The 252,817-nt window shown below is 45.5% G+C and overlaps 4 protein-coding genes and 1 non-coding gene across 8 annotated transcripts; 4 read left to right on the forward strand and 1 right to left on the reverse strand.

The window, feature by feature from the left end:
• Positions 1–11,446: 11,446 nt before the first annotated feature.
• LOC106586649 (probable G-protein coupled receptor 156) lies at positions 11,447–43,078 on the forward strand. Its single transcript, XM_014174158.2, has 9 exons — positions 11,447–12,271; positions 25,972–26,126; positions 36,985–37,112; positions 37,253–37,388; positions 37,647–37,757; positions 37,944–38,165; positions 38,300–38,536; positions 40,103–40,261; positions 40,593–43,078. Exons 2-9 carry the CDS (start codon positions 26,010–26,012, stop codon positions 42,096–42,098), a joined length of 2,616 nt encoding a protein of 871 aa, XP_014029633.1. The 5' UTR covers positions 11,447–12,271; positions 25,972–26,009; the 3' UTR covers positions 42,099–43,078.
• An 11,547-nt stretch (positions 43,079–54,625) lies between these two features.
• On the forward strand, positions 54,626–108,535 carry LOC106586650 (glycogen synthase kinase-3 beta). 2 transcript variants are annotated; one of them, XM_014174159.2, is made up of 11 exons: positions 54,626–55,518; positions 81,065–81,258; positions 94,767–94,850; positions 100,429–100,539; positions 100,648–100,778; positions 100,989–101,095; positions 101,260–101,357; positions 101,661–101,768; positions 104,443–104,629; positions 104,875–104,979; positions 105,147–108,535. In XM_014174159.2, exons 1-11 carry the CDS (start codon positions 55,431–55,433, stop codon positions 105,215–105,217), a joined length of 1,284 nt encoding a protein of 427 aa, XP_014029634.2. In that variant the 5' UTR covers positions 54,626–55,430; the 3' UTR covers positions 105,218–108,535. The 2 variants fall into 2 exon arrangements, with proteins under 2 accessions (XP_014029634.2, XP_014029636.2); XM_014174161.2 differs by having other exon boundaries at positions 54,627–55,518; positions 101,661–101,756.
• Positions 108,536–109,058: 523 nt separating this feature from the next.
• nr1i2 (nuclear receptor subfamily 1, group I, member 2) lies at positions 109,059–191,933 on the reverse strand. Of its 3 annotated transcripts, XM_045707780.1 has the most exons (10): positions 191,594–191,932; positions 189,207–189,312; positions 185,580–185,752; positions 184,430–184,560; positions 182,933–183,099; positions 182,479–182,849; positions 182,255–182,400; positions 114,026–114,142; positions 111,853–111,958; positions 109,059–111,691 (listed from the first exon to the last, which is right to left on the reverse strand). In XM_045707780.1, exons 3-10 carry the CDS (start codon positions 185,744–185,746, stop codon positions 111,544–111,546), a joined length of 1,353 nt encoding a protein of 450 aa, XP_045563736.1. In that variant the 5' UTR covers positions 185,747–185,752; positions 189,207–189,312; positions 191,594–191,932; the 3' UTR covers positions 109,059–111,543. The 3 variants fall into 3 exon arrangements, with proteins under 3 accessions (XP_045563736.1, XP_014029639.1, XP_045563734.1); XM_014174164.2 differs by lacking the exon at positions 189,207–189,312 and having other exon boundaries at positions 185,580–185,747; positions 191,594–191,933; XM_045707778.1 differs by lacking the exon at positions 189,207–189,312 and having other exon boundaries at positions 191,594–191,930.
• trnat-ugu (transfer RNA threonine (anticodon UGU)) lies at positions 183,904–183,980 on the forward strand. Its single transcript has one exon. It is a non-coding gene; the product is annotated as a tRNA-Thr (tRNA).
• Positions 191,934–213,377: 21,444 nt separating the features above from the next.
• Positions 213,378–217,143, forward strand: LOC106586573 (cell surface glycoprotein CD200 receptor 1-A). Its single transcript, XM_014174003.2, has 7 exons — positions 213,378–213,852; positions 215,008–215,088; positions 215,453–215,758; positions 215,923–216,189; positions 216,572–216,680; positions 216,786–216,819; positions 216,914–217,143. Exons 1-7 carry the CDS (start codon positions 213,735–213,737, stop codon positions 217,004–217,006), a joined length of 1,008 nt encoding a protein of 335 aa, XP_014029478.1. The 5' UTR covers positions 213,378–213,734; the 3' UTR covers positions 217,007–217,143.
• Positions 217,144–252,817: the final 35,674 nt, after the last annotated feature.

Genomic DNA, 252,817 nt, shown 5'->3' on the forward strand with positions numbered 1-252,817 from the left:
AATGGGCCTCAGGATTTCAAATCACAAAAACAAAGAATTTAGCGCTCTCTTCTCTCTTTATTTTGTCTTTGGCCCATTCATATACAGTAGTTCAGTTCTGGTTTACATTGAATGTAATGAGACGTTGTGTTTTAGAACAGTTACAGAGACTGCCCAAACACAGGGTGTTTCTCCAAGGACAGTGTTTCTTTTTTTCTCATGATCTCTTTCGTCAAGTTCAATCTCTCACTGCTCTCCAATAACATTATTCTCTCCTCCCCACCCTCTCATACCCACCAACCCTCCCTCTCATACTCCTCCCATCCACCTGCTCCTCCTTAAAGGAAAATCAAGTTTTCAAAATACAGAAATCATCCCCGTATGATGCATTTCGCATTATATGATGGAAAACGAAGCATCATATCATCCAAAATGCATCATACGGGAATGATTTCTGTATTTTGAAGTAAATAAAATATATTGAAACAAATACTTTTATATATATATATATATAGTGTATATTTTGGTATGTGGACACCCCTTCAAATTAGTGGATTTGCCAGTTTCAGCCACACCGTTGCTGACAGGTGTATACAATTGAGCACACAGCCATGCAACCTCCATAGTCAAACATTGGCAGTAGAATGGCCCATACTGAAGAGCTCAGTGACTTTCAACGTGGCACCGTCATAGGATGCCACCTTTCCAACAAGTCAGTTTGTAAAATGTCTACCCTGCCCCAGTCAACTGTAAGTGCTGTTACTGTGAAGTGGAAACGTCTAGGAGTAACAACGGCTCAGCCGTGAAGTGGTAGGCCACACAAGATCACAGAATGACAGCCAAATCCGGGTTCGGCAGATGCTACCTGCCCAAATGCATAGTGCCAACTGTAAAGTTTGGTGGAGGATGAATAATGGTCTGGGGCTGTTTTTCATGGTTCAGGCTAGGCCTCTTAGCTCCAGTGAAGGGACTTTTATTTTTTTTACCCCTTTTTCTCCCCAGTTTCATGGTATCCAATTGCTAGTTACAATCCTGTGCCATCGCTGAAACTCCCGTACAGACTCGGGAGAGGCAAAGGTTGAGAGCACGACAGGACAGGAACATCCCTGCCACCCAAACCCTCCCCTAAACCAATTGTGCGCCGCCACATGGGTCTCCTGGTTGCGGCCAGCTGAGACAGAGCCTGGACTTGAACCAGGTTCTCTAGTGGCACAGCTAGCATTGCGATGCAGTGCCTTAGACCACTGCGCCACTCGGGAGGCCGAAGGGACATCTTAACGCTGCAGCATACAATCACATTCTAGATAACTCTGTGCTTCCAACTTTGTGGCAACAGTTTGTGGAAGGCCCTTTACTGTTTCAGCATGGCAATGCCCCGCGCACAAAGCGAGGTCCATATAGAAATGGTTTGTCGAGATCGTTGTGGAAGAACTTGATTGGCCTGCACAGAGCCCTGACCTCAACCCCATCGAACACCTTTGGGGTGAATTGGAACGCCGACTGCGAGCCAAGTCTAATCACCCAACATCAGTGCCCAACCTCACTAATGCTCTTGTGGCTGAATGGAAGCAAGTCCGTGCAGCTATGTTTCAACATCTAGTTGAAAACCTTCCCAGAAGTGTGGAGGCTGTTATAGCAGCAAATAGTGGACCAACTCCATATTAATGCCCATGATTTTGGAATTACATGTTCGACGAGCAGGTGTCCACATACATTTGGCCATGTAGTGTAGTTTTTAGGTGGAGTTTTCCTTTAACTTAATCTGTCCCTAACTGCTCTGCTGTTGTTTCTCTGTAAAATATTTAAACTCCTGGTAACCCGAGTATTGGTGCAATCCACCTGCTTTTATGGAACAACCCACCATCAACCTGATCTTGGGGGAATCTGATAGTGATCTCTACACAATGACTGAAACAGAGATGACTTCATCACTAGTGAGCTTCAATGGGGGGACTGACGTTGTGACAGTTGATCTGAGCGTTGAGGTCAAGACATTGATCTCAGAGGTTTTTGTCTGTTTGTGTTAGGATTCGCCTACCGCACGTCTGCATTTCATCATTATGTGTCCAGTTGATGAATGGTCCACCCTCAGGAATTTGCTGGATAACTTGTCCATGCATTACAGTAATGCAGAGTTGATGAATAGTTCACCCCCAGGAATTTGCTGGATAACTTGTCCATGCATTACAGTAATGCAGAGTTGATGAATAGTTCACCCTCAGGAATTTGCTGGATAACTTGTCCATGCATTACAGTAATGCAGAGTTGATGAATAGTTCACCCCCAGGAATTTGATGGATAACTTGTCCATGCATTACAGTAATGCAGAGTTGATGAATAGTTCACCCCCAGGAATTTGATGGATAACTTGGCCATGCATTACAGTAATGCAGAGTTGATGAATAGTTCACCCTCAGGAATTTGATGGATAACTTGGCCATGCATTACAGTAATGCAGAGTTGATGAATGGTCCACCCTCAGGAATTTGATGGATAACTTGGCCATGCATTACAGTAATGCAGAGTTGATGAATAGTTCACCCCCAGGAATTTGATGGATAACTTGGCCATGCATCACAGTAATTTACATTTACATTTAAGTCATTTAGCAGACGCTCTTATCCAGAGCGACTTACAAATTGGTGCATTCACCTTATGATATCCAGTGGAACAACCACTTTACAATAGTGCATCTAAATCTTTTAAGGGGGGGGGTTAGAATGATTACTTTATCCTATCCTAGGTATTCCTTAAAGAGGTGGGGTTTCAGGTGTCTCCGGAATAATGCAGAGTTGATGAAAGGTCCACCCTCAGGAATTTGTTGGATAACTTGGCCATGCATCACAGTAATGCGGAGTAGATGAGATCATGTTGCAGCTTGTCTGTTAAGTGCATGGTAACCAGCAACCACGTGACCCTCCATTAGTAGAGGTGTTACTATTAGATGGTCCACTAGCGTCAGCAGTCCCATGTTATATGCCCGATGGTCAGGTCAGCATGTACAGTATAAAGACATTTCACTGAAAACAGGGGCGGCAGTAAGGAGTCATTGATGTAAGTGAACAGCTCCACCTACTGTCCCTTCAGTGGAAAGACACAATAGATGTGTTTTTTGAGGAACACAGGACGACACGAACACAGGATGACAGGAACACAGGATGCTCTGATCTGGTACCTCTTCCTCTTAAAGCTGGGATCTCACAATATCACTCTGACTGCTTTCTGTCTCACACACACACACACACACACACACACACACACACACACACACACACACACACACACACACACACACACACACACACACACACACACACACACACACACACACACACACAGGGCATATCAGTTTAAATAAGCCTGATGGTCCCAGGGTCTGCCCAGGCTACCAATATGTTTCCAGTCCTCCTGACAATGACCACACATTGACCTAGCTCTGCAGGGAGGGAGGAAGGCAATAGAAGGAAACTGTGTGTGTGTGTGTGTGTGTGTGTGTGTGTGTGTGTGTGTGTGTGTGTGTGTGTGTGTGTGTGTGTGTGTGTGTGTGTGTGTGTGTGTGTGTGTGTGTGTGTGTGTCAGAGAGAGAAAGAGAGAGAAAGAGAGAGGGGTAGAGAGAGAGAGAGAGAGAGACTTTTGGGCGATATGCGTCATCTTGGATGGGATGCTTCGCATGTGGTTGAAGATAAACCTTACATTTAAACGTTGTCTCTCTCAATTCAATTCAATTTAAGGGGCTTTATTGGCATGGGAAACATGTTTACATTGCCAAAGCAAGTGAAATAGATAATAAACAAATGTGAAACAACTTTTTTAATATGAACAGTAAACATTGCACTCACAAAAGTTCCAAAATAATAAGACATTTCCAATGTCATATTATCAAATCAAATCAAATTTTATTTGTCACATGCGCCGAATACAACAGTGAAATGCTTACTTACAAGCCCTTAAGAAAATACCTAAAAAAGGATCGGTGTCCCGTCCGCGGGACGGTTGAGCTAACGTAGGCTAATGTGATTAGCATGAGGTTGTTAGAAACAAAAAAAAATCCCAGGACATAGACATATCTGATATGGGCAGAAAGCTTAAATTCTTGTTAATCTAACTGTTCAATTTACAGTAGCTATTACAGTGAAAGTACACCATGCTATTGTTTGAGGAAAGTGCACAGTTATGAACTTGAAAAGTTATTAAAGAGCAGCAGCAAATCACAAAGCGGGGCTATATACAGGGGGTACCGGTACAGAGTCAATGTGCGGGGGCACCGGTGTCAAGGTAATTGAGGTAATATATACATGTAGGTAGAGTTATTTAAGTGACTATGCATAGATAACAACAGAGAGTAGCAGCAGCATTCTGGGGGATGGGGGGCAGGCAATTCAAATAGTCTGGGTAGCCATTTGATTAGCTGTTCATGAGTCTTATGGATTGGGGGTAGAGGCTATGTAGGAGCCTGTTGGACCTAGACTTGTCGGTCCGGTGCCACTTGCTATGCGGTAGCAGGAGAACAGTCTATGACTGGGGTGGCTGGAGTCTTTGACAATTTTTAGGGCCTTCCTCTGACACTGCCTGGTATGGAGGTCCTGGATGGCAGGAAGCTTGGCCCCGGTGATGTACTGGGCCGTTCGCACTACCCTCTGTAGTGCTTTGCGGTCGGAGGCCGAGCAGTTGCCATACCAGGTGGTGATGCAACCCATCAGGATGCTCTCGATGGTGCAGCTGTAGAACTTTGGAGGATTGGAGGGCCCATGCCAAATCTTTTCAGTCTCCTGAGGGAGAACAGGTTTTGTCGTGCCCTCTTCACGACTGTCTTGGTGTGCTTGGACCATGTTAGTTTGTTGGTTATGTGGATGCCAAGGAACTTAAAGCTCTCATCCTGCTCCATTACAGCCTCATCGATGAGTGCTTGGTCATCCTTTTCCTGTCGTCTACAATCATCTCCTTTGTCTTGATCAAATTGAGGGAGAGGTTGTTGTCCTTGCACCACACGGTCAGGTCTCTGACCTCCTCCCTATAGGCTGTCTCATCGTTGTCAGTGATCAGGCCTACCACTGTTCTGTCATCAGCAAACTTAATGATGGTGTTGGAGTCGTGCCTGGCTGTGCAGTCATGAGTGAACAGGGAGTACAGGAGGGGGCTGAGCACACACCCCTGAGGGGCCCCCGTGTTGAGGATCAACGTGGCGGATGTGTTGTTACCTACCCTTACCACGCCAGGGCGGCCCGTCAGGACGTCCAGGATCCAGTTGCAGAGGGAGGTGTTTAGTCCCATGGTCCTTAGCTTAGTGATGAGCTATGATCAGCGTTCACTATGGTGTTGAACGCTGAGCTGTAGTCATTGAATAGCATTCTCACATAGGTGTTCCTTTTGTCCAGGTTTGAAAGGGCAGTGTGGAGTGCAATAGAGATTGCATCATCTGAGTATCTGTTGGTGCGGTATGCAAATTGGAGTGGGTCTCGGGTTTCTGGGATAATGGTGTTGATGTGAGCCATGACCAGCCTTTCAAAGCATTTCATGGCTACAGACATGAGTGCTATGGGTCGGTAGTCATTTAGGCAGGTTACCTTCGTGTTCTTGGGCACAGGGACTATGGTGGTCTGCTTGGTATTAGACTCAGACAGGGAGATGTGGAAAATGTCAGTGAAGACACTTGCCAGTTGGTCAGCGCATGCTCAGAGTACACGTCCTGGTAATCCATCTGGCCCTGCGGCCTTGTGAATGTTGACCTGTTTAAAGGTCTTACTCACATCGGCTGCGGAGAGCGTGATCACATAGTCGTCCGGAACAGCTGATGTGCTCATGCATGTTTCAGTATTACTTGCCTCGAAGCGAGCATAGAAGTTATTATGCTCGTCTGGTAGGCTTGTGTCACTAGGCAGCTCTCATCTGTGCTTCCCTTTGTAGTCTGTAATAGTTTGCAAGCCCTGCCACATCCGACGAGCGTCGGAGCCGGTGTAGTATGATTCGATCTTAGTCATGTATTGACGTTTTGCCATGTATTGATGTTTTGTCGTAGGGCATAGCGGGATTTCTTGTAAGCTTCCGGGTTAGAGTCCCACTTCTTGAAAGCAGCAGCTCTACCTTTTAGCTCAGTGCGAATGTTGCCTGTAATCCATGGCTTCTGGTTGGGGTACGTATGTACGGTCACTGTAGGGACGATGTCCTCGATGCACTTATTGATAAAGCGAGTGACTGACGTGGTGTACTCCTCAATGTCATCGGAAGAATCCCGGAACATATTCCAGTCTGTGCTAGCGAAGCAGTCCTGTAGTTTAACATCTGCTTCATCTGGACACTTTTCTATAGACCGAGTCACTGGTGCTTCCTGCTTTCATTTTTGCTTGTAAGCAGGAATCAGGAGGATAGAATTATGGTCAGATTTGCCAAATGGAGGGCGAGGGAGAACTTTGTACGCGTATCTGTGTGTGGAGTAAAGGTGGTCTAGAATTTTTTTTCCTCTGGTTGCACATTTAACATCAACAACATAGCTCAGGCAGTAGGAAGCTCTCGCATCCATTTATATGCAGATGATACAGTCTTATACTCAGCTGGCCTCTCTCCGGATTTTGTGTTAAATGCTCTACAATAAAGCTTTCTTAGTGTCCAACAAGCTTTCTCTACCCTTAACCTTGTTCTGATCACCTCCAAAACAAAGGTCATGTGGTTTGGTAAGAAGAATGCCCCTCTTCCCACAGGTGTTATTACTGCCTCTGAGTGTTTAGAGTTTGAGGTAGTCACCTCATACAAGTACTTGGGAGTATGGCTAGACGGTGCACTGTCCTTCTCTCAGCACATATCAAAGCTGAAGGCTAAAGTTAAATCTAGACTTGGTTTCCTCTATCGTTCCTCTTTTGCCCCAGCTGCCAACTAACCCTGATTCAGATGACCATCCTACCCATGCTATATCACGGAGACATCATTTATAGATCGGCAGGTAGGGGTGCTCTTGAGCGGCTAGATGTTCTTTACCATTCGGCCATCAGATTTGCCACCAATACTCCTTATAGGACACATCACTGCACTCTATACTCCTCTGTAAACTGGTCATCTCTGTATACCCGTCGCAAGACCCACTTTTTGATGCTTATTTATAAAACCCTCTTTGGCCTCACTCGCCACTATCTGAGATATCTACTGCAGCCCTTATCCTCCACATTCAACATCCGTTCTGCCAGTCACATTTTGTTAAAGGTCTCCCAAGCACACACATCCCTGGGTCGCTCCTCTTTTCAGTTCGCTGCAGCTAGTGACTGGAACGAGCTGCAACAAACACTCAAACTGGACAGCTTTACCTCAATCTCTTCATTCAAAGACTCAATCATGGACACTCTTACTGACAGTTGTGGCTGCTTTGTGTGATGTATTGTTGTCTCTACCTTCTTGCCCTTTGTGCTGTTGTCTGTGCCCAATAATGTTTGTACCATGTTTTGTGCTGCTACCATATTGTGTTGCTACCATGTTTTTGTTATGTTGTATTGCTACAATGTTGTGTTGTCATGTGTTGCTGCCTTGCTATGTTGTTGTCTTAGGTCTCTCTTTATGTAGTGTTGTGTTGTCTCTCTTGTTGTGATGTGTATTTTGTCCTATATTTATATTGTATTTATTTATTTATTTTAATCTCTGGGCCCCGTCCCCGCAGGAGGCCTTTTGCCTTTTGGTAGGCCGTCATTGTAAATAAGAATTTGTTCTTAACTGACTTGCCTAGTTATATAAAAGTTAAATAAAAAAATAAAAACATGCTGATAGAAATTAGGTAAAACCGATTTAAGTTTCCCTGCATTAAAGTCCTCGGCCACTAGGAGCGCCGCCTCTGGATGAGCATTTTCCTGTTTGCTTATAGCAGTATACAGCTCATTGAGCGCGGTTTTAGTTCCAGCATCGGTCTGTGGTGGTATGTAGACAGCTACGAAAAATACAGATGAAAACTCTAGGTAGATAGTGTGGTCTACAGCTTATCATGAGATACTCTACCTCAGGCGAGCAAAACTTTGAAACTTCCTTAGATATCGTGCACCAGCTGTTGTTCACATATATGCATAGGCCCCCGCCCCGTGCCTTACCAGAGGTTGCTGTTCTGTCCTGCCGATGGAGTGTTTAACCCTCCAGCTGTATGTTCTTAATGTCGTCGTTCAGCCACGACTCGGTGAAACATAAGATATTAACGTTTTTAAGGTCCCGTTGGTAAGATATACGTGTTTTCAGTTCGTCCCATTTATTTTCCAGTGATTGAACATTAGCTAGCAGGACGGAAGGCAAGGGCAGATTAGCCACTCGTCGCCTGATCCTCACAAGGCACCCTGATATTTTTCCACGAAATCTCAATTTCCTTCTCCAGCAAATCACAGAGATCTAGGCCTGGTCGGGTGTCTGTAGTTGTATATCCCTCCTGTCTGACTCATTGAAGAAGAACTCTTTGTCCAGTTTGAGGTGAGCAATCGCAGTTCTGATGTCCAGAAGCTCTTTTCGATCATAAGAGACAGTAGCAGAAACATTATGTACAAACCAAGTTATGAACAACGCAAACAAACAAAATAGCATGGTTGGTTGAGAGCCGATAAGACAGCAGCCCTCCCCTCCGGCGCCATCGTATTATGTGTATATACAGTGTTGTAAAGATATGCAAATAGTTAAAGTATAAAAGGGAAAATAAATAAACATAAATATGGGTTGTATTTACAATGGTGTTTGTTCTTCACTGGTTGCCCTTTTTTTGTGTCTCTCTCTTGCTGTGTGTTTCTCTCTCAACTCTCTCTCTCCCCCAAAACATAGCTGTCAGTAGTCTACAGGTGACACTCCCTTGTCAGGAATGACCCCGCGTGCAGGCTCACACCGTAAATCCCTGTGATGTTCTAATAACACCTTTATGCCTAGGTTGGCTGATGTAACAAGCGCTGAATTATTTTCATGGGGTTCGGCTGCAGAGCGAGCTGGAAGGAGATATTTTTTTTCTGGAGCTTTGTTCTCTCTCTTTATATACACTGCTCAAAAAATAAAGGAAACACTAAAATAACACATCCTAGATCTGAATGAATGAAATAATCTTATTAAATACTTTTTTCTTTACATAGTTGAATGTGCTGACAACAAAATCACACAAAAATAATCAATGGAAATCCAATTTATCAACCCATGGAGGTCTGGATTTGGAGTCACACTCAAAATTAAAGTGGAAAACCACACTACAGGCTGATCCAACTTTGATGTAATGTCCTTAAAACAAGTCAAAAAGAGGCTCAGTAGTGTGTGTGGCCTCCATGTGCCTGTATGACCTCCCTACAACGCCTGGGCATGCTCCTGATGAGGTGGCGGATGGTCTCCTGAGAGATCTCCTCCCAGACCTGGACTAAAGCATCTGCCAACTCCTGGACAGTCTGTGGTGCAACATGGCGTTGGTGGATGGAGCGAGACATAATGTCCGAGATGTGCTCAATTGGATTCAGGTCTGGGGAACGGGCGGGCCAGTCCATAGCATCAATGCCTTCCTCTTGCAGGAACTGCTGACACACTCCAGCCACATGAGGTCTAGCATTGTCTTGCATTAGGAGGAACCCAGGGCCAACCGCACCAGCATATGGTCTCACAAGGGGTCTGAGGATCTCATCTCGGTACCTAATGGCAGTCAGGCTACCTCTGGCGAGCACATGGAGGGCTGTGCGGCCCCCCAAAGAAATGCCACCCCACACCATGACTGACCCACCGCCAAACCGGTCATGCTGGAGGATGTTGCAGGCAGCAGAACGTTCTCCACGGCGTCTCCAGACTCTGTCACGTCTGTCACATGTGCTCAGTGTGAACCTGCTTTCATCTGTGAAGAGCACAGGGCTCCAGTGGCGAATTTGCCAATCTTGGTGTTCTCTGGAAAATGCCAAACGTCCTGCACGGTGTTGGGCTGTAAGCACAACCCCCACCTGTGGACGTCGGGCCCTCATACCACCCTCATAGAATCTGTTTCTGACCGTTTGAGCAGACACATGCACATTTGTGGCCTGCTGGAGGTCATTTTGCAGGGCTCTGGCAGTGCTCCTCTTGCTCCTCCTTGCACAAAGGTGGAGGTAGCGGTCCTGCTGCTGGGTTGTTGCCCTCCTACGGCCTCCTCCACGTCTCCTGATGTACTGGCCTGTCTCCTGGTAGCACCTCCATGCTCTGGACACTACGCTGACAGACACAGCAAACCTTCTTGCCACAGCTCGCATTGATCTGCCATCCTGGATGAGCTGCACTACCTGAGCCACTTGTGTGGGTTGTAGACTCCGTCTCATGCTACCACTAGAGTGAAAGCACCGCCAGCATTCAAAAGTGACCAAAACATCAGCCAGGAAGCATAGGAACTGAGAAGTGGTCTGTGGTCCCCACCTGCAGAACCACTCCTTTATTGGGGGTGTCTTGCTAATTGCCTATAATTTCCACATGTTGTCTATTCCATTTGCTCAACAGCATGTGAAATGTATTGTCAATCAGTGTTGCTTCCTAAGTGGACAGTTTGATTTCACAGAAGTGTGATTGACTTGGAGTTACATTGTGTTGTTTAAGTGTTCCCTTTATTTTTTTGAGCAGTATATATATATATCACTGTAATTTGTAAATTGTTCATCACTTTGCAGTAGGCCTACAAACCTCATCGCCGTCTGCCCTCTCCATACGTAATGGAGTGATATTGTTTTAAATACATCTGTGTTTCTTTCCACTGTATTATGGGGTATTCCAATAATATGTATTGGTACAGTAAGGGGACGCCCGAGCCTGTCCCACGCGCCACCCAGTCCCATGTGACTGTTCAGTGTCACCTGCTGCCCATCAAAGCGCAACAATGGTGAACACATGTATTATTTACCTGCCTGGTATCAACCATTTGGACATAGCGTGTACGTGGCGCGATTTTTAGCATGGAACTCTCATTCAGATTGTACAGAAATAATGTCATTTGACAAATGAAAGAAAACTGTAGCCTATAAGCAACACAGCCATGGGCCTAACCATTACATTACTTTACTGTTTTTACATAACCATTCATAACCACTCCCTTTGATCATGTTCATTTGTTTTTACTTTTGGAAAATCTTTATTATTACATTTCCTTTAAAACAGTTCATACATATGTTTGTACATCATTTTATACACATAAAAACGGCATACGAATATTACATTTACATTTGTTAAAAAAGTACATGTTGTTAAAACCAATAGAAAAACCGTGAATAAAAGTAATTTTCTTTGAAAAAACATCAAATCTGTAAAATCCATTTAAAATGTGTACAAATTATTTAACAAAAGTAAAACATTTTTAAGACATGAAAACATCTAAAAAAAGAAAGCTGTCTTCGGTCCTTTGTACAGGAGCAAGGTGAGTCCTTATCTAACTCGCCTCCTCCTGCTCTTCCGAATCAATCACTGCCCCGTCCTTCGGGGCCCAGAGGATATCCCTCCCCTAGGCGCCGCAGCGCTGTCAGGCCGTGTCCGCCGGGACCTTGGGTGTTGTGGGGCTCTTCGCCTGGGGTTTGATCAGGTTAATAGGCCACTTCACTTCAACGGTTAGTTTTGAGTAACATTTGTCTGAGATGTCAACTGACGTGAATTCAACGTGTCACCATGTCATTAGATTTACAGGAAGGTTTTAAGTTAGGTGAAAAAAATACTAAATTAACAATTACGTTGATGACGTTTTGCAAATCCAATCAGTTTTCCACGTTGATTCAATGTCATCAGATATATATGTGTTGTTTAAATGACGCGGAAACAACGCTGATGTAACCAGTTGTTGCCCAGTGGGAGTCGACACAGGCAATTTTTATTTCCGTGAGTTGGTTTCTCGGCTGGGGAACTCTGTCAAAAAGAAACAAACGGTCGTGTGTTGGGTGAAACCGCATTGTCAAATACTCCCTGTGCTCCCATGTTCTCTATTTGCAAACAATATGCGCCCGCGAGTTGGCTACAGCTTCCGCGCTACCCACTAATTACAGCGACACACACTCCCTCCCTCAATATCTCACTCCCCCCTGCTCATGAAAACTTGTTGCAATTCTGAATGTACTTTTTCTCACTGACACCAGGGCATATTTTGGGATAGGATTTAGGAGAGTTCTCATTTGTCATAAACAGGATTATTAAAGAAGTCTTCGAGTTGGATTCTTGGGAGTGTTTCACTATGGGTCGCAGTGGAGTTGGAGCTAAACTTCACGGGACAGTTTGTTTTACTTCGTGAGACGCCAGCGATGGAGCGAGGACAGCGGCGAGGCGCCGGGACACTCTACTCACCATACTGACATTATTACCGGGAAGTTATCTACTCCGTCAGGTTCGTCTGCATACGTTATCTTTCTGTTTAGTCGCTTCTCTCTGTTAATACGATTGATCCTTTATTATCGATAGGATGAATCATAGACCATAACACCGAAATGAGTTGCTAATCTGTGTGATTGTGCTATTGCAAAAATACCCACCCGATGTATCAAATAACGTTTGATTAACGTCATAGCTTTTGAAATGGAATGTGATTTTAAATGAGATTTTCATGATAACCTATATGATAAACCAGTGCAGGAAAGTATGCCATTCATTGAGTTGGTGGTAGACTTTTGAAATTGAAAATTAGGACGTGAACCCTGCACGTTTTTTTTTAATTAAAGGCCCAGTGCAGTCAAAAAACGTGATTTCCTGTGTTTTATATATATATATATTTCCACTCTATTCGGTTGGAATAATACTGTGAAATTCCAGTAATGCCTGTCCTACTAGATTAATTTATTTATATTAATTAAATAAAAAAATTATCAGCAAGTTAAAAGAGAACAAATATCAAAGCAAATCAAATGTATTTATATAGCCCTTCTTACATCAGCTGATATCTCAAAGTGCTGTACAGAAACCCAGCCTAAAACCCCAAACAGCAAGCAATGCAGGTGTAGAAGCACGGTGGCTAGGAAAAACTCCCTAGAAAGGCCAAAACCTAGGAAGAAACCTAGAGGAACCAGGCTATGAGGGGTGGCCAGTCCTCTTCTGGCTGTGCCGGGTGGAGATTATAACAGCACATGGCCTAGATGTTCAAATGTTCATAAATGACCAGCATGGTCAAATAATAATAATCATAGTAGTTGTTGAGGGTGCAACAAGTCAGTAACACAAGAGTAAGTGTCAGTTGGCTTTTTCATAGCCGATCTTTGAGAGTATCTCTACCGCTCCTGCTGTCTCTAGAGAGTTGAAAACAGCAGGTCTGGGACAGGTAGCACGTCCGGTGAATAGGTCAGGGTTCCAGCAGGTCTGGGACAGCAGGTCTGGGACAGGTAGCACGTCCGGTGAACAGGTCAGGGTTCCATAGCTGCGGGCAGAGCAGTTGGAACTGGAGCAGCAGCACGGCCAGGTGAACTGGGGACAGCAAGGAGTCATCAAGCCAGGTAGTCCTGAGGCATGGTCCTAGGGCTCAGGTCCTCCGAGAGAGAGAAAGAAAGAAAGAAAGAAAGAAAGAAAGAAAGAAAGAAAGAAAGAAAGAAAGAAAGAAAGAAAGAAAGAAAGAAAGAACGGAAGAAAGAAAGAGAGAATTAGAGAGAGCATATTTACATTCACACAGGACACCGGAAAAGACAAGAGAAATACTCCAGATGTGACAGACTCACCCTAGCCCCCCGACACATAAACTACTGCAGCATAAATACTGGAGGCTGAGACAGGAGGGGTCAGGAGACACTGTGGCCCCATCCAACACTGTGGCCCCATCCGATATCCAGGGAATGATGGCCTTATTAGTGAATTCTATAAATATTTTCAGGAGGATATTGTTGAATTTATATTTAATGTTTTTAAGGAGGCAATTGATTTAGAGGTCCTGTCTGTTTTTATGACACAAGGCCTCATTTCTGTATTCCCCAAACCAAACAAAGATCCTATGATAGAAAATTGGAGACCAATCACATTAATGAACAATGATGGAAAGCTACTTGCATCCATCTTTGCAGAAAGACTTAAAAAGGTATTGGCCAATTCATTGATGATACTCATTCTGGTTTTATGAAGGGGAGACATATATGTAATAATATTCGACTAGTATTGGACTTGATAGACTACAATGAGCACATTATGGAAGATAGCTTTATTTTATTTGTAGACTTTTACAAGGCTTTTGATACAGTTGAACATTATTTTCTTTTTGAGACTCTTCATCTTTTTTTGGTCTTGGTCAATATTTTCAAAGTGTAATTAAGACATTTTACAATAATAGTAACAGTTCCATTAAATTATCCCATGAAACTTCACATTAGACGCGGAATTAAAGAAGGATGCCCAATTTCTCCTTTCTTATTTTTATTAGTTACACAAGTTATGGCTCTTCATATAAATAAGGATAGTTTTAGGGGTAATCAGATACAAGATAAAGAGATAAAATGTTCACAATTTTTTTTGAAAGATCACAATGAAGTCAGGAAAGCTATTGAGTGTATTAACGCCTTTTCACATGTGTCTGGTTTATCTCTGTATATTAGGAAATGTGACTTAAACTCAGTATGTAATATCCCTGTAAAAAATGTGATCACATATCTTGGTATTAATGTACGCAAAGATCAGAAAGAAAGGGCCAATTTAAATTGCTCTCCTATTGTAGAGAAAATTGGAAATAGATTTAACTCCTGGTTATTAAGATATTTTTCTTTATCTGGACATGTACTTTTGTCAAAATCTGAAGGTCTGTCCAGATTAGTTTATACCTCCCTTGCCTTGGATGTTCCTCTGTCAATAACTAAAATGCTTGATACCAAACCTCATTATTTAATAAAAGCGATATTATGTAGCACCCAAAGTGAGGGAGTGTTGAATGCTCTGGATTTTAAAACCTCTAATATCATCTTTAAAATCAAATGGATAAAATACTATTTAAGAAATAAGGATTGCATTTGGAATATAATCCCTAATTTAACTTGGAACCTCATGTACAAACATAATTTTTCTCCACATAGATATACAATTTGGAATAATAAAGACATAAACTACAAAAACAATTCTTTTTTTCCCAGAACTGGTTTGACAACAGCATTATCTCGGTTAAACAATTATTGAATAATGATGGACAACTATATGATTATCCAGAATTCAGGAGAACACACAATGTTACATTCACTCCTGAGGAGTATCACATTGTTGTTAGAGCTGTCCCTAAAGGTGCTATTCTTCTTTTAGGAGAATATAACAGTACTCCAAGTGCAACTGTTGAGGATTTTGTAGCCTCAATACAGCTAGAAGGAATTTACATTTTAAACTATAAATGTAATAACATGTATATAAGAAAACTATGTCAAGATGTTACTATTTCCTCTGCTAAAATGTACTGGAATGCAGCCCTAGGACAAGTGAACTGGAACAAAGTCTCGTTGTTGTCTAGCAAATATTGTATATCTAATAAGGTGAAAGAAGTATCATACAAACTCATTCATAGAATCTACCCTGGGAAGACCTTTACTATAAACAGATTCAAAATAGCTATTGATAATAAATGTGTATTTTGTGGTTGTGACCCAGAAACTCGTGGCCATTTATTTTGGGATTGTTATGTCAGAAGATTATGGAGTGAGTTAAAATATTTTATTTTAAAAGAAACAACTATTAATGTTAATCTGAGAAACTCTGATATTCTGTTTTATTTTGATCCAAATGATATGACTCTGGTTTAGCTTTCATTGTTAATTTGTTTATTTTTCATGGAAGATTCTTTATCCATAAAATGAAGTGGGCAGAGAACAAACCCCTCTTCACATTGGTTAAGATAGAATTGAAATATTATTTTGAAATCATCAGTAAATGTAAAAACAAAAAAGCAATACGCACCATAAAACTTTTTGACAAATTGAAAATGTATCTCGATATGTAATACCCCTGTCTGTTAGATTTATGTACTCTTGTTTGTATATTTCTGTTTTTGTATTTGTTGTGTTCATAATAAGAAATACAAAAATTATAAAAATTATCCAATTATATAATTATCTGCTGCAGAGGATACGTTAATTAGAGTTACCAGCCTCAGAAATTGCAACCCAAATAAATTCTTCACAGAGTTCAAGTAACAGACACATCTCAACATCAACTGTTCAGAGGAGACCTTCATGGTTGAATTGCTGCAAAGAAACCACTACTAAAGGACACCAATAATAAGAAGAGACTTGCTTTGGCCAAGAAACACGAGCAATGGACATTAGACTGGTGGAAATCTGTCCTTTGGTCTGATGAGTCCAAATTTGAGATTTTTGGTTCACACCCCCGTGTCTTTGTGAGAAGCAAAGTAGGTGAACAGATGATTTCCGAATGTGTGGTTCCCACCATGAAGCATGGAGGAGGTGGTGTGATGGTGCTTTGCTGGTGACACTGTCAGTGATTTATTTATTCAAGGCACACTTAACCAGCATGGCTACCACAGCACTCTGCAGCGATATGCCATCCCATCTGGTTTGCGCAACGTGGGACTATCTTTTGTTTTTCAACAGGACAATGACCCAAAACACACCTCCAGACTGTGTAAGGGCTTTTTGACCAAGGAGAGTGATGGAGTGCTGCATCAGATGACCTGGCTTCCACAATCACCCGACCTCAACCCAATTGAGATGGTTTGGGATGAGTTGGACCGCAGAGTAAAGGAAAAGCAGCCAACAAGTGCGCAGCATATGTGGGAACTCCTTTAAGACTGTTTGAAAAGCATTCCTCATGAAGCTGATTGAGAGATTGCATGAGTGTGCAAAGCTGTCATCAAGGCAAAGGGTGGCTACTTTGAAGAATCTCAAATATAATTATAACTTTTTTGGTTTACTACATGATTCTGTATGTGTTATTTCATAGTTTTAAAGTCTTCACTATTATTTTACAATGTAGAAAATAGTAAAAATAAAGAAAAACCCTTGAATGAGTAGGTGTGTCCTAACTTTTGACTGATACTCTACATGTTATTCAATATTTTCATCCAAACTGCTCGCAGGGTCTGCATAGCTGTCACGCTTGCTCCCACTCTCCCTCTCAGGTGCTTGAGGGCGCCAGGCTGCGTTTCATTACGCACACCTGTCACCATCATTACGCACTTCAGCGCTCATTGGACTCACCTGGACTCCTTCACGTTTTGATTGCCTTCCATATATCTGTCTGTTTCCTCTGTTTCATCCCCGTGTCAGCATTATTGTCATTTCCGTTTCCCCTGTCCAGACGCTGTCTGTATTCTGTTCCTGTCCGTGGTGATTAAATGTTCTCTCCCTGTACCTGCTTCTCGTCTCCAGCGTTGATCCTTACAGAATGCTGACACCACTGTACGAAGCATCAGAGAGGTTTTTGTTTTTTGTTTTGTTGGTGACATTGTGTCTGGGTGCTGTCGCCAATGGAACCGGGGGTGTCTCAGCTGGCTCGTCGGGCTTCCATGCTTTAGCTGGCTCGAGAGGTTTCCTTGTCCCGGTTGGGTCGGCAGGCTCCCATCCCACATCATGCCTCAGCCGGCTCGTCGGGCTCCTACACCTCAGCCGGCTCATCGGGCTCCCATCCCACGTCATGCCTCAGCCGGCCCATCAGGCTCTCACGCCTCAGCCGGCTCGTCGGGCTCCCAGGCCTCAGCAGGATTGTCAGGCTTTCGCGCCTCAGCCGGATCGTCAGGCTCCCATGCCTCAGCCAGCTCGCCAGGCTCCCTTGCCTCGGCCGGCCTGTCAGGCTCGCCCAGGGAGGATGCCGGGAGGCGCCCCTAGAGGGGGGGCGTACTGTCACACCTGCTCTCGCTCTCCCTTTCAGACTACCTTTCATTACACACACCTGTTACCATCATTATGCGCATCAGCGCACATTGGACTCACCTGGACTCCTTCACGTTTTGATTACCTTCTCTATATCTGTCTGTTTCCTCTCCGTGTCAGCATTATTGTTGTTTCCGTTTCCCCTGTCCAGACGGTATCTGTATTCTGTTCCTGTCCGTGGTTATTAAATGTTCACTCCCTGTACCTGCTTCTCATCTCCAGCGTCGATCCTTACTACAGCCAGGCGCTAAAATAGAACTTGGTTCTTGAACTTGGTTTTATTTTAGATGCTTGACTTGCTGAAAGTCCCATCCTCCCTTCTACTCATTGATTTTTACAAGCATATACCCACGTGGGTGATTAAAAGATGTGAAAGCTGAGCGAGGTCCACGCTCCAGTCCAGTCAGTGGCGGTAATGCCAACCACCATAATGGTTGGTTGCCAACCACCATAATAAATCCACAGAAGAGAAGAAGAAGAAATATAGATGAATGAGGAGTTTTCTTTGATGAATAACTAAAAACTAACTGGCTTCCCCCTTTTTATCTGTGGATTAATTGTCGGAGTAGAGAACATGATTTTCTGAGTCAAAATTCTACAAAGATCCAGCAAAAAAAATGGACCATATGCATTTCAGGTAAAATAACAACCCAATGTTTATCTCACAGGACATATTAGCTAGCAACAGCAAGCTAGCTAAATGTCCAAGAATGTTTCATGTGTGTTTCGACCTGTCCCCAAATGAATATAGTTAGTTTTGGTATTTTAACCTGTGTGTCATGAATGCGTCTGGTGGGGATAAACAAAATCAACATGCGCACAATGGCAGACGCATGCGCTGAGACGGTTCGATCAGCATGTAAGAGCTGTTTGAAAAGACTGCCTGTAATTTCAGCCTGTTTTGGTGACATCACCAGGCGGCAAATTAGTTAATAGACCAATAAGAGAGTTCCAAACCTCTCTGCCAATAACAGCTATTTTCCATTTTTCCCCTCCCAACTCAGACCACTCCCTGAGAGTTCTGCCAACATTTTTGCTTGAGAAATTGCTCTTTATTAAGAAGCTATTTTTTTTTTTTTTTTACCATTTTAATTTAAAACAATCACAGTAAGGTAATTTCTGGGTAATTGTTACCCATAAATTATTTTATATTGAGATAAAAATGGTTGCATTGAACCTTTAATTGTTTTTAGTTGAGATTTTAATATTTTTCACTCATTTTATTTTCTAAAATATTTTTTATTAGAGGATTGTAATGCAAAGCAGTCTGTTTGAAAACATGCTTATTTTCAAGCTGTTTAAAGTAAAACACATTCTGGAATTTATTTAATGTTCATGGGTATGGGAGACCAGGGATGAATGTAACACTTTCAATATCTCCAAGCAGAGACAAGCTAGACTAACTCTGCAACAGCTATGATCTAAGCCCACATCATGTAGAGAAGGTGCTAATCCAAAGTAGGATGATTTTATTAGCAAAAAAATTTTCGAAGAGGGAAAGCAGAAAACCTAAACATAAATCGAATCTATACATTTTCTCCCCATTGGCTTTAAGCAAGGGCAAGCAATGCCAATAACTGCATTCTTACACTTGATCATCTTTATAATAAATTTCTCAATGGATTACAGCGTGAGGTGGAATGTTTCAATGTTGCCCCTGCAGAACACTGGCCTCGCTTTGTATTATGATAGCACATCATCTATCAGGTGAACATAATGGATGTAGCCGAGTGAGGTGACTAGTGAACATTGTCACGAGGCTAACTATAAGCTCTTACAGTAAAGTTGTCTTCTCCGCCCGAGGCCAGGACAAATGTAGACAGAGACACACCTTATAACCATTATGCAGTGTACTGTCAAAACATGTCCGTCACCTTGCAGCCGGGGCTGGAATCGGGTTTCATGTGCATTGCTCACGCTGAACTCCGTGTTAGGTGTTAACTGACCTTTGTTGATCTCGTCAAGGTGGCACACTTTTCAACGTGGTTGAAACTGATGGAGAGGATTTTTAAAAACCGGTGGAAAGCCTCTTTGGCCCGGTTGTGTCTGCAGGAAAACCTAAAGCTGTGATCTAAACTGGGAAAATTATGAAAGGATACGAGGAAGGAAACTACAGGCATTTCCCAGACCCCCAGAAAAGAAACGGAAGAAGTCATTGTTCATTGGACAAGACAACTACAATTCATGTCATCTTAATCGGCCTAATTACGACTTATACCATATGCTGTCTGATGTAAGGCATGGTTGTTTGTATGCTTACAGGCTTTGGTGGCATTATAGTAACTTGTGTCTTTTTAACTGGTAGTTGTTGAGGGTTGTTGGCCAGAGAGGAAGCATGTACATTCTGATGATCCTTGTTTTAGTCGATAACTTATTTACCCACTGAAATTGAAAAACAATCCTAGCACTAGTCTTCTGATTAAAGATCCAATGCAGCCACTTTTTAAAAATCTCAATATCAAATCATTTCTGAGTAACAATTAAGTACCTTATTGTCATTGTTTACAATTACAATTGTCAAAAATAAACAAAAATAGCTTCTTAGCAAAGGGCAATTTCTCAATCAAGAATTTTGCTAGTACTGTCTGGGAGTGGTCTGAGTGGGGGGAACAGAAAACTAGCTGTTATTGGCAGAGAGGTTTGGAACTCTCTTTTGTATTGGTCTAGTAACCCCTATACTCGTGGGAATTGGCCTATATGGATAGGGATAAATTGAAATGTTCTTACAGAAGAAATATGGAAAACATACAGTATACATAACCATGGAAGCAATTGAAGGTAACAGTTTGGAGATTATGGGATTTTTTTAACTAAAGGTGAGAACACAACAGTTCACCTGACACACGACTGAATCCAAATGTTACACTGTTGATTTTATGTGCGTTTTACATTTACTGTACTTTTTGCCACGTTTGTTGATAACACAATCTGAAAATACTCTGGATACATTCAGTAACATGATAAGAATATTCCTGGAGAATGTGGGGTAGGTGCAACATAAGACAAAAAATAACAAGGGTTTGAATAAGAGGCCTAGTTTCCTGCTTTTAATGTCACATGCACAAGTACAGTGAAATGCCTTTCTTGCAAACTCAAAACCCAACAATGTAGTAATCAATAACAATGTAATACTAAAAATAACAAGGTAGAACAAAAACATGAGAAATATAAATAAGAAGAATATGAGAAAGTAAGTAAGCATACTATATACAGGGTCAGTCAGTTTCAGTACCATATTTACAATGGTCAGGGATACTGGAATGATAGAGGTAGATATGTATAGGGGAAAGGTGACTAGGCATCAGGATATATAATAAACATAGTAGCAGCACCGGTACCGCCTTCCGTGCGGAAGGAGAGAGAACAGTCTATGCCTTGGGTGGCTGGAGTCTTTAATGATTTTTCCGGGCCTTCCTTTCACACCGCCTGATATAATGGGCTGTTCGCACCACCCTCTGTAGTACCATGTGATAGAGGGTGGTGCTATTGCCATACCAAGCAGTGATGCAGCCAGTCAAGATGCTCTCATTGGTACAGCTGTAGAACTTTTTGAGGATTTCAGGGCCCATGTCAAATCTTCTCAACCTCCTGAGGGGGAAGAGGCGCTGTTGCACCTTCTTCATGACTGTTGATGTGTGTGGACCATTTTAAGTCCTTTGTGATTTGGACACCGAGGAACTTGAAGCTCTCGACCCGCTCTACTGCAACACCATTGATGTGGATGGGGGCCGTGCTTGCCCCCCCCCATTTCCTGTAGTCCACGAACAGCTCCTTGGTCTTACTGACATTGAGGGAGAGGTTGTTGTTCCGGCATCACACTGCCAGGCCACTGACCTCCTCCCTGTTTGCTATCTCATAGTCACTGGTGTTCAGGCCTACCACCGTCGTGTTGTCAGAGAACTTGATGATGGTGTTGGAGTCGTGCGTGGCCATGCAGTCGTAGGTGAACAGGGAGTACAGGAGGGGACTAAGCACACCAGTCCAATGGGTTAGTGGCGGCCCTCACACCCAGCACGATGTTGTTATTGTCGAAGCCTGCATAGAATGCATTGAGTTTCATCTGGTAGAGAGGTGTCGTTGGGCAGATCATGTCTGGGTTTTCCTTTGTAATCCGTAATGGACTGTAGCCCCTGCCACATGCGGCGGGGCGTATGATATGGAAATCTGAAGTGCACATTTGGACTCACAGGTGTTTGGCTTGTTTGTATGAGATCAAATCAGTATTTATTATAATCCTCAATGTCTTGTCTTTCAAAATACATAGAGTGCTCGTAATTTACAGCATTACCCTCACTCAGACAACAAACATTTAGTAAAAGTTGCCCAATTAGCAGGAGTGATGGGGACAACTTCTTGTCACGCGCAATGCTCAAGTTCAGAACGGCTGTCAGTCAAAACCCATACAGAGCTGTGAAGAGCAAACTCCATCCCACCTAGACAGGCAGAAATTCCATGCGTCTTTTCAAACAGCTTTAAACTTAAAGGACATTATCATCATTTTCACAATTTCACAGTATTATTCCAACCTCAATGTGGAAATATACACTCAGTAGCCAGTTTATTAGTTACACCATCCCGTTCACGAAAATGGTTCGCTCCTACAGACAGGGAGTCACGTGGCCGTGACGTGCTGTCATGCCTGCTTCCGCTCCCTCTCTCTGGTGCTTAAGGGCGCCAGACAGCCCTTCATTACGTACACCTGTCACCATCATTACGCGCAGCTGCGCAATATTGGACTCACCTGGACTCCATTACTTTGTTGATTGCCCTTCTATATCTGTTTGTTCCTCAGTTGGTTCCCCCATGTCAGCCTTATTGACGGATTGTCGTGATGTTCCCCCTGTCCAGACGCTGTTCTTGTTTTGGTTTGATGTCTGTTTTCCCAGTAAATGTTCACTCCCTGTACTTGCTTCTCGGCTCCAGCGTCGATCCTTACAGAATGCTGACACCTCTAAAGGAAGCATCAGGGAGTTTTTGGTTTTGGTTGGTGACGTCAGGTCCGGGTGCCATTGCCGATGGAACTGGGGGTGCCTCAGCTAGCTCGGCGGGCTTCCCACCTTAGCTGACTCGAGAGGTTTTCTTGCCTCGGTTGGATCGGCAGACGCCCACCCCACGTCATGCTCCAGCCGGCCCATTAGGCTCCCACGCCTCAGCCGGTTCGTCAGGCTCCCACGCCTTAGCGGCATCGTCAGGCTTTCATACCTCAGCCGGATCGTCAGGCTCCCATGCCTCATGTGGTTAGCCAGGCTCCCACATCTCTGCTGGTTCGTCGGGCTTCTATGCTTCAGCCAGCTTTTCTAACGCCCATGCCTCGGCCGGCCCGTCAGGCTTGCCCAGGTGGTATGCCAGGTGGCGCCCCTAGAGGTTGTGGTACTATCACGCCTGCTCCCGCTCGCCCTCCACCTCTCTGGCGCTCGAGGGTGCCAGGCTGTCCTTCATTATGCACACCTGTCAACGTCATTACGTGCAGCTGCGCAATATTGGCCTCACCGGGACTCCATTACTTTGTTGATTGCCCTTCTATATCTGTCTGTTCCTCAGTTGGTTCCCCCGTGTCAGCATTATTGTCGTATTGTCGTTATATTCCCCCTGTCCAGATGCTGTTCTTGTTTTGGTTTGATGTCCGTTTTCCCAGTAAATGTTCACTCCCTGTACTTGCTTCTCGTCTGCAGTGTCGATCCTTACAGCTTGCTGTATAAAGCAGCAGACAGGTGTTGAGGCATTATTACTCTTCGATTGAACATTAGAATAGGCAAAACGAGTGACCTACGCGGCTTTGCGCTTGGTATGATCGTCGGTGCCAGGTGCGCCGGTTCCATTATCTCAGAAACGGCCAGCCTCCTGGGTTTTTCACGCACAACAGTCTCTAGGATTTACCAAAATTGGTGCCACTAACAAAAAACATCCAGTCAGCGGCAGTCCTGTGGGTGAAAACAAATCATTGATGAGAGAGTTCGAAGGAGAATGGCAAGAATCGTGCAAGCTAACAGGCGGCCACAAATAGGCATATAACGGCGCAGTACAACAGTGGTGTGCAGAAAGGCATCTCAGAAAGCACAATTCGTCAGTCCTTGTCACAAATGGGCTACTGCAGCAGACGACCACACCAGGTTCCACTCCTATCAGCTAAAAACAAGAAGAAGTGGCTCCAGTGGGCACGCCATCACCAACACTGGACAATTGTGGAGTGGAAAAACATTGCCTGGTCCGACAAATCACTTTTCCTGTTGCGTCATGCTGATAGCAGTCAGAATTTGGCATAAGCAGCATGAGTCAATGGTCCCATCCTGCCTGGTTTCAACGGTACAGGCTGGTGGCAGTGGTGTAATGGTGTGGGAAATGTTTTCCTTTCACAAGTTAGGTCCCTTGATACCAATAGCAATTTAGCAACATTTGAACGCCACATCATCTCTAAACATTGTTGCTGACCAGGTGCATCCCTTCAAGTCTACAATGGGATCTGACCGGGTACTAAATGCGTGTACCTAAAAAACTGGCCACTGAGTGTATATAAAACACAGGAAAATCTCATTTTTTGACTGCACTAGACTTGTGAGTAAAACAATGTATGTCACACAGTATAGTGAGAGTAGCCTACCCTGTCATCAGCCTGCGACTATCGATACTGAGAGACAGTCACAGCCCTGGGGATGTCTTAGTCAGCACACAGACAGTGACACATAAAGGACACACACACATAATTGCCAATTAGGACACACATAAACACATTAATCTAGACCCAGGTACAGCCAGATACACACACTCACGCATATATGCACATACACACAATTATAAACTATAAACATACAGATAGATGTACACAAACGACATGTGGCCCATGAGTCAGTGTGGTTGTTAAAGGGGTACTGTAGAAGACAGATCGAAACATTGTATGATGTCATGTTCCATTGTACATAATTATATCAGCAACATGTCAGTGTAACCCAGGGGAAACCTCATAAAACACCTAAAATAATCCTATGGTTCTTCTAGCTGCTGCATGTTCTGGTTTATGGATGTATTTGTTGTTTATTTGTCAAGGACCAGACCACTCACTTATATGCAGGACCACTGTCTTGCATTGTAAGTTACCTGTCAAGCTCAATAACATCTGTGGTGTCCGGGTAAGTCATGTACAACATTATGATATTACAGTGAAACTAGTGCACAATAAATACACTCTCACATACATCTAAATGCTTCTTTCTGAAGTGTGGTCATATATTATGTCGTTCAGCTCTGTGTTGTTTTGTGGAGACTGAGGACAAGCAGAAGCATGCAATCTTCCTCTCCAATTGGCCACATCCTGTGCTCTTTGTCGGGTTTGGTCAGACCTCGCTGAGGCCTTCTAAGCATTGCCTTTCCCAGTAGCTTTCCTGAAGTTTCTGTGGTAATTGTCTGTGTCCAGTCTACCCTTATTCACAAAGCTGTGTCATTTTTACTGTCACATTAATTTAACATTTACATTTTAGTAATTTAGCAGACGCTCTTATCCAGAGCGACTTACAGGAGCAATTAGGGTTAAGTGCCTTGCTCAAGGGGAGAGGCAGATTTTTCATCTAGTCGGCTCAGGGATTCAACCAGCGACCTTTCAGTTACTGGCCCAATACCCTTAACCGCTAGGCTACCTTCCACACACTCCATTCTAACTACCTACCGCACACTCCTATATGAGTCTAGTGTTTCAAAGTTCACTGTCAGTGTTTCACCTTAGTCTACACTACACTTCCCATGAGCAGTGTGACTGGCCACTGCTAAAACCATTCCTGTCCTGTTAGATGGGATGGGGACCTTTGTAATGGCTCCACCCTGTGGTGGGCATTGAGCAGTGTGCTGAGTGAATTTGTTTATGTATTTATTTGACTAGGGAAGTCAGTTAAGACAAATTCTTATTTACTATGACGGCCTACAAAAAGGCAAAAGGCCTCATGCAGGGATGGGGGCAAGGATTAAAAATCTAAATAAACAAAATAAAATAAATCTAAATAAAAATAAATAGTAGTAGGAGACTTGGTATAGTTTTTTTTTTTTAAATCTAGCATTACTTCTGCACTCCTGTGTATTGTGAAACTCAATATTTCTACCCTGGTGGGAGACTGGGAAGAGAGAATAGGAGTTTGTGTGTTATTAAACATATTTAAGAACGGTATTAAATATATGTTTGTATCTCTCCTCTCCAGTTTATATGTAAGTGTATATATGTAGTATTGTAGCGTGTTGAAACAGTTAATGACAGCTATGTGTTGTTCCTCAGGATGTGTGTGTGTGAGGGCTGACAGACTGGGTCCAGCCATGGAATCAGAGCAGAACTGCAGCTCTTACTGTGACTCAAGACTCTGCCTCATCCACCCTGGAGTCAATACACAGAAGGGCCTGGAGATACTGCAGAGACTATGCACCCTCAGCACGGTAAACACACGCACACGCATATGCACGCACACGTGTACACACATAAACACTTGCTTTTGTATTGACCTCTGTTCCATTGCCCAAAGTGTCAGCCCACTGGGCACACAGTGGTTGAATCAACGTTGTTTCCACATTGTTTCAATAAAATGACGTTGTGGCAATGTGGAATAGACGTTGAATTGACATCCGTGCCCAGTGGGAGGATCAGGTGTAAGGTTGGTGTTACACCCTTCTAAATGATCTCTTTTCAATTTAATGAGCTAAACTAATAACATATCATGTGAACGTTGTGATATTTTTATGGTATAATTGTATTAGTTATCTGCTCCTTTAAGAGATGGAAAAGGAATCTCAATGTATTTCAATGTGGTGTCAGGAGGAGCCTGGTGCTGAAATGAAACTAAACAGCAGAGGTGAATGTTGAGGACCCAAACACACTTTCTCCTTATACATTTCTTTGAGTACTTGCACTAAGTCTCCTGCACTTGGAGTCCTCAGGATTCAAGAGAAAAAAAAGATCAGTCAACAACACCCATCGTCTCAGGTAAGAACCAACTGGGCACTGACTTCAATTAAACGTCTCTTCCACGTTGGTTCAACCTAACCAGTGTGTGCCCAGTGGGAAGAGAGAGAACAAATCTTCTCATTTTCTTATGTATCATAGCTTCTCTTGTTTGCTCTGTGTTTAAAATTCCTGCTTTATTGTTTATTTAATAAATAAAATAAGTGAGAAGGAAATACATACAGTAAGTGTACTTATTTTGTAAATGCCAAAATAACACAGATTGCTGACTCATTCAGGAAAGTTGATTTCACTTTGTTTGTTCGCAGGCATGGCATCATTTAGCACTGTACTGTCTGAAGATCAGTTCCATTGCAATGTCTGTCTGGATGTTTGTCTGTCTGGATGTTTTCAAGATCCCAGTCACAACCCCATGCGATCACAACTTCTGCATGGCTTGTATCAACTAATACTGGAGAACCAATGTCATGTGCCAGTGTCCACTGTGTAAGCACACATTCCCCAAAAGACCTGAGCTAAAGGTCAATACTTTAATTTCTGAACTGGTTGATCGCTTCTGGGCACCACTTGGAGCAAGTGGCAGCCAAACCTGGTGCTGGAGAAGTGAACTGCTACTTCTGCATTGGAAGGAAGGTCAAGGCCATGATGTCTTGTCTAAATTATCAGGCTTCATACTGTGAGACTCACCTGGAGACTCATAAGAATGTCCCAGCTTTAAAGAAACACAAGCTGATCAACCCTGTGGGGAATCTTGAAGAACGATTGTGTAAGAGGCATGATAGACCTCTGGAGCAGTTTTGTAAGACTGACCAGACATATGTGTGTCAATTCTGACCACAATGCCCACAACATCGTCTCTTTAGTGGACGAAAGCAGGGACATGAAAGCTCAGCTGGAAAAGATGGACGTTGATGTGAAGCAAATAATTCAGGGTCGACTGCAGAAAGTTAAGGAGATTAAAGGAACAGCACAGTCCAACAAAATAAATGCAGAGACAGAGATAAAGGAAAGCTTGCAGGTCTTTACAGAATGAATGCGCTCTATTGAGAGTAGCCAGGCTGAGCTTATTGAGGTGATTGAGGAGAAGCAGAAAGCAGTGGAGAGACAGGCTGAAGGGCTTATTAAAGAGCTGGAGACGGAAATCACTGAGCTAAAGCAGTGACGCTCTAAGCTGGAGCATCTCTCACACACCAGGGACTACTTTCACCTCCTCCAGAGCTTCCCATCCCTGAGCAACACTAACCACCAAGGACTGGTCGGAGATCAGGATTCAGAGTGTTGAGTATATCGGGACGGTGAGGAACGCTGCGAGGTGAGCTGGCTCTCAGTTTGAAGAGACCCTGAACAAGGAAGTGAAGTGGTTATGAGATGCTGAGCTGAAGATGATACAGCAGTGGTCAGTAGATGTAACTCTGGACCTTGATTCTGCCCACCCAAATATTCTCCTCTCTGAAGATGCAAGATATGCTGGTAGAAGACAAAACCTCCCTGGCAACCCAGAAATGTTTTTCTACATTTCCAGCGTCCTGGGAAAGGACGGCTTCTCCTCAGGGAGATTCTACTACGAGGTGCAGGTGAAGGGAAATACTCTCTGGAGTAAAGGAGTGGCCAGTGTCCATCAACAGAAAGGTTATTGCAGCAAAGCCTGAGAATGGACTCTGGACTGTCCAGCTGGGAAAAGGGAATGTTTACCAGGCCTGACCCTACCCCCCCTCTCCCTGAGTAAGAAGCCCCAGACGATAGGGGTTTATGTGGACTATGAAGAGGGTGAGGTCTCCTTGTACGATGCTCATACCAGGTCTCGTATCTACTTGTTTACTGGTTGTACCTTCACTGACAAACTTTACCCATACTTCAACCTTGGGTTTTGTGGCATTGATAAAATGTCAGCACCATTGATCATCTCTCCTGTGAGACAATCTGATTGAGATTTCACTCATGTGTTGTTGACATCCTAAAGAACAGGACTTTCCATACATTGAATATAAATCAATCACTAGAGAGGTATATATTTTGTTGTTATTGAGAGGTTACAGGTATAATATTTAAATTCAAATCAATTCATATTCTCAATTCATTATTTCACACCCCCAACCTCTCATCTCATCCCATTTCCCCAACCTCACCCAGCCAACATGTATCTATCCAACCCCGGTTGTACGTACTGCCAAATCCTCTAAAACAACGTTGGAGGAAGCTTATGATAGAGAAATGAACATTAAATTCTCTGGCAACAGCTCTGGTGGACCTTCCTGCAGTTAGCATGCCAATTGTACACTCCCTCAAAACATGAGACATCTGTGGCATTGTGTTGTGTGACAAAACTGCACATTTTAGAGTGGCCTTTTATTGTCCCCAGCACAAGGTGCATCTGTGTAATGATCATACTGTTTAATGAACTTCTTAATATGCCACAACTGTCAGGTGGATGGATCATCTTGGCAAAGTAGAAATGCTCACTCACAGGGATGTAACATTTCGTGCACAAAATTTGAGAGAAATAAGCATTTTATGCCTATGGAACATTTCTGGGATCATTTCTTGCAGCCCATGAAATATGGGACCAACAATTCACATGTTGCGTTAATATGTTTGTTCAGTGTAGATATATAGATTGTATCTTGCTCAGAAATCTGGAATCACATTTGCTGGAGTCTATTGTGATGTCTTTTACGATTGTATGATGACAAACGGAACATGTAGCTCCTTACTAATCCTGGCCCAATATATACATCTGTATCTGAAAAATAGTGTGTGAAAATATTACATTTAATCATCTTTGCATGAATAAAATTATCTGAAATGGTCACACTGCTTCTCGATATCTTTGTTATTTGGTCAAATCCTCAGTAAATCTTCTGTGGCTACAACAAAAACAGCATTATGAACTCCTACATAATATGAACAGAAAGTGTGAAGGTATTGGATAAATGGCAACCATAAAGATACATGGTTCAGCTGACAGTCATGTTAAGGGTTAATTCATACATGTACTTTACCTTTGAGAGAAGCTGCAGTACAGCTCAGCAGTAAGAGACAGGGACAAGCCATGGTAAATGGCACTCTTAAGTGAGACTGGAGAACTTTATGCTTAGGCATAGCAAAATTCCCTCACAGATCGCTCTACAAGAGTGAGTACAAAATATACTGACTTTGACACAGCTGCACCTTCTGAATACACACACAGAGGTGAGTGGAAGTTTGTAAAAACAGCTAGCTGGAGCTTGTCTGAGCAGTCAGCTGTGAATGCCCTCAGCCGCTAGTAATTATTGCTGTTTGTTAACCTGTTAGTGATCCCTTCGTGCGCCAATCCCTTTAGTGGGATCAATTTGACAACATCCAGTGAAATTGCAGAGCGCCAAATTCAAACTACAGAAATATCAATATTCAAGATAACCGAAAATATAAGTGTAATACATCAAAATAAAGCTTAACTTCTTGTTAATCCAGCCGCAGTGTCAGATTTCAAAAAGGCTTTACAGCGAAAGCAGACCATGTGATTATCTGAGGACAGCGCCCTGCATACAAACACATGAAAATCATTTTCAACCAGGCAGGTGGCGACACAAAAGTCAGAAATAACGATATAATAAATGCCTTACCTTTGAAGATCTTCTTCTGTTGGCACTCCAAAATGTCCCAGAAACATCACAAATGGTCCTTTTGTTCGATAATGTCCTTCTTTATATCCCCAAAATGTCCATTTATTTGGCGCGTTTGATTAGAGCATGGTGTTTGCAAAGCCAGCATGGTGTGTGCAACGCCAGGGTTGTGGGTTCGATTCCCACGGGGGGCCAGTACAAAAAAAAATGCATGAAATGAAATTTATGCATTCACTACTGTAAGTCTCTCTGGATAAGAGCGTCTGCTAAATGACTAAAATTTAAAAATGTAAATGTAATTCAGAAATACACCGGTTCCAACATGACTACAAAGTATCTAATAAATTACCTGTAAACTTGGTCCAAACATTTCAAACAACGTTCCTAATCCAACCTAAGGTATCCTAAAACGTAAATAATCGATAAAATTGAAGACGGGATAAACTGTTTCCAATACCGAATAAAAACAACGTGAAGCGAGTTCCAGTTCACGCGCACCAAACAGTAGAATCCATCTGGAGTGACACTTACAAAGAACAGCCGTACTTCTTCATTTCTCAAAAGAAAAACATCAACCAATTTCTAAAGACTGTTGACATCTAGTAGAAGCCATAGGAACTGCAACCAGGGCTTTCAATAGAAAACTAATGGGAAATACTATAACCTCAATTTTGTTTTCCCCTGGATGGTTTGTCCTCGGGGTTTCGCCCGCCAAATCAGTTCTGTTATAATCACAGACATTATTTTAACAGTTTTAGAAACGTTAGAGTGTTTTCTATCCAAATATACCAATATATATATATATATATAAATAAATTTATAAAATTTTTGACATGCGTTTTTCTGGATATTTTTGTTGTTATTCTGTCTCTCACTGTTGAAATAAACCTACCATTAAAATTATAGACTGATCCTTTCTTTGTCAGTGGGCAAACGTACAAAATCAGCAGGGGATCAAATACTTTTTTCCCCCACTGTAACTCAGTACTTCTGAGAAAAGAAGAGCCCTACTAACTTCTAATAAACCCTCCCCCATCCCCCATATCCCTTCCACCCCCCAACCTCAATGACCCTACACTTCAATCTTTCCATCTCTTTAACATACTTACAACAATATAACAGCACATGCTCCATCGTTTCATCGACAATACAGTCCAGACACAAACCATTCACATGCTTACCAACCAGATGTAATAACGAGTTCAATGTACAATGTCCTAAGTGGGGCCTCCCGAGTGGTGCAGCTGTTTAAGGCACTGCATCACAATGCTTGAGGCATCACTACAGCTCCGGGTTCGATCCCAGGCTGTGTCACAGCTGGCCGTGACCGGGAGACCCATGAGGCTGCGCACAATTGGCTCAGCATCGTCCAGGTTAGGGGAGGGTTTGGCCGGCCGGGATTTCCTTATCCCATCACGCTCTAGCGACTCCTTGTGGCAGGACGGGCACATGCAAGCTGACCCTGGTCACCAGCTGGACGGTGTTTCCTCTGACACATTGGTGTGTCAAAAAGCAGTGTGGCTTGGCAGGGTCGTGTTTCGGAGGACGCAGGGCTCTCGACCTTAGCCTCTTATGAGTCCGTAGGGGAGTTGCAGCGATGGGACAAGACTGTAATTACCAATTGGATATCATGAAATTGAGGAGAAAAAAGGGGTAAAGGTACAAACAAACAAAAAAATGCCCTAAGCACAATCGAGCAAACACCACCTCTTCCTTCTTAATCTGACCTCTGAATCTTCATCCACCGACCTTTCTTTGGAGGGCATATAAATGCCGGCCCTTGGGAACTTGTGTCTTCATCTGCCGACAGCGATACCCACTCTGACCTGGAGTGGGAGGGGTCAGAGTCCAAATGTGCATTTGGGCACTCTGATTGGTGGAAACCAGGAGGTTGTGATAGACAGCTGAGAAGGGGAGAAATCACCCTAATGAGTCTTTGGGGAAAGTCACGTGCATTGGCCTGGCCTTTTTTTACAGGTTATTTAATTTGTGCTGCATTGCGTCTGTTGTATGTTATGTTTAGGGCCTTGTGTCTTGCACAATCATGTGACATGCCTGGATTATAACCTATGTGTCACGACTTCCGCCGAAGTCGGTTCCTCTCCTTGTTCGGCGGTCGACGTCACCGGTCTTCTAGCCATCTCCGATCCACCTTTTAATTTTCCATTTGTTTTGTCTTGTTTTCCCACACACCTGGTTTACATTTCCCTCATTACTTGTTGTGTATTTAACCCTCTGTTCCCCCCATGTCTGTGTGTGAAATTGTTTGTTGTAAGTGCATGTGCACATTTTGACTGGTGCGCGATGGGTTTTGTACCCATATTTTGTATTTCTGGATGCCGTTGGTTTTGATAATTAAACTGCTCCGGTTATTACTCAGTTCTGCTCTCCTGCATCTGACTTCCCTGCCACCAGTTACGCACCCCTTACACTATGTTCAAAGATTTTACATCAAACTGTCCCCATTTCTTTTTATATCAGATGGTCCAGCACCATCCTTAGAGAATTGCTTAAATATTTGTTGTATTTCTCCTTTATGGATAACACTTTTAAATGCAGGATAAAATCTTGCTATGTCAAGTGATTGTTCAGAACACAGGGCCTTATGTTATGTTGTTGTTTATTGAAGTTTCAACACCTGTCACAGCCCAGTTATAACTATCGTGAAGGGGATAAATACAGTTCAATTGAGTTTTTGTATTACATTACACTTCACTGTGTTATGCTGATTGACAGATTGAACAAGTGGGAATGTCCTCACAGTGCCCTTTCTTGTTTTTATCTCTTAATTAATAAACATTTGTTCCTAAACACCATATTTCTGAATAAAATATAAAACCATAATGATACATTAGTACTACTGTTTACATGTATTGCGAAAGCTAGTTGGGCATAACTGTGTAGTGTGGTTGTCTACAACCGTACACTAGAGAAAAAATTACAGTAAAACATTTTGTTGTCAAGAGCCAAGAGATTTCATAAAGTCCCATGTGGTTTTTTGTTGGATCTCTTCCCAGACACAGACATGGCTTCCACCAGCAACCTGCTGTCTCAGGAACAGTTCCTGTGCCCCATCTGTCTATACGTGTTCACCAGCCTAACCCCATGTGGACACAACAAGGACTGCATACATGGGTACTGGCATACCACCAGCCCGTGTCAGTGTCCCATGTGTAAGCAGAAATTCAGCAGAAGACCTGATCTCAAAGTCAATACTTACATATCTGAAATGGCCAATCAGTTCAGGAGGTCAGTTGAAACGAGTGCGACTGCTACTTTTTACCCAGGACACACCGCTGGACCAAGCCCAACCCCAAGCTGCCCAATGTGGAGAAGTACCCTGTGACGTCTGCACTGGGAGGAAAGGCAAGGCCTTGAAGTCCTGCCTAGAGTGTCGGGCCTCTTACTGTGAGATTCACTTGGAACCTCACCACGTACTGACCACCTTCAAGAAACACAACCTGATCAAGCCTGTGATGAACATGGAGGACAGAGTGTGTAAGAGGCACCAGAAGCTTCTTGAGCTGTTCTGTAGAAGTAACCAGACGTACATGTGTCAGGTATGCACTGAGAAAAGACACAAGAAACACAACACTGTCCCATTGGAGAAAAAAAGGAGCCTTCATCTAGCGAACATGGAAGATGTCATGCAGCAGATGATTCAAGGTCGACTGCAGAAAGTGAAGGACATCAAAGGCACAATACAATCAGGCAGAATAAATGCAGAGAGAGATATTAGGGAGAGCTTGGAGGTCTTTACTGCTCTGGTGCGCTCTATTCAGAGAAGCCAGGCTGAGCTCATTGAGGTGATTGGGGAGGAGCAGAAAGCAGCAGAGAGGCAGGCTGAAGGAGAGACACTGAGCTGGAGCAGCTCTCACACCCTGAGGACCACCTTCACCTCATCCATAGCTTCCCATCCCTGTGCACCCCTCCTCTCACCAAGAACTGGTCTGAGATCAGTGGTCAAAGTGTTGTGTACGTAAGAACAGTAAGGAGAGCTGTGAGTAGAGCTAGGTCCCAGTTTGAGAAGTCACTGAAGAATGACGTGAAAAGATTGTGTGACACAGAACTTACAAGAATTAAGCAGTGTGCCGTGGATGTGACCCTTGACCCTGATACAGCTCCCCCAAACTCATCCTCTCTGACAACAGTAAACAAGTGACCCACGGCAACACAGCGCTGCACCTCCCTGACAACTCTGAGAGGTTTTACCCTTGTCGCAGTGTCCTGAGGAAGGAGGGCTTCTCCTCAGGGAGGTTCTACTACAAGGTGCAGGTGAAGGGTAAGATCGAGTGGGACATAGGAGTGGGGAGAGAGTCTGTCAACAAGAAAGGAGGGAATAGCCTAAACCCTGAGCGTCGCTACTGGACAGTCGGCCTGAGGAACAGGACTAAGTACTGGGCTCTGCAGACCCCCCTGTCCCCCTGCCACTGGTCGAGAAGCACCAGAGGGTGGGGGTGTATGTAGACTGGGAAGGGGGGCATGATGTGGAGTCCAGGTCTCATATCTACTCATTCACAGTTACATCTTCGCAGAGAGACTCTGTCCATACTTCAACCCCTGAAAGAATAACAGTGGGGTCAGCGCCATTAGTGATCTCTCCCATCAGTGACCTCATCTCCACATCTTAAACTTCCACCTCTAATGAGAAGAGGACACTGAGGCCTTTTCTCATTTGCATTTGCTCAACTCCTGCATCCTCTGTACTCTCTCCTCTGTCCTCTGTTCTCTCCTCTGTCTCTTTTTGAAAAATGTCAAAGGTAATGAAGGAGAGGCGGCGAGGAAAGGGAAAGTGGACAAAAATGCGCTTGCATGAAATCGCGCGTCATTAGGCAAATTATTTTTACAGGGTGGAATCCCAAAAGAAATGCATTAAGTGATAAAACCAAATGTAGCTTGTTCTGCAAGACATTTTATAGGTAAAAGGATAAGTAGCATATCATTTTTAAATGTTTGCCTGCTGTTCTCCTTCAAGGAAACAATAGCTGGTTCAAATGGGGAGTGGCAGATTTCAAAACTCTTCCTCAAATTCCTCCGGTCGCATAAACTTCCTCACAAAAAGGAGCCAATCGAGGAGACTGTCTTTCATTTGCCTACTAACGAATTGACACTCTCCTCCTCCACTCAGCCACCAGGGTTGGGGAGTAACAGATTACATGTAATCCGTTACATGTAAGGGATTACAAAAAACCGGTAACCATAATCCGTTATGTTACCAGAAAAAATATTGTTATGAGATTACAGATACTTTTGAAAAACTAGATGATTACTTCGAGGATTACTTATAAATTCTGAAAGGATGTTTGCGGCAAAACATATTTGACACTTCTCTGTTTTCTCAATGACATTCAAATCATAATTGAAAAATGTCGCAAGTTTAAGTTCGTTCCACCTGAGTAAGTCTGACCACAAGTCAGAGACCACTATGAAGACACACCAAATATGTTTGATGGATCCCAAAAAAGTGCAGGAGTTGGCTTTTGTAGGCTACAGTCCAAGCTATGTCTTCTAATGGTGCGATTGCTGTCGGCATCCAAAGATGAACCAACTTGATTAAATGCTTGGAGGTAAGGATGACAGCAGAGGTGTAGTCTACAGCGATATGGATATCACTTATTATTGAAATCTACATAGCGCATAGATGTGATCACACTGCTGCTCTCTCGTTTAGCATTAATGGTTGAATTCAAGAATTTTAAGCTGCCTATCAATCATGGTTTTTGAAACCAGTGGACAGACAGTGAAAAATGCGCTCTTGCAACAGCTGCATAGTGCAGATCCAAGCCTATGGAATTAAAGTGGCTCATCTAATTGCTCAATCTAATTCATGCTGATAAAAAATATAATAATAATCCATAGGCCTAATGGACAAATGCTCAAACTCGCACACTTTTGATATACTTAAAGGGGCAATCTGTAGTTGCTACATCCAATTTTGGACATAAATTATATTTATTAATTTAAAGATAACATTTAATCGTAGTATTATATGTAGTAAAAAGCGATGGGTTAGACGAAGCCTACATAACCAATCCATAAAGTAAAATGTAACATCCATATATGGGAAGCTATCTAAACTTTTACATTGATTTATCCTGCAATAGATGTTGTTCAATTGGTAACATCATTTTTTTTCTTCTTCTAATGCCTCTTAAGGGGAAAGTAGTCTAAAAGTAACTGAATGTAATCAGATTACGTTACTGAGTTTGGGTAATCCAAAAGTTATGTTACTGATTACAATTTTGGACAGGTAACTGTAACGGATTTAGAAAGTAACCTACCCAACCTTGCCAACCACTTGGTTTCCATGTCACGGAGGAGAGAGGAGGGAGGGTGGAGGATGGACTTTTGTCCAAATGAGAAAAGGCCTGAGTGTTGTGTCAGTTTAATTTGTTATTGAAGCTTTTGAGGTATGATATATTTTCTCAACCTTATGTAATGTGTAGTTGATTTAAAAAATCTATATTGAAAGTAGTCTGTTTTCTGTGCATTAGGCTTGCAAAGTTCTATGCAATAAATGTTTTAGGAGATCAAAATAAACGCTATACAGGTTGAAGGTTTTGGGCATACTCCAATCATTCCAGAAAGCAAATAATAGCAGCCAAAACACATATAATACTTTTAACACATTAAAAACATACACAAACACACACATACCAAAAGTTTTGGTAATTACTCATGTTTCTTATTCGCGACGAACTCCTAATTGAAATGTGATTGATATCTACTGTAGATGGGAGTGGAGCTGCAGAGGCGGTCTCTCTCCCCAGTGCTCTGTGCAGTTGTCTGGACCATGCTCTCCTGTGGCATCTTGCTGGCTTTCTGCTTCCTGCTCTTCACCCTGCGCTTCAAGAACAACAGGTACATGCACACACACATACACACGTATACACAAACACACGTTTAAAAGCATATGCACTTGCTCAAATCGATTGACAGGCGTGAACAGTTTTACCTTTATTTTGTTGATATGTGTGTGTGTTTCTCTCTCTCTGTCTCAGGATAGTGAAGATGTCCAGTCCTAACCTTAATGTGCTGACTCTGTGTGGAAGTATCCTCACCTACAGCAGTGGTTTCCTATTTGCTTTTGAGGAACGGATCCACCTACAAGGGGGAGGAGCGAGAGCAATACTCCAGGTAAGACACACCCACTACCCTGCTACACTCTTCCCCTCCGCTCCTCTCCACTTTCAAAACAACACCCTCTGTGTAGTGGGTAGAATGTCACATTGACGCGACGCTGATGGCAAAGCAGCACAACGCTTATAGTGGAGCTGAAGTATCACACACACACACACACACACACAGACATACACATGCACACACAGACATAAACATTGTTCTGATGATGCCATACTGTGTGATATTATGGGGTGTTACTGTGTTGTATCCTAGGCCAGGATCTGGACGTTGTGTATTGGCAGCACTCTGGTATTTGTGCCCATCCTGGGGAAAACATGGCGGCTCTACAGAGTATTCACCCAACGTGTTCCTGACAAGAGAGTGGTAAGCAGGCTGCTCCTCTCACTCTGTCTCTCTGGTCGACGTGTGTGTTGTGGTGTTGTAACTCATGTCACTCCTCCTTTGTGTGTGTATGTTTGGGGGGGGGGGGGGGTAAAGGCTTGTATTAAAGGATCTGTGTGTCATAGAGTGTATGTGTTGCATGGTGTACTACTGAACTCTGTGTTTCAGATCATCAGAGACATCCAGTTGATGGGCTTGGTATCTCTGTTGATTCTGGTGGACCTGCTGGTTCTCACCGCCTGGAGTCTAACCGACCCGGTCAAATGTGCACGGTCCATTGGGGCTGTGGTCAAGGTGGTGGAGAGGGACATGTCCTACTCTCTGTCTCAGCAGGACTCCTGTTCCTCTCTCTACTCAGACCTGTGGCATATCCTCCTCATCGTGATGAAGGTAAAGCATGCAACTGGGAGAAATACTCAGATAAACATAAGAGAGCAAATAGTTGCTGTTTCCCCTGAGTTTGTGTTGGTTTGTCATGTCAAACATGTCATGAACGTTATGTGGTTGTGTTGCGGTCTCTCCAGGGTAGCCTGCTCCTGTATGGGACCTACCTGGCTGGTCTCACCAGCAACGTCAGCCTCCCCCCGGTCAACCAGTCCCCCACCATCATGACCGCGGTCAGCCTGGTCACCCTGTCCACAGCGGTGGCGGTCCCGGTGTCACGGTTCCTGCAGGCCTGGCCCAACGTGGTCTATAGTATGATTGCTGGAGCCATCTTCATCTGTACCCTCGCCACCGACTGTATGCTGTTTGTACCTCAGGTGAGAGAGACCGTTAGCGCACATTACTAGGGATATGCCGAGTACTCTGACAAAACAAGTATTGTAACGGATATGGAGAATATTCCGAGTATCTAATTATCTGTGATCGGAAAAAAGTAATTTTCAGCTGCCAGCACGCATTTCTCTTTCACTCAAATAGTGTGAAGCGCTGTGTGCTCTAAACAACTATTGTCTAGTTTTTCTGTCTGTAAAGTACCGGTTGAGCTTGCTACAACAATTGGATTAGAACAGCCGTATAACAAGCCCATGCCTTCTTGCTATTATTATTTATTCTGGACAAGACATGTTTACAGAGCGACAGATCATTAGAAAATAAAATGACAAATGTAGATTGTTTATTTTGATTGTACAAATGTTGTGGCATAAGTGTCAGGAGAGAAGTTTTTCTCCTCTGTAAAGTTAAACAGTACATGGGGCAAGTGAATTAGCCTACCTTCATCTAAATCTGTGTCTGGAATAAATGCAGGCAGTAGTAGCCAGCCATGCATTAGGCATGTTTTTTTGCCTATTTTGTTGATAATTGAATAGGACTAAGTAAGAAAATCATGTGCATTTTCATCTGTCAGGGTCGTATAACAATGTGTGTGAATGAGTGAAGGAACATAACAATGCACTCTGAGTGATAGCACAGTAATGTGCACTTGAGGTATAGGCTTTACCGGCATTTAAACAACTAGCTCTCTGTCTCACTTCAGAATTAGACAAGTTTAGGCATTAACTCTGAATGGTTAAGGTAAGGGTTAAGGTTTTGCATAGTCTTAAAACAAAAATTTAAAAATGACTTTCTATCGCTGGATTCAAACTTGCAACCTTTGGAATCAGAGGCAGATGCTTATGCCCATCCACCATCCCCGCCCACAATACCCTGAAACGGAAAACTATTTGAAGGTTTTGTTCCCCCTAGTGTCCAGTTTCCACGTCATCTCCCAACGTCCTCAAACATGGATGGACGTTGAATACTGACTTGTATCATGGGTGACCTGGCTGCATTTCAAGTGCACTTCCGGGTTTTCCAATCATGAGTAAATCCAATTACGAGTATCAAGTGTGATAAAAACGGTTACTATTACGAAGTCGAGTATGACGAGATCGACGTGCCCCTACACATCACAGACAGACACAGACAGAAACCTCCAGGCCCGATTTGAGTGGCTACGTGAGTGTTTCCCATACCTCGCCATTGTGTGTGTGTGTGTGTGTGTGTGTGTGTGTTTGTGTGTGTGTGTGTGTGTGTGTGTGTTAACACTGGAGTGTGACTCATACAAACACACATATGCTCTCCATGAGTCAACACGCTGCAGCCTGCCCCAACACATTAATGACTCCGCATAAATAGCTGGTGGTCAGCTGATGCAATGATACAGGAATGCATCCTAGACAGAAAGGAAGTACTTTAACAATGAGCAACACACACACACCTGGAGATTCCAAGGGTGTGGCACACTTGTCTGACAGTTCTCCGACTATCCATCATAATCCCCCTCTTTCTCTCCCTTGGCCCTCCCTTCTCCCTTTCTTCCCTCCCTCATTCTCCCCTCTTTCCAGTTGACCCAGTGGCGTCGGTTTGAGGAGGAGCACAACAACCCTAGTCAAATGGCGAAGTACTTCAGCAGCCCCAGTAAGAGTGTCCAGTCTGTCTACAGCCAGGATGAGATCTACTATCTCCTGGGAGAGAACAACTCCATGAAGAGGCTCCTCAGTGAGGTAGTCAGTGTGTAGGCAATGTAGTATTTTAACCCTCACTTGCCCTGGTTATAGAAGGTAGTGAATCTCCCCCTTACTGAATAAAAAGGTCCCTACATGGTCCTGTATTCAACATAATCTCTGTGACTCAACACTAGAATACATACCTACCTAAACTCATTTACTTTGTATTCTGAATACTCTTTTATTCATCACTAACTTCACATATAACCTTTAACCTTACACGCATCTTTAGGTTAAACTTTCATCTGACTCTTTAGGTCTCAGATTGTTGTTGATAATGTTTTTTGTATTGATGGGGATTTTAAAGCTTGTTGTTGTCATTTTGCAGAAGAATGCTGTGATTGACAGTCTGCAGGAACAGGTGAACAACGCCAAAGACAAGCTACTGCGCCTCATGTCCAGTAGCCACCCCCACGAGGACCAGGAAATTGACTCTTCCACCACCAACCTCCACTCCTCATCCACCCAGACCATAGTTGTGCAGTCCGACTGCCTTCCAACTCTCCTGCCACAGAGGGACATAGCAGAACCTCCCCTCTCTTCTCCTCCCTTTTCTCCACATCCTCTGTCTGCTCCTCCCACTACTTCTGCTGTCTATACACCTCCTTCTGATTCTCCCTCTGCTCCTCTCTCTACTCCTCCTCCACCTGCCCTCTCTCCTCCCCCAGGGGATGGTGTGAGTGTTAAACAGTGGAGTGTAGAATTTGGTCAAGACATCCAGGGTGCAGGGATGGAGACTGAGACAGGGTGGTGTAAGGTTGAGGGGACTGGGTCCCAGCAGCAGTGTGGAGGGGTGGTGTCTAACCTCCCAGTCTCCCCTAAGCCCTCTGTCTTCTCCAGGACAGGAGTCAGGACACCAGGGAAGAGGGCAGGGACTCAAACCACACCCTCCTGTCAGTCAAACTATGTCACTTCCTCTTCCAATCTCTTTCCGGTGGGAAAGTCGGAACCCTCGGGTTGCCATGGCCATCCCGTGTTGCCGTGGGTGACAAGCGTCAGGCCGGCAGGGTTTGTGAGCAGTGAGCATCTGCAGGAGATCCTCCAGGAACTGAGTGTGGTCCCTGTCATGGAAACGGCCCTCCGCTCGCTCAATCACAGCAGGGAGATCAGGAGACCCACTCTGCCCTCCTCGACTGACCCCTTGGTCCGCTCTCCTCTCTCCCTCCATACCCCTCGCACCCATCATCCCCCTCTCCTCTTCCGCTACCCCAGTATCTCCCCCTACGTGATGAGGAAACGCAGACCTCCATTCCATCAACCCAGAGGGGGGCCTCCGCCCTGTTGCTACCCAGGGTCAGAGCTTCCTCGCTGGGGAAGGAGGAGGGATGCTAGATCCTTACAACTAGATAAGCACCCCTCAGAAACACAAACCAAGCTCGAGGCTGTCGGCACAGAGACCAGTCCCCTCCGCCCTGAAGACAGTGATTCAGAAGAATGGGAAGATGCAGGGCATAGAGTAACAATTAGGTGTGGGAGGCGTGGCTCGAGGTGGGAGCACCGGCTACCACCCCCTCGAAAATGCTCCATCACCCCCTTCTCAGGACACACCCACCCAGGCCCTTCAAACGGGGAGGGGGGCGGTGAGGGAGGGCTAGACCAAGACCGTGACAGGGACTCGTATGGTTACTGGGACTCAGACTCCAGCAGCTCGGCTGACTACTGCTACTACCACCGACCCTACTGCGATGCCTGCCTGCCACACGGCTCCTACCCCTCCAGCGACAGCTCCTCCTCATACTCCTCGGACAGTGAGTACGGCGGCTTCGCCAGCCTGTGCAGCTCCACACACCCTGTGGTCAACTTCAAGGAAGACCTCAATCCCACCTTCGTATGAGCCTGTCTGGAGCCTCATTTGAATGGGTACTGCAGAAGAATCATTCACATCAAATGGTGTTGTAATTTACTTTCAATGGCCAGTTCACGGCAGAACAATTGAGTTTACGCACTGTTATAACGCTATTGAGAAGTTGTAAATTGAGCGTGAACTGATGTAAATGCTTGCCTTGTAGTCCTACCCATCCAACATGGCTATTTAGAAGGCAAAACATCTTTGCATTCATGGTTATGTTCTTCCTTATCTACATGTGGAGTATCCTTGCAACACATTACCTCACATCAATCACTTTAGAAACTCTTTCATTGGTTGCAAGTGTTTTAGAAATGGGACCAAGTTGGGGTATGTTGTTCAATGGGTTGAGTTTGCTGTATGATGTCTGGGATCTGCTTTTAATTGATTGACTTTGTCTTTCATGTATTGCTCTAACTGCCAATGTCTCTAGGTCATGTTATAAAAAAATGTATATTTGTAGCTAAATATGATACAGTATTTACAGTAGATCATGTAGATTGTTACATGTTACAAAAAAGGACTTGATTTTATTTATCTGATATAATGACTAGGATGTTAAAGTGCAGAATGTCAGCTTTAATTTCAGGTGATTTTCATCCATATTGAGTAAACCATTTAGAAATTACAGCACTTTTTGTACACTGTCCTCATATTTTAGGGGACCAAAAGTATAGAGACATTCCAGGTGAAGCTGGTTGAGAGAATGCCAAGAGTTTGCAAAGCTGTCATCAAGGCAAAGGGTGGCTACTTAGAAGAATCTCAAATATAAAATATATTTTGATTTCTTTAACACTCTTTTTGGTTACTACATGATTCCATATGTGTTATGTCATAGATTTGATGTCTTCACTATTATTCTACAATGTAGAAAATAGTAAAAACAAAGATATACCCTTGAATGAGTAGGTGTGTCCAAACTTTTGACTGGTATTGTATGTATTAAAGTAGTCCAATGATTACCGCAAGCTTGTGACTCCACAAACTTTTGCTTTTTGTTTTTCTTGTGTTTCAGATTATTTTGTGCCCAATAGAAATGAATGGTAAATAATGTATTGTGTCATTTTGGAGACACTTGTAAATATAAGTAGAATGCTTCTAAACACTTCTACATTCATTTTTTTATTTCACCTTTATTTAACTAGGTAGGCTAGTTGAGAACAAGTTCTCATTTGCAACTGCGACCTGGCCAAGATAAAGCATAGCAATTCGACACATACAACAACACAGAGTTACACATGGAATAAACAAACATACAGTCAATAATACAGTAGAACAAAAGAAAACAAAAAGTCTATATACAGTGAGTGCAAATGAGGTAAGTTAAGGTAATAAATAGGCCATGGTGGCGAAGTAATAACAATATAGCAATTAAACACTGGAATGGTATATGTGCAGAAGATGAATGTGCAAGTAGAGATACTGGGGTGCAAAGGAGCAAGATAAATAAATAAATACAGTATGGGGATGAGGTAGGTAGATAGATGGGCTGTTTACAGATGGGCTATGTACAGGTGCAGTGATCTCTGAGCTGCTCTGACAGCTGGTGCTTAAAGCTAATGAGGGAGAAATGAGTCTCCAGCTTCAGAGATATTTGCAGTTCGTTCTAGTCATTGGCAGCAGAGAACAGGAAGGAAAGATGACCAAAGAAGGAATTGGCTTTGGGGGTGACCAGTGAGATATACCTGCTGGAGCGTGTGCTACGAGTGGGTGCTGCTATGGTGACCAGTGAGCTGATATAAGGCGGGGCTTTACCTAGCAGAGACTTGTAGATAACCTGTAGCCAGTGGGTTTGGCGACGAGTATGAAGCGAGGGCCAACCAACGAGAGCGACAAAACGGATGGCACTGTGATAGACTGCATCCAGTTTGTTGAAAAGAGTGTTGGAGGCTATTTTATTGATGACATCACCGAAGTCGAGGATCGGTAGGATGGTCAGTTTGTTTGGCAGCATGAGTGAAGGATGCTTTGTTGCGATATAGGAAGCCAATTCTAGATTTAATTTTGGATTGGAGATGCTTAATGTGAGTCTGGAAGGAGAGTTTAAAGTCTAACCAGACACCCAGGTATTTGTGGTTGTCCGCGTATTCTAAGTCAGAGCCGTCCAGAGTCGTGATGCTGGATGGGCGAGCAGGTGCGGGCAGTGATCGATTGAATAGCATGCATTTAGTTTTACTTGCGTTTAAGAGCAGTTGGAGGCCAAGAAAGGAGAGTTGTATGGCATTGAAGCTCGTCTGGAGGTTAGTTAAAACAGTGTCCAAAAAGGGGCCAGACGTATACAGAATGGTGTCGTCTGCGTAGAGGTGGATCAGAGAATCACCAGCAGCAAGAGCAAAATCATTGATGTATACAGAGAAGAGAGTCGGCCCGAGAATTGAACCCTGTGGCACACCCATAGAGACTGCCAGGGGTCAGGACAACAGGCCATCCGATTTGACACACTGAACTCTATCAGAGAAGTAGTTGGTAAACCAGGCGAGGCAATCATTTGAGAAACCAAGGCTGTCGAGTCTGCCAATAAGAATGTGGTGATTGACAGAGTCGAAAGCCTTGGCCAGGTCGATGAATATGGCTGCACAGTAATGTCTCTTATCGGCGGTTATGATGTCGTTTAGGACCTTGAGTGTGGCTGAGGTGCACCCATGACCAGCTCTGAAACCAGATTGCATAGCGGAGAAGGTACGGTGGGATTCGAAATGGTCGGTGATCTGTTTGTTAACTTAGCTTTCGAAGATCTTAGAAAGACAGGATAGGATAGATATAGGTCTGTAGCAGTTTGGATCTAGAGTGTCACCCCCTTTGAAGAGAGGGATGACCGCGGCAGCTTTCCAATCTTTGGGAATCTCAGACGATACAAAAGAGAGGTTGAACAGGCTAGTAATAGGGGTTGCAACAATTTTGGCAGATAATTTTAGAAAGAGAGGGTCCAGATTGTCTAGCCCAGCTGATTTGTATGGGTCCAGATTTTGCAGTTCTTTCGGAACATCAGCTATCTGGATTTGGGTGAAGGAGAAATGGAGGGGGCTTTGGCAGGTTACTGTGGAGGGTGCCGGGCAGTTGACCGGGGTAGGGGTAGCCAGGTGGAAAGCATGGCCAGCCGTAGAGAAATGCTTATTGAAATTCTCAATTATAGTGGATTTATCGGTGGTAACAGTGTTTCCTATCCTCAGAGCAGTGGGCAGGTGGGAGGAGGTGCTCTTATTCTCCATGGACTTTACAGTGTCCCCGAACTTTTTTGAGTTAGTACTACAGGATGCAAATTTCTGTTTGAAAAAGCTAGCTTTAGCTTTTCTCACTGCCTGTGTATATTGGTTCCTAACTTCCCTGAAAAGTTGCATATCACGGGGGCTATTCGATGCTAATGCAGAATGCACAGGATGTTTTGTGCTGGTCAAGGGCAGACAGGTCTGGAGTGAACCAAGGACTATATCTATTCCTAGTTCTACATTTTTTGAGTGGGGCATGCTTATTTAAGATGGTGAGGAAGGCACTTTTAAAGAATAGCCAGGCATCATCTACTGACGGGATAAGGTCAATGTCATTCCAGGATACACCGACCAGGTCGATTAGAAAGGCTTGCTTGCAGAAGTGTTTGACAGTGATGAGGGGTGGTCGTTTGGTCGCAGACCCATTACGGATGGGCAATGAGACAATGATCGCTGAGATCTTGATTGAAAACAGCAGAGGTGTATTTGTAGGGTGAGTTAGTTAGGAAGACATCTATGAGGGTGCCCGTGTTTACGGATTTGGGGTTGTACCTGGTAGGTTCATTGATAATTTGTGTGAGATTGAGGGCATCAAGCTCAGATTGTAGGATGGCCGGGGTGTTAAGCATGTCCCAGTTTAGGTCACCTAGCAGCACGAGCTCAGAAGATAGTTGGGGGGCAATCAATTCACATATGGTATCGAGGGCACAGCTGGGGGCAGAGGGAGGTCTATAGCAAGCGGCAACAGTGAGAGACTTGTTTCTGGAAAGGTGAATTTTTAGAAGTAGAAGCTGGAATTGTTTGGGTACAGACTTGGATAGTAATACAGAACTCTGCAGGCTATCTTTGCAGTAGATTGCAACACCGCCCCCTTTGGAAGTTCTATCTTGGCGGAAAATGTTATAGTTAGTGATGGAGATTTCAGGGTTTTTGGTGGTTTTCCTAAGCCAGGATTCAGACACGGCTAAGACATCCGGGTTGGCAGAGTGTGCTAAAGCAGTGAGTAAAACAAACTTAGGGAGTAGGCTTCTAATGTTAACATGCATGAAACCAAGGCTTTTACGGTTACAGAAGTCAACAAATGAGAGCACCTGGGGAGTGGGAGTGGAGCTAGGCACTGCAGGACCTTGATTAACCTCCACATCACCAGAGGAACAGAGGAGAAGTAGGAGAAGTGTACGGCTAAAGGCTATACGAACTGGCCGTCTAGCACGTTCGGAACAGAGAGTAAAAGGAGCAGGTTTCTGGGCACGATAGCATAGATTCAAGGCATAGTGTACAGACAAAGGTAAGGTAGGATCTGAGTACATTGGAGGTAAACCTAGGCATTGAGTAATGATGAGAGAGATATAGTCTCTAGAGACGTTTAAACCAGGTGATGTCATCACATATGTAGGAGGTGGAACAACATGGTTGGTTAAGGCATATTGAGCAGGGCTAGAGGCTCTACAGTGAAATAAGACAGTAATCACTAACCAGGACAGTAATGGACGAGGCATATTGATATTAGAGAGAGGCATGCGTAGCCAAGTGAACATATGGGTCCAATGAGTGGTTGGGCTGACTGGGGACACGGCGATTCAGACAGTTAGCAGGCCGATGCTAACAAGCTAACAGTTAGTAGGCCGGGGCTAACCAAGCTAGCAGTTAGCAGACCGGGGATGGCAAGCTAGCAGTTAGCGGACCGGGTTAGCAAGCAAGCAGTTGGCAGACCGGGGCTAGCCGTTAGCAGAACGGGGCAGGCAAGCTAGCAGTTAGCAGACCGGGGCTGGATGCTACCATGATTGTGGATAGTCCTGAATAAATCATGAATAATGATGAGTGAGAAAGTTACAGACACACAAATATCATTCCCCCAAGACATTCTAACCTCTCACCATTACAATGACATGGTAGGTTAGCATTTTTTGTGGGGTGTGATATTCATGTAACTAGAGCATGGTGTTTGCAACGCCAGGGTTGTTATTTCGATTCCCACGGGGGACCAGTATTCAGTCTCTAGGCTTCATAAGAAACCAGAAAATGGGCTGACTGACTCCATCTCAGCGCATTCTGTTTCTGGGTCTCGAGCTAGACTCCTGTATCATGCTTTTCTATCCCCATGTATGTGTCCGGTTTCCAGCTCTGCTTAGCCACATTTCGGATTGTATCACACATTGCATTTTCACCAGTGCCTATTCGTACCTGGGATGATGGCTTCTGTGATGGAAGTCTATCCCGTGGGGCTAGCCACTCACCTGGAGAACAAACCTGGATGCATCTCGCAACCAAATCTGGTTGCTTCGGGTGTCCCTGTCAGGCCTAGGGGCCTTGGCCCAGTGGTGGGACCCTCTGCTATTATCAGGGGGCTCCCATGGGCTGAGTTGTGTCCCGCAAGGTGATCACGACAGATGTATCCCTCCGAGGGTGGGTTGCACTGTATGAAGGCAACTCGATTCGGGAGGTATGGACAGTGGTGCAGAGCGCACTGCATGTCAATTAGCCAGAGTATCTGGCGCTCAGGCGCTTTTCCCTGTTTTTATTGGGCCGGCTTGTGCTGGACAGAAACAACAATATGTCAGTGGTGGCATGCATCAACAGATGGGGAGAGACTCTTTTATCCAGGTGGGACACTCTCTCTCATTGTTTTTTCAGCAGGGCCGATGTAGATCTTTACGCATTGCAAGAAAATGTGCAGTGTCGTCTATTTTTCTCGATGATGGACCCAAGTGCTGCTCTGGCACACCAGTGTTCTCGGATCCTCCTTTACGTGATCCTCCTTTATCCTCCTAATAATGTTTACATATCTTACATTACTCATATCATATATACATACTGTATTCTATACCATCTATTGCACCTTGCCATTGCCTGCTCGGCCATCGCTCATCCATGTATTTATATGTACATATTCTCATTCACCCCTTTTAGATTTGTGTGGATTAGGTAGTTGTTGGGGAATTGTTAGATTACTTGTTAGATATTACTGCACTGTCGGAACTAGAAGCACAAGCATTTCGCTACACTCGCATTAACATCTGCTAACCATGTGTATGTGACCAATAAAATGTGATTTGATGGACCTGGCCCCTAAGAGGGCTAAGCTGATGGATAGAGGTTTACCTGCAAATGTTATTGCTACCATTCAGTCTGCAAGGGTGCCCTCCACGTGAGGGCTGTATGCGTATAAGTGGCAAGCGTTTGAGCTGTGATGCCAAGATTATGTTCCTACAGGAGCTTTTCAAGCATTCTCCACTTTTTTTTAAAGTGTACATGGCCGCTGTCTCATCGTGTGTGAATTGACGGAACCTCAACGGGGGCTCACCCCCTGCTGGTACGGTTCCTGAAAGGTGTACGTCGTCACATACCAGTCTCTAAACCTATTGCGCCCACATGGACTCGGTGTTGGTTTTGGAACCATTGTGTGTGGCCCCCTTTGAGCCTCTGGAGTCAGTGGATCTGAAGATCCTCTCCTACAAAACCTTCCTGGACATGGCTTTATCTCCCTGGCATATAGCAGGCAAAGGGTAAGGGTTACATAGCGGTGTATGCGCCCACTCCACCAGGGATCTGCCAGCATATTGGCCTTGTTTAATGGGTTGACTATAGGAGATATTTGTGCTGCGGAGAGTTGGGAATCACCACACATATTTGTGAGGTTTTATCACTTGAATGTCACTGCTTCCAGTACAGCACACAATGTAATACCCAGACTGCTGCATCTGGCAGGGCCAGGTCTGGGTGGTCTGCCACGGGCCGTTTCATTTCGTATCTGTTGGGGTTGGCTTGAGCGTGATTATATTTCCCCATAGAATGTTGTACAGAAGTTGACTGATTGAAGGGAATTTAATGTTATGACTATAACTACTGTTCTCTGAAGGAGGGAAACAAGGTACAACACCTGTTTGGCCCTGCACCACCCATTCCTGGGCTTGGTGAAGAGCAGTATTACATTGAAGTAATGAATCCGAGCCTCACGCTTATCCCCTGTGGAAGGCAGGGCTTCCAGCGAGGTGTGGATTTTATTGGCCTTGTCAGGCATGATAGTGGATCCTTCATCCAAAGTCACGAGAGTGCGACTCCCCATAGTATGTTGCGCCTCGTTTCCCTCCTTCAGAGAACGGTGGTTATAGTCATAACGTTACATTCTCTTTCTCTTGTATGCACTCATCTCTCCTCCTTTCTCTCCTCAAGGCTCTTTCAACCCACAGTTTTTCTTGCTAAGAATACACTGATCTCTGTGTGTGTGTGTGTGTGTGTGTGTGTGTGTGTGTGTGTGTGTGTGTGTGTGTGTGTGTGTGTGTGTGTGTGTGTGTGTGTGTGTGTGTGTGTGTGTGTGTGTGTGTGTGTGTGCGTGTGTACTGTGGGAAGTTGTCACGACTTCCGCCAAAGTCGGTCCCTCTCCTTGTTTGGGCGACGTTCGGCGGTCGACATCACCGGCTTTCTAGCCACCACTGATCCACTTTTCATTTTCCATTTGTTCTGTCTTTGTCTTACACACCTAGCTTCACTCAACCAATTACTTGTTTATTATTTAACCCTCTGTTCCCCATGTTGTGTTTGTGAGTGATTGTTTATTGCAATTCGGTCCGTCTTTGTGGGCTCGTGATGTTACTTTGTAAATTTGTCTTTTTGACTAAAGTACGTTGATTACTCATATTTGCTGTCCTGCGCCTGACTCTCTACACCAGCTACACACAGGACCCTTACAGAAGTGTTAAGTGCTTAAAGTGAAAACAGTAACTCCTTTTTATCTTGAATCCGTCATCACAACTGAAAGACCACTTTGACACGGCATCCTCAGATCAACATAAAATACATAAAAGAGTAAAAATAAACAGCATAAAAGACCCATTAACTTCTTAGACTGCAGATGACTTGAGTAGAGCAACCATCAAGGTTGACTAATTTCTATTCTTTAAGATGGTTTTTCCCCACATATACAGTCTGAATCATATTGTGTTTATTCACCTGGCACGAATGTGTTAATATTGTTTTGTACACACACACACACACACACACACACACACACACACACACACACACACACACACACACACACACACACACACACACACACACACAATACATTCTGGAATCTTTACCAGGCTGCCATTTTGGCAGTGAAAGTGTCAGTGTCTGCATCCTCCCCAATCAATAATGGGTGGAAGGTTAGTGCTGAAAGACTTCAGCTCTCCAAAGTAACCGACTCAGACCAGAGAGAGGCTGATTATTACAGAGCTGGCGGCAGAGAGGGGAGAGGGAGAGGGAGAGGTAAAAGAAAGAGAGGGGTGGAAAAGTGGTGGAGAAAGGAAAGTTATCTTTAAAATCAGTCCAAGTCAGGATATTACAAATTCATATTTCTGACATCTGAATAATTTGTGAAATTACCCATTTTACCCAACTTCTACCGTAATCAAAAAACACAACTTTTGTCCTCAATTTACCCTTACAAATCTGTGTAGGAAATGGAATGTTAATACCAATGCATTCAGAGTGTTTGAACACAATAAGCATGGTGTGGATTCAAACAGAAGCTTTGGATAGCATTTGGGTCTATTGTGTAGTCCTAAAAAAAAACAAAAAATTACTACAAATGTTAATCTATAATAGTGTACCAACCAATCACGGTGAACTGGGCTCTGCTGCCTTAGTAATGAGCATAAGAACTGGGCTCTGCTGCCTTAGTAATGAGCATAAGCATAATGACTTGGGTATGTGTGTGAGGTTGTGAGGTTGTGGCTTCTCATACTGTAGGCCTACAAATGTAATGTCATTGTAGTGACATAAGAATAGGCAATGATCATTAGGCCTACCCTCCAACCACAGACTGAGTGAGATTTGGTTAGGGGGGCCTTGTGGGCAAAACATTTTAATGTCCCCCCCTCTTGACTGTGGAGAGCGAAATGTACATTTTTAAGTTAATTTCCTGCAATTGTACACATTTTGCCATGGGGCAAAGAGAACATTTAGCAATGTTATAACAAATGTCATGCAATTCTACTAATTCTTCCATGTGCAGGGAGAAATGTTTTTAAGTTTTACACATTTGCCATGACTTATGCCATTAGTGGAAGCTCCTCAGAGGAGGAAGGTGAGGACCATCCTCCTCAGAAATGAATATATTTTTTAAATAAAATTATACTAAATATATCCACCTCACCAAATAATTGATTGAAACACACTGTTTTGCAATGAAGGTCTACAGTAGCCTCAACAGCGCTCTGTAGGGTAGCAGCATGGAGTAGCCAGAGGACAGCTCGTTTCCATCCTCCTCTGGGTACATTGACTTCAATACAAAACCTTGGAGGCTCGTGGTTCTCAACCGCTTCCATAGACTTACACAGTAATTATGACATCTTCTGGAGGACGTCCTCCAACCTATCAGAGCTTTTGCAGCATGAACATATTGTCCACCCCATCAAAGGAATCCGAGAATGAGCCTAGTAATGATCTACAGTTAGCTAGCACTGCAGTGCATAAAATGTGGTGAGTAGTTGACTCAAAGAGAGAGACAGACAATAGTTGAATAGCTTTTAATAAATTAATTTCTTAAAAAATGAAGGAAAAGCAAGAGAGAGAGAGCTAGCTATATTTCATATTTTTTTCACTTTCCCTTTCACTTAATTAGCTAGCGAGTGCAGCTAGCTAGTTTAGCCTACACAAACACCCAGCTCAAACAGAGAGGGATGCTATGTTACCTAGCTGGCTTTGGCTATCCAACACTGGAACTCTTACAAGTCAAGGTAAGCTTTTGGTTTTATTAATTTATTGGCACCCGGGCCCGCCGGTGTAACTGCTAAACTTCTTGCTAACTGTACACTGTACTGTATGATTGTAGTGGGCTTACTAACATGTTAGTTCTAGTAGCTATTTTGTTGACTTGACGTTAGCTAATTGGGTAACAACAATGTAGGCTGTGTGTAGCGGTTAGCGGTTATGATATGAAGGTTTGGCTTGGAAAGGTTTTTTCGCCTGGAAAATGTGAGTATCATGTAGTAAGTAGCCTATGCCTATTGATGTTACATTGAGCCGGGTAATGGAATATGAATGACAGTCATCCAGTATGCTGTAATAGAAGTGAAGCCATGCTAATAAATAAATACATTGTCCTCCCTCATTTTAAACGGCACCGACCGCCACTGTATACCATGTTGATATGATATCTGAGTGAGAGTGACAAACAAAAGCAATGGGGGCCCCCTGGAGGTCAGGGCCCCTGCATCCATAATTGCATTTGCATATTGGCATACAGTTAAGCAGAGGTGTTTTCAGGATTTCTACACATGGGGAATTTTTTTGGGCAGAAAATTTGCCTTTTATTCATTTTTAAAATTTATTTTCACCCCAATTTCGTGATATCCAATTGGTAGTAACAGTCTTGTCCCATCGCTGCAACTCCCCTACGGACTCAGGAAAGGGGAAGGTCAAGAACCATGCATCCCACAAAACACGACCCTGCCAAACCACACTGCTTCTTGACACACTGCTCGCTTAACTCGGAAGCCAGCCGCACCAATGTGTCTTAGGAAACACTGATCAGTTGGTGACGAATGTCAGCTTGTAGGCGCCCAGCCTGCCACAAGGAGTCGCTAGAGTGCGATGGGACAAGGAAATCCCAGCCGGTAAACCCTCCCCTAACCCGGACGATGCTGGGCCAATTGTGCACTGCCTCATGGGTCTCCCTATCACGGCTGGCTGTAACACAGCCTGGGTTCGAACACAGTTCTGTAGTAACACCTAAAGCACTGCGATGCAGTGTCTTAGACTGCTGCGCCACACGGGAGGCCTAAAATGCACCTTTTATAAACACATTTCATGCAATTCTATGTAATTTACATGTTAGAAGATATTAACAGAATATTTATTTAATACCACACAAATTACCAAAATGAGTGGTTACTCTGACAAACTGAGAGCAATAAAAACAACCTGGTCTTGAATGCAAACAATAGCCCATGCTATGAAGAGAGACACAGATTGTACACTATTAGGAGGAATTTTCACTGAGTTTACAAAACATTAAGAACACCTTCTCCCTTTTGCCCTCAGAACAGCTTCAATTTGTCGGGTCACGGACCCTACAGGGTGTTGAAAGCGTGCACAGGGATGCTGGCCCATGTTGACTCCAATGCTTCCCACAGTTGTGTCAAGTTGGCTGGATGTCCGTTGGGTGGTGTACCATTCTTGATACACACGCAAAACTGTTGAGTGCGAAAAGCACAACAGTGTTGCAGTTCTTGACAGAAAATGGTGCATCTGGCACACATACACAACCCATGTCTCAATTGCCTCAAGGCTTAAAAATCCTACTTTTAACCTGTCTCCTCCCTTTCATCTACACTGATTTAAGTGGATTTAACAAGTGACATCAATAAGGGATCATAGCTTTGCCTGGATTTAACAAGTGACATCAAGTGAAATCAGTTAATTGAAATAAATGCCTTCTGTCTGTAATAAAGCCCTTTTGTGGGCAAAAATTCATTCTGATTGGCTGGGCCTGTTTCCCAAGTGGGTGGGCCTATGCCCCCCATGGCTGCACCACTGCCCAGTCATTAGGACCTATTTTATTTCAACTGACTGATTTCCTTATATGAATGCTAACTCAGCAAAATCTTAGAAATTTTTGCATCTTGCGTTTATATTTTGTTCAGAACTATTTAGGCTACAATTGAGAGTGTGTGATAAAGTGTTTGGAGACATGATCATTTCGACATTACAAAGAATTAAAAAAATACAAACATGGCAACACTGCTATGTTGCACTGAGTCTTGCTGTTGGAAAACAACATACATGTACGACTTTCGGCTGTCCCAGATGCACCTCCCCCAACTTCACTCCTCGATTTTCGTCTGCAGTCGGTTGCTTCAGCCTTACCACTCAAACAAGCCCATTGATTCTGTTCATTTGACTGTCACGGGTCGCCCGTAAAAAGTGGCGTTAATTGCGCGCCTAATGCTATTGGGTAGATTACCGGTTGCAGCTTTTCAGCCATTGGTGCACGTACCATTTCTCTCAGTTGGATTGGCTGAGACTGCTATCAATCTCTCTGACTACCCCCCCCCCCCCCCGATTAACGCCCATTACCCCAGTCACAATAACGCACGGACACGAGCTTCCGAACACCAGGGGCGGTGTCAAGCAAACTATGCCATGTGTTCTACAAGAACAGCGTCCTTATTGGTCTACAGTACGGGGCTCTCGGCCCATCGCCAAGGGATACGCTTCGGATTGGTTGAATCGGCAACCCCCCTTATACCATTGCGCGTGCACTTTTCTCCGATTCTCAACAGCGGTTTATTGGCGTAACCCCGTCTCCACGCGCATAGAACCAAGCCTCACCATTTACGCAAATAGCGTTACAAAGGTTCGTAGTGAATAAGACAGCGAGCCCGAAACCGATGGGGAAGGAATAAAATATAATACCAGAATCGTCGGGTCTGACTGGAACTGTTCTTTCCAGAGGAACGAAGTGCACAAGACCCGATAGCCAACTGGAATAACCGGATTTGGACGTCGCGGTGTGTGGAGTTGGGACGAGTTTGCAGGGTCGTGGAAATCGTTAATGTAAAAATTGAGCAACTGGCAGATTTTTCGTTTGAATCGTCGGTAGGGTAGAAGAGCAAGGGAGCCGGCATGGCGGACGGATCGTTGAGTCTCCATCGGAATATGAAGAGGATCTGCATGGTCCTGGATCTATAGGAATATACAGCAACCATTCCCCATTAACGCATTATCTGATTGTTTCACTTCTGTAATTTTGTACTCAACTGTGACCAAGTTAGGGAAATCAAACCAGCAGTGGGTTCATTTGGGGGCCACAGGGCCAGATTCATGACTATTTAGTCGAAGACGCGCCTCCAAGGCCTATAATCAACTGAAGGAAAACGAGGAACCAAAGGAAGAAAGGATGCTTTGAACGACTATTGGGGGACGAGAAAGGGTAGATTGATAGGTCAAAATAACGACTGTGAAGGCTCGTGGAGAGGAGTTGATAAAAAAATAATATTGTAAATAATCTAACATTCAGATTAAGGAACTGTCATTCTTTGAATGCAAAGGTTTAGAAAGAAATCTACCAAGCCACCAAAGTTACAATCACGTAGCATACAGTATTTGATTCGAGGATTGGATCATGTCGGGGCGGCCCCGAACCACCTCCTTCGCGGAGAGCTGCAAACCAGTGCCGCAGCCCTCGGCTTTTGGCTCTGTGAAAGTCAGCAGTAAGTCTACAATTTTTTATAATCAAACTAATTTGCCTCAATTACCTGCCTTGCGAATGAAACCAATTTAAACTAGTTTTGGCCTTGTTCAGCACGTTGACTCGACGCCAGGTCTGATAGCACAGGCAGGCTTGTCATTCTGTGTCACTGGCTGAGATTGTCAGGCGTAGTGTCACCCTGGTTTCTGCGGGAGAGACCGCTGTGACGTCCGACTCTAGGCTGGTCAGCAGACAGAGGTAGAGGGCCGCGCCTGGGAGAGAGGGGCAGGGCTGGCAACCACCCAAACCAGCATAGTGGCGAGTGGCATTACAAAGCATCGTGGTGATTTGCCTCATTTGCAGATTCATCTAGGTGTCCATTCCATTAGATCACAACGTGTATTTCAACCGATTACTGATCTCTAGTCGAATGGAGCGCCTGGTTTAGGGTCATGACTAGGCACACACTCTTATATTATTATTACATGGGGATATTTTGTATATATTACTTATTTATATGTAGTTTTGCTTGCTTTGCGAGCAGTTTTCTCAGATAGTATTAATTTCTTAGCAGCCAGATGCAGCAAGTGACAGGATCGGTCTATTACACAACTGTCAATAAGAAGGTGTGCCCATGCAGAATTTGACTGGGGGGGGGGGCGGTGGTGGCGAGGTGATGGGGATTTGATCTTTCAGGGTAAAGGGGCGAGTTTCTCGTTTGTGTAAACTGAGTTGTTGTGGAATTTGGGGTGCGTTCAGTTCGCATGAACGTTTGCTACGTTGCGGATCGGATTGTACTGAATGGCACGTTTTCCTTAAACGTTATTGAACAGACTTTGAGATACGTTTGTTCTGTTGGGTGGGTGTGCCAGGGTGTGACTTGAAGCAATGAGTGACATATTTAAAGGGCAGCGGTGCATTTTGAACCCACAACCCAGGATGGGGTTGTGGCAGGGTGGCGTTGGGCTAGTAACTGAAAGGTTGCAAGTTCAAATCCGAGCTGACAAGGTAGAAATCTATCATTCTGCCCCTGAACAAGGCAGTTAACCCACTGTTCCTAGGCCATCATTGAAAATAAGAATTTGTTCTTAACTGACTTGGCTAGTTAAATAAAGATAAAAAAAAAAAAACTCTCTGTTTTTCAAATGATCGTTCAGTACAGCAACGTTTCCGTTCAACTGAATGTTCCAAAATGTAAAAATGATCGCCAGATCGCCGACTCCACTGTCAACACATCTATGTGCCACAACTAGAAGCACAAGCATTTCACTACACCTGCAATAACATCTGCTAAACACCTGTATGTGACCAATTTGATTTGAATTGACAATGTATCAGACTGAAGTTGCTACAATATTGCCATCCTCAATGTGCTCCTGGGCCAGGATATATGCTCCTGACAACTTTAATGGTGTTTTAAACTGTTGTCAAAATAAAATAATAAAGCCTATGCTTCTGATGCCTCAGCCTATAGTATACATATAGCCTGTAATTGTATTTAGCCTATTCCTATTACACATAGACAGTGGTGCAACTTTGGTTTTAGAAGTAGGGGTGAACATAATTTTTTTTTTTGTATATATATTTTTAAAATCCAGCCGGATAAACACTCCATACAGCATACCCGACCGCTCGGAGGCATCTGCATGGTCCTGAATGAAGCACACCGTTGCCTCGTTTTGTATCACATTCCAATGATAAAACTTGGGGGCGACAAAAATGCTATTTCATAATGTGGTGGTGGTCCTCAGTGAAAGTTGCATCCCTGCACATACACATGCATCAGACATTTACACACCTGCTCCTCAGAGTTCAGATGTTGACATACTTCAAACCCAGCCTTGCTTTACATACAGTACCATTAGGCCTATCACCTTCTGCATTTCTGTAAGTCTCTGTGTGTGGGCTACCTATTTGGTAAAAGACCAAGTCCATATTATAGCAAGAACAGCTCAAATAAGAAAAGTTAAACGACAGTCCATCATTACTTTAAGACACGAAGGTCAGTCAATACAGACATTTTTTAGGACTTTGAAAGTTTCTTCAAGTGCAGTCGCAAAAACCATCAGCGCTATGATGAAACTGGCTCTCATGAGGACCGCCACAGGAAAGGAAGACCCACAGTTACCTCTGCTGCAGAGGATAAGTTCATTCGATTTTTGGTTCCAATCGCCATGTCTTTGTGAGATGCAGAGTAGGTGAACAGATGATCTACGCATGGTGGTTCCCAACGTGAAGCATGGAGGAGGTGTGATGGTGTGGGAGTGCTTTGCTGGTGACACTGTCAGTAATTTATTTAGAATTCAAGGCACACTTCACCATTATGGCTACCACAGTATTCTGCAGCGATACGCCCTCCCATCTAGTTTGTGCTTAGTGGGACTATCATTTGTTTTTCAACAGGACAATGACCCAACACACCTCCAGGCTGTGTAAGAGCTATTTGACCCAGAAGGAGAGTGATGGAGTGCTGTACCAGATGACTTGGCCTCCACAATAACCCGACCTAAACCCAATTGAGATGGTTTGGGATGAGTTGGACCGCAGAGTGAAGGAAAAGTAGCCAACAAGTGCTCAGCATATACGGGAACTCCTTCAAGACTGCCAAGAGTGTGCAAAGCTGTCATCAAGACAAAGGGTGGCTACTTTGAAGAATCTGAAATATAAAATATATTTTGATTTGTTTAACACTTTTTTGGTTACTACATGATTCCATATGTGTTATTTCATAGTTTTGATGTCTTCACTATTATTCTACAAAACAGTAAAAATAAAGAAAAACCCTTGAATGAGTAGGTGTGTCCTAACTTTTGACTGGTACTATATATAAAATAAATAAATATCTAATACAAAAATGTAATAATGGTCAACGTTCAGAATCTAATCCATAAATACAAAAATATTGGTGGTATTTATATTGTCTATATGCCATTATTATAATAAAATTATACAATAGTACATTTTATGTTTCCTCCCTTAACTTGTAACAAGCTGTTACTTATTATGAGGCCAAATCTATCACAACAGACCTTTCCCCCCCAAAATATACACATTTTATCTTTGTTTGATTGTTTTGTAAAATGTGTAGACATTTAAATTGTGAATTTTGGGAAGGACTCTCTAAGTAATCTATGTTTGTGGTATACGATTAGAAAGTGTTCTTCACTTTCTATCTCTCCTGACCCACAGTTATGACATAGTCTGTCTTCTCTAGCCAGCCATGTTTTTCGATGGCATCTTGTTTCAATTGCCAGACTATAATTGCCAGGCAATAGCCAGGCTCTCACACAGCCAGACACCAGGCCTCTCTCTCTCTCTCTCATCATTTGTTTGGGTCTAATTGTTTTGCTGTCCTGGGGCTCTGTGGGGTCTGATTGTGTTCGTGAACAGAACCCAAGGACCAGTCTGCTTAGGGGACACTTATCCAGGTTCGTCTCTCTGTAGGTGATGGCTTTGTTATGGAAAGTTTGGTTTAACGGCTCTTTTCTGGATTTTGATAATTAGCGGGTATCGGCCTAATTCTGCTCTGCACGCATTATTTGGTGTTTTACGTTGTACACAGAGGATATTTTTGCAGAATTCTGCATGCAGTCCCATTTTGTGAATTCTTGGTTGGTGAGCGGACCCCAGACCTCACAACCATAAAGGGCAATGGGTTCTATAACTGATTCAAGTATTTTTAGCCAGATCCTAATTGTGTACATAGATTTTATAATGTCGTATGTTTTTCCCCCAACACCACTTTCCATCAAATTGTATAGCAGACCCTCATGCCAAATTGAGTTGAAAGCTTTTTTGTAATCTACAAAGCATGAGAAGACTTTGCCTTTGTTTTGGTTTGTTTGTTTGTCAATTAGGGTGTGCAGGGTGAATACGTGTTCTTTCGTACGGTAATTTGGTAAAAAGCCAATTTGACATTTGCTCAGCACATTGTTTTCAGTGAGGAAATGTTCGAGTCTTCTGTTAATGATAATGCACAGGATTTTCCCAAGGTGGCTGTTGACGAATATCCCATGGTAGTTTTTGGGGTCAAATTTGTCTCCACTTTTGCAGATTTGGGTGATCAGTCCTTGGTTCCAAATATTGGGGAAGATGCCAGAGCTAAGGATGATGTTAAAGAGTTTAAGTATATCCAATTAGAATTTATGGTCTGTGTATTTTATAATTTCATTTAGGATACCATCAACATCACAGGCCTTTTTGGGTTGGAGGGTTTTGTATTTTGTCCTGTATTTCATTCAATGTAATTGGAAAATCCAGTGGGTTCTGGTAGTCTTTAATAGTTGATTCTAAGATTTGTATTTGATTATGTAATTTTTTTTTGCTGTTTGTTCTTTGTTATAGAAACAAAAAGATTGGAGAAGTGGTTTATCCATACAGCTTCGTTTTGGATAGATAACTCTTCATGTTGTTTGTTTAGTGTGTTTCAATTTTCCCAGAAGTGGTTTGATTCTATGGATTCTTCAATTACATTGAGCTGATTTCTGACTTGCTGTTCCTTCTTTTTCTGTAGTGTATTTCTGTATTGTTTTAGTGATTCACCATAGTGAAGGCTCAGGTTTTCTGGGTCTCTATGTTTTTGGTTGGATAGGTTTCTCAATTTCTTTCTTAGGTTTTTGCATTCTTCATCAAACAATATGTCATTGTTGTTAATTTTCTGAGGTTTTCTGCTTGAAATTTTTAGATTTGATAGGGAAGCTGGGAGGTCAAATAAACTGTTTAGGTTTTCTACTGCCAAGTTTACACCTTCACTATTACAGTGAAACGTTTTGTCCAGGAAGTTGTCTAAAAGGGATTTAATTTGTTGTTGCCTAATTGTTTTTGGTATATTTCCACACTACTTTCCTTCTATCTATAGCATTTCTTAATATTATTCAGTTCATTTGGCTTTGATGCCTCATGTTTGAGTATTGCTCTGTTCAAGTAGACTGGGATTTTGCTGGGATCTGATAGGGGTGTCAGTGGGATGACTGTGAACGCTCTGAGAGACTCTGGGTTGAGGTCAGTGATAAAGTAGTCTACAGTACTACTGCCAAGAGATGAGCTATAGGTGTACTATAGGTGAACTCTAGGAGTTCCCTCGATGCCTACCATTGACAATGTACATACCCAGCGTGCGACAGAGCATTTCCTTTTGAATTTCTAGCCAAATGTAAAATGTTCCTGTTTTGATTAATTTAATAGATTGAGTTAGGTCTGCTCTATACCAAATTAGCATACCCCCTGAGTCCTTCCCTGTTTCACACCTGGTAGTTTGGTGGGTGGGACTCCAGCTCTCTGTAATCTAGAGGGCAACCAGTGGGTCCATCTCCTCTATACCATGTTTCTTGTAGGATGACAATGTCTGTATTTCTGATTTCTTTGGTGAAGTCCAGGTTCCTGCTCTCTCTCTCTCTCTCTCTCTGTCTCTCTCGCTCGCTCGCGCACACACACACACACACACACACACACACACACACACACACACACACACACACACACACACACACACACACACATACACAAGTTTTGTTTTGGGGAGAGGCAGCTGGCCAAGAACAATCTTGTTTAGCATTTCAAAGCTCCCGCTCTCTGTCTTTTTTTTCTGTATTTCCCTCGCTCTCAATGGAGATGGGAACAAAATTAACAAATTGAACATGATGTTAAATTTAAATTGCCGCTTTAAGATTGAAAAAAAAAGATAAGAGCGAGCTGAACAAATTGAAGAACAAACAGAAAGAAACAGAGAGAGACAGACTGAGCGTCAGAGAGAGACAGAGAGACAGAGTTAGAGAGAGACAGAGAGACAGAGTTAGAGAGAGACAGAGAGACAGAGTTAGAGAGAGACAGAGAGACAGAGTGAGAGAGAGACAGAGAGACAGAGTGAGAGAGAGACAGAGAGACAGAGTTAGAGAGAGACAGAGAGACAGAGTTAGAGAGAGACAGAGAGACAGAGTTAGAGAGAGACAGAGAGACAGAGTTAGAGAGAGACAGAGAGACAGAGTTAGAGAGAGACAGAGAGACAGAGTTAGAGAGAGACAGAGAGACAGAGTGAGAGAGAGAGATGTCAGATATTGGGTCCAAGTTATTACTCTGTAATGTGATAGTTATTACCTTATCTGCACGAACCCTAGTTTCCATAATGACTCAGCAAAATACAAATTGACTTAATTATTTATTTACTAACTAACTAAATAATCACAGAAATACATCACAAACAAACAGTAGATATTGGTTACTAACAATGATAGAAAAGTCTCTAGTGGGCTAAGCCGATATGACAAAAGGACAAAGGGAAAGGGGTGAGGACTGAGAAAGAGCGGGAAAAACAACATGGATTCACCTACACACAGTCTATAATTATGTTCATTGAAATGCTAATACTTTGCACATGACCGGCTGCTCATTCTGAAAGAAATTGGAATGTACATATTTACACCTGGATGTCGTTGTTGTCTCTCTGTTGAAAACACTCAATCGTCCAGTAAAGTTCATCAGAGTCTCTGGTTAACTTTCCCAGCAGTCACAATATCTTTTGTGGTTGTAGGTGGTTAGAATGAATACTTCAGAGTACCATTCGGAAATTTTTTCATAGAATAGATGCTGTGGCGGTTGTCTGTATTCTCGTTCTAGGTTTACGTAATTTCTAGCTGCAGACTAGTAATTTGTGTCATCTAGAATTGTCTTCTTCTGTAGTGATCGATAGTCTCAGAGTTGAACCATTTCCAGCCGTGTAGCCAAACTACAGCTGTATGGTCTAATGGTCTATAGAATTGTAGCCATTCCTACGTGGGGACTCTGTTCTGGCGTTCTCTGACTTCATAACCATGCGAGACGTCTGGCTTACTGTGCGTCTCTTTGGCATGAAATGTACATTTTGTCACGGGTGGTTTTATACACTTCAGAGAAAAGGCTGGTCCATGATGCCAAATGTGATGTCTGGGCTCACAGTGGTGTGTCCATTGACTAGTTAATCTTTATATGAAAATCCATACTCTCATTTAGAAGGTTAACATCACATTACATCTTTTCACAAATAGTTTCATGTTTAATCACATATGTTTCACAATATTTAGATGTAAACCTGACAGCTGGGAAATATACACTTTAAGAGATACAGTTATGTGTGTTTCCTGTCCTTCATGAGATCACCAAATGAAACACACTTGTCATAGCTCTCCCTTAAGTGGCCATGGACCATTACTGCATTCTCAAAAATAGAAATATTGTTTAGTTCTCCTATTTTGGGGGATTAGGAGTTTTGAACAAAATAAGTACTTTGTTCTGGTAGACTCTCTCAATACTGCATGGCAGTTTCTACCAGGTATTTATTAGAGGTCGACCGATTAATTGGCATGGCCGATTAATTAGGGACGATTTCAAGTTTCCATAACAATAGGTAATCAGCATTTTTGGACGACGATTATGGCCGATTACATTGCATTCCATGAGGAAACTGCGTGTTACGCGAGTGCAGCAAGGAGCCAAGGTAAGTTGCTAGCTAGCATTAAACTTATCGTATAAAAAACAATCAATCTTCACACAATCACTAGTTAACCTCTAGAGGATAAAATCCCGTTAACGGGATTGGTTGGACAACAACCAGTGAGATAGCACGGCGCGAAATTAAAAAAAGAATAATCTCAAAATTAAAATTCAAGTATTATGCTGCATTTTAAAGATACTCTACTTGTTAATCCAATCACATTGTCCGATTTCAAAAAGGCTTTACGGTGAAAGCAAAACATTAGATTATTTTAGCATAGCACATTAGCAAAAAAAAAAAAAAAAAACATTTTCCAAGCACGGATAGCCGTCACAAAACCAGATATACAGCTAAAATTAAGCACTAACCTTTGACAATCTTCATCAGACACTCCTAGGACATCATGTTAGACAATACATGCATTTTTTGTTCGATCAAGTTCATATTTATATCCAAAAACCCAATTTTTACATTGGCGCGTGACGTTCAGAAAATGTACATTTACATTCACATTCACATACATTTACAGAAGAACTCATAAACGTTGACAAAATTTATAACAATTATTTAAAGAATTAGAGGTAATCTACTCCTTTATGCAACCACTTTGTCAGATTTCAAAATAACTTTACGAAAAAAAGCACATTGTTCAATATTCTGAGTACAGAACTTAGCCTTCAATGCTAAGCTATACAGTTAGCCTACAACCACGGCGTTGACAAATCTCTAAAAATATGTTCGAAATATTTTCTTACCTTTGCTGATCTTCGGCGGAATGCACTCGGAAGGGCACCCACTTCCACAAGAAATGTTCATTTGTTCTGCAAAGTCCATAATTTATGTCCAAATACGTCCGTTTTGTTGACCCATCCAGAACACTTTACAATGCCATGTGGCGTGGATGCAAATCCATAGATGAAATGGTCAAACGTTCTATTACCGTTTGTAGAAACACGTCAAACGATGTTTACAATCAATCCTTTAGGGTATTTTTTTACGTAAAATTGCGATAATTTTACAACCGGGCAATAGGTATTCATCCCAGAAGAAAAATTAAAAACAAGTCACGTGCACGCGCGTCATAAGACACCTGTCCTCAGACTGGCCAGTGATTGACTGAGCCACAATTGTCTGCCCAGTAACAGGTGACGGATGAAACCAGTTCCTAAAGATTGTTGACAGCCAATGGAAGAGTTAGGAGGTGCAACGTAAATCCTATGTCACTGTAGTTTTACAAGGGATTCAAAAGAAAAAATACATTTCTAATTTCTCCCACTTCCTGATTCAATTTTTCTCAGGTTTTTTGTCCATGAGTTCGGTTATACTCACAGACACCATTCAAACAGTTTTGGAAACTTCTTAGTGTTTTCTATCCAAATCTACTAATAATATGCATATTCTATTTTCTGGGCCAGAGTAGTAACCTGTTTAAATTGGGTACGTTTTTCATCCAGCCGTGAAAATACTGCCCCCTAGCCCCAACAGGTTAACTACACATGGTTGATGATATTGCTAGGTTGACTAGCTTGTCCTGCGTTGCATATAATCAATGCAGTGCCTGTTAATTTATCTTCGAATCACAGCTTACTTCGCCTAACGGGTGATGATTTAACAAAAGCACAATTGTTGCACGAATGTACCTAACCATAAACATCAATGCCTTTCTTAAAATCAATACACAGAAGTAGATATTTTTAAACCTGCATATTTTGTAAAAAATATATAATGTTAGCAGGCAATATTAACTAGGGAAATTGTGTCACTTCTCTTGTGTTCATTGTACGCAGAGTCAGAGTATATGCAATAGTTTGGGCCGCCTGGCTCGTTGCGAACTAATTTGCCAGAATTGTACATAATTATGACATAACATTGAAGGTTGTGCAATGGATAGTAATACAGAACTCTGCAGGCCATCTATGCAGTAGATTGCAACACCGCCCCCTTTGGCAGTTCTATCTTGGCGGAAAATGTTATAGTTAGCGATGGAGATTTCAGGGTTTTTGGTGGTTTTCCTAAGCCAGGATTCAGACACGGCTAAGACATCCGGGTTGGCAGAGTGTGCTAAAGCAGTGAGTAAAACAAACTTAGGGAGTAGGCTTCTAATGTTAACATGCATGAAACCAAGGCTTTTACGGTTACAGAAGTCAACAAATGAGAGCACCTGGGGAGTGGGAGTGGAGCTAGGCACTGCAGGACCTGGATTAACCTACACATCACCAGAGGAACAGAGGAGAAGTAGGAGAAGTGTACGGCTAAAGGCTATACGAACTGGCCGTCTAGCACATTTGGAACAGAGTAAAAGGAGCAGGTTTCTGGGCACGATAGCATAGATTCAAGGCATAGTGTACAGACAAAGGTAAGGTAGGATCTGAGTACATTGGAGGTAAACCTAGGCATTGAGTAATGATGAGAGAGATATAGTCTCTAGAGACGTTTAAACCAGGTTATGTCATCACATATGTAGGAGGTGGAACAACATGGTTGGTTAAGGCATATTGAGCAGGGCTAGAGGCTCTACAGTGAAATAAGACAGTAATCACTAACCAGGACAGTAATGGATGAGGCATATTGATATTAGAGAGAGGCATGCATAGCCAAGTGAACATATGGGTCCAGTGATTGGTTGGGCTGACTGGGGACACGGCGATTCAGACAGTTAGCAGACCGATGCTAACAAGCTAACAGTTAGTAGGCCGGGGCTAAACAAGCTAGCAATTAGCAGACCAGGGCTGGCAAGCTAGCAGTTAGCAGACCGGGTTAGCAAGAAATCAGTTGGCAGACCGGGGCTAGCAGTTAGCAGACCGGGGCAGGCAAGCTAGCAGTTAACAGACCGGGGATAGCAAGTTAGCCTTTGTGGGACTTCGCGATGGGGGTAAGTCTGTTTTTGCCTCTTCGTGCGGTGATGTCGATAGACCAGTCGTGGAATTAGTAGGGTTCCAAGTAGCTCTAGATAGCTAGCAAGCCGGTTAGCAGAATGGGCCTTCAGCGGACGTCGCGCCTGAGGGGCCTGTTGGAATCCTCGGGCAGATTATGTCGGTATTCCAGTCGTAGAGGATCGGCGGGGTTCCGTGCCCCGTACCGTCAGTAGAAGGGGTCCGGATATTGTAGCCCAGGAGTGGGCTTCGGTGGTAGCACAGGAGCCCTGGCCGAGCTAGCTTCAGGCTAATTGGTGCTTGCTCCGGGATGGAAATGCTAGCCAGGAGTAGTCACCCGGGATTGTGGTTAGCTAGTTGTGAAGATCCAGTTGAAAATGTTCAGAGTTTGCGGTAGGAATCCGGGGATATGGGAAGAAAAAAAAATATATAAAATAATAATTGGTCCGTTATGCTCTGGTTTCAGTCACGTTGTTCGAACTGGCGAGAGCTTTCCAAGCTAAAGGTTAGCTGATGACCGCTAGCAATGGTTTGATTGCTGGTAGGTAGTTAGCTGGCTAGCTTCAGTTGAGGGATTCCAGATCCGAAGTAAATAGAAATACTTTATAAAGAAAAAAAAAACAGATCCACGCCACATTGGGTGAGGCGGGTTGCAGGAGAGTGTTTAGAAGTTGAGGTTTAGGAAAATATTTTTAAAAGATATGAGAAGAAAAGGATGTAAAAAGATATACACAAGGGACACGACAGGACAAAGACGTCTGACTGCTACGCCATCTTGGAAATTTTTACCAGTAAAACATAATCAAAACCTACTTCTTTCACTTACTTGCTGTACTGTTTCGTTGTTCATTTGTTCAGTCGTTTCATTCTCAACCAGGATTTCTATGGAACGCCATTTGGGTCTTTGCGTGTCAAAAAAGATACACGTCAAATAACATGACATAATCCGTTTCAGTAGATATAGATAGCTAGCTAACTATATAGTTAGGTGTCATCATCTAAAATAACTCTAATTTATAAGACAGTTCTTATTTGATTAATGGTGGTCAGACCCATCTATGTGAAGCTAGTCACAATAAGAATTAGCCACAATAGTGGACTTTGCAGGTAGCTTTCAAAATAAAACTATGGCATAATTCTACTATTTGTATTCATTTGCATCACTGTCAATGACATACTTTTATTTTGAAGGCAAACCGCAAATTCCACTATTGTGCCTAATCCATATTGTGGCTAGCTTCACAACACATGACCCGGTTCGATCGAGCCTCACTAGCCAGATGAAGCTAGCTGGCAGCTTATAACGTTAGCTTTGGGCAACATGGTTAAGTAGCTGGCTAGCTATTTATTTTCATGAACTGAAGTTCAATTTCAATAGGCGAACAACAAGTGGCAACCTAGCTAATACTTACTCACAAGGATTCCTAAATCATTGCTAAGAATAATGAAAATGATTGCAGTTTTTAAATCACTGCAGTTGGTCATTGTTTTCAGGCTGGTTGTATTGGTGCTAGCTAGGTACCAAGCTAAAGCTAGCTACCACAGAACTTGCGGTCGAAGAAATTATGTTTTATTACCAACGCGGTATTGTAAACACATCGTTCGTGGCCGGTGTTTGCTGACTTTTTTGTACAGCTTTGACAGTGCTACTGTATGTTTTTTGACATGCAAAGACTCAAACAGCGTTCCATAGTATGTATGTTGTGAAGCTAATAGCAGTGACGCTATTTCTGTCTAACTCCAGTAGGGCAACATTGGAAAAATAGCGCACTTGGTAGTGTTAACCGGTGATCGACCAGTCGTCGAAAGCCAACATCATTTAATCCTAGTAAAAATTCCCTGTCTTAGGTCAGTTAGGACCACCACTTGTATTTCTTTCATCACATTCCCAGTGGGTCAGAAGTTTACATACACTCAATTAGTATTTGGTAGCATTGCCTTTAAATTGTTTAACTTGGGTCAAACGTTTCGGGTAGCCTTCCACAAGCTTCCCACAATAAGTTGGTTGAATTTTGGCCCATTCCTCCTGACAGAGCTGGTGTAACTGAGTCAGGTTTTTAGGCCTCCTTGCTCGCACACACTTTTTTTGTGATGGCCACTCCAATACCTTGACTTTGTTGTCTTTAAGCCATTTTGCCACAACTTTGGAAGTATGCTTGGGGTCATTGTCCATTTGGAAGACCCATTTGCGACCAAGCTTTAACTTCCTGACTGATGTCTTGAGATGTTGCTTCAATATATCCACATAATTTTCCTTCCTCATGATGTCATCTATTTTGTGAAGTGCACCAGTCCCTCCTGCAGCAAAGCACCCCCACAACATGATGCTGCCACCCCCGTGCTTCACGGTTGTGATGGTGTTCTTCGGCTTGTAAGCCTCCCCATTTTTCCTCCAAACATAACGATGGTCATTATGGCCAAACAGTTATATTTTTGTTTCATCAGACCAGAGGACATTTCTCCAAAAGGTACGATCTTTGTCCCCATGTGCAGTTGCAAACCCTACTCTGGCTTTTTTATGGCGGTTTTGGAGCAGTGGCTTTTTCCTTGCTGAGTGGCCTTTCAGGTTATGTCGATATAGGACTCGTTTTACTGTGGATATAGATACTTTTGAACCTGTTTCCTCCAGCATCTTCACAAGGTCCTTTGCTGTTGTTCCGAGATTGATTTTCGCACCAAAGTACGTTCATCTCTAGGAGACAGAATGCGTCTCCTTCCTGAGCGGTATGATGGCTGCGTGGTCCCATGATGTTTAAACTTGCGTACTATTGTTTGTACAGATGAACGTGGTACCTTCAGGCATTTGGAAATTGCTCCCAAGGATGAACCAGACTTGTGGAGGTCAACCATTTTTTTCTGAGGTCTTGGCTGATTTAATTTTATTTTCCCATGATGTCAAGCAAAGAGGCACTGATTTTGAACGAAGGCCTTGAAATACATCCACCACCAATTGACTCAAATGATGTGAATTAGCCTATCAGAAGCTTCTAAAGCCATGACATAATTTTCTGGAATTTTCCAAGCTGTTTAAAGGCATAGTCAACTTAGTGTATGTAAACTTCTGACCCACAGGAATTATGATACAGTGAATTATAAGTGAAATAATCTGTCTGTAAACAATTGTTGGAAAAATTACTTGTCATGCTCAAAGTAGATGTCCTAACCACCTTGCCCAAAACTATAGTTTGTTAAGAAGAAATTTGTGGAGTGGTTGAAAAATGAGTTTTAATGACTCCAACCTAAGTGTATGTAAACTTCAGACTTCAACTGTAGGTATAAACATCAGCTTTGACATCGGTTTTGCACATTGGGCTTAAACTAGACATCGGCCGATACCGATGTTGGCATTTTTAGCTAATATCGTCCGATTCTGATATGTTCACCAATATATTGTGCATCCCTAATTACAACCTCTATTCAAAAAGACAGCCAGTAGTTAGTTGAATTTCCAATGTGTTATCACTATGCTTTCAAAAACCTTAAAACTCAACCAAATTCCAATGGAAAAACTATTTCTGATTTTTGGTTTAGTTGTCACCCAAATGTCTATCACTGCGCTTTCAACCTTTTAAAAGCACAGCAATGTTAAAATAACTGACATTGTATTCCCATTTGATTTATTTATACAACATATTAATATGCTTCATCTAATAGCAGAACCAAATGACCTGGATTGTAATTGAGATTACAAGTGATCAATCCCGTTTGAGATTCTGCACAGATTATTACAGCAATTGTGAAGATCTGTATAGACCTGCAATGACATATGCATGCTATCTTGAACATGCACGCTTTATATGATTACATATGAAAAAATGTGTAGTAACATTAGCCTCCATGTGGTCATGGATGTTACTCATTTGAATTAGTTTGTAAAATAGCCTTAAAGGAAAATTCCACCTAAAACCTATCTTTTGGTATTACTTTCATTAGTCCATTGTTGACAATGTCCCAAAATGTTTTGCTTTCAGCAATCAAGTTTTCAAGATATGTAAGTTTCAAAACACAGAAATCATCCCAGTATGAGTAAAAAAAATTGACCAACCGGCTCGATTCGCTCTTTTGAAGCAAATTTTGAAATTGTGTTTTTTACATTGAATAAAAGTAGAGACTCAGAGCTTGAACATGGTATATATTTGGGGCGGCAGGTTTCTTAGTGGGTAGAGTGTTGGGCCAGTAACTGAAAGGTTGCTAGATCGAATCCCCGAGCTGAAAAGGTTAAAATCTACCGTTCTGCCCCTGATCACTGTTCCTAGGCCGTCATTGTAAATAAGAATTTGTTCTTAACGGACTTGCCTAGTTAAATAAAGGTCAAATAAAAAATACAATATTATAAGCTACAGTTGAGGAACAATGGGAAAGTAATTCTGCTTTGAAAGTTGATAAAACTTGTAACCCCACTTTTGAGAAAATGGCACTTGAATGTCGTGGTACACCTACTGGAGAGCTCTAATTTGTCTACAGCATCATTCACACCCTCTTAAGCCTTAGCCACACCCAGCTCTTTAAGGGTTCACGTGTGGCCATGTGCTAAACAGAGTAAGTATGGTAATGTACTAAACAACCAAAGATTTCAAGACTAAAGGCGGGTTTATTCTACGTCTGTAGACAGTTGTTGCAGTACCATCATTAACATTCTATTGTCGTCCGGCATCAAACTTGACGTTGTGAAAAAGTATGAAAACAAAAATGACAGGCTGCATGATTTCAGTAGCCTGGCGGTCCAAAATAGCATAACTGGTGTATTTTAACACCAATAAAAACATACGTTTAAAAATGCAAACCAGGCAACTAAAAGCAACTTTATAAACAATGTTTTGATTCATTTCTAGCCTGTTAGCTAGCTTACGTTCAAGTAATAACCATATCATATAGCTGACGATGTCTTAACTAATTTGTATTCATAATTACAGGAAAATAAACTCACAACAAGATAGTTATTTTCCAGTTAATAGGTAGCTAATGACAGAAAATAGCTTACGGTTGTGAGTGTGACGAAATAAAAGCAGGGCATTCTACCAGAGAATTTAACTTTGGTGCAGGTCATGTTGTTCTTCACATTACCGTCTCTGGTAAACACACACTATATCAAATAGTGTTTATTTGTCACATGCACAAGTGTAAACGGTACAGGGAAATGGTTACTTGCATAGTGGAGTCTTTTGTTTAGATATGTAGCTAGCTAGCTAAAAAACAATTAACCATAATCCCAACTCATAACGTTACTACCCTGCATGAATCTGCAGGTAGCTAAAGCTAACCATCTAACTTAGGTTCAATGTTAGCTAGCTAGCTAACAGGCAATAACTAGCAATGCAAATGGCTCTGAGATACAAATAATATTACTACACAGATCATACACATAACGTTAGCTAGCGAGCCAGCCAACTAACGTTAGCTAGCTAGCTAACAGTACGCTTTAACTTGCAATGAAAACGACTTTCTGACAAAATAATAAAATATACAGTACCAGTCAAAAGTTTGGACACACCTATTCATTCAAGGGTTTTTCTTATTTTTTTTTACTATTTTCTACATTGTATAATAATAGTGAAGACATCAAAACTATGAAATAACACATATGGAATCATGTAGTAACCAAAAAAGTGTTAAACAAATCAAAATATATTTGAGATTTGAGATTCTTCAAAGTAGCCACCCTTTGCCTTGATGACAGCTTTGCACACTCTTGGCAAGTCACAGACACATCTCAACATCAACTGTTCAGAATAGACTGTTTGAATCAGGCATTAATGGGCTGCAAAAACACCACAACTAAAGGACACCAATAATAAGAAGAGACTTGGACATGGCCCAAGCAAGAGCAATGGACATTAGACCGGTGGAAATCTGTCCTTTGGTCTGATGAGTCCAAATTTGAGATTTTTGGTTCCAACTGCCATGTCTTTGTGAGACGCAGAGTAGGTGAACGGATGATCTCCGCATGTGTGGTTCCCACCCTGAAGCATGGAGGAGGAGTTGTGATGGTATAGGGGTGCTTTGTTATTAAGGTACATGCAAGTTCACATGTTCCAGAAGGCTTTTCTGCCAAAAAAAAGCATTTTGATAAAAAATAAATGTTTACTTTCAAATGCCTCTCCTGTGAAGCAGTGACGTGCAACATATGCCTAGTTTCCTGAAACGAGTCACATTTAGGGACTGGTTCAACAATGGACTAATGAAAGAAATACCAAAAAATAGTTTTTGGGTGGAGTTTTCCTTTAACTTTAGGCTATTTACTGTATTACAAACATAATATTGAATTGTGGTTGACAATGCAAACAAATATCAACATTTAAAGGATTTGTATCTACTGCTTAGGTAGTTCCATATGAGCCACCGGTTTAATCCCATTCTTTAACTAACATTTTTTGGGTTGAATTGGAGACGTAAATCCAACAAATCATTTGTTGACTTTTCGACAAGTTAGTAGGCAATTTATTGTATTTCAAAAGTGTTATTGAATTGTGTTTGGTTGTCAACGCAACCAACATTTGGAAGGAGATTTATCTTCTGCTTGGATAGTTCAATCTGTGCCACTGACTTAGTCTGGCTTTAATTCCAGTTTGTCTACAATTCATAATTAAAATGTTGGATTGACGTCTCCATCTCAACCAAAAATGTAAGTAAAAAATAGGACTAAATCAAATTAAACTTTAAATGCACTATAAATAAAGTTTGATTTGATTTAGTCCTAATGTTTAATTTTAATTTTTATTTGAGATGGAGATGCTAATTTTTATTTTGTAGACAAAATGGAATTAAAGCCAGACTAAGTTAGTGGCACTGATGAAACTATCCAAGCAGAAGATGCATCTCCTTCAAATGTTGATATTTGTTTGCATTGACAACCAAACACAATTCAATACCACTAAATAGCATTCAATTTGAAATCAACCAGAGCTTGAAACCCTAGGCTTATTGCATTGTGCCTATTGTATTGTGCCTATAAAAGAAACAATTGATGTTGATGACTTTGAAAACGCTATATAGGCCTAAATAGTATCATTGATGATAAATTACTTTTAAAGTATGGTCACATTTCATCAGTTTTGGAAAAAGTGCACAATTACCTTAAATAGAAAATTAAAGTGAAAGTCACCCTGTAAAATACTACTTGAGTAAAAGTCTAAACATATTTGGTTTTAAATATACTTAAGTATCAAAGGTAAATGTAATTGCAAAAATATACTTAAGTATCAAAAGTTAAAGTATAAATAATTTCACATTCCTTATATTAAGCAAACCAGACGGCACGATTTTCTTGAGATAAAGAGATAAAAGTTGACCTATTTTGCTTACCCCACCCTACCATGAGACATCCATCTCTTCATCCTTGAAAAAGAGAAACGTTTGAGATAAAAGTTTACAAAGAGGGTTGTGAAACAATTTAATATTTTCTGGCAACATTTTTTTCCCCCTTTAATTTCAATTTTATAAAAGGTCGTAAACTCATATTTTTTTTTCATATTGGCAAATGCTGTAGTTTAGACCTTATTTTACATAATCAAATGTTTTTGTTGTGCTACACGCCATAGGTTGAGACACAACATGTTTTTTTTTATTCATGACGGCATCACTTTTGGCAGAAATGCAGAAATAGGCGATGTGGAGGTAAGGGCTAAGGTTGTGTGTTTGTCTATTTGTTTGTGGGTGTTTGTGGATGATGTGGAAGTTTGTTATGGTTTCAGGAAGTGAAGAGGCGTTCTTGAAAACAATCCTGCTGGATTGTGTAAGCAGAGTTCAATACCTCTCTCTCTCTCTCTCTCCCCTCCTCCCTCCTCTAGTTTCTTTCTTTTCTCCTTTTCTTGTTTGTGAAAGTCTATTTTGGTAATTTTTGTGTCACAGAACCCCACTTCATTTCCTGCACACCCAGTCAGGAAGAGATGCAGTGTGTGTGTGTGTTTCTGCAGGTGGGCCAGTCAGATCCAGAGCAGGTCTAATTGCTGAGTGTGTGAGTGTTGTCTCTGATTGGGGTTAAAGACTACATCACTGCAGGGCTGCTGGAATAATTACTGCTGCTTAACCTTTCCTCTGACACACACACACCATCAACCAAATGAATGTTCTCCTTTTCCGGTACAGCTTTTATCCACTGTTTCATTTGGACAGGTTCAGAAGCTGTAAGTAGGCATTCAGTACTAATATGTCTTGTTTCTTGGTGCTCAGTCGGTGTCAAGGCTTTAGGCCTAGTTCACTGTCTCCTCTGCATCGTGGCCATAGAGACTAGACTGGGTCAGGTTAGTGTTGACTCAGCAGCATTAACACACATCAGACTCATCCAGCTGAACTTCTCACTGCCTGCCCGCCTGTCAGCACTCCATCTACACTCACCACAGGAGCAGCTGCTACTGTAGTCTCATTGTAGTGTGTGTGTGTGTGTGTGCTGACAGTGGTCCATGTCTGGCAGAAGAGTGAATTCTGCCATGATAGAACATCTCTGTGTACTGTCTCAACACATTCAGGTTGGATGATATGGAATATGGAATGGAAGCGTTATATTGAAGATATACATTTTATTTTAGCTAATGTGTAATCTACTTTTCCTGGGTCTTGTGTAAGGGATAGATAATGTAAATGTGACTTGGCTGTCTGTGAGAGAACTTTAGACAGAGGTTTAGTATTTTAGCTGGCTAGGGAGAGTCACTGAGTTTCTAGATTTGAGTGGGAGGGAGATCCAGTTATTATAGATGTCAAGTGTGAGTGAGAGTCAGGCAATATGGCCGCCAGAGCTGTCAATTATTTTACCTAGGCATTGACATTCAAGGATGATTATAATATGAACAGATTTCATTCATAGCTTGATTTGCAGTTGGTGGTTGGGGTGGGTGCTGTGCAGTTTTGGGGTTGAGGTAGGGGTGGTAACAGGGGTGGGGCCTTGGCCTGGGGATGTATAGTGGTGGTATGGCTACGGCTTGCACATCGCACGCGACACACACGGTACACTAGGCAGTCCTGGTTATCCTTTAACAAGAAGTTAACAGGGACTAACCCTGACATAGATATAGGCTTCAACCACACGCACGCACGCACGCACGCACGCACGCACACTCTCCAGTGCACTTCAGTTTAAACCCACTTAAACAGGAGTAGGCTTTCCATTAATCCTAAGGGAAAGACATGCCGTGCAATTTACTGTAGAGGAAGGAACTAGAGGAGAGGGGGACAGTTAGAGGAGGAGGAGAAGAGAGCTTGTATGTGAAAATTATATTTTATCTAGGTTGGCCTGGTTCTCAGATTTACATTTAACATTTTAGTAATTTAGCAGACGCTCTTATCCAGAGCAATTTACATGAGCAATTAGGGTTAAGTGCCTTGCTCATACTGCAGCATTATGGGTCTTGACTGTACTACAATCATATGTGTTTAAAAATCTAAACCAAGCAAGTCGCTGGCTGATATTCAAACCCAGTCCCATTAATGTTTAGTAAAGCATTACTGTTATTATGTGTATGATTGTGTAATATCATGCAAGTGTGTCAGGCTTCATAATATAACTCTGACAGTGTGATCATGTGAGTTTTTATTTTAAAATATTTTATTTCTGTCACGGTCGTCGTTGGTTAAGGAGGACCAAAACGCAGCAGGAATGTTGATGCTCATCTTGTGTATTTATTTACAAACTAAGTGAACACCAAAACAACAAAACGAAACGAACTTACGAACAACGAAACAGTCTTGAAAGGCTCACTCGGCAAAACAAGAAACAATCTCCCACAAATACACAGACAAACACATCCAACTAATATAGGACTTCCAATCAAAGGCAACACCACACAGCTGCCTTCAATTGGAAGTCCACCCCAATTAACCAAACATAGACATACAACCAGCTAGATCAAAATAGAAATACGTAAACAAGGAACAGTGCCCAAAAACCCCGGAATACTTAAATCAAATGCCCTTTTAGAAAAAACACCACCCCGAACCACATAAACCAAATACCCTCTGCCACGTCCTGACCAAACTACAATAACAATTAATCCTTATACTGGCCAGGACGTGACAGTACCCCCCCCTAAAGGTGCTAACCCCGGAAGCACCTCAAAAATAACAAAAACCCCAAACAACAACAAAAAATCCCCCTAACTAAAGGGAGGGAAGGGAGGGTGGCTGCCGTCAACGACGGCACTGTGCTACACCCCCCCTCCCCAACCCACCTATATCTGGAGGTGGCTCTGGTTCTGGCAGTTCCGGGCAGACGACCCACCCCGGTAGCTCCGGGTAGACGGGCCACTCGGGCTGGGACGGAGGACAGTCGGGCCACTCTGGCAGACCCGGAAGACAGTCGGGCCACTCTGGCAGACCCGGAAGACAGTCGGGCCACTCTGGCATCGCCGGGCAGTCTGGCCACTCTGCAATCTCCGGGCAGTCTGGCCACTCTGGCAGCTCCTGACTAGTGGGTGGCTCTGGCGGCTCTTCACTGACGGGCGGCTCTGGCGACTCTTGACTGACGGGCAGTTCTGGCGACTCTTGACTGACGGGCAGTTCTGGCGACTCTTGACTGACGGGCAGTTCTGGCGACTCTTGACTGACGGGCAGTTCTGGCGACTCTTGACTGACGGGCAGTTCTGGCGACTCTTGACTGACGGGCAGCTCTAGCGACGTCGGACTGGGATGACGCACTTGAAGCCTGGTGCGTGGTGCTGGTACTGGACGTACCAGACTGGGAACACGCACCTCCAGGCTAGTGCGGGGAGCGGGAATAGGACGAGTCGGACTGGGCTGACGCACTTCCGGGTCCGCACGAGAGACAGGAGCTGGAAACCCAGGGCTATGGAGGCGCACAGGCGGTCTTGATCTTACCTCCTGCACAACCCATTCTGGCTGGATGGAACTAGTAGCCCTGTACGAGCGGGGTGCTTGTACAGGGCGGACTGGGCTGTGCAGGGGCCTGATGGTAGCCGTGCGTAGAGCGGGAGTTGGGTAGCCTGGTCCTTGGAGGCGTACCGGCGACCAGATGCGCTGCGCAGGCATCCTCCTACCAGGCTGGATGCCCGCTCTAGCACGGCACCTGCGAGGGGCTGGAATAACGCGCACCGGACTGTGCGTGCGTATGGGTGAGATAGTGCGCTCCTCAGCGAAACATGGCGCTCTCCACCTCATACGCTCCTCCATATAACCACGGGTAGCTGGCTTCTGGCTCTTCCTTGGCCAAGCCAAACTACCCGTGTGCCCCCCAAAAAAATGTATTGGGGGTGCCTCTCGTGCTTCAACGCCAGTCGTGTTCCTCGGAAACGTTCCCGGTCCATACCAGCCTTTCGCCTTTCCTCCCTCTCTCTTACCACCTGTCCCCATGGAAGGCGATCCTTTCCTGCTTGGATCTCCTCCCAAGTGTAGGAGCCTTCTCCCCCCAAGATCTCCTCCCAAGTCCATCTCTCACCATAGTCCAACTCAAAATCCCTTTGCTCCTTCCTCTGCTGCTTGGTCCTTTGGTGGTGGGAGATTCTGTCACGGTCGTCGTTGGTTAAGGAGGACCAAAACGCAGCAGGAATGTCGATGCTCATCTTGTGTATTTATTTACAAACTAAGTGAACACCAAAACAACAAAACGAAACGAACTTACGAACAACGAAACAGTCTTGAAAGGCTCACTCGGCAAAACAAGAAACAATCTCCCACAAATACACAGACAAACACACCCAACTAATATAGGACTTCCAATCAAAGGCAACACCACACAGCTGCCTTCAATTGGAAGTCCACCCCAATTAACCAAACATAGACATACAACCAGCTAGATCAACATAGAAATACGTAAACAAGGAACAGTGCCCAAAAACCCCGGAATACTTAAATCAAATGCCATTTTAGAAAAAACACCACCCCGAACCACATAAACCAAATACCCTCTGCCACGTCCTGACCAAACTACAATAACAATTAATCCTTATACTATTAATCCTTATAGATGACCTGGAGCCAGTGGGTCTGGCGCCGAATATGTAGCGAGGGCCAGCCGACTAGAGCATACAGGTCGCAGTGGTGGGTGGTATAAGGGGCTTTGGTGACAAAACGGATGGCACTGTGATAGACTGCATCCAGTTTGCTGAGTAGAGTATTGGAAGCTATTTTGTAAATGACATCGTCGAAGTCGAGGATCGGTAGGATAGTCAGTTTTACGAGGGTATGTTTGGCGGCGTGAGTGAAGGAGGCTTTGTTGCGAAATAGGAAGCTGATTCTAGATGTCATTTTGGATTGGAGATGTTTAATATGAGTCTGGAAGGAGAGTTTACAGTCTAGCCAGACACCTAGGTATTTGTAGTTGTCCACATATTCTAATTCAGAACCGTCCAGAGTAGTGATGCTAGTCGGGCGGGCGGGTGCGGGCAGCGAACGGTTGAAAAGCATGCATTTGGTTTTACTAGCGTTTAAGAGCAGTTGGAGGCCACGGAAGGAGTGTTGTATGGCATTGAAGCTCGTTTGGAGGTTAGTTAACACAGTGTCCAAAGAAGGGCCAGATGTATACAGAATGGTGTCGTCTGCGTAGAGGTGGATCAGGGAATCACCCGCAGCAAGAGCGACATCGTTGATATATACAGAGAAAAGAGTCGGACCGAGAATTGAACCCTGTGGTACACCCATAGAGACTGCCAGAGGTCCGGACAATAGGCCCTCCAATTTGACACACTTAACTCTGTCTGAGAAGTAGTTGGTGAAGCAGGTGAGGCAGTCATTTGAGAAACCAAGGCTGTTGAGTCTGCCGATAAGAATACGGTAATTAACAGAGTCGAAAGCCTTGGCCAGGTCAATGAATATGGCTGCACAGTACTGTCTTTTATCGATGGTGGTTATGATATCATTTAGTACCTTGAGCGGGGCTGAGGTGCACCCGTGACCAGCTCGTAAACCAGATTGCACAGCGGAGAAGGTACGGTGGGATTCGAAATGGTCAGTGATCTGTTTATTACCTTGGCTTTAGAAAGGCATGGCAGGATGGAGATAGGTCTATAACAGTTTGGATCTAGAGATGACCGCGGCAGCTTTCCAATCTTTGGGGATCTCGGACGATGCGAAAGAGAGGTTGAACAGACTGGTAATAGGGGTTGCAACAATGGCGGCAGATAATTTTAGAAAGAGATTGTCTAGCCCAGCTGATTTGTATGGGTCCAAGTTTTGCAGCTCTTTCAGAACATCTGCTATCTGGATTTGGGTGAAGGAGAAGCTGGGGAGGCATGGGCAAGTAGCTGCGTGGGGTGCAGAGCTCTTGGCCGGGGTTGGGGTTGCCAGGAGGAAAGCATGGCCAGCCGTAGAGAAATGCTTATTGAAATTCTCGATTATCGTGGATTTATCGGTGGTGACAGTGTTACCTCGCCTCAGTGCAGTGGGCAGCTGGGAGGAGGTGCTTTTGTTCTCCATGGACTTTACAGTGTCCCAAAACTACAGGATGCAAATTTCTGCTTGAAAAAGCTAGCCTTTGCTTTCCTGACTGACTGCGTGTACTGGTTCCTGACTTCCCTGAAAAGTTGCATTTCGCAGGGACTATTCGATTCTAGTGCAGTCCGCCACAGGATGTTTTTGTGCTGGTCAAGGGCAGTCAGGTCTGGAGTGAACCAAGGGCTATATCTGTTCTTAGTTCTACATTTTTTGAAAGGGGCATGCTTATCTAAGATGTCCCACAGTGTGATCTGCAAGTGTGTCAGGCTTCGTAATATAACTCTGACAGTGTGGTCATGCGAGTGTGTCAGGCTTCGTATTATAACTCTGACAGTGTGGTCATGCGAGTGTGTCAGGCTTCGTATTATAACTCTGACAGTGTGGTCATGCGAGTGTGTCAGGCTTCATAATATAACTCTGACAGTGTGGTCATGCGAGTGTGTCAGGCTTCGTAATATAACTCTGACAGTGTGGTCATGCGAGTGTTTCAGGCTTCGTATTATAACTCTGACAGTGTGATCATGCGAGTGTGTCAGGCTTCGTCATATAACTCTGACAGTGTGGTCATGCATTGTGTCAGGCTTCGTAATATAACTCTGACAGTGTGATCATGCGAGTGTGTCAGGCTTCGTAATATAACTCTGACAGTGTGATCATGCGATTGTGTCAGGCTTCGTAATATAACTCTGACAGTGTGATCATGCGAGTGTGTCAGGCTTCGTAATATAACTCTGACAGTGTGATCATGCGAGTGTGTCAGGCTTCGTAATATAACTCTGACAGTGTGGTCATGCATTGTGTCAGGCTTCGTAATATAACTCTGACAGTGTGGTCATGCGAGTGTGTCAGGCTTTGTAATATAACTCTGACAGTGTGATCATGCGAGTGTGTCAGGCTTCGTAATATAACTCTGACAGTGTGGTCATTCGAGTGTGTCAGGCTTCGTAATATAACTCTGACAGTGTGGTCATGCGAGTGTGTCAGGCTTCGTAATATAACTCTGACAGTGTGATCATGCGAGTGTGTCAGGCTTCGTAATATAACTCTGACAGTGTGGTCATGCGAGTGTGTCAGGCTTCGTAATATAACTCTGACAGTGTGATCATGCGAGTGTGTCAGGCTTCGTAATATAACTCTGACAGTGTGATCATGCGAGTGTGTCAGGCTTCGTAATATAACTCTGACAGTGTGGTCATGCGAGTGTGTCAGGCTTCGTAATATAACTCTGACAGTGTGATCATGCGAGTGTGTCAGGCTTCGTAATATCACTCTGACAGTGTGGTCATGCGAGTGTGTCAGGCTTCGTAATATAACTCTGACAGTGTGATCATGCGAGTGTGTCAGGCTTCGTAATATAACTCTGACAGTGTGGTCATGCGAGTGTGTCAGGCTTCGTAATATAACTCTGACAGTGTGATCATGCGAGTGTGTCAGGCTTCGTAATATAACTCTGACAGTGTGGTCATGCGAGTGTGTCAGGCTTCGTAATATAACTCTGACAGTGTGATCATGCGAGTGTGTCAGGCTTCGTAATATAACTCTGACAGTGTGGTCATGCGAGTGTGTCAGGCTTCATAATATAACTCTGACAGTGTGATCATGCGAGTGTGTCAGGCTTCGTAATATAACTCTGACAGTGTGATCATGCGAGTGTGTCAGGCTTTGTAATATAACTCTGACAGTGTGGTCATGCGAGTGTGTCAGGCTTCGTATTATAACTCTGACAGTGTGGTCATGCGAGTGTGTCTGTCATCTAGTCTCGCTTGTTTATTTGTCATTAGACACACTCTTCACTTAAGGTCACTGAAGACTATCTCAGCTCTACCCTCATCCTCTCTCTGTACCTCCTGCAGGGGACAAGGATGGCAGTAAGGTGACAACGGTGGTGGCCACCCCAGGCCAAGGGCCCGACAGGCCCCAAGAGGTCAGCTATACAGACACCAAGGTGATTGGGAACGGCTCCTTCGGAGTGGTCTACCAGGCCAAGCTGTGTGACTCTGGAGAGCTGCTGGCCATCAAGAAGGTTCTGCAGGACAAGAGGTTTAAGGTGAGAGAGACTGCAGGTTGCTCGCAGACACACACACACACGCACATTTCTTTGATCTCATGAAACGATTACATCATTCATGTCTTTTCAAAGATAAAATCCTTCATTCATCTTTCAGTTGAAGTCTTTTTCTTCCATCCTTTCTTTGTAACGGATGACTTTCATTCAGAGTGGGTTCTACTATAACTTTCATTCAGAGTGGGTTCTACAATAACTTTCATTCAGAGTGGGTTCTACTATAACTTTTATTCAGAGTGGGTTCTACTATAACTTTCATTGAGTGGGTTCTACTATAACTTTCATTCGGAGTGGGTTCTACTATAACTTTCATTCGGAGTGGGTTCTACAATAACTTTCATTCAGAGTGGGTTCTACAATAACTTTCATGGGGTCCCTGTAGCTCAGTTGGTAGAGCATGGTGTTTGCAACGCCAGGGTTGTGGGTTCGTTTCCCACGGGGGGCCAGCACAGAATTTTTTTTTAATGAAATTGTATGAAATGTATGCATTCACTACTGTAAGTCGCTCTGGATAAGAGCGTCTGCTAAATGACTAAAATGTAAATGTAAATTCAGAGAGGGTTCTACTATAACATTCATTCAGAGTGGGTTCTACTATAACTTTTATTCAGAGTGGGTTCTACTATAACTTTCATTCAGAGTGGGTTCTACTATAACTTTCATTCAGAGTGGGTTCTACAATAAAACTTTTATTCAGAGTGGGTTCTACTATAACTTTCATTGAGTGGGTTCTACTATAACTTTCATTCGGACTGGGTTCTACTATAACTTTCATTCAGAGTGGGTTCTACAATAACTTTCATTCAGAGAGGGTTCTACTATAACTTTCATTCAGAGTGGGTTCTACTATAACTTTTATTCAGAGTGGGTTCTACTATAACTTTCATTCGGAGTGGGTTCTACAATAACTTTCATTCAGAGTGGGTTCTACAATAACTTTCATTCAGAGAGGGTTCTACTATAACTTTCATTCAGAGTGGGTTCTACTATAACTTTCATTCAGAGTGGGTTCTACAATAACTTTCATTCAGAGTGGGTTCTACTATAACTTTCATTCAGAGTGGGTTCTACTATAACTTTCATTCAGAGTGGGTTCTACTATAACTTTCATTCAGAGTGGGTTCTACTATAACTTTCATTCAGAGTGGGTTCTACTATTACTTTCATTCAGAGTGGGTTCTACTATAACTTTTATTCAGAGTGGGTTCTACTATAACTTTCATTCAGAGTGGGTTCTACTATAACTTTCATTCAGAGTGGGTTCTACTATAACTTTCATTCGGAGTGGGTTCTACTATAACTTTCATTCGGAGTGGGTTCTACAATAACTTTCATTCGTAGTGGGTTCTACTATAACTTTCAGTCAGAGTGGGTTCTACTATAACTTTCATTCAGAGTGGGTTCTACTATAACTTTCATTCAGAGTGGGTTCTACTATAACTTTCATTCAGAGTAGGTTCTACTATAACTTTCATTCAGAGTGGGTTCTACTATAACTTTCATTCAGAGTGGGTTCTACTATAACTTTTATTCAGAGTGGGTTCTACTATAACTTTTATTCAGAGTGGGTTCTACTATAACTTTCATTCAGAGTGGGTTCTACTATAACTTTCATTCAGAGTGGGTTCTACTATAACTTTCATTCGGAGTGGGTTCTACTATAACTTTCATTCGGAGTGGGTTCTACAATAACTTTCATTCGGAGTAGGTTCTACAATAACTTTCATTCAGAGTGGCTTCTACAATAACTTTCATTCAGAGTGGGTTCTACTATGACTTTCATTCAGAGTGGGTTCTACTATAACTTTTATTCAGAGTGGGTTCTACTATAACTTTCATTGAGTGGGTTCTACTATAACTTTCATTCGGAGTGGATTCTACAATAACTTTCATTCAGAGAGGGTTCTACTATAACTTTCATTCAGAGTGGGTTCTACTATAACTTTCATTCAGAGTGGGTTCTGCTATAACTTTCATTCAGAGTGGGTTCTACTATAACTTTCATTCAGAGTAGGTTCTACTATAACTTTCATTCAGAGTGGGTTCTACTATAACTTTCATTCAGAGTGGGTTCTACTATAACTTTCATTCAGAGTAGGTTCTACAATAACTTTCATTCGGAGTGGGTTCTACTATAACTTTTATTCAGAGTGGGTTCTACAATAACTTTCATTCGGAGTGGGTTCTACTATAACTTTCATTCGGAGTGGGTTCTACTATAACTTTTATTCAGAGTGGGTTCTACTATAACTTTCATTCAGAGTGGGTTCTACAATAACTTTTATTCAGAGTGGGTTCTACAATAACTTTCATTCGGAGTGGGTTCTACTATAACTTTCATTCGGAGTGGGTTCTACAATAACTTTCATTCGGAGTGGGTTCTACTATAACTTTTATTCAGAGTGGGTTCTACTATAACTTTCATTCAGAGTGGGTTCTACAATAACTTTCATTCAGAGTGGGTTCTACTATAACTTTCATTCAGAGTGGGTCCTACTATAACTTTCATTCAGAGTGGGTTCTACTATAACTTTCATTCGGAGTGGGTTCTACTATAACTTTCATTCGGAGTGGGTTCTACAATAACTTTCATTCGTAGTGGGTTCTACTATAACTTTCAGTCAGAGTGGGTTCTACTATAACTTTCATTCAGAGTGGGTTCTACTATAACTTTCATTCAGAGTGGGTTCTACAATAACTTTCATTCGTACTGGGTTCTACTATAACTTTCAGTCAGAGTGGGTTCTACTATAACTTTCATTCAGAGTGGGTTCTACTATAACTTTCATTCAGAGTGGGTTCTACTATAACTTTCATTCAGAGTAGGTTCTACTATAACTTTCATTCAGAGTGGGTTCTACTATAACTTTCATTCAGAGTGGGTTCTACTATAACTTTCATTCAGAGTAGGTTCTACAATAACTTTCATTCAGAGTGGGTTCTGCTATAACTTTCATTCAGAGTGGGTTCTACTATAACTTTTATTCAGAGTGGGTTCTACTATAACTTTCATTCAGAGTGGGTTCTACTATAACTTTCATTCGGAGTGGGTTCTACTATAACTTTCATTCGTAGTGGGTTCTACAATAACTTTCATTCGGAGTAGGTTCTACAATAACTTTAATTCGGAGTGGGTTCTACTATAACTTTCATTCAGAGTGGGTTCTACAATAACTTTCATTCAGAGTGGGTTCTACTATAACTTTTATTCAGAGTGGGTTCTACTATAACTTTTATTCAGAGTGGGTTCTACTATAACTTTCATTCAGAGTGGGTTCTACTATAACTTTCATTCAGAGTGGGTTTTACTATAACTTTCATTCAGAGTGGGTTCTGCTATAATTTCATGACTATGACTCCATCCATTCACACTACTATTCTCTGGTCTTTTGTGAATGGATTACAGGCTCCACACTCTGTTAGTAGAACAAAGAGAGAAACAAACACACACACTATACAGGTGTTACTGAGTTCCCTGCCACTCTCTAGTCTAGGTCCACTACTACAGAAACAAACTCCTATATCTACATCTGCTCAGTAGTAGCAGTGAATGCACAGATGGCTGTGCAATGTAGCATTGTGTTTTGCGTGTGTGTGTGTGTGTCAAGTTCCAGATTGTCGCCATGTTAAGCCAATTTCTCCTAGGCCTGACGATACCATCACTATCTCAATGTGGGGCTGTGAATAGGACTGACTGTTGTGTTGCTGTTGTCTTTTAGGTTGTGTTTTCCTTTCAATTATTAAGACCTAGACAACCAGGTGAGGGGAGTCCCTTACTAATTAGTGACCTTAATTCATCAATCAAGTACAAGGGAGGAGTTTGACACATGATATAGATAATGTCACCATAATCTAAGACCGGAAGGAATGTTGACTGAATTATTTGTTTTCTGCTATTTAACAAAAAGCATAACCAGTCCTATAAAATAAGGCCATTTTAATTCTTAAAGTTAGACTCGTTGCCACAAGCAGCACCACAGATATTGAGATGAGCGAGATGCAAGACTTCGCTCTCACACAGTCACACACTGTATGTGCACGTGTTCGCTTCACACTGTTCACAGTGAGGTAGCCAGGGAAGTTTCAACGCTCTGCGTTGTTGTGGAAATTATTTTCTGCATCTACGTCATCGATGAGTCTACCTTTAAGTTCTTAACTAATTCATTAAAATGCTTTTTGAAGGAAAGCCTATCATCAATCCAGATGCCTATAATAAGCAGGAGCACAATCAATGAGGCCACCATCCAATGTACGGATTAAAGGTCGACCGATTATGATTTTTGCAACGCCGATACCGATTATTGGAGGGCCAAAAAGCTGATACCGATTAATCGGCCGATTATTATTATTATGATTTGTTTTATATGTATACACACACACACACAGCTCTGAAGTGACAACGATACTGAAGAGTCTGCTTAGGAGACAAATACTCTCAACTGTTTGAATAATAAAAATAGAGTTTTATTTACCTGTGATGAATGCTGAAAACAAAAACTGTAATTTCTATACGCAGGAAATCCTATTTTAATAATGGGCATGGTAAGAATTGACTAACAAAGTGCGAGTCATAATTCCCATGACACCTTCTAGCAAAATCTGAAAAGCGGTTCCTTCATTTATTCCATAGGATATTTTTAGATTAACTTAAAATAAGGTCTGGGTTTGGTTTAGGCTTACACCACCTTGCCAATTGTATAACTGTGTAGATATCCATAGGATATAACTCTGATCAATATAAGCGAAGATACATTTTTTTGTAGGTGGATTTATGAATATATGTTGACAAATGTTACCTAGTGAGATTTACACGGGTATCAAAACGCCGAGGCGGTTTAAGCACAAAACACAGACCTTATTTGAAGTAGACCAAGACATTCTCTATGGAAGACATGAACGGTAAAATAACGAAGGAACCCCTTTCAAGTTCAGCCGCAAGTTATTACAGGAATTATGACGCGTCGACTATTTCTCTCTAAACCATATACCTTTGACTATTACGAGCCTGCTGCTGCCTACCACCACTCAGTCAGACTGCTCTATCAAATATCAAATCATAGACTTAACTATAATATAATAAACCTTAGGTCATTAATATGGTCAAATCCGGAAACTATGATCTCGAAAACATTATTCTTTCAGTGACATACGGAACCGTTCCGTATTTTATCTAACTGGTGGCATCCATAAGTCTAAATATTCCTGTTACATCGCACAACCTACAATGTTATTTCATAGTTCCGTAAAATTCTGGCAAATTAGTTCGCAACGAGCCAGATTCTGTATACCCTGATTCTGCGTGCAACGAACGCAAGAGAACTGACACAATTTCACCTGGTTAATATTGCCTGCAAACCTGGATTTCTTTTAGCTAAATATGCAGGTTTAAAAATATATACTTCTGTGTATTGATTTTAAGAAAGGCATTGATGTTTATGGTTAGGTACAGTCGTGCAACGATTGTGCTTTTTTTCGCAAATGCGCTTTTGTTAAATCATCCCCGTTTGGCGAAGTCTGCTGTCTTTGTTAGGAAGAAATATTCTTCACAGTTCGCAACGAGCCAGGCGGCCCAAACTGCTGCATATACCCTGACTCTGTTTGCAAGAGAAGTGACACATTTTCCCTAGTTAAAAGAAATTCATGTTAGCAGGCAATATTAACTAAATATGCAGGTTTAAAAATATATACTTGTGTATTGATTTTAAGAAAGACATTGATGTTTATGGTTAGGTACACGTCGGAGCAAAGACAGTCCTTTTTCGTGAATGCGCACCACATTGATTATATGCAAAGCAGGACAGGCTAAATAAACTAGTAATATCATCAACCATGTGTAGTTAACTAGTGTTTATGATTGATTGATTGTTTTTTATAAGATAAGTTTAATGCTAGCTAGCAACTTACCTTGGCAACGTAAAGCAGGTGGTTAGAGCGTTGGGCTAGTTAATGTAAGGTTGCATCCCCAAGCTGACAAGGTAAAAATCTGTCGTTCTGCCCCTGAACAAGGCAGTTAACCCACCGTTCCTAGGCCGTCATTGAAAATAAGAATGTGTTCTTTAACTGACTTGCCTAGTTAAATAAAGGTACAAATAAAAAAAATCGGCAAATCGGTGGCCAAAACTACCGATTACCGATTGTTATGGAAACTTGAAATCGGCCCTAATTAATCGACCATTCCGATTAATCGGTCGACCTCTAGTATGGATACATAAATTATCAGATACTTTCTTACCTGATTTGTAAAATAACATATACTTAATTTTACCTGCATTAAGTACCAATTTCAGTTCTGCAAGGCAATAGCATACACCACAGTGTCATCTGCATACAGGTGAAATATATCTTTTTTAAAGATAAACCAATATTCTTAATGTAAATAGTAAAAGGAACCGGACCAAGAATCGATCCTTATGGGACACCATTTGTTATGTACAGAAAACTGGATTCAACACCATCAGTAAATACACACTGCCTTCTGTCCGTTTAATCATTTTCAAACCAGTTACTTGCAGATGGGTTCTTAGGCTTTGTTTAGACAGGCAGCCCAATTCTGATCTTTTTCCACTAATTGGTCTTTTTACCAATCACATTAGATCTTTTTCAGAATTGGGCAGCCTGTATAAAATCAGCCCTAGTCAGACGTTGAGGTTTGGGTGTTCTGTTTTCCCTTTATAGCAGCCAACCCCCCTCTTTCTTTTCTCTCTCTCCCTATGTGTGGACTGTTATGCAGAATGAACTCAATGAGCGTTGAGCGCTAAGTCTCCTCACATGACTGCTGCACACACACGCAAACACATGCGAACAGTTCACACACACACCAACATCTTTGTCTCCTCCTCTGTTTCTCTCTCTTTTTGCAGTGTGCCTCACACAAGGAGTGAGCCGTAAGCTGGGAGCTTTGTGACCAGTCGGCACATGTGCACGCACGCACACACGCACACACACACACACGTGAGCAGGCTCTGTACCATAATGCAGCTGGCTAAAGTAACTGTGTGTGTGTGTTCTAGTGTCAGGCGCTGGGTGGGCTCAGGCTTCTCCCAGTGCATCTTGGGATATGTCCCTCTGGACTTTTTTGAGGGATCATATTTCCACCCAGTGGAAGAATTACAGTGTAATACCCATAGTGTGTAAGTATAGCGTGTGTGAGTGTGTGTGCATGTGCTTGTACTCTGCATAGTCAGGGCTATAAATTAAAAAGAATATTGGTAGCACTGGTGCTCCCAGCTTTAAAAAGTTAGGAGCACAACATAACATTTAGGAACACCAGAAAATTAGAGATATAGCCTATATGAATTCTAGCTACTTCTGAAGCACAAGTTGTGTCTTAGAAACTAATATGTAACACTGTAAATGAATTAGTTTAATATAAAAACTAAAATGTTGATACAAATACCTGTCATTGAAATTAAAAAGATTTGTGGAATATTAGGTTTCTACTTTGTGGAAATGCACAATTTTCCTATTGCGATGCATTGCATTGAAAATTGTACTCCCTCTCTTTAAGAGCAAGTTTGTGACGAGGACATGCAAGATATCTGTCATTCATTCATTGCTATGACCAGTGATCTCCTGAAGAAGCTATCCCTTTTCCTTTCTTTCTTTCTGTGCCCCCACATGTTTGGATATACTGGTAAAGTCACCAGGTTGTAAGCTAGCTAGCTAATGAGGTAACAAATACGAATGAACAAAGTGTAAAACAGATGCAGCCCGTGAATGGCCTACGACATGGTTTATGAATGTAAAAAAGTAACTAAAATAAACTTCTTCTCAATCAATTTTTTCTCCTTTCTTGAATGAAGAAATTATATTTTGCGATCTCACAAAATAAATGTGAAATCTTTGAGGAGAAGTTCAATCAGTGAATCAGGTCATCTCCATGGTAACCAGAGACTTTCTGCCATACATGCCTTCAAACTACTGTAAAACCCCTTAAGTGTTCCCTTGCCTAAGGAAAACGTTTGAGGGGCTCTCTGCAGCACCCTTAAACAATTTCCTTAGGTAAGAGGAAATGGTTCTTTAAGTTAAATCATTAAGGGAAACACTTAATATGTTTTATGCAACCAGGCCTGATCTTTTGAACTGTTTGGGTTGGATACAAGCAGTTTTCGCTGTATTAATGGTGCAGGCATGACGCTAACGAATCTGCGCTTGGGAAACAATAAAAATAAATATATACACAGTGGCAAGAAAAAGTATGTGAACCCTTTGGAAATACCTGGAGTTCTGCATAAATTGGTCATAAAATTTGATCTGATCTTCGTCTAGATCACAACAGACAAACACAGTCTGCTTAAACTAATAACACACAAACAATGTGAACCCTTGGATTTAATAACTGGTTGACCTCCTTTGGCAGCAATAACCTCAACCAAACATGTTCTGTAGTTGCGGATCAGACCTGCACAACGGTCAGGAGGAATTTTGGACCATTCCTCTTTACAAAATTGCTTTAGTTCAGCAATATTCTTGGGATGTTTGGTGTGAACTGCTCTTTTGAGGTCATACCACAGCGTCTCATTCGGGTTGAGGTAAGGACTCTGACTGGGCCACTCCAGAAGGTGTATTTTCTTCTGTTGAAGCCATTCTGTTGTTGATTTACTTCTGTGTTTTGGGTTGTTGTCCTGTTGCATCACTCAACTTCTGTTGAGCTTCAATTGGCAGACAGATAGACTTACATTCTCGTGCAAAATGTCTTGCTAAACTTGGGAATTCATTTTACCGCCAATGATAGCAAGCTGTCCAGGCCCTGAGGCAGCAAAGCAGCCCCAAACCATGATGCTCCCTCCACCATACTTTACAGTTGGGATGATGTTTTGATGTTGGTGTGGTGTGCCTTTTTTTCTTCCACACAGTGTTGTGTGTTCCTTCCAAACAACTTAACTGTAGTTTCATCTGTCCACAGAATATTTTGCCAGTAGCGCTGTGGAACATCCAGGTGCACTTTTGCAAACTTCAGACGTGCAACAATGTTTTTTTGGACAGCAGTGGCCTTTTCCGTGGTGTCCTCGCATGAACACCATTCTTGTTTAGTGTTCGACATATCGTAGACTCATCAACAGAGATGTTAGCATGTTCCAGAGATTTCTGTAAGTCTTTAGCTGACACTCTAGTATTCTTCTTAACCTCATTGAGCATTCTGCACTGTGCTCTTGCAGTCATCTTTGCAGGACGGCCACTCCTAGGGAGAGTAGCAACAGTGCTGAACTTTCTCCATTTATAGACAATTTGTCTTACCATGGACCGATGAACATCAAGGCTTTTAGAGATACTTTTGTAACCCTTTCCAGCTTTATGCGAGATCTCTTCTGAGATCTCTTTTGTTTGAGGCATGGTTCACATTCAGGCATTGCTTTTGGTGAAGAGCAAACAAACATTTTGTGAGTGTTTTTTATAGGGCAGGGCAGCTCTAACCAACACCTCCAATCATGTCTCATTGATTGGACTCCAGCTTAGCTGACTCCTGACTCCAATGATCTTTTGGAGAAGTCATTAGCCTAGGGGTTCACAGTACTTTTTCCAACCTACACTGTTCATTTTTAAATTATGTATTCAATATAAACAAGAAAAATACAATAATTTGTGTGTTATTAGTTTAAGCACACTATGTTTGTCTATTGTGTGACTTAGATCATCAGATCAAATTTGATGACCAATTTATGCAGAAATCCAGGTCATTCCAAAGTGTTCACATACTTTTTCTTGCCACTGTATATACAGTACCAGTCAAAAGTTTGGACACAACTACTCATTCCCGAGTGGCGCAGCGGTCTAAGGCAATGCATCTCAGTGCTAGAGGCGTCACCACGTCACTAAAGACCCTGGTTTTATTCCAGGCTGTATCACACCCGGCCGTGATTGGGAGTCCCATAGGCCTGCGCACAATTGGCCCAGCATCGCCCGGGGTAGGGTTTGGCCGGGGTAGTCCGCCTTTGTAAATAAGAATTTGTTCTTAACTGACTTGCCTAGTTAAATAAAGGTTAAATAAAAATATAATGAATTTCCCAGATTTTTCTTAATTTCTTCCTATTTTCTACATTGTAGAATAATAGTGAAGACATCAAAACTATGAAATAACACATGGAATCATGTAGTAACCAAAAAAGTGTTAAACAAATCTAAATATATTTTATATTTGAGATTCTTCAAAGTAGCCTCCCTTTGCCAAGATGAAAGCGTTGCACACTCTTGGCATTCTCTCAACCAGCTTCATGAGGTAGTCCAAATTTGAGATTTTTTGTTCCAACCGCCGTGTCTTTGTGAGACACAGAGTAGTGTGCAAAGCTGTCATCAAGGCAAAGGGTGGCTACTTTGAAGAATCTAAATTCTAAAATATACTTTGATTTGTTTAACACTTTTTTGGTTACTACATGATTCCATATGTGTTATTTCATAGTTTTGATGACTCCACTATTATTTTGCAATGTAGAAAATAGTAAAAATAAAGAAAAACCCTAGAATGAGTAGGTGTGTCTAAACTTTTGACTGGTACTCTATATATTGGAATTTATTTTGTCTCACTGTGCTCCCAAATTCACACAAGAGCTCCATATAGCATGTTCGGGGCGATGAAACAGCGGAAGCCTATTCATTTTCAATGAAGGAAGCGAAGTGGGTGGGTGGACCGTTGGGTGACGTGAGCATGGGCGAGGGAGCATGAACAGGGCGGGACCAAAGCTGAGAAAAGATTCACTTTTGTTGTGTACTCCGTGACATCGCATTGCTATTGACCAATCGAAGTTCACTATAGTTTCCAGCCCCTACTGGATTGGTTGTTGATACCTAGCATTACCTAGCCTGCTTACTAGCATCAGCATGAGGGCGACGAAAGCGTGGCTGTCTGAATTTATGCGTTAAAAGGATCTCAGCCGTTAAACTCCAGGTCACACAGCAAAATATTTCGGAGCATAGGCCAAATTGGTCGCACTTTAGAGCCCTGTGCATTGTAGATTTTTCTTGGTCTGATAGCTCAGAGCGTCTGCTCTTTTCCATCCATTTCTTCCTGATTGGTGTGGAGTGTGCTCTGCTCCACCATCCTGATAGGGCCATTGTCTGTATGACACCATCCATGGTGATTGTGTCATGATGTCACTGCGGTTTACCAGTCTTTCATTTTCAATTTATATTTAAGGGCTTTATTGGCATGGGAAACATATGTTTACATTGCCAAAGCAAGTGAAATAGATAATGAACAAGTCTCTCTCTCTCTCTCTCTCTCTCTCTCTCTCTCTCTCTCTCTCCTCACCCCCTCTCTTTCCCTCTCTCTCTCTCTCTCTCTCTCTCTCTCTCTCACCCCCTCTCTTTCCTTCTCTCTCTCTCTCCCTCTCTCACCCCCTCTCTTTCCTTCCTTCGTTCTCTCTTCTCTCTCTCTCTCTCTCTCTCTCTCTCTCTCTCTCTCTCCTCACCCTCTCTGTCCCATTGCAGTATATGACAGGTCAGCAGTAATGACTGCAGTGCCGTCTGCTGCTCTGCTCTGCTCCATATGGCACTACCATCCTCTTCTCTCCCTGGCGGTGGGAAAGAGGGCGTTGCCTTACTACAATGCATGCTGGTCTGGCGGTCTGTCTCTATGTCTTTGAGACACAGAAAAACCACATTGGAGGATGGTGATGACACTGGCAAGTTGAGGGCGTGGCTCAATGGTTGACGGGATTGAAGTAGTTGGCTGACGTTGCTCATTTGTGTCCATGCATACAGTAATATATTCATTTTGGTTGTTTGTAAGAGTATAAGATGGTTTGTCTCTGTCAGTGTACTAACAACTCAGCGGCCCTGTTCGTCCTTAGTGACAGGGTTATATTCAAGTCATTCCCAACCTCCACTCCCAGTCACTCTGAAATGGCTGTGTATCCTAGAAACATTCCTGTAGTTCTATTTTCAACACTCCTGGCTTTCCCGCTTTCTCTCCCTCTCCCTCTCTCTCTCTCTCTCTCTCTCTCTCTCCCTCTCCCTCCCCCTCTCTCTCGCTCTCTCTGCATTCCAGTGTGGATCAGAGCTGGGAGGGTGGGATGGAAGTGTGTTTCCGTGGAGGTTCAATGACTAGGCTGGACTCAGGTCTAAAATATTGGTTGGCCTTCAGGATATTATAAACTCCCAGAGGGCTCTCTGTCTGGTCTGGACTCCCTCTTGACCCTCTGTATCCTCTGTCTTTCACACTACTCTCCATCCAAGGAGCTGCTCTTCTACACTCTGTTTTCTAACCATTATACAACTGTTCTGCATGGAACACGTATGTTCTAACCATTTTAAAACCGTTTTGTGGTTGTGGTACATATGTTGTAATCGCTACAGAACACTCCATGTTCTAGTTTAACCGTTACACAATCACTCTGTATGGAGCGTAGAGTGGATATGGAGTGTTCATGTTCTTAAAAGAAACTGTGAGAAAGAGAAGGAGGAAGCGAGAGAGCTGGCTAAGACAGTATAATATCGAGTAAGGTAAGTAAACACACACACACTATCGCTCTCTCTCTCACACACACACACACACACACACAGCTATACATGTGATTTCTTCGCTCATATGCTGCAGCCTTTTAAAATGTACAGATAACACAGGCACATGCTGGAAAAATTCTCTGCACAAAATCGCTTAGTGCATACAGTAAGCTCCTGAGTACATAATGCATGAAACAGTTGTCAGTCCATGTATGAAATCCATGGTTTCCATAAGAACGAGGGGAGATTCTGTCCTCCACTGTTGAAACATGAGTAGATATCTTGCCTGTTGCTACTCTTACTCTGTGGATGGCTGCTCTTCATCTGTGGGTGGCTACTTGTCCTCTGTGGGTGGCTACTTTACCTCTGTGGGTGGCTACTCTTCCTCTGTGGGTGGCTACTCTTCCTCTGTGGGTGGCTACTCTTCCTCTGTGGGTGGCTACTCTTCCTCTGTGGGTGGCTACTCCTCCTCTGTGGTGGTTACTCTTCCTTTGGGGGTGGGTGCTCTTCTTCCTCTGTGGGTGGCTACTTTTCCTGCTCTGTGGGTGGCTAATCTTTCTCTGTGGGTGGCTAATCTTTCTCTGTGGGTGGCTACTCTTACTCTGTGGGTGGCTACTCTTACTCTGTGGGTGGCTATTCTTGCTCTGTGGGTGGCTACCATTCCTCTGAGTGGCAACTGTTCCTCTGTGTGTGGCTACTGTTCCTCTGTGTGTGGCTACTCTTCCTCTGTGTGTGGCTACTCTTCCTCTGTGTGTGGCTACTCTTCCTCTGTGGGTGGCTACTTGTCCTCCTCTGTGGGTGGCTACTCTTCCTCTGTGGGTGGCTACTCTTCCTCTTGGTCTGTTTGGCTGGAGTCTTTTGTGGACTTAGAGTTCTCCAGACTGAGGGCAAGTAATTATCTTACGTTATGTATGATTCTTACGTTAACCTGGTTCTCTCTCTCTGCTGCTGTTTGCTGTTGACCCACCTTTGTCTTGTAGTTCTCTCATGCTGTATCCTGTTGTAACAGTAAGTAGTATTGACTGATGTCTGTCTGTCTCTCTCCCTGTCAGAACCGCGAGCTGCAGATCATGAGGAAACTGGACCACTGCAACATTGTACGCCTGCGCTACTTCTTCTACTCCAGCGGAGACAAGGTCCGTTTGCCTCTCTGTCCGTCGATCTGTCTGCCTCTGTCTGTCTGTTTCTCTGTCTGTCTGTTTCTCTGTCTGTCTGTTTCTCTGTCTGTCTGTCTGTCTGTCTGTCTGTCTGTCTGTCTGTCTGTCTGTCTGTCTGTCTGTCTGTCTGTCTGTCTGTCTGTCTGTCTGTCTGTCTGTCTGTCTGTCTGTCTGTCTGTCTGTCTGTCTGTTTCTCTGTCTGTTCTCTGTCTGTCTGTCTGTCTGTCTGTCTGTCTGTCTGTCTGTCTGTCTGTCTGTCTGTCTGTCTGTCTGTCTGTCTGTCTGTCTGTTTCTCTGTCTGTTTCTCTGTCTGTCTGTTTCTCTGTCTGTTTCTCTGTCTGTCTGTTTCTCTGTCTGTCTGTCTGTCTGTCTGTCTGTCTGTCTGTCTGTCTGTCTGTCTGTCTGTCTGTCTGTCTGTCTGTCTGTCTGTCTGTCTGTCTGTCTGTCTGTTTCTCTGTCTGTCTGTTTCTCTGTCTGTTTCTCTGTCTGTTTCTCTGTCTGTCTGTCTGTCTGTCTGTCTGTCTGTCTGTCTGTCTGTCTGTCTGTCTGTCTGTCTGTCTGTCTGTCGCTGTCTCTGTTTCTCTGTCTTGTACAGTGCCTTCGGAAAGTATTCAAACCCCTTGACTTTTTAAAAATTTTGTTAGGTTACAGCTGTATTCTAAAATTGATTAAATTGTTTTTTTCCCCCTCATCAATCTACACACAATAACCCATAATGACAAAGCAAAAACAGGTTTTTAGACATTTTTGCTAATTTATGAAAAAACAACAACTGAAATATCACATTGACATAAGTATTCAGACCATTTACTCCGTACTTTGTTAAAGCACCTTTGGCAGCGATTACAGCCTTGAGTCTTCTTGGGTATGACACTACAAGCTTGGCACACCTGTATTTGGGGAGTTTCTCCAATTCTTCTCTGCAGCTCCTCTCAAGCTCTTTAAGGTTGGATGGGGAGCATTGCTGCACAGCTATTTTCAGGTATCTTCAGAGATGTTAGATCTGGTAGAAATCCAGGATCTGGCAGGGCCAATCAAGGACATTCAGAGACTTGTCCCGAAGCCACTCCTGCATTGTCTTGGCTGCGTGCTTAGGGTCGTTGTCCTGTTGAAAGGTGAACCTTCACCCCATTCTGAGGTCCTGAGCGCTCTGGAGCAGGTTTTCATCAAGGATCTCTCTGTACTTTGCTCCATTCATCTTTGCCTCGATCCTGACTAGTCTCCCAGTCCCTGCCACTGAAAAACATCCCCAAAGCATGATGCTGCCACCACCATGCTTCACCGTAGGGATGTTGCCAGGTTTCCTCCAGACGTGACGTTGGCATTCAGACCAAAGAGTTCAATCTTGGTTTCATCAGACCAGAGAATCTTGTTTCTCATGGTCAGAGAGTCTTTAGGAGCCTTTTGACAAACTCCAAGCGGACTGTCATGTGCCTTTTACTGAGGAGTGGCTTCCGTCTGGCCACTTTACCATAAAGGCATGATTGGTGGAATGCTGCAGAGATGGTTGTCCTTCTGGAAGGTTCTCCCATCTCCACAAAGGAACTCTAGAGCTCTGTCAGAGTGACCACCGGGTTCTTTGTCACCTCCCTGACCAAGGCCCTTCTCCCCCGATTGCTCAGTTTGGCCGGGCGGCCAGCTCTAGGAAGAGTCTTGGTGGTTCTAAACTTCTTCCATTTAACAATGATGGAGGCCACTGTATTCCTGGGGACCTTCAATGCTGCAGAAATGTTTTGGTACTCTTCCCCAGATCTGTGCCTTGACACAATCCTGTCTCAGAGCTCTACGGACAATTCAACCTCATGGCTTGGTTTATACTCTGACATGCACTGTCAACTGTGGGACCTTATATAGACAGGTGTGTGCCTTTCCAAATCATGTTCAATCATGTTCAATCAGTTGAATTTACCACAGGTGGACTCCAATCAAGTTGTATAACAAATAGTCGGGAATACTTATGTAAGTAAGGTATTTCTGTTTTTTATTTTGTATACATTTGCAAAAAAAATTATAATAATGTTTTATGGGGTATTTTGTATAGATAGCTGAGGATTTTCTTTATTTAACCTCTTGAGGATATCCTAGGATAGGGGGCGCCAAAGCGCATTTTGAAAGAAATTCGTTCCCATTTTCAACGGCCTACTAATCAAACTCAGAAGCTAGGACATGCATATACTTATTATATATGGATAGAAAACACCCAAAAGTTTCTAAAACTATTTGAATGGTGTCTGTGAGTATAACAGAACTCAAATGGCAGCCAAAACCCCGAGACCGATTGAACCAGGAAGTGGAATTCTGAATTGTGGACTCAACTTCACGTCATCGCCTAAAATTCACACCGTGAGATATCGTTTAGTGAGCACTTCCTATTGCTTCCACAAGATGTCGCCAGTCTTTACAAAGTGGTTTGAGCACATTTTTCAATTTTAGAATAAGTGTGTCTGTCTGTCTGTCTGTCTGTCTGTCATGTTCCCTCTCTGAGTATTCTGAATATTCATAACACATGAATGGTTCAGTTCGTAGAATCTGTCATTCACATGCTGGCAGGAGGAGCACTGACAAATATAGACCACACTCATGTGCCCAATATGTCAGAGTGCATGTGTGCAGCATGCACAGTGCCAGGTCCATGACACTGCAGTAATGGATACTCCCACTCAGGAAACCTAGTTTGGACTTGGTTTGGGATGCCCATGGGTGAGGGTGAGGGAGAGAGGCTGGAGCAAAGGGCATTGAGTAAAGGGGTTGCCTGACCAAAAGCCACTTGCTAATTTTAGGAACCACCACGTGCAAGAGGGCCTCTCGTGAGCCTCACTCTTCTCCTCTTTCTCTCCTCTCTGGCATCTTTTCCTCCTACCCCCTTCACTCTCTCTGTTCTAATTGTGGATAGCTGGCATAGTGTGATTGGTATGGGGATTATAGCTCTGCTGACACGTAGGAGGGAAAAAGACAGGCAGAGAGGGAGAGAGAGTGTGTATGTATAATACCAGTCAGGTCTGAAGATGGGTCCTGGTCAGATGGCTCATGTCTAGTGTAGAGTGTAGTGCCACTAGTAGCAGACTAACAGTTGTGTTAGCTGTTAGTAGTAGCTGTGTTAGCTGTTAACGGTTGTTAGCTTTTAGCAGCCTTGTTGCTGTGTTAGCTGTTAACAGTTGTTAGCTTTTAGCAGCCTAGGAGCTATGTTAGCTGTTAACAGTAGTGGTAGCTTTTAACAGCAGTGATGGCTCCAACCAGGAGCGTAGCACTAGCTGTAGTAATAGTGTTAGCAGTAGCAATAGTGTTAGTAGTAGCAATTGAGTTAGCAGTAGCAATAGTGTTAGCAGTAGCAATAGAGTTAGCAGTAGCAATAGTGTTAGTAGTAGCAATAGTGTTAGCAGTAGCAATAGAGTTAACAGTAGCATTAGTGTTAGTAGTAGCAATAGTGTTAGCAGTAGCAATAGGGTTAGCAGTAGCAATAGGGTTAGCAGTAGCATTAGTGTTAGTAGTAGCAATAGTGTTAGCAGTAGCAATAGTGTTAGCAGTAGCAATAGGGTTAGCAGTAGCAATAGAGTTAGGGCTATGTGGAGTTATGTAAGGTCTGGAGTCTGGACTGATTAAACACTGTTCCGGTCCACTCTTTACCCACTTACACAACACACGTCAAACACAGTGCGAGTTTAAGAGCTCTATCACACAGTGGCACTGTGAGATCACGGCATGCCTCTAGGTTTGGCTAAGCCTTGTCTCGTGTACAGTTGGCAGAACTGAGAGGTGTGTGTGTGATCAGTGCCCAGGTACAGAGAATGGGGGAGGAGAGGTTGTGCAGACGGGTACCAGTCTGCAGCTGGCTGGCAGTGCCAATATCTTTACATGTTTTTGACAGTATACCAGGCGTATGCATTTTAACAGTGCTCTAGTCTTCCGAGATGATTATGTACCCTGTGTTCAGACGTACAATCTAGTGTGAATAAAAGCATTCTGAAATGAGTGCTAGTTCTCTCTCTCTCTCTCTCTCTCTCTCTCTCGCACTCTCTCTCTGACTATCACACTCTTTCCCTCTCCTTTCTCTCACTCACATGCAGGATTGGTCACTTGAATACTGTAGCAATCCTCGCTATATGACATTTACATTTACGTCATTTTGCAGACGCTCTTATCCAGAGCGACTTACAAATTGGAGCCACGTTACAATTCCCACCAAGTGGGTTAACCCTATTGGCGCGATGCGTAGTGTGTTTGCCTTTCACGCCAGTGACCCGGGTTTGCTTCCCTACCCTGGTGTTCGTTACAATACTTATAATATGCATTACCGCCAATGTTGGGAGACTTTAGTACAGGCCCTATGTTCCTCCAGGAACCAAGAGGATTAAGTGAGTTAAGTAAGTCAAGGTATTAGCTGGTAAAGGTGCAAGGTTTAGCTGTGTTATTGAGAGGAAGTGCCTTTGTAGTGAGGCAGGAAGTGAGTCATCACTGCTGTTAGGCTAAATATAGCCTGCTGGGCGCTACGCTAACAGCAGGAGGACCCCGGAGTCTCGCTTTCTCTGTAAATCCTACTGTTATCAATAAAGTATGTGGAAGAAGTGTGAACACCATCACCTTTAACCTGTATAAACCAGGCTGGATGGCATGTCTTTTGTGTGTGCGCGTTTGCGTGTGTGTGTGTCTATAGACTACGCGTGAGAAAGAGAAAAGGGTCCAGACGGGTCTATTCTAGTGGACAGAACTGTTTCAGACTGCCAGTCTGTTCAGAATCCATGATAACACTAGCTCAACTGAACAGCCAGCTAGCTTCTCACGCTACACTCTGTCTGCTTGGGTTAGTTTGCTGACTGGCTCTGCTAGAAAATGGAACAGAGGGAGTAGAAAACAAAGGTTTAGTTAGGAAAGAAGGTACACTCATAGACCTGCCTTTCACTGCAACCTTCTTTGGGTATCTCCAGAGGCATTATGGGTAAAGTCTGAGCTCAAAGATGAAGAACGGATGGCATGTGACGTCACGGCAGGCCATCGACCTTCACTAATCAGATCATAGGAAAAGGAAGAGGAAGAGGAATAGAGTGGTAGGCTTGGTATAGGGGTGGGGTGCATTAGGGGGACAAATTACATCCTTTAGGGCTCACTGAGGCCCAGACGAGCACTTCCTGTCTCCACCCAGCCCCCTGGTGCCCTTGGCAGGAAATGACATCACTGTCTGCGGCAGTGCATCACGTCAAGAGGGTGGTGACGCAGGCGTGCTTTTCCTGCCCTCGGGGGAAACACTACACAATGGAGCACAGTACAGACACAGTGACATCATCACACAAACAGGCTGTTTCCTCGCTGTCACCACAGCAACCAATGCTTTAGAGAGAGAGAAAGAGAGATGGAGAGAGAGGGAGAAGACAAGACAAGAGAGAGAGACATGGAGGGAGAAAAGAAATGCAGACAGTCTATGAGATGGACATGGGCATGCCAGAGTGAAGTGTCACTGATCGTCAAACAATAGTTACATTGTCTATGTGTGTTGCCTAACCTCTCTCTTTCTCTCTCTCTGTCTCTGTCTCTCTGTCTCTGTCTCTCTCTCTCTCTGTAACAGAAGGATGAGGTGTATCTAAACCTGGTTCTGGACTATGTTCCTGAGACAGTCTACAGAGTTGCCAGACACTACAGCCGAGCCAAACAGACTCTGCCCATAGTCTATGTCAAGGTGTGTGTGTGTGTGAGTGCCTGTGTGTGTGCACACTATGTTGCCATCATGTGTATCCTCTGCTTTCCATTTCTAATGTGTGTGTGTGTGTGTGTGTGTGTGTTGTAGTTATATATGTACCAGTTGTTCAGGAGTCTGGCCTACATCCACTCGTTTGGGATCTGCCATCGGGACATCAAGCCTCAGAACCTGCTGCTGGACCCCGAGACGGCTGTGCTCAAACTCTGTGACTTCGGCAGGTCAGTTTGAACTTTGTGAAAGAATTTGCAGTTGTCATTAGCTTTGATTGGCTAGGATTAGGATTAGGATGAGGATGATGATGATGATGATTATGGCAGTGATGTTAATGATAATGAAGATGACTATGATATTGATGACTATGATGATGATGATGATTGATGAGGAGTATATGTGACTGACAGTGTGTGGTGGTGATGTTGTGTCTCCAGTGCTAAGCAGCTGGTACGTGGAGAGCCCAACGTGTCCTATATCTGCTCTCGCTACTACAGAGCCCCCGAGCTCATCTTTGGTGCCACCGACTACACCTCCAGCATAGGTGAGCTAACAGCTAACCGCTTACAGCTAAACCCAATTGAAATTCATATACACCCTAGCATATATAGGCTAAATGCTAACCCTGTTTAAAGTCAAACTACACCTCTAAAGCAGGTATGCTAATCACAACATCTTCCTGCTTTGCATGCTCCGCCCCCTCTACAGATGTGTGGTCAGCTGGATGTGTGCTAGCAGAGCTGTTGCTAGGGCAACCAATCTTCCCTGGCGACAGTGGAGTTGATCAGCTGGTGGAGATCATCAAGGTACTGATACTAGCCTGTCAGTTAGGATGTCTGTCAACCAATTCTCTCTATTTCATTGAATGAAAGTTGGCACACTCTCACCTGTCTCTCTCTCGCTCTCTCGCTCTCTCTCTCGCTCTCAATTGTCCCTCTCCTCACTGCTCATGCACTCTCCTCTCTTCCCCCTCTCTCTCCGTCTCTCCCTCCCTCCCCCTCTCTCCCTACCTCCCCTCTCTTCCCCCTCTCTTTCTCCGTCTCTCCCTCCCCTCTCTCTCTCCATCTCTTCCTTCCCCTCTCTTCTCCTCTCCTGTCTCTGTGCTGTAGGTTCTGGGGACCCCTACACGGGAGCAGATCCGAGAGATGAACCCCAACTACACTGAGTTCAAATTCCCCCAGATTAAGGCACACCCATGGACTAAGGTGAGTCAACAGGTACAGGAACTCTTTTACTACTCTACAATCCACCCCCTCCCCTAGCATCATCTCCCTGTGCTCGCCTCGCCAGCCTGCCAGACATTCATCTCTGCCATCCCATATATCTGTATCCCCTAATATCCAAAATAAACCCCTTCACCTAGACACTTCATGATGAGCCCCACCTAGATTTGTAAGGATTGGATAGGTGTAAGCTTGCGTCTAGCCCCACTAGCTTACTGGTAGGCTAGCTGGGGTTTCTACCATATTGCTTACAACCATCAGATTCTTTCTAATCTGCAAGGGCACATGACGAAGTCCTCAGGTCAGGTCGGTGATAACCTCAAGAAACAGAGTTAGCAAAGAGGACATTGTCACAGTATTTGAACAGGGCCCAAGTCAAATGGCAAATGAGCAGTGTTGTAGAGCAGGTCCTCGTGTCATCTCCCTAAACTCCACCTTGTGCTTGTTCTCTAGTACTGCATCCTCTAGCCACCCAGTCTCTGTGCTGCCTGTCTAGATCAGGGATGGACAACTCCAGTCCTCGGGTTCTGATTATTGTCATACTTTTTCCCGAGCCCCAGCTAACACACCTGACTCCCAATAATCAACTAATCCTGATCTTCAGTTTAAAATGCAAATAGTTCAATCAGCTGTGTTTGCTAGGGATGGGGAAAAATTTGACAACACTCCAGCCCCAAGGACTGGAGTTGCCCATTACTGGTCTAGAGTCTCCTACCCTGCTCCTGTAGGGCGCTCTTTACACTTGAACTGGACAAATACAGAGGACAATCTATGGACAATGAGCCCTCCTCGTGGTTTTAACAGACGCACAAAGTTTATAATATACAGTCGTGGCCAAAAGTTTTGAGAATGACACAAATATACATTTTCACAAAGTCTGCTGCCTCAGTTTGTATGATGGCAATTTGCATATACTCCAGAATGTTATGAAGAGTGATTAGATGAATTGCAATTAATTGCAAAGTCCCTCTTTGCCATGCAAATTAACTGAATCCCCCAAAATCATTTCCACTGAATTTCAGCCCTGCCACAAAAGGACCAGCTGACATCATGTCAGTGATTATCTTGTTAACACAGGTGTGAGTGTTGACGAGGACAAGGCTGGAGATCACTCTGTCATGCTGATTGAGTTCGAATAACTGACTGGAAGCTTCAAAAGGAGGGTGGTGCTTGGAATCATTGTTCTTCCTCTGTCAACCATGGTTGCCTGCAAGGAAACACATGTCATCATCATTGCTTTGCACAAAAAGGGCTTCACAGGCAAGGATATTGCTGATAGTAAGATTGCACCTAAATCAACCATTTATCGGATCATCAAGAACTTCAAGGAGAGCAGTTCAATTGTTGTGAAGAAGGCTTCAGGGCGCCCAAGAAAGTCCAGCAAGCGCCAGGACCGTCTCCTAAAGTTGATTCAGCTGCGGGATCGGGGCACCACCAGTACAGAGTTAGCTCAGGAATGGCAGCAAGCAGGTGTGAGTGCATACTTTTACCCGCAAAACACCAGTCTCAACATCAACAGTGAAGAGGCGACTCTGGGATGCTAGCCTTCTAGGTAGAGTTGCAAAGAAAAACTATATCTCAGACTGGCCAATAAAAGATTAAGATGGGCAAAAGAACACAGACACTGGACAGAGGAACTCTGCCTAGAAGGTCAGCATCCCGGAGTCGCCTCTTCACTGTTGACGTTCAGACTGGTGTTTTGCGGGTACGATTTAATGAAGCTGCCAGTTGAGGACTTGTGAGGCGTCTGTTTCTCAAACTAGAGATTCTAATGTACTTGTCCTCTTGCTCAGTTGTGCACCGTGGCCTCCCACTCCTCTTTCTATTCTGGTTAGAGCCAGTTTGCGCTGTTCTGTGAAGGGAGTAGTACACAGCGTTGTATGAGATCTTCAGTTTCTTGGCAATTTCTCACATGGAATAGCCTTAATTTCTCAGAACACGAATAGACTGATGCGTTTCAGAAGAAAGGTCTTTGTTTCTGGCCATTTTGAGCCTGTAATCGAACCCACAAATGCTGATGCCCAGATACTCAACTAGTCTAAAGAAGTCCAGTTGTATTGCTTCTTTAATCAGCACAACAGTTTTCATCTGCGCTAACATAATTGCAAAAGGGTTTTCTAATGATCAATTAGCCTTTTAAAATGATAAACTTGGATTAGCTAACACAACGTGCCATTGGAACACAGAAGTGATGGTTGCTGATAATGGGCCTCTACGCCTATGTAGATATTCCATAAACAATCTGCTGTTTCCAGCTACAATAGTCATTTACAACATTAACAATGTCTACACTGTATTTCTGATCAATGTTATGTTATTTTAATGGACAAAAAAATAGCTTTTCTTTCAAAAACAAGGACATTTCTAAGTGACCCCAAACTTTTGAACGGTCGTGTATTTTTCTATGTATATCACCCTCACCTTTGTGCCGGCCCTTGTCAGGTTAGTTAGGTAATATCTGTAACATTCAGTAGTTAATAATAATTACATTCTCTCTCCATTTCATATCTATAAGCAGAAACTGAAATCCTCCTCTCTCAAACCTGCTATCATGACCGCATACATCATTGTGTTCATGATACTAGTTTGAAATTGATTGGTTTATTGATTCTAGTCTCACCTTTGTGATTGGCTCCCTGACTCGTCATTGCGTTGGATTGGTTGCTAGGTGTTCAGGCCGCGCACGCCCCCGGAGGCCATTGCCCTGTGCTCTCGGCTGCTGGAGTACACGCCCACCTCGCGCCTCACCCCCCTGGAGGCGTGTGCACACTCCTTCTTCGACGAGCTGAGGGACCCCAATGTCAAGCTGCCCAACGGGCGAGAAAAACCCTCTCTCTTCAACTTCACCACCCAGGGTACAACACCTTCTCAATACACTGTCTGCCTGTCTGTCTGTCTGTTTTATCTGCGGTATGGAGAGTTTCTTCTCTTACATGTATAATGATGTGGTCTCTCTCTGTCAGTCTCTGTACTAATGCTACCTGCTGTAATCTGTGTGTGTGTGTGTTTGTGTGTGACCTATGTGCGAGGTGTGTTTTGATGTGTTTATCTGTGGTGGATGTGATCTGCTGTAATCTGGTGTACCGTGTCTCTCTCACAGAGCTGTCCAGTAATCCCTCGCTGGCCAACATCCTAATCCCCGCCCACGCCCGCTCTCAGGTCGCCACCTCCACCCCAACCAACGCCACCGCCACCGTCACCACAGGTTGACCCACACCTCTCCATCCCTCTCCAACTCTCTATGTTCTCTCTCTCTCTTTTCTCTCTGTCTCTCTCTCTCCCAGGAAAATGTCTTATAAAAAACACCTGTTTACTCATTGTGTAAATGAGTAAATAATTTTCCTCTCCCTACTCTCCTGTCCTCCTTTCTAGATGGTAACAGCACAGATCGTGGCCCCAGCACCACTACCGCCTCAGCCTCTGCCTCCAACTCCACCTCCTGAACCCTCCCTCTCTGACCCCCCCCACATCGCCCCAATCAGGGGTGCACCTGGGTGCCAGCTGTAAGAATGATGACATGGCAGGGTTTAAAACAGATGACAACAACAACGCAACTAACTGAGCCCTCCACGTCACCCATCTAAGTGTTTGATTTCTGCAACCTACTCCACTGAGGACATCTTTATGGTCTGTTAGAGGGAGGGAGTGGTGGGGGCTGATGAAATATAAGAGTATTCATATATAAACGTACCATATATACACAATACTAGCCTGCTAATGTTTTCAAGAGGACAATCTATGTATCAAAGTAATTATCTGTCCCCTCACCCTCCTCCTCTTCCTTGTCCACAATGAAGCCCCCCCCCCCAACTTCATATCCTCATCACTTCCCCTCTGACACCCCCTGGTTGGGATGGCCACCCAGGCTCCTCCTCCTGTAGTGCATGGCCTGAGTATAGTTAGGAGCACCCAGAGTGACCTTTCACCCCTGCATTGACGTCCACACTTCTGCTAATTAGGCATGAGGCACACATACATACACACACATACATTCTTACCAACACACGCCGATGCATGAAGGTCCTGATATATGTGGACAGTCCAATCAGAAGGGAGGTTTTGCTCGGGGTTGTTTTTAAACGGTTAGCGAACAGTTTTATTCTGTTTTTATTTTATATTCCCTTGGCTTAGGATGGGTGGGATCATTTAGATTGACATGTCAGATGTCTATGGTTCTGTGTGCTTGTATTACGTTTCCACTGAATGTACAAAACATTAGGAACACCCCCGTTCTACAGGGATGCTGGCCCATGATGACTCCAATGCTTCCCACAGTTGTGTCAAGTTGGCTGGATGTCCTTTGGGTGGTAGACCATAAATGATACACACGGGAAACTGTTGCATGTGAAAAACCCAGCAGCGTTGTAGTTCTTGAGACACTCCGGTGCGCCTGGCACTTACTACCATACCCCATTCAAAGGCACTCAAATATTTTGTCTTTCCCATTACATCTGAATGTCACACATACTGTACACAATCCATGTCTCTACTGTCTCAAGGCTTAAACATCTTTCTTTAACCTGTCTCCTCACCTTTATCTCTATGCTGAGAAGTAGATTTAACAAGTGACATCAATAAGGGATAGCTTTCACCTAGATTCACCTGGACAGTCTGTCATGGAAAGAGCTGGTGTTCCTAATGTTTTGTACACTCAGTGTATACATACATACAGTTTATAAATTACTTTGCATTATGTACAAATATATATAGATATATGTATATTTAACTTCAATGGTTCAGAATCCGTAACGGTTAGTTGTTGGCTCACAGAGCAGGGGCAATATTTGCTACTGCCTAAAGACGTGAAGAGGCAAGGTGGTGTGATTTCTTTGGTTAGAAAAGCCTTTTTTTCAGCAGTCACTTCCCTGTTTTCCTTTATGTAATTATTGGTATGTTAATGCTGTAGACAGGACTAGAAAAACGCTCTGTTCCTTAACTATTTTTATTTATCTCTATCAGATGACTGTGTTGTAATGCAGTCAGTTTGGAGGGGATGTCTCCCCCACACCTTTCCGTCTCTTTAGATGAAGACTTTTTCTTCCAAACCAGCCCCTAGCTTCTACCCCCTTAGCATTTGATTTGGAATTCAGCCATGGAGAGAGGTCTTTGTTGTTTCTGGCTAGATTGCGAGGAGTCCTCTGTCCCTCCTGGCTCTCCGATTGTGACCACTGACTCAGTGTTAGTACAATGTTCATCAAATGTTTGTCCAACGTTAATTGAACATTAGTCTAGCATTCTGTTCTTTCCTCTATCTCTCTCCACCTGAACCACACAAGCACCTCTCTGGTACAGTCTCTCAGAGTAGAGCGTCTTACTTACCCAGACATATTCACACAGGTTCAATAGGACAACACAACTACACTGTGTATATGTATACAGTTCATATGCTCCTCACCAAATCCTGACTCATATTTTCGTTTTTTATGTTTGTTAGTTTCTTCTGTTTTTATGTTGTGATCATGGCATGTACAGTATATATGTAGAGCCATGTACTGTTTATGAGCAAAAACAAAGATATGGGGGGAGAAAAGAAAAGAAGAAAAAAACAGACTTGTTTGTTGGATATTGTAGATGATGATGATGATGATGATGATGCTTTATCCAGCCATGTAGTTCAATCTTTACCTGTACATTACAGTAGATGACAGCTTTATTATTGGAACAACACCTAGTCATGTATAGTGTATCTATAGTTTGGAGTGCCTTTTCTTTCATACACCTTCGCCTTGCCCCCCTTACCTCCCACCCCACCCCTCCCATCACATAACCTTACATCCTCCTTAGGTGCTGTTGAATGACTTTCTGCCCCCTCCTCTCAGATCTCAGTTTCAGTCAAGAGTTGTGCCAATGTTAGTTTAATGTTAGAATTTCTCTCTTTCTCTGTATGTACAAGTCATCTTCAACCTCCTTTCCCCCATGTTTAAAGCTTTTTGTTACAAATCTGTTTTTTAAACATTATCTATATATAGTTCAAGATTGTTGTCCCGATTTGAAGAAAAGTCTGTGCTTGAATGGTTGTTATGGTTTCACTAGGGTGCAGAAATATCTTCCACACACACAACAGACAACAGAGTCAACATAGCATAGACATACATTAGAGTACATTATGTATTCAGTCAAAATGATGCTTCTGGTATCAAAGCCATTACGCCAATTGATGATATTGATGTTGTGACAAGCCATCCTCAGAGGTAATGCAGTACCTTGTATCTCATTGTCTACACACCCCTTCTCTTTTCCACCCTCCATCCCTCTGTGTTCTGAGGGGTTTATCATGTCCCCCTCCCGTGCCACCCCATCCTGTTTGCTGTAATATTTGTGTTCATCAACGTGTTGCTATCTATCCCACCAGTGTGACCACTTCACCTCTCTCCCCTGACTCCAGTTCAACCAGAGTGAACCATGTCAATCCACACCACAACCGTTTCAGTTACCAAAACAAAAAGACAAGCAAGGATAGTGGACTATAATATACCGACTGTGGCATCGTCACCCTCGTGGCAGAAGAATATGCTAACTGAGTTTAAAGAAAAACTAAAAGACGACGGAAAACTAACTGTATAACAATACCACTACTACTTGAATGCCTCGGTTTGTGACATTTTATTTCATTTTTAAATGTTTTTTTTTTTGGTTCTGTGAAGGTATCCTAAATGTTCGCCCCTGTAAATACTTCCCCCTGCGTGCCCTGAGGAATAGTTCCCTGGTTTCCTGGTACTGTCATTTGCATTAAATAAAGAGTAGGATAGCCTGGAAATGAACAAGTCTTGACCTCTGTCTGTGTGTGTGTGTTCTTTCCCTGTTGTGACATCTGTCGTAGAGCTAAGTATGTACAGTAGAACAGCAGGCTATGACTAACAACACACTACAGTAGATGACTAGCCACATGAGGCCACAGCCCATCCATTTCATCCAGCCACACATTCTATGTCGGGTGGGCAATAAGGGGTATCAAAATTCAGAGGAGGATTGCGTTCGGATTGATTTGTTTGTCAAAAGCCATTTGCGGGCCAGGAAAAGGGCAGTTATTTAAAAACGCACAGGTCCATTATAATTTCAACATAATTTTTATGTAGTTTTAGGTGTTCAAGAGTAGCCTGCAGTGTTTTTTTTACCCAAAATACTAATATTCCAAATGACTCAAACCTCCCGTGGGACAGACTGAATGGTCTCCGGCCCATGGGAAATATGTTGCCCAGCCCTGTTCTACATGGTTCTGTTATAGTCAAACTTAGATTCCTCTTCATTTGAGGGTTTGATTGAAGAGAGCACTTCAGGCTAATATAACAATTTAAATGTATAACTTTTATTTTAACATAGAACAGCTTCCTGAAAGCTTGTTTCCAACAAAAGAGCTTAAAATAACTGTCCAGTGTTTGCAGATTTCTATGAAATATGACCTATAATTAATTACAATATGAGTGAAATAGTTTTCTTATGTTAAAAAGCATATTTTCTGTGTTGGAATGGAGTGGGCGTATACCGGTCATTCAAAAAATGCATGTGAGTAGACTGCTGATAATATAACATTTCAGCAGACATTTTTATCCAAAGCGGCTTACAGTCATACATACATACATTTTACATATGGGTGGCCCCAGTGGGAATCTAACCCACAACCCTTGTAAACGCCATACTCTATTGGCTGAGACACATAGGACCACCTGTGATGACATCATCTATGAGGAAAGCATTTTTGAAACACTGTTTGAGATACAAGTTTGAGGTGGGGTGTTTGAAGTGTTTTTCTCCAATTTATGCTTTGTATAGGATGAGTCAACAACATTATTTGGGTATGACGCATGAGTTAACAGAATATTAACTTTTAAAAAGTGAGATTTTCAGTTGAGACATGAAAATGCAAATGCATTCACCATTGTCCGTTTTTGTATGTCAAAAGTTCTACTCATGAACTGTTTTCTGGATGAGTTACATACACATGCAAGGCAGACAGCTTGTGTGTTTCTTTTTTTTTTTTTTACAGATTATCATCCATTATCCAACCTGGTCTCAAAGCATTTCCTATTATTCTGTACGTAAATCTGAGATACTCCCTTTAGTATGATATGTTATGTTTCGTATGATATGTATTCATTTGTGGTTGTCCATCACCCATTTCGTATGATATGTCACAAATTAGCAAAACGTACAATGTGCTAAGAATTTGCATGATGTACAATATGTTACGAATTCTAGGTAGGTGGCTAACGTTAGCTAGCTGGCTAATATTAGCTGGGCTAGGTGTTAGGGTTAAGGTTAGGTTTAGGAGTTAGGTTAAAGGGTTAAGATTAGTGATAGGGGAAGGGTTAGCTAACATGCTAAGTAGTTGCATAGTAGCAAGTAGTTGAAAGGTTGATATTAGCTAAAATTAGCTAAAATTGTACGTGATGAGATCCGAACTCGCAACCTTTGGGTTACTAGACTTTTGCGATACACAACAATCACCCTACTTTTGTTTTTGCCTTATGTATCCATCTGTCTTATTTAACCATACCAAATGTAACCTATCATACTCATTTGAGTGTTCTGTATTTGCTTTTAATATGTTACATCTAGTCTATGAGACCAGGCTGCATTATCTGATGACGTCCATTGAAAAACTATTGTCTCAATCCATACATTTCAGACACCAAATCTTTGTGTGGCAGTACACTAATAGAATGAGGAAAGCCTAAGGAATTTTAGACCTGAGGTCATGGGAGGTAGGACTAGTAGGTCAAAACAAAGTTCAAAGGTGATAAGGTTCTGGCCATGGAGGGTCCTGTGTGTCTACTAGTGTTACAGCACACAGAAATATAAATATTTAAGGCAGAAAACACCAACGACAAAACCATGACCCAATGCTCACACAGCCAAACACATGTCTGTACATGTCTAGAAACAAAAAACACAACCCAACATTCACGTCACAAGGCAAGAACACAAATACACTAAAACACAGAATATAGGTACCTGCATCATTTGTAACGTTAACAATACATATAAGATGATGTATATCACATTTAGATTCTGATTGTACTGTGTTCTTTTCAACTGTGACATTTCTGCGATGAGGATAAATTAATATGTACTAGATTGATTTTGTCTCACACTTAAGGAGGCACTTGACCATCTTTTAGGAAATACAGCAGCCAAAGAGTGCTCACAGAAAACAAAATCACTCCTTAAACCTCTGTAGAACCATAGGGGACATCCCCTTGTTCAGTCCTGTATAAGATGATTTTGCATTAGTGCTTTAAACACAATTGTCTGAGTCTCTGACAATCATTTTGCGTTGGCAATATGCATAATTGAATGATGAAAGAAAAAAAACATACAAGCAAGCACACATTAAAAAACTACGTATAGCTCTTTTGATATATTTTGATCTATTTTGAATAAAATAAAAGCTACAGTCTTGAGAGGGAAAATGATTCAATCACCCCATAGGCAGTTTTACATGTCTCTGTTGAAGCATCACAGTTATTTAGGCATCCGTTCTGTATATCGGGCTGAGGAAGGTGGATTAAGCTGTCTGAAAGTGATTTAGGTCCTTTTCTCAATTGCATACTCCTTGTGTCCTTTCTCCTCGCCTCCTTCTCAAAACCCATTGGAAGAGAAGGTCAGAAGGGAGGGACCTCTGGCTCTTTCATCCAATGGGTTTTGAGAAGGAGTCGAGGAGAGAGGACACAGGGAGTATGTAATTGAGGTTCTCCCTAGATGTCCTTGTTGAAACCTGACGGAAAGTGATTTAGGCATCCCTGCTGCTGCCTGTCTGGGTGTGTCTGTCTCAGGGGTCCTTGCTGACCACCTCCAGGATGAGTGGGTCAAATGAGTTGCCTGGCTGGATGTCCTGAATCTGTAGGACCTGTTTGGTATACTCCTCATTCATAGTCCTCATCTCCGTCAGACACGCCAGAATCTTAGGGTACAGTAGGCTGGGGGGACAGGGAGGACAGGGACAGGAGGACAAGAGAGACAGGGATATAGGGCCCAAGAGGTCACTATGAAGACAGAGTATTCCTAGGCACATTATCCAACATCATGCCTAATGACACGTCTCATGTCTCAATGAAATCCAATATTTAGACAGACTCACTGTTTCTCAGGCCTGGCCCTCTTGGAGTCGATGTGGACCTTCAGCGCGATAGCCAGCTTCTCCTGCAGACTATCAATCACACCATGATTGATCACACCCGGACGATCTGCCAATCAGGACACAACATTTTCAACCACATAAGCATTTGGGGAGACAACTACCACTGCCTCACAAAGTCATTTAACCTCTCTTGGGCACGGGACACACTATTAAACAGCCAGTGAAAAATCAGAGCGCCAAATTCAAAACAACAAAATGTCATAATTCAAAGTTCTCAAACATACGACTATTTTACACCATTTTAAAGGTACACTTCTCCTTAATGTAACCACATTGTCCGATTTCAAAAAGGCTTTATGGTGAAAGCATAAAGTTAGATTATGTTAGGACAGGTACAACACAAGAAAAACCACACAGCCATTTTCCAAGCAGGAGAGGGGTCACAAATACCAGAGATTCAGCTAAAATTAAGAACTAACCTTTGACGATCTTCATCAGATGACACTCCTAGGACTCAATGTTAGACAATACATGTATGTTTTGTTCGATAAAGTTCATATTTATGTCCAAAAAAAGCCTTTTACATTGGCACGTGATGTTCAGAAAATATTTTGCCTCCAATACTGTCGGTGAATCAGCACAACAATTTACAAAAATACTCATCATAAACGTTGATAAAATATTAAACTGTTATTCAAAGAATTTTAGATAACCATCTCCTCTATGCAACCGCTGTGACAGATTTAAAAAAAAGCTTCACGGGGAAAACACACTTTGCAATAATCTGAGTACGGCGCTCAGAAACATACACTAGGCAATACAGATACCCGCCATTTTGGAGTCATCTAAAATCATTATAAATATTCACTTACCTTTGATGATCTTCATCAGAAGGCACTTCCAGAAATCCCAGGTCCACAATAAATTTTGTTTTGTTCGATAAAGTCCATAATTTATGTCCAAATACCTCCTTGTTGTTTGCGCGTTCAGTAAGCTACTCCAAATGTAGGAAGCGCGGCCAAAATTTCACGACGAAAAGTTTAAAAAAAAGTTATATTTACGTTCGTTGAAACATGTCAAACGTTGTATAGCATCAATCTTTAGGCACTTTTTAACATAAAACTTCAATAATATTCCAACCGGATGATTCCAATGTCTTGAAAAACGTTTTGGAACACAGCTACCTCTCATGTGAATGCGCGCCAATGAACTCATGTCCTTTCCTGAGTCACCAACTTCCCGGCCTTCTTGTTCGCTCTCTGTTCACTGCAAAAGCCTGAAACTAGGTTCTAAAGACTGTTGACATCTAGTGGAAGCCTTAAGAAGTGCAAAATGAACCCTAAGTCACTGTGTGTTGGATAGGCAATGACTTGAAAAGACTCCAAGCACCCGATTTCCCACTTCCTGGTTAGATTTTTCTCAGGTTTTTCCCTGCCATATGAGTTCTGTTATACTCACAGACATCATTCAAACAGTTTTAGAAACTTCAGAGTGTTTTCTATCCAAATCTAATAATAATATGCATATTGTAGTTCCTGGGCCCGAGTAGTAGGCCGTTTAATTTGGGTACGTTTTTCATCCGGCCGTGAAAATACTGCCCCCTACCCAAGAGAAGTTAAACACTAATTTCAACAGTCTTTCTTCACAAGTTTGGATGTATTTAAAGGTCTAATGTAGCCCTTTTTATCTCAATATCAAATAATTTATTGGTAACAATTAAGGACCGTACTGTAAATGTTTTGAAAGAAATGGTCAAAAAGAACCAAAAATAGCTTCTTAGTAAAGAGACATTTCTCAAGCAATACTTTTGCTAGGACTGTTTGGGAGTGGTTTGAGCGGAGAGGGGAAAACTGAAAACTAGCTGTTATTGGCAGAAAGGTTTGGAACTCTTATTGGTCTATTAACTAATTTATTGCCTGGTGTTGTCACCAGGCATGCCAAAACTCCATCCCACCAAAACCAGCTGAACATTTCAGGCGGTCTTCCAACAGCTCTTACACTATAAGGGCATTATCATCATTTTCACAATATTATTCCAATCTCATAGTGTGGAAATATAAAACACAGGAATATCACGTTTTGACAGCACTGGGCCTTTAAATGTATTGAAAGTAGGAAGAATGAAGCAAAGTCACAGCGTGGTACGGAGTCTGTGTGTGTGGCATAATGTTACCTGGAGAGAAGAGGGAGATGGCCTGCATGAGAACATACTCCACCTCCTGCAGCTGTAGGTTCCTCAAGGAGTAGTGGAACCGCATCAGAGGGTCCAACAGGTGGCGCTGAAACCCAGCTACAACAGAGATAGGGGGATGAGGGGAGGGAGGAAGGGGAGAAGAGAGGAAGATATGGGAAGGGGTGGGAGTGAGGAGGGTGAGAGAGGGAAGAGATAGGGGAGAGGGAGGAGAGAGATGCGGTATAGAGAATTGAGGGTGTACTGTCTAAGGAGATAGAGAATTATTCTTTTTTTAATTGTGGGGTGTGGGGTAATAGGGAGAGACAGGGTGATGAGAGAGAGACAGGGTGATGATCGTCTACAGTCATGTGATAAAGACAATAAATACATCTACTAACCCTCACCTACAGGCAAAACAACAGGGAACACTGATTTATACCAACACCCGTTAACAGCTAGGTCAAGGACTAGGCTACACAGAACCATAGAAACATCCAGTAATAACAGGACAACACACTCAAATTAAAGTTGACCATGGTGTAACCTCACCAGGCTGTTCATCTACCTTGATTATATTTAACTTGACACTACTTATTTGATTACATGAGAAACCTTCATCACATTATCCTGATACTCTGACAGTTACAAGGGGTCACTGATTGGCCAATTATTTCCTTTCAAGTGGACACCACTTTTCCAGATTGGAAAACATAAGATTTCATACAGCTGCCCCTCAAGCCGGTCGCCAATGGCAACGGTAACAGGGAGGCTGGTGCCCTAATTACAGAATTCTATCTATAATGTAATGATGGTTCTTTTGACCAATCAGATCTTTTGCAAATAATTGGGCAATATATCAGAATTTGGCTGCGTGTATAAGAACAGCCACAGAGACATAAACAAACAGATGGGCTACACCTGTTGAAATGGGAGGGGCTCATTAAGGTCCCCCAGGGCTTAGTGAAAAAAAAACATAAAGCTCTTATGATATTCTTATTAGCAGCTTTTATTAGCGACGGCTATAAATTAGCAGCAGCAATGAGGCTGCTAGTCAGGTGAGTAAAGATCTGGCTCCACGTAGCTTCGTCAGTTGTAGAGCTCAGAGACTAGTCTCTACTGAACAATGACTACCAGTGCTGGTAAACTGTGGCTTGGGTTGGCGAGTCAGCCTGATGATATACAACTGTAGATAGACATACATTTGATTCAAGCACAAGACATTGGGATTGAATCCACTTCAAAGGAAAGCAGACACAGCAGAGGCTGTGAATGCCTGAGTCCAATTTGAGCTTCCTATAGTTACAATACTGGTTGGTAATAAGAACGGGTTTGGGCACATTCTGACTCGAACATCAGCATTCATAGAAAGTATGTTAACTCTGACACGCAACTGTCTGTCTCTCTGACCCCATTAGCATTACACCTGGTATTAACATACAGTTCCTCCTGGGATCCACATTAACATATTCATATTCTGGATATAGTGCACGATGTGGCTTAGCAAACAGTAGTTCACTTTATAGGCAAAAGTGCGATTTGATTTTCTTTCTACAGTTAGTGACGATATATTATGTAGATTACAATGTGTAAAGAGCATTACTACTGTGTGTGTGTATGTATGTATGTTACAATGTGTAAAGAGCATTACTACTGTGTGTGTATGTATGTATGTATGTATGTATGTATGTATGTATGTATGTATGTATGTATGTATGTATGTATGTATGTATGTATGTATGTGTGTATATATATATATATCAGCCCGATTAACCGGTGCCCCTGCGCATTGGCTACCCAGACTGTTTGCATTGTGTCCCGCCCCCCACCAACACCTCTTTTACGCTGCTGCTACTCTCTGTTTATCATCTATGCATAGTCACTTTAACTATACAATCATGTACATATTACCTCAATTAGCCTGACTAACCGGTGCCCCTGCACATTGACTCTGTACAGGTACAAACTGTATATAGCCTCACTACTGTTATATTCACTGTCATTTTACTTTTTTTTTTATTTATCTATTGTTTACCTAATACCTATTTTTTTACTTAAAAATTGCACTGTTGGTTAGAGCCTGTAAGTAAGCATTTCACTGTAAGGTCTACACCTGTTGTATTTGGCGCACGTGACAAATAAACTTTGATTTGATATATACACACACACACACACACACACACACACACACACAGTTGAAGTCGGAGGTTTACATACACTTAGGTTGGAGTCATTGAAACTCGTTTTTCAACCACTCCACAAATTTCTTAATAACAAACTGCAGTTTTGGAAAGTCGGTTAGGACATCAACTTTGTGCATGACACAAGTCATCTTTCCAACAATTGTTTAAAGAAAGATTATTTCACTTATAACTCACTGTATCACAATTCCAGTGGGTCAGAAGTTTACATACACTAAGTCTGGAAAATTCCAGAAAATGTCATGGCTTTAGAAGCTTCTGATAGGCTAATTGACATCATTTGAGTAAATTGGAGGTGTACCTGTGGATGTATTTCAAGGCCTACCTTCAAACTCAGTGCCTCTTTGCTTGACATCATGGGAAAATCAAAAGAAATCAGCCAAGACCTCAGAAAACAAATTGTAGACCTCCACAAGTCTGGTTCATCCTTGGGAGAAATTTCCAAACAGCTGAAGGTACCACGTTCATCGGTACAAACAATAGTACGCAAGTATAAACACCATGGGACGACACAACCGTCATACTGCTCAGGAAGGAGACGTCTTCTGTCTCCTAGAGATGAACATACCTTTGTGCGAAAAGTGCAAATCAATCCCAGAACAACAGCAAAGGACCTTGTGAAGATGCTGGAGGAAACAACAGTATCTATATCCACAGTAAAACGAGTCCTATATCGACATAACCTGAAAGGCCACTCAGCAAGGAAGAAGCCACTGCTCCAAAACCGCCATAAAAAAGCCAGACTACTGTTTGCAACTGCACATGGGGACAAAGATCGTACTTTTTGGAGAAATGTCCTCTGGTCTGATGAAACAAAAAAAGAACTGTTTGGCCATAATGACCATCGTTATGTTTGTAGGAAAAAGGGGGAGGCTTGCAAGCCAAAGAACACCATCACAACCGTGAAACACGGGGGTGGCAGCATCATGTTGTAGGGGTGCTTTGCTGCAGGAGGGACTGGTGCACTTCACAAAATAGATGGCATCATGAGGGAGGAAAATTATGTGGATATATTGAAGCAACTTCTCAAGACATCAGTCAGGAAGTTAAAGCTTGGTCTTAAATGGGTCTTCCAAATGGACAATGACCCCAAGCATACTTCCAAAGTTGTGGCAAAATGGCTTAAGGACAACAAAGTCAAGGTATTGGAGTGGCCATCACAAAGCCCTGACCTCAATCCTATAGAAAATTTGTGGGCAGAACTGAAAAAGCGTGTGCGAGCAAGGAGGCCTACAAACCTGACTCAGTTACACCAGCTCTGTGTAACTGAGTGGGCCAAAATTCACCCAACTTATTGTGGGAAGCTTGTGGAAGGCTACCCTTCACATTCTTAAAATAAAGTGGTGATCCTAACTGACCTAAGACAGGGAATTTTTACTAGGATTAAATGTCAGGAATTGTGAAAAACTGAGTTTAAATGTATTTGGCTAGAGTGTATGTAAACTTCTGACTTCAACTGTATATGTGTGTACACTACAAGACCAAAAGTATGTGGATACCTATTCGAACATCTCATTCCAAAATAATTGGCATTAATATGGAGTTGGTCCCCCTTTGCTATAACAGCCTCCATTCTTCTGGAAAGGCTTTCCACTAGATGTTGGAACATTGCTCAGGGGACTTGCTTCCATTCAGCCACAAAAGCATTAGTGAGGTCGGGCACTGATGTTGGGCGATTAGGCCTGGCTTGCAGTCGACGTTCCAATTCATCCCAAAGGTGTTCGATGGGGGTTGAGGTCAGGGCTCTGCAGGCCAGTCAAGTTCTGCCACACCGATCTCGACAAAACATTTCTGTATGGACCACGCTTTCTGCACAGGGGCGGCAGCGTAGCCTAGTGGTTAGAGTGTTGGACTAGTAACCAAAAAGTTGCAAGATCGAATCCCTGAGCTGACAAGGTACAAATCTGTAGTTCTGCCCCTGAACAAGGCAGTTAACCCACTGTTCCTAGGCCGTTATTGAAAATAAGAATTTGTTCTTAACTGACTTGCCTAGTTAAATAAAGGTAAAAAAAAAAGATGTCTTGCTGAAACAGGAAAGAGCCTTCCCCAAACTGTTGCCACAAAGTTGGAAGCACAGAATCGTCTTGTCATTGTATGCGGTAGCGTTAAGATTGCCCTACACTGGAACTCAGGGGCCTAGCCTGAACCATGAAAAACAGCCCCAGATCATTATTCCTCCAAAGTTTGCACCATGCATTCAGGCAGATAGCGTTCTCCAGGCATCCGCCAAACCCAGAGTCATCCGTCGGACTGCCAGATGGTGAAGTGTGATTCATCACTCCAGAGAATGCTTTTCCACTGCTTGAGAGTCCAATGGCGGCGAGCTATACACCACAACAGCCACCGCTTGCACTGCGCATGGTTATCTTAGGCTGGTGTGCAGCTGCTCAGCCATGGAAACCCATTTCATTAAGTTCCCTATGAACAGTTCTTGTGCTGAAGTTGCTTCCAGATGCAGTTTGGAACACGGTAATGAGCGTTGCAACTGAGGACAGACGATTTTTACACGCTGCACGTGTCAACACTCAACAGTTCCGTTCTGTGAGCCATTCTGTCCGTTTTGTTGCTCCTAGATGTTTCCACTTCACAATAACAGCATTTACAGTTGACCGGAGAAGCTCTAGCAGGGCAGAAATCCTTTCTTTGACGGTGCCACATTGAAAGTCACTGATCTCTTCAGTAAGGCCATTTTACTGACGATGTTTTCTCTATGGAAATTGCATGGCTGTGTGCTCAATTTTATATACCAGACAGCAACGGGTGTGGCTGAAATGGCCGAATCCACTGATTTTAGTGGGGCGTCCACATACTTTTGTGTGTGTGTGTGTATATATATATATATATAAAAGTATGTTTTTCTGTAGCTGTATATAAAACAGGACTATGATAGCTATTACTTCCATAAACAAAATAGATTTGTTGAGGACTGAAAAAAGCCAAAGGTTGTGTCCAGGGCCAGATTAAAAAAATAAATGGCCCTGGAGATCTCACCTTTTTATCACAGTAGCAGTGAGCTCTCATCTCGCCTCGGCACTGCATCAAACAGATGAAGCAACTGCACATCTAGCTAATCTCCTTCCCCATCCCCTTGTCTTGATTCTACAGGGAGCTCGCCTGTTCTTCTCAAAACATTATTAGCAAGCTAGCTAACTTTAACCAACTTGAGAAGAGAGCTCAGCTTGCTAACATTCAAAACCAACCAACTACACACCAAATATACATAGAGCAAATAATTACTTTCTAAACTGTTAGTCTCAACCAAATAACAAGTACATAACTAGACTAATTTCTCTGTTACACAACGTAAGAACCACTAGATACAGGCTAGTCAGACCGGAACCCTGTGAAACGTGAACGCACGTTCAAGAAGGATAAACACCTCACCTGATTGGTCAGAATAATCCCTGTCCACCAGAACTCGTGTTTTCTCTGCTGCTTGCTCGCAGAATTATTTTTTTACAACTACAAAACTATTGGCAGAGGTTAGTCGCTAAATTAGTGGCAAAACTCTGAGCACACAGATTCGACATCGGCAAATATAGTTTTGATTCGCAGGAAAAGATTAAACAGTCGCAAGTTTAGTAAATGAGTTGCATTCATTCTCAAATGTTGCATACTTGCAAATCTTATTGAATTTATTCACATATCAACTTACATGTTTACAAGTGTTGTATTTATTCAAACATCAAGTTATGCACTTGCAAGTGATGTTGCATTTATTCTCAAAATAAGTTAAATGTTTGCAAATATTTTTTGCAATTACAAAACTCATTATTCAGGTGCAACTCATATTTGACATTTGCAAATCATACTTTACATGGTTGTACACTTAAGTCACTATTTTACTTCCATAGTATAATGTTGTATGGCTGGCATTCTACAGTTGTGGCCAAAAGTTTTGAGAATGTGAAAATTAATATTTGTGTCAAAGTCTGCTGCCTCAGTTTGTATGATGGCAATTTGCATATAATCCAGAATGTTATGAAGAGTGATCAGATGAATTGCAATCAATTACAAAGTCCCTCTTTGCCATGCAAATGAACTGAATCCCCCCCAAAACATTTCCAGTGGTGTTTGGAATCATTGTTCTTCCTCTGTCAGCCATTGTTACCTGCAAGGAGACACGTGCCGTCATCATTGCTTTGCACAAAAAGGGCTTCACAGGCAAGGATATTGCTGCCAGTAAGATTGCACCTAAATCAACCATTTATCGGATCATCAAGAACTTCAAGGAGAGCGGTTCAATTGTTATGAAGAAGGCTTCAGGGCGCCCAAGAAAGTCCAGCAAGCGCCAGGACCGTCTCCTAAAGTTGATTCAGCTGCGGGATCGGGGCACCACCAGGAATGGCAGCAGGCTGGTGTGTGTGCATCTGCACGCAGAGTGAGGTGAAGACTTTTGGAGGATGGCCTGGTGTCAAGAATGGCAGCAAAGAACCCACTTCTCTTCAGGAAAAACATCAGGGATAGACTGATATTCTGCAAAAGGTACAAGGATTGGACTGCTGAGGACTGGGGTAAAGTCATTTTCTCTGATGAATCCCCTTTCCGATTGTTTGGGGCATCCGGAAAAAAAGCTTGTCCGGAGAAGACCAGGTGAGCGCTACCATCAGTCCTGTGTCATGCCAACAGTAAAGCATCCTGAGACCATTCATGTGTGGAGTTGCTTCTCAGCCAAGGGAGTGGGCTCACTCACAATTTTGCCTAAGAACACAGCCATGAATAAAGAATGAAACCAACACATCCTCCGAGAGCAACTTCTCCCAACCATCCAGGAACAGTTTGGTGACAAACAATGCCTTTTCCAGCATGATGGAGCACCTTGCCATAAGGCAAAAGTGATAACTAAGTGGCTCGGGGAACAAAACATCGATATTTTGGGTCCATGGCCAGGAAACTCCCCAGACCTTAATCCCATTGAGAACTTGTGGTCAATCCTCAAGAGGCGGGTGGACAAACAAAACACCAAACATTCTGACAAACTCCAAGCATTGATTATGCAAGAATGGGCTGCCATCAGTCAGGATGTGGCACAGAAGTTAATTGGCAGCATGACAGGGCGGATTGCAGAGGTCTTGAAAAAGAACGGTCAACACTGCAAATGTTGACTCTTTGCATCAACTTCATGTAATTGTCAATAAAAGCCTTTGACACTTGAAATGCTTGTAATTATACTTCAGTATTCCATAGTAACATCTGACAAAAATATCTAAAGACACTGAAGCAGCAAACTTTGTGGAAACTAATATTTGTGACATTCTCAAAACTTTTGGCCACGACTGTATTAGAGGGTGTTGAATTATTAGAATAAAAGTATAACAATCTATTTGAAAAAATAAATAACATGCATCTTGTGATCAGTTTTGTGCCTATATCTGGTGAGACCCAATCATTCATTCTGCCTTACTGCACGTGGCATGTGATATGAACTTGTGGTTGTAACATGGCAATGTAATCCAATCACAATGCATACGTAGGATATACATTTGATGCATTTTACTGCCAGGTGTAGACACGAGGTGCACAGACAACGATCCAACCACAGGTGCTTGGTCTTTAAAAAAAGCCATTTCACCTTTATTTAACCAGGTAGGCTAGTTGAGAACAAGTTCTCATTTACAACTGCGACCTGGCCAAGATAAAGCAAAGCAGTGCGACACAAACACAGAGTTACACATGGAATAAACAAACATGCAGTCAATAATACAATAGAGAAAGTCTATATACAGTGTGTGCAAATGAGGTAGGATAAGGGGGGTGAGGCAATAAATAGGCCATAGTGCCAAAATTATTACAGTATGGCAAATTAACACTACACTGGGGTGATAGATGTGCAGAAGATGAGTGTGCAAGTAGCAATACTGGGGTGAAAAGGAGCAAAATAAATAAAATCTGAGAAAAGGTGCAGCTTTCCATCAGATGAGTGTGGAAACAGAAATGAAGAAACAGATAGGATCTCTGAACCTGTATACACAAGTTGGATCAGGTGTATTAGAGAAGGTTGTTATTCCAGGAATGTAATTATGTTGTGAAGTCTAATTATGTTGTGTAGTCTGGTCAGGGCTTGGTCAACGAGTAGTTGAGCTACAAAAGAGAGCCAAAAATATTCCATGAAGGTCTACAGACCTCAGCCCCTTGTCTTCCTCTATCATTTACTCTGCTGCTTTTCCTCTCGTTCTGGGTAGAGATGTGAGTCTGAACCCTGGGCCCCCAATTACTTTGGGCCCTAGACCCCATGCATACAACACGTAAACTTACCTACAGAAATAATTAGACGTTCTAACTCCATCCATCCCTCTTCTCTTCCACCTCCCACCAGAGGTAACTAAACCTGCTGACACACCTCCCTCTCCTCCACCTCCCACCAGAGATAACTAAACCTGCTGACACACCTCCCTCTCCTCCACCTCCCACCAGAGGTAACTAAACCTGCTGACACACCTCCCTCTCCTCCACCAGAGATAACTAAACCTGCTGACACACCTCCCTCTCCTCCACCTCCCACCAGAGTTAACTAAACCTACTGACACACCTCCCTCTCCTCCACCTCCCAACAGAGGTAACTAAACCTGCTGACACACCTCCCTCTCCTCCACCTCCCACCAGAGGTAACTAAACCTGCTGACACACCTCCCTCTCCTCCACCTCCCACCAGAGATAACTAAACTTGCTGACACACCTCCATCTCCTCCACCAGAGATAACTAAACCTGTTGACACACCTCCCTCTCCTCCACCAGAGGTAACTAAACCTGCTGACACACCTCCCTCTCCTCCACCTCCCACCAGAGGTAACTAAACCTGCTGACACACCTCCCTCTCCTCCACCTCCCACCAGAGGTAACTAAACCTGCTGACACACCTCCCTCTCCTCCACCAGAGATAACTAAACCTGCTGACACACCTCCCTCTCCTCCACCTTCCACCAGAGATAACTAAACCTGCTGAAACACCTCCCTCTCCTCCACCAGAGATAACTAAACCTGCTGACACACCTCCCTCTCCTCCACCAGAGGTAACTAAACCTGCTGACACACCTCCCTCTCCTCCACCAGAGGTAACTAAACCTGCTGACACACCTCCCTCTCCTCCACCTCCCACCAGAGATAACTAAACCTGCTGACACACCTCCCTCTCCTCCACCTCCCACCAGAGGTAACTAAACCTGCTGACACACCTCCCTCTCCTCCACCAGAGGTAACTAAACCTGCTGACACACCTCCCTCTCCTCCACCAGAGGTAACTAAACCTGCTGACACACCTCCCTCTCCTCCACCTCCCACCAGAGGTAACTAAACCTGCTGACACACCTCCCTCTCCTCCACCAGAGATAACTAAACCTGTTGACACACCTCCCTCTCCTCCACCAGAGGTAAGTAAACCTGCTGACACACCTCCCTCTCCTCCACCTCCCACCAGAGGTAACTAACCCTGCTGACACACCTCCCTCTCCTCCACCAGAGGTAACTAACCCTGCTGACACACCTCCCTCTCCTCCACCAGAGGTAACTAAACCTGCTGACACACCTCCCTCTCCTCCACCTTCCACCAGAGATAACTAAACCTGCTGACACACCTCCCTCTCCTCCACCAGAGATAACTAAACCTGCTGACACACCTCCCTCTCCTCCACCTCCCACCAGAGATAACTAAACCTGCTGACACACCTCCCTCTCCTCCACCTCCCACCAGAGGTAACTAAACCTGCTGACACCCTCCCTCTCCTCACCTCCCACCAGAGATAACTAAACCTGCTGACACACCTCCCTCTCCTCCACCAGAGGTAACTAAACCTGCTGACACACCTCCCTCTCCTCCACCAGAGGTAACTAAACCTGCTGACACACCTCCCTCTCCTCCACCTCCCACCAGAGGTAACTAAACCTGCTGACACACCTCCCTCTCCTCCACCAGAGGTAACTAAACCTGCTGACACACCTCCCTCTCCTCCACCAGAGGTAACTAAACCTGCTGACACACCTCCCTCTCCTCCACCTCCCACCAGAGATAACTAAACCTGCTGACACACCTCCCTCTCCTCCACCTCCAAGAGGTAACTAAACCTGCTGACACACCTCCCTCTCCTCCACCAGAGGTAACTAAACCTGCTGACACACCTCCCTCTCCTCCACCAGAGGTAACTAAACCTGCTGACACACCTCCCTCTCCTCCACCAGAGGTAACTAAACCTGCTGACACACCTCCCTCTCCTCCACCTTCCACCAGAGATAACTAAACCTGCTGACACACCTCCCTCTCCTCCACCAGAGGTAACTAAACCTGCTGACACACCTCCCTCTCCTCCACCTCCACCAGAGGTAACTAAACCTGCTGACACACCTCCCTCTCCTCCACCAGAGATAACTAAACCTGCTGACACACCTCCCTCTCCTCCACCAGAGATAACTAAACCTGCTGACACACCTCCCTCTCCTCCACCCAGAGATAACTAAACCTGCTGACACACCTCCCTCTCCTCCACCAGAGATAACTAAACCTGCTGACACACCTCCCTCTCCTCCACCACCAGAGGTAACTAAACCTGCTGACACACCTCCCTCTCCTCCACCAGAGGTAACTAAACCTGCTGACACACCTCCCTCTCCTCCACCAGAGGTAACTAAACCTGCTGACACACCTCCCTCTCCTCCACCAGAGGTAACTAAACCTGCTGACACACCTCCCTCTCCTCCACCAGAGGTAACTAAACCTGCTGACACACCTCCCTCTCCTCCACCAGAGGTAACTAAACCTGCTGACACACCTCCCTCTCCTCCACCTCCCACCAGAGGTAACTAACCCTGCTGACACACCTCCCTCTCCTCCACCTCCCACCAGAGATAACTAAACCTGCTGACACACCTCCCTCTCCTCCACCTCCCACCAGAGGTAACTAAACCTGCTGACACACCTCCCTCTCCTCCACCAGAGGTAACTAAACCTGCTGACACACCTCCCTCTCCTCCACCAGAGATAACTAAACCTGCTGACACACCTCCCTCTCCTCCACCTCCCACCAGAGGTAACTAACCCTGCTGACACACCTCCCTCTCCTCCACCAGAGATAACTAAACCTGCTGACACACCTCCCTCTCCTCCACCAGAGGTAACTAAACCTGCTGACACACCTCCCTCTCCTCCACCTCCCCAGAGATAACTAAACCTGCTGACACACCTCCCTCTCCTCCACCTCCCACCAGAGGTAACTAAACCTGCTGACACACCTCCCTCTCCTCCACCCACAGAGATAACTAAACCTGCTGACACACCTCCCTCTCCTCCACCCCAGAGGTAACTAAACCTGCTGACACACCTCCCTCTCCTCCACCTCAGAGGTAACTAAACCTGCTGACACACCTCCCTCTCCTCCACCCAGAGGTAACTAAACCTGCTGACACACCTCCCTCTCCTCCACCTCCCACCAGAGGTAACTAAACCTGCTGACACACCTCCCTCTCCTCCACCTCCCACCAGAGGTAACTAAACCTGCTGACACACCTCCCTCTCCTCCACCTCCCACCAGAGGTAACTAAACCTGCTGACACACCTCCCTCTCCTCCACCTCCCACCAGAGGTAACTAAACCTGCTGACACACCTCCCTCTCCTCCACCTCCCACCAGAGGTAACTAAACCTGCTGACACACCTCCCTCTCCTCCACCTCCCACCAGAGGTAACTAAACCTGCTGACACACCTCCCTCTCCTCCACCAGAGGTAACTAAACCTGCTGACACACCTCCCTCTCCTCCACCAGAGATAACTAAACCTGCTGACACACCTCCCTCTCCTCCACCTCCCACCAGAGGTAACTAAACCTGCTGACACACCTCCCTCTCCTCCACCCAGAGGTAACTAAACCTGCTGACACACCTCCCTCTCCTCCACCTCCCAGAGGTAACTAAACCTGCTGACACACCTCCCTCTCCTCCACCTCCCACCAGAGGTAACTAAACCTGCTGACACACCTCCCTCTCCTCCACCTCCCACCAGAGGTAACTAAACCTGCTGACACACCTCCCTCTCCTCCACCTCCCACAGAGGTAACTAAACCTGCTGACACACCTCCCTCTCCTCCACCAGAGGTAACTAAACCTGCTGACACACCTCCCTCTCCTCCACCAGAGGTAACTAAACCTGCTGACACACCTCCCTCTCCTCCACCAGAGGTAACTAAACCTGCTGACACACCTCCCTCTCCTCCACCTCCCACCAGAGGTAACTAAACCTGCTGACACACCTCCCTCTCCTCCACCAGAGATAACTAAACCTGCTGACACACCTCCCCTCTCCTCCACCAGAGGTAACTAAACCTGCTGACACACCTCCCTCTCCTCCACCTCCCACCAGAGATAACTAAACCTGCTGACACACCTCCCTCTCCTCCACCAGAGGTAACTAAACCTGCTGACACACCTCCCTCTCCTCCACCTCCCACCAGAGATAACTAAACCTGCTGACACACCTCCCTCTCCTCCACCACCAGAGATAACTAAACCTGCTGACACACCTCCCTCTCCTCCACCAGAGGTAACTAAACCTGCTGACACACCTCCCTCTCCTCCACCTCCACCAGAGATAACTAAACCTGCTGACACACCTCCCTCTCCTCCACCCAGAGGTAACTAAACCTGCTGACACACCTCCCTCTCCTCCACCTACCAGAGGTAACTAAACCTGCTGACACACCTCCCTCTCCTCCACCAGAGGTAACTAAACCTGCTGACACACCTCCCTCTCCTCCACCAGAGGTAACTAAACCTGCTGACACACCTCCCTCTCCTCCACCTCCCACCAGAGGTAACTAACCCTGCTGACACACCTCCCTCTCCTCCACCTCCAGAGGTAACTAAACCTGCTGACACACCTCCCTCTCCTCCACCTCCCACCAGAGATAACTAAACCTGCTGACACACCTCCCTCTCCTCCACCTCCCACCAGAGGTAACTAACCCTGCTGACACACCTCCCTCTCCTCCACCTCCCCCAGAGATAACTAAACCTGCTGACACACCTCCCTCTCCTCCACCAGAGGTAACTAAACCTGCTGACACACCTCCCTCTCCTCCACCAGAGGTAACTAAACCTGCTGACACACCTCCCTCTCCTCCACCAGAGGTAACTAAACCTGCTGACACACCTCCCTCTCCTCCACCAGAGGTAACTAAACCTGCTGACACACCTCCCTCTCCACCTCCCACCAGAGGTAACTAAACCTGCTGACACACCTCCCTCTCCTCCACCTCCCACCAGAGGTAACTAAACCTGCTGACACACCTCCCTCTCCTCCACCAGAGGTAACTAAACCTGCTGACACACCTCCCTCTCCTCCACCTCCCACCAGAGGTAACTAAACCTGCTGACACACCTCCCTCTCCTCCACCCAAGAGATAACTAAACCTGCTGACACACCTCCCCTCTCCTCCACCAGAGATAACTAAACCTGCTGACACACCTCCCTCTCCTCCACCTCCCACCAGAGATAACTAAACCTGCTGACACACCTCCCTCTCCTCCACCAGAGGTAACTAAACCTGCTGACACACCTCCCTCTCCTCCACCTCCCACCAGAGGTAACTAAACCTGCTGACACACCTCCCTCTCCTCCACCTCCCACCAGAGATAACTAAACCTGCTGACACACCTCCCTCTCCTCCACCAGAGGTAACTAAACCTGCTGACACACCTCCCTCTCCTCCACCAGAGGTAACTAAACCTGCTGACACACCTCCCTCTCCTCCACCAGAGGTAACTAAACCTGCTGACACACCTCCCTCTCCTCCACCTCCCACCAGAGGTAACTAAACCTGCTGACACACCTCCCTCTCCTCCACCCAGAGATAACTAAACCTGCTGACACACCTCCCTCTCCTCCACCTCCCACCAGAGATAACTAACCCTGCTGACACACCTCCCTCTCCTCCACCAGAGATAAACCTGCTACACCTCCCTCTCCTCCACCAGAGGTAACTAAACCTGCTGACACACCTCCCTCTCCTCCACCAGAGGTAACTAAACCTGCTGACACACCTCCCTCTCCTCCACCAGAGGTAACTAAACCTGCTGACACACCTCCCTCTCCTCCACCAGAGGTAACTAAACCTGCTGACACACCTCCCTCTCCTCCACCTCCCACCAGAGGTAACTAAACCTGCTGACACACCTCCCTCTCCTCCACCTCCCACCAGAGGTAACTAAACCTGCTGACACACCTCCCTCTCCTCCACCAGAGATAACTAAACCTGCTGACACACCTCCCTCTCCTCCACCTCCCACCAGAGGTAACTAAACCTGCTGACACACCTCCCTCTCCTCCACCAGAGGTAACTAAACCTGCTGACACACCTCCCTCTCCTCCACCCAGAGGTAACTAAACCTGCTGACACACCTCCCTCTCCTCCACCTCCCACCAGAGGTAACTAAACCTGCTGACACACCTCCCTCTCCTCCACCTCCCACCAGAGATAACTAAACCTGCTGACACACCTCCCTCTCCTCCACCCCCACCAGAGATAACTAAACCTGCTGACACACCTCCCTCTCCTCCACCTCCCACCAGAGATAACTAAACCTGCTGACACACCTCCCTCTCCATCCACCAGAGATAACTAAACCTGCTGACACACCTCCCTCTCCTCCACCTCCCACCAGAGATAACTAAACCTGCTGACACACCTCCCTCTCCTCCACCTCCACCAGAGGTAACTAAACCTGCTGACACACCTCCCTCTCCTCCACCAGAGGTAACTAAACCTGCTGACACACCTCCCTCTCCACCTCCCACCAGAGATAACTAAACCTGCTGACACACCTCCCTCTCCTCCACCTCCCACCAGAGGTAACTAAACCTGCTGACACACCTCCCTCTCCTCCACCCAGAGATAACTAAACCTGCTGACACACCTCCCTCTCCCTCCACCAGAGATAACTAAACCTGCTGACACACCTCCCTCTCCTCCACCAGAGGTAACTAAACCTGCTGACACACCTCCCTCTCCTCCACCTCCCACCAGAGGTAACTAAACCTGCTGACACACCTCCCTCTCCTCCACCAGAGGTAACTAAACCTGCTGACACACCTCCCTCTCCTCCACCAGAGGTAACTAAACCTGCTGACACACCTCCCTCTCCTCCACCTCCCACCAGAGGTAACTAAACCTGCTGACACACCTCCCTCTCCTCCACCAGAGGTAACTAAACCTGCTGACACACCTCCCTCTCCTCCACCAGAGGTAACTAAACCTGCTGACACACCTCCCTCTCCTCCACCAGAGGTAACTAAACCTGCTGACACACCTCCCTCTCCTCCACCTCCCACCAGAGGTAACTAAACCTGCTGACACACCTCCCTCTCCTCCACCTCCCACCAGAGGTAACTAAACCTGCTGACACACCTCCCTCTCCTCCACCTCCCAAGAGATAACTAAACCTGCTGACACACCTCCCTCTCCTCCACCAGAGATAACTAAACCTGCTGACACACCTCCCTCTCCTCCACCTCCCACCAGAGGTAACTAAACCTGCTGACACACCTCCCTCTCCTCCACCTCCCACCAGAGGTAACTAAACCTGCTGACACACCTCCCTCTCCTCCACCAGAGATAACTAAACCTGCTGACACACCTCCCTCTCCTCCACCTCCACCAGAGGTAACTAAACCTGCTGACACACCTCCCTCTCCTCCACCTCCCACCAGAGGTAACTAAACCTGCTGACACACCTCCCTCTCCTCCACCCCAGAGGTAACTAAACCTGCTGACACACCTCCCTCTCCTCCACCTCCACCAGAGATAACTAAACCTGCTGACACACCTCCCTCTCCTCCACCAGAGATAACTAAACCTGCTGACACACCTCCCCTCTCCACCTCCCACCAGAGGTAACTAAACCTGCTGACACACCTCCCTCTCCTCCACCAGAGGTAACTAAACCTGCTGACACACCTCCCTCTCCTCCACCTCCCACCAGAGGTAACTAAACCTGCTGACACACCTCCCTCTCCTCCACCTCCCACCAGAGATAACTAAACCTGCTGACACACCTCCCTCTCCTCCACCAGAGGTAACTAAACCTGCTGACACACCTCCCTCTCCTCCACCTCCCACCAGAGATAACTAAACCTGCTGACACACCTCCCTCTCCCCTCCACCAGAGATAACTAAACCTGCTGACACACCTCCCTCTCCTCCACCTCCCACCAGAGGTAACTAAACCTGCTGACACACCTCCCTCTCCTCCACCAGAGGTAACTAAACCTGCTGACACACCTCCCTCTCCTCCACCAGAGGTAACTAAACCTGCTGACACACCTCCCTCTCCTCCACCTCCCACCAGAGGTAACTAAACCTGCTGACACACCTCCCTCTCCTCCACCAGAGGTAACTAAACCTGCTGACACACCTCCCTCTCCTCCACCAGAGGTAACTAAACCTGCTGACACACCTCCCTCTCCTCCACCTCCCACCAGAGGTAACTAAACCTGCTGACACACCTCCCTCTCCTCCACCTCCCACCAGAGGTAACTAAACCTGCTGACACACCTCCCTCTCCTCCACCTCCCACCAGAGATAACTAAACCTGCTGACACACCTCCCTCTCCTCCACCAGAGGTAACTAAACCTGCTGACACACCTCCCTCTCCTCCACCTCCCACCAGAGGTAACTAAACCTGCTGACACACCTCCCTCTCCTCCACCCAGAGGTAACTAAACCTGCTGACACACCTCCCTCTCCTCCACCAGAGGTAACTAAACCTGCTGACACACCTCCCTCTCCTCCACCTCCCACCAGAGGTAACTAAACCTGCTGACACACCTCCCTCTCCTCACCCACCAGAGGTAACTAAACCTGCTGACACACCTCCCTCTCCTCCACCTCCCACCAGAGATAACTAAACCTGCTGACACACCTCCCTCTCCTCCACCAGAGGTAACTAAACCTGCTGACACACCTCCCTCTCCTCCACCTCCCACCAGAGATAACTAAACCTGCTGACACTCCTCCCTCTCCTCCACCTCCCACCAGAGGTAACTAAACCTGCTGACACACCTCCCTCTCCTCCACCAGAGGTAACTAAACCTGCTGACACACCTCCCTCTCCTCCACCAGAGGTAACTAAACCTGCTGACACACCTCCCTCTCCTCCACCTCCCACCAGAGGTAACTAAACCTGCTGACACACCTCCCTCTCCTCCTCCACCAGAGGTAACTAAACCTGCTGACACACCTCCCTCTCCTCCACCTCCCACCAGAGGTAACTAAACCTGCTGACACACCTCCCTCTCCTCCACCTCCCACCAGAGGTAACTAAACCTGCTGACACACCTCCCTCTCCTCCTCCACCAGAGGTAACTAAACCTGCTGACACACCTCCCTCTCCTCCACCTCCCACCAGAGGTAACTAAACCTGCTGACACACCTCCCTCTCCTCCACCTCCCACCAGAGGTAACTAAACCTGCTGACACACCTCCCTCTCCTCCACCCAGAGGTAACTAAACCTGCTGACACACCTCCCTCTCCTCCACCTCCACCAGAGGTAACTAAACCTGCTGACACACCTCCCTCTCCTCCACCCCCACCAGAGGTAACTAAACCTGCTGACACACCTCCCTCTCCTCCACCTCCCCCAGAGGTAACTAAACCTGCTGACACACCTCCCTCTCCTCCACCAGAGGTAACTAAACCTGCTGACACACCTCCCTCTCCTCCACCTCCCACCAGAGATAACTAAACCTGCTGACACACCTCCCTCTCCTCCACCAGAGGTAACTAAACCTGCTGACACACCTCCCTCTCCTCCACCTCCCACCAGAGATAACTAAACCTGCTGACACACCTCCCTCTCCTCCACCTCCCACCAGAGATAACTAAACCTGCTGACACACCTCCCTCTCCTCCACCTCCCACCAGAGGTAACTAAACCTGCTGACACACCTCCCCTCTCCTCCACCAGAGGTAACTAAACCTGCTGACACACCTCCCTCTCCTCCACCTCCCACCAGAGATAACTAAACCTGCTGACACACCTCCCTCTCCTCCACCACCAGAGGTAACTAAACCTGCTGACACACCTCCCTCTCCTCCACCTCAAGAGGTAACTAAACCTGCTGACACACCTCCCTCTCCTCCACCTCCCACCAGAGGTAACTAAACCTGCTGACACACCTCCCTCTCCTCCACCAGAGGTAACTAAACCTGCTGACACACCTCCCTCTCCTCCACCTCCCACCAGAGGTAACTAAACCTGCTGACACACCTCCCTCTCCTCCACCAGAGGTAACTAAACCTGCTGACACACCTCCCTCTCCCACCTCCCACCAGAGGTAACTAAACCTGCTGACACACCTCCCTCTCCTCCCACCAGAGGTAACTAAACCTGCTGACACACCTCCCTCTCCTCCACCAGAGGTAACTAAACCTGCTGACACACCTCCCTCTCCTCCACCTCCCACCAGAGGTAACTAAACCTGCTGACACACCTCCCTCTCCTCCACCTCCCACCAGAGGTAACTAAACCTGCTGACACACCTCCCTCTCCTCCACCAGAGGTAACTAAACCTGCTGACACACCTCCCTCTCCTCCACCTCCCACCAGAGGTAACTAAACCTGCTGACACACCTCCCTCTCCTCCACCAGAGATAACTAAACCTGCTGACACACCTCCCTCTCCTCCACCTAGAGGTAACTAAACCTGCTGACACACCTCCCTCTCCTCCACCTCCCACCAGAGGTAACTAAACCTGCTGACACACCTCCCTCTCCTCCACCAGAGGTAACTAAACCTGCTGACACACCTCCCTCTCCTCCACCTCCCACCAGAGGTAACTAAACCTGCTGACACACCTCCCTCTCCTCCACCTCCCACCAGAGATAACTAAACCTGCTGACACACCTCCCTCTCCTCCACCCCCCAGAGGTAACTAAACCTGCTGACACACCTCCCTCTCCTCCACCTCCCACCAGAGGTAACTAAACCTGCTGACACACCTCCCTCTCTCCCCTCCACCAGAGGTAACTAAACCTGCTGACACACCTCCCTCTCCTCCACCAGAGGTAACTAAACCTGCTGACACACCTCCCTCTCCTCCACCTCCCACCAGAGGTAACTAAACCTGCTGACACACCTCCCTCTCTCCTCCACCAGAGGTAACTAAACCTGCTGACACACCTCCCTCTCCTCCACCAGAGATAACTAAACCTGCTGACACACCTCCCTCTCCTCCACCTCCCACCAGAGATAACTAAACCTGCTGACACACCTCCCTCTCCTCCACCAGAGATAACTAAACCTGCTGACACACCTCCCTCTCCTCCACCTCCCACCAGAGGTAACTAAACCTGCTGACACACCTCCCTCCTCCACCTCCACCAGAGGTAACTAAACCTGCTGACACACCTCCCTCTCCTCCACCAGAGGTAACTAAACCTGCTGACACACCTCCCTCTCCTCCACCTCCCACCAGAGATAACTAAACCTGCTGACACACCTCCCTCTCCTCCACCAGAGGTAACTAAACCTGCTGACACACCTCCTCCTCTCCCTCCACCAGAGGTAACTAAACCTGCTGACACACCTCCCTCTCCTCACCTCCCACCAGAGGTAACTAAACCTGCTGACACACCTCCCTCTCCTCCACCTCCCACCAGAGGTAACTAAACCTGCTGACACACCTCCCTCTCCTCCACCCCCACCAGAGGTAACTAAACCTGCTGACACACCTCCCTCTCCTCCACCTCCCACCAGAGGTAACTAAACCTGCTGACACACCTCCCTCTCCTCCACCAGAGGTAACTAAACCTGCTGACACACCTCCCTCTCCTCCACCTCCCACCAGAGGTAACTAAACCTGCTGACACACCTCCCTCTCCTCCACCTCCCACCAGAGATAACTAAACCTGCTGACACACCTCCCTCTCCTCCACCTCCCACCAGAGGTAACTAAACCTGCTGACACACCTCCCTCTCCTCCACCAGAGGTAACTAAACCTGCTGACACACCTCCCTCTCCTCCACCAGAGGTAACTAAACCTGCTGACACACCTCCCTCTCCTCCACCTCCCACCAGAGGTAACTAAACCTGCTGACACACCTCCCTCTCCTCCACCAGAGGTAACTAAACCTGCTGACACACCTCCCTCTCCTCCACCTCCCACCAGAGATAACTAAACCTGCTGACACACCTCCCTCTCCTCCACCTCCCACCAGAGGTAACTAAACCTGCTGACACACCTCCCTCTCCTCCACCAGAGGTAACTAAACCTGCTGACACACCTCCCTCTCCTCCTCCCACCAGAGGTAACTAAACCTGCTGACACACCTCCCTCTCCTCCACCAGAGGTAACTAAACCTGCTGACACACCTCCCTCTCCTCCACCAGAGGTAACTAAACCTGCTGACACACCTCCCTCTCCCCTCCACCAGAGATAACTAAACCTGCTGACACACCTCCCTCTCCTCCACCTCCCACCAGAGATAACTAAACCTGCTGACACACCTCCCTCTCCTCCACCAGAGGTAACTAAACCTGCTGACACACCTCCCTCTCCTCCACCTCCCACCAGAGGTAACTAAACCTGCTGACACACCTCCCTCTCCTCCACCAGAGGTAACTAAACCTGCTGACACACCTCCCTCTCCCTCCACCAGAGGTAACTAAACCTGCTGACACACCTCCCTCTCCTCCACCTCCCACCAGAGGTAACTAAACCTGCTGACACACCTCCCTCTCCTCCACCAGAGGTAACTAAACCTGCTGACACACCTCCCTCTCCTCCACCCACAGAGGTAACTAAACCTGCTGACACACCTCCCTCTCCTCCACCTCCCACCAGAGATAACTAAACCTGCTGACACACCTCCCTCTCCTCCACCTCCCACCAGAGATAACTAAACCTGCTGACACACCTCCCCTCTCCCTCCACCAGAGGTAACTAAACCTGCTGACACACCTCCCTCTCCTCCACCTCCCACCAGAGGTAACTAAACCTGCTGACACACCTCCCTCTCCTCCACCTCCCACCAGAGATAACTAAACCTGCTGACACACCTCCCTCTCCTCCACCAGAGGTAACTAAACCTGCTGACACACCTCCCTCTCCTCCACCCCACCAGAGGTAACTAAACCTGCTGACACACCTCCCTCTCCTCCCCTCCACCAGAGGTAACTAAACCTGCTGACACACCTCCCTCTCCTCCACCAGAGGTAACTAAACCTGCTGACACACCTCCCTCTCCTCCACCTCCCACCAGAGATAACTAAACCTGCTGACACACCTCCCTCTCCTCCACCAGAGGTAACTAAACCTGCTGACACACCTCCCTCTCCTCCACCTCCCACCAGAGGTAACTAAACCTGCTGACACACCTCCCTCTCCTCCACCTCCACCAGAGATAACTAAACCTGCTGACACACCTCCCTCTCCTCCACCCCACCAGAGGTAACTAAACCTGCTGACACACCTCCCTCTCCTCCACCTCCCACCAGAGATAACTAAACCTGCTGACACACCTCCCTCTCCTCCACCTCCCACCAGAGGTAACTAAACCTGCTGACACACCTCCCTCTCCTCCACCTAGAGGTAACTAAACCTGCTGACACACCTCCCTCTCCACCTCCCACCAGAGGTAACTAAACCTGCTGACACACCTCCCTCTCCTCCACCTCCCACCAGAGATAACTAAACCTGCTGACACACCTCCTCTCTCCTCCACCAGAGGTAACTAAACCTGCTGACACACCTCCCTCTCCTCCACCTCCACCAGAGGTAACTAAACCTGCTGACACACCTCCCTCTCCTCCACCTCCCACCAGAGGTAACTAAACCTGCTGACACACCTCCCTCTCCTCCACCAGAGGTAACTAAACCTGCTGACACCTCCCTCTCCTCCACCAGAGGTAACTAAACCTGCTGACACACCTCCCTCTCCTCCACCTCCCACCAGAGGTAACTAAACCTGCTGACACACCTCCCTCTCCTCCACCAGAGATAACTAAACCTGCTGACACACCTCCCTCTCCTCCACCTCCCAAGAGGTAACTAAACCTGCTGACACACCTCCCTCTCCTCCACCAGAGATAACTAAACCTGCTGACACACCTCCCTCTCCTCCACCAGAGGTAACTAAACCTGCTGACACACCTCCCTCTCCTCCACCTCCCACCAGAGGTAACTAAACCTGCTGACACACCTCCCTCTCCTCCACCTCCCACCAGAGGTAACTAAACCTGCTGACACACCTCCCTCTCCTCCACCAGAGGTAACTAAACCTGCTGACACACCTCCCTCTCCTCCACTCCCACCAGAGATAACTAAACCTGCTGACACACCCCTCCTCTCCTCCACCAGAGGTAACTAAACCTGCTGACACACCTCCCTCTCCTCCACCTCCCACCAGAGGTAACTAAACCTGCTGACACACCTCCCTCCTCCTCCCACCAGAGGTAACTAAACCTGCTGACACACCTCCCTCTCCCTCCACCAGAGGTAACTAAACCTGCTGACACACCTCCCTCTCCTCCACCTCCCACCAGAGGTAACTAAACCTGCTGACACACCTCCCTCTCCTCCACCTCCCACCAGAGGTAACTAAACCTGCTGACACACCTCCCTCTCCTCCACCAGAGGTAACTAAACCTGCTGACACACCTCCCTCTCCTCCACCCCCAGAGGTAACTAAACCTGCTGACACACCTCCCTCTCCTCCACCTCCCACCAGAGGTAACTAAACCTGCTGACACACCTCCCTCTCCTCCACCAGAGGTAACTAAACCTGCTGACACACCTCCCTCTCCTCCACCAGAGGTAACTAAACCTGCTGACACACCTCCCTCTCCTCCACCAGAGGTAACTAAACCTGCTGACACACCTCCCTCTCCTCCACCTCCCACCAGAGGTAACTAAACCTGCTGACACACCTCCCTCTCCTCCACCAGAGGTAACTAAACCTGCTGACACACCTCCCTCTCCTCCACCAGAGGTAACTAAACCTGCTGACACACCTCCCTCTCCTCCACCAGAGGTAACTAAACCTGCTGACACACCTCCCTCTCCTCCACCCCCAGAGGTAACTAAACCTGCTGACACACCTCCCTCTCCTCCACCCCCAAGAGGTAACTAAACCTGCTGACACACCTCCCTCTCCTCCACCTCCCACCAGAGGTAACTAAACCTGCTGACACACCTCCCTCTCCTCCACCAGAGGTAACTAAACCTGCTGACACACCTCCCTCTCCTCCACCAGAGGTAACTAAACCTGCTGACACACCTCCCTCTCCTCCAACAGAGGTAACTAAACCTGCTGACACACCTCCCTCTCCTCCACCAGAGGTAACTAAACCTGCTGACACACCTCCCTCTCCTCCACCTCCCACCAGAGATAACTAAACCTGCTGACACACCTCCCTCTCCTCCACCTCCCACCAGAGATAACTAAACCTGCTGACACACCTCCCTCTCCTCCAACAGAGGTAACTAAACCTGCTGACACACCTCCCTCTCCTCCACCTCCCACCAGAGGTAACTAAACCTGCTGACACACCTCCCTCTCCTCCACCAGAGGTAACTAAACCTGCTGACACACCTCCCTCTCCTCCACCAGAGGTAACTAAACCTGCTGACACACCTCCCTCTCCTCCACCTCCCACCAGAGGTAACTAAACCTGCTGACACACCTCCCTCTCCTCCACCAGAGATAACTAAACCTGCTGACACACCTCCCTCTCCTCCACCTCCCACCAGAGATAACTAAACCTGCTGAAACACCTCCCTCTCCTCCACCTCCCACCAGAGGTAACTAAACCTGCTGACACACCTCCCTCTCCTCCACCTCCCACCAGAGATAACTAAACCTGCTGACACACCTCCCTCTCCTCCACCTCCCACCAGAGATAACTAAACCTGCTGACACACCTCCCTCTCCTCCACCTCCCACCAGAGATAACTAAACCTGCTGACACACCTCCCTCTCCTCCACCAGAGGTAACTAAACCTGCTGACACACCTCCCTCTCCTCCACCTCCCACCAGAGATAACTAAACCTGCTGACACACCTCCCTCTCCTCCACCAGAGATAACTAAACCTGCTGACACACCTCCCTCTCCTCCACCTCCCACCAGAGATAACTAAACCTGCTGACACACCTCCCTCTCCTCCACCAGAGGTAACTAAACCTGCTGACACACCTCCCTCTCCTCCACCAGAGGTAACTAAACCTGCTGACACACCTCCCTCTCCTCCACCAGAGATAACTAAACCTGCTGACACACCTCCCTCTCCTCCACCTCCCACCAGAGATAACTAAACCTGCTGACACACCTCCCTCTCCTCCACCAGAGGTAACTAAACCTGCTGACACCTCCCTCTCCTCCACCTCCCACCAGAGATAACTAAACTTGCTGACACACCTCCTTCTCCTCCACCAGAGATAACTAAACCTGTTGACACACCTCCCTCTCCTCCACCAGAGGTAAGTAAACCTGCTGACACACCTCCCTCTCCTCCACCTCCCACCAGAGGTAACTAAACCTGCTGACACACCTCCCTCTCCTCCACCAGAGGTAACTAAACCTGCTGACACTTCTCCCTCTCCTCCACCAGAGGTAACAAAACCTGCTGACACACCTCCCTCTCCTCCACCTCCCACCAGAGGTAACTAACCCTGCTGACACACCTCCCTCTCCTCCACCAGAGGTAACTAAACCTGCTGACACACCTCCCTCTCCTCCACCAGAGGTAACTAAACCTGCTGACACACCTCCCTCTCCTCCACCAGAGGTAACTAAACCTGCTGACACACCTCCCTCTCCTCCACCTCCCACCAGAGGTAACTAAACCTGCTGACACACCTCCCTCTCCTCCACCTCCCACCAGAGATAACTAAACCTGCTGACACACCTCCCACTCCTCCACCAGAGGTAACAAAACCTGCTGACACACCTCCCTCTCCTCCACCAGAGATAACTAAACCTGCTGACACACCTCCCTCTCCTCCACCTCCCACCAGAGATAACTAAACCTGCTGACACACCTCCCTCTCCTCCACCTCCCACCAGAGGTAACTAAACCTGCTGACACACCTCCCTCTCCTCCACCAGAGATAACTAAACCTGCTGACACACCTCCCTCTCCTCCACCTCCCACCAGAGGTAACTAACCCTGCTGACACACCTCCCTCTCCTCCACCTCCCACCAGAGGTAACTAAACCTGCTGACACACCTCCCTCTCCTCCACCAGAGGTAACTAAACCTGCTGACACACCTCCCTCTCCTCCACCAGAGATAACTAAACCTGCTGACACACCTCCCTCTCCTCCACCTCCCACCAGAGGTAACTAAACCTGCCGACACACCTCCCTCTCCTCCACCAGAGGTAACTAAACCTGCTGACACACCTCCCTCTCCTCCACCTCCCACCAGAGGTAACTAAACCTGCTGACACACCTCCCTCTCCTCCACCTCCCACCAGAGGTAACTAAACCTGCTGACACACCTCCCTCTCCTCCACCAGAGGTAACTAAACCTGCTGACACACCTCCCTCTCCTCCACCTCCCACCAGAGATAACTAAACCTGCTGACACACCTCCCTCTCCTCCACCAGAGGTAACTAAACCTGCTGACACACCTCCCTCTCCTCCACCTCCTACAGAGGTAACTAAACCTGCTGACACACCTCCCTCTCCTCCACCAGAGGTAACTAAACCTGCTGACACACCTCCCTCTCCTCCACCTCCCACCAGAGGTAACTAAACCTGCTGACACACCTCCCTCTCCTCCACCTCCCACCAGAGGTAACTAAACCTGCTGACACACCTCCCTCTCCTCCACCAGAGGTAACTAAACCTGCTGACACACCTCCCTCTCCTCCACCTCCCACCAGAGATAACTAAACCTGCTGACACACCTCCCTCTCCTCCACCTCCCACCAGAGGTAACTAAACCTGCTGACACACCTCCCTCTCCTCCACCAGAGGTAACTAAACCTGCTGACACACCTCCCTCTCCTCCACCAGAGGTAACTAAACCTGCTGACACACCTCCCTCTCCTCCACCTCCCACCAGAGGTAACTAAACCTGCTGACACACCTCCCTCTCCTCCACCAGAGGTAACTAAACCTGCTGACACACCTCCCTCTCCTCCACCAGAGATAACTAAACCTGCTGACACACCTCCCTCTCCTCCACCAGAGGTAACTAAACCTGCTGACACACCTCCCTCTCCTCCACCAGAGGTAACTAAACCTGCTGACACACCTCCCTCTCCTCCCCTCCCACCAGAGATAACTAAACCTGCTGACACACCTCCCTCTCCTCCACCTCCCACCAGAGGTAACTAAACCTGCTGACACACCTCCCTCTCCTCCACCTCCCACCAGAGGTAACTAAACCTGCTGACACACCTCCCTCTCCTCCACCAGAGATAACTAAACCTGCTGACACACCTCCCTCTCCTCCACCTCAGAGGTAACTAAACCTGCTGACACACCTCCCTCTCCTCCACCTCCCACCAGAGATAACTAAACCTGCTGACACACCTCCCTCTCCTCCACCTCCCACCAGAGGTAACTAAACCTGCTGACACACCTCCCTCTCCTCCACCTCCCACCAGAGGTAACTAAACCTGCTGACACACCTCCCTCTCCTCCACCAGAGGTAACTAAACCTGCTGACACACCTCCCTCTCCTCCACCAGAGATAACTAAACCTGCTGACACACCTCCCTCTCCTCCACCTCCCACCAGAGGTAACTAAACCTGCCGACACACCTCCCTCTCCTCCACCAGAGGTAACTAAACCTGCTGACACACCTCCCTCTCCTCCACCTCCCACCAGAGGTAACTAAACCTGCTGACACACCTCCCTCTCCTCCACCTCCCACCAGAGGTAACTAAACCTGCTGACACACCTCCCTCTCCTCCACCAGAGATAACTAAACCTGCTGACACACCTCCCTCTCCTCCACCTCCCACCAGAGATAACTAAACCTGCTGACACACCTCCCTCTCCTCCACCTCCCACCAGAGATAACTAAACCTGCTGACACACCTCCCTCTCCTCCACCAGAGGTAACTAAACCTGCTGACACACCTCCCTCTCCTCCACCAGAGATAACTAAACCTGCTGACACACCTCCCTCTCCTCCACCTCCCACCAGAGGTAACTAAACCTGCTGACACACCTCCCTCTCCTCCACCAGAGGTAACTAAACCTGCTGACACACCTCCCTCTCCTCCACCAGAGGTAACTAAACCTGCTGACACACCTCCTCTCCTCCACCTCCCACCAGAGATAACTAAACCTGCTGACACACCTCCCTCTCCTCCACCTCCCACCAGAGGTAACTAACCCTGCTGACACACCTCCCTCTCCTCCACCAGAGGTAACTAAACCTGCTGACACACCTCCCTCTCCTCCACCAGAGGTAACTAAACCTGCTGACACACCTCCCTCTCCTCCACCAGAGGTAACTAAACCTGCTGACACACCTCCCTCTCCTCCACCAGAGGTAACTAAACCTGCTGACACACCTCCCTCTCCTCCACCTCCCACCAGAGATAACTAAACCTGCTGACACACCTCCCTCTCCTCCACCTCCCACCAGAGATAACTAAACCTGCTGACACACCTCCCTCTCCTCCACCAGAGGTAACTAAACCTGCTGACACACCTCCCTCTCCTCCACCTCCCACCAGAGGTAACTAAACCTGCTGACACACCTCCCTCTCCTCCACCTCCCACCAGAGGTAACTAAACCTGCTGACACACCTCCCTCTCCTCCACCAGAGATAACTAAACCTGCTGACACACCTCCCTCTCCTCCACCTCCCACCAGAGATAACTAAACCTGCTGACACCTCCCTCTCCTCCACCTCCCACCAGAGATAACTAAACCTGCTGACAAACCTCCCTCTCCTCCACCTCCTACCAGAGGTAACTAAACCTGCTGACACACCTCCCTCTCCTCCACCAGAGGTAACTAAACCTGCTGACACACCTCCCTCTCCTCCACCAGAGGTAACTAAACCTGCTGACACACCTCCCTCTCCTCCACCTCCCACCAGAGGTAACTAAACCTGCTGACACACCTCCCTCTCCTCCACCTCCCCACCAGAGGTAACTAAACCTGCTGACACACCTCCCTCTCCTCCACCAGAGGTAACTAAACCTGCTGACACACCTCCCTCTCCTCCACCTCCCACCAGAGATAACTAAACCTGCTGACACACCTCCCTCTCCTCCACCTCCCACCAGAGATAACTAAACCTGCTGACACACCTCCCTCTCCTCCACCAGAGGTAACTAAACCTGCTGACACACCTCCCTCTCCTCCACCAGAGGTAACTAAACCTGCTGACACACCTCCCTCTCCTCCACCTCCCACCAGAGGTAACTAAACCTGCTGACACCCTCCCTCTCCTCCACCAGAGGTAACTAAACCTGCTGACACACCTCCCTCTCCTCCACCAGAGGTAACTAAACCTGCTGACACACCTCCCTCTCCTCCACCAGAGGTAACTAAACCTGCTGACACACCTCCCTCTCCTCCACCAGAGGTAACTAAACCTGCTGACACACCTCCCTCTCCTCCACCAGAGGTAACTAAACCTGCTGACACACTTCCCTCTCCTCCACCTCCCACCAGAGGTAACTAACCCTGCTGACACACCTCCCTCTCCTCCACCTCCCACCAGAGGTAACTAACCCTGCTGACACACCTCCCTCTCCTCCACCAGAGATAACTAAACCTGCTGACACACCTCCCTCTCCTCCACCAGAGGTAACTAAACCTGCTGACACACCTCCCTCTCCTCCAACAGAGGTAACTAAACCTGCTGACACACCTCCCTCTCCTCCACCAGAGGTAACTAAACCTGCTGACACACCTCCCTCTCCTCCACCTCCCACCAGAGATAACTAAACCTGCTGACACACCTCCCTCTCCTCCACCTCCCACCAGAGATAACTAAACCTGCTGACACACCTCCCTCTCCTCCAATAGAGGTAACTAAACCTGCTGACACACCTCCCTCTCCTCCACCTCCCACCAGAGGTAACTAAACCTGCTGACACACCTCCCTCTCCTCCACCAGAGGTAACTAAACCTGCTGACACACCTCCCTCTCCTCCACCAGAGGTAACTAAACCTGCTGACACACCTCCCTCTCCTCCACCTCCCACCAGAGGTAACTAAACCTGCTGACACACCTCCCTCTCCTCCACCAGAGATAACTAAACCTGCTGACACACCTCCCTCTCCTCCACCTCCCACCAGAGATAACTAAACCTGCTGAAACACCTCCCTCTCCTCCACCTCCCACCAGAGATAACTAAACCTGCTGACACACCTCCCTCTCCTCCACCTCCCACCAGAGATAACTAAACCTGCTGACACACCTCCCTCTCCTCCACCTCCCACCAGAGATAACTAAACCTGCTGACACACCTCCCTCTCCTCCACCTCCCACCAGAGATAACTAAACCTGCTGACACACCTCCCTCTCCTCCACCAGAGGTAACTAAACCTGCTGAAACACCTCCCTCTCCTCCACCTCCCACCAGAGATAACTAAACCTGCTGACACACCTCCCTCTCCTCCACCTCCCACCAGAGATAACTAAACCTGCTGACACACCTCCCTCTCCTCCACCAGAGGTAACTAAACCTGCTGACACACCTCCCTCTCCTCCACCTCCCACCAGAGGTAACTAAACCTGCTGACACACCTCCCTCTCCTCCACCAGAGGTAACTAAACCTGCTGACACACCTCCCTCTCCTCCACCAGAGGTAACTAAACCTGCTGACACACCTCCCTCTCCTCCACCTCCCACCAGAGATAACTAAACCTGCTGACACACCTCCCTCTCCTCCACCTCCCACCAGAGATAACTAAACCTGCTGACACACCTCCCTCTCCTCCACCTCCCACCAGAGGTAACTAAACCTGCTGACACACCTCCTCTCTCCTCCACCAGAGATAACTAAACCTGCTGACACACCTCCCTCTCCTCCACCAGAGGTAACTAAACCTGCTGACACACCTCCCTCTCCTCCACCTCCCACCAGAGGTAACTAAACCTGCTGACACACCTCCCTCTCCTCCACCAGAGGTAACTAAACCTGCTGACACACCTCCCTCTCCTGCACCTCCCACCAGAGATAACTAAACCTGCTGACACACCTCCCTCTCCTCCACCTCCCACCAGAGGTAACTAACCCTGCTGACACACCTCCCTCTCCTCCACCAGAGATAACTAAACCTGCTGACACACCTCCCTCTCCTCCAAATATCCTGCCACCTCCCTCTCCTCCACCAGAGGTAACTAAACCTGCTGACACACCTCCCTCTCCTCCACCAGAGATAACTAAACCTGCTGACACACCTCCCTCTCCTCCACCTCCCACCAGAGGTAACTAAACCTGCTGACACACCTCCCTCTCCTCCACCAGAGGTAACTAAACCTGCTGACACACCTCCCTCTCCTCCACCTCCCACCAGAGATAACTAAACCTGCTGACACACCTCCCTCTCCTCCACCTCCCACCAGAGATAACTAAACCTGCTGACACACCTCCCTCTCCTCCACCTCCCACCAGAGGTAACTAAACCTGCTGACACACCTCCCTCTCCTCCACCAGAGGTAACTAAACCTGCTGACACACCTCCCTCTCCTCCACCAGAGGTAACTAAACCTGCTGACACACCTCCCTCTCCTCCACCTCCCACCAGAGATAACTAAACCTGCTGACACACCTCCCTCTCCTCCACCTCCCACCAGAGGTAACTAAACCTGCTGACACACCTCCCTCTCCTCCACCAGAGGTAACTAAACCTGCTGACACACCTCCCTCTCCTCCACCAGAGATAACTAAACCTACTGACACACCTCCCTCTCCTCCCCACCAGAGGTAACTAAACCTGCTGACACACCTCCCTCTCCTCCACCTCCCACCAGAGGTAACTAACCCTGCTGACACACCTCCCTCTCCTCCACCAGAGATAACTAAACCTGCTGACACACCTCCCTCTCCTCCACCAGAGGTAACTAAACCTGCTGACACACCTCCCTCTCCTCCACCAGAGGTAACTAAACCTGCTGACACACCTCCCTCTCCTCCACCAGAGGTAACTAAACCTGCTGACACACCTCACTCTCCTCCACCAGAGGTAACTAAACCTGCTGACACACTTCCCTCTCCTCCACCTCCCACCAGAGATAACTAAACCTGCTGACACACCTCCCTCTCCTCCACCAGAGGTAACTAAACCTGCTGACACACCTCCCTCTCCTCCAACAGAGGTAACTAAACCTGCTGACACACCTCCCTCTCCTCCACCAGAGGTAACTAAACCTGCTGACACACCTCCCTCTCCTCCACCTCCCACCAGAGGTAACTAAACCTGCTGACACACCTCCCTCTCCTCCACCTCCCACCAGAGGTAACTAAACCTGCTGACACACCTCCCTCTCCTCCACCAGAGGTAACTAAACCTGCTGACACACCTCCCTCTCCTCCACCAGAGGTAACTAAACCTGCTGACACACCTCCCTCTCCTCCACCAGAGATAACTAAACCTGCTGACACACCTCCCTCTCCTCCACCTCCCACCAGAGGTAACTAAACCTGCTGACACACCTCCCTCTCCTCCACCTCCCACCAGAGATAACTAAACCTGCTGACACACCTCCCTCTCCTCCACCTCCCACCAGAGATAACTAAACCTGCTGACACACCTCCCTCTCCTCCACCTCCCACCAGAGATAACTAAACCTGCTGACACACCTCCCTCTCCTCCACCTCCCACCAGAGATAACTAAACCTGCTGACACACCTCCCTCTCCTCCACCAGAGGTAACTAAACCTGCTGAAACACCTCCCTCTCCTCCACCTCCCACCAGAGATAACTAAACCTGCTGACACACCTCCCTCTCCTCCACCAGAGATAACTAAACCTGCTGACACACCTCCCTCTCCTCCACCTCCCACCAGAGGTAACTAAACCTGCTGACACACCTCCCTCTCCTCCACCAGAGGTAACTAAACCTGCTGACACACCTCCCTCTCCTCCACCAGAGGTAACTAAACCTGCTGACACACCTCCCTCTCCTCCACCAGAGATAACTAAACCTGCTGACACACCTCCCTCTCCTCCACCTCCCACCAGAGATAACTAAACCTGCTGACACACCTCCCTCTCCTCCACCAGAGGTAACTAAACCTGCTGACACACCTCCCTCTCCTCCACCAGAGATAACTAAACCTGCTGACACACCTCCCTCTCCTCCACCAGAGGTAACTAAACCTGCTGACACACCTCCCTCTCCTCCACCTCCCACCAGAGGTAACTAAACCTGCTGACACACCTCCCTCTCCTCCACCTCCCACCAGAGGTAACTAAACCTGCTGACACACCTCCCTCTCCTCCACCTCCCACCAGAGGTAACTAAACCTGCTGACACACCTCCCTCTCCTCCACCAGAGATAACTAAACCTGCTGACACACCTCCCTCTCCTCCACCAGAGGTAACTAAACCTGCTGACACACCTCCCTCTCCTCCACCTTCCACCAGAGATAACTAAACCTGCTGACACACCTCCCTCTCCTCCACCAGAGATAACTAAACCTGCTGACACACCTCCCTCTCCTCCACCAGAGATAACTAAACCTGCTGACACACCTCCCTCTCCTCCACCAGAGATAACTAAACCTGCTGACACACCTCCCTCTCCTCCACCTCCCACCAGAGATAACTAAACCTGCTGACACACCTCCCTCTCCTCCACCTCCCACCAGAGGTAACTAAACCTGCTGACACACCTCCCTCTCCTCCACCAGAGATAACTAAACCTGCTGACACACCTCCCTCTCCTCCACCTCCCACCAGAGGTAACTAAACCTGCTGACACACCTCCCTCTCCTCCACCAGAGGTAACTAAACCTGCTGACACACCTCCCTCTCCTCCACCTCCCACCAGAGGTAACTAAACCTGCTGACACACCTCCCTCTCCTCCACCTCCCACCAGAGGTAACTAAACCTGCTGACACACCTCCCTCTCCTCCACCTCCCACCAGAGGTAACTAAACCTGCTGACACCCCTCCCTCTCCTCCACCAGAGATAACTAAACCTGCTGACACACCTCCCTCTCCTCCACCTCCCACCAGAGATAACTAAACCTGCTGACACACCTCCCTCTCCTCCACCTCCCACCAGAGGTAAATAAACCTGCTGACACACCTCCCTCTCCTCCACCAGAGATAACTAAACCTGCTGACACACCTCCCTCTCCTCCACCAGAGGTAACTAAACCTGCTGACACACCTCCCTCTCCTCCACCAGAGATAACTAAACCTGCTGACACAACTCCCTCTCCTCCACCTCCCACCAGAGATAACTAAACCTGCTGACACACCTCCCTCTCCTCCACCTCCCACCAGAGGTAACTAAACCTGCTGACACACCTCCCTCTCCTCCACCTCCCACCAGAGGTAACTAAACCTGCTGACACACCTCCCTCTCCTCCACCTCCCACCAGAGGTAACTAAACCTACTGACACACCTCCCTCTCCTCCACCTCCACCAGAGGTAACTAAACCTGCTGACACACCTCCATCTCCTCCACCAGAGATAACTAAACCTGTTGACACACCTCCCTCTCCTCCACCTCCCACCAGAGGTAACTAAACCTGCTGACACACCTCCCTCTCCTCCACCTCCCACCAGAGGTAACTAAACCTGCTGACACACCTCCCTCTCCTCCACCTCCCACCAGAGATAACTAAACCTGCTGACACACCTCCCTCTCCTCCACCTCCCACCAGAGATAACTAAACCTGCTGACACACCTCCCTCTCCTCCACCTCCCACCAGAGGTAACTAAACCTGCTGACACACCTCCCTCTCCTCCACCTCCCACCAGAGGTAACTAAACCTGCTGACACACCTCCCTCTCCTCCACCTCCCACCAGAGGTAACTAAACCTGCTGACACACCTCCCTCTCCTCCACCAGAGGTAACTAAACCTGCTGACACACCTCCCTCTCCTCCACCAGAGGTAACTAAACCTGCTGACACACCTCCCTCTCCTCCACCAGAGATAACTAAACCTGCTGACACACCTCCCTCTCCTCCACCAGAGGTAACTAAACCTGCTGACACACCTCCCTCTCCTCCACCTAGAGGTAACTAAACCTGCTGACACACCTCCCTCTCCTCCACCTTCCACCAGAGATAACTAAACCTGCTGACACACCTCCCTCTCCTCCACCAGAGATAACTAAACCTGCTGACACACCTCCCTCTCCTCCACCAGAGATAACTAAACCTGCTGACACACCTCCCTCTCCTCCACCAGAGGTAACTAAACCTGCTGACACACCTCCCTCTCCTCCACCTCCCACCAGAGATAACTAAACCTGCTGACACACCTCCCTCTCCTCCACCTCCCACCAGAGGTAACTAAACCTGCTGACACACCTCCCTCTCCTCCCACCAGAGGTAACTAAACCTGCTGACACACCTCCCTCTCCTCCACCTCCCACCAGAGGTAACTAAACCTGCTGACACACCTCCCTCTCCTCCACCACCAGAGATAACTAAACCTGCTGACACACCTCCCTCTCCTCCACCTCCCACCAGAGGTAACTAAACCTGCTGACACACCTCCTCTCTCCTCCACCAGAGGTAACTAAACCTGCTGACACACCTCCCTCTCCTCCACCTCCCACCAGAGATAAATAAACCTGCTGACACACCTCCCTCTCCTCCACCAGAGATAACTAAACCTGCTGACACACCTCCCTCTCCTCCACCAGAGGTAACTAAACCTGCTGACACACCTCCCTCTCCTCCACCAGAGGTAACTAAACCTGCTGACACACCTCCCTCTCCTCCACCAGAGGTAACTAAACCTGCTGACACACCTCCCTCTCCTCCACCTCCCACCAGAGGTAACTAAACCTGCTGACACACCTCCCTCTCCTCCACCTCCCACCAGAGGTAACTAAACCTGCTGACACACCTCCCTCTCCTCCACCAGAGATAACTAACCCTGCTGACACACCTCCCTCTCCTCCACCAGAGGTAACTAAACCTGCTGACACACCTCCCTCTCCTCCACCCCCACCAGAGGTAACTAAACCTGCTGACACACCTCCCTCTCCTCCACCAGAGGTAACTAAACCTGCTGACACACCTCCCTCTCCTCCACCTCCCACCAGAGATAACTAAACCTGCTGACACACCTCCCTCTCCTCCACCTCCCACCAGAGGTAACTAAACCTGCTGACACACCTCCCTCTCCTCCACCTCCCACCAGAGATAACTAAACCTGCTGACACACCTCCCTCTCCTCCACCTCCCACCAGAGATAACTAAACCTGCTGACACACCTCCCTCTCCTCCACCTCCCACCAGAGGTAACTAAACCTGCTGACACACCTCCCTCTCCTCCACCAGAGGTAACTAAACCTGCTGACACACCTCCCTCTCCTCCACCTCCCACCAGAGGTAACTAAACCTGCTGACACACCTCCCTCTCCTCCACCAGAGGTAACTAAACCTGCTGACACACCTCCCTCTCCTCCACCTCCCACCAGAGATAACTAAACCTGCTGACACACCTCCCTCTCCTCCACCTTCAACCAGAGATAACTAAACCTGCTGACACACCTCCCTCTCCTCCACCTTCCACCAGAGATAACTAAACCTGCTGACACACCTCCCTCTCCTCCACCTCCCACCAGAGATAACTAAACCTGCTGACACACCTCCCTCTCCTCCACCTCCCACCAGAGATAACTAAACCTGCTGACACACCTCCTCTCTCCTCCACCAGAGGTAACTAAACCTGCTGACACACCTCCCTCTCCTCCACCAGAGATAACTAAACCTGCTGACACACCTCCCTCTCCTCCACCAGAGATAACTAAACCTGCTGACACACCTCCCTCTCCTCCACCTCCCACCAGAGATAACTAAACCTGCTGACACACCTCCCTCTCCTCCACCTCCCACCAGAGGTAACTAAACCTGCTGACACACCTCCCTCTCCTCCACCAGAGATAACTAAACCTGCTGACACACCTCCCTCTCCTCCACCAGAGATAACTAAACCTGCTGACACACCTCCCTCTCCTCCACCTCCCACCAGAGGTAACTAAACCTGCTGACACACCTCCCTCTCCTCCACCTCCCACCAGAGGTAACTAAACCTGCTGACACACCTCCCTCTCCTCCACCTCCCACCAGAGGTAACTAAACCTGCTGACACACCTCCCTCTCCTCCACCTCCCACCAGAGATAACTAAACCTGCTGACACACCTCCCTCTCCTCCACCAGAGATAACTAAACCTGCTGACACACCTCCCTCTCCTCCACCTCCCACCAGAGATAACTAAACCTGCTGACACACCTCCCTCTCCTCCACCTCCCACCAGAGGTAACTAAACCTGCTGACACACCTCCCTCTCCTCCACCTCCCACCAGAGGTAACTAAACCTGCTGACACACCTCCCTCTCCTCCACCTCCCACCAGAGATAACTAAACCTGCTGACACACCTCCCTCTCCTCCACTCCCACCAGAGATAACTAAACCTGCTGACACACCTCCCTCTCCTCCACCAGAGATAACTAAACCTGCTGACACACCTCCCTCTCCTCCACCTCCCACCAGAGATAACTAAACCTGCTGACACACCTCCCTCTCCTCCACCAGAGGTAACTAAACCTGCTGACACACCTCCCTCTCCTCCACCTCCCACCAGAGATAACTAAACCTGCTGACACACCTCCCTCTCCTCCACCTCCCACCAGAGATAACTAAACCTGCTGACACACCTCCCTCTCCTCCACCTCCCACCAGAGATAACTAAACCTGCTGACACACCTCCCTCTCCTCCACCTCCCACCAGAGGTAACTAAACCTGCTGACACACCTCCCTCTCCTCCACCTCCACCAGAGATAACTAAACCTGCTGACACACCTCCCTCTCCTCCACCTCCCACCAGAGGTAACTAAACCTGCTGACACACCTCCCTCTCCTCCACCTCCCACCAGAGGTAACTAAACCTGCTGACACACCTCCCTCTCCTCCACCAGAGGTAACTAAACCTGCTGACACACCTCCCTCTCCTCCACCAGAGGTAACTAAACCTGCTGACACACCTCCCTCTCCTCCACCTCCCACCAGAGATAACTAAACCTGCTGACACACCTCCCTCTCCTCCACCTCCCACCAGAGGTAACTAAACCTGCTGACACACCTCCCTCTCCTCCACCTCCCACCAGAGATAACTAAACCTGCTGACACACCTCCCTCTCCTCCACCAGAGGTAACTAAACCTGCTGACACACCTCCCTCTCCTCCACCTCCCACCAGAGATAACTAAACCTGCTGACACACCTCCCTCTCCTCCACCTCCCACCAGAGGTAACTAAACCTGCTGACACACCTCCCTCTCCTCCACCAGAGGTAACTAAACCTGCTGACACACCTCCCTCTCCTCCACCTCCCACCAGAGATAACTAAACCTGCTGACACACCTCCCTCTCCTCCACCAGAGGTAACTAAACCTGCTGACACACCTCCCCTCTCCTCCACCAGAGATAACTAAACCTGCTGACACACCTCCCTCTCCTCCACCAGAGATAACTAAACCTGCTGACACACCTCCCTCTCCTCCACCTCCCACCAGAGGTAACTAAACCTGCTGACACACCTCCCTCTCCTCCACCTCCCACCAGAGGTAACTAAACCTGCTGACACACCTCCCTCTCCTCCACCTCCCACCAGAGGTAACTAAACCTGCTGACACACCTCCCTCTCCTCCACCAGAGATAACTAAACCTGCTGACACACCTCCCTCTCCTCCACCTCCCACCAGAGATAACTAAACCTGCTGACACACCTCCCTCTCCTCCACCTCCCACCAGAGATAACTAAACCTGCTGACACACCTCCCTCTCCTCCACCTCCCACCAGAGATAACTAAACCTGCTGACACACCTCACTCTCCTCCACCTTCCACCAGAGGTAACTAAACCTGCTGACACACCTCCCTCTCCTCCACCTCCCACCAGAGATAACTAAACCTGCTGACACACCTCCCTCTCCTCCACCAGAGATAACTAAACCTGCTGACACACCTCCCTCTCCTCCACCAGAGATAACTAAACCTGCTGACACACCTCCCTCTCCTCCACCAGAGATAACTAAACCTGCTGACACACCTCCCTCTCCTCCACCAGAGATAACTAAACCTGCTGACACACCTCCCTCTCCTCCACCACCCACCAGAGATAACTAAACCTGCTGACACACCTCCCTCTCCTCCACCTCCCACCAGAGGTAACTAAACCTGCTGACACACCTCCCTCTCCTCCACCAGAGGTAACTAAACCTGCTGACACACCTCCTCTCTCCTCCACCAGAGATAACTAAACCTGCTGACACACCTCCCTCTCCTCCACCTCCCACCAGAGGTAACTAAACCTGCTGACACACCTCCCTCTCCTCCACCTCCCACCAGAGGTAACTAAACCTGCTGACACACCTCCCTCTCCTCCACCTCCCACCAGAGATAACTAAACCTGCTGACACACCTCCCTCTCCTCCACCAGAGATAACTAAACCTGCTGACACACCTCCCTCTCCTCCACCTCCCACCAGAGATAACTAAACCTGCTGACACACCTCCCTCTCCTCCACCTCCCACCAGAGGTAACTAAACCTGCTGACACACCTCCCTCTCCTCCACCAGAGGTAACTAAACCTGCTGACACACCTCCCTCTCCTCCACCAGAGATAACTAAACCTGCTGACACACCTCCCTCTCCTCCACCTCCCACCAGAGGTAACTAAACCTGCTGACACACCTCCCTCTCCTCCACCTCCCACCAGAGGTAACTAAACCTGCTGACACACCTCCCTCTCCTCCACCTCCCATCAGAGATAACTAAACCTGCTGACATACCTCCCTCTCCTCCACCTCCCACCAGAGATAACTAAACCTGCTGACACACCTCCCTCTCCTCCACCAGAGATAACTAAACCTGCTGACACACCTCCCTCTCCTCCACCTCCCACCAGAGATAACTAAACCTGCTGACACACCTCCCTCTCCTCCACCTCCCACCAGAGATAACTAAACCTGCTGACACACCTCTCTCTCCTCCACCTCCCACCAGAGATAACTAAACCTGCTGACACACCTCCCTCTCCTCCACCTCCCACCAGAGGTAACTAAACCTGCTGACACACCTCCCTCTCCTCCACCTCCCACCAGAGATAACTAAACCTGCTGACACACCTCCCTCTCCTCCACCAGAGGTAACTAAACCTGCTGACACACCTCCCTCTCCTCCACCTCCCACCAGAGATAACTAAACCTGCTGACACACCTCCCTCTCCTCCACCAGAGATAACTAAACCTGCTGACACACCTCCCTCTCCTCCACCAGAGGTAACTAAACCTGCTGACACACCTCCCTCTCCTCCACCTCCCACCAGAGATAACTAAACCTGCAGACACACCTCCCTCTCCTCCACCAGAGATAACTAAACCTGCTGACACACCTCCCTCTCCTCCACCAGAGGTAACTAAACCTGCTGACACACCTCCCTCTCCTCCACCTCCCACCAGAGATAACTAAACCTGCTGACACACCTCCCTCTCCTCCACCTCCCACCAGAGATAACTAAACCTGCTGACACACCTCCCTCTCCTCCACCTCCCACCAGAGGTAACTAAACCTGCTGACACACCTCCCTCTCCTCCACCTCCCACCAGAGGTAACTAAACCTGCTGACACACCTCCCTCTCCTCCACCTCCCACCAGAGGTAACTAAACCTGCTGACACACCTCCCTCTCCTCCACCAGAGGTAACTAAACCTGCTGACACACCTCCTCTCTCCTCCACCAGAGATAACTAAACCTGCTGACACACCTCCCTCTCCTCCACCTCCCACCAGAGATAACTAAACCTGCTGACACACCTCCCTCTCCTCCACCAGAGGTAACTAAACCTGCTGACACACTCTCCCTCTCCTCCACCAGAGGTAACTAAACCTGCCGACACACCTCCCTCTCTCCTCCACCAGAGGTAACTAAACCTGCTGACACACCTCCCTCTCCTCCACCTCCCACCAGAGATAACTAAACCTGCTGACACACCTCCCTCTCCTCCACCTCCCACCAGAGGTAACTAAACCTGCTGACACACCTCCCTCTCCTCCACCTCCCACCAGAGATAACTAAACCTGCTGACACACCTCCCTCTCCTCCACCTCCCACCAGAGATAACTAAACCTGCTGACACACCTCCCTCTCCTCCACCTCCCACCAGAGATAACTAAACCTGCTGACACACCTCCCTCTCCTCCACCTCCCACCAGAGGTAACTAAACCTGCTGACACACCTCCCTCTCCTCCACCTCCCACCAGAGGTAACTAAACCTGCTGACACACCTCCCTCTCCTCCACCTCCCACCAGAGGTAACTAAACCTGCTGACACACCTCCCTCTCCTCCACCAGAGGTAACTAAACCTGCTGACACACCTCCCTCTCCTCCACCAGAGATAACTAAACCTGCTGACACACCTCCCTCTCCTCCACCAGAGGTAACTAAACCTGCTGACACACTTTCCCTCTCCTCCACCAGAGATAACTAAACCTGCCGACACACCTCCCTCTCCTCCACCAGAGGTAACTAAACCTGCTGACACACCTCCCTCTCCTCCACCTCCCACCAGAGATAACTAAACCTGCTGACACACCTCCCTCTCCTCCACCTCCCACCAGAGGTAACTAAACCTGCTGACACCTCCCTCTCCTCCACCTCCCACCAGAGATAACTAAACCTGCTGACACACCTCCCTCTCCTCCACCTTCCACCAGAGATAACTAAACCTGCTGACACACCTCCCTCTCCTCCACCTCCCACCAGAGATAACTAAACCTGCTGACACACCCCCCTCTCCTCCACCAGAGATAACTAAACCTGCTGACACACCTCCCTCTCCTCCACCAGAGATAACTAAACCTGCTGACACACCTCCCTCTCCTCCACCAGAGATAACTAAACCTGCTGACACACCTCCCTCTCCTCCACCAGAGATAACTAAACCTGCTGACACACCTCCCTCTCCTCCACCACCCACCAGAGATAACTAAACCTGCTGACACACCTCCCTCTCCTCCACCTCCCACCAGAGGTAACTAAACCTGCTGACACACCTCCCTCTCCTCCACCAGAGGTAACTAAACCTGCTGACACACCTCCCTCTCCTCCACCAGAGATAACTAAACCTGCTGACACACCTCCCTCTCCTCCACCTCCTACCAGAGGTAACTAAACCTGCTGACACACCTCCCTCTCCTCCACCTCCCACCAGAGGTAACTAAACCTGCTGACACACCTCCCTCTCCTCCACCTCCCATCAGAGATAACTAAACCTGCTGACACACCTCCCTCTCCTCCACCAGAGATAACTAAACCTGCTGACACACCTCCCTCTCCTCCACCTCCCACCAGAGATAACTAAACCTGCTGACACACCTCCCTCTCCTCCACCTCCCACCAGAGATAACTAAACCTGCTGACACACCTCCCTCTCCTCCACCTCCCACCAGAGATAACTAAACCTGCTGACACACCTCCCTCTCCTCCACCTCCCACCAGAGGTAACTAAACCTGCTGACACACCTCCCTCTCCTCCACCAGAGGTAACTAAACCTGCTGACACACCTCCCTCTCCTCCACCTCCCACCAGAGATAACTAAACCTGCTGACATACCTCCCTCTCCTCCACCTCCCACCAGAGATAACTAAACCTGCTGACACACCTCCCTCTCCTCCACCTCCCACCAGAGGTAACTAAACCTGCTGACACACCTCCCTCTCCTCCACCTCCCACCAGAGGTAACTAAACCTGCTGACACACCTCCCTCTCCTCCACCTCCCACCAGAGGTAACTAAACCTGCTGACACACCTCCCTCTCCTCCACCAGAGGTAACTAAACCTGCTGACACACCTCCCTCTCCTCCACCAGAGATAACTAAACCTGCTGACACACCTCCCTCTCCTCCACCTCCCACCAGAGATAACTAAACCTGCTGACACACCTCCCTCTCCTCCACCAGAGGTAACTAAACCTGCTGACACACTTTCCCTCTCCTCCACCAGAGATAACTAAACCTGCCGACACACCTCCCTCTCCTCCACCAGAGGTAACTAAACCTGCTGACACACCTCCCTCTCCTCCACCTCCCACCAGAGATAACTAAACCTGCTGACACACCTCCCTCTCCTCCACCTCCCACCAGAGGTAACTAAACCTGCTGACACACCTCCCTCTCCTCCACCTCCCACCAGAGATAACTAAACCTGCTGACACACCTCCCTCTCCTCCACCTTCCACCAGAGATAACTAAACCTGCTGACACACCTCCCTCTCCTCCACCTCCCACCAGAGGTAACTAAACCTGCTGACACACCTCCCTCTCCTCCACCTCCCACCAGAGGTAACTAAACCTGCTGACACACCTCCCTCTCCTCCACCTCCCACCAGAGGTAACTAAACCTGCTGACACACCTCCCTCTCCTCCACCTCCCACCAGAGGTAACTAAACCTGCTGACACACCTCCCTCTCCTCCACCAGAGGTAACTAAACCTGCTGACACACCTCCCTCTCCTCCACCAGAGATAACTAAACCTGCTGACACACCTCCCTCTCCTCCACCTCCCACCAGAGGTAACTAAACCTGCTGACACACCTCCCTCTCCTCCACCAGAGGTAACTAAACCTGCTGACACACCTCCCTCTCCTCCACCTCCCACCAGAGATAACTAAACCTGCTGACACACCTCCCTCTCCTCCACCAGAGATAACTAAACCTGCTGACACACCTCCCTCTCCTCCACCAGAGATAACTAAACCTGCTGACACACCTCCCTCTCCTCCACCAGAGATAACTAAACCTGCTGACACACCTCCCTCTCCTCCACCAGAGATAACTAAACCTGCTGACACACCTCCCTCTCCTCCACCTCCCACCAGAGATAACTAAACCTGCTGACACACCTCCCTCTCCTCCACCTCCCACCAGAGGTAACTAAACCTGCTGACACACCTCCCTCTCCTCCACCAGAGGTAACTAAACCTGCTGACACACCTCCCTCTCCTCCACCAGAGGTAACTAAACCTGCTGACACACCTCCCTCTCCTCCACCTCCCACCAGAGGTAACTAAACCTGCTGACACACCTCCCTCTCCTCCACCTCCCACCAGAGATAACTAAACCTGCTGACACACCTCCCTCTCCTCCACCTCCCACCAGAGATAACTAAACCTGCTGACACACCTCCCTCTCCTCCACCAGAGATAACTAAACCTGCTGACACACCTCCCTCTCCTCCACCTCCCACCAGAGATAACTAAACCTGCTGACACACCTCCCTCTCCTCCACCTCCCACCAGAGATAACTAAACCTGCTGACACACCTCCCTCTCCTCCACCAGAGGTAACTAAACCTGCTGACACACCTCCCTCTCCTCCACCAGAGGTAACTAAACCTGCTGACACACCTCCCTCTCCTCCACCTCCCACCAGAGGTAACTAAACCTGCTGACACACCTCCCTCTCCTCCACCTCCCACCAGAGGTAACTAAACCTGCTGACACACCTCCCTCTCCTCCACCTCCCACCAGAGATAACTAAACCTGCTGACACACCTCCCTCTCCTCCACCTCCCACCAGAGGTAACTAAACCTGCTGACACACCTCCCTCTCCTCCACCAGAGATAACTAAACCTGCTGACACACCTCCCTCTCCTCCACCTCCCACCAGAGGTAACTAAACCTGCTGACACACCTCCCTCTCCTCCACCTCCCACCAGAGATAACTAAACCTGCTGACACACCTCCCTCTCCTCCACCTCCCACCAGAGGTAACTAAACCTGCTGACACACCTCCCTCTCCTCCACCTCCCACCAGAGATAACTAAACCTGCTGACACACCTCCCTCTCCTCCACCTCCCACCAGAGGTAACTAAACCTGCTGACACACCTCCCTCTCCTCCACCAGAGGTAACTAAACCTGCTGACACACCTCCCTCTCCTCCACCAGAGATAACTAAACCTGCTGACACACCTCCCTCTCCTCCACCTCCCACCAGAGATAACTAAACCTGCTGACACACCTCCCTCTCCTCCACCAGAGATAACTAAACCTGCTGACACACCTCCCTCTCCTCCACCTCCCACCAGAGATAACTAAACCTGCTGACACACCTCCCTCTCCTCCACCTCCCACCAGAGATAACTAAACCTGCTGACACACCTCCCTCTCCTCCACCTCCCACCAGAGGTAACTAAACCTGCTGACACACCTCCCTCTCCTCCACCTCCCACCAGAGATAACTAAACCTGCTGACACACCTCCCTCTCCTCCACCTCCCACCAGAGATAACTAAACCTGCTGACACACCTCCCTCTCCTCCACCTCCCACCAGAGGTAACTAACCCTGCTGACACACCTCCCTCTCCTCCACCTCCCACCAGAGATAACTAAACCTGCTGACACACCTCCCTCTCCTCCACCTCCACCAGAGGTAACTAAACCTGCTGACACACCTCCCTCTCCTCCACCTCCCACCAGAGGTAACTAACCCTGCTGACACACCTCCCTCTCCTCCACCAGAGATAACTAAACCTGCTGACACACCTCCCTCTCCTCCACCAGAGGTAACTAAACCTGCTGACACACCTCCCTCTCCTCCACCTCCCACCAGAGATAACTAAACCTGCTGACACACCTCCCTCTCCTCCACCAGAGGTAACAAAACCTGCTGACACACCTCCCTCTCCTCCACCAGAGATAACTAAACCTGCTGACACACCTCCCTCTCCTCCACCAGAGGTAACTAAACCTGCTGACACACCTCCCTCTCCTCCACCTCCCACCAGAGATAACTAAACCTGCTGACACACCTCCTCTCCTCCACCTCCCACCAGAGGTAACTAAACCTGCTGACACACCTCCCCTCCTCCTCCACCAGAGATAACTAAACCTGCTGACACACCTCCCTCTCCTCCACCTCCCACCAGAGGTAACTAAACCTGCTGACACACCTCCCTCTCCTCCACCTCCCACCAGAGGTAAATAAACCTGCTGACACACCTCCCTCTCCTCCACCAGAGATAACTAAACCTGCTGACACACCTCCCTCTCCATCCCACCAGAGGTAACTAAACCTGCTGACACACCTCCCTCTCCTCCACCACAGAGGTAACTAAACCTGCTGACACACCTCCCTCTCCTCCACCAGAGGTAACTAAACCTGCTGACACACCTCCCTCTCCTCCACCTCCCACCAGAGGTAACTAACCCTGCTGACACACCTCCCTCTCCTCCACCAGAGGTAACTAAACCTGCTGACACACCTCCCTCTCCTCCACCAGAGATAACTAAACCTGCTGACACACCTCCCTCTCTCCTCCACCAGAGGTAACTAAACCTGCTGACACACCTCCTCTCTCCTCCACCAGAGATAACTAAACCTGCTGACACACCTCCCTCTCCTCCACCAGAGATAACTAAACCTGCTGACACACCTCCCTCTCCTCCACCTCCCACCAGAGATAACTAAACCTGCTGACACACCTCCCTCTCCTCCACCTCCCACCAGAGATAACTAAACCTGCTGACACACCTCCCTCTCCTCCACTCCACCAGAGGTAACTAAACCTGCTGACACACCTCCCTCTCCTCCACCTCCCACCAGAGGTAACTAAACCTGCTGACACACCTCCCTCTCCTCCACCTCCCACCAGAGGTAACTAAACCTGCTGACACACCTCCCTCTCCTCCACCTCCCCCAGAGATAACTAAACCTGCTGACACACCTCCCTCTCCTCCACCAGAGATAACTAAACCTGCTGACACACCTCCCTCTCCTCCACCAGAGATAACTAAACCTGCTGACACACCTCCCTCTCCTCCACCAGAGATAACTAAACCTGCTGACACACCTCCCTCTCCTCCACCTCCCACCAGAGGTAACTAAACCTGCTGACACACCTCCCTCTCCTCCACCAGAGGTAACTAAACCTGCTGACACACCTCCCTCTCCTCCACCAGAGGTAACTAAACCTGCTGACACACCTCCCTCTCCTCCACCTCCCACCAGAGGTAACTAAACCTGCTGACACACCTCCCTCTCCTCCACCAGAGGTAACTAAACCTGCTGACACACCTCCCTCTCCTCCACCTCCCACCAGAGGTAACTAAACCTGCTGACACACCTCCTCTCCTCCACCTCCCACCAGAGATAACTAAACCTGCTGACACACCTCCCTCTCCTCCACCTCCCACCAGAGATAACTAAACCTGCTGACACACCTCCCTCTCCTCCACCTCCCACCAGAGATAACTAAACCTGCTGACACACCTCCCTCTCCTCCACCTCCCCACCAGAGATAACTAAACCTGCTGACACACCTCCCTCTCCTCCACCAGAGGTAACTAAACCTGCTGACACACCTCCCTCTCCTCCACCTCCCACCAGAGATAACTAAACTTGCTGACACACCTCCCTCTCCTCCACCAGAGATAACTAAACCTGCTGACACACCTCCCTCTCCTCCACCTCCCACCAGAGATAACTAAACCTGCTGACACACCTCCTCTCTCCTCCACCAGAGGTAACTAAACCTGCTGACACACCTCCCTCTCCTCCACCTCCCACCAGAGATAACTAAACCTGCTGACACACCTCCCTCTCCTCCACCAGAGATAACTAAACCTGCTGACACACCTCCCTCTCCTCCACCAGAGATAACTAAACCTGCTGACACACCTCCCTCTCCTCCACCTCCCACCAGAGGTAACTAAACCTGCTGACACACCTCCCTCTCCTCCACCAGAGGTAACTAAACCTGCTGACACACCTCCCTCTCCTCCACCAGAGGTAACAAAACCTGCTGACACACCTCCCTCTCCTCCACCTCCCACCAGAGGTAACTAACCCTGCTGACACACCTCCCTCTCCTCCACCAGAGGTAACTAAACCTGCTGACACACCTCCCTCTCCTCCACCAGAGGTAACTAAACCTGCTGACACACCTCCCTCTCCTCCACCCCAGAGGTAACTAAACCTGCTGACACACCTCCCTCTCCTCCACCAGAGGTAACTAAACCTGCTGACACACCTCCCTCTCCTCCACCTCCCACCAGAGGTAACTAAACCTGCTGACACACCTCCCTCTCCTCCACCTCCACCAGAGGTAACTAAACCTGCTGACACACCTCCCTCTCCTCCACCAGAGGTAACTAAACCTGCTGACACACCTCCCTCCTCCTCCCACCAGAGATAACTAAACCTGCTGACACACCTCCCTCTCCTCCACCTCCCACCAGAGATAACTAAACCTGCTGACACACCTCCCTCTCCTCCACCTCCCACCAGAGATAACTAAACCTGCTGACACACCTCCCTCTCTCCTCCACCAGAGGTAACTAAACCTGCTGACACACCTCCCTCTCCTCCACCTCCTACCAGAGGTAACTAAACCTGCTGACACACCTCCCTCTCCTCCACCTCCCACCAGAGATAACTAAACCTGCTGACACACCTCCCTCTCCTCCACCAGAGGTAACTAAACCTGCTGACACACCTCCCTCTCCTCCACCAGAGATAACTAAACCTGCTGACACACCTCCCTCTCCTCCACCTCCCACCAGAGGTAACTAAACCTGCTGACACACCTCCCTCTCCTCCACCAGAGGTAACTAAACCTGCTGACACACCTCCCTCTCCTCCACCTCCCACCAGAGATAACTAAACCTGCTGACACACCTCCCTCTCCTCCACCTCCCACCAGAGGTAACTAAACCTGCTGACACACCTCCCTCTCCTCCACCAGAGGTAACTAAACCTGCTGACACACCTCCCTCTCCTCCACCTCCCACCAGAGATAACTAAACCTGCTGACACACCTCCCTCTCCTCCACCTCCCACCAGAGATAACTAAACCTGCTGACACACCTCCCTCTCCTCCACCTCCCACCAGAGGTAACTAAACCTGCTGACACACCTCCCTCTCCTCCACCAGAGATAACTAAACCTGCTGACACACCTCCCTCTCCTCCACCAGAGGTAACTAAACCTGCTGACACACCTCCCTCTCCTCCACCTCCCACCAGAGATAACTAAACCTGCTGACACACCTCCCTCTCCTCCACCTCCCACCAGAGGTAACTAAACCTGCTGACACACCTCCCTCTCCTCCACCAGAGATAACTAAACCTGCTGACACACCTCCCTCTCCTCCACCTCCCACCAGAGATAACTAAACCTGCTGACACACCTCCCTCTCCTCCACCTCCCACCAGAGATAACTAAACCTGCTGACACACCTCCCTCTCCTCCACCTCCCACCAGAGGTAACTAAACCTGCTGACACACCTCCCTCTCCTCCACCAGAGGTAACTAAACCTGCTGACACACCTCCCTCTCCTCCACCCAGAGGTAACTAAACCTGCTGACACACCTCCCTCTCCTCCACCAGAGATAACTAAACCTGCTGACACACCTCCCTCTCCTCCACCAGAGGTAACTAAACCTGCTGACACACCTCCCTCTCCTCCACCTCCCACCAGAGGTAACTAAACCTGCTGACACACCTCCCTCTCCTCCACCAGAGATAACTAACCCTGCTGACACACCTCCCTCTCCTCCACCAGAGGTAACTAAACCTGCTGACACACCTCCCTCTCCTCCACCAGAGATAACTAAACCTGCTGACACACCTCCCTCTCCCCTCCCACCAGAGATAACTAAACCTGCTGACACACCTCCCTCTCCTCCACCAGAGGTAACTAAACCTGCTGACACACCTCCCTCTCCTCCACCAGAGGTAACTAAACCTGCTGACACACCTCCCTCTCCTCCACCTCCCACCAGAGGTAACTAAACCTGCTGACACACCTCCCTCTCCTCCACCAGAGGTAACTAAACCTGCTGACACACCTCCCCTCTCCTCCACCAGAGATAACTAAACCTGCTGACACACCTCCCTCTCCTCCACCCAGAGGTAACTAAACCTGCTGACACACCTCCCTCTCCTCCACCAGAGGTAACTAAACCTGCTGACACACCTCCCTCTCCTCCACCTCCCACCAGAGGTAACTAAACCTGCTGACACACCTCCCTCTCCTCCACCTCCCACCAGAGGTAACTAACCCTGCTGACACACCTCCCTCTCCTCCACCAGAGATAACTAAACCTGCTGACACACCTCCCTCTCCTCCACCTCCCACCAGAGATAACTAAACCTGCTGACACACCTCCCTCTCCTCCAACAGAGGTAACTAAACCTGCTGACACACCTCCCTCTCCTCCACCAGAGGTAACTAAACCTGCTGACACACCTCCCTCTCCTCCACCTCCCACCAGAGATAACTAAACCTGCTGACACACCTCCCTCTCCTCCACCTCCCACCAGAGATAACTAAACCTGCTGACACACCTCCCTCTCCTCCACCAGAGGTAACTAAACCTGCTGACACACCTCCCTCTCCTCCACCTCCCACCAGAGGTAACTAAACCTGCTGACACACCTCCCTCTCCTCCACCAGAGGTAACTAAACCTGCTGACACACCTCCCTCTCCTCCACCAGAGATAACTAAACCTGATGACACACCTCCCTCTCCTCCACCTCCCACCAGAGGTAACTAAACCTGCTGACACACCTCCCTCTCCTCCACCAGAGGTAACTAAACCTGCTGACACACCTCCCTCTCCTCCACCTCCCACCAGAGATAACTAAACCTGCTGAAACACCTCCCTCTCCTCCACCTCCCACCAGAGATAACTAAACCTGCTGACACACCTCCCTCTCCTCCACCTCCCACCAGAGATAACTAAACCTGCTGACACACCTCCCTCTCCTCCACCTCCCACCAGAGATAACTAAACCTGCTGACACACCTCCCTCTCCTCCACCTCCCACCAGAGGTAACTAAACCTGCTGACACACCTCCCTCTCCTCCACCAGAGGTAACTAAACCTGCTGACACACCTCCCTCTCCTCCACCAGAGGTAACTAAACCTGCTGACACACCTCCCTCTCCTCCACCTCCCACCAGAGATAACTAAACCTGCTGACACACCTCCCTCTCCTCCACCTCCCACCAGAGATAACTAAACCTGCTGACACACCTCCCTCTCCTCCACCTCCCACCAGAGGTAACTAAACCTGCTGACACACCTCCCTCTCCTCCACCAGAGGTAACTAAACCTGCTGACACACCTCCCTCTCCTCCACCAGAGGTAACTAAACCTGCTGACACACCTCCCTGTCCTCCACCTCCCACCAGAGATAACTAAACCTGCTGACACACCTCCCTCTCCTCCACCAGAGGTAAATAAACCTACAGACACACCTCCCTCTCCTCCACCTCCCACCAGAGATAACTAAACCTGCTGACACACCTCCCTCTCCTCCACCTCCCACCAGAGATAACTAACCCTGCTGACACACCTCCCTCTCCTCCACCAGAGATAACTAAACCTGCTGACACACCTCCCTCTCCTCCACCAGAGATAACTAAACCTGCTGACACACCTCCCTCTCCTCCACCAGAGATAACTAAACCTGCTGACACACCTCCCTCTCCTCCACCAGAGATAACTAAACCTGCTGACACACCTCCCTCTCCTCCACCTCCCACCAGAGGTAACTAAACCTGCTGACACACCTCCCTCTCCTCCACCAGAGGTAACTAAACCTGCTGACACACCTCCCTCTCCTCCACCAGAGGTAACTAAACCTGCTGACACACCTCCCTCTCCTCCACCAGAGGTAACTAAACCTGCTGACACACCTCCCTCTCCTCCACCTCCCACCAGAGGTAACTAACCCTGCTGACACACCTCCCTCTCCTCCACCTCCCACCAGAGGTAACTAACCCTGCTGACACACCTCCCTCTCCTCCACCAGAGATAACTAAACCTGCTGACACACCTCCCTCTCCTCCACCAGAGATAACTAAACCTGCTGACACACCTCCCTCTCCTCCACCTCCCACCAGAGATAACTAAACCTGCTGACACACCTCCCTCTCCTCCACCTCCCACCAGAGATAACTAAACCTGCTGACACACCTCCCTCTCCTCCAATAGAGGTAACTAAACCTGCTGACACACCTCCCTCTCCTCCACCTCCCACCAGAGGTAACTAAACCTGCTGACACACCTCCCTCTCCTCCACCAGAGGTAACTAAACCTGCTGACACACCTCCCTCTCCTCCACCAGAGGTAACTAAACCTGCTGACACACCTCCCTCTCCTCCTCACCAGAGATAACTAAACCTGCTGACACACCTCCCTCTCCTCCACCTCCCACCAGAGATAACTAAACCTGCTGACACACCTCCCTCTCCTCCACCTCCCACCAGAGATAACTAAACCTGCTGACACACCTCCCTCTCCTCCACCTCCCACCAGAGATAACTAAACCTGCTGACACACCTCCCTCTCCTCCACCTCCCACCAGAGATAACTAAACCTGCTGACACACCTCCCTCTCCTCCACCTCCCACCAGAGATAACTAAACCTGCTGACACACCTCCCTCTCCTCCACCAGAGGTAACTAAACCTGCTGACACACCTCCCTCTCCTCCACCTCCCACCAGAGATAACTAAACCTGCTGACACACCTCCCTCTCCTCCACCAGAGATAACTAAACCTGCTGACACACCTCCCTCTCCTCCACCTCCCACCAGAGGTAACTAAACCTGCTGACACACCTCCCTCTCCTCCACCAGAGATAACTAAACCTGCTGACACACCTCCCTCTCCTCCACCAGAGATAACTAAACCTGCTGACACACCTCCCTCTCCTCCACCAGAGATAACTAAACCTGCTGACACACCTCCCTCTCCTCCACCAGAGATAACTAAACCTGCTGACACACCTCCCTCTCCTCCACCTCCCACCAGAGATAACTAAACCTGCTGACACACCTCCCTCTCCTCCACCAGAGATAACTAAACCTGCTGACACACCTCCCTCTCCTCCACCTCCCACCAGAGATAACTAAACCTGCTGACACACCTCCCTCTCCTCCACCAGAGATAACTAAACCTGCTGACACACCTCCCTCTCCTCCACCAGAGGTAACTAAACCTGCTGACACACCTCCCTCTCCTCCACCAGAGGTAACTAAACCTGCTGACACACCTCCCTCTCTCCTCCACCAGAGGTAACTAAACCTGCTGACACACCTCCCTCTCCTCCACCTCCCACCAGAGGTAACTAAACCTGCTGACACACCTCCCTCTCCTCCACCTCCCACCAGAGGTAACTAAACCTGCTGACACACCTCCCTCTCCTCCACCTCCCATCAGAGGTAACTAAACCTGCTGACACACCTCCCTCTCCTCCACCAGAGATAACTAAACCTGCTGACACACCTCCCTCTCCTCCACCAGAGGTAACTAAACCTGCTGACACACCTTCCTCTCCTCCACCTTCCACCAGAGATATATAAACCTGCTGACACACCTCCCTCTCCTCCACCAGAGATAACTAAACCTGCTGACACACCTCCTTCTCCTCCACCAGAGATAACTAAACCTGCTGACACACCTCCCTCTCCTCCACCAGAGATAACTAAACCTGCTGACACACCTCCCTCTCCTCCACCTCCCACCAGAGATAACTAAACCTGCTGATACACCTCCCTCTCCTCCACCTCCCACCAGAGGTAACTAAACCTGCTGACACACCTCCCTCTCCTCCACCAGAGATAACTAAACCTGCTGACACACCTCCCTCTCCTCCACCTCCCACCAGAGGTAACTAAACCTGCTGACACACCTCCCTCTCCTCCACCAGAGATACCTAAACCTGCTGACACACCTCCCTCTCCTCCACCAGAGATAACTAAACCTGCTGACACACCTCCCTCTCCTCCACCTCCTACCAGAGGTAACTAAACCTGCTGACACACCTCCCTCTCCTCCACCTCCCACCAGAGATAACTAAACCTGCTGACACACCTCCCTCTCCTCCACCAGAGATAACTAAACCTGCTGACACACCTCCCTCTCCTCCTCCTCCCACCAGAGATAACTAAACCTGCTGACATACCTCCCTCTCCTCCACCTCCCACCAGAGATAACTAAACCTGCTGACACACCTCCCTCTCCCCCACCAGAGGTAACTAAACCTGTTGACACACCTCCCTCTCCTCCACCAGAGATAACTAAACCTGCTGACACAACTCCCTCTCCTCCACCTCCCACCAGAGATAACTAAACCTGCTGACACACCTCCCTCTCCTCCACCTCCCACCAGAGGTAACTAAACCTGCTGACACACCTCCCTCTCCTCCACCTCCCACCAGAGGTAACTAAACCTGCTGACACACCTCCCTCTCCTCCACCTCCCACCAGAGGTAACTAAACCTGCTGACACACCTCCCTCTCCTCCACCTCCACCAGAGGTAACTAAACCTGCTGACACACCTCCTCTCTCCTCCACCAGAGATAACTAAACCTGCTGACACACCTCCCTCTCCTCCACCTCCCACCAGAGATAACTAAACCTGCTGACACACCTCCCTCTCCTCCACCTCCCACCAGAGGTAACTAAACCTGCTGACACACCTCCCTCTCCTCCACCTCCCACCAGAGGTAACTAAACCTGCTGACACACCTCCCTCTCCTCCACCTCCCAACAGAGATAACTAAACCTGCTGACACACCTCCCTCTCCTCCACCTCCCACCAGAGATAACTAAACCTGCTGACACACCTCCCTCTCCTCCACCTCCCACCAGAGATAACTAAACCTGCTGACACACCTCCCTCTCCTCCACCTCCCACCAGAGATAACTAAACCTGCTGACACACCTCCCTCTCCTCCACCTCCCACCAGAGGTAACTAAACCTGCTGACACACCTCCCTCTCCTCCACCAGAGGTAACTAAACCTGCTGACACACCTCCCTCTCCTCCACCAGAGGTAAATAAACTTGCTGACACACCTCCCTCTCCTCCACCAGAGATAACTAAACCTGCTGACACACTTTCCCTCTCCTCCATCAGAGATAACTAAACCTGCTGACACACCTCCCTCTCCTCCATCAGAGATAACTAAACCTGCTGACACACCTCCCTCTCCTCCACCTTCCACCAGAGGTAACTAAACCTGCTGACACACCTCCCTCTCCTCCACCTTCCACCAGAGATATATAAACCTGCTGACACACCTCCCTCTCCTCCACCAGAGATAACTAAACCTGCTGACACACCTCCCTCTCCTCCACCAGAGATAACTAAACCTGCTGACACACCTCCCTCTCCTCCACCAGAGATAACTAAACCTGCTGACACACCTCCCTCTCCTCCACCAGAGGTAACTAAACCTGCTGACACACTTCCCTCTCCTCCACCTCCCACCAGAGGTAACTAACCCTGCTGACACACCTCCCTCTCCTCCACCTCCCACCAGAGGTAACTAACCCTGCTGACACACCTCCCTCTCCTCCACCAGAGATAACTAAACCTGCTGACACACCTCCCTCTCCTCCACCAGAGGTAACTAAACCTGCTGACACACCTCCCTCTCCTCCACCTCCCACCAGAGGTAACTAAACCTGCTGACACACCTCCCTCTCCTCCACCTCCCACCAGAGATAACTAAACCTGCTGACACACCTCCCTCTCCTCCAATAGAGATAACTAAACCTGCTGACACACCTCCCTCTCCTCCACCTCCCACCAGAGGTAACTAAACCTGCTGACACACCTCCCTCTCCCTCCACCAGAGGTAACTAAACCTGCTGACACACCTCCCTCTCCTCCACCAGAGGTAACTAAACCTGCTGACACACCTCCCTCTCCTCCACCAGAGATAACTAAACCTGCTGACACACCTCCCTCTCCTCCACCTCCCACCAGAGATAACTAAACCTGCTGACACACCTCCCTCTCCTCCACCTCCCACCAGAGATAACTAAACCTGCTGACACACCTCCCTCTCCTCCACCTCCCACCAGAGATAACTAAACCTGCTGACACACCTCCCTCTCCTCCACCTCCCACCAGAGATAACTAAACCTGCTGACACACCTCCCTCTCCTCCACCTCCCACCAGAGATAACTAAACCTGCTGACACACCTCCCTCTCCTCCACCAGAGGTAACTAAACCTGCTGACACACCTCCCTCTCCTCCACCTCCCACCAGAGATAACTAAACCTGCTGACACACCTCCCTCTCCTCCACCAGAGATAACTAAACCTGCTGACACACCTCCCTCTCCTCCACCTCCCACCAGAGGTAACTAAACCTGCTGACACACCTCCCTCTCCTCCACCAGAGGTAACTAAACCTGCTGACACACCTCCCTCTCCTCCACCAGAGGTAACTAAACCTGCTGACACACCTCCCTCTCCTCCACCAGAGGTAACTAAACCTGCTGACACACCTCCCTCTCCTCCACCAGAGATAACTAAACCTGCTGACACACCTCCCTCTCCTCCACCTCCCACCAGAGATAACTAAACCTGCTGACACCTCCCTCTCCTCCACCAGAGATAACTAAACCTGCTGACACACCTCCCTCTCCTCCACCTCCCACCAGAGGTAACTAAACCTGCTGACACACCTCCCTCTCCTCCACCAGAGGTAACTAAACCTGCTGACACACCTCCCTCTCCTCCACCAGAGTTAACTAAACCTGCTGACACACCTCCCTCTCCTCCACCAGAGATAACTAAACCTGCTGACACACCTCCCTCTCCTCCACCTCCCACCAGAGATAAATAAACCTGCTGACACACCTCCCTCTCCTCCACCAGAGGTAACTAAACCTGCTGACACACCTCCCTCTCCTCCACCTCCCACCAGAGGTAACTAAACCTGCTGACACACCTCCCTCTCCTCCACCTTCCACCAGAGATATATAAACCTGCTGACACACCTCCCTCTCCTCCACCAGAGATAACTAAACCTGCTGACACACCTCCTTCTCCTCCACCAGAGATAACTAAACCTGCTGACACACCTCCCTCTCCTCCACCAGAGATAACTAAACCTGCTGACACACCTCCCTCTCCTCCACCTCCCACCAGAGATAACTAAACCTGCTGATACACCTCCCTCTCCTCCACCTCCCACCAGAGGTAACTAAACCTGCTGACACACCTCCCTCTCCTCCACCAGAGGTAACTAAACCTGCTGACACACCTCCCTCTCCTCCACCTCCCACCAGAGATAACTAAACCTGCTGACACACCTCCCTCTCCTCACCCCACCAGAGATACCTAAACCTGCTGACACACCTCCCTCTCCTCCACCAGAGGTAACTAAACCTGCTGACACACCTCCCTCTCCTCCACCTCCTACCAGAGGTAACTAAACCTGCTGACACACCTCCCTCTCCTCCACCTCCCACCAGAGATAACTAAACCTGCTGACACACCTCCTCTCTCCTCCACCAGAGATAACTAAACCTGCTGACACACCTCCCTCTCCTCCACCTCCCACCAGAGGTAACTAAACCTGCTGACACACCTCCCTCTCCTCCACCAGAGATAACTAAACCTGCTGACACACCTCCCTCTCCTCCTCCTCCCACCAGAGATAACTAAACCTGCTGACACACCTCCCTCTCCTCCACCTCCCACCAGAGATAACTAAACCTGCTGACACACCTCCCTCTCCTCCACCAGAGGTAACTAAACCTGCTGACACACCTCCCTCTCCTCCACCAGAGATAACTAAACCTGCTGACACACCTCCCTCTCCTCCACCTCCCACCAGAGATAACTAAACCTGCTGACACACCTCCCTCTCCTCCACCTCCCACCAGAGATAACTAAACCTGCTGACACACCTCCCTCTCCTCCACCTCCCACCAGAGATAACTAAACCTGCTGACACACCTCCCTCTCCTCCACCTCCCACCAGAGGTAACTAAACCTACTGACACACCTCCCTCTCCTCCACCTCCACCAGAGGTAACTAAACCTGCTGACACACCTCCATCTCCTCCACCAGAGATAACTAAACCTGTTGACACACCTCCCTCTCCTCCACCTCCCACCAGAGGTAACTAAACCTGCTGACACACCTCCCTCTCCTCCACCTCCCACCAGAGATAACTAAACCTGCTGACACACCTCCCTCTCCCCCACCAGAGGTAACTAAACCTGTTGACACACCTCCCTCTCCCCCACCAGAGGTAACTAAACCTGTTGACACACCTCCCTCTCCTCCACCAGAGATAACTAAACCTGCTGACACAACTCCCTCTCCTCCACCTCCCACCAGAGATAACTAAACCTGCTGACACACCTCCCTCTCCCCCACCAGAGGTAACTAAACCTGTTGACACACCTCCCTCTCCTCCACCAGAGATAACTAAACCTGCTGACACAACTCCCTCTCCTCCACCTCCCACCAGAGATAACTAAACCTGCTGACACACCTCCCTCTCCTCCACCTCCCACCAGAGGTAACTAAACCTGCTGACACACCTCCCTCTCCTCCACCTCCCACCAGAGGTAACTAAACCTGCTGACACACCTCCCTCTCCTCCACCTCCCACCAGAGGTAACTAAACCTACTGACACACCTCCCTCTCCTCCACCTCCACCAGAGATAACTAAACCTGCTGACACACCTCCATCTCCTCCACCAGAGATAACTAAACCTGTTGACACACCTCCCTCTCCTCCACCTCCCACCAGAGGTAACTAAACCTGCTGACACACCTCCCTCTCCTCCACCTCCCACCAGAGGTAACTAAACCTGCTGACACACCTCCCTCTCCTCCACCTCCCACCAGAGATAACTAAACCTGCTGACACACCTCCCTCTCCTCCACCTCCCAACAGAGATAACTAAACCTGCTGACACACCTCCCTCTCCTCCACCTCCCACCAGAGATAACTAAACCTGCTGACACACCTCCCTCTCCTCCACCTCCCACCAGAGATAACTAAACCTGCTGACACACCTCCCTCTCCTCCACCTCCCACCAGAGATAACTAAACCTGCTGACACACCTCCCTCTCCTCCACCAGAGGTAACTAAACCTGCTGACACACCTCCCTCTCCTCCACCAGAGGTAAATAAACCTGCTGACACACCTCCCTCTCCTCCACCAGAGATAACTAAACCTGCTGACACACTTTCCCTCTCCTCCATCAGAGATAACTAAACCTGCTGACACACCTCCCTCTCCTCCACCAGAGGTAACTAAACCTGCTGACACACCTCCCTCTCCTCCACCTTCCACCAGAGGTAACTAAACCTGCTGACACACCTCCCTCTCCTCCACCTCCCACCAGAGATAAATAAACCTGCTGACACACCTCCCTCTCCTCCACCAGAGATAACTAAACCTGCTGACACACCTCCCTCTCCTCCACCAGAGATAACTAAACCTGCTGACACACCTCCCTCTCCTCCACCAGAGATAACTAAACCTGCTGACACACCTCCCTCTCCTCCACCTCCCACCAGAGATAACTAAACCTGCTGACACACCTCCCTCTCCTCCACCTCCCACCAGAGGTAACTAAACCTGCTGACACACCTCCCTCTCCTCCACCAGAGGTAACTAAACCTGCTGACACACCTCCCTCTCCTCCACCTCCCACCAGAGGTAACTAAACCTGCTGACACACCTCCCTCTCCTCCACCAGAGATAACTAAACCTGCTGACACACCTCCCTCTCCTCCACCTCCCACCAGAGATAACTAAACCTGCTGACACACCTCCCTCTTCTCCACCTCCCACCAGAGATAACTAAACCTGCTGACACACCTCCCTCTCCTCCACCAGAGGTAACTAAACCTGCTGACACACCTCCCTCTCCCCCACCAGAGGTAACTAAACCTGTTGACACACCTCCCTCTCCTCCACCAGAGATAACTAAACCTGCTGACACACCTCCCTCTCCTCCACCTCCCACCAGAGATAACTAAACCTGCTGACACACCTCCCTCTCCTCCACCTCCCACCAGAGATAACTAAACCTGCTGACACACCTCCCTCTCCTCCACCTCCCACCAGAGATAACTAAACCTGCTGACACACCTCCCTCTCCTCCACCTCCCACCAGAGGTAACTAAACCTGCTGACACACCTCCCTCTCCTCCACCAGAGATAACTAAACCTGCTGACACACCTCCCTCTCCTCCACCTCCCACCAGAGATAACTAAACCTGCTGACACACCTCCCTCTCCTCCACCACCAGAGGTAACTAAACCTGCTGACACACCTCCCTCTCCTCCACCTCCCACCAGAGATAACTAAACCTGCTGACACACCTCCCTCTCCTCCACCTTCCACCAGAGATAACTAAACCTGCTGACACACCTCCCTCTCCTCCACCTTCCACCAGAGATAACTAAACCTGCTGACACACCTCCCTCTCCTCCACCTCCCACCAGAGATAACTAAACCTGCTGACACACCTCCCTCTCCTCCACCTCCCACCAGAGATAACTAAACCTGCTGACACACCTCCCTCTCCTCCACCAGAGGTAACTAAACCTGCTGACACACCTCCCTCTCCTCCACCAGAGATAACTAAACCTGCTGACACACCTCCCTCTCCTCCACCAGAGATAACTAAACCTGCTGACACACCTCCCTCTCCTCCACCTCCCACCAGAGATAACTAAACCTGCTGACACACCTCCCTCTCCTCCACCTCCCACCAGAGGTAACTAAACCTGCTGACACACCTCCCTATCCTCCACCAGAGGTAACTAAACCTGCTGACACACCTCCCTCTCCTCCACCAGAGATAACTAAACCTGCTGACACACCTCCCTCTCCTCCACCTCCTACCAGAGGTAACTAAACCTGCTGACACACCTCCCTCTCCTCCACCTCCCACCAGAGGTAACTAAACCTGCTGACACACCTCCCTCTCCTCCACCTCCCACCAGAGATAACTAAACCTGCTGACACACCTCCCTCTCCTCCACCTCCCACCAGAGATAACTAAACCTGCTGACACACCTCCCTCTCCTCCACCAGAGATAACTAAACCTGCTGACACACCTCCCTCTCCTCCACCTCCCACCAGAGATAACTAAACCTGCTGACACACCTCCCTCTCCTCCACCTCCCACCAGAGATAACTAAACCTGCTGACACACCTCCCTCTCCTCCACCTCCCACCAGAGATAACTAAACCTGCTGACACACCTCCCTCTCCTCCACCTCCCACCAGAGGTAACTAAACCTGCTGACACACCTCCCTCTCCTCCACCTCCCACCAGAGATAACTAAACCTGCTGACACACCTCCCTCTCCTCCACCAGAGGTAACTAAACCTGCTGACACACCTCCCTCTCCTCCACCTCCCACCAGAGATAACTAAACCTGCTGACACACCTCCCTCTCCTCCACCAGAGATAACTAAACCTGCTGACACACCTCCCTCTCCTCCACCAGAGGTAACTAAACCTGCTGACACACCTCCCTCTCCTCCACCTCCCACCAGAGATAACTAAACCTGCAGACACACCTCCCTCTCCTCCACCAGAGATAACTAAACCTGCTGACACACCTCCCTCTCCTCCACCAGAGGTAACTAAACCTGCTGACACACCTCCCTCTCCTCCACCTCCCACCAGAGGTAACTAAACCTGCTGACACACCTCCCTCTCCTCCACCAGAGGTAACTAAACCTGCTGACACACCTCCCTCTCCTCCACCTCCCACCAGAGATAACTAAACCTGCTGACACACCTCCCTCTCCTCCACCAGAGGTAACTAAACCTGCTGACACACCTCCCTCTCCTCCACCTCCCACCAGAGGTAACTAAACCTGCTGACACACCTCCCTCTCCTCCACCAGAGATAACTAAACCTGCTGACACACCTCCCTCTCCTCCACCAGAGATAACTAAACCTCCTGACACACCTCCCTCTCCTCCACCAGAGGTAACTAAACCTGCTGACACACCTCCCTCTCCTCCACCTCCCACCAGAGATAACTAAACCTGCAGACACACCTCCCTCTCCTCCACCAGAGATAACTAAACCTGCTGACACACCTCCCTCTCCTCCACCAGAGGTAACTAAACCTGCTGACACACCTCCCTCTCCTCCACCTCCCACCAGAGATAACTAAACCTGCTGACACACCTCCCTCTCCTCCACCTCCCACCAGAGATAACTAAACCTGCTGACACACCTCCCTCTCCTCCACCTCCCACCAGAGGTAACTAAACCTGCTGACACACCTCCCTCTCCTCCACCTCCCACCAGAGGTAACTAAACCTGCTGACACACCTCCCTCTCCTCCACCTCCCACCAGAGATAACTAAACCTGCTGACACACCTCCCTCTCCTCCACCAGAGGTAACTAAACCTGCTGACACACCTCCCTCTCCTCCACCAGAGATAACTAAACCTGCTGACACACCTCCCTCTCCTCCACCTCCCACCAGAGATAACTAAACCTGCTGACACACCTCCCTCTCCTCCACCAGAGGTAACTAAACCTGCTGACACACTTTCCCTCTCCTCCACCAGAGATAACTAAACCTGCCGACACACCTCCCTCTCCTCCACCAGAGGTAACTAAACCTGCTGACACACCTCCCTCTCCTCCACCTCCCACCAGAGATAACTAAACCTGCTGACACACCTCCCTCTCCTCCACCTCCCACCAGAGGTAACTAAACCTGCTGACACACCTCCCTCTCCTCCACCTCCCACCAGAGATAACTACACCTGCTGACACACCTCCCTCTCCTCCACCTTCCACCAGAGATAACTAAACCTGCTGACACACCTCCCTCTCCTCCACCTCCCACCAGAGATAACTAAACCTGCTGACACACCTCCCCTCTCCTCCACCAGAGATAACTAAACCTGCTGACACACCTCCCTCTCCTCCACCAGAGATAACTAAACCTGCTGACACACCTCCCTCTCCTCCACCAGAGATAACTAAACCTGCTGACACACCTCCCTCTCCTCCACCAGAGATAACTAAACCTGCTGACACACCTCCCTCTCCTCCACCTCCCACCAGAGATAACTAAACCTGCTGACACACCTCCCTCTCCTCCACCTCCCACCAGAGGTAACTAAACCTGCTGACACACCTCCCTCTCCTCCACCAGAGATAACTAAACCTGCTGACACACCTCCCTCTCCTCCACCAGAGATAACTAAACCTGCTGACACACCTCCCTCTCCTCCACCTCCCACCAGAGATAACTAAACCTGCTGACACACCTCCCTCTCCTCCACCTCCCACCAGAGGTAACTAAACCTGCTGACACACCTCCCTCTCCTCCACCTCCCATCAGAGATAACTAAACCTGCTGACACACCTCCCTCTCCTCCACCAGAGATAACTAAACCTGCTGACACACCTCCCTCTCCTCCACCTCCCACCAGAGATAACTAAACCTGCTGACACACCTCCCTCTCCTCCACCTCCCACCAGAGATAACTAAACCTGCTGACACACCTCCCTCTCCTCCACCTCCCACCAGAGATAACTAAACCTGCTGACACACCTCCCTCTCCTCCACCTCCCACCAGAGATAACTAAACCTGCTGACACACCTCCCTCTCCTCCACCAGAGATAACTAAACCTGCTGACACACCTCCCTCTCCTCCACCAGAGGTAACTAAACCTGCTGACACACCTCCCTCTCCTCCACCTCCCACCAGAGATAACTAAACCTGCTGACACACCTCCCTCTCCTCCACCAGAGATAACTAAACCTGCTGACACACCTCCCTCTCCTCCACCAGAGATAACTAAACCTGCTGACACACCTCCCTCTCCTCCACCAGAGATAACTAAACCTGCCGACACACCTCCCTCTCCTCCACCAGAGGTAACTCCTTGACACACCTCCCTCTCCTCCACCCCAGAGATAACTAAACCTGCTGACACACCTCCCTCTCCTCCACCTCCCACCAGAGGTAACTAAACCTGCTGACACACCTCCCTCTCCTCCACCTCCCACCAGAGATAACTAAACCTGCTGACACACCTCCCTCTCCTCCACCTTCCACCAGAGATAACTAAACCTGCTGACACACCTCCCTCTCCTCCACCTCCCACCAGAGATAACTAAACCTGCTGACACACCCCCCTCTCCTCCACCAGAGATAACTAAACCTGCTGACACACCTCCCTCTCCTCCACCAGAGATAACTAAACCTGCTGACACACCTCCCTCTCCTCCACCAGAGATAACTAAACCTGCTGACACACCTCCCTCTCCTCCACCAGAGATAACTAAACCTGCTGACACACCTCCCTCTCCTCCACCACCCACCAGAGATAACTAAACCTGCTGACACACCTCCCTCTCCTCCACCTCCCACCAGAGGTAACTAAACCTGCTGACACACCTCCCTCTCCTCCACCAGAGGTAACTAAACCTGCTGACACACCTCCCTCTCCTCCACCAGAGATAACTAAACCTGCTGACACACCTCCCTCTCCTCCACCTCCTACCAGAGGTAACTAAACCTGCTGACACACCTCCCTCTCCTCCACCTCCCACCAGAGGTAACTAAACCTGCTGACACACCTCCCTCTCCTCCACCTCCCATCAGAGATAACTAAACCTGCTGACACACCTCCCTCTCCTCCACCAGAGATAACTAAACCTGCTGACACACCTCCCTCTCCTCCACCTCCCACCAGAGATAACTAAACCTGCTGACACACCTCCCTCTCCTCCACCTCCCACCAGAGATAACTAAACCTGCTGACACACCTCCCTCTCCTCCACCTCCCACCAGAGATAACTAAACCTGCTGACACACCTCCCTCTCCTCCACCTCCCACCAGAGATAACTAAACCTGCTGACACACCTCCCTCTCCTCCACCAGAGATAACTAAACCTGCTGACACACCTCCCTCTCCTCCACCAGAGGTAACTAAACCTGCTGACACACCTCCCTCTCCTCCACCTCCCACCAGAGATAACTAAACCTGCAGACACACCTCCCTCTCCTCCACCAGAGATAACTAAACCTGCTGACACACCTCCCTCTCCTCCACCAGAGGTAACTAAACCTGCTGACACACCTCCCTCTCCTCCACCTCCCACCAGAGATAACTAAACCTGCTGACATACCTCCCTCTCCTCCACCTCCCACCAGAGATAACTAAACCTGCTGACACACCTCCCTCTCCTCCACCTCCCACCAGAGGTAACTAAACCTGCTGACACACCTCCCTCTCCTCCACCTCCCACCAGAGGTAACTAAACCTGCTGACACACCTCCCTCTCCTCCACCTCCCACCAGAGGTAACTAAACCTGCTGACACACCTCCCTCTCCTCCACCAGAGGTAACTAAACCTGCTGACACACCTCCCTCTCCTCCACCAGAGATAACTAAACCTGCTGACACACCTCCCTCTCCTCCACCTCCCACCAGAGATAACTAAACCTGCTGACACACCTCCCTCTCCTCCACCAGAGGTAACTAAACCTGCTGACACACTTTCCCTCTCCTCCACCAGAGATAACTAAACCTGCCGACACACCTCCCTCTCCTCCACCAGAGGTAACTAAACCTGCTGACACACCTCCCTCTCCTCCACCTCCCACCAGAGATAACTAAACCTGCTGACACACCTCCCTCTCCTCCACCTCCCACCAGAGGTAACTAAACCTGCTGACACACCTCCCTCTCCTCCACCTCCCACCAGAGATAACTAAACCTGCTGACACACCTCCCTCTCCTCCACCTTCCACCAGAGATAACTAAACCTGCTGACACACCTCCCTCTCCTCCACCTCCCACCAGAGATAACTAAACCTGCTGACACACCTCCCTCTCCTCCACCAGAGATAACTAAACCTGCTGACACACCTCCCTCTCCTCCACCAGAGATAACTAAACCTGCTGACACACCTCCCTCTCCTCCACCAGAGATAACTAAACCTGCTGACACACCTCCCTCTCCTCCACCACCCACCAGAGATAACTAAACCTGCTGACACACCTCCCTCTCCTCCACCTCCCACCAGAGGTAACTAAACCTGCTGACACACCTCCCTCTCCTCCACCAGAGGTAACTAAACCTGCTGACACACCTCCCTCTCCTCCACCAGAGATAACTAAACCTGCTGACACACCTCCCTCTCCTCCACCTCCTACCAGAGGTAACTAAACCTGCTGACACACCTCCCTCTCCTCCACCTCCCACCAGAGGTAACTAAACCTGCTGACACACCTCCCTCTCCTCCACCTCCCATCAGAGATAACTAAACCTGCTGACACACCTCCCTCTCCTCCACCAGAGATAACTAAACCTGCTGACACACCTCCCTCTCCTCCACCTCCCACCAGAGATAACTAAACCTGCTGACACACCTCCCTCTCCTCCACCTCCCACCAGAGATAACTAAACCTGCTGACACACCTCCCTCTCCTCCACCTCCCACCAGAGATAACTAAACCTGCTGACACACCTCCCTCTCCTCCACCTCCCACCAGAGGTAACTAAACCTGCTGACACACCTCCCTCTCCTCCACCTCCCACCAGAGATAACTAAACCTGCTGACACACCTCCCTCTCCTCCACCAGAGGTAACTAAACCTGCTGACACACCTCCCTCTCCTCCACCTCCCACCAGAGATAACTAAACCTGCTGACACACCTCCCTCTCCTCCACCAGAGGTAACTAAACCTGCAGACACACCTCCCTCTCCTCCACCAGAGGTAACTAAACCTGCTGACACACCTCCCTCTCCTCCACCTCCCACCAGAGATAACTAAACCTGCTGACACACCTCCCTCTCCTCCACCAGAGATAACTAAACCTGCTGACACACCTCCCTCTCCTCCACCAGAGATAACTAAACCTGCTGACACACCTCCCTCTCCTCCACCTCCCACCAGAGATAACTAAACCTGCTGACACACCTCCCTCTCCTCCACCTCCCACCAGAGATAACTAAACCTGCTGACACACCTCCCTCTCCTCCACCTCCCACCAGAGGTAACTAAACCTGCTGACACTCCTCCCTCTCCTCCACCTCCCACCAGAGGTAACTAAACCTGCTGACACACCTCCCTCTCCTCCACCTCCCACCAGAGATAACTAAACCTGCTGACAAACCTCCCTCTCCTCCACCTCCCACCAGAGATAACTAAACCTGCTGACACACCTCCCTCTCCTCCAACTCCCACCAGAGGTAACTAAACCTGCTGACACACCTCCCTCTCCTCCACCTCCCACCAGAGGTAACTAAACCTGCTGACACACCTCCCTCTCCTCCACCAGAGGTAACTAAACCTGCTGACACACCTCCCTCTCCTCCACCAGAGATAACTAAACCTGCTGACACACCTCCCTCTCCTCCACCAGAGGTAACTAAACCTGCTGACACACTTTCCCTCTCCTCCACCAGAGATAACTAAACCTGCCGACACACCTCCCTCTCCTCCACCAGAGGTAACTAAACCTGCTGACACACCTCCCTCTCCTCCACCTCCCACCAGAGATAACTAAACCTGCTGACACACCTCCCTCTCCTCCACCTCCCACCAGAGGTAACTAAACCTGCTGACACACCTCCCTCTCCTCCACCTCCCACCAGAGATAACTAAACCTGCTGACACACCTCCCTCTCCTCCACCTTCCACCAGAGATAACTAAACCTGCTGACACACCTCCCTCTCCTCCACCTCCCACCAGAGATAACTAAACCTGCTGACACACCCCCCTCTCCTCCACCAGAGATAACTAAACCTGCTGACACACCTCCATCTCCTCCACCAGAGATAACTAAACCTGCTGACACACCTCCCTCTCCTCCACCAGAGATAACTAAACCTGCTGACACACCTCCCTCTCCTCCACCAGAGATAACTAAACCTGCTGACACACCTCCCTCTCCTCCACCACCCACCAGAGATAACTAAACCTGCTGACACACCTCCCTCTCCTCCACCTCCCAGAGGTAACTAAACCTGCTGACACACCTCCCTCTCCTCCACCAGAGGTAACTAAACCTGCTGACACACCTCCCTCTCCTCCACCTCCCACCAGAGGTAACTAAACCTGCTGACACACCTCCCTCTCCTCCACCAGAGGTAACTAAACCTGCTGACACACCTCCCTCTCCTCCACCAGAGATAACTAAACCTGCTGACACACCTCCCTCTCCTCCACCTCCCACCAGAGGTAACTAAACCTGCTGACACACCTCCCTCTCCTCCACCTCCCACCAGAGGTAACTAAACCTGCTGACACACCTCCCTCTCCTCCACCTTCCACCAGAGGTAACTAAACCTGCTGACACACCTCCCTCTCCTCCACCTCCCACCAGAGGTAACTAAACCTGCTGACACACCTCCCTCTCCTCCACCTCCCACCAGAGGTAACTAAACCTGCTGACACACCTCCCTCTCCTCCACCTCCCATCAGAGATAACTAAACCTGCTGACATACCTCCCTCTCCTCCACCTCCCACCAGAGATAACTAAACCTGCTGACACACCTCCCTCTCCTCCACCTCCCACCAGAGGTAACTAAACCTGCTGACACACCTCCCTCTCCTCCACCAGAGATAACTAAACCTGCTGACACACCTCCCTCTCCTCCACCTCCCACCAGAGGTAACTAAACCTGCTGACACACCTCCCTCTCCTCCACCTCCCATCAGAGATAACTAAACCTGCTGACACACCTCCCTCTCCTCCACCAGAGGTAATTAAACCTGCTGACACACCTCCCTCTCCTCCACCTCCTCTATTCTCCTTCTACCTGCATATCCACCTCTCTTCCTCCTCGTTAGAGAGGTTCCATAGTGAGCCCCATGCAGCTTATTAACCTGCAGTAAGTCACCCCTCTCAGCCATGAACCGTGTGACTAGTTTATAATGGGCCTTCAATACAGGACATTCTACCACTTTGGGACTCCGTATTCAGCATGGTTATGTATGCTATGTATGTATGTTTGGCTATGTAGTATGAAGGTTCACTCACCCCGGACAGCGTCGTCCATGCAGTACGTCAGGGGACCACACTCCCAGATGCCCGTCTTGACATTGAACATCATGTTGAAGCGGATCTGCATCATCTCAAACATGGCCCCCTTCAACAGAGAGATCTGGTCGTCTATGGCCAGGGCCCTGTCAGATACACCCACACACCCTCACAGATAAGAGAGCAATAGAGAGAGAAGGAGGGACATACGCAAACACACACACCTGAAGGAGGGGAGTCCTTTGGCAAAGTTGATGATGTTTTGGATCATGTAGGTGGTGAGGTCAGCTATGTGGGGCAGAGTGGTGAAAACCGTATTCTTCCCCCCATCACTCCTGTCCTCCTTCTTCTCCTTCTCCTGCTCCATGTCGGTGGTAAGGTCAGCTACATCGGGCAGAGTGGTGAAAACCATATTCTTCCCTCCATCACTCCTGTCCTCCTCATCCTCTAAAGAACAGGAGGAAGAGGAGAAGCTGGTGGAGGTGGAAGTGGAGTAAGATGATGACAAGTTATCCATTCTTCTAGTCTGTTTTGCACTTTGCCCAGTGGCAGTCTGGTTCCACACAGACATGGGGTTGAGGTCTCTGTCGATGGGCTGAAACAGACACAAACTCAATCAGATATCATCCACCCAATATGCAACACAGGACACAAATGCACAGACGCACACACACACACCCTGAACTGGAAGTGGGAAAAGGTGATGTCGAAGGTCTTTTCATGGGCGTTGAACAGTTCCTGTATGACAGCTTCCTGTTGTGGCGAGAGGACTGGGGGCTCTTCAACCATCCTGTTCCTCCTGATCTGACTCCTCCTCTTCTCCACAGCCTCCTTTGACATGATCACTATGGCAACAGAGACAAATGCTTTGCCACCACGGCAGACCTGGGTTCAAATACTATTTCAATTACTTTTACATACATTTTTAAGTTTGAAGAAGAAGTTTAATATATTGGAATACTGAGTATATAAAAAACATTAAGAACACCTGCTCTTTCCATGACATAGACTGACCAGGTGAAAGCTATGATCTCTTATTGATGTCACTTGTTAAATCCACTTCAAATCAGTGTAGATGAAGGGGAGGCGACAGGTTAAAAAAGGATTGACAATTGCGACATGGATTGTGTATGTGTGCCATACAGAGAGTGAATGGGCAAGACACAAAATGCCTTTGAACAGGGTATGGTAGAGATGCCAGGCACACCGGTTTCTGTCAAGAACTTCATCGCTGCTGGGTTTTTCAAGCTCAACAGCTTCCCGTGTGTATAAAGATTGGTCCACCACCTCAAATGGACATAGAGACAAATTGCCACAACTGTGGGAATCATTGGAGTCAACATGGGCCAGGATCCCTATGAAACGCTTTCGACACCTTGTAGAGTCCACGCCCGACAAATTGAGGCTGTCCTGAGGACAAAATATTAGGAAGGTGTTCCTAAAGTTGTGTACACTCAGTATATATATATAGGGTTCATATGGTCCAGGGGAGAGGGATTACGGGTTCATAGGGTCCAGGGGAGAGGGTTCATATGGTCCAGGGGAGAGGGATTGAGGGTTCATAGGGTCCAGGGGAGAGAGATAGAGGGTTCATATTGTCCAGGGGAGAGGGATTGAGGGTTCATATGGTCCAGGGGACAGCGATAGAGGGTTCCCGTGTGGCTCAGTTGGTAGAGCATGGTGTTTGTAACGCCAGGGTTGTGGGTTCGATTCCCATGGGGGACCAGTATGGAGAAAAAATGTATGAAATTATGCATTCACTACTGTAAGTCGCTTTGGATAAGAGTGTCTGCTAAATGACTAAAATGTAAAATGGTTCATATGTTCCAGACACTTGGAATGTATTGGCATGTATTTGAATACAAATATTGAAATACTCCATGCATTTGAACCCTGGTCTGATTGATCCTAGGGTTATTTGAAATAAGTCTTAGAAAATATTTTCAAATAACAGCCTATTTATAGGAAATTAGAAAATACTTTCAAATACTTGTAGTAGAAGTAGTTGATTCAGCACCACATTATTTTAAAATACTCAAATACAAAGAATACAAGTATTTAAATAACACATGTATTTGAACCCAGGTCTGCATGTCACTACAGAAAGATTATTAAAAAGCCAACGGTAACCCAGTGTATGGGTGTAAGTGTGTTCGTGTTAGTGTGTGAACTCACACTCTTTCAGCATGCCTATGGACTGGCATTTGTGGAGTCGACAGGCCTGGCACTGGCGGCGGTTGTTCTTGGTGATGACACAGGCACCCTGCCACGGGCAGCAGAACTTAGTGGGGTGCTTCATGGCACGCCTGGCACAACATCAGAGGCACATGATACACATACTATAAATATACTATACTGTATGTGGAAGAGGTGAGTTTCAGCCACAGATTTAAACATTATTACTATCAGGTTTCAGGTATGACCCAGATGCAGACAGTGTTGAAGAAACAACATTTTTCTAGTACAGGGCCAGGCAAACGACAGGTCAAAGGCAGGCAGAGGTCAGTAATCCAGAGAGGGTGCAAAAGGTCCAGAACGGCAGGCAGGTATAGAATGGCAGGCAGGCTCAGGGTAGGCAGAACAGTCAAAACCGGGAAGGACTAGAAAACAGGCGCAGGGGAACAAACTCTGGTAGGTTTTACGAAACAAAACGAACTGGCAACAGACAAACAGAGAACACAGGTGTAAATACACAGGGGATAATGGTGAAGATGAGCGACACCTGGAGGAGGGTGGAGACAAGCACAAAGACAGCTGAAACAGATCAGGGTGTGACAATTACATGGATTCAGTTATTATCTTAACTATGCTTTTTAAGAAAATACATGTGCATGCGTGTGTATAAGAGACAGATTGTGTGTGTGTGTGTGTGTGTGTGTGTGTGTGTGTGTGTGTGTTGTGTTTTAATGAGCTAATTTGACATCTGCGTATCTTCATCGTCAATGGATACCACTGATAGACATGCTCCAAACCTATTTACCGCTTAGACTTGCTTTCAATGAGAATGACATATCTATAACTCACAATTCTATGTGAATTTGGTCAGGACGCCCAAAAAGTTACATATTGCAGCTTAAAAAGGGCTTCAAAAGTTTGTAATTTCCACTTTAAAATGTCAGACTAGATTTGCCCAAATGAAAACTATATCAACCATTAATTATATTCCACATAATTCAGGAGATGTATCTACTGCTCTCACCTGTGAGCAACTATTGGCCACAATGTATTAACCACTTAATTTGTAAAACACAAACGTTCTCAAACACTCAATTCCTTGTGTATGCTAACACAGTACTGAATGCTTGAGTGTGTGTGTTTCACTTACCTGAAGAATCCCTTGCAGCCCTCACATGTCATGGCGTTGAAGTGATAGCCTGTAGCCCGATCTCCACACACCTGACACACCTTGGGCTCCCCATCATCTTCCTCATCCTCTTCCTCCTCTGCAGAGGTCTGGGAAGAGGGCCAGTCGCTGAGGTTCTCCTTACTCATTCTGACCTGAGGGAGGTGTTATAACAGAGCCCTCAGCACTGTTACTAATGAGAATGGAATAGATTCCAATCAGACCAACTACTGACTATTCAATATGAGATGAATATCATTTTTAATTAATTGAAGTAAATCTTTTTTTCAAATATTCAATTTCAGGTAAACATCACAGTCTTATCAGGTCAAAACAGATAAACATTTATATTATAAGAGCTTTGGTGTGATCTTATTTACAAATGTAAGGGTCAGTCGGTTCTTCTAAATATAGCAGTCATTAGATCTATGACGGAAAATAAAATAGGCTCCTGCTTCTTAGGTCAGGCATTAAACAGGTGGTTCATGAGTTTCTGTCTTGAAAGAGTCTGTCCTACATGTCTGTTACATAATGTTCTGAATTATATATAAAAATAGAACGAACAGACATGCACTTCTCTGTCAGTTCTATAGAATATATTTCTATTATTTGCAGCATGCAGAACAGGGACACCTCAGCTTCTCTTTAGATGGGGCAGATTAACAATTACACAAAACCAATCATTTAATAAACTGAAAGTCACATCAAAATCAGACAGACTGACAATATGTCTAAATGTCTAAAGAAAACTGAACATTTGAAATCAACTAACAATCAAACTGGAGATAACTAATCCATCCGCTGACCCTGTCAAAAAAATACAAAGCTGACAGCTACTGAAACCAACACAATCCCAGTCCCACACAATACCTTTGTTATTGGGTCTTTAGTTTGGGCATGCCTTTTTGTATTTTTACTTTTTGTACATATTTATGTTTCGTCACCATCTGAACACATAATAATCCGCTTGGACTGGCCGCCCATGTTGTCAAGACGGAGCTGGCCCTGGACCTAAGTTAAGGTGGCTGTCTCCTGGGCACACATTCAACACTTAATGATCACACACACTTACTTCCCACATTTATGCACACATCAAATCAGGTTACATGCAGCTGAAGTCGGAAGTTTACATACACGTAGGTTGGAGTCATTAAAACTCGTTTTTCAACCACAAATTTCTTGTTAACAAACTATAGTTTTGGCAAGTCAGTTAGGACATCTACTTTGTGCATGACACAAGTAATTTTTCCAACAATTGTTTACAGACAGATTATTTCACTTATAATTCACTGTATCACAATTTCAGTGGGTCAGAAGTTTACAAACACTAAGTTGACTGTGCCTTTAAACATCTGTGAAAATTCCTTGAAAATTATGTCATGGCTTTAGAAGCTTCTGATAGGCTAATTGACATCATTTGAGTCAATAGGAGGTGTACCTGTGGATGTATTTCAAGGCCTACCTTCAAACTCAGTGCCTCTTTACTTGACATCATGGGAAAATCAAAAGAAATCAGCCAAGACCTCAGAAAACAAATTGTAGACCTCCACAAGTCTGGTTCATCCTTGGTAGCAATTTCCAAACGCCTGAAGGTAGCACGTTCAGCTGTACAAACAATAGCACGTAAGTATAAACACCAATGGACCACGCAGCCGTCATACCGCTCAGTAATGAGACACGTTCTGTCTCCTAGAGATGAGCGTACTTTGGTGCGAAAAGTGAAAATCAATCCCAGAACAACAGCAAAGGACCTTGTGAAGATGCTGGAGGAAACAGGTACAAAAGTATCTATATCCACAGTAAAACGAGTCCTATATCTACATAACCTGAAAGGCCGCTCAGCAGGAAAGAAGCCACTGCTCCAAAACCGCCATAAAAAAGCCAGACTATGGTTTGCAGATAGAAATTAGGAGCTTAAAGAGCAAACACTTATGAGTAGCCAATGTGTATGATTATTGTTAGGACCAGCAACAGCTCATAGGTGGATCCATATGTACCTTTTAGACATTTTCAAAAATAATATTTATGATGACTGCTATGATGACTAAATAAAGATGACTGCTATGGTGTGTGGTCATCCACACCGCCTCCCAAAATGGCTGCTGTGCCATTTCTTCCACTTGCATTACTTGACATAGATCCAGAAAAACTAGATGTGTAAATCTGGGGACACATGGGGACAAAGATTGTACTTTTTGGAGAAATGACCTCTGGTCTGATGAAACAAAAATAGAACTGTTTGGCCATAATGACCATCGTTATGTTTGGAGGAAAAAGGAGGAGGCTTGCAAGCCAAAGAACACCATCACAACCGTGAAGCACGGGGGTGGCAGGATCATGTTGTAGGTGTGCTTTGCTGCAGGAGGGACTGGTGCACTTCACAAAATAGATGGCATCATGAGGGAGGAAAATTATGTGGATATATTGAAGCAACATCTCAAGACATCAGTCAGGAAGTTAAAGCTTGGTCGCAAATGGGTCTTCCAAATGGACAATGACCCCAAGCATACTTCTAAAGTTGCGGCAAAACGGCTTAAGGACAACAAAGTCAAGGTATTGGAATGGCAATCACAAAGCCCTGACCTCAATTCTATAGAAAATTTGTGGGCAGAACTGAAAAAGCGTGTGCGAGCAAGGAGGCCTACAAACCTGACTCAGTTACACCAGCTCTGTCAGGAGGAATGGGCCAAAATTCACCCAACTTATTGGGGGAAGCTTGTGGAAGGCTACCCGGAACGTTTGACCCAAGTTAAACAATTTAATTGAGTGTATGTAAACTTCTGGCCCACTAGGAATATGATTAAAGAAATAAAAGCTGAAATCAATCATTCTCTCTACTATTATTGTCACAATTATTGCCGTGTTGAAGGGAGGACCAATACGCAGCAGGAATGTGGATGCTCATCTTTTAATTAGATATAATGAAGCATACACAAAAAACAAGAACGACGAAGGACAGTTTCACAGGCAAAAGCAATAATACTTAGCAGTGCAAAATGTAACTACCCACAAATGACAAACCAAACACACACCTACTTATAGGACTCCCAATCAGAGGCAACTAGAAACACCTGCCTCCAATTGAGAGTCCAGCACCCAAACCTACACATAGAAAAACTAACCTAGAACATACTAATTCAGAAACATACACCCAAAACCCAGGAACACCTAAATAACACACCCCTCTAAACCACACACAAAAAACACCACCATACAAAACAAACATACGCTCTGCCACGCCCTGACCAAATATAATACAAATAATACTTAAATACTGGTCAGGACGTGACAATTATTCTGACATTTAACATTCTTCAAATAAAGTGGTGCTCTTAACTGACCTAAGACAGGGAATTTTTACTAGGATTAAATGTCAGGAATTGTGAAAAACAGTTTAAATGTATTTGGCTAAGGTGTATGCAAACTTCCGACTTCAACTGTACCATGTAGCTAGGCCTATAACCCCTAGACATAAGGAGAGAAGAAAAATAAATAGGCTAGTTATTGGTTTTGTAACAACACACACATGTACACACAGTCAAATGCAGACAAACACACAACAGGGGTGGGAAGGTGAAATAAATATGTAGATAAAGTGTTTTTATTTACATTTTACCAGATGATGTTTTGCTTCTGATTCAGTTCTCTTCCTTCTCAATCTCTCATAGTTGTTGTCAGAAGGACAGAGAGCTCCAATGTCAGGCAAAATTAAGAGCTGGAGAGATGGAGAAAAACTCTCACTCTTTGCATGAGAGTACCTATATGTTGCACCACTGATGACTCTCTGACACAGAATTCCTTTATTGCTTTGTAACAAAACTGTAATAGCAATATATTAGGGAATGTAATGACATTTAATTGATATTGTGTAATAACCTGAGGTTAATGACATTATGTTGGTGTCCAGTGTGTGTGTGTGTGTGTGTGCGGGTTTGTGTGTGTGTGTGTGTGTGTGTGTGTGTGTGTGTGTGTGTGTGTGTGTGTGTGTGTGTGTGTGTGTGTGTGTGTGTGTGTGTGTGTGTGTGTGTGTGTGTGTGAGTGAGTGAGTGAGTGAGTGAGTGAGTGAGTGAGTGAGTGAGTGAGTGAGTGAGTGAGTGAGTGAGTGAGTGAGTGAGTGAGAGCGAGAAACAGAGATTGAAGTGGGGTACACCTGGTTTCAGAGCATTTTGTTATACTCACAGACACCATTCAAACAGTTTTAGAAACTTTGGAGTGTTTTCTATCCAAAGCTAATAATTATATGCATATTCTAGTTTCTGGGCAGGAGTAATAATCAGATTAAATCGGGTACGTTTTTTATCCGGCCGTGAAAATACTGCCCCCTATCCATAACAAGTTAAACAGCGTTTGACATGCTTCGAAGTACGGTAATGGAATATTTTGATTTTTTTTGTCACGAAACGCACCGGGCGCGTCACCCTTCGTTACCCTTCGGATAGTGTCTTGAATGCACAACAAAACGCCGCTATTTGGATATAACTATGGATTATTTGGAACCAAACCAACATTTGTTGTTTAAGTAGAAGTCCTGGGAGTGCATTCTGATGAAGAACAGCAAAGGTAATCCAATTTTTCTTATAGTAAATCTGAGTTTGGTGAGTACCAAACTTGGTGGGTGTCAAAATAGCTAGCCCGTGATGGCGAGCTATCTACTCAGAATATTGCAAAATGTGCTTTCACCGAAAAGCTATTTTAAAATCGGACACCGCGATTGCATAAAGGAGTTCTGTATCTATAATTCTTAAAATAATTGTTATGTTTTTTGTGAACGTTTATCGTGAGTAATTTAGTCACATGCTAATGTAAAAAGCTGGTTTTTGATATAAATATGAACTTGATTGAACAAAACATGCATGTATTTTTATCCAGCCGTGAAAATACTGCCCCCTAGCCATAACAGGTTAATGTAAAATGTATGGTTGTTCGAGGTGGGTGGTTGTTCGAGGTGGATGGGTAGGTGTTTAATGCGAAAGTCTAGCAACCCAAAGGTTACGAGTTCAAATCTCATCACGGACAACTTTAGCATTTCAGCTAATTAGCAATTTTTCTACTACTTTTTATCTACTTTGAAACTACTTAAAATGTTAGCTAAACCTAACCTTAACCCTTTAAGTAACAATCTGTCTTACGTAACCATGTCAAATGTAACATATCATACTAATTTGGGTATTGAGGATGTATCTTTACTATGTTACGTATAGTCTATGAGACCAGGCTGGTGGGGGTGGTCTGCTCAAGACCTGCTGCCAATCACAACCCTTTTAGTGCTTTTGTTTAATGTACTTTAATTACATAGTACCATTACCCACACATTATGGGGACATGTCACTCAAATAGTGTAATTTAACTTTCACTGGTTCTCTGCTTGGCCTTCAGTGCTCTCCCTATCTAGGACTTCATTCATGTTGAAAAATGTCAGTGTGCCACCTTGTGATATGATTCAAATTACATGTAGACAGGAAATAAGTTAGTGTTCTGAATAACAGCACACACAGAGGGAGAGAAAGAGAGAGAGAGAACAACAACTGGAATCTGGACTCGTAATCCAGGTCCTACCATTGTGAGAATAACAATGGTATAACTATGAAGCAATTGCCACACACACAGATACAAAAACACAGACAAAACACATGCGCGTACACACACACTTCTATGCCATGGCTCGGGTCCAAAGTTCTGTGTAAACGTTTGAAATACTTCTCTGAACAGAGACAAGCAGGTGGTATAGCAGCCTACGGTACTTTGTCATGAACACTGATTGCAGTGACACAAAATGGTCCACTTCACAAACGTAGCAATAGCCAAAACATTGCATTTTAACAGTGAATGAATGTTGCAAAAAATATGACAATTATTACTGCAGCCGCGAGCGATCCAAGCTGTGAATTTCACTACAAAGTATCCTGTGTATACACGGAGTAGAGCACGAGCCTATCCTACGGTCTTTCTTTTTCATTTTAGAGGCAACATAAAGCATGAAAGACTGATTTACTTACAAAGACATTACAGCACTAATATCATAATCCCCGGGTCTTGGAAGGCGACTTCCCGTGGGCCATGACTACTTTGAAGAAAACATTGTAGCTGCGACTTTCAAGTGAAAGTGTTTATCCAGAATCACTGACTGAGAAGCGCACTCCTCAACACCAAAGCTCCCTCGTCTCCAGAGCGCCCACTCACTTCCTGGTTACGCTCTAGGTTGATGATGACAATAATAATTATATTTTTTAGACCTAGGTTAAACTGACAGAAACGCCTCAAAAGTTGAATACAACAAAACCACTGTATTAGTAATTCAGGTTTATTAGTTGTGCTGTCTACAGTATCAGGTTAAATGCCGAGCTCTCTCAACATGAGACGGACTGATTTCTCAGCCAATGGCCTATCCACATTGCAGGCTTTCCCACACACTATACTCGTGTTAGGAGGATGACGTATTGTACATATGTAGGATCACCCTGTTGCAGGAAAACTTTCCTGCAAAGCAGGACACTTTAAACTTGTAGTGTATTTGAAGTTTAATAGTCTTCTGAAGATTGTAATTTTCACTTTGAAATGTTAGTCTTGAATTTCATTCACCCCTACAAACATGTCCATAATTATAATCCACATAATATTTCACATTTCCTTTTTGCAGGATTAATTCCCTGCTGTAGCAAACTGGCTCGAATTAAGATCCTACATCTGTAGTAGCCTGTAATAGTAACTGTAGTAACACAACCCATACAAGAAAGATCCTAAACCTACTCAACCATAGACCCATGAAATCTCTGAATTTATACAATTCGAATCAATTCACTTCAATTTCAAGCGCAGCACGAGAAAAACAAGCCAAACCCAATGATCTGCTGAGCTGCCTGGAGGTTTTTTAATTTTTTATTTAAATTATTATATTATTTTTTTTTATTATCAACAATTTACATCGCTACGTCAAAACGTCTAACAAACTAAACACAGGTATTAACATGAAAATACTAAATACATACCAAAAAATATAATATATAAATAATAATAAAAAATAATAATTCGAGTGCAATTGTATTCACTCTGAAAAAATCTCATTATAATGATTTAGGAAGATGTTATTCTTGATGTTATTCATTCATAATGTCTTAATAGGATGATTCAATTCAATCAAACATATTTTTTACTATTGGTATGGAATTATGGAATTGTTGTTTGTGTATAAAGTTTTTGGCAACAAGAATAAAAACATTCACAATAATTTCAATGGTCTTGTTATCATTGCAATAGTAACATACTATATCCTTCATGTCAAAAACATGGGTAGTGTTCAAAATGGTAAATAAGTATTCTGCAAGGTTTTCCCAAATTTCTAACGCAAATTTACATTCATAGATCAAGTGAGTCAGATTTTCACCTTCTTTTTCACAGAAAATGCAGATATCATCAATAGCCACAAATTTGGACAACATAGAATTACATGGATATATCTTATGTAGAATTTTAAAGTGCACTTCCTTCAATTTGTTAAGTATACAATATTTGTAAGGCATTAACAAAGTTTTTTTCCAGACAATGTTAGGAATACACAAGTTCCAGAAAAATGTTCCTCTAATTAAAGTCGGTTCCGTGAATGGAAAATTAGTGTTATGTATTTATTACAACAAGATTTCTCAAGTAAGCCCACACCTTCCAAACTCAGTTCTGGATAAGCTCTGTGATCATCACCAAAGCTGTAGTTAGACCACTGGGAATGGCTTTAATCACAGAAATAAACTCTCTTAAAGGTATTGGAAACTCATTCAATGTCAGAAATTGTTCATATTCAAGAATATTACCCCTGTTGTCAAAAACATCAAGAACAAAGTCAATATTCCTCTCATGCCAGCTAGGGTAGAACAATGACTTATTCCTTACAGTTATGTCTGAATTATTCCACAAAATAACTTTGTGGTGGACAATTGTGCAGGAAACATCTTTTCTGGGCCATTAAAGCTTGTTGGTGAAACCTAGCCAATTTAGCTGGTGATCTTTCAGGAATATAATTACATTGCAGTAAAAACTGAAGACCTCCCAACCTATTAAACACATTGTTTGGAATGAAATACCAAATTGATTCTGTATTGACCAAACATCTTTTCAACCAATTGATCTTGAAAGTGTTATTTATGTCAACAAAATCCAACAGCTTCAGACCTCCTTCAACTCTTTTATATGAGAGGACTGACTTTTTTAGTTTGTGAGACTTATTTTTCCAGATGAAGTCAAGAAAGGTCTTGTTGATCTCTATACAGGCAGAGGGACTTACAAATAAAGATAACGAGGTGTACACAAAGCGAGACAGGTCCTCTGCCTTGGACAGAAGCACTGTCCCAATTATATAAAGATCCCTTTGTAGCCAATTATTTTTTTTACTGTCTAGTGAACCATGAGCAGCAGCCCAATGGAGCAGTTGCTATGGCTACTCACACGCAGAGCGGGGGACAGACAGACGAGCAACTAACATAATAAACTATTTCTGATTTCTGCACATAAAAATTAGCACGGGAGGCGAGTGATGCTTATCGGGACAGGACAGGAATGTTATAGAACTGTTGCAGGATCAGGACAACACGGGAAAAAAACTGACAGTACAAGACAGGACATTAATTGATTTTCACTCCCGTGGGGAGGGAAGAGAGAAGGAAAGAAAGAGAGGGAAGGTAATATTATGTTATTACTGTGTTACTGTGCTATCATGTATTATTATTGTGTGGTGGGGATAGACAACCCACCCCTGTCTCTGACTTTAATCTTTTGGAAACAGGTTCCGCTCAGGTAAGCCCAACCATAAATGATCCGCATTATCATCATACTTCAAGCCCACAACAGGTAACCCTCATTGACTCTTGTTTAAATCCACATCTTTGCTCAAAGCGTAGGCCCAATGGTACAGTTTTAGACTATCTTGTATCTGAACCAATTCAAGCTATCCCTTTGGTATTTTCAAATAAGGGGTTACCAACTGAGCATAGTATGCTTGTATTACAGACTGAAATCCTGCAGCTGCGTCATTGATTCATGTCAATGCCAGAAGTTTGATCTCGAAAATCTATTTTATTTGAACTCTGACCTCTCAAACCAACATGGACATTCTGATAATATCTGAAACTTGGCTAAATAAGACTGCTGGATACTATTCGTCAAATTCGTCATACTTCTTGAACTGTGTATCTGAGAATGGTGGGAATCCAGCTGCCATCCGGAATGTAGTCAAATCTCTGAAACAAAACTCTGTCCATTCATTATCCCAGCAGGTTACGACAACCTCTGGTCCCATAACAGATAAGATGGACATTTATGGTGCATTTAATAACCACTTTGCCTCAGCGTGCCACCTATTTGATAAAATAGCTTCTTAAAACTTTGATTGCAGCAGATGAAGTCCTTTACTCACCTCAAACCAGGTTGCAGGGAACGATACATTCCCAGATACACATTCCTCATTTTCATTCCAAGCATTTGATGTCTATGATGAACTTAGTGCCTTATTGAAGATCGATGTAAAACAATCCACTGGGTCTAACTCAATTGATCCATTTTTTGTTGCAGCTTTCTGCCCCACTAGTTGCAGAATCATTGATTGTCAAGTAAAACATATCTTTTTTTACCTGAAAATTGTTTCTGGGGTTATCCCTAAGATCTCTAAAACGGCAGCATTCCTCCCCCTAAACAAATGCGGAGATACGTCTGACTTTGACAACTACCGTCTAATATCCAAGCAATCTTACCTTGCCAAAGTTGTAGAGTCCCTGGCGAACTCTCAGTTTCGAACTTTGTTTTACTTCTCATTCTATTCTTAATGAGCACCAGTCTGGTTTTAGACCTGGACATAGCACTGTTTCAGCAGCTACACTTGTCTTAGATGATGTGTTATATTGTTTAGAGAATACAAATCATTGTGCTGCCTTATTTATTGACCTGTCGAAGGCATTTGATACGGTTGACCATTTCTTAAATCTTCAAAGGTTGTCTGAAATAAGCCTAGATCAGGCATCTTGCAATTGGTTCAATATCTACCGAACGGACAGGACACAATTTGACGATATCAATTCGAGTTTCCTCAATATTACAAAAGGTGTGCCGCAGGGGTAGATTTTGGGCACTGTTCTCTTCACTATTTATATAAATAATATTGGTCTATCTGTTAAAACCTGTAACATTCATCTCTGTGCGGATTATACAGTTATTTACTCCTGTGCCCACTCAGTACAGCAGGCCATTTATGACTTTCAGCATGGTTTTGACTGAATTAATGTCACGTCCTGACCATAGAAAGATGTTATTTTCTGTGGTAGAGTAGGTCAGGGCTGACAGGTTTTTTTTCTAGTTTAGATTTTCTATGTTGTTAAGTTCTAGTTTTTGTATTTCTATGTTGGGTTTTGTTTGGGATGGTCTCAAATTAGAGGCAGCTGGACATCGTTGTCTCTAATTGGAGATCATACTTAAGTAGGTGTTTTTCCCACCTGGGTTTGTGGGAGATTGTCTTTGAGTTAGTGTATGTTTCACCTCTGCGTCACGGTTTGTTGTTCTGGTATTCAGTTTAGTTATATGTATTGCATAGTTTCACAGTGAAAATAAAATGTGGAACGACACACGCTGTGCTTCGGTCCACTCCTTCCTACGACATCCGTGACAATGAAAAAATTGCTTACTGATCTTAAACTAGTGCTAAATGCTAATAAAACCAAGTTTATGTTGCTCTCGTAATATTGACCCTGATGACCTGCATATTTGCACATTGAGGCCAAATTGAGCAAGTTTCCCATTATACAGTTGAAGTCGGAAGTTTACATACACTTAGGTTGGAGTCATTAAAACTAATTTTTCAACCACTCCACAAATTTTATATAGCCCTTCTTACATCAGCTGATATCTCAAAGTGCTGTACAGAAACCCAACCTGAAACCCCAAACAGCAAGCAATGCAGTTGTAGAAGCACGGTGGCTAGGAAAAACTCCCTAGAAAGGCCAAAACCTAGGAAGAAACCTAGAGAGGAACCAGGCTATGAGGGGTGGCCAGTCCTCTTCTGGCTGTGCCGGGTGGAGATTATAACAGCACATGGCCAAGATATTCAAATGTTCATAAACAGCAAGCAATGCAGGTGTAGAAGCACGGTGGCTAGGAAAAACTCCCTAGAAAGGCCAAAACCTAGGAAGAAACCTAGAGAGGAACCAGGCTATGAGGGGTGGCCAGTCCTCTTCTGGCTGTGCCGGGTGGAGATTATAACAGCACATGGCCAAGATATTCAAATGTTCATAAATGACCAGCATGGTCAAATAATAATAAACATAGTAGTTGTCGAGGGTGCAACAAGTCAGCAACTCAAGAGTAAGTGTCAGTTGGCTTTTTCATAGCCGATCTTTGAGAGTATCTCTACTGTTCCTGCTGTCTCTAGAGAGTTGAAAACAGCAGGTCTGGGACAGGTAGCACGTCCGGTGAACAGGTCAGGGTTCCAGCAGGTCTGGGACAGGTAGCACGTCCGGTGAACAGGTCAGGGTTCCATAGCCGCAGGCAGAACAGTTGAAACTGGAGCAGCAGCATGGCCAGGTGGACTGGGGACAGCAAGGAGGCATCATGCCAGGTAGTCCTGAGGCATGGTCCTAGGGCTCAGGTCCTCCGAGAGAGAGAAAGAAAGAAAGAAAGAAAGAGAGAAAGAGAGAATTAGAGAGAGGTCCTGCACTTCCTTCACCATGGCTGGAGTCGGCCAATTACGCACGGCCTTAATGCGGTCACACTCCATCACCACCCCCGAGGTGGAAATGCGATAACCCAGGAAGGAGACGGCTCGTTTGGAGAACTCACACTTCTCAGCCTTGACGTATAGGTCATGCTCCAGCAATCTCCCAAGCACCCTGCGCACCAGGGACACATGCTCGGCGCGGGTGGCGGAGTAAATCAGAATGTCGTCGATATACACTATCACGCCCTGCCCATGCAGGTCCCTGAGAATCTCGTCTACAAAGGATTGAAAGACGGCTGGAGCATTCTTCAACCCATATGGCATGACGAGGTACTCATAGTGGCCCGATTTGGTACTGAATGCGGTTTTCCACTCGTCTCCCTCCCGAATACGCACCAGATTATACGCGCTCCTGAGATCCAGTTTCGTGAAAAAACGCGCTCCGTGAAATGATTCCACCTCCGTAGCGATGAGAGATAGTGGGTAACTAAACCCCACTGTGATGGAATTGAGACCTCTATAATCAATGCACGGACGCAGACCTCCCCCCTTTTTCTTCACGAAAAAGAAACTCGAGGAGACGGGTGAGATGGAGGGCCGAATGAACCCCTGTCTCAGAGATTCCGTGACATATGTCTCCATAGCCAACGTCTCCTCCTGGGACAATGGGTACACGTGACTCTTGGAAAGTGCAGCGTTTACCTGGAGGTTTATCACACATGGGGTGGTAATTTAGTCGCCTTCTTCTTACAGAAGGCGAGAGCCAAATCGGCATACTCAGGGGGAATGCACACAGTGGAAACCTGGTCTGGACTCTCCACCGATGTGGCACCGATGGAAACTCCCAGACACCTACCCGAACACTCCTCTGACCACCCCTGTTTCCACAAAATCTTGGGATTGTGACTGGCCAGCCAAGGCACCCCCAGCACCACTGGAAACACTCCTTATGATTCCCCTGTGTTACCATGTCCAGTGGCACCGTAGTCTCCCTGACCAGCCCTGACCCTAATGGCCGGCTATCTAAGGAGTGCACGGGGAAGTGGGAATCTAACGGTACTAGTGGAACTCCCAGCTTGAGGGCGAGTCCGCGATCCATAAAGTTCCCCGCTGCGCCTGAATCGACTAGCGCCTTATGCTGGGAACGGGAAAAAATCAAGAAAAGAAATTAAAACAAACATATGACCAACAGAGGGTTCTGGGTGAGTTTGGTGCTGACTCACCTGGGGTGAACGAGGAGTGTTCTGCCTGCTTTCTCGACTCCCAGAGGGACCCCCCCAGCACCGGTCGACCGTGTGTCCTCGGCGACCACAATTGGTGCAGGAGGAGCGCCCTCCTCCGGTTCCCTTAGATGCAGCCCCTCCCAGCTCCATGGGAATGGGCGCGGGAGGGCTAGGAGGTGGAACTGACAGGAACCTTTCTGAACGCCCGCGGGCAGCCAGCAGATTGTCCAGTCGGATTGAAATGTCAATCAGTTCATCCAGGGAGAGTGTAGTGTCCCGACACGCTAGCTCCCTGCGGACGTCCTCCCGGAGGCTGCACCGGTAATGATCCATTAGGGCCCTGTCGTTCCACCCGGCCGCCGCAGCCAAGGTCCGGAACTCCAGAGCGAAGTCTTGCGCGCTCCTCGTCTCCTGCCTGAGATGAAACAGTCGCTCACCCGCCGCCCGGCCTTCTGGAGGGTGATCGAATACGGCCCGGAAATGGTGGTTGAACTCAGGGTAGTTCTCTCTCGCTGAGTTGGGGCTGTTCCAGATAGCGTTGGCCCATTCCAACGCTCACCCCGTCAGGCAGGAGACGAGGAGGCTCACACTCTCCTCTCCCGAGGGAGTCGGCCTCACGGTAGCCAGGTATAAGTAAATCTGAAGCAGAAACCCCTGGCACCCCGCTGCTGCTCCATCATACTCCTTTGGGAGTGCAAGACGTAATGCTCCAGAACCAGACGTAGGAGGGAGCGGAGTAGCTGGACTCATCTGGTGAGTCGGAGGCGAAGAGAGGAGACCACTCCTCTCCCATCGGTCCATCCTCTCCATCATTTGGTCCATCGCTGACCCGATTCGATGGAGTACGGTGGTGTGGTGGAGGACCCGTTCCTCCATAGAGGGGAGAGGGGTGGCAGCTGCTCCTGCTGACTCCATACTTGAAGGTGCGGGCTTCTGTAACGCTTGATGTAGTGGGTGTGGAGTCAGGCGCAGGAAACAAGAGTGTTTGCTATCGGGCTTTAATAAATGCACCGTCAAAAGAATATACACCCAAGAACAACAACAGAGTGTAATCAAAAAACACAAGGATCCAAAAACACATTCCACTACACGAAACACAGTGAACGACAGAAATGAGCCCGCACACAGAACAGGTGGGGAAACGGGCTTAAATACCCAACTAAACACTAATGAGACACAGGTGAAACCAATAAAGACAAAACCAACAGAAAAGGAAAAAGGGATCGGTGGCAGCTAGTAGGCCGGTGACGACGACCGCCGAGCGCCACCCGAACAGGGAGAGGAGTCTCCCTCGGCAGGAGTCGTGACACAGAGGGTTAAATAATGAACATGTAATTGGGGAATAGAAACCAGGTGTGTAGAAAACAAAGACAAAACAAATGGAAAATGAAAAGTGGATCGGCGATGGCTCGAAGACCGGTGACGTCAACCTCCGAACGCCGCCCGAACAAGGAGAGGGACCGACTTCGGCGGAAGTCGTGACACATGCATATACACACACTCTCATTCAAATAAACACATACAAGAACACACACATACATGTAATAGTGCCAGACATGTACACAAACATATACAGTTGGCATTGCTGTTATGATTTTAGTTGACCTTGATGTCGTTTTATTTAAGTTTAATATTTTGTTTTATACTTTTTTTGCATTGTTGTTTGCTGTTTTCTTCTGTATTTTCCTTTTTTCTCTTTAGTTCATTCTCTTGGTTGTTGGTGCATTGGGGGGTTCTTGGGGGTGTGAAATGGAATTCATAGTATTTTTTATTTTATTCTTGGGGAGGACGACTGTGGGAGGGGTCTCGAATGGTTGAGGGACAGCTATTGTGGAACTGTGGGGGGATCTTGGAGTGTTCAGGTTCACGTTTTTTGGCCTGGTGGTAGATCTGTCAACGTGCCCTTGAGCAGGGCATTGATCCTGGATGCTTCTGTGTGTCGCTCTGAATGGGAATCTGTTGGATGACTGGTATGATGTAGTTGTTGAGCCGCTTCACTGCAGGTATATTGTATGTTTCTAAAAAGAAGGAAGTCAATTGTTTTAAACAGCAAACTTAGAGCGTCATTTCCAGTCACACCATGTTCATTTTGACAAAACATATCCGCCACAAAGCAACCTCAGAAACAACAAAATAGTGCAACTCAAAGGACAGCTCAAAGGAAAACAACAAATGATTATGACTGTGACTTACAGAGTGTGATGCAGCAATTTGTGCGTGTGGTGAAAATTATTATTGCGAGGGCACTGAATCACCGGCAATTCCACGAGTTGCTGGAGGAATACCAGACAGAATACGGCGACTTAATAATTCACAATGAGGTGAGATGGCTGTCTCGTGGCAGAGTTTTGGAACGATTTCTCTCACTCCTCCCTCAAATCCGTGAATAGGTTGCAGGCAAGGGGAGAGAGGAGCCAGAGCTGGATGATCCACGGTGGATATTAAAGCTGGCTTTTTTAACTGACATCACCTGCCACCTGAACACGGTGAATCTCCAGCTCCTAAAACTGCTGCGTGTGGTCACAGCATTAGCTACCGACTGGTTAAGCTAGCCAAGACCAACAACACAAACGAATGGACTATACAGCTACAGTGCATTCGGAAAGTATTTAGACCCCTTGACCTTTTCCAAATGTTGTTACGTTACATCCTTATTCTAAAATGGATAAAATGCATTTTTCCCTCATCATTCTACACACAATACCCCATAATGGCAAAGTGAAAACAGAAATACCTTATTTACATACGAATTCAGACCCTTCGCTATGAGCCAAGCTTGTAGCATCATACCCAAGAAGACTCAAGGCTGTAATCGCTGCCAAAGGTGCTTCAACAAAGTGCTGCGTAAAGGGTCTGAATACTTATGTAAATGTAATATTTCCATTTTTTATTTGTAATACATTTGCAAAATTTTATAAAAACCTGTTTTTGCTCATGGGGTATTGTGTGGATTGATGAGGCAACATTTTTTTAAATCCATTTTAGAATAAGGATGTAATGTAACAAAATGTGGAAAAAGTAATGGGGTCCGAATACTTTCCGAATGCACTGTACAAGTAGTGAGTGGAGTTAAAAATGGACTATACTAAACAAGTTAAATGTCTTGCCTGTGATTAAATGTTTTCCACACACATACTGTAGCTACATGTTGCCTACTTGGACACCGGGTCCCAACATTTCCCACTCTCCCACACTGTACAAGTAGTGAGTGGAGTTAAAAATGGACTATACTAAACAAGTTAAATGTCTTGCCTGTGATGAAATGTTTTCATGTTGCCTACTTGGACACTGGGTCCCAACATTTCCCACTCGCCCACACCGTGCTCTTCTCGTAGGTTCTATTTCCCTACGTGGGACCATTGCAAACCGTCGATCGGGATTTTTGACCTGGTTACATCTACATACATCTACATCTACAACAACATAGCAGCTTTTCAACATGCTTTGTTATTTCTGTATAACAAAATATCTAAGATGAAGTTGTCTCTTTTACAATGGGGGTCAGTTGGAAAGAACGTTTGTTTTCCCCAACTGGGTTGGTAGAGGGGAATTCCTTATTATTATGTGAATTATGTGAATATCGACTTGGAGTATAAGTACTAAGTTTATGTGGCGTTTCGGCCACATTTCTATCACTTTTGAGCACAATCTTAATTTCAAATTAAAAACAAAAAACAATGTTTTAATTGAGAAGTAGGCAATGGTCTGAAGCCATAAAAGAAAGGAAATTGACATGAGCACCACAATGCCTACTCCACCAATGCTCTACCAAGGCTTTCCAGCACACAGTGTTGACCTACTACAGTAGCTATGTTGGTCTATTGTACTTCAAACAATGTATATGCAGGTTGCTTAGGATTCAAACCTTGTCAAACAGCCTAGGGGAATTGTTCATCCCTTTACATACTGTCACGCCCTGACCTTAGAGATCCCTTTTATTCTCTATTTGGTTAGGTCAGGGTGTGACTAGGGTGTGCAATCTATGTTTTCTCTTTCTTTGTTGGCCGGGTATGGTTCCCAATCAGAGGCAGCAGTCTATCGTTGTCTCTGATTGGGGATCATACTTAGGATCATACTTAGGCAGCCTTTTTTCCACCTTTAGTTTGTGGGATCTTGTTTTTGTACTGTTGCTTTCCAGCCCTACAGAACTGTTGCGTTTACAACAAAAAAAATGTATTTGTTGTTTTTTCGGTGTCATCAATAAAAGTAAGATGTACGCCTACCACGCTGCACCTTGGTCCGATCCTTCCATCGACAAGCGTAACACATACCTTTACTTTTAATGTCTGAAGAAGCCTACATTTATAAACTCAGCAAAAAAGAAACGTCCTCTCACTGTCAACTGCGTTTATTTTCAGCAAACTTAATATGTGTATATATTTGTATGAACATAACAAGATTCAACAACTGAGACAGAAACTGAACAAGTTCCACAGACATGTGACTAACAGAAATTGAACAATGTGTCCCTGAACAAAGGGGGGGTCCAAATCAAGAGTAACAGTCAGTATCTGGTGTGGCCACCAGCTGCATTAAGTACTGCAGTGCATCTCCTCCTCGTGGACTGCACCAGATTTGCCAGTTCTTGCTGTAAGATACCCCACTCTTACCCCACTCTTCTACCAAGGCACCTGCAAGTTCCTGGACATTTCTGGGGGGAATGGCCCGTCGCCCTCGCCCTCCGATCCAACAGGTCCCAGACATGCTTAATGGGATAGAGATCCGGGCTGTTCGCTGGCCATGGTAGAACACTGACATTCCTGTCTTGCAGGAAATCACGGACAGAACGAGCAGTATGGCTGGTGGCATTGTCATGCTGGAGGGTCATGTCAGGATGAGCCTGCAGGAAGGGTACCACATGAGGGAGGAGGATGTCTTCCCTGTAACGCACAGTGTTGAGATCACCTGCAATGACAACAAGCTCAGTCCGATGATGCTGTGACACGCTGCCCCAGACCATGACGGACCCTCCACCTCCAAATCAATCCCGCTCCAGAGTACAGGCCTCCAGAGTACAGGCCTCTCATTCCTTCGACGATAAACGCGAATCCGACCATCACCCCTGGTGAGAAGAAACCGTGACTTGTCAGTGAAGAGCACTTTTTGCCAGTCCTGTCTGGTCCAGCGACGGTGGGTTTGTGCTCATAGGCGATGTTGTTGCCAGTGATGTCTGGTGAGGACCTGCCTTACAACAGGCCTATAAGCCCTCAGTCCAGCCTCTCTCAGCCTATTGCAGACAGTCTGAGCACTGACGGAGGGATTGTGCGTTCCTGGTGTAACTCGGGCAGTTGTTGTTGCCACCCTGTACCTGTCTCGCAGGTGTGATGTTCGGATGTACCGATCCTGTGCAGGTGTTGTTACACGTGGTCTGCCACTGCGAGGATGATCAGCTGTCCGTCCTGTCTCCCTGTAGAGCTGTCTTAGGCGTCTCACGGTAAAGGCCATTTTATTGCCCTGGCCACATCTGCAGTCCTCATGCCTCCTTGCAGATGCCTAAGGCGCGTTCACACAGATGAGCAGGGACCCTGGGCATCTTTCTTTTGGTGTTTTTCAGAGTCAGTAGAAAGGCGTCTATAGTGTCCTAAGTTTTCATAACTGTGACCTTAATTGCCTACCGTCTGTAAGCTGTTAGTGTCTTAACGACCGTTCCACAGGTGCATGCTCATTAATTGTTTATGGTTCAAGCATGGGAAACAAGCATGGGAAACAGTGTTTAAACCCTTTACAATGAACATCTGTGAAGTTATTTAGAATTTTTCTAATTATCTTTTTTTTTTAATGAAAAATTCCATATGAAGACTAAAAGAAACAAATCAAACATCCTAACTTGCATTTTTTCCTTCACATAGAAAAACTGCTCTGGACTGTTGTATTTGGGTCAGGGATGCCTGTGTCTTTCCTACAGTTTGGCTGAAGTAATCAAGAACGAAAAGCTGTGTTCAAAGAAATAGAGGGCACAGTGTCAACCAAATGGAAACATGACTAATTAGGGGTTACGCATCTCTGCAACATCACATAGTAGGGCCTATGTGGATCACGTCTTTGAAAAGAATAACACACCCACCCACATACACATCATTTTCCAACCACACTTTACCAACAAACACTATGCAGTTACTATAAATGACAACACATCGTGTCAGGGACATCAGGGTAAAGTCAGGGACATCAGGGTAAAGTTTGCACATGTCTTAAGTCTAAGTCTGTACACAAGACCACGGTTGGAAGTAATCTTTTTGATGTTTTGCTGAATCTTATTTTCATTTTCAGAAGTTATAGGTGCTTGTGATAGCTGATATCAGGCCACCATTTATGTTAGCTCCTTGGGGACTCTCCCCATGTCCATGCAGTTGTATTGTCCCTGTGGCTTTTGTGATTATCATGGCAGACTCCACTCATGGCATTGTTTCATTTCAGAGAATAGACTGTGACTCTGCACAGGAAACTGCCGAGCTTTATCAGAGAAACAGAGAGTCTCCACACACACGTATGCAAATGAATGCAAGACATTTTTAGCCACCGCCTCCATCTTGGCACTCCCTTACCATTGTAAAAAAAAATATGTCGGACGCTATAGAAATTCATTTATTTATCTCTACATTAGTTTTTTTTCCACATTTGTTCTATTACAAAGACTTTTATGCATACTTGTATTTTTTTTTTGAGATTACTAATGTTACTGTCCCCACTACAACAACAACAACAAAAATACTTAAATACATGTCATTTTGTCCTAGAAACATTTTAATTGAAATACTGAAGAAATCCTTTCATTCCTATGTACCCCTTCAAACATTTAACCTCCAGCTGCATACCCCCTCTAGCACCAGGGTCAGCGCACTCTCAAATGTTGTTTTTTACCATCATTGTAAGCCTGCCACACGATACATTTATTAAACATAAGAATGAGTGTTTTTGTCACAACGTGACTCGTGGGAAGTGACAAAGAGCTCTTATAGGACCAGGGCACAAATAATAATATAATAATAATAATAAATAATTGTGCTCTTTATTTAACTATCTTACATATAAAATCTTATTTGTTCATCAAAAATTATGAATAACTCACCACATGTTAATGAGAAGGGTGTGCTTGAAAGGATGCTCATAACTTTGCAATGTTGGGTTGTATTGGAGAGAGTCTCAGTCATAAATCATTTTCCACACACAGTCTGTGCCTGTATTTAGTTTTCATTCTAGTGAGGGCCGAGAATCCACTCTCACATAGGTACATGGTTGCAAAGGGCATCAATGTCTTAACAGAGAGATTTGACAAGGCAGAATACACTGAGCGCAGCCCAATCCAGAAATCTGGCAGTGGCTTCTGATTAAATTAAATTTTCACAGGACCACTTGTTGCAATTTTGATGAGGCTCTCTTGTTCAGATATCGGTAAGTGGACTGGAGGCAGGGCTTGAAAGGGATAACGAATCCAGTTGTTTGTGTCATCTGTTTCGGGAAAGTACCTGCATAATTGCGCACCCAACTCACTCAGGTTCTTCGCTATATCACGTTTGACATTGTCCGTAAGCTTGAGTTAATTTGCACACAAAAAATCATACAATGATGGAAAGACCTGTATGTTGTCCTTGTTAATGCAGACAGAGAAGAGCTCAAACTTCTTAATCATAGCCTCAATTTTGTCCCGCACATTGAATACAGTTGCGGAGAGTTCCTGTAATCCTAGATTCAGATCATTCAGGCGATTAAAAAACATCACCCTGATAGGCCAGTTGTGTGAGAAACTCGTCATCATGCAAGCGATCAGACAAGTGAAAATGATGGTCAGTAAAGAAAACATTATGCTCGTCTCTCATTTTAAAAAAACGAGTCAATACTTTGCCCCTTGATAACAAGCACACTTCTGTATGTTGTAAAAACTTTACATGGTCGCTGCTCATATCATTGTGTAATAACAAGAGTTCAGGGGCCTTGCTTTAACAAAGTTAACCAATTTCACTGTAGTGTCCAAAACGTCTTTCAAGCTGTCAGGCATTCCGTCTAGGCAGCAAGAGCCTCTCGTGGATGCTGCAGTGTACCTAAGTGGAGGCGGGAGCAACTGCTTACACGCGCGTTACCACTCCACTATGTCTCCCTGTCGTGGCTTTTGCGCCATCAGTACAGATACCAACACATCTTGACCAACAAAGTCCATTTGATGTCACAAAGAGGTCCAGTAATTTAAAAATATCCTCTCCTGTTGTCCTGGTTTCCAGCGGTTTGCAGAAGAGGATGTCTTCCTTAAATGACCCTCCATTAACGTAATGGACATATACCAGGAGCTGTGCCAGGCCCGCCACATCTGTTCACTCATCCAGCTGTAATGCATAGAATTCACTGGCTTGTATGTGAAGCAGTAATTGTTTCAAAACATCTCCTGCCATATCACTGGTGTGTCGTGAAACAGTGTTGTTTGATGAAGGCATTGTCTGTATAGTTTTTTTTGCCTTTATCCCCCAGCATTGTCCCAGCAGCAGAAAGAATGAAGTCTTCCACAATAGTATGGGGCTTGCCTGTCCTAGCCACTTGGTAGCTCACCATATAAGACACTTTCTAGCCCCTTCTTATTAATGGTATCTGTTGCTTTTATACATGTCTTACTACTCGAAAGTCGTCTTAATTCTCTCTCAAAAAACTCCCGTGGCTTATTTTTCAAATTGGCATGTTTTGTTTCTAAATGTCTGCGCAAGAGTGAAGGTTTCATCGAGTTGGGAGATAGTACTTTTGCACATATAACACACTGTGCCTGAGGAAAGGCACTACTCCCAATATAATTATACATACAGACAAACTAAGCCTACTAAACAATGTCAAGTTGACACACAAAACAACCACATCATGTCAGCAATGTCAACAGGAAATATCTACTGTACATTGAACAACAATGACTAGCTACGGATACGGATTCATACACAATATTTGGAGAAGGGGAGACTTTTGCACTGAGACGAGTGACTGTGAGTGAGTGAAACAGAGCCACATGTGTGTCTGTCTAGGGAAATGAGAGCAGAGGGAGAGCAGCTTGTACTAATCCAATAGTTGCAGCAGGCTCAACCGATACCACACCCGTTTCTTTACAGACAGAAGAACTAGCCAATAGTTGTTTAGAGTGCACAGCGCTTCACACTGTTTGAGTAAAAGAGAGATGCATAATTTTTTTACGATCATGGTAAAAAATTGTTTTACCTGTGTCATAATCGTATTGAGAAAATTCTCCATATACGTTATGATACTCGTTTTGTCCAAGTGTTTGGCACAGAACTCAGAACTTCTTTACTAAAACTCTGATATGTTTCAGGTCATGCTTCCCATCAGCATCTTTTCAACAACAATACTTCCGGGTCACAGTATTTTGGGAAGTGTCAATAACCTGTACTTATTCCTGTACCTGTACAATAACCTGTACAAAAGTTGCCTGGGATCTGTTCATTAGTGACAACATCATTGAGGAGGTCCTAAAGTGTACAAATGTAGAAGGACAGAGAAAAGTGACAGCAAAAGGGACAGAGTGGAGAGAGGTCAATAAAGAGGAACTAAAGGCCTTTATTGATATAACCTTCCTCGCCGGCATGGAGAAAAAGTGGGTTGTCTCCACACGGGAGCTATTTTTTGATCCACCGCAGGATCCAATGTATATGACTTCCATGTCTTTTGGAAGATATGAGGATATCCGTTGCTACCTGAGACATGACAAGAGGACCAGAGTGTTCAGAGAGGCAACGGACCACCTGGCAGCCTTCCGGTATGTGTGGGACCTTTTCCTAGCAAACTGTAGAGGAAGGTTCATTCCCATCAACTGCATCACAGTGGATGAGCAGCTTTCCTCCAGACATGAGGAGGCATTCAATCCAAAGAGTTCAATCTTGGTTTCATCAGACCAGCGAATTTTGTTTCTCATGGTCTGAGAGTCCTTTAGGTGCCTTTTGGCAAACTCCAAGCGGGCTGTCATGTGCCTTTTACTGAAGAGTGGCTTCCGTCTGGCCACTGATTGTTTGAGTGCTGCAGAGATGGTTGTCCTTCTGTAAGGTTCTCCCATCTCCACAGAAGAACTGAGGAAATGTAAAGATGTGGGTTGATGAAATAGAGCCATGCCACCACTACTCAGAGCAGCCAGGGCCAGAAGAGGAAGAGGTGCCAGCTCCGACCAAGCATAAAAGTCAGCTGCTGGTGTTCTCAGTGTAACACACCCGTCTGCAAAGAGCACAGTCACGTGCTTGTGGTTTATAACAAATGCATGGACTAAGACAGCATAAGTAAGCATCACACACACACACACACACACACACACACACACACACACACACACACACACACACACACACACACACACACACACTTTCTTACTTTGTAGTGTTCATGTTTTCTAAATTCACAATTGTTAGTGTTGTCGTTTATATTGATGATGAACTTTGTATTTTCAAATAAATGTTTTGAAATACTATGAAACATGCTTAAGGTGGTTTTATTTTGTTCTACTCATTAAAAGGTTGAATGTGAAACTTTGACAGTAAGATTGATTGTAAGAAAAATATGCTAAAATTTTCAATAGCTGTTATACATTTTCATAATATGTTATCATTGAAATGTGTATCAAACTGTTGAAGAGCGACTAAAAACATTTCAAACAATAAAATAATTATTGAAAGGTCCAAATCATCACTAAAAACAATTATGTTCGACAAAATTGATAATATTTTAGACCCATATAAATAAAACACAGATTACTTTATCGGGTCATTTTGACCCGGCATATGCACTCTTGGGGGGCCATGTTTACTATGCATCCTAGGGTTAATAATGTTTAAATAATGTTTTCATACTGCTTTACTCATCTCATATGTATCGTATATACTATATTCTGTTCTACTGTATTTTAGCCAATGCCACTCCTGTCACGCCTGCTCCCGCTCCCCCTCTCAGGCGCTCGAGGGCGTCAGGCGGCCCATCATTACGCAAACCTGTCACCATCGTTACGTGCATCAGCGCTTCATTGGACTCACCTGGACTCCATCACTTTATTGATTGCCTCCTCTATATCTGTCTATTCCTCAGTTTAATCCACGTGTCAGGATTAATGCTGTTATGTTTCACTTGTCCAGACGCTGTCCGTGTTTTGTTTCATGTCTGTTATTTATTAAATAGTCACTTCCTGTACTTGCTTCTCGACTCCCAGCGTCTGCCCTCATAACTCCGACATTGCTCGATCTAATTTATATATTTCTAAATTCCATTTTTTTACTTTTAGGGTCTCCCCCCGTCTGATGGCAACACCGCCGCCCTGACAGTAGCGTACCGGTTTTCCAAAGCTGCCCACTTCATTCCTCTCCCCAAGCATCCCTTTGCCAAAGAGATGGCCCAGCTCATGGTGCAGCATGTCTTCCGGATCCATGGACTCCCAGTGGACATGGTCTCTGACCGGGGTCCTCAGCTGTAGTCCTGGTTCTGGAACACTTTCCACACACTCATTGGGTCGTCGGCCAGCCTGTCCTCCTGGTCCAACGTCCAGTCGGAGCGAGCCAACCAAGACCTGGAGACGACTCTTCGCTGTCTGGTCTCCGCCAACCCCACCACCTGGAGCCAGCAGCTAGTGTGGGTCGAATACGCCTGCAACATCCTTCCTTGCTCTGCCACGGGTCTCTCGCCCTTTGAGTGTTTCCTGGGTTATCAGCCCCCGCTCTTTCCTGAGCAAGAGGAAGAGGTCGGAATATCTTCAGCCTAGATATTTGTCCGCACTGTCGTCGTACCTGGAAGAGTGACCCGTCAGCCCTTCTCAAGACCACCTCCACCTCCGCAACCCTTCCCTCCGGTTTATCCGCCCTTTCCCCATCTCCAAGGTCATTAGCCCTTCTGCTGTTCGTCTCCTGTTGCCCCGTACGCTCCATATACATCCTACTTTTCATGTGTCTGGAATCAAACCCATGTCTCACAGCCCTTTGTCTCCTGTTTCTAGCATTATAGCATTACGGCATGCACTGTTGGGATCAACGCTCGTTTAACATTTCATCTTATTCATACATATCTCTTACAGCATGCGTAGCTGGGTAGACTTACACACAGACGTCTCATTTCAACAAAACACATTACACGATTTTCTTCCTGCGTTCAGCGAGATTGCAATAATTAACATTCCATATGATACTTTCCATTAAAGCATAATTGAGCTTTTGTTCTATTCTTCACATGCATCTCTTTTACATCTATTTATCTTCAATCTTTATATCCAACCATTGCTCTGCTGTGTACCTCCTCCATGATGAGTAACTTAACTATTTTGGGGGGGTTTTGATGCCAGCTGCCCAGCATAGGGCAACCTGTCATCAGCATCTGGCTTTGAGGAGCATTCCTCAGAGATGAGGCCTACCCCAAACTAATCAATAAAATTCCATATTGTATTTAGTTAACCCTGTACTCAATTGAAATGTAGTTACGGAAGTTCAATCAGTAAGGCTGGTCTAAATGGATCTTCACTTTTCATTCATCTAGTAAACTCATAAAACTCACTCATCAGCATAGCAGGTATTTATAAGGTAGTGTCTATAATGTTACCTCATCAGTATAGCCAGTATTTATAGGGTAGTGTTTATGATGTTACCTCATTAGCATAGCAGTTATTATATTGTAATTATTATACCGTTACCTCAGGCATATCAGGTATTTATATGGTAGTGTCATAATTGTACCTCATCAGCCTAGCGTCACATCATTCCACTTCCTTTACTATTAGCAAGCGTGCGGAATGTCATTCACCAATTAACTTCAGCCTATGAGCAAGGCACACTAAGGCAATTCCACCACGCTTGCTGATTAACCTATGCAGTAGGTCTTTCAAAATGTGGCTGCCAGGTAGAAAGAAAGCAGGCATTTGATGTTTTGTGAATTGCTTTAACTGGGGTTTGATATTACACTGTGAGACCAGATCAGATCCAAATGTATTAATATACTATGTAAATAATGTCCACATCGATTTATTTATAGAACAGTTTAGTACAATTTCTGAACACTGAACCACAAAGCATATTTGAATATCCTACTCTAATCCTACCTATACCCATCCTTAGTTAGAACACAAGGAGTTACTGAACATCAATTTACATACCAGATATTACTGGGCAAGGCCAAAAGTTATTTTGGTTGTGGCCAGGGCATATGTTTTAGACTCGGCATCAGATTCATAATCATCAGCTCTTTTTTATTTATTTGCCAGCTTGCACACAATCAAGTTTCCAAAGAACAGAGAAGTGACACAGACAAAACCAAGCCCCCCTCTTCTCAACATCTTAGTCTTCTATCACATCTGCGGTTCAGAAAAACAGTGCTGATGTCAACAGGATTGCAAGGGGTAAAAGGTTATGGGTTGTTGTTCTGCTAGACTATATCCTATCTGTTGATGGTGTTAATATCTGTTGAATGTTAATTAGGGGTATTTGTTACCACATCCTGTAAAACAGCATGTCTCTGTCAAAACCGCACAAGCTAAATGTTTGTTCATGTTCACTAATCTCCCCATCTGAAAAGCTCAATGTGATAGTCATCAACATCTTCCCTCTTTCGTTAACACACCGCAGTAAGTGTTACTGTAACGGCCGTCGTCAGAATGAGACCAAGGTGCAGCGGAGGATGTGTTCATCTTAAATGAATTTATTCAAGAAAGAACACGTTAGACAAAAAACAAGAAACTGACAGCCAAACAGTACAGTCAGGTGCAAACACTAAACAGAAATGATTTACCCACAAACCCCAAAGGAAAAACAGGCTGCCTATGTATGACTCCCAATCAGCAACAACGATCTACACCTGTTCCTGATTGAGAGCCATACACGGCCAAAACAAAGAAAACCACCAATATAGAAAAAGAAACCTAGAACGCCCACCCATGTCACGTGGGGCGTTACAGTTACATCATCTCTGCAGAGTGAGATAACAGTCATAAACTGGAATTTAAAAAAATCTTAGCTAGGTATCTCTTCCCATTAGAATGCATTGACTTATCTTACCAAGGTAAATTATCTTAGTGCTCTGGCAGATAATATTGCTTATTTTAACCCCCAAAAAGATGTGATACAAGTGGGGGAAGATACATTATCTTCAAGTTATTTGATCTTAATAAGACATCTTACCAAGACAAATGATCTTAGTGCACTGGCAGCTCATTTTTCCTACTTTAACCCAAACAAGGCTCGAAACCAGTCAGAATATCTTAAAACAATAAAAATGATCTGGATGCATTTTCTGGGTAAGCTAAGTCAACTCAAAACAAGTAAATGCATTTTCTTGGTGAGCGAGATCAACTCAAAACAAGCAATTATTTTACAATACAAAAAAAATCTAGGTAACATTTACATTGTTTGCAGTGTACTCTCCGCACACTGCAAACAATGTAAATGTTACCTAGATTTGTTCAACACAAACACTTATGCACATATAGCATAGGCCAGCTTAACATCTATTAGCTGGTAATGACAGTGTTCACTCTGAGCTGATTAGTAATTATAAAGGCAACATGACATTAGGAAAATGACATGACTTTGACTTAAAGTACCAAGTCAAGTAATGTAAGGACCTCAATGACCTATTGGCTGGTCTGCCACTTGTGGCTTTTGAGTTTCCAATCTGATATTTCTATGACATGCATAATAGTATTTCATTACGAAGGTAATAATAACTTAGAGAAAGAGTTTCCTCTACATGTTAGGGCCCATTAAACAAATGAAATTCAATGACTTGGAACAGAATGACAGTAAGAACTATGATTTGAGTTTCATCTCCCACACAACAGTTATTGCTGTTTCATAGAGTTTAGAGGCTGTGTTGTACTCTGTGATCATGTGACAGGCGCGAGAGGAAACAGGCGTCACCCCTGTGTGGGAGATTTTCAGAAAGAGAGATGTACAGAGGAGAAAGGGGGAGAGAGGGAAGGATTATTTAGTTTATGTAGGGGCTTGTTACAGTAGAGTAACATCAGTAAAGGGATGAAAGGTGTAGATCAGGACAGAGACAGACAGGTTTTATGAGAGCAGAGAGATCAAGTCAGATTTAGAGTTTGGGGTACAGAGGCAAGGCAAGACAAACAGTACAGTTATAACACATTGAGACGAGGAGACCGAATTGAACAATAATAGAGGTCATTTTGGGGTTCAGGGATAAGGGTATAGGGACCAGGGGGAGAGTTTAGGGTTTATTTTAGTTTTTTGGGGGGTGTGGACAGGTGGAACGAACAGCACTGTCTTGATGAGTACAGCATTGCTGTCAGGAGTCATAGAACGAACAAGCACAGAGATGGGGAACACATGGATTATAGGAGTCATCTCTCTCCTGGCTGTTTCTGCTACCTGGAGTTTGGAAACCGGTTTGGGCATCTCATTACTTCATTTTGTTTATCTGTCTGGTTTTGGTTTCTGTTGACTACCGCGTTAAGAGTTCAATTATTCATAAAACATTCAAAGCATTACTATAGCTTTAATATGATATGATGAAATATCATACAGTCAAAATATGTATTTAATGACTGAATAATATTGCTGAAAACTATGCTCTGACTAGGGAGACCCTTGCTTTAAATTGTAGACTGTGTGGGCTGCTTGTAGAATCCCCTAGGGCTGTAGATTACTGTGACATGAATTGAGAACTCTGCTCTGATTATTATTTCGAGTTCAAACTAAAAACCAAGTCAGTGGAACAGATTTGAATGATTATAAAAAAATCAAATGGAACCTTTTAAAAAAAGAGTTCCATTTGATTCTACCAATGGAAGGAAAATGCAGAGTGCCACATAGTAAAGACTTGAGTGTGTGGGTGGTGGCATGCTTTACAGAGGAAGGAACGCATGTTTTCTCCTGTGTTTGAGAGGAGATTGAGACAATGATACAGCTTTTCTCCATGATGGGGGGACTCTGAGGAGGAAGTGATATTACTAGTCAGGCACTGTATGGGGGTCGTGTGGCTTTCTGTAACCACCATAGAGATTGCACCTGTCGAAAGTAAACATAGACAATAATAAAAGAGCACTCTGTGGCCCAGAAAAAAAAAACACTTCAGAAAGTTCAGTAACCTAACAATCAACTTCCCATGATATCATGTCTTAGGTATGACACTGGGGGTTGTTTAAGGAGTGGAACGTATGGTTATAACCATACTTATATGTCTTGGAAGCTAAATACTGTATGTAATATTTTATTTCCTCACAAAAACAAAAATCTAAAATGCTTTTACTAACAAACTAATGAACTTTTCAATAATGGCCAAAATACTATCACTGGACATTTTTGGTAAAGTCAATAATTAAGTCAACCTACTTCCCTTACTCAACACTTTTTCTGATACTGAGCCTTATAATCAACTGTTTTGATTCACTCTTCTATCAGGCCCATGCTTCAATGATTGCTGGATTGTTTATTGTTCTTACACTTGATGAAATCCCTATCGGTGTATGCTAATGACTGCCACAACATTTTTCTGACATGCTACTGTATACCACTAACATGCACTTTGATTCGTCTCTCAGGACATAACAACCACATTTCTGTGACCTCTCACACTACACCTCCTTCCACTTCAATTACATCTACAGAACTTCGACTGCATGGTAAAAATCATTATGTTTAACCAAACCTTCACTGGTGCCACTCTATTAACTGGCATGGGGTCACATTCATGTTCAGAGAGGAATGGAACTTTATTGTCAGAAGAGGAGAAAGAGAAAATTATCTTTATTAGTTTCCTGTTCCTGGGACGAGACCGGTTAGTCTGCATGATTCTCAGAGATAAGGCTTTAGACCGGCATAGCCCAATCAAGCTTCTCAATATACTGTAGACCAGTCTTGTACATTTTTACAGTGGTATCAAAATATGATTTTCACATACCATAGAATTAATTTGCATCTATGCATGTAGTCATCTTTTTATTAATTTTGTATTCAATCTGATGTCTTTTAACATAATTTCCCCAGTTGCCAGAAGTGAACATTTTCATCAAGGCCGTGAGGTCATCTTAACGTGCTGCAATAAGACTTGGAGTGAAATGATCTACACCATCTGGAAAATAGACCGGCGTGGAACAGTGTGTCAAATATCATCAGGTGATAATGACCAACCTCTTGACTCATGCAATGATGGAAAAGTCATGCTAAACACAACCAGTGGTGAATCTTACCTACGCATTCCTAAGTTCTCAATCAGTGATGAGGGATTCTACTACTGTGAGTCAGTATACAGAGGAGGGAGCAACTCTGCAAACATTAAGGTATCAGTTATAGGTAAGAAACAGTTTTTTTCCATGCATTAATCTGTAGCCTACATTTTAGGATTATGTGATGTATGTCATATTTTTATTCCAAGTTAGTGTAGCCTGTGTTGTGTAGTGTTGGCCTATACAGTAGGGCTGATTCTCCCGCCCTCCTACCCCCTGTGTGAACAATAGCCCCTCCCACAGTGTCTACTTCGCTGAAGTGGGAGGACAATAAGAGGTTGGCTCTGTGTTTGGCTGAAGGGGGGAAACCAGCTGCCTCCGTCTCCTGGAGGAACCCATGGAACTTTACTTCAACTACCACATGGAAACATGATGGCTCCAATGGAGTGGAGAGTCAGTTGGTCCTGCCAGAGGTCATCCCTATGGACAACCTGACCTGTGATGTCAGACATCCCTTCTGGGTTGAGGTGCAATCTGTGACACTACCGATCCCCAAAGGTAAAGACTGCTATTGTGAACCACATTGTTTGGGACTATAAAATACAGGTTGGGTCGATGGATACTGTATGACTAATATATCACTATTTTAGAATAGGAGTTAACATCATAGCTTTTTTTGGCCGGGAATATCAGATTACTATTTTGAGGCATTATGAGGTATGGGAGTTGGGAGGGATAAATAACCCCTATTCTCAAATGTCTATTAGACGACGTTGCTGCATTGGCATATTACTTGAAATTAATTCATTGTGAATTTCACTGTGAATATGACATAGAATTGAAATCTAGATGTTTATCAGATTGAATGTAATTGATATACGATGGGAGGATAATAGGTTTATTATGACTATTATTATTTATAATTCCATCTCCCTTTCAGGGGCCTTAATATCCTGGTTACATGTCAGCATCTCCGTGGTAACCGTCAGTGTCATTATGGCTACTCTGGGTGGTTTATACTTCACACGAAAACACCTCTGCAGAATTAGGTATGAATACGAATTATTCCGTTTTTTTTACATCATTAATGAATGCAAACGTTTTTTTCAATATCATTGCTTGTGTAATAAAGAGCTTTATCTGTGTATTCACAGCCCCGCCACACCATCTGAGTCCAAGGCTCCTCAGGTATGTAGAGTATGCACCGTATCCTGCATTATGCTTCATGTCTTAGCTAACAGTTTACTGTAAATGGTGATGATTGTGTGTGTTTCTCTCTCAGTCACAGGACTATGTGGAGGAAGTAGAGCCCTATGCCAGCTATGTGCAGCGTGTAAACTCCATCTACAACTCCTCTGCAGACCTGTTCACATAACACACACACACCACACACACACACACACCCAACCACACACACACACACAAACACACACACACACCCAACCACACACAAACACACACAGACAGACAGAAGGCAGGCAGACAGACAGACAGACAGACAGACAGACAGACAGACAGACAGACAGACAGACAGACAGACAGAACAGACAGACAGACAGACAGACAGACAGACAGACAGACAGACAGACAGACAGACAGACAGACAGACAGACAGACAGACAGACAGACAGACAGACAGACAGACAGACAGACAGACAGACAGACAGACAGACCTCTGTACACCAGTCTTTACAAAGTTGGAGGTTGATGAAACTAAGAAAGGCCACAATGAGCCAGTAAATGAAACAGGTAGATAACGGAGGACATGATGCAGAGCTTCAGGTAGGAGAGGAAAACCTCACAGATCACTCCGGTCTGTGGAGGCAGATGAAAAAGGGATTCCACCCAGCAGACGTGTGTCACCAGTGCAGACACAGCCCCCACTCCCCCTGCATCTCTACCGAACCACAGGCCTCTGTCTCAATGATAACCTGGAGAACTTACCTCACAACTCATAAACTTTCCTTACAGATAACTATATAATAATGACATCCTGGAGGCGTGAGAAAATGGCCAAACATTAGACAGTTCTACAGAGATTTCTACAACCAAAGTGACATGTGGGCAGATCAGAGATGATCTTTCCAGTTTCCTAATTTGCACACTTAGAACTATGACTGTGTGTAGTCTGTATACCACAACTGTATACCACAGCTCTCATAACACACACATTTGACTGTTCTCACACACTTGTGTATCATCTGCTACTCGTGGGCAAGAGTGCAATTTTGAGATGTTTAATCAAAATCAAAATGTATATCACACTGAAGTATGATTACATTGTTTTTGTTGAGTTAATATTTATGATTGAATTTAAATATCATGTTTATTAAATTTCTTTATAATAACAACATTAGAAACGTACATCCTGAGCTGATGGGAAAAGGACGTAAAGCACACACCACATTCTCTGTGGTTTCATTCAGGAGAGAAGAGTTTGAATCTGAGAACTAAGTTTACAACTAAGCTTTTTAATTGAGTCAGTTGCTTTTGATTTAGAAAATGTGTATGCTTGTTTGCAGAGTGCAAATTGTACTGTGACATTTGGGGGAGCCTCTATTTAAAATTGTCCTGGTAAAGACGTCATTTAATGGTAAAAATGTATTACATTTTAATGTGGAATGAACACAACCAGTCACAATGTTTTCATCTGTTTGTCAAACAAATCACTTCTAAAAGTAAGCTACCTGCGGCTGCCCACGTTCATCCCCAAAAATTCCAATCCAAACAGTGCACTGTGCTCGCGGAATTTGATTAATGTAAGGAGACATCTGTAGTTCTATTGGTAGTGCTATAGTTCCTGGGATGTGTCAGAAATATTTTTGGGCCATTTTCACAGCCATAATTATGAGCGCAATAGCTGGAGGTGGTGCAAAAGGGCTGCCTTTTGATGAATAAACAAGTTGTAGGTGTGCTGAGGGCTTGGACACTCACTAGCCAATCAACACATTCCTTGGCTTAATACTGCATGTGCTTGCCTCAAGTTTTGTAGGTTATTGACTGTCTTTGCATTGTCACCAACTCCAATTCAGCTGGGGGCACGGAATATTTTTGTTCTGGTCCATTGTGGATTGATACTACAGTTTATTATTTAGTGTACAATAACAAATAATAGCAACAGTAAAAAAAAAAATCCAGTACTCAAAAGCCTATGTTTGGAGTGTTGGCAGTTAACATTGTTATAATTGGCTTCAATGAGCTTAGCCTACATGTCTTTACGCATCATACTTCAACTTCATTTCTTTACAAAACAAGAATAACACCTCACTATTCACTGCAGTATATGTTCACTGCAGTATATGTTACAGGAATGAATCAGACATGATGCAATATGCTTCAATATGTTTTATGTCATTTTTTGGCATTGAGTGATTAGAAAAATACAAGAATTTGTATATACACCATCTACTGATACAGATACAGTAGCAATGCTAGTCAACCCTGTCTTCTGCATTTGGCCACAGGTTCTCATCCACATCACATCTTATGTCATCTTGGGCAATACACATTTGATCATGTGGATGGTGGTCATAAGCCTTCCACCTCCTTGAGGAAAATAATTCCTCTATGGGGTTGAGGAATGGAGAGTAAGGTAGGAGGAAAAGCGACACCATCCTGGGATGGGCTGCAAACCCTTCTGTGACTGCACGGGAGTGGTGAAATGCCACATTGTCCCATACAATTACAAACGTTGCCCGATTTTGCCTCACTGCAATTCTTTCCTCACCTGGCACAACCCTTCCATAGAGGTCATCCAGGAATGAAATGAGATGCTTGGTGTTGTATGGCCCAATTATCAGTTTGTGTAACAGCAATCCATCAGAGGATATTTTTGCACACATTGTGATGTTGGCACCCTTCTGACCCGGGACATCCACTGTGGCTCTTTTCCCAATCACATTTCTTCCTCGCCGCAAAGATGAATATGTGGGGTGTTTGCCTGGCTTCAATCTCCATGACTCTCTAAAATAAATCCACAAGGCAACATAAGATTTAGGCTATTATGTTAGTTTACATTATACCTAAAAACATGCCATTGTGCGCCTCTGCCCTGTTTGGTTTTGATCAAGGCCAGTTCTGTATTTTATAGTCATCTTACCTGGACATATTGGTTCCTGAGTTGCTTGACTTGTTCAGAGTTCCACTCAAAGGGAACAGTGTACAACTGCTTCATCCTGACTTGATGTTGTTTCCGGACTCTAGAAATAGTTGCCATGCTTACATTGTGAATATTTCCAAATGTAATGTTGTCTGCCAACACTGTCCCGAATATCTATGAGTTTTATGCCATTGTTTCTGATTACCATATCAAAGTTGCAGTTTCCTGCACAGCAGTGAAAATCTACCTCTCCCTTTTGGAAGGTGGGAGAAAGGGCTTCCTAAATATGATTAACAGCTGCCTCTAATTGGGAACCATACAACCCAGCCACATAGAAAATCAATGACTAGAACACCCCCTAGTCACGCTCTGACCTAAACAGGGCGTGACAGTACCCCCCCCCCCCCAAAGGTGCGGACTCCGACCGCAAAACCTGAAACCAAATGGGGAGGGTAGGGGGGGGGTGACTAGTGTCGGTGCCGACCACGGATCCGGCCATGAAGCTGGGTTGGACGCCGCGCCCGGACTGGGCACCGACACAGAGGAAGGCTCCGGCCATGGAGCTGGCTTGGACGCTGTGGCTGGACTGGGCACCGGCGCAGGGGAAGGCTCCGGCCATGGAGCTGGGTTGGACGCTGCGCCCGGACCGGGTACCGGCGCAGAGGAGAGCTCCGGCCATGGAGCTGGGTTGGACGCCGTGCCTGGACTGGGCACCAGCGCAGAGGAAGGCTCCGGCCATGGAGCTGGGTTGAACGCCGCGCCCGGACTGGGCACCGAGGAAGGATCCGGCCTTGGAGCTGGACTGGACACTGTGCCTGGACTGGGCACCAGCGCAGAGGAAGGTGCGTGGAGCCGGCACAGGTGGCACCGGACTGATGACACACACTTCAGGGAGAGTGCAGGGAGCTGGCACAGGATGTACCGGACTGGGGAGGCACACTGGAGGCCTGGTGCATGGAGCCGGCACAGGTGGCACCGGACTGGTGACACGCACTTCAGGGTGAGTGAGGGGAGCTGGCACAGGATGTACCGGACTGGGGAGGCGCACTGGAGGCCTGGTGAGTGGATCCGGCACAGGTGGCACCAGAGTGGTGACACACACTTCCGGGCGAGTGCGGGGAGCTTGCACAGGACGTACCGGACTGGGGAGGTGCACTGGAGGCCTGGTACATGGAGCCAGCACAGGTGGCACCAGACTGGTGACACGCACTTCAGTGCGAGGGCGGGGAGCTGGCACAGGACGTACCGGACTGGGAAGGTGCACTGGAGGCCAGATGCGTGAAGCCGGCACAGACTTCACCAGACTGCTGACAGGCTCTTCAGGTCGAATGTAGAGCAGAACACGCTTGACCAACATCTCTCTCAATCTCTCTCTCTCTCCCAACTTCTCCATCGCCTCCCTGACGATCTCTGGCTCTTCAGGGTGAGTACGGGGAGCTGGCACAGATGGCACCGGACTGATGACCCGCTCTTCCACTCTCCGCTGCTTCGCCGACCACCCCTCGTGCCCCCCCCAAAAAAAATCTTGGTGTTTCTGTGGCCACGGTCCCCGCGTTGTCGCTGTCCTTCCACCTTCCTTTGTGTCGCCTTCGAAGGAAGGGTCTCACATCCAGACATGATTTCCTCCTATGTCCAAAACTCCTTAACCTCCATAACACGCTGCTTGGTCCTGCGTTGGTGAGATATTCTGTCACAGTCGTGAGGAGAGATGGACCAAGGCGCAGCGTGATTGGAGTACCGCATCTTTATTTTAGTGAAACTTAAACAAACCAAGAAACAAACAACGACCGTGAAGTACCGTATTGCTACATGCACTCACTGAAAACAATATCCCACAAAGCAGGTGGGAGAAAGGGCTTCCTAAATATGATCCCCAATTAAAGGCAACGATTACCAGCTGCCTCTAATTGGGAACCATACAACCCAGCCACATAGAAAATCCATGACTAGAACACCCCCCTAGTCACGCTCTGACCTAAACACCATAGAGAACCAAGGGCTCTCTATGGTCAGGGTGTGACAAATCAGCTGTGGTTGGTCTAATTGTTTTGATAGTATTTCATCTTTTAGATTTGGAACAGTATGTTGGAACAGTATGTTAACATGTGCAAATTGGCCTGTAGGTACATAGAGTTTTGGTGGTGGTTGTGTCTGTGTGAGAAAAGAATTCATGAAATTTGAAAGATGTAATCCTTGAATGCATTTTGTGCCAAAGCAATGAAAAATGATCCACAGTTTAGCCCACATAGACTGCGGTTGTACTCACTGTGAGAAGAGTTTTGAAAAAGTGACCTAAGTATTGAGAAATGGGTCCTAGCTATTGTAAAAAACTGTAACCAGGTAGGCCAGTTGAGAACAAGTTCTCATTTACAACTGCGACCTGGCCAAGATAAAGCAAAGCGGTGCGACACAAACAACAATACAGAGTTCCACATGGAATAAACAAACGTACAGTCAATAACACAATAGAAAAAAATCTATATACAGTGTGTGCAAATGCGGTAAGATTAGGGAGGTAAGGCAATAAATAGGCCGTAGTGGCGAAATAATTACAATTTAGCAATTAAACACTGGAGTGATAGATGTGCAGAAGATGAATGTGCAAGTAGAGATACTGGGTACAAAGGAGCAAAAACAAAAATAACAATATGCGGATGAGGTAGTTGGATGGCCAATTTACAGATGGGTTATGTACAGGTGCAATGATCTGTGAGCTGTTCAGACAGCTGATGCTTAAAGTTAGGGAGGGAGATATGAGTCTCCAGCTTCAGTGATGTTTTCAATTTGTTCCAGTCATTGGCAGCAGAGAACCGGAAGGAAAGGTGGCAAAAGGAGGAGTTGGCTTTGGGGATGACCAGTGAAATATACCTGCTGGAGGGCGTGCTACGGGTGGGTGCTGCTATGGTGACCAGTGAGCTGAGATAAGATGGGGCTTTACCTAGCAAAGACTTATAGATGACCTGGAGCCAGTGGGTTTGGCGACGAAAATGAAGCAAGGACCAGCCAACGAGAGCATACAGGTCGCAGTGGTGGGTAGTATTTGGAGCTTTGGTGACAAAATGGATGGCACTGTGATAGACTGCATCCAATTTGCTGATTAGAGTGTTGGAGGCTATTTTGTAAATGACATCGCCGAAGTCAGGGATCGGTAGGATATTCAATTTTACGAGGGTATGTTTGGCAGCATGAGTGAAGGATGCTTTGTTGCGAAATAGGAAGCCAATTCTAGATTTAATTTTGGATTGGAGATGCTTAATGTGAGTCTGGAAGGAGAGTTTACGGTCTAACCAGACACCTAGGTATTTGGAATTGTCCACATATTCTAAGTCAGAACCGTCCAGAGTAGTGATGCTGGACGGGCAGACAGATGCGGGCAGCGATCGGTTGAAGAGCATGCATTTAGTTTTACTTGCATTTACAAGCAGTTGGAGGTCATGGAAGGAGTGTTGTATGGCATTGAAGTCTCGTCTGGAGGTTAGTTATTAAACAACACAATGTAACTCCAAGTCAATCACACTTCTGTGAAATCAAACTGTCCACTTAGGAAGCAACACTGATTGACAATACATTTCACATGCTGTTGTGCAAATGGAATAGACAACAGGTGGAAATTATAGGCAATTAGCAAGACACCCCCAATAAAGGAATGGTTCTGCAGGTGGTGACCACAGACCACTTCTCAGTTCCTATGCTTCCTGGCTGATGTTTTGGTCACTTTTGAATGCTGGCGGTGCTTTCAATCTAGTGGTAGCATGAGTCGGAGTCTAAAACCCACACAAGTGGCTCAGGTGGCTCAGGACGTTTGGCATTTGCCAGAGAACACCAAGATTGGCAAATTCTCCACTGGCGCCCTGTGCTCTTCACAGATGAAAGCAGGTTCACACTGAGCACATGTGACAGACGTGACAGAGTCTGGAGACGCCGTGGAGAACGTTCTGCTGCCTGCAACATCCTCCAGCATGACCCGTTTGGTGGTGGGTCAGTCATGGTGTGGGGTGGCATTTCTTTGGGGGGCCGCACAGCCCTCCATGTGCTCGCCAGAGGTAGCCTGACTGCCATTAGGTACCGAGATGAGATCCTCAGACCCCTTGTGAGACCATATGCTGGTGCGGTTGGCCCTGGGTTCCTCCTAATGCAAGACAATGCTAGACCTCATGTGGCTGGAGTGTGTCAGCAGTTCCTGCAAGAGGAAGGCATTGATGCTATGGACTGGCCCGCCCGTTCCCCAGACCTGAATCCAATTGAGCACATCTGGGACATCATGTCTCGCTCCATCCACCAACGCCGCGTTGCACCACAGACTGTCCAGGAGTTGGCGGATGCTTTAGTCCAGGTCTGGGAGGAGATCCCTCAGGAGACCATCCGCCACCTCATCAGGAGCATGCCCAGGCGTTGTAGGGAGGTCATACAGGCACGTGGAGGCCACACACTGCTGAGCCTCATTTTGACTTGTTTTAAGGACATTACATCAAAGTTGGATCAGCCTGTAGTGTGGTTTTCCACTGGGTTGATAAATTGGATTTCCATTGATTATTTTTGTGTGATTTTGTTGTCAGCACATTCAACTGTGTAAAGAAAAAAGTATTTAATAAGATTATTTAATTCATTCAGATCTAGGATGTGTTATTTAGTGTTCCCTTTATTTTTTTGAGCAGTGTATATTTTGTTGTAATGAATGCTGGTATTTAATGCTAATTAGTTACTAGTTCGCTTGATAACATTCCTTAGCCGCACACCCCGGCCATAGCCACAGTGAACGGCACCGTCTTGTAATATTTTTACAGACCTGCTAGTTACGTAAAGGTGACTTATTATCGAGGAGTACTGACGTCAAACATGTTTTTGTATTTTTAGGCAAAATAACAACTGAAGGTCTAAAACTTCAGGCAGGCTGTCTGGCTAGCTATAATGTCAATGCTACCTAGCCTTAAGCCGCGCTAGCTCGCAATTAGCATGAAAACATTTACAAAGCTCACAATGCTCATTTGACCTAGCACAACCTAGTAAAAACTTTGCTAATATAATAACATATAATAACATATCAGCTTTCCAACAGCACAGATATATTTTTGAATACCCTTTGAACTATGAATATTTCATCTAAGCCTATGATGGCACTGTTTGAACAGGAATCGTGGTCCCATCCATGGTCTCTATTTTCACAAAACTGTGTCCTTGCAGAATGGAAACCGTGCAGAGGAGCCTTGAGTGGGCTAGGGGGAAGCTGTTAAATGTTGGGTGTGGTTAATTATACTGTTTTTTTTTTGTGTGTTTTTTTCACTCTCTGTTCTCCTGCTGCCCATTCTATTCGTTCTTGGTCAACATTTCTATTTATGTCTTGGCTTTAAAATCCAATATTATAAAAACATTACTTGGCCACAATTTGTGACAGTTACTATAATTTAAAAGTGCTTTTGGAACGAGGGGGGTGGGCTGTGTCACAATACATTAAGCAGCTTAAACACAGTGTATTATTGTCACAGCTAGTTCCAGTTACCGGGCTCCTCGGACTTGGAGAGGAGCTAGAGGTGCGCCTTGTTATGCCATCACTCAAGAGCAACTGAGGTTTCTGATGTCATGTGCTTTCAGTGTGTCTCAGATGGCAGATATTCTACATGTGTCCCGATCGACAGTCAAATGTCATCTAAGGTCAGTTGTGCTTGGGAGTACTGCTATAAACCACAGACTTTAGATGCATGGTTTCCAGTTTCTTACCAATCAAACAACTTTAGAATGACTACAATCAAGACAGGACTTTAAAATGACTATGATGATATACATTACCTCATCCCTGTCCATTGTTACTATTTTTTCCAGACACTTCAATCTGTCACATGCACCATTATATTCTGACATGTCAGACTTGGCTCTGGATGAAAAGATTAAGGACTTGGAGGCTGGGAACGACAAACGTGGACCGGAGGCTGTTCAATCACAAATAAGGGCTCTGGGTGCAGAGACGCAGAGTGAGGGACAGCATGGTTCGTGTTAACCCGAGGGCGGCTGCCCTCAGAGCCATGTCGCAGAGGCTGCATAGAAGGTCATACCGTGTTGCTGGACCAAACTCGTTATGGCACCTTGATGGAAACCACAAACTGATAAGGTAGATGTATCTTTGTGATAGACACAAGTATCTATATCACTGGTGAGAAGTTGTACATTGTAACATCTCAACTTGTTCATCAACAACTAACAGTTCAGTAAGCATGTGGATAATTGTTTTATTGTGTTTCTGCTACCTCTGTGATTGATAGAATATCTGCATCATGAAATTAACAAACATGCTTATATTGAGGACATATGGAGGAAAAAACCGTTGGAGCGAAGTATTTGTGCCTAAGTGTGAACAACAGGAGAGTGTCCTCTTGACTCATCAAGAGTAGATATTGTAATCACACATCTTCCGCTGCAGGAAACTGTCTAGAACAAACCCTTGTTGTAGCCTTCAGACGGCTAACGGAAGTACTTATAGTTGTGATCCGCGGTAGACTGTTCAATAACATTGTTCCACATTTTGGATGTTAATTTAATATTTGGTCTGCTGCTTTGTTATATACTGCAGGAACCTGATGCAGCATTTAAGTGGTAAAGGAGGATGGTGATGTTTGTATATTTATTAATGTGTCTTCAGCTTTTGTATCAACCAGTGCCTTATTTTCTGATTTAGGTGGAGGATAGTCATACATGGTGGCATTGATGGGTTCAGCCGGCTCGTTGTTTCTCTGTGCTTCCAACAACAATCGCAGCAGTACTGTAATGGATTGCTTCATGAATGCTGTCTCCAGATATGGCGTTCCCTCCAGAGTTAGGACGGACCATGGAAGAGAAAACAACACTGTCTGCTTGTTGAATGTAATACATATTGAAAATATTATTTAAAAAATAGAGCTACATGCATCCTTAAAATGTCTTCTTGACCTACACATTGATTACATTCTATAGTGAGTGATGCATGCGGCTACATTTATTTTTTTCTGAAAATCATTTTCAGAACGCAATTACATTATGTTTGACAGCTTTATTGCTTTCTCCATGTTTTTGAAATGTAAAAGCCTTTAAATGACCTTTTACAGACGACTTCTACAAACGAGGCTACACTTGTGGCAGCACCTATTCCTGTGGCCCCCCATCTTCTGCACCACTTCCTGTGGCCTCCCCTCCACCATTCCCAGAGGCTTATCGTCCACCTTCACCACTCTTCTGTTGATGTTGGTGATGACAATGAGTAAGTCATCCCTGCAAATATATTAAATGTCTTGTTATTACAGATGAATTGTGGGAACTATCTGAGCTTTGTTATTCTGAATGTCTCTTTTAGTTTTGACCTCCAAACACTGCTGAAGTTAATGAGATGCCAACCGAATTAATGTGATGAGGGACAACGTTTATGATTGTGCAATGACAGGCTTTAAGAGAGCCCGCATTAATCCTGAGGCAAAAATAGACATGGTTTTTAGGGATGCTGACAGAAAAGGGGCAGCTGATGAGGGTGGTCCCTCAAGAGAATTTCTCCGGCTGCTAATGAGTGCCATCCATTCCTCTGCAATATTTGAGGGACCTGATTGGCAAAAATGCCTTTCTTGCAACTCTCAAGGTGAGTTACACTTTTACACCAACAAAGACACATTTGTTTATGGCAATATATATGACTTGAGTAAGATATTTGATTTTTGTATGTAATGTGTCATTTATTTACTGTTTGTCTTCTGTGTGACAGCACTCTATGATGGTGTATACAAGCAGGTGTGCCGTATGATTGCTGTCTGGTACATGGGGGTGTAGAGCCACATTTTTTTCTGAGAGGCTATACAGGCAAGTGTGTGGCCTACAACCTCCTGTGCCAGAACTGAAAGACATTGTGGAATATGACTTCAGAGAGAAGTTGGAGAAGGTAAGTGACTTTATACTGTGATGGATGTTATGTTACTGTTAATTTGCACTAAGTTTGAAAAAAATGTGGGTCGTAGTTCATGAATACTTTTCCACATGGATTTGGTTTCCTTTTGCTGGCAGTCAATCTTTTATAAGTGTAATGATAATCAGTTTATTGTTTTGCTAATTTGTCCCAAAACACAGTTCAATAAACAATCTAAGATCCAGTTAGCACAAACTGTTGACGGGGCACAGGAAGCGGTCATGTTGGGGAGGGATGCCCTGGTGGAGTCAGCCACAAAGTTCTACTTAGAAAGCAGGATACGGGATGCTCTTGAGTAGTGAGTTTCCATATATCTAAGGAATCTGAAGTTTAGTTATATTCTTCAGGGTAAATTCATTGACTTTTTGACTTTATAGATTCAAAGAGGGTCTGGAGTGTCTAGGTCTCCTGCCTTACATGAATAGACACTCAAGCCTCTTCAGAGAGGTTTTCATCTATGCTGAGAAACCTCTTTTGGCCAGACATAGCTTCTCTCTTCAAAGCAGAGCGCTCCCCACCTGGTACCAATCAAAGACCAATAGAGAGAAGAGTCATATGTTTCTGGAGGGACTGGCTTCTGGAGGTGGAAGGTTAGATGCAAAACAATGATCATTGAAGTAACACGGCCCACATCAGTAAAACATCACCTAATCACTCTCACAACTGTGGGACAGCATATTCTTCCATGGGCCCCCTAATAATGTAATAGATGAATAAAATCCCAAACTACTTTCACTTAGAGTATTGTGTTCTCCAACAAGTGTTACTTACGGACTTTAACGTCCCCCCTTCCCTTTTTTCAGGGGGGAAAACATACCCTTTAACCATGGAGAAGGTTTTCATTTTCACTTTGGGGGCTTCAGCATTCCCTAGGCTGGGATTGCCAGTGGAGCCACAGCTACAGTTCTCTCTGCTACCGCACGGCAAGCAGTACCGGAGCGCCAAGTCTAGTCTGAACATCTAATCAAATGGCTACCCAGACTATTTGCTGCTACTATCTATGCATAGTCACTTTAATATCTCTACCTACATGTATATATTAACTTGACTAACAGGTGCCCCCGCACATTCTCTGTACCAGTATCCCCTGTATATAGCCTCGCTGTTATTTTACTGATGCTTTTTAATTATGTACTTTTTTTTTTGTATTTTTAACTGCATTGTTGGTTAAGGGCTTGTAAGTAAGCATTTCACTGTTGTATTTGGCACATGTGACAAATACAGTTTGATTTGAAGAATTAATTTAAGGGGAATTATCCAAAACGTTTATTGCATGACTACCTAGTAAGTTCGGAATACTGCAGCCAATGTTAATTGATGTGTCCCAAAATAATTGATATTATGAAAGTTTCCAACAGGATTGTCTATCAGCAATAAAAGTTGTGTAGTGAAAGTTTTCAAAAACATTACAACCAACCAGAATCAATTGGACACAATAATAGATAATGCAGCTCTAATAAATGTATGATTTCTTAGTGGGTAAACTGAGCATTATGCAAAGTAGTTAAGTCATGTTAGTCAAGGGACTGTTACAATATGTGCAATGTTACAATAAATAAATCAAATTTATTTATATAGCCCTTCTTACATGAGCTGATATCTCAAAGTGCTGTACAGAAACCCAGCCTAAAACCCCAAACAGCAAGCAATGCAGGTGTAGAAGCACGGTGGCTCGGAAAAACTCCCTAGAAAGGCCAAAACCTAGGAAGAAACCTAGAGAGGAACCAGGCTATGAGGGGTGGCCAGTCCTCTTCTGGCTGTGCCGGGTGGAGATTTTAGCAGAACATGGCCAAGATGTTCAAATGTTCATAAATGACCAGCATGGTCAAATAATAATAATCCCAGTAGTTGTCGAGGGTGCAACAAGTCAGCACCTCAAGAGTAAATGTCAGTTCGCTTTTCATAGCCGATCATTGAGAGTATCTCTACCGCTCCTGCTGTCTCTAGAGAGTTGATAACAGCAGGTCTGGGACATGTAGCACGTCCGGTGAACAGGTCAGGGTTCCATAGCCGCAGGCAGAACAGTTGAAACTGGAGCAGCAGCACGGCCAGGTGGACTGGGGACAGCAAGGAGTCATCATGCCAGGTAGTCCTGAGGCATGGTCCTAGGGCTCAGGTCTTCCGAGAGAGAGAAAGAGAGAATTAGAGAGAGCATCCTTAAATTCACACAGGACACCGGACAAATACTCCAGATATAACAGACTGACACTAGCCCCCCGACACATAAATACTGGAGGCTGAGACAGGAGGGGTCAGGAGACACTTTGGCCCCATCCGATGATACACCCGGACAGGGCCAAACAGGCAGGATATAACCCCACCCACTTTGCCAAAGCACAGCTCCCACACCACTAGAGGGATATCTTCAACCACCAACTTACCATCCTGAGACAAGGCCGAGTATAGCTCACAAAGATCTCCGCCACAACACAACCCAAGGGGGGGCGCCAACCCAATAAATCTTACAGTAAATATGGACATTTCATTTACATGTGTAATGGCAATAAAATACACTGTAGTTGGTACATAGGTCGTGGAGCAGCCAGTTTGAGGGTAGTGGAGAAGCACAAGTGGGACTTTGAGTGAAGTAACTGAGGGCAGAAAAGGATATCAGGGTGCCCAGGAACTTGAAGCTGCTGATCATCTCCATGTCAATGCACAGTAGTCTAGTCTCCTCCCTCTCTCCTCACCAGCATCCTAGTCTCCTCCCTCTCTCCTCACCAGCATCCTAGTCTCCTCCCTCTCCTCACCAGTATCCTAGTCTCCTCCCTCTCTCCTCACCAGCATCCTAGTCTCCTCCCTCTCTCCTCACCAGCATCCTAGTCTCCTCCCTCTCCTCACCAGTATCCTAGTCTCCTCCCTCTCTCCTCACCAGTATCCTAGTCTCCTCACCAGATGGGAAAATGGTCAAGTATCACCACCTACTTTGTTTGTTTACGCTGAGACTGTTTTCCTATCACCATTATGTCAGGTCCCACAGCTCCATGTACTCATGTGTACCATGGTAGTGCCGGGTCCATTCTGTGGACACACATTCTTATAATGTAAAAAATCGAATTTGTTATTACAGGATTTACACCCAGAGCCCTGAGTCTGCTAACCAGTTTGTGGGTCAGGATGTCGTTGAAAGCAGAGCTATAAAATAAAATGCACTCTGACGTATGTAAACATGTATAATTGACATTTGTTGGGACAATAGGCAAACTGGAGTTGTGCATTGTGCTACACTATCTGTTGTTCCAGTTTTTTAAAATCGATATCGACTGGGCTGCAGTGGAGATGGTAAGAAGTTTCGATATCATGGGGACCTAACGTCTAGCATCCTTTCTGGTACACCCACAGACACTGCAGTCAAATGCCAACCAGCGGCTCTCCGTCCTACGGTTGCTGAAGACGTTTTGCCTGACGTCAAACATTAACAAGAGTGTCAGAAGTGTCTGGGAAAAAATGTAAACAGAATCATAAGAGCAGATTTCTTTACTGGCACAGTTTTAAAATGTCTAATTGTAGTCACTTTCAATTGATTCCTTGACTCCAAGAACCATAGATTGTTTGTAGTTCATAACATTAACACGACTGACAAATGTTGCTTGACTGTAAATTGGGATACATGTTTTATTAACATTGGATATTTTATTGGGCTTAATGTTGCGAATGCATGCCAACCAGGTGAGAATCACCAGAATTAATTGATACTTGATGAATCAGGTCTTCTCTGCTGCTTTATCAGCCTCCCCCCCCTTGCCCACTCCAAGCTCCTCTTCATGCTTCCCTTCTGCAAGACACAATTGTGTAAAAATAATGCGGAAGGAATGTGAACCCTATTCCTCTGAAGCAGTACTGGGTATATGCCTGATGTTATTTTTACCTAATAAGCTTCGACGGAATATAAATATTCAAAAAGTGAACGTGCACATTAAAGTATACTCTGTTCGAAAGCTGACGTTACATTAGACGTTAGAAAAGGTTTAACATGGTTGTCACTAGCCGAATTTGCTTCGTGAGCTTTTCTGTGTCTTCATGCTAGCGCGGCTAACGCTAGCATTTAAATGAAGGCCAGTCAGGCTGAAGAAGTTGCCTACCTTAAATTGTTGTTTTGCTTAAATACAAGGCTTTGGGCTAAAAACATAACTCAAAAACATGTCCTGCTTCAGTACTAGCCGATAAGTCACATTTAAGTAGCTCGTCTTCCTTAAGTCAATAATAAAGCAAAATAAAGACAATAGTCCAAAAATTGAGAACTACCAGGATTGTGAGCATCTCCATTGTCAAATCTATGTATGCCTGGCCCTGCATTCAAGCAACAATCTTGCTAGTATGTAATTTACCTTGATAGTATTAACACAATCCAATGTGTTTCCGTGGCTGTTATAGTTTACATGTTTTTTCAGCAGGGCTTTTAATAAAACACAAGAAGATGCCGTTCTCTGCAGCTAGCAGATGACCGGGCAAAGTTTGAGGCTAACTATATGATATAATATGGCCAGGGTTCGAAGCTACCGACGTTAGCTAAATTAGCTAGCAAGTATCTGACTTAGTTTATGCTAAGCACTGCTGATCCTGGTGCTAGATGAATGTTAGCTGAATTTTATAGCCAGTGATGAGAAACAGATCCTTCCACTGTAAACTAGATGATAAACTTTACGATTCAGTAAAAAACAAATTTCAAAGACAAAACCGTTACCTTGTAAAGGTTCAAACTCTGCTTGCAGTGGAAAAGGAAGTTTCTTCAAACTGTGAAATCTGGTTGAAAAGAGGAGCTAGGGAAATTGGCTAGTAAAATGAGCATATTAAAGAACGTGTTAAGTTAGCATTTGTAGGTGTATATTTAGCAGCTGTAGGCGTTAACTTGACGTGTGCAGGACTGTTTGTTGAACCGCCTGCAAGCACATTTGCATGTGCTTATTTTACGCATGTAGGCGTTAATTTAGCGCCTGCACCTGTTTACTTTACACACGTAGAATTAAAAAGATTGCGTTTTGACCACGTGCTTTAAGACTCAAACGGCGTTCCATATATAAGTGTATGTTTTAGAATGTGCAGTATATTTTCAATTCCCTTCCACTCTGACAAACAGGTCATTAAAACATATTTTATGGATAGGCTACATTGCGTGGCCAGGAAAAAAAGTGACAATGCATTGATGTTGAACCAGCCTTAGCCTAGGCCTAGTAAGAGTAGCCTATGGGGGACTTGATATGAAACGGAAAACAAGCAATCTGTTTTGAAAAACTACAACAATATTTCTAAGTAGGATGGGGTCAGAAGCATGATCTCATAAATCGCTTCTCATGAGTGGCTTTGTGAAGTTGGGTCTGATCAACACGACCGAGCTACCCTGTTCAACCTGAAAATACTTTCATTTAAGTTTATTTAGCATGTAACCCAATTTTTGGGCGGGAGATTCCAGCATCTAAATGTGACATCCAGGTTATTATTCATTAATCGACCCAAAGCATTACACAGAGGGGAGAAAAACAGACATAAACTTTGGGGTAACGGGAGGACAAAGCCTACACTGACAGCATGGCAGAGTTGGATGAAATTGCACCAAACCCTGAACTTGTCAAAGCAATTACAGAAAACCTGAGCACCACGATTGACGAGAAATATAAGATATTTTTGCCACCCTTGTTACAATTGAAACTAAACTATATGTTTATGTCAAGAGGACTCCGCCACCATGCTAACTGTAAGGGTTACAACACTGGAGAAAATGGTGGAAAAACTGACTGAAACTCTTGTCTATTTTTGAGACTGAAGTCTCAGAGGCAATATTAATGTCAAAACTGAGAGAATGAACCGAAGGGGTTAATCTAACTCAATTATTTTAGACATGGCTACCAATACCTCGTTCAAAACAACTGGGAACTCTGGAAAAAAACAGGCTCTGACTGGGAAAAATCTATTTGAATGGTCATCCAATTGGGAATTCCACCTCGGGAACTCGAGCCTCTTTCTACAGCTCTGACCGTCTGACCTGTAGTTCATTGACGTCATGATTTGACCTCGTATTTTTCAGAGTTTCCAGTTGTTTTGAAAGCGGCATGTAGACTAAAGGAAATGGCAGTCATGTGATGTAATTATTTTGTTTCTTGTTTAGTTTTCTTTTCTTCTCCCTATTAAGTACAGTTGAAGTCGGAAGTTTACATACACTTAGGTTGGAGTCATTAAAACTCGTTTTTCAACCACTCCACAAATTTCTTGTTAAACAAACTATAATTTTGGCAAGTCGGTTAGGACATCTACTTTGTGCATGACGCAAGTCATTTTTCAAACAATTGTTTACAGACAGATTATTTCACTTATAATTCACTGGATCACAATTCCAGTGGGTCAGAAGTTTAAATACACTAAGTTGACTGTGCCTTTAAACAGCTTGGAAAATTCTAGAAAATGATGTCATGGCTTCTGATAGGCTAATTGACATAATTTGAGTCAATAGGAGGTGTACCTGGGGATGTATTTCAAGGCCTACCTTCACACTCAGTGCCTCTTTGCTTGACATAATGGGAAAATCAAAATAAATCAGCCCCAAAAATTGTAGACCTACACAAGTCTGGTTCATCCTTGGGAGCGATTTCCAAACGCCTGAAAATACCACGTTCAACTGTACAAACAATAGTACGCAAGTATAGACACCATGGGACCACGCAGCCGTCATACCGCTCAGGAAGGAGATGCGTTCTGTCTCCTAGAGATGAACGTACTTTGGTGCGAAAAGTGCAAATCAGAACAACAGCAAAGGACCTTGTGAAGATGCTGGAGGAAACAGGCACAAAGGTATCTATATTCAAAGTAAAACGAGTCCTATATCGACATAACCTGAAAGGCCGCTCAGCAAGGAAGAAGCCACTGCTCCAAAACCGCCATAAAAAAGCCAGACTACAGTTTGCAACAGCACATGGGGACAAAGATTGTACTTTTTGGAGAAATGTCCTCTGATGAAACAAAAATAGAACTGTTTGGCCATAATGAACATTGTTTTGTTTGGAGGAAAAAGGTTGATGCTTTCGAGCTGAAGAACACCATCCCAACCGTGAAGCACGGGGGTGGCAGCATCATGTTGTGGGGGTGTTTTGCTGCAGGCGGGACTGGTTTACTTCACAAAAAAGATGGCATCATGAGGTAGGAAAATTATGTGGATATATTGAAGCAACATCTCAAAAACCATCAGTCAGGAAGTGAACTTACATCTAGATGTTCTGCTAGCGGAACACCGCTCCAATATCCAATGATAGGGTGTGGCGCGAATTACAAACACATCAGAAATCCCAAAACTTCCATTTTTCAAACATATGACTATTTTACACCATTTTAAAGACAAGACTCTCCTTTATCTAAACACACTGTCCGATTTCAAAAAGGCTTTACAACGAAAGCAAAACATTATATTATGTCAGGAGAGTACCCAGCCAGAAATAATCAGACACCCATTTTTCAAGCTAGCATATAATGTCACAAAAACCAAAACCACAGCTAAATGCAGCACTAACCTTTGATGATCTTCATCAGATGACACTCCTAAGACATTATGTTATACAATACATGCATGTTTTGTTCAATCAAGTTCATATTTATATCAAAAACCAGCTTTTTACATTAGCATGTGACGTTCAGAACTAGCATTCCCACCGAACACTTCCGGTGAATTTACTAAATTACTCACGATAAACGTTCACAAAAAACATAAATTATTTTAAGAATTATAGATACAAAACTCCTTTATGCAATCGCGGTGTCCGATTTTAAAATAGCTTTTCGGTGAAAGCACATTTTGCAATATTCTGAGTAGATAGCCCAGCCATCACAGGCTAGCTATTTTGACACCCACCAAGTTTGGTACTCACCAAACTCAGATTTACTATAACCTCTCTAGGGTAGGGGGCAGTATTTGCACGGCCGGATAAAAAACATACCCGATTTAATCTGGTTATTACTACTGCCCAGAAACTAGAATATGCATATAATTATTGGCTTTGGATAGAAAACACCCTAAAGTTTCTAAAACTGTTTGAATGGTGTCTGTGAGTATAACAGAACTCATATGGCAGGCAAAAACCTGAGAAGATTCCTTACAGGAAGTGGCCTGTCTGACCATTTCTTGGGCTTCTACACTCTCTTTATTGAAAACTGAGGATCTCTGCTGTAATGTGACACTTCCTACGGCTCCCATAGGCTCTCAGAAGTCGGCAAAATGCTGAATGATGTCTTTGCAGGCCCTGGCTGAAAAACAGTAGCGCATTTGGATAATGGTCGATCAGAGAACAATGAGACTGAGGCGCGTGCACGAGGCGACACCATGTTTTTATTTTTTCGTCTATGAACTTAAACAGGGTTTCCCGGTCGGAATATTATCGCTTTTTTACGAGAAAAATCGCATAAAAATTGATTTTAAACAGCGGTTGACATGCTTCGAAGTACGGTAATGGAATATTTAGAAATTCTTTGTCACGAAACGCGTCGGGCGCGTCACCCTTCGTCACCCTTCGGATAGTGTCTTGAACGCACGAACAAAACAGAGGATATTTGAACATAACTATGGATTATTTTGAACCAAACCAACATTTGTTATTGAAGTAGAAGTCCTGGGAGTGCATTCTGACAAAGAACAGCAAAGGTAATCAAATTTTTCTAATAGTAAATCGGAGTTTGGTGAGGGCCAAACTTGGTGGGTGTCAAATTAGCTAGCCGTGATGGCTGGGCTATCTACTCAGAATATTGCAAAATGTGCTTTTGCCGAAAAGCTATTTTAAAATCGGACATAGCGATTGCATAAAGGAGTTCTGTATCTATAATTCTTAAAATAATTGTTATGTTTTTTGTGAACGTTTATCGTGAGTAATTTAGTAAATTCAACGGAAGTTTGCGGTGGGTATGCTAGTTCTGAACGTCACATGCTAATGTAAAAAGCTGGTTTTTGATATAAATATGAACTTGATTGAACAAAACATGCATGTATTGTATAACATAATGTCCTAGGATTGTCATCTGATGAAGATCATCAAAGGTTAGTGCTGCATTTAGCTGTGGTTTGGGTTTATGTGACATTATATGCTAGCTTGAAAAATGGGTGTCTGATTATTTCTGTCTGGGTACTCTGCTGACATAATCTAATGTTTTGCTTTCGTTGTAAAGCCTTTTTGAAATCGGACAGTGTGGTTAGATAAAGGAGAGTCTTGTCTTTAAAATGGTGTAAAATAGTCATATGTTTGAGAAATTGAAGTAATAGCATTTCTAAGGTATTTGAATAACGCGCCACGGGATTCCACTGGCTGTTGAGTAGGTGGGACGATTTCGTCCCACATACCCTAGAGAGGATAAGAAAAATTGGATTACCTTTGCTGTTCTTCGTCAGAATGCACTCCCAGGACTTCTACTTCAACAACAAATGTTGGTTTGGTTCCAAATAATCCATAGTTATATCCAAATAGCGCCGTTTTGTTTGTGCGTTCAAGACACTATCCGATGGGTAACGAAGGGTGACGCGCGGATGCGTATCGTGACAAAACATTTCAAAATATTCCATTACCGTACTTCGAAGCATGTCAAACGTTGTTTAAAATCAATTATAATATAATATAATATTCCGACCAGGAGACGTCCTTTTCATTCAAAGACTGAAAATGTAAAATGGACTCTTCACGTGCACGCGTGTACCCGTCTCATTGTTCTCAGATCGACCACTATCCAAATGCGCTACTGTTTTTCGCCCAGGGACTGCAGAGTCATCATTCAACATTCTGGCGCCTTCTGAGAGCCTATGGGAGCCTTAGAAAGTGTCACGTTACAGCAGAGATCCTCTGTTTTCAATAAAGAGGCTAAAGAAGGCCAAGAAATGGTCAGAGAGGGCACTTCCTGTTTGGAATCTTCTCAGGTTTTGGCCTGCCATATGAGTTCTGTTATACTCACAGACACCATTCAAACAGTTTTAGAAACTTTAGGGTGTTTTCTATCCAAATCAAACAAGTATATGCATAGTTTAGTTTCTGGGCAGGAATAATAAACAGATTAAATCGGGTACGTTTTTTATCCGGCCGTGAAAATACTGCCCCCTATCCATAACAGGTTAAACTCATTTTATCACAATTCCTGACATTTAATCCTAGTGAAAATGCTCTGTCTTAAGTCAGTTAGGATCACCACTTTATTTTAAGAATGTGAAATGTCAGAAGACTAGTAGAGAGAATTATTTATATCAGCTTTTATCAGCTTTTTTTTCTTTCATCTAATTCCCAGTGGGTCAGAAGTTTACATACACTCAATTAGTATTTGGTAGCATTGCCTTTAAATTGTTTAACTTGGGTCAAATGTTTCGGGTAGCCTTCCACAAGCTTCCCACAATAAGTTGGGTGAATTTTGGCCCATTCCTACTGACAGAGCTAGTATAACTGAATCAGGTTTATAGGCCTCCTTGCACGCTTTTTCAGTTCTGCCCACAAATGTTCCATAAGATTGAGGGCTTTGTGATGGCCACTCCAATACCTTGACTTTGTTGTCCTTAAGCCAATTTACCACAATTTTGGAAGTTTCCTCGCGGTCATTGTCCATTTGGAAGACCCATTTGTGAATAAGCTTTAAATGTATTTGGCTAAGGTGTATGTATACTTCCGACTTCAACTGTATGTTATACGACTACACACTTCAAATAGATATGAATTACTGGCGAGGTATTCGAACGGTGACTGTTGCACTCTGGTCACATGCTTCATGTCATTAAAATAGGAAAATATAGGCTAACTGCATATATATTCTTTGTGTTGATGAAAATAATATCTGACTGATTTATTTGTAATTTTTTGTTTTTTTAATGTTATTTTGGAGTGGGGTTTGTGGGTGCGCTCGTCTCCATGCCCGGTGGCTCGAGGCGGGTGGGGTCGAGCGCATCTACTGTCAACTTGTATGGAGCAGAATTGGATTTTCACTGATATTTGATTAAGAAGCCAGCTGTCATGAACAAATACCTTTTTTTTCTTAATTTTACTGTGTTCTTATTCCACTATGAGCTTGTTTATTTGAGGGAGGTTTTCAATGATGCATTTTCTTTTCTCCTGGTTTCAAAATGTAAGGTTAGAATTGGAAGATTGAGAGGTTGCGTCCATGCTTCTCAGCTCAGTGAACGGTTTGGGCAAGAGAAATTATTTGAATTTTCAAGACATCACCTCCATGCCGGCTTCAGTATCATGTACTGATTCAATCTTTGTCAGGCGTTTTTAACTTATGTAAAGTTGGATGTATATGTTTTGTTTATATTTTAATGTTTGACAAATGTGTATTTATTAAGGATCCCCATTAGCTGCTGCCTTGAGCTTCCTGGAGTCCAGCGACATTATTAAAAAATATTACATGACATTTAATTTCATAACACTTTTCACAGCACATTAAGTGTGTGCCGTAAGGCCACTACTCTACTATCACGTATCTACAATACAACATCTATGTGATTTGTCCCAAATACAATGCTTTTAGTTTTTGAGATATTTGGGACTAACTTATTTCTTGCCGCTCATTCTGAAACTGAGTGTTGCAGTAATTTTACACACTTTAGTAGCTGACGTGTTTAATGTTGAGTCATCACATACACACTCTTTACTCAAAGCCAGTGGCATGTCATTAAAGATTGAAAAAAGTAAGGGGCCTAGATAGTTGCCCTGGTGAAATCCTGACTACCTGGATAATGTTGGAGAGTCTTCCATTATTAAAGAACACCCTCTGCGTTCTGTTAGACAGGTAACTTTTTATCCACAATATAACGGGGGTGTAAAGCCATAACACAAGTTTTTTCCAGCAGCAGATAGTGTCAACGGTTGAAGTCTAACAAAACAGCCCCCACAATCATTTTTATCATCAATTTCTCTCTGCCAATCATTAGTCATTTGTGTAAGTGGCATGCATGTTGAATGCCCTTCCCTATAAGTGTGCTGAAACTCTGTTGCCAATTTGTTTACTGTAAAATAGCATTGTGTCTGGTCAAACACCATTTTTCCAAAAGTTTACTAAGGGTTGCTAATAGGCTGATTGGTCAACACATGGTTAGCAGATGTTAATGTGAGTGTAGCGAAATGCTTGTGCTTCTAGTTCCGACAGTGCAGTAATATCTAACAAGTAATCTAACAATTCCGCAAAAACAACTACCTTATACACACAAATGTTAAGGGATGGAATAAGAATATGTACATATAAATATATGGATGAGCAATGACAGAGCGGCATAGGCAAGATGAAGTAGATGGTATAAAATACAATATATACATATGAGATGAGTAATGTAAGATATTTACACATTATTAACGTGGCATTATGTAAGGTGACTAGTGATTCATTTATTAAAGTGGCCAATGATTTGAGTCTGTATGTAGGCAGCAGCCTCTCTGTGTTAGTGATGGCTGTTTAACAGTCTGATGGCCTTGAGGTAGAAGCTGTTTTTCAGTCTCTCTGTCCCAGCTTTGATGCACCTGTACTGACCTCGCCTTCTGGATGGTAGTGGGGTGAACAGGCAGTGGCTTGGGTGGTTGTTGTCCTTGATGATCTTTTTGGCCTTCCTGTGACATGTGACATGACACATTTCTTCAGCCTCCTGAGGTTGAAGAGGCACTGTTGCGCCGTCTTCACCACACTGTCTGTGTGGGTGGAGTATTTCAGTTTGTCCTTGATGTGTACACCGAGGAACTTAAAACTTTCCACCTTCTCCACTACTGTCCTGTCGATGTGAATAGGAGTGTGCTCCCTCTGCTGTTTCCTGAAGTACACGATCAATCATCTCCTTTGTTTTGTTGATGTTGAGTGAGAGGTTGTTTTCCTGACATCACACTTCGAGTGCCCTCATCTCCTCCCTGTAGGCTGTCTCGTCGTTGTTGGAAATCAAACCCACTACTGTTGTGTCGTCTGAAAACTTGATGATTGAGTTGGAGGCGTGCATGGCCATGCAATCATGGGTGAACAGGAAGTACAGGAGGGGGCTGAGCATGCACCCTTGTGGGCCCCAGTGTTGAGGATCAGCGAAGTGGAGATGTTGTTTCCTACCTTCAACCCCTGGGGTCAGAAAGTCCAGGATTCAATTGCACAGGGCGGGGTTGAGACCCAGGGCCTTAAGCTTAATGATGAGCTTGGCGGGTACTATGGTGTTGAATGCTGAGCTGTAGTCAATGAACAGCATTCTTACATAGGTATTCTTCTTGTCCAGATGGGATAGGGCAGTGTGCAGTGTAATGGCGATTGCATTGTCTGTGAACCTATTGGGGCGGTATGCAAACTGAAGTGGGTCTAGGGTGGCAGGTAAGGTGAAGATGATATGATCCTTGACTAGTCTCTCAAAGCACTTCATGATGACAGAAGTGAGTGCTACGGGGCAATAGTCAATCAGTTCAGTTATCTTTGCCTTCTTCGCTACAGGAACAATGGTGGCTATCTTGAAGCATGTGGGGACATCAGACTGGGATAGGGAGTGATTGAATATGTCCGTAAACACTCCAGCCAGCTGGTCTGCACATGCTCCGAGGATGCGGCTAGGGATGCTTTCTGGGCCAGCAGCCTTGCAAGGATTAACACGTTTAAATGTCTTACTCACGTCAGCCATGGAGAAGGAGAGGGGTGGGGGCATAGTCCTTGGTAGCGGTCCGCGTCGATGGCACTGTATTATCCTCAAAACGGGCAAAGAAGGTGTTTAGTTTGTCTGGAAGCAAGACGTCGGTGTCCGTGATGTGGCTGGTTTTCTTTTTGTAGTCCGCGACTACACTTTGTCCCTATACCGACATTTCGCTTGTTTGATTGCCTTGGGGAGGGAATAACTACAATGTTTATATTCTGCCAAATTCCCCGACATCTTTCCATGGTTGAATGTTCTGGTAGAATTTAGGTAGCCTTTTTTCACTAATCCTTATCTGCTATTTGAGTCAGTAAAGGGTGCTTTACTATTCTTTGGTAGCGGAATTACTTTTGCTTCCCTCAATGCCTGAGGGCACACACTTTATTGTAGGAGTAGATTGAAGATATGGCAAATAGGAGTGGCAATATCGTCCACTATTATCCTCAGTAATTTTCCATCCAGGTTGTCAGACCCAGGTGGGCCTATCATTGTTGATAGACAACTATATTTTTTTCACCTCTTCCACACTCACTTTTCGGAATTCAAAATTACAATCCTTGTCTTTCATCATTTGGTCAGTTATACTTGGATGTGTAGGGTCAGCGTTTGTTGCTGGCATGTCATGCCTAAATTTGCTAATCTAATCTGTACAGTCAAAGCCACAAGTCCAAATCTCCATCTCCATCCATGTCTTAGGAGAGGGCTGATTTAGCTAGCTAGCTACTGCAGGACATCAACATATGCAGACCAGAAAGAGACAAGTTTTTCTGAAATTGACATTTTGCAAAGGAAGTGATTTGATTGGTCTGAAGCCAAATTCAAACTCGCCTGCCTTGGGGGGTGTTTTGCTGTACCGGGAAAACCCATACTTAGCTTAACTCAAATCTGATGGGCTAATTATTTTATAATTCTTTTTATCAAGGAAGGCCAAATGCTGCTTTCATCAATCAATCAAATGCTGTGGCGGCAACATGTTATACTCTTTTGGTCGAGACAGCATCAGATACATGGGCTACACATACTGAGACAGAGGGGTTCTGTTTCCCTCGCTCCAATGATTTCTCCGGTGAGATTCAGCCACTTTCGAATTGCTGGAAAATTATGAAAACACAGAGAGAGACGAAATATAAATAATTGTAGTATTTTAATTCATTTATTGGTCAAGTATTTGGGGAAGCCTGGCTTCCCTTGGCAACCATGAATACACACCACTGAAGGGTATGCATAATATTTGTAATGATTTCTGTTTGCATGATGCCTGGGTGATTATGTATCCAAATGAAAAGGAATTGACTACTTGTATAACTTCACAACTGTTATTAGACCGAACACAGGCTTGTGATATCATATGTTTGTCGGAGCATTCCCAGGTCAGCATAGTAATTTACCCAATTTACTCAAGATCAGCATTCAACCAACTGTTTACAGAGAAAGCAGAAGCATCTATTTTCCAGGCTATACACAGATTATATGAACATGGAAATAAAACAAGTCAACTCCTCTCAAGACTGTCAAAGAATAGAACTGCACCACACTATACCTTCATTAAAGCATATATCAGGGGTGGAACAATTCACCACTAGGGAAATAAATACCATTATGAGGGACTACTACCTGTCACTCTACAGCTCAGACCAGCAATAATCTGGTTGACATGCAATCCTTTTTGGATAAACTATCTCTCACAACAATACATGTGGGAGACAGAGAATTATTATGCAAGGAGATATCCAAAGAAGAAATACAAGAGGCGATTAAAATCCTTATAAATTGGAAATCACCGCACCCCAGGTGGTGAGGGTAGGTAGCAACACATCTGCCACGCTGATCCTCAACACAGGGCCAGCCCAGGAGTGTGTGCTCAGTCCCCTCCTGTACTCCCTGTTCACCCACGACTGCATGGCCAGGCACAACTCCAACACCATCATTAAGTTTGCTGATGACACAACAGCGGTAGGCCTGATCACCGACAACAACGAGACAGCCTATAGGGAGGAGGTCAGAGACCTGGCCGGGTGGTGCCAGAACAACAACCTATCCCTCAACGTAACCAAGACTAAGGAGATGATTGTGGACTACAGGAAAATGAGAACTGAGCACTCCTCCATTCTCATCGATCGGGCTGTAGTGGAGCAGTTTGAGAGCTTCAAGTTCCTTGGTGTCCACATCACCAACAAACTAGAATGGTCCAAACACACCAAGACAGTCGTGAAGATGGCAGACAAAGCCTATTCCCCCTAAGGAAACTAAAAAGATTTGGCATGGGTCCTCAGATCCTCAAAAGGTTCTACAGCTGCAACATCGAGAGCATCCTGACAGGATGCATCACTGCCTGGTACGCAATTGCTCGGCCTCCGACTGCAAGGCACTACAGGGGGTAGTGCGTACGGCATTGTACATCACTGGGGCCAAGCTTCCTGCCATCCAGGACCTCTACACCAGGCGGTGTCAGAGGAAGGCCCTAAAAATTGTCAAAGACCCCAGCCACCCCAGGCATAGACTGTTCTCTCTACTACCGCATGGCAAGCTGTAACGGAGTGCCAAGTCTAGGACAAAAAGGCTTTTCAACAGCTTTTACCTCCAAGCCATAAGACTCCTGAACAGGTAATCAAATGGCTACCCGGACTATTTGCATTGTGTGACACCCCCCCGTCCCAACCCATCTTTTACGCTGCTGCTACTCTCTGTTTATCATATCTGCATAATCAGTTTAACGATACATTCATGAACATACTACCTCAATTGGCCTAACCAACCGGTGCCTGTATGTAGCCTCGCTACTTTTATAGCCTCGCTACTCTTATTTTTCACTGTCTTTTTACTGCTTTTTTAATTTCTTTACTTACCTATTGTTCACCTAATACCTTTTTTCCACTGTTGGTTAGAGCCTGTAAGTAAGCATTTTACTGTAAGGTCTACACCTGTTGTATTCGGCGCATGTGACAAATAAACTTTGATTTGATTTGAAATCCCCAGGACCTGATGGGTTTGGACAAGAGTTTTATAAGAATTGTCAGGATTTCATAACGGAACCACTTTTCAGAATGTATACATATTCCTTTAATATTGCGCTCATTCTTAAGAAGAAAAAAAACAGCTGAAAACTGCCCTAGATTTAGTGTCCTTTATTAATGTGGACAGTAAGATCTTATCTAAGATCCTAGCTAGGAGACTAGAAAGATTTCTATCAACTTTATAAAACCAGTTTGGTCCAGCTTTAGCATAACACAACACTGTAAGCAGTCACAACATAGAGCAGTGTCTCTATCATTGGATACCGAGAAGGCATTAGAGTAGAATGGCCCACCTATTGAAAGTACTTAACAGATTTGAAGTGGGAGAGAATTTTGTTAACTGGATAAAGTTGATATACCATGCACCTTAGGCCACTGTGATAACAAATGGAATGCAGTCACCCACTTTATTTTGGGGTCGAGGGACATACAAGGGTTGCCCACTGTCTTTCTGTTATTTGCCTTGGTATTAGAACCCCTGACAGAGGCTATTCATGTTTTGCATGTTTCATCACAATATTGTTTTGAACATTCATTTTGTACTGATGCCCAACTGAGCATTCTACTCAATGCACTGTCAATGAGCACTGAATTAGATTTAATCAAGAGTGCGTTACAGTGGCTTGGAAAATATGACATTCAAAGGGAGGCAAATAATTTGTAGTAAAACCTTTTGTCATCATTTTGATGTCGCCAAATGGAGTTTAGCTACAACATTAGCTAGTTAGCTGAGATTGAGGGGAGGTCAACTGATTTTAGCTAGTTAACATTAGCATTGCTAGCAATTTTTGGATGAACTTTGCTAGCTAATGACAACATTGGCATCTGTCTAAAGTACGTTTTATGACATGATAATGCTGGCAAAGTTGTTTCCTACTAAACATTTGACTTTAGCAATGTGATCGTATTTCCAGGCACTATAGTGTAATTTAAACTAGACAGTCATTAGCCTTCGTCCAGAATGACTGGCTTTATCATGACTTTAGGGCACCACAATTGCATCGCCGGTAGAGGGCGACTTGAGATAATTCATAACAATGGCATGACGCGACCGATATGCAGATTATATTTTGCCATTCATTTCTAACCCAGAAACCCCTATTCCCATTTGTATTGCCTTAAGAGGTTTAGCTATTTTTCTGGCTACAAAATTAATTTCAATAAATCAGACAAACACAATTTGAATGACTTCCTGTTCAATTTGCCAAAAAATTATTTTGTTTATCTTGGTATGAACATGTAACAGTCTTCTTCATCTGACGATATGTTAAAATCACTGTCAGAAAAGGTGGACCAATATGCAGCGGGTTGCATGTTCATCATGATAATTTATTAAATAAACGTGAACACGGAAAAACCATAAACAAAAGAGAACGACAGACCGACAGTTTTACAGGCTAAGTACTTACATACAGCAGTGCAAAATCAACTACCCACCAAAACCCCGAACCAAACACATACCTACATATAGGACTCTCAATCAGAGGCAACTAGGAACCCCTGCCTCCAATTGAGAGTCCAACACCCAAACCTAAACATAGAAAAACTAAACTAGACAGAACGTAGAAATACATACAAAACACAAACCCTCTGCCACGTCCTGACCAAAACTAATACAATTACTCCCTCTGCTGGTCAGGACGTGACAGTACCCCCCCTAAAGGTGCAGACCCCGACAGCACCTAAAAGAAAAGACAAAAACCCCCAAACAACAAAATTATCCCCCTAAACTAAAGGGAGGGAAGGGAGGGTGGCTGCCATCAACGACGGCACTGTGCTACACCCCCCCTCCCCAACCCACCTATATCGGAGGCGGCTCGGGTGCGGGACGTGGACCCCGCTCCACCCTCGGCGTCACCCACTTAGGTGGCGCCCCTGGCCGCTTCGGAGGACCGGTGGGCGACCCTGACTGCGCCCGGCTGGCGGGCGATCCTGGCTGCGCCCGGCTGGCGGGCGACACTTGCTGCGCTCACCTGGCTGATGACCCTGGCGGCTCCGGCCTGGTTGGCGGCTCCGGCCTGGCTGGCGGCTCCGGCCTGGCTGGCGGCTCTGGCGGCTCCAGACTGGCTGGCGGCTCGGGCGGCTCCAGACTGGCTGGCGGCTCTGGCGGCTCCAGACTGGCTGGCAGCTCTGGCGGCTCCTGACTGGCGAGGCTGGGCTGACGCACTAGAAGCCTGATGCGTGGGGCTGGTACAGGATGTGCCAGTCTGGGCACACGCACCTCAGGGCTAGTGCGGGGAGCGGGAACAGGCCGAGTCGGACTGGGGTGACACACTGGACCGTAGAGGCGCACTGGCGGTCTCGAGCGCAGGACTGGCATCACCCCTACTGGCTGGATGCTCACTTTCCCCTGGCACATGCGGGGTGCTGGTACTGCGCGTACTGGCCTGAAAATGCTCGGCCTCGCCACCGTACCCATCACCCCAAGGCACGGGACCTGTCCAGTTCGTCTCTGCCCAAAAAGGGTACGGGGAGCTGGCCTGGGGCTCCGTCCTCGCCCCGCCAAACTGCCCTTGTGCCCCCCCCCAAAAAATTATTGGGGCTGCCTCTCGGGCTCCCTTACCAGCCGTGTTCCCCGGTCCTCGCCAGATTTCCTCCGCTGCTTGGTCCTGTTGTGGTGGGTAGTTCTGTAACAGTCTTCTCCTTCATCTGACGATATGTTAAAATCACTGTCAGAAAAGGTGGACCAATACGCATCGGATTGCGTGTTCATCATGATAATTTATTAAATAAACGTGAACATGGAAAACCCATAAACAAAAGAGAACGACAGACCGACAGTTTTACAGGCTAAGTACTTACATACAGCAGTGCAAAATCAACTACCCACCAAAAACCCGAACCAAACACACACCTATATATAGGACTCTCAATCAGAGGCAACTAGAAACACCTGCCTCTTAACTAGACAGAACGTAGAAATACATACAAAACACAAACCCTCTGCCACGTCCTGACCAAAACTAATACAATTACTCCCTCTGCTGGTCAGGACGTGACAGAACATTTTGAAAAAATTCACAACCTGTCTAACAGCAAGCTTTGCAACTTTGCAGTTAAGGAATACCTAGATAGTTGGATGGACCTGCCATTATCATGGTTGGGTAGAATTCATCTGATTAACATGAATGTTTTCCCCAGACTGTATCCTCTCCAGATGGTCCCATTACATATAACGAAAAATACTTTTAATGAACTCACTAAATACCTCTCAGATTTGATATGGTACAGTAAAAGACCAAGTTCGTAAATGTGTAAACTGCAGCTACCATATAATTTAGGAGTCCTAACACTACCTCATTTGCTATTTTATAACCTGGCATGTCATGCTCGCATAATTGCAGAATGGCTCAGAGATTAACATTGCTCTAATTGGGTCAGTAATGAATCCTGCTTCACATCTCGGATACTCATTAATCAGTGTTATGACTGATGACAGAAACTCAGTCAGCACAGAAGTTAAAAATAACCCGATTCTTAACAGTACCTTTAAGATCTGGAGAGATATTTGAAAACACCTTGGGAGAAAGGATTACTTTTCTGCTCTGACTCCCCATATTAATAACAAGGTCTTTCCCCCTGGCGTCTCTGATAGTATGTTTCACATCTGGTACCAGAAAGGTATAAGGTCAATATCAGATATGTTTGATGTTGACACGTTGCTATCGTTTCAGCAAATCCAACAAATCCAACAAGAACCCTGATGTTGAAAGCTGAATGGCCTAAACACTTTATCTCTTAATTTTATGTGGCTATACAATCTAAGGTTGAAAGTAACTCAAGTGCTCTGGTTAGGTTATGTGAAACGGAGCTGGGAAGAGGCCCACATATTCAAAATTGGACAAAGGCTTTGCTAAAAGCAAGATAACTGTTCACCTGCAACAATGTGCAATAGATGCAATATAAGATTACGCAAAGGGTTCATAGGACTCCCATTATATGGATGAACATGAAAGCAGAATTATCTGAAACCTGTTGGAAGTGTAAGAAGGGAAAAGCCACTCCTGGCGATCTGTTTTGGACTTGCCCATTAATTCCAATTTTCTGGGAAAATGTTAAAACGGAGCTGGAGGGCATGTTCATATGTCGTATAGGAATGGACCGGTTGCTATTTGTACTGGGTGTCGTCGGGAACAGTCACACATTTTGCCACAGTCAAATTAATAAAGGTGTGTAAGGAAAATACAGATAATGTTAATATAAAAAAAATATATGATTAAAGTAATGAAAAATTAAGAGCAGAACACTCAAAGGGGATGTATAATCTTATTGTTTTTGTATGTTTGAGTTTGAGTCCATTTTTTCTTTTTACAGGGACAGTGCACATTAATCAACGTTTCATTAAAAGTGCCGGTTTCAACCGCAGTATATTTTTCTTTTGTTTTGGTGTTTGTTGGTTATGCTATGTTTTATGTTAACTTGTGTAATTTTGGGATTCAAATATATGTACATATGTACAACTTGTTTACGATGTTGACCTGAAACAAGAAAAATTATATAATAATAAAAAATATATAATAAAGGAGGACTGAATTGTTTGGAGGAGCATGTCTTTGGTAATCGGACGAGGGGCGCTCTTTGAAAATGTTTGATGATAGCCCACTTGAACATCGAAATTAAGTATGCAGATGCAGGTATGTGAATTGTGAATAATGAAAAATTATGATGGCAAAAAAATCCTAAATATTTCAGTAGACCATTTAAAAACCCTTTATTCATAGACTACTTGGCTAATGATCAGGATAAAAAGACGCTCCTATGGGATTCTGCTAAACCAGCCTTGATTAAGGGGAGAGTACACACAAAAAATTAGTAGTTCAACAAGGGTTCTTCAAAATGGCCCCCAAACGGTTCTTCAAAGAACCTCATAGGAGATGGGGTTAATCGAGGAACCTCCTTAGATGGTGAGGGGTTCTTGCAAGAACCTAACTGCTCAACAGAAACACTTGGATTTGAATTTGAATGGACAGCAAGTGCAGGCACTTAACCTCAATGTAAGGTAAGGTTTGTCCTTTGTATGATCTGAATTGATATTGTTTTATGATGATACCGTCTATTTTTTCATATTTGTGCAAATTTTTCTAAATTAGAAAATGGACACAATTTAATGGATAGGCTAGCTCTTTTGGGTAGAGATGACTGAACTGCTCACTTTTGTGTCTGTGTCTGCAGGTATACAGACAAGGAGGCATATAAAGGTATTTTAATTGGTATTGGTAAGTTATGCAGATCACATTTACCATCCTCCTTCCTTACCTCGTCAATGAATATCCCATAGGCCTCTACATTATGGACAAGGAATGTGTATGAAAACCATTATAAAAAAAATTAAAATCATTCACATTCACCACAAAAACCAAGGTATGAATACTGTTGTGTGCATGTTTTGTTAATCATCTGCATAATTACAATTTTTGGGATTCACAGACTTCACCCTCCCTACACCTCTGATGAATATAACAGGAAACCTGTTCAATCACCATGCATTGCAAAATAATTCTGGCTATGGATACGGAGAACATCAACACATTAACATCAACATGCCAGAGGATATATGCATTGGACTTGGGCCTCTGCTGGGAGTTAACCTCATATTTCGTTTTTTTTATTCTGCTTTACCACTAAAATCATAATAAAATATTGTGTTATTGTTGTTATTGTTATGTGTATTATTAATAATAATAATGGGGGTAGTTCAAAAATGTACCCAAAAGGTTATTTGAGGATCCTTTAAAAGGGGTTCTTTGAAGAACTTATAGGGGTTCCCCCCACAGTTTCAATGTTTTAAAACCCCTGAAGAATACTCTAGGAACCTTTTATTTTTAGAGTGTAGGTTATGCTTGGTTTTCATTTAAATTAAACCAAATTGCTTTTTTATGTTTCTAAATATGAGATTCACCTGGCAAAAAGTCACTTCTCTCGTCCATGGGCACTGTGTGTCATGGCTGGAGAGCCTGGCTTCCCCTCTCAATCCATGCCGCTATCAATTGCAAGACCTGCTTTTTGTGGGTCTTAAAACGTATCATGAAATTCTCACTTTTGCAATTGTTTTTAAGGACACAGCTCAAATATTGCCACCCCTCCCACTTCATGGCAAGCGAGCTGATGTTAGACAGTTAAATTGCCGAACTTGGCGTTAGGGCTGGAAAATGCCAATGCGCCTGTTTTTACATGACGAAATGTGACACTTGCACCAGACAAAGATAGAGCCCTGTGTAATGACATTAAGTGATTGTCATTAGGGCTACTTGCGTGTATTCATGGATGCCAAGGGAAGCCATGCTTCCCCAAAAATGTGCGTAATTCAGACTCTGCTTGTTTGTATTGGTCCATCTCATACATGTGACATCATCATGATAAACTAGTGCTCTCTGTATGTGCACCCTCTGCTGGAGAAAATTGGTAAACTCAGTTAATGAGAAATTTGTAGATCTACTTTTCCTCATCTCTTTCCTAACCACAAATCTAAAAGAGAAAGAACAGGGGAATAGAATAATGTGAAAACCTTGGGTGGACATTCCTCCATCACACTTTCATGTTAGAGACCCATTGTTATGACAGATCAGGAAGTAGTGTAGGAGACTAGTAAAGGAAGGCCTGTATAAGTAGGTTCAGTGATACAGAGTGACACTCCATCACATTACAGGTTTACTGTCACTGTGACTCACCTGGGATTTGAACTAGTCAGCCTCTGGTTATCAGTCCATATCATATCTTTTGATGAGCATGATTCCTGGACCGTGAATTGTTACATGTTTTGGTTAGCATGCTTAGGCTGTAGACTATTATGTGATTTCTGTATTGGTGGCTAAAGAAGAAGCTAACCTGATCTATTTTGAACTCACAGATCTCACAAAGACTTCCCCTTTTATAGAAATTTGCAAAGGAACTACAAAATATTCAATGATTTAATCTTGAATTTGCAGAAAAAAGTCTGTAGTTTACTGTTGCCGTTGATGTTATAAACAACATGATACAAACGTGGCCTTTTCTAACAATGTTGACGTTTAATCCATCTTTGTGTCAATAATTTATAGGATACGTATATACGATAAGACAATTGCTGGTGATTTTGAGAAACATCTAAAACCAGTTCACAAAACAAATCCAATCCCGCTCCCACATTACTGTATATCATTCAAATAGATTTGTGCAAGAAAAATAATTATTTTTACAATTCAAACGTAATTCAACTACAATTGATAAACATCTCATCTCTCTCTTTTGCACTACTAGACATTCTCTTTGGCATAAGCCCATGGTGTTAGTGGTGTGGTTGGTAGCTGGGTCTTGTCAGAATGAGTTGCCTCTGTAAAGAAGCCAAATAAACCCATAGATAGTCTCTGAACAAAATCATCTGTTTCTCGCAGAAAGAATCCCCACAGGTTGTGGTTTCATATCTGCTCATGGGTCCTTAAGGTTTCTAAAGAAATGACAACAATTTAACTGGCAACAGTTTCTTCGGAAAGTATTCAGACCCCTTGACCTTTTCCACATTTTGTTACATTAGACTTGTTCTAAAATCGATTAAATATGTTTTTAAATCCTCAGCAATCTACACACAATACCCCATAATGACAAAGCGAAAACAGGTTTTTAGACATTTTTGCCAATGTATTAAAAAGAAAAAAACAGAAATACCTTATTTACATAAGTATTCAGACACTTTGCTATGACGCTCGAAATTGAGCTCAGTTGCATCCTGCTTCCATTGATCATCCTTGAGATGTTTCTATAACTTGATTGGAGTCCACCTGTGGTAAATTCATTTGATTGGACATGATTTGGAAAGGCAGACACCTATCTATATAATGTCCCACAGTTGACAATACATGTCAGAGAAAAAATCAAGACATGAGGTCGAAGGAATTGTCCGTAGAGCTCCGAGACAGGATTGTGTCAAAGCACAAATCTGGGGAAGGGTACCAAAACATTTCTGCAGCATTGAAGGTCCCCAAGAATGCAGTGGCCTCCATCATTAGCAATCGGTGGAGAAGGGCCTTGGTCAGGGAGGTGACCAAGAACCAGATGGCCATTCGGACAGAGCTCTAGAGTTCCTCCGTGGAGATGTGAGAACCTTCCAGAATTACATCCATCTCTGCAGCACTCCAAGAATCAGCCCTTTATGGTAGAGTGGCCAGACAGAAGCCACTCCTCAGTAAAATGACAGTTTGCCAAAAGGCACCTAAAGACTCTCAGACCATAAGAAACAAGATTCTCTGGTCTGATGAAATCAAGATTGAACTCTTTGGCCTGATTGCAAAGCGTCACGTCTGGAGGAAACCTGGCACCATCCGTACGGTGAAGCATGGTGGTGGCAGCATCATGCTGTGGGTATGTTTTTCAGTGGCAGGGACTGGGAAACTAGTCAGGATCGGCAAAGATGAACGGAGCAAAGTACAGAGAGATCCTTGATGAAAACCAGCTCCAGAGCACTCAGGACCTCAGACTGGGGAAAAGGTTCACCTTCTGACAGGACAAGGCCCCTAAGACCATAGCCAAGACAACGCAGGAGTGGCTTTGGGACGTCGCTGAATGTCCTTGAGTGGCCCTGCCAGAGCCCGGACTTGAAC

Source organism: Salmo salar, chromosome ssa25 (assembly GCF_905237065.1).
Source record: "Salmo salar chromosome ssa25, Ssal_v3.1, whole genome shotgun sequence".
NCBI lineage: Eukaryota > Metazoa > Chordata > Actinopteri > Salmoniformes > Salmonidae > Salmo > Salmo salar.

Excerpts from the sequence above, each read along its gene's own strand:
- LOC106586649 (XM_014174158.2), top strand. The coding sequence starts at position 26,010 with ATGGAATCAGAGCAGAACTGCAGCTCTTACTGTGACTCAAGACTCTGC. Across the intron at positions 37,389-37,646 it reads GAGCGAGAGCAATACTCCAG|GCCAGGATCTGGACGTTGTG; the intron begins GTAAGACACACC and ends GTTGTATCCTAG. Across the intron at positions 37,758-37,943 it reads GTGTTCCTGACAAGAGAGTG|ATCATCAGAGACATCCAGTT; the intron begins GTAAGCAGGCTG and ends TCTGTGTTTCAG.
- LOC106586650 (XM_014174159.2), top strand. The coding sequence starts at position 55,431 with ATGTCGGGGCGGCCCCGAACCACCTCCTTCGCGGAGAGCTGCAAACCA. Across the intron at positions 100,540-100,647 it reads TGCCCATAGTCTATGTCAAG|TTATATATGTACCAGTTGTT; the intron begins GTGTGTGTGTGT and ends TGTGTGTTGTAG. Across the intron at positions 100,779-100,988 it reads AAACTCTGTGACTTCGGCAG|TGCTAAGCAGCTGGTACGTG; the intron begins GTCAGTTTGAAC and ends TTGTGTCTCCAG.
- nr1i2 (XM_014174164.2), bottom strand. Across the intron at positions 111,959-114,025 it reads CATCTCCCTCTTCTCTCCAG|ATCGTCCGGGTGTGATCAAT; the intron begins GTAACATTATGC and ends CCTGATTGGCAG. Across the intron at positions 111,692-111,852 it reads AGGGCCAGGCCTGAGAAACA|CCTACTGTACCCTAAGATTC; the intron begins GTGAGTCTGTCT and ends CTGTCCCCCCAG.
- LOC106586573 (XM_014174003.2), top strand. The coding sequence starts at position 213,735 with ATGAGTACAGCATTGCTGTCAGGAGTCATAGAACGAACAAGCACAGAG. Across the intron at positions 213,853-215,007 it reads TACCTGGAGTTTGGAAACCG|GACATAACAACCACATTTCT; the intron begins GTTTGGGCATCT and ends TTCGTCTCTCAG. Across the intron at positions 216,681-216,785 it reads AAACACCTCTGCAGAATTAG|CCCCGCCACACCATCTGAGT; the intron begins GTATGAATACGA and ends GTGTATTCACAG.